Below are 288,358 nucleotides of genomic sequence, written 5' to 3' on the forward strand. Positions count from 1 at the left end.
TCCTGTTTTAAGTTATTGCTTTGTTGTGACATCTCGTCTTTAATGAGCTTGCAGACCTTTATGTGCAGAAAATGGTCTAGCTGCTGATAATCAGTGCATATGGCTTGTTTATGTGGGGAGCTGTTAAATGATGCACATTAAAATGCAGAAATTATATGCATTTACTGTTTAGTGTGTTAGTTCCAAGTAACCCCTGTAGTAGCAGTAGTTCAAATAAGCATGTATCTTAGTGTTAATTTGATGTTTGTCGTGCCCGTTTATATAACCTATAGTATTAACAGCTGTACATTGTGTGGCTGTACTGCTGCTACGTGCTTCTTCTCTCCAAAATAAAATTTATTGTTTTGTACTGTTCTTTGCTTTAAGAAATTATGAAGTTGCATATCTCATAGAATCTAGTCTCCTAAACATCACTGTTCTATTTTTCAATCACATACATAGAATTCTATAAATATATGGCTTTACTGTATATGTGTATAAATAAATGTATATGTCATAATGTATTGCTATAAATGTTAAGATTTTGACCCATATTTTTTTATCTGAGAGGTGATATGTCGTTTCATTTATGCTGTTTTATGTGTTTCTATTTATAAACCGATTGCTTCTGAGAATTTTGTGTGTTTTGCAAATATTATATTTTGTATAACTTATTGCCTTTTATCTTTGATCTCTAGGAAGACAGGAAACACAGCTTATGTACACTGTGTAAATTGTCTTTGAATGTCAATCATTGGCACCATGTAATGTGCAGTACATAGTATCTAGTATATTGAGGTTATTAATTTTAAAGCCTTTTAGCACATTCTTTGATCAGTTATGTAAATTATTATTGTACATGAAGTTATTAAATTTGTGTATGAACTGATTAACGGCTTTAAGTCATTGTTTTATGGTCACATTCCTGTGTAACTATGCAGTGTCTCTGAAGTATTGGATAATTTTCATTTTGTTCTTTTTATACATTTTTTAAAATTAAATATACACAATTCTTTCTTGAAGTCCTTTCCTCTATCAAATACAGAAAATTCTTCTTCTCTTTCGATACATAGCATCAGGTAGTAGAAATAATTCGAAAGTAACTATACGTGGGGATTTCAATAGTGATTTTATCTTCGACTGTTCTGGTCAAAAGTGTTAAGAATTGCAGATGTTCACCTTTAATTTGCTCCCCACAGTAACCTTATGAACAAGAGCAGGAGACATGATATAATTCTAAATCCATTCGTCTCATGTGAAGTAGTTGTGAGCCCAATAATAAGTAGTTTATCAGCTTAGGATGGTTAAACGGCAGAAATGAAGCTTAACTAAGAAGTGAAAAACATATTATCACAGAATCATAAATGGTGATTCAATTACATTTTTCAGAGATAATGTAAAAAAAAATTAACAATGGCAAAAGTGTTCCCAAGGGGACACAAACAGTAGGTGCAAAATCAGCTGTTCTAAAAATTCCTTACAACACTGTGAATCCATTCTCCGTACGATGTGTCAGAAACAGTTAAAAGTGGAAGCCAAGAGAAAGGATGGAGATAACATTTTGTATCAGATTATTTAATGCCAAGAGAATGAGAGCTTTATGTAATGGAGATTTAAAGGGGCATAACAACTAATATTGCAAAATTCCTTATTGTGATATCAAAGAGGCAAAAACAATATACTGTGCACAAAAAATTCAGAACACCAGTACCAGAGGAAATGCAATTTGGATAATTATTACCGTATTTTACGGAATATAAGATGCACTTCTTTATTTGAAAAATTACCTCCAAAATTCTGGAGCACCTTATATTCAAAATTAATATAAAAATGCCCAGTGTTTGATTTAAAATTATTGCCAGTCTTAAAAATGGCCTTATATTCAGTGTCGTGGGAAACCTCTCTCTGTCTGGCAACATTGGTTCAACTGGCAGCAGCAGTGCATCGATGCGACGAACATGAGATGAAGCGATTCACAACCTTGCGGACACTCTCCCTCCTGCCCTGCCATCACAAACCCAAAACACTGTCTAGTCTGTGATGCGTCATTGTAGTCAACAGTGCCAGCGAACTTGAATTGAAAGTGATTTATGTTGTAACAGTACAATATTTTTGTTAGTAGCTAGTTATGTAATGGAAAAAAATGAAAGATATTCTTATGATGCGGACTATAAATTGAAAGTAATAGCATATGCAATGAAATGAGCATACGGCGTTGTTTGCTGGTAGTCCCCACCCGGGGAAGTTTGGCCGTCAAGTGCAAGTCTTATTGCAGTTGATGCCACATTGGATGACTTGTGTGCTGTTGCATGAGGACGAAATGATGATGAGGAGAACACAACACCCAGTCCACGAGTGGAGAAAATCTCCAACCCGGGCCCGCTTGCATGGGAGGCAAGCGCGTTACCACCATATGCAGAACATGGAAACAGAGCAGCTGAGCAGCATTTCGGCCCTGCACCTACAGAAAAAACCATTCACATTGTGGGCTAGTAAAGAAGAACTGGGGGGGGGGGGGGGGGGGTGATGAAGACTAAATGTGCAAATAGAGGACTGAATGCAAAACGACCAAAACTAGAAGATGACATATTGAAATGGATTCAACGACACTGTCAAAATGGCATTGGGATTAATACAAAAATGATTCAAATACATGCTTGTAAGTGGAACTTAACAGATTTTAAGGGTGAAGTTGGTTGAAGCTATAGGTTTATAGAGTATCATGTACTTTGCATGTGAACCAAAATGAAAACATCTCAGAAAATACCATAATAGTATGAAGAGGAAATATTTTTCCATCACTTTATTATTCGGCATTGAAGGAAGGGGGGGGGGGGGGGGGGGAAGAAGAAGAACCAGTGTGGAACTAAGCCAAATAGTGACTATGGAACAAAACTCCTCTGACATTTGGTGTGCCGAATAAAAGAACTGTTGCCATGAAAGGCACTAAAACTGTAAGTATAATAACAAGTGGACCTGAAAACATACACTACACTCAAAATTGTCCTTTGATGTCATGCTGATGGTACTAAACTTAATCCAATGATCATTTTCAAGTGCAAAGCAATGCCAAAATCAAGTGGATACCTCCAGGTGGTGGTCATGTCGTATGTGACAATGATTGGATGGATGACACTGTTATGAAATTATGGATTAAAGGAGTGTGGGAGGGAAGGGAAGGAAAGGTGCTTTATTGAAGAAGAGCTTGTGCTAGAGCAGGTTAGTAGTCATTTGAAAAATTCTGTGAATGGGAAACTCGGACAGGAAAATACAGAGCTTGCTGTTATTGTGGAAGGGCTTAATTCACAATTGTAACCTCTTGATGTCTCAATAAATAACCCATTTAAAGTGTATATGAGAGAGGAATGGAACAAATGGATAATGGATGAAATCCAAATGAATTCATGCCGAAGGGATCTTTGAAACGATCTAAAACGAAACGTGTGTCAGTGGATAAAACAGTCATAGTCTAGAATGAGAGAAAACATCATTGTCAAATCTTTCAAGAAGTGTAGCATAGTAATGCTCTCGATGGCAGTGCAGACCGTCTTATATATGAAAAGGACAACGATGATGACAAAGCGGAAGAAGAAAAAAGTTGAAGAGGACGATTTTCAGGGATTTAAAAGGTCAGTTAAATTAAACTAAGAATTTTTTATAGTCTAGCTTTGCATCTAATAATAAAAATGGCAAAAATATTATTCTTTTGAAGGAAATTGTTTAAAAATTAAGATGCATCTTACAGCCTGTTGTGTCTTATAGTCCCAAAAAATGGTAGGCACAAAACAAATGAACTCTTAAGTAAATGATACGTAACTCTCTGATTATAGCAGTAGGTAGACTGGTGACATTAAATTCAAAAGATTGACAAAACACTGGACAAAAATGTACCCTCAAAAGTAGATCAATTAGACTTGCTTGGAAGGCGCTGCATACTGTCAACAGCAGACACCAGTTTTGCCAAATCATCTGTTTGAAAGACAACATAGCTCATTAGGTCCCTGAAACCCCTCTGGCTATGATAGTATTTCAATCAAAGTGCAAAAAAATGGTGCTGACTTGGAATTTCTACCACTTAAGTTACCTTTGTAGCCAGTGGAGACATATTTCCTGAAAGACTGAAGCCTCAAAATTTTTTGAGGAGGTAGCTTAGAACAAAATATTGAACTGCCTCTCTGAGAATAACAATTTAACGGCCTCTGTAAAAACTTCTCTACTGAGAAAACAGTGTATGATCTCACAAACTAAGTTCTGCTTGAACTAAGCAAGAAAAGTATCCTACTGACACTCTCTGTGATCTTGCCAGACCTTTCAATATTGTGTACATCATAAATCATGGTATGCAAACTAAAATGTTACGTTAAAAACATTTCTTCTGCAAGAATGGAATCATACCTTCACAATAGAGGAAGGGTTATGTTAGCAATTGACAAAATTTGCAATAGAGAAACATTAAAAATGGTGTCCCATTTGGCTGACTCCACTTTGAATTCCTTGGGGATCCAGACACATAATAAAATGAGGTGGCACTGGTATATGGATAAGATAACCAAAACACTGTTCTAAGTGCTTTGCTCTTAGAAAGCTGTGTTTCCACCATGAAAGGATTGCTGGCATAATCTTCTTAAGCAATACACCAAAGGTTAAAAAAGTGTTTCCTCTATAGAAGTACAAAAGCCTCTTCATGGACGTAGTCCTTCATACAGTTACACTGATGAACTACACAAGTTATGATCACATCTTTAGTAGCGTGTTGATCCACATTTGGAAAGCAGCATTGACTCAACATGTTCTGGAGATATGTGACCCAAGAATCTGCACAAATCGTGCAATAATTACTACGACAAGTCCCATGGACGCTCAGGTGAATGTCCGCAATCGCGTAATACTGCTCGCACCAACCTGTGTCCGTGGTGTGCTGCGTATTTAAAATAGCCATTTGCCTGGATGACGGTGTATCCAGACGCAAAACATGCGACCTGGTATAACAGGAGGCATAATTCATCTGACCAGCCAACAGACTTCTAGTGATTCATGGTCCAATCTTGATTATCCCATGCCTGCAGCAATCATAATTGATGTTTTTGGGTCTCTGGGAATGTGTAGGGGTCACCTGCTGCAGTATCCCATGTTCAACAATGTGTGCTATGAAATTCTTGTGATTGCACCATCGTGGAACTCTGTCATCAGATCTGCCATCAACACCCACTAAAAATAATTATAATGGAGAATTCAGGATGGAATTAGCAATATTATGAAAAGGATAGCTGCTACTCACCATATAGAGGAGATGCTGAGTTGCAGATAGGCACAACAAAAAGACTGTCACAAAATGAGCTTTCGGCCAACAAGACCTTTGTGGGAGAGGCAACAGGGTGGGGGTAAGGAGGAGTCTGGGGCAGAGGGGGGAACAATAGCAGGGTAGGGGTGGGGGACAGTAAAGTGCTGCTAGTGGGAGCATGCAGGAATGAGGTGGATAGAGTGTAGGACAGCTAGGTGCAGTCGAGAGGAGAGTGGGGGGTTGCAGAAAAGGAGAGAAGTAAAAAGACTGGGCGAATTGCTGGAAGGGGGCTGTGTAGTGCTGGAATGGGAACAGGGAAGGGGCAGATGGGTAAGGACAATGACTAACAAAGGTTGAGGCCAGGAGGATTGTGGGAACATAGTATATATTGCAGAGAGAGTTCTCACTTGTGCAATTCAGGAAAGCTAGTGTTGATGGGAACCATCCAGGCAGCACAGACTGTCAAGCAGTCATTCGAATGAAGAATATTGTATTGGGTGGTGTGTCCAGCAATAGGGTGGTCCGGTTGCTTCTTGGCCACAGTTTGTCAGTGGCCTTTCATTTGGACAGAGAACTTCTTGGTTGTCATGTCCAAATAGAATGCAGCACATTGGTTACAGCTTAGCTTGTAGATCACATGACCGGTTTCACAGGTAGCCTTGCCTTTGATGTGGTAGGTTATGTTTGTGACTGAACTGGACTAGCTGATGTGTTTGTGTGTGTGTGGGGGGGGGGGGGGGGGGGGGGGGTTATGGAACAGGTCTTGCATCTAGATCTATTACAGGGATATGAACCATGAGGCAACAGGTTGGGACCAAGGGTTGTGTAGGTATGGACAAGGATATTGTGTAGGTATGGTGGGTGGCAGAATACCATTGGGGTTTGGGATGGGAAGGATAGGCAGAGAATGTAATTCAGATGCTCCAGTCCTAGGTGGTACTGAGCCACAAGGGGAATGCTCCTCTGTGGCTGGATGACGGGACTTTAGGAGGTAGTGGGTGACTGAAAAGATAAGACACAGGAGATATGTTTTTGTACAAGGTTGGGAGGGTGATTATGGTCAGTAAAGGCCTCAGTGAGATCATCAGTATATTTTGAGAGAGACTGCTCGTCACTGCAGATGTGACGGGAGCAGGTAGCTAGGCTGTATGGAAAGGACCTCCTGTTATGGAATGGGTGGCTGCTGTCCTCATAGACTACACATCCCTATCTGGGCTTCATTGTCAAGTATATACATGATACCAGTTGCAGGTGGTGTACCCAACAGCTTCTAGAACAACAAAAATTTGATTTTAATGTTTCATTTTATTACTGAAGAAATTTAAAATGTTTTCATAAGCTACACATTGAGAGGTATAATCATACATTAAAAGCTTAACACAGTGAGACAAGTATTACATGTAGAAACTGTGTGTGTGTCATGAGGCAGCGTAACTGATGGCACACGAAGTCATGGATTTTATTCATCGAATATTTGAGAATGGCTGCACTTAGTGACTTCCAACAAACTTTAAGGAGAATTTAAAACCTTTACTAAACTTGTTCTTACTTGCAAAAGTGTATAACAGGTACCATCAAACAACAGACAGGAAACTGAAAATCCCCAGATATTCAAAAATAAAGTACAAGAATATCTCAATAGCCACACTTACAATTTATTGGAATTTTTGGACTCAGAGATGTAAACTCGTATAACATTTTTATATTAACAAGATCTTGACTTTTATCAATATACAGACAGCTGTTGGTCAGTGTGAAGTTACATAAATGCTTTGTATGACATATTAAATTAAGAAGTAGTTGAGTAGTATAATAGGAGGAGTAGTCACTTTGTCCTGAATATCTCTCTTCTAACCCACATTAACACACATAAAGTAATTTAGAAGTATTTCCTATAATTATCACTATGAGAAGATTAGCATTACTTACAATTTGTTATTAGTATACTTTATAGGGTTGTAAACTAGCTCGCGTCTGTCGTGGAATACTACACGTGCCCCACGGGTAACACTAAATGAGCTAGAATGAATAGGCATTCAGACCAGAGATTGGATTTCCTGACTACAAACATGAAGACAAATAAAAATCAAAAAGCTTTAAAAAAATGAACCATTTCAGGACCAACTGATTAAAAGTCTTGGCTTATCAATCTGAGTGTACCATTTAAACTTAGAAGGTATTAGCCATGCTAAAAGTGAGTACCAATCTAAACTCCTTGTAGATAATGACATTGGTGTAGTTCCAAACCAGGGAACACATGCTCGAACTATGAAAGACCTGCGTAAAACAGGTATCCACGGCTACGATCTTATAGGTGCTACATATCAGAGTGTGTATGGTGTTGCCACCTATGTAAGGAGGAGTATCGAGCATGCTCATCTCATTTCAACAAATACAGAAAATGAGATCCATTATGTCTCTACACAAGTGGAGGAGACCATTATAAATAATATTTACAAGCTACCAAATGTGCTGTGGCCACTGGATGTTCTGCCAATTACTGCCCACTAATCGATTTACTGGAGATTTTAATAGTCACAACAGTCTCTGGAACTACGCACATGACAATGAGTGTAGTATTGCACTCAATGACTAGGCTGAAAATGAAAATCTATACCTGGTTTATGATGCCAAGGATTTGGGAACTTTCAGATCCGCCGCTTGACGAAGAGATTACAACCTGGATCTATGCTTTGTGTCCCGGGACTGCAAGGAGCACCCAGTGCCTATATCCAGAGAAGTCATGCCTAATTTCTCACACAGCCAGCACAGGCCAGTAATCCTCAATACGGGGATCGCTCTCTGTCCCAATAGCTAGATCTGTATCGTGACCCAGATGAAAATTCCACAGGGTTGGTTGGTGGAATTTTACTGACCACCTAGATAAATATATGTTTTATTCCACCAGAACTTAAAAACTACCCTCAATTTGTCAGGGCTGTTCTTACTGCTGATAAAATGTTTATCCCTCATGGGTACAGAAAGGAATATATACCAGGCTGGAATGAACATAGCAAACAACTTTATGATCAGTATAGCGAAACTGGCAACAGTGATATTGCAAACGAACTCCTCCAAAGTGTTGGTGCTGCTAGAACAGTATGATGGTGTGAGATAGTGGAAAATGTAAACTTCAGATGCTCAAGTACAAAGCTTGGCGGAGCCTCCAATAGACCCGGGCAGAAATCTGGTATTTCAGGTAACCAAATCACTAATGATATGGTTGAAACTTCTAGATCATCCCATAACAAACAATATACTTCCAATATAAAACAAGAACTCACGTCTCTAAAAGTTCAATGTCCAAATGAGTCCAATTTCTCTTCACCATTTACACCGACTGAATTGAGTGAGGGCTTGAAAAAAGCTATACATGGTAAAGCACCTGGTCTGGATAATATAAACATGGATAATGGTGGAAAAAATGGCTAGTCCACTTCTTCCTCAACATCCTAGACAGTGGATCACTGCACAGTGAGCTAAAGAGACCAAAAATAGGGGCAGTTTTGAAACCACGTAAACCAGCTGACAACCCTCAAAGTTTCAGACCAATTTCCCTTTTGATATATGCTTATAGACTCTTTGAGAGGCTCATCTATAGTAGAATTAGCGGCTTCATTCAGGAACATAGCTCAGCAAGCGGGCTTCAGGCCACAGAGAAGTTGCTGAGACGAGGTAGTGGCCCTAACAATTTTCTTAGAGATTGCTTTCCAAGAAAACGTGAAGACGTCTGTTGCGTTCGTAGACCTAACTGCGACATAAGACGCAGCCTGGATAGAAGAGATGATATACAAATTACTAAAAACAATCTGATGCCGAAAAACTGCAACTCTCATCAACACCATGATAAACAATAGATATTTCCTTGTTTACTTGGGAGAAAATGTGAGCAAGAAGAGGAAATTAAGCAACGGTCTACCACAGTGCTCCATCTTAGCCTCCCTATTATTCAACATATATATCTATGATCTCCCCAATACCAGGTCAACGAAATTCTGCTTCGCGGACGATATTGCTCTTGGTTGTAGAATTGTGGGTCTTGGATGAGGGGAGACAATTTTTACAGATCTAGCAGTTATGAGCGCCTATTTTAGAAAGTGGCAACTTAAACCCAGTACAAATAAAACTGAAGTATGCATTCCACCTGACAAACAAACAAGCTAATGCGGAGCTCAGAGTGAAACTTAATGGAAACAGCCTTTGCCATAACAAATACCCTAAGTACCTCAGTGTCACCCTTGCTGCACCCTTACATATAGAAAACATCTTGAAAATACTGCTGCCAAGATAAAAACTCGTAACAATACTATTCAAAAACTGTGTGAAATGACATTGGTTGCTTCAGCAGACACTTTGCGCACATCATCCATTGCGCTGGTCTTCTCAGCAACCGAGTATTGTGCCCCAATGTCGCTAAAAAGCTGCCACACCAACTTGAGCAACGTCCACTTGAACCACACTATGTGGTTAATAACTGGGGCAATCTGACTAGCACCAATGTATTGGCCTCCTCTGCTGAGCAATATCTATCCACCTGTAATCCGCAGAAGTGAGGCCTTTCTTAAGAAATACCACAAGTTACAGGAGAACCTGGAATTACCCATACAGGAAGTCATACCAAGTTTACGATGAAATAGACTCCGTTCAAGAAACCCACCATTATGACAAGCAGAACAGCTAGATGCCAGTAATACCGGGGTGAGAGGCCTGTGAACCAGAGCTGTCAGCTTATTGAAAATCCTGAAGAGTGTGATTGGTTCTGAAAGTATAACTGATAGTGCTGCTGGCACAGAACTCAACAAGACTGTACACATTCAAGCTTTTGGCATAGCCTTCATCAGAAAGGAAAACCCATTCACACAAGTAAACACACATGAGCAACTGGAGATAGCAGTTTTGTGTGTGTGTGTGTGTGTGTGTGTGTGTGTGTGTGTGTGTGTGTGTGTGTTTCTTTCTGAAGAAGGCTTTAAGCCCCAATGTGTAACAGTCTTCATCGTGGCTGTTTGCAACTCAACGTGTCGTCTTTATAGTGGTTAAAAATCTATGCCTTCCTTAATATTGATGATATTCCATCCTGGAGTGTCCATTGTTTAAACCAATATATTAGGTATATTAGTAAAAAAGCAGCTATTGAAAGCCACTGCTCCTCATCTTAGAGGAAAACTTATAAAGTTATTTACGTGTCAATGGTTAACTGGAATTTACTTATTTGAGCACAAATATTGTGATAAATTAAAGGAGAGATTGGTAATAGGACACTGTTTTTCTTTGTGGATTGTATTTTATTGGTCCTATTGTCTACAAAGCACCTTAAACATAAGACATTGGGCAAGTGATCTTCTAAGTATACACTTAAAAAAAAAAAGATTTCTATGCATAGTTCTTTAACTACAACAATACACTTCATACATAAAGTATTTATACAGCACACTTCATAAACTGAAATATTGTTCATTTGAGTAAAAACAGTGATACTGTGAACATGACATCAGTGATGTCATGTTTTGACCTCAATAATTGCCTTTATGTTTTTGGGAAGTTTAATTTCCATGTGGAAGGTACCATTTTGTAAGCCTCTACATGACTCGCAGGATAATAATCAGTTGCATTGTGTACTGGAGATTGGTAATTGACAGCTATGTGCAGAGAATGAATGGCAATATTAAAGCACAGTGCAATAAACTAGAAGTCGTTTTCATTGATCCAAATAAATTTCTAAATGCAAAGTCTCTTGGCTATGATGGTCTACATCTAACCAGGTTAGGCCCAAAAATATTCCCTGATATGTTCAAGATACTTTCCAGGTTATAAAAAATAAAGGAAACTGATACTTAGGGATAGAGATGAAAAAACGTGTGTATGAATAAGAAAGACAAAACCAAACCATTATCTGGCAAGAAATGTGCTAAGGCCTATAAGTAAGAGTCAAAGTAGATATGTTATGCACTAGAATATAAATGGTTTGAACACTGATGTTTCAAACAGCAAAAGCTCCAAACTGGAAAAATAGGAAATGATTTTGTCAGAATGTGCAGATACTAGTGGTGTTTGTTTGAATGAGCACTAGTTCATTGAGGACACAATTAAAATTTTAAATAAAATGGGGAATTTCAGATTAGCATGTAGCTTTTGCAGAAGATAGAAGTCAGGTGGAGGCTCATGTATACTTCTGTATACCGATAATGAATTATGAATCCAGAAACTGTTTTAATTACGTAAATGAAGAATGTGTGCTTAAGAGCTGTTGTGTAGAAATAATAGACTTACCAGGAAATGTTACAGTAATCTCAATGTATAGAATCCCTGGGAGATCAACTACAGAATACTCTTATCTGAGTTTCAAATTATGGTAAGAATACCTCTGGAACATTGATATCACATGTGATAGTAGCTATGCTTCAAGATTCACTGACTTGGTAAAGAAACATGGTTTCAAACTGAATTTCTTTAAATTTGCCAGAGAGAATGGGCAATCACCAACCTGTATTGACAATGTTCTAATTAATTATACATATGAAGGTGTGTGTAAATTTTGTCTAGATTTAGGTATTTCAGATCACTGTGCTTTGCTCATTGAGCTGTCACAGACAAACAGGACATTTCAAGTGTGAAAACCCACATGAGAAGAAAATTCAGCAAAGAAAACCTGCTAATATTGTGTAATAAGTTAAAAGAAAAAAAAAGTCCTTTTGATCATTGTAATTCAAGTGAAGGAAACTTTGAAAAATTCTCAAATAGTTTTCTCAGTATCTTTAATGAAACATTTCCGCTTATACTCTGTAGCAATAAATTGACAAATAAGTTAAAGTGGATCACCTAAGGCATAAAAATCTCCAGTGTAAGGAAAAGACAGCTGCACAGAGAATTAAAATATAATAAAGATACTGATTTCTTGACTGGTAGACACTAAAATTGTACTTAAAAGAGATGCAAAGGCAACAAACAATTGGCAAAAAACAGGATAATTTTAAACCATAAAAATAAGACAAAGGCAGTGTGGTCCATCATTAAATGTAGGTTAGTTGTTATTGTGTTTTATTAGTCTCGTAACACACATAATGTAAATAATTTGGTTCAGGTATAGGAGAGACACCAAAATTTCGGTAAAATTTCACCAAAGTCATAAAACAGCTGATATTAGCAAACAGCATGATAATAACAATAGAATTTCATTATATATACACACAACAAAATCTAACTCTTAATTACCTTGCTCAAATTAGCATTTCATCCTCTACGAATTCTTCTCTTGAATAGTAGCATTTCTACCACAGAATCTGCTATTGTCTCATTTTTAAAATTTCTGGCTTCATATTAAATATGTTTTTGCCCATTAACTTGTTATATATTGTCACCCACATGTACTCTAAAGTATGTGCATATAATTTCAACTACTGTGTGGGTAGCATAAAATTATTTTTATTTCTCGTGTTATATGTGTGGTTAAAATGATTCTCTTCTAATAATTTTTGTCTGCTGTGAAGGAAAATTATAATTTTATAAATGTGTAAGGAAGGGACAGTTAATATTTGTAGTTTCCAAAACAATGGGAAACAGACTCTGTTTGCTTTGCAGTACACATATATCCGACAATTTTCTTTTGCAGTTTCAGTATTTGTGATATAATACTTGGACTTCCCCAGAAAATTATACCATATCTAATGACAGGTTCCAAATAACTATAATATGCAATTTTTCATGCACTCAAGTAGTGAAATTTGCTAGTATTTGCATTGAAAATGCAAAACTGTGTCGTTTATTTGATAGGACGTCAATATGTGTATTCCAGCTTGAGTTCTTGTCCACATTTACTCCTAGGAATCTGACCATGTCAACTTCTTCCTTAAGCTGATTGTTATGTTGTATTTTAAGTTCCCTATGTTTTGAATGTTTGGTTTTGAACTGAACCATATAGATATTTTCAGTTTCAACCCATTTAACTCGAACTAGTTTTCTAAAGTATTCAGTGTGCTTACTATGGAGCTCACAATTTTTTCCTGCATCATTGTCTTCAATCAAAATAGAAATACTATCTGCAAACAGAACTGATGGGAAATTCATATTTATGGGTAAATCATTTACATAGAATAGAAACAAGACTGGCTCTAAAATGGAGCCTTGAGCCACACCTTGTGCTACTATACTTCATTTAGAATAACAATCTGCTGAATCTAATGTGATAGTTACCCTTTGTTTTCTGTTGTATAAATATGATGTGAGCCAATTTAGAGCATTGCCCTTAATCCCATATTTGTCTGATTTGTAGATAAGCAAATCATGGTTCACACATCAAATGCTTTTGTGGCATTACAGAAGATATGTGCAACTTTACTCCTCTAATGCAATGATTTGCATGTCTTTTCAATAAAGTTATTCGCAGCATCCAGAATGTTTGTTCCTGGTTGAAATAAGAATTGGTTACTTAGAAAAATATCATTCTTTACAATAAAATTTTTGATCTGGTTTGCAGCTACTTTCTGTAACGTTTTTGATAGGGCTAGAAGAATAGAAATAGGGCAATAGTTTTCCATGTCTTCCCTTGACACTTTGTTGAATGGAGGTCTGACTTTGGCATACTTCAAAACATCAGGAAAGCATCCCTGTTCAAAAGATTGGTTCAATATTTTAGTTAGGAAAGGTGCTACTTTGTCACACAGTTTTAATCACTTTAGTGGATATCCCATCCCACCCAGCAGAGCTTTAATTTTTGATGGTAATATAGCATTTTCCACATCTTTTATTGTGATGTTTTTAACATCTGTAAGATACTCAGCTTCTTGGTGGAGTCCAAAGGGATTTACTTTACTCTGGTACTCTGCTACAACAAGATCTGACTTTTATCACATTTATGAAGAATTCGTTTAAACACTCTGAGCTGAGTTTACAATAAAGCTACCATCTACTTTAATCCTGGATATTTCATTAGTACTGACTCTAACATCTAATTCTGATATGGTAATGGGCCACACTGCTTTTGCTTTACTTTATGTTGTACAATGATCTTATTGTTTGGTATTTGTTTGGCTGATCTTCACAACTTTTTTAAATATAGCATTATAAACACCAACATACTCAGTAAATCATTTGTTATCTTTATATTTCAGTTCATTGCGGAGTTTCTCTTCCTCACACTAGAAATTTTTATACCCTGAGTTATCCATCTAAGGTTATTACTTGTTTTGTTACATATGGTTCTAAATGAAAAAGTTTCATTAACATTTCAACAAAGCTACTTAATTTTTTTTTCATTTAAGTTCTGTTTTCATGTGGCTTTTGTTACATGAAATTTCTTTGTTAATTTTTGGTTGTTCAATGAATAAGTCAGAGTGGTAAACATCTTCAAATACATAATTCATTAGAATATTATCAATACAGGTCGCTGACTGTGCATTTACTCTTAGCAGGTTGCATGGGTTTAGTTTGAAGCCAAAGTTTTTTATTAAGTCAGTGAGTTTGGACACGGCATTGCCTTCAACTACTATATTAATACTGAAGCCAGCAGCTATTACAATATTTTTCCTTTTTTCTGTTCTTAACTTTTCAAGCAGGCAATGAAATTTCACTAGGAGATCTTCAATTTTAGCTTTGTCTGATGCTCTAGGTACTACTATGCCATTTAGGTCCCACAACTTGATACAGCAGCTTTCAAATGTACACAGCATTCAAATGATTAAAATTATTTCTTATGCCATATGTTGTATCAGAATGAGTAAGTATGCAAAATCCTTCATGTGATTCCTCTTGCCTACAAAACCAGTAGCTAAGCAGTTTCAAAAATCAACTTTGAAAGAAACAAGTTGTAAGTCCAACACAAATACCAGAATGCTTCATGAGTTGTTTATCAATGTAGTAAAGTCTGGTGTAAATGTAACAATTATCGCAATGAAGTAAATCTCTGTGGCCTAAATGAAAACACTGAATGTCTTAGAAAATTTATAAAAGTTTCTGTGAAGGATGTAGAAAATGCAATCCTAGCATTAAAAAACAAAAACTCTGCAGGTTGGGATGGAATACCTACCAAAGTTATTAAAGCAGTACACAAAAATTGCAAACCCACTACCTCAAATAATAAATCACTGTTTCAAGAGGACTGTTTCCTAGAGGTACTGAAATAAACCAAAGTCAAACCACTCTTCAAAAAGGGATCAAGAGATGTTATGGGAAATTATTGTGCATTCTTAATTCTCCCAGTCATATCTAAAATATCTGAAAAAGTTGCAGTTGCCCAAATCCAAAACTTCATTGCAAAATATGCTCTTATTTTACACGATCAACTTGGTTTTCAACATGGGGAAAACACCATAAATGCAGTGAACAATTTCGCTGAGAAAGTAAGTACATCATTAGACAAAAGCAATAAGGTGGCAGGAATTTTCTGCAACATTAACAAAGGTGTTTGATTCTGTAAACTATGCATTGCTTTTTTACAAACATTAAAAGTAGGGCATTGGGGAAAGTGTCCTACAATGGCTTAAGTTGTACTTATCAAACAGAAAGCAAAGTTTTAAATGCAGCAAATTATTATTCTGATTAGAAAAATAAATAAATATCTTGAGGTCTTCCACAAGGCTCCATACTAGGTCCAGTTCTATTTCTCTTCTATGTTAATGACTTACCATTAAATATCAGCTCCCCATCAGTTCTGTTCGTGGATAGTATGATACCTTGGTCTTAGCTAAAAATCAGTATTGGAAAAAATTCTCAAATCTATGATCAGTATCATAATTTCCTCAGAAACTTGGTTTCAGATAAATGGGTTGAATCTAAACATATCTAACAATCATGATGCAATTCAAAATCAAACAGTCAAAATGTGAGCAGAGTAAGATTGTTCATAACAACCAAGATATAGAAGAAGCTGATTCAGTCAATTCTTAGGTTTAAATTTGGATAAAAATTTGAGCTGGCAGGAGCATGTTGAGTACCAGTACGTAGCAAACAAATTGAGCAACTTTGCATTTGCAGTGCAAATATTATCAACTGCAGCTTAGAAGGACACAGAAAAAGTAGCATATACAAACTGCTTTGAATCCGTATAAGGTAGGATATAGCTTTTTGGAATAACTCAACAAACGTAGTGCAGATACTAAAAATACAGAAAAAAATCATTTGAAATATCTGTACACTAAATCATAATGAACCATGTTGTCCATGTGTGTGTATATATATATATATATATATATATATATATATATATCACACACACACACACACACACACACACACACCATTTTGTTTATTCACATGATACCAGAAGCAAAGAAAATTTAGCATCCCACTTACTGCCTCAAACTGTATGTCCAGGGACCTCAATTCGTGGGAATGGAAATTTATAATGAATCAAAAGGGAAGAAGTTAATACAGATGAATTTAGGTCCACTTAAAAGATGAACTGACACTTAAATTTTATTACTCAATGGATGTATTCATGCAGGATGAACTGAAAATATGAGCTGGTTACAAAGTGTTACATCCACTAAGAAATACCATTATAGTGTTATTATTTATTTTACTACTATTATTTATTAGTGTAAGAACCATTGTCATTGTATTATAAATTTTTGATATGTCTCCTGTGTGCAAACCAAATTGATTAGAAATGTACGTTATGAGATGAATAAACTACAGTTCCACAAATTGTAACAGACTCTTTTAAAATACAGCAGAAGATGACTGTGGAGATATTGATGATTTGTTTTCTGATGAAGAGGATGAACAAATATTACTGAGTGATCATAATAGTGCCTCTGAAATTAAGTGCAATGACACAGAGACTTCCTTTGATACTGAAGACAATATGTTTTTTGGTAGGGACAAACAAACAAAATGGATGAAAACTGATGTGCGTAAAAAGATATCCCATGTACCAGCAAAAAATATTGTTAAGCTCATTCCAGGCCATAAAATGATAGCACAAGATATTGAAGAGGAACTTGAATCATTCCAGAAAATTATCAGTATTGGTATGATAGATGAAATTGTGCATTTTTACATTCACAGAAAAAGGTAAGGAGAAAACTATTCTAGATTTAGGAATGCTACATTCAAAGATCTAAATGAAATTTGTGCAGTATTAGGCATTCTGCATTTGACTGGCCTCAAAGATGGAAATCACACAAATGCGTTTGATCAAATGACAGAACAGGAATGTCTGTTTTGAGATCGTGCATGTATTACAAGAGATTTTTATTGCTTCTCATATGTATTAGCTTCAATGATAAAGAAACTAGGGATATGAAACATAAAACAGACGGGTTAGCAGCTATTAGGAGCTTCCTGGATGCATTTGTGAAAAACAGCATGAATAGTTATAATCTTGGAAAATTTGTCGCTTGATGAGAAACTAAAAGCATTTAGAGGTTGTTGCAGGTTCATACAATACATTCCCAACAAAACAGCTAAATATGGCATCAAAATATTTGCTCTGTGAAATGGTAAGTCATTCTTCTCCGGTTTGTTGGAAATGTATTGTGGCAAACAGCCAGAAGGACCATTTCATGTGCTCTAATGCTTTCGGCGACAAGAGAAGCGGTGCAAAACTGGATTGCACCCTTTCTTTTTTTTTCTTATTACAATTGACTTACTTGAAATGTTCAGCCAATCCTCTTCTCTGGATATGCAGCTGCCTTGATCTCCACAACTTCTTTTCCAAAGAAATAATGCCAGTTAGAGGAATTGGAAAAAACTCTCTCGCTCTCTCTCTCTGTTCTTGAAATAACTAGGTACTCTCATGATACTTTCAGTTAAATTCTAGTGTATTTCCATTTCCAGAAATTCAAAAACAGGTCTTGCTTCTTGCAGGTCTAACACCAAGATTAAAAAAAAGTCTCTAAACAAAACATGTTTCAGTTGTTTGTAACAATTACAATCATTACACCATCAAAGAAAAACTCATGCTCGCTCTTTGTATGCCACGTACAGCTTCTATGGTGTGAGCGGCATCATTCATCTGACGCAGCTCCTGTCCTCCCAGGCCCGACATCCATCCTGCACACACAGACATTTGTTGCACAGTAAATAGGCTCTCTCTCACACTTATCTTTAAAATATGTTATATTCGAGGCGGCAGAAAGTCGAGTGGCTCCAGAATTTACATGTAAATTCTAGAAGCATTACAGTGTCTAATAAGACATTCAATTTGTGTGTAGACCAACTGAGCTGATAAAATGCACAAATAGGCATGTGACAATAGGTAATTGGTATAGTCGCTATCCACTCTCTCTCTCTCTCTCTCTCTCTCTCTCTCTCTCTCTCTCTCTCTCTCTGCTGCAAAACAAAATCACGTGAATAGGAACCCTGAAAAGGATAAAAAGAAATCCCACCTGAGTTTCTGCATATGAAGAAAAGAGAAATTGGTTTAGCAGTTTTTGAATACCATAAGGACCTTAGTATGGTATTGCTGGTACCTAAACATAAGAAAGCTGTACTCATGTCCAGAACGTACAATCAAAGAACAATAGATGAGGCCAACTAAGAAACCTCACATTACACTAGATTGTAATAAGACAAAGGATGGGGTTGATACTGTGGACCAGATGTACAATAAATACTCAGCAACGTGAATGACAAGAAGATGGACAATTGCTACCCACTGTTGAATGTGGCTGGAATCGTTGAGCAGTCATTATTTCAAGCAAATGAAAAGAATGAGAAACATTCATGTGAGTTTTTGTAAAGAACCTTTGTTTTCAACAAATGAAACCACATCTTATCAAGTTTACCAGCTGATGTTAGCCATTGCAAAGTTCAAGAGACGCATGTAGAAGTGAAACCAATAAAAAAAGTTAGATGTGGAATTTGTGTAACAGCAAAGAATAGCTCTACAGCAATTAGAAGTAGCTCCTGTAAGGATTCTGTGTAACAAATTAGCATTTATGATGTGTATGTAACTATTGTTAAACACCAGCTTAAAAATGTTTGTTGTAATCACTGTATGCTGTAACGTACTGCAACAAATTATAAAACAGTAGCAAAAAATAGCCACTTGTCATCTACGAGTATGTGTACATAATACAATGCATGCCTGCTCCTGTAACATTAAAGAGCATGCCTGCTCTTGGGTTAAATTATACGATGCGGCATGGTTCAAAAGGTCCTCTCTGTTTCTACTTTTTTGAGAAAATCAATGTTGACATCACCACAGATTCTGAAACCGCAATCCTTTTATTTACTTTGTTTAGCAATGACTCCTATTTATTTAAGAAAAGTCCAAAATTTCAAGATGGTTGTTGGTAAACTGCAGTAATTTTTATGGCTGCTATTTCGTAGACCTTTTCAACATTTGTTCCAGTTAAGCCAGGTGGGGTAGTAAATTCTATATTTTTTCTTTACGTAAATTGCTACCACACTCTGTTTGCTGTTTTTTTTCGCAATAGTAGGAAGACAAAATGAGTCTATTTATTTTTGTATATTGAATTAATTCAAGGTTAACCCCAATACTGAGATATCCTTCAGTTTACCTGTGAATAGTATGTTAATATCATTGACCTTGTTACACTGGGATTGTACATTATAGTTAGATTAGGTTAGATTAAGTTTTCATTTGATAGATCAAAAATGAGGTGATTTCTTGGGTGTGGAACATGTCAGAAAGTATAACATAAAAAACATAGAACATTTTGATATAATACACACTTCCCTGATAATTTGTCAGGAGATTGTCAAGATATGTAAATGCAAAGTTATGCGCTTTTAATGAACTTATCATACAAAAAACCTAATCTTGACTGTTGTAACCAAGTGCTGTCAAAATTGAAATCTAACAGACATTTTGACTTAAGCTAGTGTAACAGTCCTTGTTAAGATATTCATTCACAGAGCAGAAGTTGCCTACCAAAAAGTCTTTCAAATGCTGTTTAAACTGTGCTTTATCTGAAACCAAGTTTTTAATGGTTTCTGGCAATTTACTGAAAATGTGTGTTCCTGAATATTGGACCCCTTTTTGGGTCAATATAAGAGATTTTATGTAGATTGTTATTATTCCTAATATTGATACTATGTATTGAGCTACTGACTGGAAATAGAGACCTATAATTTGGAAAATATTTCATTAAGGAATAATTGCACTGAGTAGCAGTTGTTAGAATACCCAATTCCTTTAACAGATTTCTACATGATATTCTTGAACTTAAACCACAAATGAGTCTTATTACATGCTTGTGCAATCTAAAAACGTTTGCTCTGTTTGACAAATTACCTCAGAATATGATCCCATATGACACAATAGAAAGAAAGTAAGCAAAATATGCAAGTTTTTTTTTTTAGTTATACCTCCTACAGCAATTCTGTGGTATGTCCTTACCAACAGAATTTATTACCGAGTTGTAATCCCAGAAATTTAATACTGTCAACCTCTTCTATCTGCATGTATTCATATGTTATACACATGATGGAAAGAAATCTCTTACAGGTTCTGAACTGCAAAGTTTAATGACAGTGAATTAGCTTTAAACAACTTATTAACATCAGTGAACGTTTGAATAGCAGTCATTTCTAAATCTGTACTGGACTTGCTACTTATTCCATGTTTGTATTATCTGCAAACAAAACAAACTCAGCATCTCACAGTGTAACAGACAATAGGTCATTAATGTAAACTAGAAAAAGCAATAGATGCAAGATGGAACCTTGAGGAACACCACATATAATCAATTCCCAATTAGATGAAGATGGATTACTTACTCTACAGGTATCTCAAGTGACACCCTTTGTTTCCTGTTTGTTCCTCAAACCATTTAGCAGCATTGACACCATAATATTATCATTTACTTGTGACACCATAATATTCTAGTGACACTATAATATTCTAATTTACTTAAGAGAATGCTGTGATTCACACAATCAGAGGCTTTTGACAGATCACAGAAAATGCCAGTACCCTGTAGATTGTCATATAATGAATTAATTACTTCTTCACTGTACATGTAAATAGCCTTCTATATATTGGAAACCTTAAGGAACCGAACTGTGACTTGGACAGTATAATACCAAGAAGACACTTGAACACAACCTTTTCAAATACTTTTGAAAAAACTGGCAAAAGTGAAATTGCTCAACAGTTTGACAGTACCTCTTTGTCCCCATTCCTGTTAAGAGGATTAACTTCAGCATATTTTATCCAACCTGAAAATGTTCTGCTGATAAGAGTTATTACACAAGTAATTTAAGACAGAACTCAACTCACATGAACACTCTTTGATTAACTTTGTTGATATGGTATTATAGACACTAGAATACTTTATTTTAAGTATTTTGCAATGGATGCTACTTCTCTGAGAGAAGTGAGACTTTATTTTTCTGGAGTTATTTGTAGAGACACGTCACATATTCCATTGCACAGTTTACTGAACCTGATAACCCCAAGCTGTCATTAACAGAAACAAAGAACTTGTTTAAGAGGTTTGCAGCACTACATGCACTTGGTGCCAATGTCTCATTTATTTTTTAGAGCTATTTGTTTGACTTCCTTTGTGGCCCCACCTGCCTCTGTCTTCACTATATTTCATATAGTTTTAATTTTGTTACTTGATGTAATTATCTTTTTCTCATAATAAAGCTCCTTAGATTTCTGAATTAGTTGCTTCAATATTTTGCAGTACTCTTTGTAACGCATTACATTGCTAACACCAGAGTTGTTCCTAGATGATAGATACAGTTTCTTTTTTGTCCCACATATACCTTTGCGGCGCTGATGAGGTTGACACCAGCATCGATATGTGTTCGTCTTTGGACTCTGAGCATCGTCTTTGGACTCTGAGCATTGTCTTTGGGCTGTTCTGCCATGTTCAGTTCTTTGTGAGCCTTGCATGTGTTTAGGTGAATAAATGAACTAGATGTTGTTTGGTGTAACCAACCTGAACTTCTCCCTCAACTTCATTGTCATGTAGTTTAATTGTTTCAGTGTCTTGTACTGTGACTGGCCAAACCTTCCTTCATGACATCTACCCACACAGCTCCCCAACGACGCTGTCTCGACCTGACCGTGGTCTGGCTCCTCTGCGGACTACCCCTTCTGACACCTTAGTCACCCCCCCCCTCCCCCCCCCCCTGCCCGGCCTCTCAAGAGTACTCCGTACAGCGGGGGGTAACCCACTGGTACTTCAGCATATGTGATGTGTTGCTCCCGCCTCCCTCCCCCCCCTCCCCTCCATCCTCCTGCCCCCTTCATTAAGGTATTTGCTATTAGCCCAGGCAGTTTTCTCTTCCTGTTCCTGTTGAGCTGAAGTCTGTGCCTAGTATAGTCCCACCTTCTGATAGAGTCAACATGAACTACACTGATATGAGAACCCATACCTGATCCAAGCAGCCATTCAATGCTAAATTAGTCTCCTAACAGAAAGCTTTAAATGAGGCCAATCACAGTACCTCAGAACAGATGCAAGCCCAACACCATCATGTTTTGTTACTGATTCTATCTTTACCAAGTCGCCCTCAATTGAATAGTTAGGGTCCCTGTACATCATGTTGCCTGCCTCACCCACTATTACCACAGTGTCTTCCTTTGTGAAGTCTTTGCAAAGTGAACCTATATCCTCTATCATCTGATAGTGATAAAGTTTTAGATATGGTTTATTCAAGACTTTGTAGTTAAGTGTCATATTTACAACATCACATATATGTAGTTTAAATTCAGATTGCCAGTAATGTTGCATTCTGTTTCTTCTTTTTTGTTCAGTTTACTTTCCTCGCTGTTGTCAGTAGGTTGTACAAGAAGCTGATAGATAGTTTTAGTCCTGAAAAGTCTTTCTTTAATTATTTCACTGATGCAATCAAACACAAACCTATTCTTTTCATAGTTTAAGTGCACTCCACACTTGGTGTGCAGGTTATGATGCAGTTTACTTGTATCTAACACACATGTCTGTTGTCTGCCAGCAGTCTGTTACAGGTTTTTTTGCAACAGAATGTACAACTCTATTTTTGACCTTCATGAGTGATACATAACCTGTGTGGAAATCATTTTTACTTCTAGTATTTCCTAAATTTACTGTTTTTTTATACTACATTTACCATTGGGGTGTTTATATATTGATGCATAAGTTTCAATATGACCTGGAAGAGCCTTTGGAAGGTGTTTGGTTATCAACTTTACATAATATACTTACTCCCATGCTTGTGTAAAATAAATGCTTCCTTTGACTAAAGGTTCATTGCTACAATATAGTAGTACTGAGAAAAAGCACACTAGCAACCTCATCTGCATGTCAACACAATGAAAAAGATTTCTGTGTGTAAAGTAGGCAGAACTGATCTCTTTGGTTGACTTAAATGATTTACTGGTGCCTGCCCAGTTTATCATTTGCTGGATGCCTAGGAACCTGACACATGGAGCCTCATTTAGTATGTATCCATTGATCTCTGTTTCTGGTATCTATTAGTGAGTTTTATTTATTTGGAGTTGCTTGATATGAGTCTTTGTAAGAGTAATGATTAAGCAGTTTTATTGTGAGCCAATTGTAAACCTGTTCCATTATTCACCTGACTCCGTCTAGTGTAAATGTGGTTGAGACCTTTCTCAGTATACTTGTGTTGTCACTAAACATCAAAGTATTTGAATAGTCCTCCATTGTTCCTGATAAATCATTTATGTGAATCAAGATTAATAGTGTGCCAAATATCAAACCACATGTGACACCATATTTAATGTTTCCCCACACCAAATTCAGTCTTATCTCTGTCATACCATTTGTTAATGTGACACACTGGTTTTTGTTTGCTAAGACACGACTTGATCTATTCTAGGGGAATGCTTTTAATCCACAACATTTTAGTTTCTGTAGTAGAATTTTATGCTGTACTCTTTCAAAGTAAAATCACAGAAATTGATGACAGGGTAATTTGTCTTGTTTACTTCTGCCAGAACTAAGCGTATGAAATAATATATTGTCTTTCTTACTAGAGAAGGCTTTAAGAAAGCCAAAATGACCAGCTGTTAAAATGCTATTGTCTCTCAAAACATTTTCAGAACAGAGCAAGGTAATGAGGTGGCTTCCCCCCCCCCCCCCCCCCCCAATTTGTATGAACAGATGTTACTATTAAGTATACCAAACTTTCAGCAATTACTCATGTACTCATTGACTGATTACTAGGGACAGGAAAATTTCATGAAAACAGTAACACAAAGTTAGTTTTTAGTAAAATTGGCAATTTTTATGAGATATCGCAAAATTTATAATTTTTCTGTACAAAAATGTTAAAAATCTTAGGATCACAGTTTACTAGTTTTTGTAACTAATAGTTACAGAATGTTAAACGTCATTTTAACTTCTAACTCCTCAAGGCTGAGATTTATGTACACTGAGGTGACAAAAGTCATGGGATAGTAATATGAACAAATACAAATGGCAGTAGTACCACATACACAAGGTACAAAAGGGCAGTGCATTGGCACAGCTTTCCTTTGTACTCAGATGATTCATGTGGAAAGGTTTCTGATGTGATTATTGCCTCATGATGGGAATTAACAGACTTTGCACGTGGCATGGTAGTTGGAGCTAGAAACTTGGGACATTCCATTTTGGAAATTGTTAGGGAGTTCAATATTCCAAGATCTACAGTGTCAATAGTGTGCCGAGAATACAAAATTTCAGGCATTACTTCTCACCATGGACAACGCAGTGGCTGATGGTCTTCACTAATGGCCAAGAGCATTGGCTGTTGTGTAGACTTGTCAGTGTTAATCGACAACCAACACTGCATGAAATAACGACAGAAATCAATGTGAGACATATGACGAATATGTCTGTAATGACAGTGCAGCAGAATTTGGAGTTAATGGGCTATGGCAGCAGATGACCAATGTGAGTGCCTTTGTTAACAGCATGGCATCACCTGTAGTGTCTCTCATGGGCTCATGACTGTATCATTTGTGCCCTAGATGACTGGAAGACCCTGGTCAAATGAGTCAGTAGGTAAGAGCTGATGGTAGGGTTTGAGTGTGGCACAGACCCCATGAAGTCATGGACCCAAGTCACTGTGCAAGCTAGTGGTGGTTCCTTAATGGTGTCAGCTGAGTTTACATGGAATAGACTGGGTCCTCTGGTCCAGTTGAAACAATGGTTATATTCAGCTACTTGGAGACAATATGCAGCCATTCATGGACTTCATATTCCCAAACAACAATGGAATTTTTACAAATGACAATGGAACACATCACAGGGCTACAATTTTTCACAATTGGTTTGAAGAACATTGTGGACAATTAGAGCAAATGGTTTGGCCACCCAACATGAATCCAATCGAACATTTCTGGGTCGTAATTGAGAGGTCTGTTCATGCACAAAATCCTGCACCAGCAACACTTTTGCAATTATGGATGGCTGTAGAGGAAGCATGGTTTAGTATTTCTGCAGGAGATGTCCAACAATGTGTTGAGTCCATGCCATGTGAGTTGCTGCACTATACCTGGCAAAATGAGGGCTGACATGATATTACGAGGCATCTCATGACTTTTGTTACTTCATTGCATAATCCTAAACTGATGGTTTATTTCGTGCAGAATGAACTTTGATGTGATGAAGAAAGTAGCACCACAATTACAAAAATAACTCAGAATTCGGCCAAAAAGGGCCAAATTTGGCAAAAAATATTGAATTTGTCCAAAAAATACCGAATTTGACAAGAAAACCAAATTTGGCAAAATTATCAACACCATTTTGGTTAAAAATACTGTAACAACAAATTAGGCAAAAAGTAACATTGAATTTGGTAAAATTAATAACACTGATTTTAAATGAACAACACTGAATTTTATTAAAAATATCATAATATGAAATTTGATAAAAAAGTAACATGAAATTTGACAAAAATAGTGTTACACATGTGGCAAAAAGTCACCAAATTTAGCAAAAGCTTATGCTTTATTTGGTAGAAACAACACTAACTTTTGCAGAAAGTGGTATCAAACGTGGCAAAAAAGATGCTTATTTGAAAAAAAAAATAAATAAAATAAAAAAGAAAAAACTGAATCCGGCAAAAAAACACTGAATTTGGCAAAAAATCACCACATTTGGCAAAAAAGTATACTGTATTTGGAAAAAACAACACTGCAGAAAATGACATCAGTTGCAAGAAAAAAGACACCAGTCAGGTGGGCGGGGGCGTGGGGGGGGGGGGGGGGGGTCGCGACACCCACCTAATGTGACAAATAAATAATAACAAATTTAGCAAAATGTATTAACTAATTTGCAGAAATAACAATGAATCTGCCAAAAAATAACCCTGAAAAGTAAAATGATTTTTTCCCACCCCTATTTATTACTGATTTATCTCAAGGGAGGGTGCTACATGTCAGCTAAAGATTTTAGTATTTCCATTGGAACACTTATAATTAAAAGAGTTGCTGTTTCTCAGTGATCCAACGAATTTTGTGACCTCTTTAACAGTACATTTGACGATAATGATGCCTGGATTGGGCGTATGTGATGCCTGTCAAATCTAATCAATCTGCTTTTGTTGACTCATTTTTGTCCTTGACTTCCAACTGCTGTTGGGAAGAACTCAATTTTCTTAGTGGCCAGTGATCTGAATCTACCATCATATGTCTCACAGCCCACTGTCATGACTGTGTTAAATATAATTTGCATTAATAAGTTTATTTGTTTCATGCCTAATAATGCTCCAAGCTTCATTTGCTTTGTTCTGAGTATTTTGAATTTTTTGTTTGTAGTTTGTGGTTTTTAGTCTTTAATGACTAGTGAAGAACTTTAAAATATTACTTGGTGCACTAAATAAAGGTGTCTCTTCTGACAAAGATAATGTGGTCCCAGATGTCAGCAATCTTCTTTTTCTTCTCTCTATTTTGTCTCCACTGCAACTGTCCATGACTTGTAAAATAGAACAAGTTCCACATCTGGAAACTTTTTCAAACATCCAAACTTGTTAATCTGCCAATTTCCAGGGAAAAAACAAGATTTTATGTTAGGAAATTATTTATATTTGTAATCACCGTAAACAGTTACTCACTTAGAATACAAATCGTTAATGAACTGAAGTGCTGTATGGAAGTATTTTAGTTCCACATTATTAAACTAAAGAAAGGAAAATAAAATAAAATAAAATAAAAATGAATCTGCAGAAACAGCAGATTTAAACTGCACAACAGTATGCCAACTAAACAATTTTTCTAATTGTAAATGAAAAGGTGGGTAATCAGCAATTGGGGATTACAGGTGACTTGTATCACATACAGTAAGTGGTTGCACAGGAGTAAAGCACACTGAGGAATTAAAAAGAGATACACCTGATATATGCAGAAGTTATGTAGATGAAACCTTACCTTCATCCTCATGGAACTAAAAGCAGATTTCTTTGACTAAAAATTTGTGCCAATGTTAAAGCCCTGATTATGCAGTGTGTGAATTAGTGAACAGTTGTTTAGACCACAGGTAAGTATACTTGATATGTAAACTAGGGAACTGGATCACAAACGCTGCTAACAGTTCACTCATTTGGATGTTGCACATTGTGGTATTAACAGAAGACAACATGGTTCAGGTTAACACTAGGCACTACCATATTCATGAAAGTTAGTATCATATGGTACTGATCAGTGCTTTAGTGGATTTGGTATATGATATTAGAGCAACTTTTAATGACTTGTCAGGCCACAGTGTTACATAAAGACACCCAGATACTTTGATGATAACGTAAGTGGCTGGTAAAGAAGATGAATTGGTCTGAGTTTGGATACTAGTCTAGAAAGTGAAAGTCATTGAAAGCTATAAATGCAAACTGTTTTGGGATGTCTGATAAGGTGGAAAATTTAATTACTAAATAATACTGGAGGTATGAGAATAGTATTTAAAACCTCTCACAAATTTATAGAGAATATGAGTTCTGTATTGAAATTATATTGTACTGAAATTGTCCAACACAACCTTTCCTTTTGAATATGAACTTTGTTTTACAATAAACTATTGTGTAGTAATTGTAGAATATGAAGAACCATTCCTTCAGGGCATTCATTTTCTCCTAGTGTATATTTCGTAATAAATGTGTGTAACTAATTTTTGTATGGTACATTTCATATCATGAGCTTGACCATCAACATAAGCTATTGAACATAAATGAGAAATGTAAGTGTTCATTTCTACAAAATCATAAATCTCCATAAGTTCTTCATTGATTGCTTTGAAATTTTTACACAACATTGAATTAAAATGTGTGCCCGTTTTATACATGTATTAAAGTGGCACAAATAATATATACTGAAGAGCCAAAGAAACTGGTACACCTGCCTAATATTGTGTAACGCCCCCGTGAGGATGCAGAAGTGCCGCAACATGACATGGCATGGACTCGACTAATGTCTGAAGTAGTGCTGGAGGGAACTGAGACCATAAATCCTGCAGGGCTGTCCATAAATCTGTAAGAGTCCGAGGGAATGGAGATCTCTTCTGAGCAGCTTGTTGCAAGGTGTCCCATATATGCTCAATAATGTTCGTGTCTTGGCCAGCAGAAGTGTTTAAACTCAGAAGAGTGCTCATGGAGCTACTCTGTAGCAGTTATGGATGTGTGAGGTGCTGCATTGTCCTGCTGGAATTGCCCATGTCTGTAGGAAGCCACAATGGACATGCATGGATGCAGGTGATCAGACACGATACCTTTCAGACATGTATCTACACATATCAGGGATCCCATATTACTTCAACTGCACATGCACCACACCATTATAGAGCCTCCATTAGCTTGAAGAGTCCCCTGATGGACATGCAGGGTCCATGGATTCATGAGGTTGTCTCCATACTCGTACATGTCTATCCCCTTGATACAATTTGAAATAGACTCATCTGACCAGGCAACATGTTTCCAGTCATCAACAGTCCAATGTCGGTGTTGATGAGCCCAGGCGAGGTGTAAAGCTTTGTGTCATGTGGTCATCAAGGGTACACAAGTGGGCCTTTGGGTTCGAAAGCCCATATTGATAATGTTTCATTGGATGGTTCACATACTGACACTTATTGATGGCCCAGCATTGAAATCTGTAGCAATCTGCATAAGGGTTGCACTTCTGTCATGTTGAACGATTGTCTTCAGTTGTCATTAGTCATGTTCTTGCAGGATCTTTTTCTGGCCACAGCAGTGTCAGAGATTTTATGTTTTACCAGATTCCTGATATTCACGGTACATTCATGAAATGGTCATCTGGGAAAATCCCCACTTGAACATTAGCTTGGACATGCTGTGTCACATCGCTCATGCACTGACTAATACACCAGGTTCAGACTCACTTAAATCTTGATAACTTGCCATTGTAGCAGCAGTAACCAATCTAACAACCACACCAGACACTTGTTGTCGTCTATACGCATTGCTGACGGTAGCACCGTATTCTACGTGTTTACATATCTGTGTATTTGAATACTCATGCCTATACCAGTTTCTTTGGTGCTTCAGTGTATAAATATATATGTAATAATTGTATGGCAAATCAATAAAAATGTAAATGTTCTTATGTACAAAACCATAAATCTCTAAAAGTTATTCACCAATTACTTTGAAATTTTGAAACAACATTGTATTTGAAATAGAGGGAAACATTCCATGTGGGAAAAATATATCTAACCACAAAGATGATGTAACGTACCAAACGAAAGCATTGGTATGTTGATAGAGACACTAATAAACACAAACACACACACAAAATTCAAGCTTTTGCAACCCATGGTTGCTTCATCAGGAAAGAGGGAAGGAGAGAGAAAGACGAAAGGATGTGGGTTTTAAGGGAGAGGGTAAGGAGTCATTCCAATCCTGGGAGTGGAAAGACTTACCTTAGGGGGAAAAAAGGACAGGTATACACTCGCACACACACAAATATCCATCTGCATATGTAGAGACACAAGCAGACATATGTAAAGGCCTACATACCTGTCCCTTTTTCCCCCTAAGGTAAGTCTTTCCGCTCCCAGGATTGGAATGACTCCTTACCCTCTCCCTTAAAACCCACATCCTTTTGTCTTTCCCTCTCCTTCCCTCTTTCCTGATGAAGCAACCGTGGGCTGTGAAAGTTTGAAATTTGTGTGTGTGTTTGTGTTTGTTATTGTTTCTATCCACGTACCAACGCTTTCGTTTGGTAAGTTGCATTCTGGGAGTGGAAAGACTTACCTTAGAGGGAAAAAGGGACAGGTATACACTCGCACACACACATATCCATCCGCACAAAACAGACACAAGCAGACATATGTAAAGGCAAAGAGTTTGGATAGAGACATCAGCCGAGGCGGAAGTGCAGAGGCAAAGATGTTATTGAATGACAGGTGAGGTACGAGCGGCAGCAACTTGAAATTAGCGGAGATCGAGGCCTGGTGGGTAACAGGAAGAGAGGATATATTGAAGGGCAAGTTCCCATCTCTGGAGTTCTGATAGGTTGGTGTCAGTGGGAAGTATCCAGATAACCCGGACGGTGTAACACTGTACAAGATGTGCTGGCCGTGCACCAAGGCATGTTTAGCCACAGGGTGATCCTCATTACCAACAAACACTGTCTGCCTGTGTCCGTTCATGCAAATGGACAGTTTGTTGCTGGTCAGTCCCACATAGAAAGCTTCACAGTGTAGGCAGGTCAGTTGGTAAATCACGTGGGTGCTGTCACATGTGGCTCTGCCTTTGATCGTGTACACCTTCCGGGTTACAGGACTGGAGTAGGTGGTGGTGGGAGGGTGCATGGGACAGGTTTTACACTGGGGGCAGTTGCAAGGGTACGAGCCAGAGGGTAGGGAAGGTGATTTGGGGATTTCATAGGGATGAACCAAGAGGTTACAAAGGTTAGGTGGACAGAGGAAAGACACTCTTGGTGGAGTGGGGAGGATTTTGTGAAGGATGGATCTCATTTCAGGGCAGGATTTGAGGAAGTCGTATCCCTGCTAGAGAGCCACATTCAGAGTCTGATCCAGTCCCGGAAAGTATCCTGTCACAAGTGGGGCACTTTTGGGATTCTTCTGTGGGAGGTTCTGGGTTTGGGGGGATGAGGAAGTGGCTCTGGTTATTTGCTTCTGTACCAGGTCGGGAGGGTAGTTGCGGGATGCGAAAGCTGTTTTCAAGTTGTTGGTGTAATGGTTCAGGGATTCAGGACTGGAGCAGATTCGTTTGCCATGAAGACCTAGGCTGTAGGGAAGGGACCGTTTGATATGGAATGGGTGGCAGCTGTCATAATGGAGGTATGTTGCTTGTTGGTGGGTTTGATGTGGACGGATGTGTGAAGTTGGCCATTGGACAGATGGAGCTTGAAATTTGTGTGTGTGTTTGTGTTTGTTATTATTTCTATCAATGTACCAACGCTTTTGTTTGGTATGTATACATATTTTTTGCATGATGTTTCAGTAGATGTATAGAAACACGCTCGTATTTGAATGCAACATTGTGTCAAAATTTCAAAAGAATTGATGAAGTTTTGAGGATTTAAGAGAATATGAGATTGTGCTTCAGTAGTCATATAAAAACATGTGTGTATTCAAATGCAATGTTGTTTGAAAATTTCGAAGCACTTGATTGAGAACTTTTGGAGATTTACAATTTTGTACAGATGAACATTTACACCTATATAAATAAAAATGTAGATATTCATGTGTTCAAAATCTTAAATCTCTGAAAGTTCTTCACTGATTGCTCCAAAATTATGACACAATGTTGGATTCTAATATGCGGATGTTTTTATATACCTGTTTTTAAAAATATATATTATGTATAAATAAATATGTAATAGGCAGAGAGAAGATGTTGTTACCAAAACTCCTAAAAAGTTCTTGACCAATTTATTTTAAATACATTTTTACATAATACTCTAATGAACATTCAGATGAACATAGGTATTAGTGAAACGTTGTTGTCAACCAGGAAAGTTGTATTTGTGTGTTACTGGTTTATATGTTGCATAATCTGAATATGCAAAAACAATGAACAAGGCCCAAGGCCAGAGATAAGAGGCAATAAGGAGATGGATGCAGGGGTGGGAGGATAGAAAGCGGAAAGGTGGTGATGGACAGAGAGAGAGGGGGAGGAGGAGACAAAGAAAGCAGGAGAGGAGAAGATGGAAACAGAAAGGGGGGAGGAGGAGATTGATGGAATTGGGGGGCGGAGGAGAAGGAGATTAGGATATATACCCAATTACCATGCATTTTAGAAATGTATGCTAACAGTTTTCTTCCTTTTCCATTTAACCAGACTGAGTCACAGCAACATATGACTGGGAGTAATGATATGTTTTCTGTTCATGTGCACAGCCTGATTCAATTTACGTAAGGCATAGAAAGTTGAACATCGCTGTTTCAATAATAAAAAATAATGAAATTTCACTGTCATACGTTTCTTTATTCCATTTGCTCTAAAAATGGTTTTATTCCAGCATAATTTAGTATGTATTTGAAGATCTTCTCTTTAGATGACTTCCATTAAGCTTTTAGTAGAATCTTTTTTTTCAGAATGTTACATGTTTTATACTGGTCATGAGGGTCTGTGTGTGAAAAAATCATGTATGGAAAGGTTTCATATGTTCCTGTAACTACTCTGGTTATATTCTACTGCACTACTCAGATTTTTTCCTTGTAATTTTCCAGCATTTCAGTAATATGTTACTAAATAATGTTTTGATTAACATAACCCATTTTGTCAATAACTTTTTATTATCTTAGTTAAATTGTCATACAATACTTCTTTGGCATTGTCAGAAATAAGGAAGTCAACATGAGTGAACTTTTTATCTGGCACTTCAAATAATCCAATGCGCAGAGGAAGCACACCAAATAACCTCTCGGCCTCCTATAGGACAACAAAAGTGTAGATTATCAACAATAATATTAACAATATTATTATTCAAATACAGTCATAAATTTTGACACATATTATTGAAATTCTCCGACACATATTATTGAAATTCTCCAGAAATAGAATCTTCAAAAATTTAATGTTCAGTGTAATGAGCAACAGGATCATAGAGACAGAAAATGTTTCAAGTTCTGTGCAGATTCTTAAAAGGAAACTGAGTTCTAAGTCTGTTACACAGGCCTCACTGAGTTAGTTAGCACAGTCATTATGAACTGTGGTATTATTAGTCTCATGATGTACATTTATGAATCATTTGATTTGAGATAGATCAAAAATTCGTGATAAAAGTTTATTACTATCAAAGTAAGTAAGTACTAGCAACAGTAATGGAGTCTGTTATGGAAAACAGTTAATTGATTAGTATGATATTAATTTAACATCTTGTTCAACTTCTTCTGAATGGGTTTTTCTACTGAATATGAACTATGGACCTTGCCGTTGGTGGGGAGGCTTGCGTGCCTCAGCGATACAGATAGCCGTACCATAGGTACAACCACAACGGAGGGGTATCTGTTGAGAGGCCAGACAAACGTGTGGTTCCTGAAGAGGGGCAGCAGCCTTTTCAGAAGTTGCAAGGGCAACAGTCTGGATGATTGACTGATCTGGCCTTGTAACAATAACCAAAACGGCCTTGCTGTGCTGGTACTGTGAACGGCTGAAAGCAAGGGGAAACTATGGCCATAATTTTTCCCGAGGGCATGCAGCTTTACTGTATGATTAAATGATGATGGTGTCCTCTTGGGTAAAATATTCCGGAGGTAAAATAGTCCCCCATTCGGATCTCCGGGCGGGGACTACTCAAGAGGATGTCGTTATCAGGAGAAAGAAAACTGGCGTTCTATGGATCGGAGCGTGGAATGTCAGATCCCTTAATCGGGCAGGTAGGTTAGAAAATTTAAAAAGGGAAATGGATAGGTTAAAGTTAGATATAGTGGGAATTAGTGAAGTTCGGTGGCAGGAGGAACAAGACTTCTGGTCAGGTGACTACAGGGTTATAAACACAAAGTCAAATAGGGGTAATGCAGGAGTAGGTTTAATAATGAATAGGAAAATAGGAATGCGGGTAAGCTACTACAAACAGTATAGTGAACGCATTATTGTGGCCAAGATAGATACGAAGCCCACACCTACTACAGTAGTACAAGTTTATATGCCAACTAGCTCTGCAGATGACAAAGGAATTGAAGAAATGTATGATGAAATAAAAGAAATTATTCAGATAGTGAAGGGAGACGAAAATTCAATAGTCATGAGTGACTGGAATTCGAGTGTAGGAAAAGGGAGAGAAGGAAATGTAGTAGGTGAATATGGATTGGGGCTAAGAAATGAAAGAGGAAGCCGCCTGATAGAATTTTGCACAGAGCACAACTTAATCATAGCTAACACTTGGTTTAAGAATCATGATAGAAGGTTGTATACATGGAAGAACCCTGGAGATACTAAAAGGCATCAGATAGATTATATAATGGTAAGACAGTGATTTAGGAACCAGGTTTTAAATTGTAAGACATTTCCAGGGGCAGATGTGGACTCTGACCACAATCTATTGGTTATGACCTGTAGATTAAAACTGAAGAAACTGCAAAAAGGTGGGAATTTAAGGAGATGGGACCTGGATAAACTGACTAAACCAGAGGTTGTACAGAGTTTCAGGGAGAGTATAAGGGAACAATTGAAAGGAATGGGGGAAAGAAATACAGTAGAAGAAGAATGGGTAGCTCTGAGGGATGAAGTAGTGAAGGCAGCAGACGATCAAGTAGGTAAAAAGAAGAGGGTTAGTAGAAATCCTTGGGTAACAGAAGAAATATTGAATTTAATTGATGAAAGGAGAAAATATAAAAATGCAGTAAATGAAGCAGGTAAAAAGGAATACAAACGTCTCAAAAATGAGATCGACGGGAAATGCAAAATGGCTAAGCAGGGATGGCTAGAGGACAAATGTAAGGATGTAGAGGCTTATCTCACTAGGGGTAAGATAGATACTGCCTACAGGAAAATTAAAGAGACCTTTGGAGATAATAGAACCACATGTATGAACATCAAGAGCTCAGATGGAAACCCAGTTCTAAGCAAAGAAGGGAAAGCAGAAAGGTGGAAGGAGTATATAGAGGGTCTATACAAGGGCGATGCACTTGAGGACAATATTATGGAAGTGGAAGAGGATGTAGATGAAGATGAAATGGGAGATACGATACTGCGTGAAGAGTTTGACAGAGCACTGAAGGACCTGAGTCGAAACAAGGCTCCCGGAGTAGACAAAATTCCATTGGAGCTACTGACGGCCTTGGGAGAGCCAGTCCTGACAAAACTCTACCATCTGGTGAGCAAGATGTATGAGACAGGCGAAATACCCCCAGACATCAAGAAGAATATAATAATTCCAATCCCAAAGAAAGCAGGTGTTGACAGATGTGAAAATTACCGAACCATCAGTTTAATAAGCCACAGCTGCAAAGTACTAACACAAATTCTTTACAGACGAATGGAAAAACTAGTAGAAGCCGACCTCGGGGAAGATCAGTTTGGATTCTGTAGAAATACTGGAACACGTGAGGCAATACTGACCTTACGACTTATCTTAGAAGAAAGATTAAGGAAAGGCAAACCTACGTTTCTAGCATTTGTAGACTTAGAGAAAGCTTTTGACAATGTTGACTGGAATACTCTCTTTCAAATTCTAAAGGTGGCAGGGGTAAAATACATGGAGCGAAAGGCTATTTACAACTTGTAGAGAAACCAGATGGCAGTTATAAGAGTTGAGGGACATGAAAGGGAAGCAGTGGTTGGGAAGGGAGTAAGACAGGGTTGTAGCCTCTCCCCGATGTTATTCAATCTCTATATTGAGCAAGCAGTAAAGGAAACAAAAGAAAAATTTGAAGTAGGTATTAAAATCCATGGAGAAGAAATAAAAACTTTGAGGTTCGCCGATGACATTGTAATTCTGTCAGAAACAGCAAAGGACTTGGAAGAGCAGTTGAACGGAATGGATGGTGTCTTGAAGGGAGGATATAAGATGAACATCAACAAAAGCAAAACGAGGATAATGGAATGTAGTCGAGTGATGTTAAGTCGGGTGATGCTGAGGGTATTAGATTAGGAAATGAGACACTTAAAGTAGTAAAGGAGTTTTGCTATTTGGGGAGCAAAATAACTGATGATGGACGAAGTAGAGAGGATATAAAATGTAGACTGGCAATGGCAAGGAAAGCGTTTCTGAAGAAGAGAAATTTGTTAACATCGAGTATAGATTTAAGTGTCAGGAAGTTATTTCTGAAAGTATTTGTATGGAGTGTAGCCATGTATGGAAGTGAAACATGGACGATAAATAGTTTGGACAAGAAGAGAATAGAAGCTTTTGAAATGTGGTGCTACAGAAGAATGCTGAAGATTAGATGGGTAGATCACATAACTAATGATGAAGTACTGAATAGGATTGGGGAGAAGAGAAGTTTGTGGCACAACTTGACCAGAAGAAGGGATCGGTTGGTAGGACATGTTCTGAGGCATCAAGGGATCACCAATTTAGTATTGGAGGGCAGCGTGGAGGGTAAAAATCATAGGGGGAGACCAAGAGATGAATACACTAAGCATATTCAGAAGGATGTAAGTTGCAGTAGGTACTGGGAGATGAAGAAGCTTGCGCAGGATAGAGTAGCATGGAGAGCTGCATCAAACCAGTCTCAGGACTGAAGACCACAACAACAACAACAACTGAATATTAGCATTTATCTCACAAAATTTCAGGTAGAATTCTGTTTAAAGGATCTAATTTCATACTGAGTATGTTTCTGTCTATTACGCAGGGTGTTCCAAAATACATGGCAATATTTCAGGGTGAGGTTCAGCATGTGGAGAAGATAAAAAATGTCATATGAACGTGGGTCGAGAAACGGATATTTATTGAGATGTCAGACATGGGCAACAGTTATCACGTACATTACTAACACTCCCTATGAACTCAGCCTAGCTGCCCCACACCCCTGTGTGACAATACTGTAATGTGACTGTGATCTCCACGGACTGTGGCCAGGCTGGAATTACTGTACTTTGGGGCAGGCCCTACAGACTGCTTTGGCAGACAATATGGTACAATCCTATTTGTACATACACTACTGCTGCTCTCATATGTTGTGTTTCTCCAGGCAAGGTTATGCACTACTGTAATGTTGCACTGTGACTGACTGCTGATTCTCCTTTCTTTATGTATTGTTTTAGACCACAGGTGGGCAACCAGCAACTGGCAGCCCACAGGCTGGATCCAATCCATGATTGATTTCAATCCCGCCTGTGGATAACATCCGCGGGAGAGGACAAGATGCTCACACTCTACTCCACCTGAGACACATTTTTGGGTATTCCTGACAATGCTTGAGTAAGCTCAGTGCACATTTGCAGCTCATGATGCAGACCAGTGAAAGACTAGTGAAAGTCTTGCTAGTGATTTTTGTTCATGGTGTAGATGTGGACTTCAAAACAATGAAAGAATGATTAGCATTACAGCCATTAAAAGGAACCAATACTGGTGAAAATAATTTTCACGAAGTTGAAAATTGGGTGCTGGATGCACACGCATTGCCTGAACTCTTACGGGATTTGGTAAGATTGTCTGCCCCGAGTGTAATGGGCAAGAGCACTATGAATGTAGTGTGTGGACATTAAGTTAGGAATGTGAGTCTCACGGGGAGCATGCAAGGGATAATCCCTGCAGTCACATTATCCTCTGTGCCCTCAGTGGCTCAGATGGATAGAGCATCTGCATTTGTAAGCAGGACATCCTGGGTTCGAGTCCTGGTCAGGGCACACATTTTCAACTGTCCCCGTTGATGTATATCAACTCCTGTCAACAGCTTAGGGTATTGATTTAATTACAATTTCATTTTAAGAGAGCTGCATGGTCACCGACGGTATCTGTTCTTTCGGTCATATCCAAAAGGACAGATACCATCTTCATATAGTTAAGGCTAGCCAGCTTTTGACCTTCTTCCTCTGTGCGGGATGCACACGTATTGCTCAAACTCTTACGGGACTCAGTAAGATTGTCTGCTGCGAGTAATGAGTGTAACGGGCAGGGGCACTACGAATGTTGTGTGTGGACATTAAGTTGGAAATGTGGATCTCACCGGGAGCGTGCAAGGGATAAATATCCACAGTCGCACTATCCTCTCTGCCCTCGGTGGCTCAGAGGGATAGAGCATCTGCCATGTAAGCAGGAGATCCTGGGTTCGAGTCCCGGTCGGGGCACACATTTTCAACTGTCCCTGTTGATGTATATCAATGCCTATTGACAGCTTAAAGTCTTGATTTAATTATCATTTCACATAAAGCTTCTGTTTACTGTATGTGCTTGTTCACTAATCATTTATGCTTCTGTCCAGCTTTCCAACAATGGCAGCTATTGTGCCACTCTGTAGCCCACCTCTACTTACCATTATGTACACAACAATACCAATATAAGAAAACTGTGCAGTGACTGCAGTAGAGCTGCTGCATGACATGGCTGTTTGCACAGGTGTCTCGGCCTCTGATGGGGTAGAATGAGCCTGTGATAGGGCTGGAGTATGAAGTGCTGGGTGGATGGATTGGGCAGGTCTTGCGTCTGGATCTTCCACAGGGAAGGATCTTAGGTGAGATGCCCTCAGTTCAGGGCATGATGATAGATAATCAAAGCCCTGATGAAGGATGTGGTTCCGTTGTTTCTGTCCAGAGGCACATTGGGTGATGAATGGGTCACTTCTTTGTAGCTGATTCTTGGGAGTGGTGGGAGGATTTGAGGTATGTGAGCATATGGCATGGGAAATCTGTTTGTCAACTATGTCTGGGGGTAGCACTTGTCTGTGAAGGTCTTTGTGAGACTTCCAGCATACTAGGCAAGGGAGTTCTTGAGACCGGAGATACGCTGTCCTGGGTAGCCAGGCTGAATGGGAGAGATTTTTTGGTGTCAAAGGGGTGGCAGCTGTCAAAATGCAGGTGCTGTTGGTGGTGATGTATTTAATGTGGACAGAGGTGTGGTTGAAGCCATCAGAGAGGATAAGATCAATGTCCAAGAAAGTGGGACACATGTTGAGGACAACTAGGTGAAGCAGATGGGAGAGAAGGTGTTGAGATTGTGAAGGAATGAGGAAAGCTTATCTTGACACTGAGTCCAGATCGTGAAGATATCATCAGACTTGTATAGGAGGGTCCAGGGAAGTGCCCATGGCTGTGTCTCAGATTTTGTATGTATATGTTCCCTTCAAAGGACAAGTAGTTGTGTGTTAAGATAAAGCTTGTAAGCTGTATGAGGAATTATGTAGTAATCAGACTTCAAATCCACTAGCTAGTCTCAGAGTCAAGACAACATTTCCTCATCCCTTCACAACCTCAACAACTCTCCCATCCACTTCACCTTGTTCTTCTCAACCCAGCATGCCACTTTCCTGCACATTGACTTTCTCGTCTCTGATGGCTCCATCCACACCTCTGTCCAAATTAAATGCACCAAATACCAACAGTACATGCATTTCGAAGGTGCCATCCTTTCCACACCAAAAAATCCTTCCCATACATCTGGCCACCCAAGACAGCATATCTGCAGTGACAAGAACTCCCTCGCCCCATATGCTGAAGGTATCACGATGGCCTTCACAGACAGGAACTATCTCCCAGACCTGGTCCACAAAAAGATTTCCTATGCCATATCTCTACACACTCCCAGTTCTCCCACCAACCCCCAAGTACAAGCTAGAAAGAGTGCCTGTCCCTCTTCATCACCCAATTCCACCCCGGGCTAGAACAGTTGTACCACAACCTTCATCAGGGCTTTAATTGTATATCATCATTCCCTGAAATGAGAGACATCCAACCCAAGAGCCTTCCCATAATTATACATCATCAAGCCCTGAAATGAAGGACACCCTACCCAAGACCCTTCTCATCCCTTCCAGAGTGGTATTCCATTGCTCACTCCACTCCACGACATCCTTGTCCATCCCTATATCACTCCCAATACCAGCCCATAGCCAAAGGAATCACATCTTTGCAGAAGATCCAATTGCAAAACCTGCCCAGTCCACCCACCCAGCACTTCTTATTCCAATCCTGTCAGTCTTTTCCTACCTCATCAGAGGCTGGGCCTGTGAACTCAGCATGTCACACATAAGCTCTGCTGCAACCACTGCACAGTTTTTATAGTGGTATGACTACCAACCAGCTGTCTACCAGGGTGACTGGCCACTGCCAAACTTGTGGCCAAGAGCTAAGTGGACCACCCTATGGCACAACATGTAGCTGAACATAGCAGGCTTGATTTCAATGGCTGCTTCAAAATGCATGCATCTTGAGCCTCTCCTCCACCAACACCTTTTCTGAACTGCACAGGTGGAAGTTATAATTAGAACACATTCTCCGCATACAAAATTATCCTGGCCTCAACCTATGATAACATACTGTACCCACAACCTCCTCCCAACAGTTTCTGCCCCCTCCATCCTATAACCTCCTCTCAGTTCATGTTGCCTCACCCTCATTATGTGCCACTCTCTGCCAATGCACCAGCCAGTCTTTTCCTCTCTCTGCTCTTCTCCTTTTCCACTCCCCATTTTCCCACCTCCTCCCTCCCCCACAGCGTTCCAATATTACGTCTGGCAGCCTTGTCTTGCTGCCTTCAAGTCCCTGCACTTTCCACCAGACAGCTCACATTTCTCCTACCACCAATACTATGCTAGCCTTCCCCCTTCCCCACCGCACTTCCTGGCTGCTTCCATTCAATGGAACAGTTGCAGTCTGGCCAGAGCATCAGGAGATAGTGGTCAGGTGTGCACGACATGTGGCTGCTTGTGTGAATGTGTATGTGTTTTTCTTTTTTTTCTGAAGAAGACTTTGCCCAAGAGCTTATTATGTAACAGCCTTTTTGTTGTGCCTGTCCGCAACTCAGTGTGTCATCTTTATCGTGAATAGCAGTCTATACTTTTCATAGTTGTTGATATTCCATCCTGGACTTTCCATTGTTTCACACTCAGATAATTTTTGCGTAGGGTGGCTGATGAAGTATGTTTTTAATTTAGGTTGGGTTGGTAGGGATTCACAATTTCTTGCTTTATCAAACAATGGGATGACTCCTCCCCCTACACACTTAGATACGTACACACACAGCCATTTTTTTTGGTGTGTGTGTGTGTGTGTGTGTGTGTGTGTGTGTGTGTGTGTGTGTGTGTGTGTGTGTGTGTTTTCATTAGCTCATGAAGAACTTTGTTTGACAGTTTATTCAACACTCTAATTTGAAATGTGCATGTCTGCTGCTTAATTTATTGTGTTATGTGAGATGAGAGGTTGTTGAATAACTTTACAGCAAAGCACACAACTCCACTCTGAATTTTGGAAGCCTATATTCCTCAAAATACAGGAACAATTATAAACTTTTCCATCTCACAGAACTTAGAAAAGTAGTTCATTTTCCTCATCCCCTTTTACAGTATTTAATAATCCTGCAGCAGTGGAATAACTTGATGGGGAATGAAATTCACTCAACTGTTACAAATAACTCAGGGATGTCACACTACAACCATTTAATAAAATAAAATAAGACAAAATTGGTTTAAAATATTGTGTTTTCAGCATTGTAAGTAGACACATCATCATGTTGCAATAGCAGACATCCGGACATTGAGGTGACGTGACATTATCGGCACACGTCTGTTGTAATTAGCTACACCTGTGACAAAAAAGGGGCACCCATGTCCTTCATGATATTGTAGTGCATAAAATAATCCATGTACAGTCTCATTGGGCAGTAAAACTGCAAGCATAGGTGTTGTGACTCGCCAATCTTTCAAAGAGCCACCACGCAGTTATGCGCGTCCTCTACATGCAGCGCTGTCTGCCAGCCATGCAGCAGCAGCGCCACCTAAGTGGCCAGCCAGCCAGTGGCAGCTAGACTTGGACTCAGTTATGATTTGACTTTTTAAGTGTACTCTGCTTACTTGATCTGTGACTTTCAAGTATTGTGCCTTCCTTGAAATATATTAGTTCAACTTGAAGTTATTACAATTGGCGACGAGGTAGTGATTCTACTTTTCCATCATTTACCCACATGTTTCCTTGTCTACTTTAGAGCAACTATTGCAAGGTCTCATAGAACAGCAAATGCTTCTCACAAATGTGATTCATGATTTCGTCACAGCATCAAATGCGGGGCATCTCTCATCGTTGTCTCTATCTACTTTTCCTCCTTACGACGAGACGGCGGAAGACTGGTCTGATTACGAAAAACGTGTTCAACAGCACTTCTTGGCATTTCATGTCACGGACGAACAAACATGTAAGTCTCTGTTCCTTTCATGGACTTCACCTCAAATGTATTGGTTATTGTCGCAATTGGCTCCTTTGTAAGATCCTGCATCTTTGTCCTTTGCTGAAATGTGCTCACTTCTGTCCATCTATTTTCAAAAGCATATGCATGTGGCAGCCTCTTGTGTTGCCTTTTATCATTGTCAAGAACAACCGAATCAATCCTATCGCACTTGGGCTGCTGAACTTCACAGCCTCAGTAGAAAGTGTCAATTTGTTACTGAAGTTCACAAAGAATCCTACGCCGATTCCATGGTACGGGATGCTATTATCTGATCTGTGCCCGACAAAGAAGTTGGGCAACATGCCTTTCAGTTGGCAAATATGACTCTAGATGAAGTCCTATCCATTGCTCAGTCTTTTGAAATTTCTCGCGGCACTGGAGTGCAAATAGAGGCATGGGGCAACGTCAGGGAAATACAACCTCTGTGCGATGTTGATGAAGTGTGTGGCGTGTCCCCGCCGGCCGACGTGGCCACAGTACGCTCACAAGCACAGCCTCGGCCTAACCGTAAATAAACCTCTAAGAAACTGCAGCAAAACCCACGGCAACTTCCTTCATGTCCGCAGTGTTTTACGAAACATTCATGAGAAGATTGTCCACAACGTTGGGTCGTGTGTCACAAGTGCAAAAAAAAGGGTCATGTGTCATCCGTTTGCAAATCCGACCACATACATGATGTTCATGAACATGACACTGATTCTGATTCTGTGTTGTCTGTCAATTGTACTTCTTCCCTTTCAGGGAAGTTATTCCTCACTGTTCAAATACTTGGTCGAAATGTTCGCATGCAGGTGGATACTGGTTCTGCTGCCACTATCATCAATTCTCAGACGTGTCTTCAGTTGGGTTCTCCAATCCTGTCACCTGTCACTAGGCAATTATGGACTTGATGCTGAGGTATCTTACAAATCTGTTGTTTGCACTGTTCCCATATTTGTGGTCGACAATAGTAACGCGGAGAATCTTTTTGGTTTCGATGCCTTTTGCGTTTTTGGCTTCTCCATGGATGACTCTGTCAATATCGTCTCTGATGCTATTCCTTATGCTCAATTGGATTCCTTGTTGATGACATTTTTGTCCCTTTTTTCTCTTGGGTTAGGCCGTGCAAACCACTTTGAAGGTCATATCCCGCTCAAACCCACTGCTCAGCCTCAGTTTTTTCGGGCTCGGCCCATTCCTGTGGCCCTTCGTGATCAGGTCAAATGGGAGCTGGATCATCTCACTGCTTCAGGGGTCTTGCTTCCTGTCCCTTCCAGTGAGTGGTCCTTTCCTGTCATTGTCGTTGCTAAGCCAAATGGTGATATTCGTCTCTGTGGCGATTTCAAAGCCACTGTAAATGCTCAATGCCTTATCGACACTTACCCTATGCCTCAACCTGAAGAATTGTTCACTAAACTTGCTGGAGGCCAGTATTTTTCTAAACTTGACCTGTCAGAAGCTTATCATCAGCTTCCTCTCGATGTTGCTTCCCGGCAGTTTCTGGTCCTTGACACGCCTTTCGGCCTCTATCAAAACAAATGATTGCCATTCGGTGTTGCCAGCACCCCTGCTCTCTTTCAGCGATTCTTGGAACAATTATTGCTCACCGTCCCTGGGTGTATAAATTACCAGGATGACATTGTTGTCACTGGCTCCACCACTGACGAACATCTTCAAAATCTCCGCACACTTTTTCATGTCTTACAGACTGCTGGTCTTAAGTGTAATCTTCAGAAATCAAAATTTTTTGAGGCATCTATCACGTACTTGGGGTTTCAACTCTCTCGGGATGGTATTCGTCCACTTCAGCAAACTGTCGCTGCGATTGATGCCCTTCCTCGCCCTACATATTGTAATACTTGAATTTTGGTATATTTAATTGGTTTCCTAGTGCACAGGATTGTAAAAGATGAAGCTCATAATGGAATAAATATATTGGATAGTTGTGGTAAGTATCTTCAGTATTTTAAAAAGAACACTACAGGAAGTTCTCAGGGAAAATCTGCACATAACTTGGACAATTCTTTCCTGCAGAAAGAAAGTTATCTTTGGTGTGAGTGCATTGCGCCAGAGTGGAGGCATCCAAAGGAAGTGGATTTTGTGACACTGACATCTCCAGTATGTAAGAGTGTCCTAATGGAAAAGTAGCTGAAGACTGCTTTTTTGTGGTCTGGAGGGTACGATGTTCCCATCTAACTCTGCTGTCTATGTGAAGGCCTAAGAATGTTGTATTTCCTGTCTGTGATGTACAATAGATATCTCTTGTTGGATTTTGTGATCATAACTGAACTGTATATAATTAACTTTGCTCAGTTTTTTTGTAAGTAAGTTTACTTTGAGTCAGGTTAGGATATCTGAAAGTAATTTGTTGGCATCAACTCTAGATTGGTGACATGTTTGTTGTTAGTCTTCAGCTCCCTGTAAAGATGTATGTAATTACAATATCAAAAGAAAAACTGACATTCATTAATCCATGTTAATGCTGTTTTTAAAGCAAAAAATGGTGCACAATTTTGTAACAAAAATTTTTGATCATGTAATCAGTGACATAAAATTTCCAACAGGCAGCAAAGTAATATATATAAACAAACTGAAGAAATTTCTCCTTGACAACTCCTTCTATTCTGTAGAAGAATTCCTATTATTGTAGTGTGTAAAAAGTGGTAGGTAGGAATCACTAATCTGTATATTGAAAAATAAATAAATAAAATAAAATAAAAAAGACTTATAGATGTTCAGCATGTAACCATGTTTACAAATTAATTTTTGATTTGAATGTAAAATGACTCATTCCACATCATTACCATTTATCATGCAAAATGACCCTTGAAATGAGAAACTAACTGGAAAATTAACTAACTCTTGGAGGTATAATTTTAGCCAGTTCCTCATTTCCCCTCTGATGGCATAGATGCACACTCAGTTGAGAAGTATTTTGTGATCCACACAGACAAAGGACTTAGATACTTCACAAAATGCACCAACTGGCTTCATTTTTGTGCCTAGGGATTCCAGTACCTTGTTCGTGAAAGAAATTACAACTTCAGTTATGGGCATACCCTTTCAGAAACAAAACTGCCTTTCACTGATGGTGACAGTTTCAGAATACAGTACATTTTCAAGGATTTTTGCAGCTGTGGTCAAGACGGAGGGAGGATGATAGTTTGTGACATGTTATGTCTCCCTTTTTGTGGAGAGGCTTTACCACTGTAAATGTCAAAACACCCCAATCAGAACAGACTGTTAGAAGTTTACTGAAAATACTATCTACACCTGATAATCCATTACCTTTTAAAGAGCCAGTAGTTTTCTTTATTTCATTTCCAGCTATGGTGGATATGTTCATCTCACTTATAGGATTAGGAAAATGTTTCAGTATTTCTGCAGCACTTTCTAAGGAGCCATTGCAGCCCATTTGCTCAGCACCACTTGCAAAATAAGCATTGCAGGACTATGCAATTATCTCTTGGTTGCTTATATGTTTATCAGCAATATTTAAGACACTGTCTTTGGTTTTACTGGCACATTTTGGGCCTGTCTCACTCCTTATTATGTTCCAGATTGTTTTGGTTTTGGAGCTAAAATATGAACTTTTTGATTAGTTTGATCAGTATTTTACAATACTTTTTGTAATGATTGTGATGTACAATTCTTGTTTGTGTTTGCAAGATATGCTTTCTCTTTTGTGGTCCATATTTGTCTGTGGTATCTTTGGGCTGATTCCTGTGAATTCTTTTTGGAAAGGAACCTTCAAATACAGTAGAAAAGCTGATTGTACTTGGAATTGACATTTCTCCTGCAGTATACAGAGTGGTTCATTGATCGTGACTGGGCCAAATTTCTCACAAAATAAGCATCAAACGAAAAAATTACAAAGAATGAAACTTGTCTATCTTGAAGGGGGAAACCAGATGGCTCTATGGCTGGCCCTCTATATGGTGTTGCCATAGTTCAAACGGATGTCAACTGTGTTTTTTTAAAATAGGAACCCCCATTTTTTATTACATATTCGTGTAGTACGTAAAGAAATACGAATGTTTTAGTTGGACCACCTTTTTTGCTTTGTGATAGATGGCGCTGTAATAGACACAAACATATGGCTCACAATTTTAGATGAACAGTTGGTAACAGGTAGGTTTTTTAAATTAAAATACAGAACGTACATACATTTGAAAATTTTATTTCAGTTGTTCCAATGTGATATATGTACCTTTGTGAACTTATCATTTTTGAGAATGCATACTGTCACAGCGTGATTACCTGTAAATACCACATTGATGCAATAAATGCTCAAAATGATGTCCGTCAACCTCAGTGCATTTGGCAGTACGTGTAACGATTCCTCTCAACAGCGAGTAGTTCGCCTTCCGTAATGTTCTCACATGCATTGACAACACGCTGATGCATGTTGTCAGGCGTTGTCGGTGGATTACAATAGCAAATATCCTTAAACTTTCCCCACAGAAAGAAATCCAGGGATGTCAGATCCGGTGAACGTGCGGACCATGGTATGGTGCTTCGACGACCAATCCACCTGTCATGAAATATGCTATTCAATACCACTTCAACCACTCGCAAGCTATGTGCCGGACATCCATCATGTTGGAAGTACATCACCATTCTATCATGCAGTGAAACATCTTGTAGTAACATCGGTAGAACATTACGTAGGAAATCAGCATACATTGCACCCTTAAGATTGCCATCAATAAAATGGGGGCCAATTATCCTTCCACCCATAATGCCGCACCATACATTAACCCAATAAGGTCGCTGATGTTCCACTTGTCGCAGCCATCATGGATTTTCTGTTGCCCAATAGTGCATCTTATGCCGGTTTACATTACCACTGTTGGTGAATGACGCTATGTCGCTAAATAGAACGCATGCGAAATGTCATCGTCCCGCAATTTCTCTTGTGCCCAGTGGCAGAACTGTACACGACATTCAAAGTCATCACCATGCAATTCCTGGTGCATAGAAATATGGCACGGGTGCAATCGATGTTGATAGAACGCGTGCAAAATCTGTCATCATCCCATAATTTCTCTTGTGCCCAGTGGCAGAACTGTACACGACGTTCAAAGCCATCACCATGCAATTCCTGGTGCATAGAAATATGGTATGGGTGCAATCGATGTTGATGTAGCATTCTCAACACCGACCTTTTTGAGAGTCCCAATTCTCACCCAATTTGTCTGCTACTGATGTGCGGATTAGCTGCGACAGCAGCTAAAACACCTACTTGGGCATCATCAATTGTTGCAGGTTGTGGTTAACGTTTCTCAATGTGGCTGAATGCTTCCTGTTTCCTTTATTAATGTAACTATCTGGCGAATGGTCTGGACACTTGGAAGATGTTGTCCAGGATACCGAGCAGCATACATATCACACCCCCATTGGGCATTTTGATCACAATAGCCATACATCAACATGATATTGACCTTTTCTGTAATTGGTAAATGGTCCGTTTTAATATGGGTAATGTATCACGAAGCAAATACCGTCCACACTGGCGGAATGTTACGTGTACAGTGCCATCTATCACAAAGTGAAAAAAGTGGTCCAACTAAAACATTTATATTTCTTTATGTACTACACGAATATGTAATAAAAATGGGGGTTCCTATTTTAAAAAATGCAGTTGATATTCATTTGACCTATGGCAGTGCCATCTAGCAGGCCAACCATAGTGCCATCTGGTTTCCCCCATCAAGCTAGATGAGTTCAAGCTAGACGAGTTTCGTTCTTTGTAGTTTTTTCGTTTGATGCTTATTTCATGAGATATTTGGCCTGGTCACTATCAATGGACCACCCTGTATACTGTCTCCAATTTGCATAATCAAGGTATGATTTTAAAGTCTTAATCATTTCTCCATTTACTAGCCTGACTACTTTCAGTGGGACTCAGCTTCATTTTTGCAAATATTCATATCGTCAATAGTAAGTCTCTGGCCACCATGGGTCAGAGATACGATACAATAAGTTCACCAGACAAAAAATTTGTCATCACAGTGCTCAGGCACATTGCTAAGCCTTTACAGATGGTGCAATGATCAACTCACATGGTCAACTGCATGCACGCTGCCTCTACGTGAGCATAAGGAAGTAGCAATCAGTGAGACATTTATTTTTCAAATGCACATTGTACATAAATGTGGGTAATGTGAGGACATGACAGAGTGGCAAAAAGGGGCAGTTGTGTTTGGCCATGCCTAAGGCAATATGGTGTGTGACGCTGCTCAATTTGTTGACGTTTTGTGCCAAACAGTTCAATGTGTATACAAGCAGAGCTGTAACAAACTAGGTCACGAAATGTGATGTCAGAATTGTGGTTGGGAAAAGATCCTGACAGAGGAACCAGAGACAAGTTTCATGGTTTACGAATCAGAATCACTTCCAAACCAAACAGGAATTGCTGCAGGCAGTCTGGTAATGAGAGAACATTGTGACAAGAACTGCTTGCAATGAATATTTGGCATTAGTCACCTCGCAAGACGTTATTGCTCACACAGGCACATAGAAATGACAGCAGCAAAGTTCATCAGACTGGAAGAATATGTGACTGGTTTTCTGAACACTCCACCACCCTATAAATCTTGACTGGCTTGCAAAATCAGCTGACATGAACTATACAGAAAAACTGTGGGACATGTTGGAACAGGGGGTAAAATGCCAACATCAGCATCCTTACAATTTGTGGAATTATGCAATCAAATCTTCAACAAGTGGCTTAACCTGAATATGACATACCTGCACAACCTAATGGACTCACTTTCTAACAAAATCCAGGCAGTTTTCAAGTCAATGGATGTAATTATGCGGTATTAAATGATGCTAGTAGTGATCCCTCTAGGAATGACAAATTTTTTTCAAATAAGCTTATTTTATTAATAATGACACTGCTCACTTTCCCTTGGTCTGCAAGAATGTTGCAAGATCATAAGCATTGTGAAGACTTGGAGTGACTCAACCATAGCACTGATGTTCTTTTGAGACCTAATGCTGCTAGAAGAGGAAAAGATGACTGTGATAATGTAGAGAGAAGACTTTTTGTGGATTTGCCGCAAAGCCTGCCACCTGCCTCTACTGCAGTGTGGTCTAGCTCAGTGATGAAGAAAGATTGCACTAAATCAAAACTTTTAACATTAGATATGAGTTATTCAGAAAATTATTTTTCTTTTGATACACATGTCAAGTTGATTAAATTATTCTTTTGAAAGTCATCATAATTAATTTAATTATATGCTATCAGACTCATTTTCCTCTACGATTTGCGATTACTGTCAGCTTGCTTAACCTGCTGACTATGGGCCTATGGGGGGTGGATGAATTTTCTGGGTCCTACTTTGATTAATTCGACAATATCACGAGGTGACAAATACTGGCAGCGGCTAGCCAGCCAATAGTTTCAAATTCAGCCCATGGCTACTTGCCGCAGAAAGTCTCGAGACTGCCACCTGTTTTTGTAGAAGTTTCCACCTCAGCAGCAATCTCAACCTCTAAGCTGTGGCTTCTGATCACTGTACAGGGGAGCTAATGGTAACCGGAGGGACAGTTAGTTTGGCTGTATGGCCCTTATCTTATTGGTGGAAGCTTACTGTGTTGTGTTGAACACTGCTCAGCCACAAAAGTGATGATCACCCAGTTGTGACTAATTGATCAAGTTGAGTGAACATGAGCAGTTATGACAGTCACGAGCTCAGGAGCAGCCGCCCTCTTAGTGTCGGTGAGTATGCTTGGTGCACCGTTTGCTGCAATGGACTGCACTGCTTGCGAGATAGCAGGTACTTAAATTCATCTCAAAATACACATGTACTGCTATAGTTATACTGCTAATGACTCAGTATGCAGTAAACCAGGCACTATTTAAGATTATATCAGAATAGTTGTTTGAAGCAGCCTGCCTGGGCTTCCACTCCCTTTCATGCTACAGAACATAGTTCTCCATCTATATTTTATATTCTTGTCCTGAAGCAAGAAGCCATATGACCTGGGTTTCATAAATTTATGGTTATACTCGTGTATTAGGTACCTCACCAATTCATTATGTGTTACTGGAGGAACAATACAATAGATCTTACCACAATAGACACATTTTCTCTTTTCTATAGGTTCCCTTCACTTTCTTGCTGTTATGTTAATTAACTATCAACTGAACCCATGCTAGAAGAGAATTAGTTCCAGTACCAGCCAAGATCGGGACAGCAGCCAACAGGTAGTTGAATGACAACTCTCACCACTTGAAGGGAAACATTTTGCCACTTCTCTTCAAATTAACATTCATTGGTATTCACGCCATTGGATTAAACAGCCAACAATAAGTACATGTGATTCTCCTCTTTCATATGTTTATTACTGCAGGTTTCATACACTCTGGTGAGACAAGCTGTTCAGAGAAAATTTTTATGCAGTGTTCCTTATCTGAGCTATCTGTGGGCTAACATTGCTCATGACTAGTCTCTTCATAAACTGATGACTTCCAAAGAATGGAAAACCATGCTGTCTGTGACAATGACAAATAGAGTGGCCATGGTTATGGAATATTTGACTCAAAAGAACAGAAAGGGAGAAATGGAGGAAGGAGAACTGGATGAAAAATGAGTTGGTGGAGATAACATATAACTGACAATTACATAACATCCAAAGTTAATGTGCTGGTTAAAACTGCCATATAATTAGATAATTATATTACTGTTATTGGCAAATGTCTTTGGCATGTGCTAAGAAACCAGTATGTAATGAAATTTAAATGATATGAAAAAATAACTATCATATGAAATAATACAATACGCTATAGAGATAAATGCAGTTTGGAACATAGTTTGTCCTCTGAAATTCAAATGCCACTGGTGATGGGCACACACACGATACTAGTCTGGCAATAAATAAATGAAAGTAATCCTTACTCAGTAGCTTACATCAATGTACATGAATTCATGTACATTAAGATAAACATACTCATCAACCATTTGATACTCATTGCTGAATAAAGGCCCAATCTTGACTTATCATGCATACAGTCAACAACTATAAGCATCATCATTGTGCCTGCTCATTTCCTGATGTCATCTACCCACCTTCCTTTATGTTGTCAAGTATTTTCTTGTCTACTGGAGCCCAGCAAAGAGCTCCCTTGTCTGTCTAGCATCCATTCGCCTGGCTACATCCCTTTACATCTACTCATTTCTGTTAGTCATTTTTAGGTCTTCGTTTCCATTGTGTTTCCAAATGAATCTGTTTAGTTTTCATGTCTCTCCTGGTGATTCCTAACATGTATCTCTCCATTACTCACTGGGAATCCCACAGTTTTTAAAACTGGTTTTCCATTAAAAGTTTCATTTCTTTTCCTATCAGTCCAGTCACTATCTTTAACAGCCCCAAATTATGACTTCATAGATAATTTGTACTTTTTTGCTTTATGATATTGATTACACATCATTTTAGAAGCATAGTGATTGATTTTCAGGCCTACTTTCAAACTTACTTTTGTAGTTTCTTCCATTCATTGTTGAAGATTATTTGCTTGAGAGAGAAACAGTACAGTACCAGCAGTACAGTGCCATCAGCAAAACATGCACCCTTCAAATATGTTCTATTAACATGTATTCCTTATTTTTCTTACCAGTTTAATGATTTGAAAACTTCCTCTAGATCTTCTGAGGATAGTATTAGTGGTACAGAATTTCCTTGTCTGATACCTCTTTCAGTTTTGAATTCCTCACTGTCATGATATAGTCTAATGGAAGCTGTAACATTGGATGTATTTATTCTTCAGTATACTAACATTGGCTGAAGCAATACATAGTTTCTTAGGGGATGTTAATGCAGGCATTGTAGAAACTGAGTCAAAAGCCTGCTCAAACTTTCTGAATCCTAGCAAATGGTTTTTTGAAACACATTTTTCTATTGTATAACTTTGTTCACAATTTACAAATGGTCCAGTGTGGTGTAGCCACTTCTAAAGGCAGCTCATTTTAGGCTTGACTGGAATCTGTCTTTTTCCATGTATCTGGTGATAATTTTTGTCAATACTTTGAATACTATGGAGAGGATTCAGCTAGGTATACAGTTTTTATTTATTTATTATTTTATGGAAGTTCATTAAACCCATATATCTGCAAATTTCTTTGTGTAAATTTATGTTTATCTGTTGCAACTGCCATTGTATCATACACATTTTTTTTTTTTTTTTTTTGGGCTCTTGCACAGCAATTGATGTTTCATGGCAGAAATAGAGAATCACTTGAGTAGCACTTTTTATCTGATATTAGTATGCTGATTTTCGTATCACTCTCCACTTTTGTTTTAAAGTATCACACTGGGATGCTACACTTTTAACAGACAATAGTGGCCAATCAAAGCTTCATCAAGTATGACAACTTCATACACATTGTCAAATCAACCTTTGTTGAATTTTTACTGTCAGATACATACTACTTTCCCATTCAGTGGATGGAAGCAGGACCCAGTCAGAAATTATCTTTATGAGTAGCAAATATGCATGAATACTTGCCTGTAATGCTACCATCCCAATATTGAGAGCTGCTTTTCATGCTCAGTCTTCTGAAGAGTCACTGTAATGCCAATATTGAACTTGAAGGTCTTAATTTTTTATACTAATTGCTTACTCTGGCTCTTGAAGCAACAGGTTCCCAGCAATACTCAACAGCCTCTCTGCACATTAATTTAGTTTTAAACATGAAGCCAATTAATGTTGTACAAAAAATCCATTATTAACACCTCCATAACAAACAGCATAATGGCTCACACTTCTGATTAAAGGGCATCTTCTAAACATAACCTGCACTGGAAATGTCCTTTAATAAATATCTTAAAGCTGTGGAACATCTGTCTTCCAAGATTTTCACTCCCTATTGAATAGCCTTACCTATCAATGCAGAACACAAATGTTGAACACTCACACTACTGAATGAATGTGAACAGCTCTCAACCAGTCAGCTGCACTACACATAAGCACCAGAGTTGCCATATTTGGTAACAGCTAAAAATTGTATGATACTTAATAACAGTTTTTATGACAGTTAAATATGTGGTGTGTACATGTGAAATTAACATGTTATTGCCACATAAAGAGAACATGAAAGATCAAGATTTAATTTTTTTGTGCTACACTTGTTAAACCATGTTTTCAGGCTGTCTTTCATCTCATTTGAGTCAAGTATGACATGCATCATCATTCCTCCTATGTAATATACATCAAAAGAGACACAATATATCACTGAAAATAAAAACTTTGAGGATTGCTAGGAGTCTACATTAGGGAACCAGACCAGCTTTCATTTCAGCTGATTCAAAGTAATTCACAACAACCTATGTATCTCCGTTTTTCTAGAACAAAGCATCATTTTTCTTATTAACTGGAATTAGATGTCCAGTTAAATGTTAATTTTCTCTCTAATATAAATGTTTGGCAATGATAAATGCACAATCTGTTAATAAAAATTGTCACCTATTTCAGAGCAAATAAACGAAATTTTGCAATTTATTATTAAATCTTCAGTAATGCGAAGTAAATATCTGTACTTAGTGACACAATGTTATAGTAAAATTATAATGATACAGAGAAACAAATATATAGTAATCTAATGACAGTTTAGATATTAAAACTAATGCATAACACATCCAGATAGCATACCTCACGGGTTACTGTCGTATCTTTGTGGCCATAATGGATCGAAATGGGTGCTGTTATCTGGCTGAGATCAAACAGAGGTGGTTCTGGCTGACCATATTGTTTCATGTTATCCTCTTCTCCATAATCATACATTCTAAACTGGCCTACGAGAAAGAGAATAATATTTAAAAGTAAATGATCTAATTTTTATACTGAAATTTACTAGTCACATAACAGGTTGAATGGTTCATGAGCATTTTGCTGGATGGTGTCTGCTACTCTTCATCTTTAGGTACTACTGACACATTGATGAGGTGGCTTGCCAGTTTATTAACTGGGTTGCTAGAAAAGCACAGGTGCCAAGGGGTGGGACATCAATGTCTTTGTAGATGAATCATCAAGGACATCAAATACAGAGCTTCTTGCCAGAGAATTGGGCCATGGTCTTTATAAGCACAGCATGGGAGAAGTGCCACTGCAAGCCACAGAGCCAGTGTATGCATGCAGGCAAGTAATTTATGCCCCACTGAACTGTCCCAGCTTAGATTCCCTGTGTGTGTTGACTCAGTTCATTTGTCTGTGGCTGACAATGCTGTTATGCCACCAGTGCTGGTTTCCATGCTTCGCTGAGTTGAAATCCAGTGCCTGTTAATTAAGTCATTAGTTATAAGGGGGTTGACAAAAATATGGAAACATCAAAAACACAAAACATTACCATGCACAGTATGGTTTAGGAAAGTTGTTGGCATTCAAAATACCTTCCAGTCATCCCAAATTGGATAAATACAAGCCCTGCACAGTTTTCAGTGGAATCACATTCCATTCTTCCTGCAAAATAGGGACAATTTCAAGGTAACAATGATGGACATGGATAACAATCATTCACCCTTCTCTCCAAAGAAGACAACTAAGGCTCAATAATGTAGAGACCTGGCAACTGTGACGACCAGGGGGGATGCAACAATTCATAAAACCTCTTCTGGATGATGTGATCTGTGTGGGCAGAGGCCTGTTGTCTTGGAACACAGCATCACCATTGGGGAAGGAACAGTGTACCATAAGATGGACATGACCAACCAAAATGGTCACATAATCCTTGTCAGTAATGCAGTCTTGCAGAGGAACCACGGGCCCATGGAATACCATGATATGGCTGCCATGTTTCATTCTTGGGACATAATCTCAGCCAGAGATTGGAAACAGTGTGACACAAGACTCATCCGACTGAATGCCTTTCTCCTACTGCTGCAAAGTGCTGGTTTCATAGCTTCAGCACTTTGTTGCCCTGTAACAGGAGTTTGCTTCAACTGAAACTATATGGTTCCAGAGGCCTTTTCAAGTCTCAAAGATCTATGGTGTGTATATATATATGCAGACTGAAATGACAAATGAAAATGTGTACCAAAGCCAGGATTCAAGCCTGGGTTTCGTGCTAACCACTACACCAACCTAGTACAGTGCCTTTTTTGGATTGAGATGGAAAGTATGCTAGGGTAGTCAGTGCAGTTGTGCAAAGCCACTGTGCTGCGTTAGTGGTCAGTGCATCTGCCTAGTGAACAGGAGACCCAGGTTAAAATCCTGGCCTTGGTACAATGTTTCATTTGTCACTTCATATTGTGTATATATACATCACTTGCATTACTGATGTGAGGTTTTGGAATTCCAGTTCTCTCTGCTTATGCAGATCCCTTTGTGTTGTTTTGATGTTGACAGGGTTTGCTGCTGCAACATTAGTTCTGCAGTGGCTTTTGCAGCTGTCATCCTATCTTTTATCACAATTCTCTTTAGTGACTATCTGTCATGATCATTCAACACACACTTTCATCCACATTGTGACTTAGCGGATGATGATTCTCCACTTTCCCTGTATTTTACATAAATCTTCAATACGATCACTCTCGAAACACCAAATACTTCAGCTATGTTGGTTATGGAAGCACTCACCACACGAGCACCAACAATTTTTAACATTCGAATTCATATAGTGCCAACGTAATGCATTCTCAACAACACAGAACATTTTTCTGACCACAACGGACACTTACAATGTATTGAGGACACATGGTCAGATACAACAGCACAATCTGCAGGCTCGACTAGCATTTGCACTTATGTTCAAGCATGCATTTCTCATGGTATTTCCACATTTTTGTCCAATATGTGTATGTATTTCAGTTGCTTCATTAACGTTGGAGTCCCAGTACAGAGAGGCTGCTGTGAGGATCTTGGTCAATCCATAGTTCATGTCATGCCCTATGTCAAGACAGTGTTCAGCAACAGCAGATTTTCTGTTACCTAGTCTGGTGTGAAGTTACACCTGTTTTGGGTCACCCAGAAAAATCTACTGTTGCTAAACCGGTCTTGAAATGGGATATGGCATGGACTATGGGGAGACCTAGATCTTCTCATCTGCCTCCATTTACTAGGACTCCTTCATGAAAGAAGCAATTGAAATATGTGTAACTAATGACTTAATTAACAGACACACAGGATTTCAACTCAGAAAAACAAGGGAATTGGCATATGCAGCACTGTGGCATTGTCAGGTGCAGACAAATGAATCCAGTGAGTCAACATGGATGGGGAATCTAAGCCAGGACAGTTAAGCTGGGCACCAGCTACTATCCCTTATCCACATGCCAGTTCCATGGCTTGCAACCCCGAATTTTCCCACACTGTGCTTGCTAAGACCCATTTCCCCAGCAGGGGGTTCTGGATGTTGACTTCATCTATGATGATGGTATAGCCCCATCCCTCAGTGCCTGCACTTTTCTAGTGAACAAGCACACCACAACACCAATGTGCCAGTAGCACCTGAAGATGGCGCTCACCTGTCTCGTGGAATTATTTTGCAGCTTACACAGAACCATGTTGCAATGTCCATGAACTGTTGTAAGGGTACAGATATGTTGGTTAATATTTTGGGTGTTTTCTGAAACAACTGTATCCTTAGCAGTTCATATAATTCAGTAATCATCATTCATAATTGGCATTCAGCTAAGTTTAAGCAGCATTATTATTGCTAGTTAAGCTATTGAGGTGATTCTATGTTTGCTGTGGTTGGACTTTCATGTTTGAGATACTCCTGGAGCATCACACATCAGTGAAAGATGCCCATTTGATAAGTTACAGTCATCACAAGTAGTCACTCAGAGACTATAGTGCAGTATGTCATGCCATGGAGCTTCTCCCTGTCAAAGAGCCTTGGTGTTAGTCAACACAGATCTAAGAATGTAGAGTGAAGAAAAGAGCAGTCTGATGACAAATTTGTCAGAAAAGATGTTTTTGTGATGTGATTAAGCTGTAATCTGAGTTGTAAATTGAGTCTGAGCTGTAGTCTGGGCAATAAACTGGATTGCGTCCAGAGTACATACCCTGTTGTTCTTCATAGTAAAAGTAGCTTTCCAGGAAGATGAGGTGGTGGAAGTGGAGGTTCTGTCTAGTACTGTATAAAAACATACTTTAAATGGAGTAAATCCTACATTGTGGTGACTGTTTTTGAAAACTGCAAAACAATGTATGAAAACACTCCAAATACAGAAACAAAGTTCCCAGCCTGACAACATATTGAGATGAAAGCAAAATGAGAAGAAAACAATAGAGGATCATACAGTGGCAGCCATCAAAGAGGTGACTACATTAGTGAAAAAAAGCAGAAATAATGATGATGAAAATAAACAAAATTACGAGGAGAATATATGAACACATGGACAAATACAACGCCGGTGCAGTGAGAATTGTGGTGTATCAACTGTACAAAATAAACCCTCCAAATTAAAGATGGCTGAATCTAATAAATAGCAGGATGCCTTATTAACAAGATCAGTGAATTCAAGTTGACCGTATGAAATTAATTTATCACCAAACATGAAAAAATTGGTTTGCCAATGACAATAAACAAGGGGTTGATAGTCAAATAGACAGGTATAAGGAAACCTTCATAATGACATATCAAGGAGATTTCATGAAAAATAACTACCTCAATGATACCAAGACATCTTTCAGAAGATCATTTATCAATTACAACACACATTTTCAAGTTAACACTAAGAGAGACTTCTGCTGAGAAGGGCTGGTGACTACAGGTATATCCACTCACTGCCACCACACCCAGTTACTTCAGCCGTGGTTGGCAGCATTCATCTAGAGCCATCCCTCTGTACTGTGGCACTACACTGCAGTGCACTACTCCAACAACTGGGACATAGCTGCATACAGTACCAGCAGCCACCACTGAACATAGGTGACTATCTGATGGGTCACAAGCAGTTATATTGTGAAAAGCTGTCAACATTATTTAAATTTCCTGTCGATAAGTTCATTATAAATTGCGCTGAAGCCTATCATGAAATGTAAACTTAAACCAAGTAGTGACTTTAAGAAATATTGCGTAGATGTTTTGTTATTCATGGTAATTAATGATGAATGATATGTACACTTAGTAAAACAGTTCACTGTATTTGGTGCAGGAATTACTAATGAGAGAAATAACATACATCTATTTCCAGATATTACATAAAATTAAGTGGATATTTTGAGGTTTATTGATTAGTAGCAGTATGTATAGCAAACATGGCTGTTATGGATAATCAGTTAATGCTCAAAATGTTATTGGAAAGCATGATACAACAATTTCATCAATTAAATTCTAATATAGAAAGCAGATTCAACCAAGTAGATGAAACACTGTCTCAAATCAGGGGACTGATGGATAGATTAGAACATAAGATTAGATATGGCATTCAAACATGTTGAAGAAATGGATTCTCTACCAGAAAAAGTAGAAGACAAACTAGACATCAAATTGGAACATACACATATTCATAAATCAATGCATGATGAGTTGCTTAAAAGAATTAGGATTTTAGAAAGGGAGTTTTTAGAAACAAAAACTAGGTTAGAAGAAATGGTAAATATAGATGTGATTTCAATGAGCTAGAGCCCAGAATACAAAGGTTATAAAATGAAAAAAATCGAGGGAGAACAAGGTACAGGCTCATAATAAGTGTTCACTGAAATACAATCCCATTTCATCATTCACTACAGTACCATTAGCAATGACTTCAATGTCAAGGAATATGGAACTTACTTTTATCAATAATAGACAAGTAAGCCCATAAGAAACAGTGCACTAATTTTAGACTGCACAGATCATAATGAAAGAGACAAACATGAGGAGGAGTCAACTAAAATCAAATTAAATCATAATTCATATGAAGATTTTACAGCTATGTTTGACAAAGGTATAAATCATGAATTCCCTAAATTAACACCATCTGGTGACTTACAGCCTGTTTTGTTCTTGAAAGCATTTAACAAGACAACTGGGCTGACTGTCATAAAATTATATTTGTAATAAATCACCTAACAGGAGAAGCAGCACAATTCTGAGGCCATATTTAAATCAAAATACTGGAGCAAGGGAGCCTAGAAAAAACTTTGTGTAGAGTTATTGGGAGCAAAACCTTACAGCAGCAATGACTGGAACGTCTTTAGGGATTTTGGCGATTAACAGCTGAACACAGCTAAGTACTTAGACAACCCATTTCAAGAGTAACATCTCTTAGTGGTATTTATTGGTAATTACAAGTCATCTACAATGGAGAGTATGGTATAAATGAGTAAGAATAGTTTGGCGAAAGATAAATAAGCTCTCTGAATACCTTGATCTGATAGGCCTATCATATCGCCAGTTGGACAGGTGTAATAGCAACTATAATTTAATGTACAATAACAACCCATGTAGAAATAACAGCAAGGGAAATCAGGACCAAGGAATACCAGTGAACACCAAGTTATAGGTAAGATTAGATTAGATTAGTTTCAGTTTTCATTCTACAGACCCAAAAATGAGATGATTCTCATTGGTGTGGGGCACGTCAGAAAGCGTAACATAAAAAATGTAGAAAATTCGAATATAATATTCACTTTCCTGAGCATTTGTCAGGAGATTGTGAGATATGCGAATACATTACAGTAAACCAGAACTACTGGTATTTACAGAATTAATACACTGTTAACATGAAACACAGTTATTCACTTTTAGTAAATTTATAATACACAAGATACCTAACTTGACTGTTATGAGCAACTGGTATTAAAACTGAAATCTAATAGATGTTTTTACTTAGCTGGCCTAACTGTCCCCGTTAAGATATTCTTCTACAGAGAAGAAGGAGTTGCCCACAAAAAAGGCTTTCAGACTGTGCTTTATCTGAAACTAAGATTTTAATGGTTTCTGGCAACTTATTGAAAATGTGTGTTGCTGAATATTGAACCCCTTTTGGACCAAACTATATGATTTTAAGTCTTTATGTAGATTGTTACTATCCCTAGTATAGATACTATGTACTGAGCTGTTGGTTGGAAATAGAGTCATATTATTTCCAACAAAATTCATTAAGGAATAAATATACTGAGAAGCATTGATTAGAATACCCAGTTCCTTGAACAGTTTTCTACATGATGTTCTTGAATTTACACCATAAGTGCATCTTATTATATGCTTTTGCTCTCTTAAAAGCTTTTACTCGGTTTGATGAGTTACCCAAGAATATGATCCCATATACATAATAGAATGAAAGTAAGCAAAATATGAAAGTTTTTTGTATTTATATCTCCTACATCTGACATCATTTGTATGGTATATACAGACTTTTTTGGGTGCTTCACCAATTCTGTGATTTAGCTTTCCCAACTAAATTTATTATTGAGTTGTAATCACAGAAATTTACCACTGTCAACCTCTTCTATCTGCATGTCTTCATAAGTTATACACAAGAGGGCAGAAATCTCTTACAGCTTCTGAACTGCTTATAGCGAGTCTTTTCAAAGTTTAGTGACAGTGAATTAGCTTTAAACCATTTATAATGTCAGTGAAATTTTGATTATCAGTCATTTCTAAATCCATATATGACTTGCTATTTATTGCAATGTTTCTATCATCTGCAAACAAAACAAACTTAGTATCTGGCAATGTAACAGGTGAGAGGTCATCGATGTAGGAGAGGTTAGCACACTGGACTTGTGTTCAGGAGGACAATGGTTCAAACCTGTGTCTGGCCATCCTGGCTTAAGTTTTCCACGATTTCTGTAAATCACTTAAGACAAACGCTGGAATGGTTCCTTCAAAAGGGCATGACCGCATTCTTTCCCAATTCTTCCCAATCTGTGCTTGTGCTCTGTTTCTAATGACCTTGTTGTTGATGGGACATTAAAAGCTAATGTCTTCCTCCTTGTCATTTATGTACACAAGAAAAAGCAATGGTCCCAAGGTGGAATCTTGAGGAACATCACTTGTAATTAATTCCCAATCAGATGAAGACTGATTGCTTACTCCTCAGGTATTTTGCAATGACACCCTTTATTTTTTGTTAGTTAAGTAACTTTGGCCCAACAGGCCATGAAGGTCCAATGGGACTCCCTGGCTGCTGTGTAATCCTCAACCCACAGGTGTCACAGGATGCAGATATGGAGGGGCATGTGGTCTGCAGACCACTCTCTTGGCCGTATGTCAGTTTACCAGACCAGAGCCACTGTTTCTCAGTCAAGTAGCTCCTCAATCAATTTTGCTTCACAAGGGCCGAGTGCACCCCACTTGCCAACAGTGCTTGACAGACGAGATGGTTACCCATGCAAGCTCTTGTCCAGCCCGACTGTGGAAAGGCCATTGGCATTAGTTGGGTACCACTTTAACCATTTTGCAGCACTTAAGAGAATGCTGTGATTCACAGAGTCAAAGGTTTTTAACAGGTCACAGAAAATGCTGTAGCCTCAAAGACAAAGTGGAGGGGTAGTGGCAACAATAGAGCCCAGTTCAGTAGGATTTTTGTCAATAATACCAGTACTACAGAGAGAGATAACTAGTAGGCTTCTGTGGATGGACTCAGTCCCCAGAAGCAAATGAAAACAAACCACATTGAATAACTCACACCTACTAAGATATAGCGATGAGAATATTGCAAATGACTTATTACAGGAAACTAAACAACAAATTAATGGATGTATTTGACCAAAACTAAAAGTCACAACAGAAAATGTTCCAGTAAACATAATTTGAGATTCAGGTAGTGGCATGAATGTAATAGACACAAACCTTCTAGAACAGAATAACATATTGCAGTGTTTTCCAGCATTTTGAGTATGTGGATGCAAGATAATAGGAGTCACAGGAACCAATGGCAAACCAACACAAACAGAGATGTTAGTGAGATGTAGTGTTGATAAATCTACAGTTGAATACCCAATGTTACTTACTGTAGGATTAAATGTCGCTACAATTCTAGGTATTGATCAGTTGTCTGAGCAAGGCGTTATATTAGATTTCAGGAAAAGGTTTATAACATCCACTTATGTGAAAGGTGCAGAATTAATGACACTCTCTTTGAAACAGTTATGTCGCAGAAATATAAAATAGCACTCATAGCAGAAATGACTTTAGATAACTATAAGAAAATGCCATATACTATTTATAATAAACAGATAAATAAAGAGGACATTGAAGCTAATATTAGCAAATTCTCAGGACTTGGAATCAAACAGAAGTCATTTCTTGCAATGAAAGGATTATACAGGAAATTTCTATCTAGTATCTAGTAATGTATTAAATGCAACACATAAGATGGCCCTCCTCAAAAACAAAACACTTTGGAAATAGACACCAGACTGTAGTGCAGAATTCTTAAAATTCAGAAACCATGTAGCTTCAACACCATTGTTATTACAGTCAGATTTTGGCTTACCTTTCCTTAGCCCTGCTAAGTAAGCACAAAGACAGTTTCTCCATGAGACCAGAACTCATTAAAGATTGTATGTTTATGCTAAAGATAGAATCTCACAAATTATTTTTTGTGAAACTTTACCCAATACTGGTAGCAACAAAAGAGTCAACAAGACAGGGATTAAACAGAATGATTGCTTGGAGCGTTGTAGAAAATTTTAATAGCTGCTCCAACAGTCCATTGGTATCTGTTGGGGAAAAAAAAAAAAAAAAAAAAAAAAAAAAAAAAAAAAAAAAAAAAAAAAAAAAAAAAAAAAAAACACCCTTGATGGATCAGTGTGGTTAGTCTTTGACACAAGAACAACTAGTATGGTAACTGAACCCCAATCATTGAGGAGTTATTGACAAAATTTACAGGGACGAAATATATCAGTACAACAGACTTTAGACTCGGTTATTGGCAAATACCAATACACATAGATTCAAGAAAATACGCTCCAGTCCTGTCTGAAGACAAATCATATATTTTAAACTGTTTCTGCTCCAGTGTTCATCAGAGCCTTAGACAACATGATAAGGGTTAACTTACAAGACAAGGCTTTAATATATTTTGGAGATATAGTAGTCATATCTATAACTGGGATGAACATCTTCAGACATTAGATAAGGGAATAATAATAAAACTTTCAAAATCACAGCTTGATAGGAGCAAAGTCAAATTTTTGAGTCATATATTGAGTGCAGACGGAGTCACACAATATCCACATTGGTTAGATGCAATAACTCGTCGCCCCAAATTGACGAATAAGATGCAATACAAGACATTCCTTGGAATAATATGATTATACGGGCAATTTCTATCTAGTAATTAAATGCAACATGTAAGATGGCCCTACTCATAAAACATAACACCTTGGAAATAAACACTAGCCTGTAGTACTGAATTCTTAAACCTGAAATACCATATACCTTCAACACCATTGTTAATAAGCCCAGATTTTGACCTATATTTCCATTTGGTAACAGACACATCAGACTATGGTCTAGGAGCTCATTTGTATCAAGAGAAACATACATGCCAGGGAATAGAACATTGCTCCGTAGCATTCAGCTTCTGAATGCTAACACAACATAAAGAAACTATAGAATCACTGAAAAAAGATACTAGCCATTGTGTGAGCATTTAAAAAAAATTTAAATATTTATTAGTTGGACATCAAACAATAGTACACAGCAACCATAGAACATTAACATTTCTATTAAAGATTAAACTCTTGCATACTAGACATATACAGTGGCCATGGTCCTACAGGAATTTAAATTTCAATACACTATGTGAAGGACAATGAAAACTTAGTGTGAGATGCTCAGCGATAACCAGTTTTAATCCTGCTGAAAATTTTATCACCAATACCTGACTGTCAGTAGTAGGTGAGAACGTGGTGTAAAGTACCTAATTAATTAGACACAGTGTCAATACCCATGGTTAATTTACACACTCACAGCAGGCTATGAGTGCGTGTGGTATTGTTATGGGGTATTAAGCTCAGTGGCTCCTTTGCGGCATTGTTTGAATGGAACAATCTATGGGCCAGAACCAGGTTCCATTCATTCACATATAACTACTTATTATTAAAATATAAGCACAACCTTACACTCTGCACATACTTATCACATTCAGCAACACTACAAAGTTACACATCAGACAAGCTGAACACTCAAGCCTCCAAAGTGACACCCATTTGAAATGATTCATGTGTAATGAGCTACATTCTTAGAGGCAGAAGCCTCCCTCCCCTTCTTAAGGGAAATTATATTCCCAGTAGAATAAATTGGCATTTGTTGTTGTTTTATGCACTCCATGTCACATCAACTGTTAGTGCAGACAGAAGTTTTGTATGGGAATAAAGTTACTGGAAAATTGTGCACATTTACACCTATAAAAATTAGTTGTTGGAAATAGCAATTTAAAAATTGAAACAATTGATAACTATAAACTACAATTATGAGTTTGGTAGCATGTGGGAATATGTTTGACATAATTTGAATACTCATTAATTTTAAACACAAGACCCTGTTAGTTTCCTGAAATCAGTCCCTGTTTCACTGAACAGATCTCTTACCAGTACCTTGACTAAAACTAGAGACAAAATGTCGGAACTCATGCTGCAAGTCACACAAGTGTTTTGTATGTGTGATCAATTATTTTGAATCACCAACTAAGGTACTTATGATCAAGATGCTAAATTTTCAACAGACGATACATTTTTTAAACAATGAAAAGTCCAGGATGGAATAACAACAGTATTATGAAAATGATAGACTACCTCTCACCATATAAGTGTATATTGAAAGGGTAGGCAAATAGGAAATGGAGGTAGTCTATTTGTCGCAGTAGACAAGAAACTCTGAGATAGAAATTGAAGCTGCATGTGAGATCAGTGTCAGCAGTGGGCATAAAATGATAATTGGAACCTTCTATTGTCCACCAGACACATCTCCTGATGTAACCATGAACTTCAGACAAAACCTCAGTTTGCTTGTATGTAAGTTCCCCAATCATATTGTAATCATCAGTGAAGACATTAATCATGCAACAATTAAATCGGAAAATTAAAGTTTTGTTAGAGGTGGGCATGATAGGAACCCTCTGAAACTTTATTAAATGCCTTATCGGAACCGAGCGAGGTGGTGCAGTGGTTAGACACTGGACTCGCATTCGGGAGGACGACGGTTCAATCCCGCATCCGGCCATCCTGATTTAGGTTTTCCGTGATTTCCCTAAATCGCTCCAGGCAAATGCCGGGATGGTTCGTTTCAAAGGGCACGGCCGACTTCCTTCCCCGTCCTTCCCTAATCTGATGAGACCGATGACCTCGCTGTCTGGTCTCCTTCCCTAAAACCAACCAACCAACCAACCTTATCTGAAAATAACTTAAAACAGACAGTTAGGAACCCCACCCATGATGGAAATATATTGAATCTAATGGCAACAAATAGACCTGACCTCTTTGAAGATGACCATATTGAAACTAGTATCAGGGGCAACAATGATTACCAAAGTACAAAGGACAACTAAAACAAGCAGGAAGATACATATGGTCAAAAAAATCAGTTATGTCATATTTCAGTAGGAACTTGAAACTTTCAGCACAGGGCAGGAGCATGTGAGGCTCTCTGGCTCAAGTTGAAAGGAATAGTTGACCTGCACTGGACAGATATGTACCCAGTAGAACAGTTGATAATGGGAGGAAACTTCCATGGTATACAGTCACTGTAAAGAAACTTCATAACAAACAGAGATTACTGCATAACAGATGTAGAACAAACTGTAGGGCTATAGATAGAGAGATGCTGAATGAAATGTGTTTGGCTGTCAAGAGTGCAATGAATGATTCCTTCAATGACTACTGTAGCAGAATATTTTCAAGTGATCTTTCTCAGAACCCAAAGAAATTGTAGTCATATGAAAAGGCTGCTAGTGGCACCAAAGTTAGTGTCCAATACACAGTGAATGAGCCAGGAAATGATGTTGAGGGTAACAAAGCAAAAGCTGAAATGCTTAACTCTGTTTTCAAATATTCCTTCACAAAGGAAAAAAAAAAAACCAGGAGAACTACCTCAATTTAATCCTCGTACCACTGAAAAATGGAATGAAATAAGTATTAGTATCAGTGGTGTCAAGAAATAGCTGAAATCATTAAAACTGAACAAAGCTCCAGGCTCCAATGGAATCCCCATCATATTCTATACTGAATTTGTGGCTGATTTAGCTTCTATTTTAACTATAATCTATCATAGATGCCTCAAACAAAAAACCATGTCCAGTTCTTGGAAAAAGGCACAGGTCACACCCATCTACAAGAAAGGTTGTTGAAGCGATCCACAAAACTACCATCCAATATCCTGGACACTCATGTGTTGTAGAATCTTAGAACATATCCTGAGCTCAGACATAATGATGTGTCTCGAACAGAATGACCTCCTCAATGCCAGCCAGCATGGATTTAGCAAAGACTGATCATGTGAAACCCAACTCTCACTTTTGTCACATGACATACTGAAAGCTTTGGATCAAGGCAACCAGGTACATGCAGTGTTTCTTGATTTCTGAAAAGCATTTGACTCAGTACTGCACCTACACTTACTGTCACAAGTATGATTATATGGGGTATCAAATAAATTTGTGACTGTGTTGAGGGCTTTTTCATAGGGAGGACACACCATGCTATCTTGGTTGGAGAATCATTATCAGATGTAGGAGTAACTTCTGGTGTGCCCCAGGGAAGTGTATTAGGACCCTTGCTGTTCATGTTGTATATTAATGAGCTTGCACACAATATTAATAGTAAAATCAGGCTTTTTGCAAATGATGATGCACTTATCTATAATGAAGTACTATCTGAGAGAAGCCGCATTAATATTCAGTCAGATCTTCATAAGATTTCAACTTGGTGTAGAGATTGGCAATTTTCTCTAAATGTTCAGACATGTAAAATTTTGCACTTCACAAAATGAAATAAATGTAGTATCCTATCTGTAAAATCAATGAGTCACTATTGGAGTCACCCAACTCATACAAATACTTGGGTCTAACACTTTGTAGGGATATGAAATGGAATGATCACATAAATTCAGTCACAGGTAAAGCAGGAGTTAGATTTCAGTTTAGTGTTCAAATACTGGGGAAATGCAATCAGTCTACAAAGGATATTGCTTACAAATCACTCATGTGACCAGTTCTAAAATACTGCTCAACTGTGTACCAGATAGGACTAAGAGGGGATATTAAACATATACAGATAAGGGTACCAAGAATGGTCCCAGGTCTGTTAATCCACGGGGGAGTGTCACAGAGATACTAAAGTAACTGAACTGACAGACTCTTGAAGACAGATGTGAACTATCCTGAGAAAGTCTATTAATGAAATTTCAAGAACCAGTATTAAATGATTGCTCTAGGGATATACTACAACCCCCTACATATTGCCCACAAAGGGATTGTGAGGGTAAGATTAGAATAATTACTGCACGCACAAAGACATTCAAACAATCATTTTTCCCATCTCCATATGTGAATAGAACAGAAAGAAACTCTAATAACTAGTACAAAACCCACAGCCATCTGCCTCACAGTGGTTTTCTGAGTATAGATGTAAATGTATATTTAGATAGAAGTTGCAGACAGGCACAATAAACTACTTCAAAAGAAGGCCTTTTGGACAAAAGCTTACCATAGCCATAGTAGTGAGAGAAGGTACTTACTGAGCTTCTAATGGTATCTGTAGTATAGATCAGTCATTATGCATGCAAGTGTCATATATTTAAAATATATTGTTACATCTTCTATTGTATGATGCCTTCCTATCTTGTTAATTTGTGGTGGAGTTCATGTTCTCTATACCTTTTAATTGTTTATGTTAATTAATTATAGATACGAAACATTATCTGTCTGATCTGAAAGAACTCCACTACAAACCAGACAAAACAGTAAATATGCAGGGAACCATAATAATTAAAAATTCTGTGGTTGTTATCGCTGGCATAAAAATTAGAACATTGTACTTTAAATATTATGTTTGTGAGGCAATATTTCATACTCACCTGATTTTATTAGCTGTCTGAAATGTATTGTTGAATATACTGATGCTCCAGCAACCAGGTGTGCAATATCAAATGACAGTCTTGACTGTAAACAATTTTCATGCACATTTAATGTGATGTTAACTTTTAAAACCTTAATACACACTACACCTATGTTCAAGGTATTTATTTATGGATATCAAATTGTGATGACAAATGGAAATAATATATTTCTGTTTGTCTATAGTATCTTCAACCAAGGTAGAGAAAAACCATACAGTGGAAACATAGAAACACACACCACAAATCCGTAGTTTTTTCATTCATCTACTTACCTTCATGAAGAAGTGGCTTAGGAGTTATAGAATCAGTTAATCAGAAGAATTTATGGTCTCTCCACTATGATATCTCATAAACCAAATGCCTGTCAGTGGCTGTTTCCCTTCATCCTTAAAAATGACCATTACTGCTCCTCTGCACAAAAAAGGTGACAAGTCTTGTCCTAATAACTGACATCCAATTTCTCTTGTACCCACCATTTTGAAAGTAGTATAATAAGCTTCTTATTGCATATGTCTTCAAATTGGCAAACATCTGTCTGTGAATAATATTCTTAGTGATTGTCAACTTGGCTTCAAGGCCAGCTTGTAAACATAAAAGCAATTGAAAATATTGTTTCATTTCTTCTATCATAATTTGAATCAATGTTACCTATTAATACTGTCCTCATGGATCTCAGCAAGGTATTCGTCTCTGTTAGCCATAGAATATTGCTAGAAAAGCTCTACTGCTATGATTTTAGAGGCTCAGAGCTATCTCTGATCAGGTCCTCCCTGAGTGACAGGAAAACACATTGTGCTGTTCAACAATATGAATACAAACTTCTTGGGTATCACACAGGGCACACCACAAGGTTCTCTGTTTGGACCTTTACTCTTCATAATATATGTAAATGACTTGCCCTGCACTATGTTATGTAAATCTACACCCTACACAAATGATACCACTTTTACTACAGCTGGGAAACACTTAGGAACTTTAAAGCAGGAGTAGGGATCATCTCACAGGAGCCAGTAAGTGGTTCAAAATCAATGAACTGCATATAATCATGAAAAAACTGTAAATATTCTCTTTAGTCTACGTCAGCTAAACTACTTGGGACCAAATTGACTCAAAATTAACACAGCAGGATCATCTGATTATATCTGTATTAAGATGGCACTAGTGACATATTCGTTGGGTGAATTAAGAACTCATGTTAGTGATAACTTGTTGCTCAGTGCATACTATGCCTTTATCCATACCCATTTGACATATGCCATTTGGTTGTGGGAGAATTCACACACATTTGACATATGCCATTTTGAGACCATAACAAGTTTGTTTCCATGGCCATCCTCCACAGCAAGCACAGAAATGTTTGTTTTGTAAATAAAAACCATCTTTTCTTACTGCATTATATTTTATTTCTCCTGGAGTACACAGAATAATCAGGAAAATATAAGAGGAAACACAAGATGGTACACAATGACATACAAACACAAACTCACACATAAAATCACCAACTTTTTCAAAAGACAAGAAATAAACATAATGTACACAACAGACAGTTCTATTCAAAAATACACCTTAAAATTGATAAAAAACTGAGACATATACTAGGAAGCAGGTATATATCAATTACAGTGTAACAATTGTGCAGACAGATACATAGGACAAACAGGCAGAACATTTTATGTCAGTTACAAAGAACACATGAAAGCCTGGAAGTATGGGACAAACCACTCAACATTCATAGAACCCCTAAGAGAACACAATCACAAACCAACAGCTGGAGAAGAAAACATGAAAATAATTAGAATCAACAATAAAAAAACACCTTCTAACCCTGCAAGAAAATCACCACATAGAGAAAACCAAAGCAGAAAAGAAAACCCTGTTGAATGACCAAGTACACATGCCAAACAACTCATTGTTTACACTAATAGATAAAATAATAAAGTAACACTCTAAAAGAGGATTAATATCATAATAATAATACCACCCAACACCTTTCCACTCACTTGTCCAAGAACCCATTCACAAACATATAAACCAAAACTCAAATCAGCTGATCAAAACTTTCAACCACTCTTTGACAGCTATTACATCCATATTCAACATTCTACAACTTGCACTGAGTAACCAACAACACCTGGGCGTAAAACTATTTAAAATATTGCCAGTACAGGCACTCAGTGTGTCACTGACTATGTTTAAAAGCACCACACAGAAATGACCCAGAGAAAAAGCACTATACGCAGTAGAAGAGTTCAAAATGTGCCCTAAAGATGATCTTAAGTACTAAGATAGTTTCATTTAGATTAAATTTACATATGTTAATATATTAAATATATCATGTGCATTATGATGCACAAATTTGTATCTTTATAGGCAATAATTATCTAAAATATGTACGATGGAAAATAATGATCTAAAATATCTTTAACACCACAATTGTTATTTTTGTAATTGTGTATGTAGGTGTGAATGTACACAAAAGAGAACATTGATTGCATTTTTTATTGCTTAAAGATCAATAATAGATAAAGACATCATTATAAAAAAGTATCCTGCATGCCACACTGGACAAGTACCCCTTGGAGAAAGGTTATAGTGGAGGAGAGCTTCCCAACAGCCTGTTGGCTGTTTTCAGATAGCTACTCCTGTATGGCAGTCACTGTTTTGGGCAGGGGGGGGGGGGGGGGGAGTGAGTGTTCAGACCACTCAATCAATGGTGAAACACACAAGTCCCTGCTGTTGCATTCTGTCATATGTTTGGGCCTTGTCTGTCTTGAGGCAAAAGAATGATCTAATTATTAAATAAAGCAAATTAATATTATATCTAAAAACAAAGATGATGTGACTTACCAAACGAAAGTGCTGGCAGGTCGATAGACACACAAACATACACACAAAATTCAAGCTTTCACAACAAATGGTTGCTTCATCAGGAAAGAGGGAAAGAGAGGGAAAGACGAAAGGATGTGGGTTTTAAGGGAGAGGGTAAGGAGTCATTCCAATCCCGGGAGTGGAAAGACTTACCTTAGGGGGAAAAAAGGACAGGTATACACATGCACACACACACATATCCATCCACACATACACAGACTGTGTCCCTGTCCATAAGAAGTTTAGCTACTGTGGGAGACAAAGGGCTACGCATAGCAACACTGCTAGTTTGCACAAAACATTGTTCATTAAATAAAAAGTAAGTTGTGGTAAGCACATGTTTGTAAAGTTGAAAGACATCCAGCTCCTTCTTAGCTCCTACTAGTTGTAGTGAACCTATCAGTGGTACTTGTGTAAACAAAGAAACCATATTGAAACTCACTAATATATCTTTTGGTTTGAGACACAAAGCTTTAAATATGGTGTTCACATTTTTCTACCAAATGGCATAGAAGAGAAGACAAATGTTTTGCTAGGTAATATGTTGAGGTTCCTATCCTGCTCACAGTGGGGTGAAGTAGAACCCCTTCTGTATGTTTCTTGGGTAGGCTGTAAAATTAAGGTGAAACTGGTGCATGTGTTCTTAAGCTCTTTTTCAGATGTTCAGGAAACTAGCTAGATTTGAGGAGTGCAGATGCCTTCCATTGTACTGCATCCATTGGATCTTTCTGAAGACCATGACATGCTGAGTCCTGCACTAAAGCCATCTTCCTGCTAAGTAAGATGTTGCATGGAGAAGAACAGTACTGTTTCCCTTGTCAGCAGGTAAAATTATTATTTATGTGCCTTCTCTTAAGGAAAAGAGTGCTTTTCTTTCTTCAGTGTTGATGTCCTGCTTGGGTGTGGGCATCCTAGTTAAAAGACCTGCAAGGCTCCTGCTTATTTAGTCAGCAGTCTTCACAGAGCACCTAAAATGATACCACATTTGTAATTTTTGTTACAGAAATATGTAGATCAGCATGGCCCATATGAGATGATACTCCCTCATTCCAAGACATCTTTTTTAAAGATAAAATCCTTTATGAGCAAAGTCTTCAGAGCGGGTTAAAAATATAGTCGCTTTTCCAATGCTGATGTCACAGCGTTAGTCAGTGGCTTGTCTGTGAAATTAAATACAGTGCCTCTGCATAGTTTATCTTTTAGTGATTATTGTTGTGTAAGACAATGGCACTTCGCAGTTTGACACATTATGGTCTGCTGCCACATCCAGTCTGAAAGCAACCAACCATGCAACACTGTCCATCCATTCTCAGGAATCTGCTGACAGATGTGATGAGGTATTCAGATGAAGTGGAAACAAGCTGCTGGAGACTATCTTCTTCTTGCCTTGTGTAATGGATTCTTTCTCTCAGCAATGCCATGCTGGGTCATTGTTCAGTACTCTTGGTGGCTGCAGATGCTATATAATAAGTAAACTTGGTGAATGTCAGTAAATCTTGCTGGTCCCAATATCTCAATAAAAATGCGAGGGAGCACAACAGTCTGTTTCTCTTGCTACAGAGTTTAAAACTCACATATTCTGATGACCATCTCCTCCTGTAGAGGTACCAGATGTGCTGTTTGAGACTTTCCACTGACAGTGTGAGCTGTCCCATTTTAATCTTCCCCAGTCTATACCACTCCCCTCCCCACCAAAGCAACTTTTAGTTCTGAAAGTTAGGAAATTTATCACTTTTATTTTTGTATATATCCATCACCAGCAATACACATTTTTCCTCCTAAAAGTACTGGCAAGCAGTTCTATCACATTATTTGTTAGTTTTGTTGACTGGATTTTCCTTTGATCATACACAATGTTTAAAGTGTGTACACTTGAACAAAATTTCATTTATATGGGACAATTCCACCACAATGTTCATTATTCATTATCTGGTGTTGTAATTTGAGATTCACTTGCTGATTGTATTTCAAAGTGAGGAATTTTGTACTACATTTTTGCTGAAGCTTGCTTTCCTCATTAACAGTAACATAAGAAGGGGATTACATGGAATTAATACAATTAAAAGTGTGGAAAGTGAAAGTGATGATAGACAATCATACAAAGCAGGAATTTATGGTAATAATGAGTTTAAAAAAATGAAAACTTACATTATTCATGTCTTGTGGTTCTTTCTGTGTGGTGATGCTGATGATAAGTTTGCAGACATTGAGGTAACGAGAGTGGACACTGCACAGCCTATCAAGTAACATCAGCAAACTCCTGGAACGGGGGAGTATCTCATATGGGCCATGTTGATCTACATATTGCTGTAACAAAAATTACAAATTTGGTATCATTTTAGGTACTCGGAGGAGACTATAAAGAAAAAAATATTTAATAATGCAGGAGGGCACAAATAAAACGAGGACTAGAAGGAAGGGAGCTTCTTAGAGGAGCAAGAATAACTCAAACAATTGGACATTCCTATTTAGTGTTCTTCAAGAGTTTTTAACATGGGATAAACATCTGCAGTAAAGGGGAAAAACAGTTACAGTACTCTTGTAAAGGGTCTGTTCTTGATACCCTTACTAAATAATCAATTATAACTATCAGCATGATTAAGATTTAGAGGAGTTCAATGAATGGAGGAAATAATTCTGTAACTGTGGAAAAGTTTTGTCAATATATTCAAAATGAAACTGAAGTTATAGCTCGAAGAGTAATCACAGAATATTACACGTGTTGCCACCGGTGATGTTGCGTGGGTGTTTCATCATTAATAAGGGGACTGTCAATATGTTTAGATATTGGAAGAAGTTATATTGTGCTCCAGTAAGTCAGTTTAACCTTTCAGAATGCAACTTTCACCTTAAATTTTATACTGTGCTTGGAAGGAGTGAGTGCTGTGAATCAGCATATGAGCCAGATTAGTGTCCATTTATTTGTTTCAAGAATTAATAAACTCTGTTTCCATTGAGTGACGTTTATCATTTCAAAAGTATCAGTAAATATAAATCATTATGAGCTTAGGAAGTAGTGTGTAGGTCAGTTTCAGGCATACAGCAGAATTCAATAATCGTCTATGTATGTGGGTGTAATCACCAGCTATCTTCTCTTATTTGTCTGACAGCCAACTGAACTATTAAATAACACAGGAGGTGGTTGCATATGTTTGATGCATGACAGGACTGAATTAATGCAATTTGCATTTTGAAAAATGAAGAGACTGTTTCTGATGAAGAGACTGTTTCTGATGAAGAAACTGTACATATGTTGCTATGTGAAAGAACTCAGTTCATTGGTGAAGAAATTGGTGATGAAAGTAGAATTAGAGGACATTAACCAAAATCCCATTAACTCAAAATGATGCCACATTTTAGAATAGGACTTTAGTGGATTAAGCTGTGCCAGATTGATTTGTGATAATAATTACTAGAAAAGAGTTACATGTGTTGAACGGAAAGACTGAAAATTTTGGTACAGAAGTAATTGTGTGCATTGAATAGAGACAACATGCCAAAAAGAGAATTAAGAACTTTGGACATGAAAGGTAACTTGACTATGTGGGTAATCTTGTTCATTGCATTTGGATTACACAAGAAAGAAGAGAGCAGAACCATTGCATTGTGACACATCACATCAGCAGTACTTCCCAATGGCAGCCAGATCGTCATCACAAACACACAAAAGTATATGTCACACACAATTGGCAAAAGAGCATAGTAATGCATGGCACTGGATTGCTGCATAGCGCACTTAATATTGTGCTGCAAATGTTAAAACAATATTGCATAGGATAATTGACTGTGCTGAGTGAGGATCCATTTTATGTAACATAGTAACAAAATCCAGAATGTATGACAATGACAAGATGGCTAAGATGGTGTGTACAGGCTTAATTAAACTGCAGATACAGGGAAAGAAATGTCAGTAGATTCAAGGTCATTGGGAATATAGTAGAACTGAAGGCAGTATTGATACAAATAGTACACTAGAGGTTGTGAATCAGTGTGCCTCCACACTGCTGTCAAAGAATAACCAACAGGAAATAGATGTAGACAATACAGAGGATGAAGATCTTTCTAATATGATGCAGTTACTTTTGTAGAATATGAACAGCTGACAGAAATAATATCTAGACAATTTTAAGAAAGTGCAGGCTAATCTTGCTAAGCAATCTGCTGTAAAATAATAATAATAATAATAATAATAATAATGATAATGTGAAGCTAACTTTGCTGATTGAATCTGAGGAAATCTAAAATGTACAAATAGACAACTGAAAGGAATGCAGAGTAGTACAGCTAAGAAGTTCAGAGAAGCTAGACAACTGAAATGAATGCAGAGCAGTACAGCTAAGAAGTTCAGAGAAGAGAGGTCAGCTTTTGTTCAGTATCAGAAATAGTTAATTAATAAATTGTGGCAAGGTGTTGTGGGTATTAAAGAACAAGGTAACAACCACACTGTAAATATGTGTGTACCGGAAATCAGATATATATAGCTGATTTCTGGTACACACATATTTACAGTGTTGCATTGAGACCACGGACTGCTCCCTAAGAGCCAGGAAAACAAAGGTGTTGATATGTGACTTGGATGATGGTCACCATACACTTTTTAAGCTTCTGTCTTGTTTTATTTATTTCTGTAGATAAACTGGTATGTTTCTTACCTTGTTCTTTAATACCCACAACACCTGTGTGTGTGTGTGTGTGTGTGTGTGTGTGTGTGTGTGTGTGTGTATGTGTATGTACATCATTGGATCCTGCAATCATACAACACTAAACCCATACTGGTGACCCCACGAGCTGTCCACTTCTCAACGCAAATGGTAGACCTTCAACTGGGAGCTATTTGCTATTTACACCACTATCAAACATTAAGACGATATTGAAGGTTGCCATATAATGGTATTTACCGACTACGAACTACTCATATACGCTTTCCGCAAACCAAGCAGGGACTCATCCCTGAAGCATTTCCATCATATGGTTCTCATATGCCAGTTTACAACTGACATACATTAAATCCGAGGGCAGAAAATGTCATCAATTTTTTATCTCATGTGTCAGTATTTGAACTTGTCACATTGCACTCCAGTACTAAAACAGGACTCGGACTCAAGTTACGGACACTTCCTGGGTTCTTGTCATGCATCTGGTGTGACATTTCAGTGGGACACATATGTCCAGTGATTCCTGCACCTCTCCTCTGGGACATTTTTAATAGTATTCATGACTTGGCACGCCCTGGCATACACGTTACCGCATGTCTGGTATCCGACATTTCATTTGGACCGCGGTGATAAAACAACATTGCAGTTGGGCATGAGCATATGTGACTTGTCAGTGTGCAAAAGTAGGTAGGACATGATGCACAGCCCCCCATGGGTACGTTTGATGTGGCAAAATGAAGATTTCAACACATGCACATTGATATTGTTGAGCCCCTACCCCTCTGGGGCCCCTTTCATTACATACTGTCTGCCATCGACAGGTTAATCCGCTTAGTGGAGGTAATTCCCCTCACTACTATCGCAGCTGACATGGTGGCCTGAGCCCTTTTATTAATGTGGATTTTGCACTTCAGCTGCCCAGCTTCTATCACCACCGACCAGGGCTACCAGTTCGAGTCCATCCTTTTCAGGCAGCTTTGTGAACTGTGCAGGGTGAAATGATTTAGGACAACAGCACACCAGCCCCAGACCAATGGGCTCATCGAATGCTGGCACCAAATGCTTAAAGCTTCACTGATGTGCCACAGAGGTGAGTGGGCTGATGCCCTACCATGTGTAATGTTAAGGCATTCAGATCATATACAAAGAAAACCTCAGTACATCTCTGGCGGAAGTACTATATGGAGTACCCCTCACACTCCCAACAGAGTTAGTTGATCCTTCATTCACTCCAGCTCAAATCTGTGACTTGACCTTCATCAGGCATGTTAAGCAGCTAATCATTAACATTTGCGTGCCCCCTGCCCCCTCGGTCACACTCACTTCCCGCCGTATTCCTGCACAAGTACTTATTGTCATTAACTCATGTCATGGTGCATGAGGTATCTACCGATAGTTTGCGGGTGAGTGATTACCATTCCCGCACGTGTGATGTTACCTACTCCCCAGTCAGGTATCAGTGCTGCAGGTGCATGTGACATCACCCTACAGAGTGACATTAGTGATGACTCCCTCTCCTACAGGCAGCCCCCCCCCATGCCAGGATTTTGTGATCTATCAGGGGTCAGCCTCAGAATGTGTGACATCGCCAATGATGATTTCTGTGGAGATTCTGTCACTCCCTCTATGGAAGTGGTAGATAATGTCAACACTGATTTCATTTGTAGTTCTAAAGTGTTTTTTGTTATGTATCCCGATAATGTGTTTGTATTCTACAAATGAGCCAGCTTCCCCAATGACAAGTCTATCCCCTTGCCTGTTGGTAATGACGTGTCAACAGTCAAAGTCCTTCATACCGCAACAGGCAGTCAGCTACCCTGGCTCCTCACAATCCACCGTTCCCTACTTGAATTCCTCCACTGCTGTACAAGGATTCACCCAGTCAGACATGACCATCTGCCCCCTCACTGGCTCAAGGACTTCGTTTACTAATGTCATGTATTGTTTCTGTTTAACCTCCCCCCCCCCCCCCCCAGGTACTTCATTTACATCCATGCCCTCATATTTCTCTATATTTGTCTTTGAGCTCCACACTCTAGGGGAGGCTAATGTGATGACTATGACCAAGTCATGTCATGTATCAACATCTTTGTTTTTTGAGCTCTTTGGGAGCAGTTTGTGGTCTGTGACTTACCATACGAAAGCGCTGGCAGGTCGATAGAAAAACAAACAAACACATACATACACACAAAATTCTAGCTTTCGCAACCAATGGTTGCTTCGTCAGGAAAGAGGGAAGGAGAGGGAAAGACGAAAGGATGTGGGTTTTAAGGAAGAGGGTAAGGAGTCATTCCAATCCCGGGAGTGGAAAGACTTACCTTAGGGGGGAAAAAGGACAGGTATACACTCGCACACACACATATCCATCCACACATACACAGACACAAGCAGACATTTGTAAAGGCCTTTACAAATGTCTGCTTGTGTCTGTGTATGTGTGGATGGATATATGTGTGTGTGTGTGTGCGAGTGTATACCTGTCCTTTTTTCCCCCTAAGGTAAGTCTTTCCACTCCCGGGATTGGAATGACCCCTTACCCTCTTCCTTAAAACCCACATCCTTTCGTCTTTCCCTCTCCTTCCCTCTTTCCTGATGAAGCAACCATTGGTTGCGAAAGCTAGAATTTTGTGTGTATGTATGTGTTTGTTTGTGTTTCTATCGACCTGCCAGCGCTTTCATGTGGTAAGTCACATCATCTTTGTTTTTAAATATATTTTTCCCGCGTGGAATGTTTCCCTATAAGTATATTGACAATGTCGAAAGTATTGGGGATGAACAAGGCACTAAGGTCACACTCAAGTCTTGATTTGAAGGTGCAGCAAGTGTCTATGAAATAAAGACATCTAATGTCATAGATGTCTCTGAATACAGAGCTAGTAATTACAGACAGTCATCATGTAACCTTGAACAAAAGCTACGTGCCAGCCATAAATGCTCCAGCTTGAATCCAACCCAAAGCGACTCAAAGTGTCACTCCAGAGCTGACCTAAGGTGTCAGGCTGCCTTGCGAGCAAAACAATGACATATGCAATGTTGATTGCTTGAGAAAATGCTGTAAAAAAGATTCCAAACTAAAACAGGAGTCCATCCTGCACTTTTATTAGGCATTTTAGAGGCATACTACTATTAATGTGGACAAATCCTGAGAAAACCTCTTTTATTGCTAATTGTTTAGATGGAGGTACCTACAATTGAGAAATGCAACAAGATAAAAGAAGAATGAGGTATGCTGAATTTGAGGCACCATTTTTGGAAAAGTACTAGTCAAAACATGTGCCAGATTGCATTATAGCTGGGTTGTATAATTAAGAATATTTGTGAGAGGTTGACGGAATATGAACAAAATTTTTTGAAGAAGAATGGGGTAAGAACTGACACGCAGATAAATGATTTGACGATGGGTACGCTGTAAAATGGGTTGTGAAGCATCTACCTTTTGAAATATGAAGACAGTTGTTGGGAACCATAATCAATATAGCTAATTGGGTGAGACAAATTTTTGGACACACAGGGAATGAAGAAAGAAGAGATAATTAGAAGACTTTTAGAGATTCCCTGCAGCAAATAATAACAGAAATGAGCCAGAAACAGATTAGCACAGAATTGATAACAGACTCATGTGTAGGCAGAACCAAACACTGCAATGGAATAATCAACCACAATGTCAAGAGAGAAGAACTGGTGATCACAGGGATGGCGAGTTTCATTGAAGACCTTGAAGAGAATGTGACAATGAAAATAGATCAGATCTGATGGCAGAAGACCAGCTAATGGGCCAAGACAAGAGATGAATAACATGCCAGAAGACAAGAATAGAACGCGGTTCTGAACGTCACAAAGGGTCACCATTTTCAAGCAAATGTAACAATGGAAGCCAGATAAACAGAGAGGTTGAAGAAGGACAGAGGTAAGTAACTGAAGTAAGCTGCTTTAAACCTAAAATTGATAGCAGTGATTTTTTTTAGGGAACATTTAAATGTATATCAAAAGGATAGGCAAATGGGAAATGGAGGTGGTGTATTTGATGCAGTAGACAAGAAACTCAGATCCACTGAGGTAGAAATTGAAGCTGAATATGGGATTGTTTGGCCAAGATTCAGTATCAGGGGTGAGCATAAAATGATAATTGGGTCTTTCTATCACCCATCACACATCTCCCTGACATAAACATAAACTTTAGAGAAAACCTCAGTTCACTTGTATGTAAGTTCCCCAGTCATGCTGTAATCGTTGGTGGAGGCTTTAATCATCCAACAATTAAATGGGAAAATTACAGTTTAGTTAGTGGTGGGCATTATAATACATCCTCTGAAACTTTACTAAATGCCTTCCCTGAAAATTACCTGTGACATATAGCTAGGAACCCTATTCATGATGGAAATATATTGAATCAAATGGCAACAAATAGACCTGAGGTTCATAAAATCAATGAGTCACTGTTGGAATCACCCAACTCATACAAATACACTGTGATCAAAAGTATCTGGACACCACCAAAAACATACATTTTTCATATTAGGTGCATTGTGCTGCCACCTACTGCCAGTGGCTCCATATCAGTGCCCTGAGTAGTCATTAGATATAATGAGAGAGTGAATGGGGCACTCCGCACAACTCACAGACTTTGAACAGGGTCAGGTGATTGGGTGTCACTTGTATCATATGTCTGTACGCAAGATTTCCACACTCCTAAACATCACTAGGCCCACTGTTTCTGATGTGATAGTGAAGTGGAAATGTGAAGGGACACATACAGGACAAAAGTGTACAGGCCAACCTCGTCTGTTTACTGACAGAGACTGCCTACAATTGAAGAGGGTCATAATGAGTAATAGGCAGACATCTATCCAGACCATCACACAGGAATTCCAAACTGCATCAGGATCCACTGCAAGTACTATGACAGTTAGGCGGGAGGTGAGAAAACTTGGATATCATGTTCGAGCAGCTGCTCATAAGCCACACATCACGCCGGTAAATGCCAAACGACACCTCGCTTGGTGTAAGGAGCGTAAACATTGGATGGTTGAATAGTGGAAAAATGTAGTGTGGAGTAACAAATCAGGGTACACAATGTGGCGATATGATGGCAGGGTGTGGGTATGGTGAATGCCCAGTGAATGTCATCTGCCAATGTGTGTAGTGCCAACAGGAAAATTCGGAGGCGGTGATGTTATGGTGTGATCATGTTTTTCATGGAGGGGACTTGCACCCCTTGTTGTTTTGCATGGCACTATGACAGAACAGGCCTCCATTGATGTTTTGCCGGCCGGGGTGGCCGAGCGGTTCTAGGCGCTACAGTCTTGAACCGCACAACTGCTATGGTCACAGGTTCGAATCCTGCCTCTGGCATGGATGTGTGTGATGTCCTTAGGTTAGTTAGATTTAAGTAGTTCTAAGTTCTAGGGGACTGATGACCTTAGAAGTTAAGTCCCATAGTGCTCAGAGCCATTTGAACCATTTGAACCATTGATGTTTTGAGCACCTTCTTGCTTCCCACTGTTGAAGAGCAATTCAGGGATGGTGATTGCATATTTCAACATGATTGAGCACCTGTTCATAATGCACAGCCAGTGGCGAAGCAGTTGCATGACAATAACATCCTTGTAATGGACTGGTCTGCACAGAGTCCAGACCTGAATCCTATAGAATACCTTTCGGATATTTTGGAACACCGACTTCATGCCAGGCCACAACAACCACCATTGATACCTCTCCTCAGTGCAGCACTCTGTGAAGAATGGGCTACCATTCCCCAAGAGGCCTTCCAACACCTGTTTGAACATATGCCTGTGAGACTGGAAGCTGTCATCAAGGCTAAGGGTGGGCCAAAACCATACCGAATTCCAGCATAACTGATGGAGGGTGCCACAAACTTGTAGGTCATTTTCAGCCAGATGTCCAGATACTTTTGATCACATAGTGTACCTGGCTGTAGCACTTTGTAGGGATATGAAATGGAATGATCTCATAAGTTCAGCCATGGGTATAGCAGGAGGTAGACTTCAGTTTATTGTTTGAATACTGGGGAAGTGCAATCAGTCTACAAAGGAGATTGCTTACAAATGACTCATGCAACTGGTTCTAGAATATCGCTAAAGTGTGTGAGATGCATACCAGATAGGACTAACAAGGGATATTAAATGTATACAGAAAGGGGCAGCATGAATGGTTACAGATCTATTTAATCCATGGGAGAGTGTCACAGAGTTATTGAAGGAACTGAACTGGAGGACTCTTGAAGATAGACATAAAATATCCTGAGAAAGTTCATTAACAAAGTTTCAAAACCAGATTTAAATGATTTCTCTAGGTTATATACTACAACCCTGTACATATCGCTCACATAGGGATCATGAGGAGAAGATCAGAATAATTACTGCAAGCACAAAGGCATTCAAACAATCATTCTTCCTGCATTCCATATGTGAATTGAACAGGAAGAAACCCTAATAACTGGTACAACAGGATAGACCCTCTGCCATGCACCTCATGGTGGTTTGCAGAGTATAGATGTAGATGTAGATGAACTGTAATCAAAGCGGAAATTATGAGTGATGAACAGGAAAATTACTCTATGAAGATTGTGGAAAAGTTAAGAAGGAAGCTATTACTTCTGTTATTAAAGCAAAAGTGTGTGGAGTAGAAACTTGTATTCTTTTGGAGTCTGGAAGTCAAGTAACACCAGTTTCCAAGAATTTCTGTGATAATCTTTTGAAGAAATATGTATATATTCCTGAATTAACAGTTAGTGGATTAAAAATAAATAAATGTTGTGTGACTAGAGCCTCCTATTGGGTAGACTGTTTGCTGTGTGCAAGTCTTTTGATTTGACACTACTTTGGTGACTTGCACATCAATGGGGATGAAATGATGATGATTAGGACAACACAACACTCAGTCCCTGAGTGGAGAAAATCTCTGACCCAGCCGGGAATCGAACCCGGGCCCTTAGGATTGACAGTCATGCTGACCACTCAGCTACCAGGGGCAGACAGTTAGTGGATTTAAGATTGTAGGATTGATGGGAGAACAAAGTAAACCTGTTAAGAAAGACATTTCATTGGAAGCTGATGTGAGGGAGTCAAAATATAATGTCGATGAAATAGTAATCCTGCAGCTTTCTGAGTCAATGGTTATGGGTGTTGATGTCAGAGCATGGAGTGAGTTGGAATTTTGCTGACGAAACCATGTAAATGAAGGAACTACAGAAATTATTCAGATTAATGGGAAGACAACAACTCTGAGAGATGCTAACTTAGCCAAAATTTGTGGTGTAAAGATAGAAGATCTGCAGATTACTGAAGATGATGATTGTGGTGATGTTTGTGAAGATATCAAAGTACTAGTCCAGAAGTTGTAGTAAATAAGAAAGAAGAAATTGTCTATAAAATCCATGAAATTGAAGGAGTAGGAACTGATGTGAAAGATAAATTGTATAGCAAGCTGTTCAAATATGAAGATCTGTTCTCAAAGTTACCAGGCAAGATTAAAGGACAACTGACCATGATAAAGATCAGACCTCATGAACCATTCTACTGTCACCCATATGCAGCACCAAAAGTAAAGAAGAAAGCCATAGAAAACAGATGTTATTGGCAGGTGTAAAAGAAGACAGTGACAATCAAAGCAACAATTACAATGAAAATGATTAATGTGTCTGTTTGTAGTTATTTGTTCCATGAACACTCATTACAGTGACACTGAACTCTAAAGATTTTACGTTTAATTTTGAGCAGCAATGCCTTGGATAAGTGTCTAAGAAATGGTGGTACATCTAAATACGGATGTACATTTATCAGCCAGAACACTGTGACCACTCACTTGCTATCAATACAAACCCCTTCCAGGAAATAGCTGCATCACCTGGTTAGGAATGACTGCTAGTCAGACATATGCACAGTGCATATAGTATGAGTGAGTGTGCTCTCCATGTTAGAATAGGGAAGTTGTGCAATCTACATGAGTTAGACCAAGGGCATATTGTGGTGCCCAGAGGCTTGGCACAAACATTTCAGGAACCACATGGCTTGTCAGGTGTTTGAGGAGTGCTGTTGCAAGTGTCTTCAACATATTGTGAAACCAAGGTGAAACTACATCCAGATGCCATGGGTTTGGGTGGCCACTTCTCGTTTAAGATGTTGGATGTCATGGGCTGGAAAGACTGGCAAAACAGGACAGGCAGTGAACTGTGGCAGAACTAACATCAGACTGTAATGGTGGGCAGAATACAAGTGTGTCCAAACACACAGGGCACCAAACACTCCTAACGATGTGCCTCCACACCCGATAACCCGTGTATGTGCCAATGTTAACACCACGGCATCAGCAACTACAACTGAAACAGTTACATGACCATTGGCACTGGAAGCTGACATAGCAGCAGAGCATTGCATGGCCTGATGAATCCTGGTACCTTCTTCATCATGCCGATGGGAGCGTGTGAATCCATCGTCTTCCAGGGAAACAGCTCCTGACTCCATTATACTTCGAGGGGCATTCACATGGGCATCCAGTGGTTGAGTGGAGCTTGTACAAGGCACCATGGTGGCTAAGGAGTATTGTCTACTGATTGCAGACCACATACATCACTTCATGATGATCATGTTACACAATGGCAGTGACATGTTTTGACAAGATAATGCACCATGTCACAAGGCCAGAGTAGTTTGTGGAACACAGTGGCAGGTTACAATTGATGTGCTGCCCCCCACACCCCCCACCCCCCTCGCTTGCCAGATCGGAATCCAATTGAACACATCTGGGATGTGACTGAATGTGGCAGCAGAGGTCATTGCCCCCTCACTGGAATTTAGGGAAATTACGTGACTTGTTTTTGCAGATGTGGTGCCAGCTCCCTCCAGTGACCTACCAAGGCCTCATTGCTTCTGTGCCATGATACGTCATCACTGTTATCCATGCCAAAGGTGGATATAATGGATATTAGGCAGGTGGTCATAATGTTCTGAGTGATCAGTGTATATCAGTGTAGGGTGCAACACTTTTGTCTGCCTGAATATTATTTGTGTGTGCTGTTTGAGATGCTTCATGAAAAATATTGCTGAACTGATCATGACTGTTGGATGTGTGGCAATGAACAGCAAGACATTGGTTGAGTGATGATGGTGGGGCTACAATGGTGACAGACATAAATGACGTGCAGGAGGCACCCAGCAGCCTACTCAAGGTTGACCTATTATGCATGTGCAGAGGAGGAGTCCAAGGCTGGAAGCAGTGGAAAAATGAACCAGTGGACCTGGACAGCTGGCGAGGACTGTCAACGCAGCACTTGGCTAATAGGGCATCTTCACAATGGCATGATGATGCATGAGAGTGTTTGTGATGTGACTTTGTTGTTTAAAACGGTGAGAGCTTGTTTAAGATGATCAAAAGTCCAATATCATATTAAGTAGAAGCGCAAAATGCTATTTACATGTTATCATATGTTTACTTTCAGTAAATTTTATAACAAATAAATAAATAAAAATACTCACATTTTGTCTTATACAAAACTTTTCTTAATAGTTGTGATGTTATGCTTAGAATAAATACTTCGTCAATGACTGATATTGTGATCAGTCAGTAAAAGAGATGGATAGCGCAGAAAATTAACTTCAAGCAGTTTCTTATATATGTAAACAATTGAATTCTTTGCATAAAGTGCATTTAGTGTCCTCACCAGCAGACACCATGGTGGAGGCAGATAAGGTGCCATTGGGAACATGACACGATAGTGCATAGTATGGTCAGACCTCCTGGTGGGTTGCAGTAGGCCAGGTGGGCCAGTGCCCAGATTGAACCACCACAGGCCTCACCTTGTACTTCATGCTGTAAGTTGATGCCAAATGCTTACCTGTTAGCCATCTGTTCCTGCCATGTCTAAGTCATTCCCATGGCTGTCTTGACATGGGTTTGGTCTCTCTGCTTCCTGCAGATTGACCTACATGGCAGATAATTTTTCTCTCATGGATTTCTGTTCCCCAGCTATTATTAAGCCACCATCAGCATGTGAAATATCTTCACTAACTGTATAGTGTAGTGAAGTTGTCATATCTGTGCAGTTTCTAAAGTGGTCATGAGAATGGGACACTTTTATGCACATGATACACCTATTTTTTTCGCCCCCCTCTCCTAGTGTTGACTTTGGCCACCATGGATCCAGCATTTCGGCAGTGCTGGCAGAAATGGTTGCACCAACAACTTCAGCAACATCAGCAACAGGAACGAGTGCAGGAGTTGATAAATCAGTATTCAGAGTTGCTTCATGTCTTTGCCTTGCAGGTGTGGGGAGGGCCAGGCACTCACTGCGTAGTTTTCTTCAGAGCCCCTACCATTTGCCAATTTCAGTGAGTCAAAGGAAAAGTGAGAGAATTACTTGCACCATTTCTTGCTGCTTTGCCAGGTAAGGTGTATCATTGAGCCAGTTGATAAGACTGCCTTGTTGTTATCCAGAAGCATGGGTTCATATGAATTTGTCCAAATAAAGCCTTCCACTGAGCCTGAGGAACTCTCCTTTGATGAACTTTGTTGGTTGCTTAACCAGTATTTCAGATGTAACCAGTTCAGTCAGCAAGAGGCTCTTGTGTTTCCACTGGGTAACATGTTGAAACAAATCCTGTTGGATTTTCCATTGACAGCACATGAAGTTACAACTGCCATGGTCATTGACCCACTTTTTGGAAAAATCTTTTTGGTTGTCCAGTTGCAGTGGACAAAGTACATCTCTGCAAGTGCAGACAAAACATGCTGTACATTTATCCTCCTATGTGGATGGCTTAGTGTCTTTCAGAGGGTCCTCATGCTTGCCACAAAGGAACATGCTATCAAATGGTCATTCACCAGACATTGAGGCCTTGCATACTCCATTTGCTGCATGTATCAAACTGGGGTATGACTCATATGAAGGTAATAGCATGATGTCATGTCTACTGGCCAGTGATTGGTCATGACATCAAATGTCTGGTGCAGACTTGTGGGGCCTGTGCACAGAACCAGGCTGCAAGTTACACCTGTTCTCTCCTCAGCCAGACCCAGGGCACCCTTGAGACAGGATGCACATTGATTTTGCTGTTTCATTTTTGGGCAGCATGTGGTTGTTAATGGTCAATGCAGTTGTCCGTTTTCCTGCACATAGGCCAGCTGTTCTTCCTTATTGACTGCCATTATTCAGGCATTGCCAGTTAGTTTTGCCACTGACACATCTCCCAGGACTCTAGTGTGACAGGCAGTTTGTGTCACAGGATTTTTAGAACTTCTGCATTCACAGTGGTATCTAGCATCTGACTACCACCTCATTCCATCCGTTACTAACTTGTAGGTGAAGAGCTTCTTGTGTACATTTAAGACCCAAATGAAGATGTCCATTTCTAACTCTTCCCATGACAATGCAATGTCAACTTTTTGGCTGTGTACCAGTCAGTGGGTGCAGTCTAGCAGAACATTTACATGGGTGGCATATGTGGGGTCTCCTGGATTTTCTGCACCCTGAGCTGCTTACCTTGGACCACTGTGGACCACTGACTTTTCCTCGTGGGGCAGTTGTTTGGGCCTGGTCCTTTAGCCAGCAGGTGGGGTGGTTGCTGGGTCTCTTGATGGGCCACAAAAGTTGGTAATTGTTTATGGTGGATATTGGCACAGGGCAGCTGACCCACTGTGTAAATCAATGCACCCACAACCTGTTGGGACAACATCATTGTGGTCTTCTGGTCAACAGGGTGGCAGGGTTGACCATAACATTGTTTCAGGTGAGGCCTGCCACTTGCAGTGGCGTGCTTCTCTGTTGCCATCTCCTCCACTGTACTCCAGTCACCTGCAGCTTCACCTTCCAGTGAGCCTCACACTTGCACCTATCAATATCAATATGGAGCCCATGGATTTAGTCCCCATCCCCCTACCCCCCCCCCCATCCACCATTTACCTCCTCTACCTCTTGCTCCCTTACCCCCCTCTCTTGCTGAAGGAGGTGGTGTCACATCTACTGCTGCCAGTGGATCCACCATTGACTCAGTCTCTAAGCTCCTCCAGTAGAGCCAGCTGCTTTGTCATTGCTACCTTTGGAGGTCTGTTTGCTGCCAGGATCTCCACGGTCCTCTCCAGTTCCATGCCATAGGTCACAGCCTGACAAGCTTGGTCATTTCCAGCCCTACATGACCTTTTAAGAGGGGATTTAATACCTCTGCCAGTAGACATTACGCAGGTGACAGACAAGTTGGCATGGATAGTGCAGCAGGATAGTGCAGGAGGGCACACGTGACACTTAGTATGGGTAGACTCACTGGTGGATCTGTTTACCTGTGGGTGGCAGTAGGCCAGGTGGGCTAGTGCTTACGCAGAATTCAACCACTGCAGACCTTGCCTTGCACTTCATGCATTGTGTTGTTGCTGAGTGTTTGCCATCAGCTGTCTGTGCCTGCTGCATGCTGAGTCATTCCTGTGCCTGTCTCTTCATGGGTTTGGGGTCTTGTCTGCCTGTAGATTGACCTGCAAGGTGAGTTCATTTTCCTCTCATAGGGTACTGTCCCCCAGCTACTACTGAGCTACTATTGATTTGTGTAGGATCCATGCTGACCGTGTGGTGTAACGTAATTGTTATGCCTGTGCAGATACTCAAGTGCAGAATAAATTTGAGGTTTGATAGGAATAATGGATTTTCAAAGGAATAAATTTCAGGTCAAACCAGAATGCTGAATACAAAGATTTATGTAAGGGTTCCATTTCCTGGAGATTTGGATTAAAATGTGTCTAGCTATTTCTTTGTCTTATGTTCAAGTTTATACAAGTTGTAATGCATTTACATTTTTGTTTAACCAAACAGGATGCAGGTTTGACTTTGAGAAAGCCTTTTGTATGTTTTTAATTCAGGGGGGTTTGCCTACATTAAAATTTACTTTTAATAGCTGATCAAATGATCTGACAAGCCTAGATCTTGAACATGTATATAGCATGTTTCCCTGTCTACATCTGTTGTTAAATGGTCTATCAATGTAGAAGATTGTTTGGTTACTCTAGTGGGACAGTTTACAAGTGAAGTCATGCCCTAATTGTACAAAATATTTAAATAGGCATGGTTGACATAATCAGACTTCATTGTATTGATATTGAGGTCCCCACAGACTACTATACTTGTTTGTGACAAGATACTTTAGCTAGTGTCTGATTTAATTCCAAGAAAAAAATATCCACATTACCACTCAGTGATCAGTACACACAAATTACCATTAATTTTTTTGACATGCTGTGTTCTGTTACTTCAATAACTGAGAGTTCAAAATGTTTATCAACACTTAATGCAGCAAGGTCATTTCTGTCTTTAAATGTGATACCTCTCTTCACATAAATACATGAAGCCCCACCTTTAATGGAGAGTCTACTGTAGAAACAAACAACTTCATGTGAGGTTAAGGCTAAATATGAGTTTTCATTTCCTTTCCACCAGTGTTTCATAAAACACACAACTGAGCTGTCTAGTGTTTGTAATTTTACTTCTAGTTGCTGAACTTTGTTTTTCATAGATTGTATATTCTGGTGAAGTAGGCTTACCAAATCATTTGAATCAGATATTAAAATTAATTTTTGTGTAGAAAAGCCCTCTAAATTAAAAGTATACAAAAGGCTCTTCTCAAAGTCAAACCTGCATGAATTTTCATCCAGATACAATATGAAGGGTGGGAGGAAGTCTATGCAGAAATGAATGTGAACAAAATGTTTAATAGTTTTATGTCCATTTTTAAACTATAATTTGAGGAAGAATTCCCCAAAACTTTACATACCATTACAATTTCAGAAAAAAAACTGGATAACAAAGGGTATCACAAGAGAATCTACAGAAAGGTACTACTAGATGCTAAAAAACTCACAAACCATAAAATACTATTGCAGGCAGAACAAAAGCAAAGTAGCCTCAAATATTACAAAGTGGGAAACAGCAAACACAGGGAAAAAACATCTGAATTCAAAATTATGCACAAAAATAGACAAATGAACCACCCAAAAGAAATAGCTAACCCTCTAAATGTGTACTTCAACAGCATTGCTAAGTAATTACAACAGAACTTTCGAGACTCATCCAGAACAATCCACCAAACTCTATGGCACTGTATCTGGCAACTGAGGGAGGTCGCACAAGTTATACATCAATTAAAAAATTAAAAAAAAAAATCAACTGTTCTAGATGAAATCCCAGATTGCGTCCTTAAAGAATGTGCAAATTCCATAAATGCTCCATTAATAAAAAATAATCAATAAATCATTCAAATCTGGCTGTTTTCCCAAGCACCTAAAAGTGAAAGTAATACCCATACTTGAAAATGGTTATGCGGAAAATGTAGAAAACTACAGACCAATCTCTCTACTATCCACCATTTCCAGAATGATTGAGAAAGTAATGAAAAATAGGTTACTGCAGTATCTAAATGCATTTACTCTTATTTGCAAAGAACAACATGTATAAGGGGATTGTGTTGTCGCTCCGGATGATAATTAGATGAAATATTTGTCAGTATTTGTAAGCATTGGGTCCTTGAGGTATAGCAATACGTGAACACCGAGAAGTAAGTTTAAATAGTTTTACTAACAAAGACTGATTATAAAACACACATGCTACATGCAACCAACATCACTGTGTCTGACAATGAGCTAAGAAAGGAGACATATTTGCACCCGAGGCCACACTAGTTAAAACGGCGCGCTGTGCGCGGCGGCCAGTCACTTACTCCTTGTGTCACACTGTGGCCAGATGCATATGTACTGACCAAGCAAATTGACAACATTCCAGATAGATCAGCTGGTGAGTGCATGTTACATATCGTATGGCTGCGTGCAACCCGTAGACCCTTATGCCACTCTCCCCAGAGAAAAAGAGCAACCATAGGTGGCTGGCAAGCATGTGTTACGGACCGTATGGCTGAGTGCAACCCCTAGACTCTAACACATGGTTTAAGGCCAAAAAGAGGTACTGAATTGGATATTACACAGCTTACAAAGGTCATTCTTGAGGCACTGGATGAAGTGGCCATGCGAATGGAATTTTTTTGGACTCATAAAAGACATTTGATACAGTGGACCACAATTTTATTACATAAATTAGAGTTGCTAGGATTAAGAGGTGTGATTAAGAAGTGGTTTAATTCCTACCTAGAAAACAGGATACAGTGTGTTGAAATTTCACATACTTCAGAAGGATTTCCAGTAAAACACTTACCAGATCCAAAAAATATTAATATAGGCATCCTGAAAGGGAGTATATTAGGTCCAGTCCTTTTTGTTCTTTACATTAATGATTTCTCACAGAGTATCAGATGTGGGGAAAAAATCCTATTTGTTGATGACAGAAAAATAGTGATCACAGGCAAAACTCCAACATAGTTGACAGAAAAGGCAAATGCAGCCCTCAAAGATGTTCGTAAGCGATCACTGAAAAATAACTTTGAACATAAAGAAAACCAATCACATGTACTTCCAGTTGAATGAAAGGCACAATGATGATAACTTAACACTTATTGATGATATAATAGAACATGTAATGGATACCAAATTTTTGGGGTTGAAGACAGATTGTAAGCTGAAATGGACAGAACATGTAAAGGCTTTGACAAAGAGACTATCCACAGCATATTATGTTCTAGAAATATTTGCACCGGTGTGCAATATTTTGTGTCTCAAAATGACATATTTTGGATACATACACTCAATCCTCAGTTCTGGAATGACTTTTTGGGGAACAAGAGATGGGAATATTCAGTCTAACTTCAAGGTACAGAAAAGAGCTGTATGGATACTAACAAATAGCAGCAATAGGGACCATTGTACCGATTTATTCAAAAAACTAGAAATTCTGACTGCCCCACATGAATAGATTTTACAGATTATAATGTAAGGAAAAATATTCATCTGTATGCTACAAACAGCTCAATGCATGACCATGAAACTAGATTCAGCCACTACTTATACCTAAACAGGAAAAACAAGTCCAAAACACAAAAAGGTATGCTATATAATGACCTAAAACTTGGCAGTAGACTGCCATCGGAAATTAAAGGTGTAAATGAACTTCATATCTTTAGCCAAAAGCTAAAACCATATTTATTAAGTAAAATTTGTTACAAGGTAAATGATTAATTAGCATAATGATAGATAGCTATTTAGCTTTACTGTATGGATAAATGATGATGGTGTCCTCTTGGGTAAAATATTTCGGAGGTAAAATAGTCCCCCCATCCAGATCTCCGGTCGGGGACTACTCAGGAGGACATCGTTATCAGGAGAAAGAAATCTGGTGTTCTACAGATCGGAGTGTGGAATGTCAGATCCCTTAATTGGGCAGGTAGGTTAGAAAATTTAAAAAGGGGAATGGATAGGTTAAAGTTGGATATAGTGGGAATTAGTGATGTTCAGTGGCAGGAGGAACAAGACTTTTGGTCAGGTGAATACAGGGTTATCAATACAAAATCAAATAGGGGTAATGCAGGAGTAGGTTTAATAATGAATAAAACAATAGGAATGTTGGTAAGCTACTACAAACAGCACAGTGAATGCATTGTTGTGGCCAAGAGACACGCGAAGCCAATGCTTACGACAGTAGTACAAGTCTTATGCCAACTAGCTCTGCAAATGACAAAGAAATTGAAGAAATGTATGATAAGATAAAAGAAATTATTCAGATAGTGAAGGGAGACGAAAATTTAATAGTCATGGGTGACTGGAATTTGATCGTAGGAAAAGTAAGAGAAGGAAACGTAGTAGGTGAATATGGATTGGGGGGCAAGAAATGAAAGAGGAAGCCGCCTGGTGGAATTTTGCACAGAGCACAACTTAATCATAGCTAACACTTGGTTCACGAATCGTAAAAGAAGGTTGTATACATGGAAGAAGCCTGGAGATACTGACAGGTTTCAGATAGATTATGTAATGGTAAGACAGAGATTTAGGAACCAGGTTTTAAATTGTAAGACATTTCCAGGGGCAGATGTGGACTCTGACCACAATCTATTGGTAGATTAAAACCAAAGAAACTGCAAAAAGGTGGGAATTTAAGGAGATGGGACCTGGATAAAATGAAAGAACCAGAGGTTGTACAGAGTTTCAGGGAGAGCATAAGGGAACAAGGGACAGGAATGGGGAAAAGAAATACAGTAGAAGAAGAATGGGTAGCTCTGAGGGATGAAGTAGTGAAGGCAGCAGAGGATCAATTAGGTAAAAAGACGAGGGCTAGTAGAAATCCTTGGGTAACAGAAGAAATATTGAATTTAATTGATGAAAGGAGAAAATATAAAAATGCAGTAAATGAAGCAGGCAAAAAGGAATACAAACATTTCAAAAATGAGATCAACAGGAAGTGCAAAATGGCTAAGCAGGGATGGCTAGAGGACAAATCTAAGGATGTAGAAGCTTATCTCACTAGGGGGTAAGATAGATACTCCCTACAGGAAAATTAGAGAGACATTTGGAGAAAAGAGAACCACTTGTATGAGTATAAGGAGCTCAGATGGAAACCCAGTTCTAAGCAAAGAAGGGAAAGCAGAAAGGTAGAAGGAGTATACAGAAGGGCGATGTACTTGAGGACAATATTATGGAAATGGAAGAGGATGTAGATGAAGATGAAATGGGAGATACGATACTGCATGAAGAGTTTGACAGAGCACTGAAAGACCTGAGTCGAAACAAGGCCCCAGGAGTAGACAACATTCCATTAGAATTACTGACAGCCTTGGGAGAGCCAGTCCTGAAAACACTACCATCTGGTGAGCAAGATGTATGAGACAGGCGAAATACCCTCAGACTTCAAGAAGAATATAATAATTCCAATCCCAAAGAGAGCAGGTGTTGACAGATGTGAAAATTACAGAACTATCAGTTTAATAAGTCACAGCTGCAAAATACTAATGTGAATTCTTTACAGACGAATGGAAAAACTGGCAGAAGCCGACCTCGGGGAAGATCAGTTTGGATTCCGTAGTAATTTTTGAACACGTGAGGCAATACTGACCTTACGACTTATCTTAGAAGAAAGATTAAGGAAAGGCAAACCTACATTTCTAGCATTTGTAGACTTAGAGAAAGCTTTTGACAATGTTGACTGGAATACTCTCTTTCAAATTCTGAAGGTGGCAGGGGTAAAATACAGGGAGAGAAAGGCTATTTACAATTTGTACAGAAACCAGATGGCAGTTATAAGAGTCGAGGGACATGAAAGGGAAGTAGTGGTTGGGAAGAGAGTGAGACAGGGTTGTAGCCTTTCCCTGATGTTATTCAATCTGTATATTGAGCAAGCAGTAAAGGAAACAAAAGAAAAATTCAGAGTAGGTATTAAAATCCATGGAGAAGAAATAAAAACTTTGACGTTCGCCGATGACATTGTAATTCTGTCAGAGACAGCAAAGGACTTGGAATAGCAGTTGAACGGAATGGACATTGTCTTGAAAGGAGGGTATAAGATGAACATCAACAAAAGCAAAACGAGGATAATGGAATGTAGTTGAATTAAGTCGGGTGATGCTGAGGGAATTAGATTAGGAAATGAGACACTTAAAGTAGTAAAGGAGTTTTGCTATTTGGGGAGCAAAATAACTGATGATGGTCGAAGCAGAGAGGATATAAAATGTAGGCTGGCAATGGCAAGGAAAGCGTTTCTGAAGAAGAGAAATTTGTTAACATCCAGTATTGATTTAAGTGTCAGGAAGTCATTTCTGAAAGTATTCGTATGGAGTGTAGCCATGTATGGAAGTGAAACGTTGACGATAAATAGTTTGGACAAGAAGAGAATAGAAGCTTTCAAAATGTGGTGCTACAGAAGAATGCTGAAGATTAGATGGGTAGATCACATAACTAATGAGGAGGTACTGAGTAAGATTGGGGAGAAGAGGAGTTTGTGGCACAACTTGACTAGAAGAAGGGATCGTTCGTAGGACATGTTCTGAGGCATCAAGGGATCACAAATTTAGTATTGCAGGGCAGCATGGAGGGTAAAAATCGTAGAGGGAGACCAAGAGATGAATACACTAAGCAGATTCAGAAGGATGTAGGCTGCAGTAGGTACTGGGAGATGAAGAAGCTTGCACAGGATAGAGTAACATGGAGAGCTGCATCAAACCAGTCTCAGGACTGAAGACCACAACAACAACAGCTATTTAGTAGACACAAATACCATATAGACCTATATAAAGTGACAGTATATGGCATAATTATAAGTACTGTAATAACTGACATGTAAAAATTGTTAGAATTGAATCGTAAACATTGTAAGATCCCGTGTATGCTTTAGTTCTTAAGACACAATTGACAACATCCATACAATTTGTATTGTTATGTGGATGGATAAAATTATCATCAATCAATCAGGATAGTTTTTGAAACATTCATTTACATTTCATACTTAAATGGTTTTGTGATTTCCATATTAACATTTTTAATATGGAATCTACTCCTGCTTGAATATTAGTTGAATCAGAGTAGAGATACTCAAATCAAATATTGTGTTTAATGTCCTTTACATTTGAATAATTTTGTATTTCAGTGAGTTGATGTGTATGTCAAAATTTGGAGTGTGACTGAGTGAGTGTGATTATGTTTCTACAAGAGTTGTAAAAGTATGGAATTATGAATGAGGTTCTAGCCACATAGGGATGGTTGAGTGCATTGATTTCTGTAGAGCTGAGTTTTCATACTTTGCCAAAATTTTGCAATTTTGCAAAACAAAGAAGAGTGGGGGTGTAAGGGTGCTGTTGTCAGTACCATTACTAAATAAATGGCTATAACCGCCTACTTCCAGTGGATATCATATCAGTGGCCTTTTGGAATGTTCCAGAAAAGAACATTTTTTGCCAACACGGAACCCTCATTGACGTGTTAAAATTACCCTCATAAGACCGCGCGCTCTTGGGTAGACACAGAAGAAGCAGTGTAGTCTTAGATGAGGGGCCAATGATTACAGTTGGATGCAGCCTCAGTGTCAGAACGGTTTATGTTAATGGAAGAAATATCTGCATATCTACCTTCACAGTGCAATGGGACTCTCCTTGGTAGCACCAATTTTGATCACCACAAAGCTGAAAGCTGAAGTGAATGCGAGTTGGTATTTACTCAAAAAAGATGTTGGTTGGTTGGTTGGTTGGTAGATTTGGGGGAGGGGACCAGTGAGGTCATTGGACCCACCAGAATGGGAAAGAATGGGGAAGGAATTCTGTTATGGCCTTTCAAAGGAACATCCTGGCATTTGGCTGAAGTGATTTAGGCAAATCACAGAAAATCTAAATCAGGATGGCTCAACACAGGTTTGAATCATGATCCTCCTGAATGTGAGTCCAGTGTGCTAACCACTGTGCCACCTCGCTCAGTGCTCAAAGATGTAAATGAAACCATGTTTTAATTGACATGAACACACTTTTTATTCCATTCAAAGTTCACTTCTTAATAACGGAGACCAGTTTTTACACTACAAGATGTAAATAGCAAAAGTCTATAGTTCAGCATGTGCCATTGCAGTGGGAAGTAACTTGTTCTCAGAACTCAAATTTAGCACAGTCCTTTAGCAATTTATTAAGTACCATTATACTTTGATGATTCATTTAGGTGAATTGATAATTAACATGAAGCACTGAATCCAACAATAGCTACTTTCAGTGAAAATAACATTACATGCTAGTGACAATCACAACACGCTTGAAGAAGAATATCACTCAAAAATAATTACACATTAAATTTCACTTGTTTTGGGGTGAGCAGAGTGCGTATCCTAAAAAACAGAGTATACGTAATTACAGTGATGTCACATGAAGAATGTGCGTCCAACACAGCTATTACTCATTTACTTTTGAACTGCAGACTGAATATTCTGGGTGGTATCCAACTACTTATAGATGGGTGTAAGAACAATCTGATATTTTTGTAAACTTCATAATACTTTAGAAAATAGCTAGCTTGTAATTCACTATTTTTGATGGACTATAAGACTCAATGGAATTTTAGATTACAGAAAATTTGCTGGTTACAAATTTAGAAAAATACATTGACACTATTTTTCTTCTGCATTGACATTCCCCTCATTAACATGAATAGGCACCATAAAATTGTTAAGGTAATTAATTGACACTGTATGTCAAACTGTACAGATAAATTCAGACAGCAAAAGTAAGTAGTCGAGTTCTGGGATCTAACAGTGGTTTCGACAAAATCTATGAGGGAAAATGGTAATGGCTCAGAACTTCAGATGTAATTATTGTGGAAGAAATTAGTTTTAGGTAATGTAAAATATTTTACAAGTGAGTGAGAATGCTTAATTTTCAAATGGTGTAGGCCTCTCTACTGACTTATGCTGATTAGCTAATAGGTTTTTGCATGTAATATGAACTATAGTGCTAACTTCAATTAGCTGTAACTTTCAATTAACAGTGCCCTAATGAAAACTGATTACATAGATGGGCTCAGAACATTTGAAATAGTAATCTGAATAATACGTTCCAGTGAAATTTGGTCTAAACCAGAACCTGAGGTTTTTAATCAAGTGCTACAGATTATTAGATAAACATGTTAAAAATAAGATAAACTTTGCAAAAAAAGTTATTTTTGGGAGTAGAAAAACATGACTAATGGAAAGAATCCACCTTTGTCACATAGCCCCCACACTGGGTTATGTAAACAGATATTGTCAAATAGCTGAAAATATAATGCAGTGTATAAACAGTTATATGCTTAACTTTCGGTGTGAATCACAGACAAATGGAGAACGTACAATTTTCATAAAATATGAGTTCAAATTATAAAGCATGTAAATGAAATATATGCTAAAACTGGTCACCATTAAAAGTTTATTCATACCATACAAATAAATTACAAAGAACAACAAACTGATCCAAATATAGAATCCAAGTATAGATTCATATATCATATAATAAGAACATATTTCATTGGTAATTATTTGCTACCTCTGAAAGCCAGGGAAAGAAACACAAAAGGAAGGAATTTACACCTTTCAGTTACTTCACTACTCACTAGTCACAGACACACTCCACTCAGCTACTTGCTATAACTTGATCCATGCCTGTCCCAAGACCCATCACTTACATCAGTATCCTTGGAGGTGGTCACCCTCCGTCATTGTGCATGAAAAGAAAAATGTACAAAACACCCTAGTTTAGCACACTAATAATTATCATAACTAAATATACAGAAAACACTTTATGTGGCCTAGTAATCATCATACACAATCCAGTCACATTAATGGGACCACCACCTATGTTCAATATCAGCATGCAATAGCCATTTGCAGACAGCAGGTGGCGGCACTAGCAGTCTCGGGGATGTGAAAAACAGTGCAGTGTTGTAATGCAAAAACTGGGCAGTTTATCATTTTTCTATGGGCTAAGGGTGAAAGCTTTTCCAAAATGGCGAAACTGTTCATGTGCTGCCATGCTTAAAGTATACCAAGCATGGCAAAATGGTGCTAACCAAAACTGGTACCAAGGCAACTGCTGTGCAGCAAGGGACATAGATACCAGGGGTAAACAACAGCTGCAGAGAGGTGCACGGGTGAACAGATGTGCAACATTGAGCGACTGACTGCCAGATGAGCCAAGAGGCTAACAACAGTGTCTCCTCAATGACTGTTCAGTGAATGTTGCTGTGAATACTGCAACTGGATGTTCACTGGGGGCAGAAAGTGACCTTTTCAGATGCATGGTGTTGTATGCTCCATTCGCATGAAACATCTGAAAGCAAACACCCTGCAACAATCGCTGGAAGGTTCCAGATCAGAGGAGGGAGCATTGTGCTCTGGGGAATGTTTTTTGGCATTCCCTGGATGGTCTTACCATTCTGGAAGGCACAATGTACCAACACAAGCATGGGACAATTTCCACTGTTACATGCAGCTTTTTTTCCCTCAGCATGATTGCATCTACTGGTAGGATAATGCAACATGTCACACAGCTCACAGTGTATGGACTCCCCTGGCCACCAAAGTCCCTAGTTTTAAAACAATTCAAGAATCTGTGGAACCACCTCGACTGAACTGTTAAGGCCACGGATCCTCAAATGAGAAACCTAGCACACATGGCCATGGCACTGGGATTGACATGGTTCCGCATTACTGAGAGTACCTTCCAGGACCTCATTGACTCTATTCCTGCATGTCTTGTAGCAGTCTGCGTTGCAAAAGGTGGTAATTCAGGTTTTTGTAGGATTGTCATGTTAATGTGACTGGACAGTGTACATATTATACATATATGCATTTACTTCTCAGATGGACACAGAAAATAGCTAAACTAATACAAAGAGGATGCGAACTGAGTCCCTATAAACAACAGCATGAATCAAATTACTCTCCAACATGACAAAGAATATTTTTTTTTTTTGACATGCCTTATAAGGGACAGAATCATTACCATAACCTTGTTACATGTTACTAGTTTTGTTAAGGGATGGAAGTTGTTTTAGATCATCACATTACTACCTTCACTAAACCCAAAAATCAAATTCTCATGGCATTCCCAAAATGTGACTTATCATTCACTTGTGTCAGAATACTCATATCATATCTTAGTGACTTATCATTTAATTAGCAAAATATTTTTTCTTTAGTGTATCATTGTTATCTTAAACCCTTAGTACTAAAAAATGCAATTAGTACATTTCAGTAGCATGTAAAACCAAATGTGCAGTGGAATATAATGCACTTAGGTATTATTTTTCTTAAAGTATTACTCTTTCAATCAATTTTCCATTTTCAAGTGTTATGGATTACACATGCAAGTAGTACCAAAAGTTGTGTAGTTCACAAAGATGTTCCATTACACAGAAACCATATCTGCATACATACAGTTAACATTTCATAATTATTAACTCATGTCTGTTTGTTCAGTCATATCATTTGGATTCTGATCTTGTTATCTATAGGAGTGAATTCACCAAAATTACACTAACACAAAGTCATGTCCCTAACCATTGGTATCCTACCTACCACATTTCTCATTACTTCTCATTATTACTTCATTATTTCATCAATGTATCATTACTGTTTGTATCCTTGCTTCATTACTTTCTTCAGTACTCCATTACTGAAGAAATAAACGCCTGCTTTAATCCTCCTATACAAAAAATGAATCTACAGAATAACACTTCCACAGTACTAAATCCTGATATGTTTAAACTTCACTTTCACCACACAACAGGCAAATATCAGTTTCTAGACTTATTGCTTCACTGTATACCATCGTATTACTTTAAACTCAGGCCTGAAGGGCCACATAGACACAAAACTACTTCTCCATTCCACACACATTACTGTAGGCAGCTACACTTTACCTTTAATCCATTTTACTGATACCTGAAGGGCAACAGCAAGATACATTTCACTGCAAATGAACCTTTCCATAAGTAACTGCACTGAGAACAAAACTTTTATATGTTATCTCATATAGTACTAAACCATGTATTCAAGATATTCTCTCTGCACACATTTAGATGCACAATTTAGATCTTAAATATGATTTGCAGATACTCTTACATTTTTATATTCCAGCACTTGTTCTATTTTACATTTACATTACATTTTGGCTGAAAGAAATTTATTGGTACTGAAACCAAATCACATCATTGCAACATTCAAAACCGAATATAGACAACACATCATCCATCTAACAAAATGTAATATATGTACTGCAGGCCTGGGCACAGCATGCCAAACTTGGTGTGGGCCATGAGTGGGCCAAGGCTCAGCCTGTATCAGCTTTGCTCATTCCTTCCTGCAAGTACTTGGTACAGTGCGACATTTCATTTAGTATTGCGGTGTGGCATTTTTTGGTCGGCACAACTCTCTTCACTTCGGCATAATCATGGTGGCAGCACTGTTTACCCTTTACCATTCATTCATGGTATGATGGATGCTCACAGGTCCAGCACATTAAAAAGATTTATTTGGCAACAAAAGAGCACAGACTGCAATGATCACCAGATGGGCTTCATTGTTTAATATAACAAGAAGCACTTTGCACTAAATTTACAGACATGCAGTGAGTGAAGGTATTGGTGGTATGAATAGTAAATTTTCTGAAGTTGCACACGTTATTCCACTGTTCGATGTTGGTTAACTCAAGGAGCAAGCCTGATATGATTTTCCAAATTAAAATATGTTGTTGTTGAATTTATGAAGGAAAAAGGAGTGCTGCAACGAAAATTAGAACATCCAGAATGGATTGCAAACCTCACATTTTAAGTGACTGCATACTAGTAAGAAATTGCAAGATGAGGAACAACTTCTGTCTGATTTGATGGGGATGCGTGTTATCGAAGGGACATGATTTGACAAACACAGTCCAGTTCCCTAAGCTCACTGCCATTAAGAAAATATGAGATTTAATGAATTTATTGTGGCCTTCACAGAGTTTCAAAGAGAGTTTTCTGAACATTGTAACAACACTCTCAATCTTAAATCTGTTTTCGAGCTGTTCTTGAGACCATTTGCTGTTTCATTTGAAAGTGGCCCTATGCATGTGCAGATTTAGGTGATTGACCTGCAATGGAATTTCCATTTTAATTCAAATCCTTTGACATTAAAACTGTTGAGGAAGTTTACATTCCTCTCCTTGGAGTCTCCACATTTCCATAATGAGGTTGCAGAAGTTCTACAATATTTTGATTGATACATTTATGTGAAAGACTTTTTTTGATTATGAAACTAAATAAGTCACAATTGTGTGGCAAAGTGAGTGCAAAAGTCTGTAAAATTGTCTGCGTCTGTCCATATGTCAAAGTTTGGACCAGGTAAAAATTATGTCTTTAGTGCTTCAACAATAAGTAAATAATATTGAAAATTTGTTTTGTTTGTGATCTATGTTTTTGGGAAAAGTGAAATGTAAAACCATGTCATATGTAGTGCAACTGCAGTGCCATTTAAATATGGTGTGTTTGCAGTTTCCTCTCTCTACCTTTCCTCACACTCAGATAGCATGGTGTGGCAGTGGAGGAAATGTTCAATGAAGCTGAGCACCGTGGTACTTGTGCCAGGGCATGGCCCGTGAGTTGCAATCTTACCTGGCCTTGATGTACTGTACACTATCCATGCTTCCATCCACTTATAGTCACATTACTTCTGATCATTAATCCAATATAAAGTAACAGCACAAAACAAACTTTCATCAGATATCTTCTTATACCAAAGGTCATACAAAAGTTGAAGGCAATTACTTATCAACTTACAAGCTACTGACTGGATAGTAGAAGAGGTTGAGTGATACACGGAAAAGGAAGAATGATATTACCCAGCTCATGGAAGCATTATTGCCACATAATGTATTCATTAAAGAACAATGAACCGTCTACGTATTGGGAAGTTCACAACTAATCAGACCACCTGTCTTTCCATTTAGATTTGCATTACTGATTGCAAACCAACATCTATGTTTCAGAACCTTTGCCATTATATTGCAAAACAATAAAATTTCTGAACATTTGACCTGCAGCATACACTTTAAGAACTACTGTCCGCACGTCTACATTAAACATTCTCCCTTGCACATTTTCATTGAAAATGAGTTTGTGAAAACTGTTTACTACACTGTCACTGCCAAAAGTTCTTCCTACATTAATTACACTGTTTACTTCCTCATTAATTTCTAATAATCTCTGCATAGCATGTGTTGGTGATTTAGCAATAGGCTTCTTGACTTTGGTATCCTTCACCTCTTTTTCAGCACTACCACACTTCACCACAGCATTACTTAGATTTAGTTTCAGTACTTGCATTTCATTAATATTACTGTTAAATACAAACTCTGTGCCTCCCTCATTAACAAGCTCACTAACTCTGGCAAACTTTTCATTTAATAAGAGTATATAGTCTGTTTCGACTTCCATTAAAATATTATTTTGAGTAACAACTTTCTGATTGACCCCCAGATTCTGAATACCAACATTATTTACTTGCACTGCATCCAAAATTGGTTCATTGTTATTTTCATCTATGTATCAGTATTTATATCGACAATTTTCTGCACTATACCCAGATCATTAATTTGGTTAACTATTTCTAATACTTTGACACATTCATTTTTAGTTTGATTTACTTTAGGTTTCCTTTCTTGCAAATTAATTGCATTACTGTTAATCATCAGAGATTCATATTCTTTCTCAATCTGGCATCCATCAACACTGTTACCTAGTATTTCAGGAACTTCATTTATTACTTCTCCACAGTCTACTTCAACATCAGTAAAGACATCAACATTCACATCAACAACTTTCTGTTCCCCACAGCCATTCACACAAGTATCACATTTATTCACTGTTTCACATACATCCCAACACTGCTGGTCAATCTTGCACATTTCCACTACTATCACTGGTAATTCATTTACACTGCTGCATATTGGCAAAGCTCCATACTACTTTTCCTTAATAAGCTCATCAACCTGTCTGACTATTTTATTTACCAGTAGCGAACATTCTGTTTCCATTACAACATCTATCTTAGTTTCACGTAACTGCCCCTCCTTTATGTTACTACTAATAACCAATGACTCACCTTCTCCCCTGATGTTACCTTCCTGCACATTATCATTTATTTTGCTGACAGTTTCATTCACTATCTGCAAACATACCACTTCACTCTCACTAACTTCAGATTTACTTGCTTGTATCTCATTTACCCCCATGTCACTAATTACTGATTCACACTCTCTTTGATCTTGACATTCATTCACATCATCACCTGTCATACCATAAAATTCTCTCCGTCATTCTTTGTAGTACTCTTTTCATGTATCATCTAATTCATCTATGTTATGTTTCTCTCATACAATTGATGCATAACCTTTGCTGGTATTCCCTCCACATCTCACTCTTCCATCTCACTATTTACATCTTTACCAAAAATTTCACAGCCTGGTATTTCCTCAGGATATTTACTTCTCAGCTGAGCACATTGTACTTGAGCCTTATCATGTGAATTTTTATATTCCATTTTTATTTTCCAAGGCCACTTTCAGATCTGTATCAGCATCAACAATTTAATTACTAACTTTGGAAGATTCAATTAAATAATTGTGACAAAAACCAACAACTTCTATCTTATTATTACATTTGTTTTGCATTACAGTTTTGTTTAACTGCATGTCATTGTGAAGAGATTATAATATCATATCAAAATGTTCTGTTACATCTTCACTAGATTGCATATCTTGAATTTCATCTAATGATATTAATTTAGGTTTTCAATTTTTATCCTAAATTTCCTGTCTAACTTGTCAAAATATTCTTCCCTCTCTGCATCAGTTCTTGCAAAAATCTTGGCTTATGAACTCATTTTGGCAGTCATTACAGAACACTGAATAACAAACACTTTTAGCTTAAAATTATTTCTGAGTCAGTCACTGCTGTTATGAAAACTGTGTTGTTGTAACTCATAAACGCCATGTCAGCTCATTCGTATTTTCTCTTCGGACTTCACTAGGAGGCTGGTCTGTTTACATTTCATGACTCTACTCAGCTGGTTCCTCATTGGCCGCAGCCCAAGATGGTTAAATGATGACTTCAGGCAGTCCTGATCTGGTCAAAGTTTTCTCCATGTAATAGCATCTGCTTGAGATCACATTTCACATAATAAAAATTTGCAAGTTCTAAAAATTGTTTGTGGACTGTCCTATCCACAGTTCAAACATAAATTTAGTTAATTCATGCCACACTCAAATATTTACAGCGTCCAACAATCACTTCACCACTGAATATATATTGTTCACCATCCAACAAACATTACTCTACAGTGTCACATTTTTCAAAGTTCGTAGTTACTATCCCAAGGTGGAGCAGTCCTCACATGATTGGGCACCAAATGCAACAGAAAAAATCTGTAATTTGCAGCCTCTCCTCAATAACACCAATATTGATCATCACAAAGCTGAAATCAGTGTGAGATGATGTTTGCTCAGAGATGGACATTATACCATATTTTAGTTGACATGAATGTATACTTTTATTCCAAGCAAAGTTCACTTCTTAATTACAGTGACCAGTTTTTACACTACAAAAAATAATTAGCAAAAGTCTATATGTTAGCACAGCCAAACACAGTGGGAAGTAACTTTTTCTACTGTGGCACAAGATTGGTTTGGTTTGTGAGGCCCTCAGCTGTGCCGTCATCAGCGACAAGATTAACAGTTCATATTTATCCAAGCACACAGTTCAAATTTAACACAGTTCTTCAGCAATTTGTTACATATGATTATACTCTGGTGATTCATTTTGTGCCTTCATAATTAGTACAAAGCAATGAATCCAATAATAGCTAGTTTTGATGATAATAACATTATACGCTATTGACAATCACAACAAATGGAAAAGAATGTTCATTCATTTTACATACTCAAGTCACTAAAAAGTAATTAAATGTTAGAGTTTATGTATTTCGTAGTGAACAGAACATGTATCCTCACTTACTTTTGAACCGTGGACTGTCTATTCTGGGTGATGTCCAACTACTTATAGGCAAGTGTAAGAACAATCCATTACTTTGTAAAAACTTTAAAAAATAGCTAGGTTGTAATTCACTGTTTTTAAAGGACTACAAGAATCAATAGATTTTTAGATTACAGAAAAATTGGTGATTACAAATTTAGAAAAATACATTAACACTATGTTATGCTTCACCTCATTTACATGATAGACACCATATTGCAAATCAAAGTGGATTACATAAAGTCATTAATTTCTAAGTAATTAATTAATGCTGTATGTCAAACTACAGAAAAATTCACGCAACAGAAGTAAGTAGTCAAATTCTGGGATCTATCAGAGGTTTTGACAAAAATCTGCAATGAAAAATGGTGCTGTCCAGAACTTCAAGTTTAATTATTGTGGAAGAAATTAGTTTTAGGTAATATGAAATATTCTATAGGAAAGTGGGAATGCTTAATTTTCGAATGGTGTAAGGGCATGTGGCATAAACTAACAGTGAAAGACAGTTATTGGGAAATGTGATTAAAATTGTCATAGACTGTGGATAACTAACAACATACAATATAACAACAGTATCATAAAGTTACATCAAAACTATGAAGTATTGGAACATTGACTTCAAGCAAATGTCACCATTAGGGAGTCCAGTTGGCAGCAACTAATTAGTATGTGAGCTTAACTGACAACTCTTTAAGGAGCTATTCAACATGGAGCACAACATATGTAAACACAGCCACATGAGTAGGCGACATGGAAAGGGTATAGCAGTCAACAGCAGCAGCAAATATCAAAACAACACAAGGTAAAAAAATTTATGTCATCAAGTGTCTGTTAGATATGTTGCCAAAATCAGCAACTTAAAAATACAAGACAGTGTATTTGGGGATAGGATACAAGACATGTTAGTAAATAAAGATTCTGAACCAGACTGGGCTTGTTTATTTAAATAACAACCGCTGAGGGACAATGAAATGTTTGCTATTGAAATTGATGAAGGAAATATACAGATATATGGCTACTAAAAGTGAAATTGCTATTTTACATCCAACAGAAGACCAAATGATCAACAACTTCAGTAATGCAAATTCAGTAGAAAATGTAACAGAAAATGTTGTTTCAAAGTTAGAATATTTTGGTAATGACAGATTGCCAAATGAAAATGTAGTGAAAACAAAAGTAATAAGGGAATGGAAGTTGTTTATTTTTTTCAGGATGATTTAACAGAAGTACAGTGTCAGAAACTGTTCCTCACTGAACACAACATGCAGATACAGTACTATAACATGGTGAACAGGGTAAAAGGGAATGGTAAATCATGGAAACATATCATGGAAGACTGTCTAGATTTCAACAGTTCCTTTATTGGAACACCAAGAAGGCACGATCAGTTTACAAAAACGTGTATGAACAAAGGAACTTCAGACCAGTCAGTGTACCAGTAGACACCAAGTGTGCCCACCATGTTCCAGGTCAGTTAACGTAGTCTCTTTACTTGAGCTGAAAGGACATCATTATTTTTCTTTCAGCGCAGTGGATGTGCAATTAATTTAAGAACTATGCAATACACAAATAACTGGACTTACACAGGTAACATGAGCACATCTAATCTAACAAAAATGAACAAAGGAAAATGTATATAGTTTATGAACTGAGAATGTAATGGCTAATCTAGTAGAATAACCAAAGCAATTGGAGGGTAAAATAATGAACTTGTGGTCCATAGGCAAAATTAATCAAACAGTGTTCACATTTTGACTCTAATGGCCAAATGTGTGGTGCCACACTGGCTTACCTAGTTCACAAAATGGTCAGATCAAAGTGCATTCACTCTATCATAACAGACTTAATTAAGTGGATACTCCACAGTCAGAAAGTGAGATGGTGCTGAATCATTTATATCCTGAAATAATGTCATCATAACGACTGGGAGAGCGGTGTGCTGACCACACGCGCCTCCTATCCGCATCCTCATCTGAGGATGACACGGCGGTCGGATGGTCCCGATGGGCCACTTGTGGCCTGAAGACGGAGTGCTATTCCAACTAGTCCTTCATAGGTGTCAAGGGAAGCCTGCGATACAGTTCACTTAATAGGCACATAAAACCGACTCACCTTTGAAGCCTTTACAGGTTGTGCACCTATTGCAGCACTATGGAAAGCTGTTAAGGGGAGTTGGGTGGTTCTATCTCGGCCATGTTAAATTATATGACAATAGGAACACTTTTCTCCTTAACCAATTGACATATTATCATGATTTTTTTGTTGTGTTACTTATATCTTTATCTTCATTTTAAACTTATAATTCTTAAAAATAATAAAAACTTATATTTAAAAAAATATTTTTTTAAAGTAGCCATAAAAACTGCAATTTTTTGTACTTTAATTGAATTTATACCATTGTTCTTTAAAAGATATTCATATTTCCTCAATTTAAATCAACAGCTAACAAATAAAGAACAATTTAAAAAAATCATGTTTATAACATTAATAGTAGCCAAGAAAAATGTTCCTAACCATTGAAAAACACAGTTGTCGGGGAAACACAAATAAAGATAAGACTACTAAATAATGATTTTATTCTTACTTTAGTATATTCCAGCTTCATATGAAGGTCTATCTGGATCTTATAGTTCTTCAAACTGATACTCAATCTTTCTTCTTGCTTGCTGTGTGTCCTGGCGACACTTTTTCTCAATTTCTGTGACAGCTTCGTCTGCTTTGTTCATCCGAAGTTCGTTATCCTTTTCCAAACACTTGACACAGTTCTTGCTTGGAGATATGCCTAGATGGCTCAAAATTTTACACTTTGCTAAATTGCCTTCATTGAAACTTGTAATAGCTTCGCACATTTCCAACTGATATATAGTCATCAAAATAAAAGTTGCTTTTGGTAGCCGCAACCATACAATATCGTTGAGTCCAGAATGAGATTTTCACTCTGCAGCGGAGTGTGCGCTGATATGAAACTTCCTGGCAGATTAAAACTGTGTGCCCGACCGAGACTCGAACTCGGGACCTTTGCCTTTCGCGGGCAAACGCTCTACCATCTGAGCCACCGAAGCACGACTCACGCCCGGCACTCACAGCTTTACTTCTGCCAGTACCCGAGTTCGAGTCTCGGTCGGGCACACAGTTTTAATCTGCCAGGAAGTTTCAATATCGTTGAGTGACTGACGGATTTTGCGTTCCACCATGTAGGCACTTATGCAAGAGGTCAGGATGGGCCAAGTCTCTAAATATGCATTTTATTTGTTTCATGACAGCAAAAGGAATATGAGTGTGGTCATTGCGGTCATTTTTCTCTTGCGCTTTTCGGAATTTGCACCAGCTTGTCTCACCTTTGGGGCATAGTCCGTGTCCAGATGTGTCTTCATTGGTAGCCGTCAAATGAAAAAATTCTGCCCAGACCACTGCCTTCATGTCCTTTAGAGTTTTTGTAGAATTCCTTCTTATAGATAGGCCATAATATAGTTGTATTTGATTTATAGCCTCACCAGTAAGGCAGCCACGAACCCCGATGGTTTTGCGTTGGAATGTTTTGTTTTCCCAAGTTTCTGTTTCAATTTCCTGAGGCGACTACCCATCCACTTCTGGACGTGACCGCAACATTCCAATTTCTCAATTGAGAAGTCGGGACCATATGGTTTGGCCTCACAAACCTTAGGGTAAGAAGCACTGTCCCCGTCTCCTAAATAATACTTGTATCGCACTCTGTATTTTGGCAGCGATTCTTGGAACATTTCCACAACTCCTTTTACCACCATTCCTCCACTTGCTCCAGAGTAGTTAGCTAGGCAATCAGCATCATGATTGTTGGTCCTATTTTTGCATCTGCAATACTTGGATAAAATGTTAATATCAATTACCTTGCCTGTGTTTTCTACTATTGCAGTTACAATTCCATTGAATGAAGTGTGGCCCCTACATTCCCATGATCCATCAAATATTGCTGTCAAGTCTCTATTACCATCATTTTCACCGACACTTTCTTCAGCAGCAGTCTTCATACTCTCTTCACAGACCTCTTTTGCAGCATTTTGAAGCATCTTATTGTAATATTTGAAAGCTTGCAGAGTTGGCAAGTTCATTACACTGCCGAAAGTTTTCAGCGCTTCTTCACCTTTTCCAATACATCAGAATGCATAGGCTAATCAATCATTCACTTCTGATTGTTTAGAGTCTGGTAAGCATGGAGAATTAGTAGTGGACACTTCAAAAGAACAGTCACTGCACTTTATTACTATCAGTACTTGTAAGCCTAGTCTGGTTCCAATAGAGACGGTAAGGGATCCTTTACATTTTATGCACACTGCAATTTGGCTAACTAGGCTACCTAAACTGTTGATATTAACAATATCATAGCAACCTTCTTCTTTTCCATATATCTCATATTTAGCCAAGTTACAGGTAAGCTTCTTAGAAGAAGAGCTTGTTTTAGAAGCACAAGCAGCTTCAGTACTCGTACTAGGCCTAGGCTCACCTTCATCCACTTCATCCACTTCAGATTCACCATTATGCAAAAACTGTTTTTGGTTACATCTCCTCCCACTGAACTCATGTTTTCTTTTCTTGTTTTGTATTCGTGGCATTTTTACATAATATAAACTTATTTGCTGAGATCTAAACACTGAAATATAAATATCGTAAACAAACTTCACTTTCAATCACCACAAACAAAGAACTGAAAACAACAAAGTAAACTGGCAGCTATTTTCATCATTGTTGCCAACAGTATTTCATCAGTGTTACCAACTAAGCTTTCGTACAGCTGTACTATAACAAGTAGTCACTAGCGAGTAAAAAGAAGGTTGAGTTTATGGGGATCGAGATGTTACATACGGTAATATCGAACCCAACTAAATATTTGCTCATTTATAATGAGTTAACTTTATTTTGATCATGTCAGTACAAACACATCCGCTCGAATACAGAGTTCGGAACACACTGAAATCAACATTTTCAAAGAAGTTTGTTCTCAAAGATGATGCGGTCGACTCTTGTAGTCGATAACCGCCACAGAGCCCCCGCCTGTAGTGTGGAGCACAGTAAGGATGACAAGAGGCATGTGTGCACCCGGCCGGCTGATGGCGCAGGTGCGCGTGACCAATCGTGTCGTGGCAGGTGCTAGTGTGAGGTGCGATCAGACTGTTTCTCGATGTCTTGGTAGGTGTGACCAGTGGAGGGAAGGAGGCGTGGAAGGTATCCACAGGTTGATCCGATCAAAGGCGCGGAGTGCATTGAAGATGCGATGTATTGCCAAATTATTTGCCGGCGAGTGCCATGGTAAGTGAAACCTGTCCGGTAACAGTTTGTTGTTGGCCATATGCCATAAAGGAGCAAGCATTCTGTAGCTTAACGGGTTGCGTAAGAGATGCCGGATGAGCAACACTTGCGGTAATGACGGAGTTATAGAGGTGCTTGATGTCGCAGCAGGGGAGAAAACAGCAAGCTGCACATGAGTGACCTAGGCGGCAGATGACTTCGGTGTAGACGGAAGCGTCACCACAGTGTCGGTGGATGGTGAGTGTGTTACAGCGGTAGATGGCAGGGTGTTCCAAGTGGAGTTGACAGTGTCAGTGTTTTGATGTGCGAAACAGCCATGATCAAAGGTTGGAGGTTGTGGCCGTGAGCCCTGTGCATGAGGCATGGCGATGGCAAGAGGTGGTGGAAGGCAGACGTGGTTGATGAAACCATGATCGGAGCAGGAAGGCGATGAGACGTAAAGTGAATGTGAAGAAGTCGAATCCCACCACAGCTACTGCACCCACATCTTGTCAACAACTTGCCGACACTACGCACGCTTACTGCCCAGCCGTTGACTACTCAATTGCGCCTGCAACTTGTTCACCCACCCCAGAAGATGATTTCAGCCGTAGATGAACTACTGATCCATGGCGGAGAGGGGACACAGTTTGAAGAAACTGGAGCTGCGTGTGTGCTGTCACTGTCGGCGCTGCGGTCGAGTCATAAGGCTGCAAGCTGCTCGCGCGGAACTGCTGCACGGTCGTGTGTCGGAGCAGAAAGATGCTCACTCGCCAAAGCAGAAATGGCAGATGTGTTGGTCGTACATTGCGGAGGTAGTGAAGAGGGCGGCAAAGCAAGCGGCACTGGAATGCGGCTGGTTATGCCATGGTACAGAAACGAGGTGTCTGGAACTACCAAGGAAAAGTGGCAGCGGCAAAAATAAGTTGCTTGTATCACATCAGTAACGTAGAATTTCCACTTGAGGCAGCGTGATGATGACAGTTGTGACATCTGGGACATAGATCCATGTAGCGTGATCATCAGGGTATTAGTTGTAGCTGGTAGTAACGGCAAAGGATCGGAAGCAGTCTGAGGCAGAACAATGACAGGAGCATCTCGTTGCATGTCGTACTCGGTCGGTGTTAGCTGCAGCATGTGTAACTGATCTTGTACCAACAAGTTGTATGTCGCAATTTGCTCACATAGCTGTTGCAGTTGTTCAGGCGAAAATGTATGTCATGAAGCAGTCTGGTGTGTATCACTGAGTAAGACGGGGGCGAAATCAGAATCTATCTCTATCAAAGGGTAACCTGGCATACAAGACAAGGTTGGCGGCACAGTATTGACATAACAGTTCAAGCAGAAGAGATCGTGTGTGAGATCACGAATGTGAAACTCAGTAGTCAGCAGCGGTATAGTGGGAACACGTTCACTACTGTATGAAGTATTGATACGGCTGAAATCATCTTCTGGGGTGGGTGAACAAGTTGCGGGCGCGATCGAGTAGTCAATGGCTGGGCAGTAATTGTGCGTAGTGTTGGCAAGTTGTTGACAAGATGCGGGTGCAGTAACTGTGGTGGGATCGTATGTCGCACAGCTGTTTATTTTGACTGGGTCGAGGTCAGATAGCCAGGCAGCTGCCGTGATGTCACTGTCGGTAGCGGTCGACCAGAGTCGGTGCGGCTCAGGTGCTGCTGCATAGAGGGAGGTGTGGCACGTCCAGTGTTCCACTGAGACACCGCAGGCATTGTCGTTGGTGTAATTGGTTCATTGTTGTTCATCGGTAGGATGTCCTTGATGAATTTGTTCCTGTGATGTTGGTGACAGGCGCTGAATTAAAGCGGCTTTCACTCTGGTGTACTTGTCACTCAAATTGTCACAGATATTGTCCGTAATTATATGATGATAGTTTTTAAGGTGCCTGAAGAGTACGAGGTATTTTTCACTTTTGTTGGTGATGCCATAAGAGGGGAATATATACTCCGCGGCCATGAATCACATTGGAAGTTGGTCCGAGAGAAATGTTGGTAGCTGAATCTGCAAATGAGGGACTAGCGTGGAGAAGGAGCGGAAAAGTTGGCGCGAACATTCGAACTCTGGAAGACGGGCTGTGCGGAAACCAGGTCGAACGAATTTGCACGTGGCATGGAAGACATGGTAGCTGTGATGGGCGTTTGTGAATTCGACTTGGCATGCGATTTAGCCATAGTTCAGAGTTCGTGCGAACTGGGATTTGCAACATAGTCCCCGTTTGTTGCAGTCCATTGTTTGGCATGATTGTCCGATGTCGAAGCACTGCACGAAGTTAATTCATTACACAAAAGCGAGTCAAAATTGTCCAAATTAATCGGCAAAGGAGCACTACACTGTCTGGAAGTGAAATTACCGACGCGTTGAGTGGGTTTCGACTGACGACATGTGTGCCTCAGTCGCATTGTCGATGTGTGAGAAGGTGACAAAAGTTACCAAAAAGCATGATTCACACAAGAGTTGTGAATTTACACAGTAATTACACTAACTGTACACTGCATCCAGATGCGGCGCAATGCAAAGTTGATGGATGTAGAAATCCGACAAAGGGTTGAAGCATTGTTTGTCCATGGCGATGTTCCAGTATACATTTCTGGCGTCATAAGCGGCGTTTGTGAGCGTCGGGGTCACCAGTATGGGGATCGAGATGTTACATACGGTAATATCAAACCCAACATTAAGTGTTCGCTCGTTTATGATGAATTAACTTTATTTTGATCATGTTGGTACAAACACATCTGCTCGAATACAGAGTTCGGAACACACTGAGATCAACAGTTTTCAAAGATGTTCGTTCTCAAAGATGAGGTGGTCGACTCTTGCAGTTGATAACCGCCACAAGTTCATGAAAAGTGTGCTTTGCAGGGTTTTACTAAAATGCTTGTAAAACAGAAACCACTCAACATAAATTAATAAATTTGGTATCAATTTAAACCCAAATATATGCGTAACAAAAAAAGTGCAAAAAATAAAAATCAAAAATTTTGCACCAAACAACCATCCAACTCCCCTTAAGCTCTGATAAATTAATAACTTTGCCACTTAAGAAACATTTAATCATTTCACTCAACTTGTGGACAGCTTGTGTCAGTGTGAGAAGTGCTGGGAATTGGGAGCACTTCCTTTAACACGCTGTTTGGGTAAAATCCAGGGGCTGCTGTAAAGAGGCAGGTGGCAGAGAAAACTCTTGTGCTATGAAGTTTAAAGCTCGTGATGTGGGTCGTGCTGGATGATGCACTGTCTGCTAGGGAAGATGGGTGGTGAGCACAAACACATAGTAGTGAGTTGCCACAGAGTTCTCCCCCAGCATGAAGGGAAGGCAAGTTGACGGACACATTGGATGTTCTTAGGCACAAGTGTGGTGCCAGTGGGGCCAGGTCTGCTAGTGATGATGGAGGTGATGGTGTGGTATGGGGCGGCCTATGTGATGGCATGTTGTGAGCCGGGTGCAGCGGCAGTTCTCTGCTGTACCACCACCTGAGACAGCAATGCACCACAGTTGACAAGCATAGTCAGGCATACCACTGTGTGGTGGCAGGGCCAGGAGAAAGATGTGGTGGCATGCTTGTGCTTGGGAAGATGGTGCTTGGTGGGTAGTGCACACTGCATCCCACATGTGTGGCAATACTCATGCTGTCCTGCACCAGAGCTATAAGCATCTGCTGCTGCCACATCTTGCTTGTAGACTGGGTCACACATTGTGGCTGGGACATGTACTAGCATTGTGGGGTAGTGACAGGTGTCTCAGTGTCAAAGGCATGGGGCTGATACCTCATGTCAGATACCAGAGGACAGGTCTGGCAGCAGAGGTAAAGTTGCAGGTGATGTGGGTGGCTCTGCTGGTGCAGGTGAGGGTGAAAACAGCAGGGCTGAATCTAGCCAATGTACCATTTTTGCTGCCTGGTGCCACCTTGATTTTTCCCCATGCTTGAACACAATTTGTGGGCCTGAATGCTGTGAGCAGAGTGACGGCTGGCTGGCATCCACCCAGAATGTGAGATACATGCACGTGAGGAGGTCCCGATGCACAAAGGACTTGTGCTCACTCTGGCACTGAGGGGCACTAGGTCAAGCACATCATGCAGCTGTACAGCTGTTGTATGAAGATCAGGTGCAGGTGGTAACTGGCAGGAGCTGCAGCTTGATGAAGTCACCTGGAATGGTGAGACACTGCCTCTACGCAGTCTTGGTGCTGGATGTAGCCAAGTTGATTCTGTGGGCAACATGCAAGTCTAGGAGAAATAGTGGCAGGGCAGCAACCCAAGTCGTGGATTGATGGATAAGGGCAGCTTTTAAGCTCCTGTGTAATCTCTTCACCATGCTGTTAGCAGCTAGGTGGTAAATAGTTAGAAAATGGATAAGATTACCACAAACTTTGGTGAGTGTCTTAAACATGCAAGATGTGAATTGTCATTCACAGCCCATAATCATGTGGCAGGGACACACAAAATAGGTGACCCAAGTGTCTTTAAAATACTTGACTAATGTACCAAACCCTGATGACAGCCAGTGATATAGCCTCCGTCCACTGAGTGAATATTTAATGATGGTAAGGATACAACGGAGGCCATTTGATGTTGGGTAGAGGCCAACAATGTCTATGTGGACATGGGGAAAAGGATAGTCTACCAAGAGAAAAGAAGTGGTGGAGTGTGTACATGATGGACTATCTTAGCACTCTGGCGTGGGAGGCAGGTGCAGACCTAATTGCTGCAGTCTTGACTAATGACACCAGGCCAGACAAAATGCTCCTGCTGCGTGAAGACTGTGGCTGCTTGGTCTCCAGGGTGTGCTAGGCTATGGAGGTGTTCAAAAGCCACCATGCAGAAAGCAGGGGAAGACAGGGGCTGATGCACTGAATGGTTTCCTGAAGGTTTGAAACTTACATGAGACTCACACCACATGTCTAAATCTGTACTGGGAACGGAATGTAGTTTGAGGTTAAGGCTGGTGTTTGGGTTGCTGTGGAAGATTAACAGTTTGGAATTGGCTGCCTGAGTGGCACCAAGAGCAATACAGTCAAGAGGGGCAGTGAGGGTGCAGGAGCAGCTGAGGCAATCTGATGATATTGTCAATACCTGTGACATGCCACATGGTGGTCATAAAGTGTAATGTGCACTCCTGCTGACAGAACTGCCTAGGTGAATTATGTACAATTTCCTTTTGACAAAAACCTGTCGTAAGGAGGCAATGGTTGGTGTAGATCTGATGAAGCATCCTCCCATGGAGAGTCAGAAGTACTTGACTGCCTCATATACAGAGAGGAGCTCACTGCTGTATGCACGACAGCTCTTATGTGGCACAGAGAGCTTAATGGAAAAGAATTTGACCGAGCAGTTCTAGGCACTTCAGTCGGGAACCGCGCTGCTGCTACAGTCACAGGTTTGAATCCTGCCTCGGGCATGGATGTGTGTGATGTCCTTAGCTTAGTTAGGTTTAAGTAGTTCTAAGTCTAGGGGACTGATGACCTCAGATGTTAAGAACCATAGTGCTCAGAGAAATTTGAACCATTTGGAAAAGAATGCTACTGGCTGCCAGGAACCATGGCACTTAAGGTGGACTGGCTGGTGTCCATTACTATCATGAGAGGAGCAGCTAGGTGGGGGTGTGCCCAGAGGGAAGCATGCAAGAGGTCACATTTCATTTGTTTGAAACTCCAGTTGTTTACACCAATCAGGGAATGAGTCTGCTGTCTTTAGAGTGGTCGCACTGGAGTGTGACAGTGAGAGGTGCTTGCACATTTGCAACATTTTTAATGTGGCACCAGAAAGAAATTGCATCCCAAGGAACCTGCAGAGTGCAAAAATTCGGTTACAGTCCACACCTTCTAATCCAGTGGGCAGGGGCAGGAGGATGGTACTTTGTGTCCAAGGAAGTCAATCTCTGGAACACTGGAAATTCCTTCTCCAGGTAAAAATACATCTGGCACATGCAAGGCAAAATGGTCTGAGAGCATGATGCATGTATTCAATGACCTCAAAACCCCTCTTACTTATGCTGTCACTCTCCTAATTGTGTACGTTCACATTTCCATCACTACAGATGCTAGCGAGTCTGATTGGTGCTGTTCTACAATGTTGGTGACACCTCACAGCCTCTCTGTTTCATTTTCAAAAAACTTTCCTCCTCACAACACAAACGGTCGGTCTTTGATAGAGAACTGTTAGTGATCTACAAGGCTTTACATTACTTCCATGAGGACATAGAGGGGTGAGAGGTCATAGATTTTACCAACCATCGGCAACCTGCAAACCTTCAGCTGACTGCCCTCCACCATTTCTGGTACATGGACTTTATCTGCCCTTATACCACTGACATTTGCTACATTAGAGGTGTCGACAGCATTGTGGCTGACTATCTGTTGTCTGTGCACTCTATTTCCTCCCACTCAAGCTAAATGAACTTTTTCACCTGCAAGTGCAGGTCCCTGACATCCAAGACTTATTACATGATACCTCTTGCTGTTTGACTGTTGAATCAGTTCGTCTCCCAGTTCTACTTTACTGGTTTTGTGTAACATCTGCAGGTACACCCCATCAGGTGGGCTCTACATCTCTCTGACTTAAGGTTTTTTTCAGTCTTACATGAGCTGTCACACCCCAGCATCAAGCTACCACTTGCCTGATAACTGAGTGTTTTGTCCGACCCAGAATTCAACGAGATTGTCGTGCTTGGGCTTGGGCTTGCTCTCCCTGCCAACACAGCAAAGTTGGTTGTCATGTCCAACCCTTTTAAGACATTTTGAGATCCTAAAAGGCAGGTTTCACCACATCCACCTCAACCTCATTGGTCCTCTGCCCCCCCCCCCCCTTCCCCCATGTTGGATTTAAGTAAATCCACTCCATGATTGAACATGCCAGTGGATAGGTGAAAGCTGTACCCCTTACAAACATTTCAGCCAGTTCATCATGCAAGTCCTCATCAATATCTCTCTCGTTTCACCTGTCCATCCTCCATCACAACCAATCAGCAGGGACAGTTTGAGTCTCTACTCTTTTTCATGCTGTGCACTTCCTGCAGTGCTAACAAATTTCATACCACAGTCCATCACCTACAAAGTAACAGGTTGGACAAGCACTGCCATCACACTCTGAAGGCTTCCCTGATGTGCCTCACCAGGTCCTGGGCTGAAAGGCTACCGTGAGTGATGTTTGGCATCCACACTGCTTTAAAAGCCAATCTCAACTCCTCATTGGCTGAGCTCCTTTATGACAAGCTCTTGGTACTTCCAGCTGAATTTGTCAAGGATTGCACTGCTCTTGCATTGTCCAGGCTCCATATATCTCCTCTCTTACTTTGCTCAGCTGCATATATGCGGGTCCCCCCCCCCTCCTCACCCCCCACTCCATGCCTTGTGTATTCCTACACAAAGACCTCTACCAGTGCAAGTTTGCTATGTGTTATGCTTCATGACAACTCTGTTCATGTGGCCTTGCAACCCCTGTACTTGGGACCCCTAGATGAGCTTCCCACAAGTGCCAACTCCTCCTCTGAGTGCCTAGGTCTGCAGCCTCCCAGTGCTCAAATGTTGCATGTGACGTATTCCCCCCACCCCCACTTTCTCAGTGCTCTCTTAACTTCACTTCCAAGTTTTGAGGTTTCTACAGCCCCAAACTCTGTGTGTGCCCTCTAGTACAAGTGCCACAAGTGAAGTACTTACTCCTCTAGTGCCTTCTATTACGTCACTGCCACCACGCCTTCCAGCATTGTCACTTTCTGTGTGAACATTTCGCCACATTACATTGAGGATCTCTCCCTACAGCTACATAATAGCACTATTCATGCTTTACACACTGCCATGCTCCCTCAATGACTCAACCACTTGCTATATGTCACCTCCTCCCCCCCCCCCCTCCCCCCCATTCCTACCAGCTTCTCTCTGGTGTTGATGGATGCAGAGATGTTGTTGTCATCAGCTGCTTCAAGTATCCATTCCACTCAACCAACAACACTCTCCACCTCAGAATCAGCTGGTTCCCTTGTCTCGCGTGGGTTGCCCACTTCACCCATCATGCTAGGTACAAGACTATATCATCTCATTCATCAGCATCGAGTCATTGCTTTCCATGAGAAAGCTTTCTGGGGTAGGTGTGTCTCTGTGGTGACTGTCAACAGCTACACCACTGATAGCCAGCCATTATTTGAGGTACCTTTTTAGACTCTAAGTCAGTGTCCATAATGTTTACCTGTATGTGCTTCCTGTTACTTTGTTCTGAGTTACGTGTAATAAAAGTGTACTTCAATTATAAGTGCGGATTCAGTCTACTCTGCACAAAGCAGTGTGTAAAAATCACAATTTTACTTACTTTAGGTGTGCTGTCCCAGAAGATAATTTCATAAAACAACAGAGGTTGAAAATATGCATTTTATGTCAACACACTTGTCTTTAGACCAACATGATGATAGATGCTTCTAGAGGGAAAGACATGCTGAACTTCTTGATTAGTTTATCTGTGTTTTGACTCCATTTTAACTTGTTACACAACAGGACCCTAATGTATTTTATAAAGGGTGTTTCACTTAGTGTACAACAATTAATATCTACTTTTGGTTCTAAACATTTTGTTTTTGCCTTTTTGTAGTGTAATAATTTGAGTGTGAGATTAGAACAAACTAAACTGTGGACTAGATGTGAACCTGTTCAGCTATCATGTGGGATGTGTCTACTAAGGTTGAGTTTGGATATTTGATTGGTATCTTTATGTTGAAGTCACTGGAGGGTCATTAATTTAGGTTAGGAATGAGAGTGGACCAAGTATTGGTCCTTGTGGGTCCCCATATGTTACATTTCCCCGTTTTGAGGTTAACCTCATGCCTTTGACACAGTCTATTAAAAGATTCTCTTTCTGTTATGAAGGTAAGACTATCCATGCAAGAGTTGCCATAACACTTTAGTTTGCCAAGTAGAATTTTGTGATCCACACTATTGAAGAATTTTTGAAGGGCAAAAAATGTACCAATAGAATTTTTTTTTCTTTTTCAGTCTTTTTCCAATGGCAGAAAGTGCTTGTCTTAAAACTATCTGCCTCTTATCAGCAATGATGGCAACTCTCATAGCTGCTCCCCGACTGTGCGGCTAAGTGGATATACAGCACCAGTTACTGTGAACTCAGCAAAGACCAGCCATGTGCAGGCAGTTCATGCATTTATATCATCTTCAATGTGTTCAGGGCCTTTTACCTGCCAATACCGGGTCATGTGAGAATTTTTGCCAGTGACATGTTGCATAAACTGCCAATCCATAGTTTGTATACACATGAGGCAAAATTTGGAAGACATGGAATAGTCAATTTTCATAAAAAAATTTTGTCAGCAAGAAAATCCTCAAGTTACCAATATGACATTTGCTGAATGCCTCTGCCAACGTGTTTCAGAATTTTGTTGTTCCATCTCTGCATGTAGAGTAGTATTACCTGCTGTCAAGTAAGAGGACTTGAGGAAAATTTCATGTTTTTGTTCTTCACATCTAAAGTAGGATATCACATCTCTTATTTCTGACTATTACACTTAGGTCCATAGTGATGTATAGTGAAACAAAACCTACTGTATGAAATGGCCATATATTTCAGCATCTACTATAATCACTGCCATGTAAAACTGCATGTAATCTCACCAAGCCATAGCACTGTAAAAAGGTATATTACTGTGGTGGTTAAGAAGTGCAGAAGCAAAATTGATCCTCTTCCTGGGAAGTGGCATTAGATGTTGGCCAATTGCACAACAGCCATATTTACATCATGCTGGTGAGGAAAGAGGTATGTCCAGGAACGTGGCTATTGACTACATGTACTATAGAGTGTAACAGATCATTTCCTACACCTCAGCAATGGCATGTAATAGAAAACAACCAACAAAGATTAGAGACTAATTTGTACTGTTCTGAAAGAGTTACATCAGTCTTCATTGTAGGAAGGTTGCAAAATTACCACCAAGCCCTGGGTAACAGTGTAATATTACTGCAAACAGCATGAGAAGCAAAGAAGTTAAGTAGTGATTGTGAAGGTCACAATATTTCTGATCATACTAGGCAACATAATGCCAGAACAGATTAAACTAGTGTGTTAGCAGAATCACAGACAATATTTTCTAGAACTGAATAAGAATTTGGCAAAGAATAAAAAGATTTGTCTCAGATTCCAAGATGGGACAGATACCAAGAACAACAAAAATGAGATTTTCCAAATTTAATTTAAACACATTAGTCATAAATTCACTCCCACTTCCAGTATTTCATCATCACTGTTACTTTGACTCCTCCAAAAATTTGTAGTAAAGATTTGGCCCAAATCAGGGAGGGGTATTCAGTAAGTAATGCAACACATTTGTGGAATTTTTCTTGTGATATTGTGTAATATTCCCACTTCAGCCCCTATAGTTTCGTGAAGTTCAGGTAGGTGGCAGTGCTGTATGTAGTCTTCAGAATGGTGCCTTCAACAGAGGTGAGTTCCAGGCAGATAGCTGTCATTGAGTTTCTTTTGGAGGAAAACCAGAGCAACACAGATACTCATAAATGTCTTCAAAAACGTGACAGTCAACAAAAGCATGGTGAGTCACTGGGAGAGGTATCTGTCAACATGACCACAAGGTAATGCAAACCTGTCTGATCTCCTGCATGCTGGTGAGCCACACACACCTGTGACTCCTGCAATGTTTGAATGTGCTGATACTCTCATTCGAGGCGATCATCAGATCAAAATTAAACACTTCTCTGCACAACTGGATGATGCTATCATTAGTACTGACACATTTGTCCACTAGATGGGGTACTCAAAGGTGCCCTCTGGATTCCTTGTTGTCTAACAGAAAACCATAAAGAGCAGTAAGGGACCACCTGTGTGGAACTGCTTGCACATTATGAGGCTGATCATAACAAATTTTTGTCAAATATCATCACAAGCAATGTAACATAGGTTCATCACTTCAAACCAGAAACAAAATGGTAATCCATAGAATGGTGCGACACCACCTTTCCTCTGAAGAAAACTTCAATGCCACACCCTCAGCTGATAAAATTATGACAATGGCCTCCATCATGGTACAATAATCAACTATGACATGCATTGTGCTACCCTCAGGAAATTGAAGAAATGACTTCAGTATGTTAGTCACCACAAAAATGCAAATAAACTTCTCCTTCTCCATGAATGATGCAAGGCCTCACACAAGCCTGCACTCTCAAGAGGAGCTCACAAAACACAATTGGACTGTCTTTCTCATCTGCTCTGCAGCCTAGATCTTACACCTCCCAACTTCCATCTCTTTGGTCCAATAAAGGATGCATTCCACAGAAAACAGTACATGGATAATTGGGAGGTTACTGATGCAGCAAGGTTTGGCTCCAATGTCAAACATTGCAGGCACAAAGACCCTCCCAGTAAGAGATGTAAAGACACTGCATTGAAAAGAGATTATGTTAAAAAATAGGGTTTTGTAGCCAAGAGAGAGAGGAATAATATGGTGTAACAGAATCCTGAAAAAACCATCCTGCTTTCAGGATAAAAATGTGTTGCATTTTTTATTGAATGCCCCTTGTAATATGGAAATATGACTTAAATTTTAAAAAAGTTTTGGAGAATTGACCACAGACTTTGGAATGCATTGTTCAACAGTAAAAGTGTATTCCTGTGAATGAGCGTGCCATTTATTTGTCATTGATCTTCTCTAACAGTCATAGATGTAAAAAGTTCCTGCAGAACAAAGTACTCATTGGGTAATTAGGAGAAGGAATCAAAGTAAAAACCTCTACATACCACTAACCCTGGTGTCAAGATGTTGGAGAAAATCGAACGATGAGGTATGTATGCGGGTGCTAGCATTGCTGCCATTCGGATGGCACGGGAGTGACGACTTGCCGGTAGTGCCAACATGGCCAGCAGCGCAGTGCAGCCGGCAGAGTGGCAGACAACAGAGGTGCGCCGTGCAGCAGTAGTTGCGAACATCACATCCAACATGGCGGGTATATCTTGCTCGCCCATCTCCTGGAAGCTGTAGTAATACAAGTTCTCACATGTGACACATCACATACTGAGATTTTATAAATTAAAAACACCAATACTGTGGCTGGGAATGAATCTAGGGATTTGAGGTTGCTCAACAATACAAGGAGAAGGACTATTTTCTTGTCAGCTGTAGCAGATGAGTAGGAAGAAATTAGCCAGACAGCTACGACTGTACAAGTCATCATGCCGTCATTCTGCTTGAACAGTATGGTGACCTAAAATGAGCCATTTCTGACAGCTAATCACACCAAGGAAGCCAGATTCCATCAACACTTGTGCTACGGATTGTGAAGAAAAATAGAAGAGTTGCAAGCTGCACAAGAGGGAACAAGGGACTATGTGGATGGAATTAGTTGTGGGCCATCAGCTCATAAGCAAAAGCGGCATTCAGAGAAACTACACAGTATGTGCATTCTTCTAAAACAGCCCACAGTGGACTGCAATCCTTGATGAAGTGGTGAGAAAGCATTTTCCTTGATCTTTCCTGCTCAATGGAACTTTCAATCTCAATCCATAAACACAGTTCTTGATTGCGAGTAAGACTTTATTTCATGTATGAATTACATTTTGAAAAGTGACTCTATAATGAGTAAAATTACAATTCTCCAGGGTCTTGGTCATAAAAAAAGTTCATCCAAGCTGTAGCTTTAATTATTGGTTGGAATTCCTCAGTCAAGTTATGCCATTAGTCAAATTTCTCTTCAGTCAGCTATAGCATAGAGACACTAATGCGTGCTCTGCCCATAAGGCCATTTCAGCATTTGAAAAACATGTTATCAGGATCCAAGAAGAAATTGATGTCAACAATGCAATTAATCTACTGATTACTCAGTGAAGAAAAGGAACCTGGACAAGACTGAGTGCAAAAGAGAAGCAAAGGAAGTGTATGATCTCATAATTTCTGAAGGTAAAGAAGGTTTTAGTTGCTCAGGTCATCGATTAGCATCATCAGTGTTTCTTCCAGAAAATTTCCCCTGTGCTGTTCTAGATTTCCTAAAGATATTTTAGGGGAAGTGTGCTCAGTGTATACATTTTTGGCTAAGCTGAAAGTACATCATGAACTGTCTTCTATCTGCCTAGTGCAGGAATTTAGATCATTGTCTGGTGCTGATAGTCTATTGGAGTTTATAACAACCAATAACCTATGGAAATATTTAGTGAGTGCTCTAAACTGCTGAAGCTCACCCTTACAATTTCCATTATGTCAGCTGTAGCACAAAGGTCCTTTTCAATTTTGAAAAGAATAAAATCATTCTCACGCAACTGTCAGTCTTGTCAATGTTTCCCACTGAAAGAAATCTTGTGCAAGAGATTGCAGACCTCAGTAGGGGTGACAAAGTTAGCATCAATAGAAGACAGGAGGCCAATTTTCAATACAAGTAAACTAAGAATAAGTGTACTTATAACACATAATTTGTCTATTTCCAGTCTTTTAAATGACAAATGTATGGTATTTCGGTTCTATGAGGAACGTAGGTCATTAGATAACACTAACAGTTTTTCAGTTTTTTAGATAGTCAATCATAGCGTGCTTCTTGCCACAGATATTTGTTTGTCATCGATATATCTAACTTTTTGCAGGACTGTAAACTGGATTTAAAAAATTGAATTCTGTGCCATTCGTACAAGGGGTGTTTGCATCACAATGAATGTCAGGAAGGCAAGTGCTGAGACAAAAAATTTTTGTCCTTGTAACAGTCTCATATAAAAATGCACCACTGAAATTTTGGTATAACATCCACCTTCAGATACCACCAGCCACCACTGACAGTGAGATGGTCTGCTCCTCATGAATCTGTCCACAGCTTGTAGTCTAGTGACTAGCGTTGCTACCTCTGGATCACAAGGTCCCAGGTTTGATTCCCAGTCGGGTTGGGGTTTTTCTCTACCTGGGGACTGGGTGTTTGTGTTGTTCTCATCATTTCATCATCATCCTCATCAGTCATGACAGTAGCTAGATTGGACTGTGAAAAAATTGGGACTTTGTATGGGTGTTGATGACTGCATCATTATCATGCTCATGAATCCTGCCATGCTCTATGATACTCTTGGGCAGCAATATCAGCAGCTCTTTCTGCATTTTCTGTAGTTGTTAGCCAAAATCCAAGAGCATACACTATGTGATCAAAAGTATCTGGACACCTGGCTGAAAATGACAAAGTTCATGGCACCCTCCATCGGTAATGCTGGAATTCAGTATGGTGTTGGCCCACCTTAGCCTTGATGACAGTTTCTACTCTCCTAGGCATACTTTCAATCAGGTGCTGGAAGGTCTCTTGGGGAATGACAGCCCATTCTTCAGGGATTGCAGCACTGAGGAGAGGTATCGATGTCGGCCGATGAGGCCTGGGCCGAAGTTGGCATTCCAAAACACCCCAAAGGTTTTCTGTAGGAGCCAGTCTATTGCAGGGATGTTATTGTCATGTGACCACTCTGCCACAGGCCATGCATTATCACCAGGTGCTTGATGATGTTGAAAGATGCAATTACCATACGCGAATTGCTCTTCAACAATGGGAAGCAAGAAGGTGCTTAAAACATCACTGTAAGTCTGTGCTGTGATAGTTCCATGCAAAACAACAAGGGGTGCAAGCCCCCTCCATGAAAAACATGACCACACCATAACAGCACCACCTCTGAATTGTGCTTTTGGCACTACACATGCTGGCAGATGACATTCACTGGGCATTCGCCATACCCACACCCTGCCATCGGATCGCCGCATTGAGTACCATGATTCATCACTCTACACAACATTTTTCCACTGTTTAATTGTCCAATGTCTACACTCCTTACACCAAGCGAGGTGTTCGCTTGGCATTTACCAGCATAATGTGTGGCTTATGAGCCGCCGCTTGACCATGGAATCCAAGTTTTCTCACTTCCCGCCGAACTGTCATAGTACTTGCAGTGGATCCTGATGCAGTTTGGAATTCCTGCGTGATGGTCTGGATAGATCTCTGCCTATTAAACATTATGACCCTCTTCAACACTCGGCGGTCTCTGCCAGTCAACAAACGTGGTTGGCCTGAACATTTTTGTGCTGTACGTGTCCCTTCACGTTTCCACTTCACTATCATATCAGAAGCAGTGGACCTAGGGATGTTTAGGAGTGTGGAAATCTTGCATACAGATGTATGACAGGTGACACCCAATCACCTGATCACATTTGAAGTTCTTGAGTACTGTGGAGCTCCCCATTCTGCTCTCTAATGATGTCTGATAAATACTGAGGTTGCTAATATGGAGTATCTGGCAGTAGGTGGCAGCACAATACACCTAATATGAAGAACATATGTTTTTGGGGGTTTCTGGATACTTTTGAACACATAGTGTAGATAGTGTAGCATGGGACTGTTACTCTGCTTAGAAAGGTGGAGCAACTGGGGATCAGTGGTATAGCTGCATGTTGGTCAGTTCTGGAAAGATTTCACTCTGTTTCAAAACTTGTTCAATTGGTCACCATTTCTCTAGGGTGTGATGGAAGAAAACTGCTCACTCATATTTTTGCTGGATTATTTGCAAGACAGATATGTATGTATTTACTAAAATAGCAAATATGAGTAGACATGATTACACACATTAGTTATTGAGTCAAAGGTATGTAAAAATATTATAAAATTTTGTGGGAAAATTAATAGCGATGATTCTATTAAAATAATGCATTGTATACAGACAATGCTTCCCACTTCTTTTCAAAGATATGACTTCTGTGGGAAATCTGCATTGAGTTGACTTAGTGCATTGGATACTGGGATGACCTTACAATGTGAAACATACAGAAGACACATTTTGATGATTCCTCACAGGAAAAATGAAAGTAATTCAAGATGATATACATTAATTACATCTCACAAAGTAAATGCTAATCAGAGCCTTGCTGAAGTGATCCTATGCCCCTGGCAGGACTGCCGATGCTGCCCACCCATAAAATTATCTGTCTGTAATTTTTTATACACAAATTTTATAATCTTTTAATAAAAATGAAGCATTATTGAAACATGCTACTTAAATGAACTACATTGATTTAAAATATTGTTTGTGGCACACTGTTTCAGTACAACATATAATAAAGAATGGACTTCATTTGTTCCTCATAAACTATTAATGATGAATAAATTTCTAATTAGAAATAAACAGGCACTATTACTAAGAGGTAAGAAAATACCCCTTTACTGAAATTTTGTTTCTATTATAATTTTACTTTACATTTCCTTTCTGTGAGCAGAGTAAACTTCATTGATTATGTAATTGGGGTGAATATAGCTAAATTTCATAGTTGACTTTCACACACTCTCAACCTTAAGCAGATTTTTATCATCTTCAATTTGATGAAATTACATTCACAATATCCTGGCATTTTTTTAAATATCATGAAAGCTGTTTTGATATTTGGAGAACCATCTCCTAACCTCTTCTTTAGAAACAAATTTAAAAAAAAGAACATTCAATATCTGTTATATTTTGTACAAAAATCAGCTGTCATTTTTCAAGATCAGACATATAGCTTTCATTTAAAACTTTTCCTGACAAGTAATTAAAGTCACATGAAATAGCATGACACAGGTGATATATGTTTTCCATTTCACTTATTATTCTATGATACAATTTAAAACAATATGGGTCAATAAGTTTTGCTCCAGTCCTCAGTTTGTAGAAACTGGCAAAAATAAGAAGCCTTCAGGAAAATAGCATATCTGTATTAGCATCCATTTGCCAACCTTTGAGATCCTACAACAGAAGTAGCAGCAAGAACTCCATTATTGAACATGAGTGAGTTGTTTAGGTGGCTGCTGTGTGAATCAATTAAATTACTTCGCATAATCCATATCAGCAATAGATGTCTGTTTGGTTGCAGTTATCTGGAAAATTTTCAGTGCTTTGGTAATGAAATTGCATTATGTATTAACTGATATCAACCATGAAAACCACGACGTAATAAAAGCACAGTGAAAAGAATTATTGAGGATGAGAGCATGGCTATGCTTTGGGAAGAAATGAGCTTGGAGATCATGTGATCAACAACAGAAGACAACAGCAGCTGTCAAAACATTGTTCCTGAGAAACCATGACAGAGCCGTGACACGATGACGAGGGTGAGTGCAACAATTTGAAATGCATTGTGGAGTGTTTTGATGTACCATGACATAACAGCCAGTGTGAATTGCCTTTAAAGGTACTGTGGATTTGGAAAGACATCTTAGCACAGAAAAACATAAAAGGATGACACCGGTTGCAACCAGCTACACATCTGGCTCATGCTCAGTTTTATGAGTGAAAAACATAGGGCTGTAGTTAGAAATGTTCAAACCACAGAAGCCACACTGACAAATCATACTGCATGGTTCTTCATGACTTCTTTTTCTTTTTGCTTCACCCTGTACCTACACAGGTTCAACATGATTTGATAACCGTAACGGATTTGGCATTGGCAATGTTGGAGGGTGGCTGGATCTGGATGCCATTCCTGCCACCACACAGTTTTCTAAAATCATTCATACAAATTGATTGATTATGCCAGCAAATTAAATAAAAAGCTATTTCTAAAAATCTGAGATTGCACCAAATTTGACTTGTGGAAGTATTAAAACAGAAATCATAAATCTGTGACTGCACCTCACACTGTATACATTATTGCCAAAACAATGAATACAAAGTTCCGTACTTTGACCTGGGGACCTATGCACGCAAACATGTTGCACTGGATATGTTCCCAGCTGTAATTCTATATTTTCGTTACAAAAGCAATGGTATTAAAACAAAGGTACTTGACTTACAAAGATGTCCAAATGAAACTTCAGATAGTATTGCCGGTTATACTATGGATACTCTGAAAAACCATTACCTTACCAGTTCAAAATGAATTGCTTTTGCTAGTGACAATGCAAATTTTAACTCCAGTGGTCTTGCACATGGGAGAGAGAAAAATGTGTATCATACTCTCAAAAGACAGTTAAATGAAAGCATAATGGGAATTTGATGCCATACATATATATTATAACATATCTTGTAACAGGGAACTGATTCTCTCCCTTTATATATAGAATTTTTTGTTAACAAACTTTTCTACTTTTTTACATGCATACAGTAGGCACAGAAGAAGTGAAAGATTTATGCAAATTGGTGGGCATAAACAACAAATAACAACAAAGAAAAAAAGAAAGAAATGATTGTATGGTATTATTGATCGTAAGACCCCATCTGGAGTTGTGCAAAATCATTTGGAAAATCTAGTTTTGTTAGGCATATGTTTAGTTTATGACTTTCGACTGAGACTTGTCCGGTAGGGAAGACTGTTGTACCTGGAGGATAGTGTACATAAGCCAGGAGATCTCTTTTGGAGTACTGCTGCATGGTGTGGGATCCTTACCATTTAGGATTAACAGAGAAAAAGTTCAAACAAGGGCAGCACATCTTGTATTATTGAGAAATAGGAGTGAGAGTGTCACAGATATGATACAGGATGCGGGGTGGAAATCATTAATACAAAGGAATCTTTGATTGCAGTGGGACCTTCTCACAAAATTTTGGTCACCAACTTTCTTCCCTGAATGTGAAAATATTTTGTTGACGCAGACCTACATAGAGAGAAATGATCATCATAATAAAATAAGGGCAATCAGATCTTGCACAGAAAGATATAGGTGTTTGTTTTATCCATGCTCTGCTAGAGAGTGTGTAGTGATTAGAGAATTTCTGTGTAAATTCTAGAACCACTCAGCCTTCTACTGTCTCAAACACATGATGTTCTAGATATGAGTGTGGGATGGTAGAATCCTACCTACTGTGCGTCACATGTTTGTGTATGCGGGTTTAAAATCAGTCGCGGGAAGAAAGTAGATGTAGTGGTCGAACGGCACCAACAAGTACCTGTCGGGAAATCCATAGAGGTTTTAGTGCACTTGTATGGAAGAACCATGGAGTTTTTATGCTGCTCTGTGCTTTTGTGTCATTGTCTATTGTTAGTGTGAAACAATAACAGCTGAAAAAGTGCTCTTGTAAACTCTTGACTCAGCCTTGATAGAGACAAGATGTATTTTCTGATTCATTTTAAGAAAGTCATGGTAGTCAAGCCAACTTTCTTTTAACTGTAACTCATTTTGTTTCTAATGTTCGACAGTATGAGGTACTTTCAGAAAGTTGCATATGTATGTTGAAAGTGTGAATTATGTTGTGCATTAAAGTCAAATACATTGTTAACTGATGAAAAGGAAAGTTTGTATGTCTACTCATTTTATAAGTAGAAAGAGGCTGAAAAGTTCCTGTACCTAGCACTATTCAATGGAGAAGAAGTCAATAGATTTTCCAGCAGCTGATTATCCTGTAAAGAGGGGCTGCAAAATTCCAAGTAAGTCACCTCATAAAGAGGTGGAATGTGGTTTGGGGAAATAAATCAGTATAACCCACACCCACACTCACACTTATATCGTCAGAACGTTAGAAGTGGAATAACACAAAATTAATATGAAGGTGGTTCAATGAACCCTCTGCCAGACACTTAAGTGTGATTTGCAGACTATCCATTTAGATGTAGATGTAGAAGATTGTCAGGCAACCAGTGTTGTCAGCTCTTTAGTGTTACCCAGAGTGCACCATGCAGAGGCGAGCTGATGTTGCATGCTGAACAACACTGAGAATTATTGGTGGTACACTAAGATCAACCTCCATCTAATGACTGTATTGAGCAACATTATGCCCCCTGAACTTTAATAAAAGCAGCTGTATTTCACGAGTTTAAACACATGCAAGGCAACCCGCAACTCCCTACCCATTAAGATGCACTTATCCTAGAAAGGAACCAGATTTGATCAAGAAAAACATCCATGAAAACATCCATGGAACTACACATCTCAGTTCAACTTAATAGTCATGGGGATGAGACTGGACAGAGGCTTGCCCTCTACATTGCCAGAACTTACCCCGCATAAGAAAGATAACACCTGTCTCTGACCAATTGCACAGAACGTGGGCAATTATTAACAGAATACACACCAATCATGGCAGAAGCACAGACTGTCTTCATAGATGGGGTAAGGTTCCATCTCCAAAAAGCAGTTGTGGAGCAGCCAGGCAAACCATTCAACACATAGTTACAGCGTGTCCCAGCAGGCTGTATTATAGTACTTTTGACAATTTCCTGATGGGAACGAATGACGCAATTGATTATATTAAAAATGAAGGTGCCTGTTTGTAAATTACGTGTATTATTTTTTGCATTATAGTTAACTCTGTGCTTAAAAAGCATATGATAAATAAATCCATACATATTATGAAAACAAATGTGTGGTTGTGTGTGTATTTTTATGTTCCACATTTACCTCCTGAACCACAGGACCATTTTCAACTAAATGTGGTACACATATACCTTACAGCTAGGCAATAATTTCTGGGGGGGGGGGGGGAGGGTGCTAAGAATCACCGTCTACCTATCAAAGGGGTGAGGGTGGAGATGAAAAAGAAACGTAGCCTGTGACATGTGACTTCCCAGACTTTATTCACCCAATATTTGAGAATGAGAACACTTAGTGTCCTGCAACAAACTAATTTCAAACCCTTACAAATTTTCTTCTTGTTGACAGTTCCTAGAAAATGGTGAAAGGAAAAAAATTTTGTCGCTTAGTACGGTACTTTTCCACCGTTCATCAGCAGAAGTACTGCATGAGGCATGAAGTTATAGTTTATTACTTCTTTACTACTAGCTGTAGATGAGATACATTTGCAGACAGTATTCACATACAGCACTGAATGTAACTGCAAAATTATATCATTGCATGACATACGTTTCAAGAGAGAGGATGTCATAAGCAATGAGATGTGTCAAAAACTGCAGCATTATGCATGATGTTTAAATTTATTACTTTTCTGCTACTAACTCTATTCACAGTGAATTTTGGAGCCAGTATCCACATATGTCATTAAATATGCTTACAAATTTACATCATTATACACCAAATAGTTCAGGAGATATGACATCAGGAACAGTGAGATGCACGAAAAACTGCTGCATCATGCATGATGTTTAAATTTATTACTTCATTGTTCTAACTCTATTTGCAACACATTTTGAAACAGTATCCACATACACCACTGAATGTACCTATAAAATTATATCACTGTACAACACATCGTTCAGGAGATATGACGTCATAGACATTAAGCACGAGGCCAGACAGTGCATGGCATGGGCATGGATGCACAGCTATAAATAAATATTTGGGAAACGCCAGGTTTCCCTGCTAATAAATAAATCTATAGTGTAACTAGAAACACATGATGTTTGCAGGTCAGTGTTTTAATCAGTGATCGGTTTTAGAATCATATGAAGAAACACTCAGTAGAGACTGCCACAAGCCGTTTCAGCATTTTGTACTGTTTATGTTGTGAGACATGCGGTAATGTTTTGTGTAACTGTTGTAAGTATTATGAGTTCTATATGTTGAAGAGCTGTAAATTATATTAAAGCTATTTGGGGTATACTGTTAATTATTCAGTTAGGCTAAAGGGATTTAGGCTGAGCAAAATTCAGTACATTTTTAAAATTAGTTACATAACATTGTGGATGGTTATACTAGACTTCATCCATCGTGCACCATCTTGTACCATAAAGTGGAAGGTCTGGTATATCATGGAACACATTATATTTGCAAATGAACTGACAGTGAGTTTTTTTACTGTCTTATCAATTTTCCTTTGTCTTGAGAAAGGAAATTTGTGCTGATTCTCAATAACTTCTGTTTCAAAATGTTTTCAACTTTCAACTGGTTTCCTTGCTGGTACACAGTAGAATAATAACTTAACACAGACTATTAAATACCAACAAGACTTTCTCAATTTCAACACCTTTAAATTTGAAAACAGTATCTGTTCCTAGGTACATGACCCTGTGGTACATTCGAATATTTTTTTCACATTTAGAGAAACCTTACTTTACCACAGTAATTTTTATACTTGGAGAAAATGACTGCAGCACACAAAGTAAATGCTATCATTTCAAGTAGGAATAAGATAATATATTAATGAGAGCACATTAAACATCTATTACAAGGCTGGCTAGAGGCAACAGTCTGAAATGTATTCCAAAGTGCAAGACTCTCCTCTACCATAAATAATTAATCTTCTTGAACTGATCTTTCTTTTTCTCTCCAGAGAATCCCTGATAGATTTTCACATCAGCATAGAACATTCAGTACAAACCCAAATCATTTGATATCAATTTGATTAACAAAGTGTAATGTGACAGGCACACAATGGCAGCTTTAATGTGTTACTGGTACTGTATGTAAAGTATTACACAGCCTTTTACACACAAGTTTTGTAGATCAGTTTCAGCTGAGTTTGCACTTGATTACCTGAACATCCAGAAGGCCCTTTCAGCTGGAGAGAGGGACACGTGCCTCCGGGAATAGAAGTTGCCACGAAAATTGCCCAGCCACACATCATAGCCTGCATCTGCAAACACGTATGCTGTGCAGACACACACAGCAGTAAGTTCTTCATTAAGAAGAGGAAATTGCTTTAATAGTACACTTAGCCTATCAGCACACAATGCAAGAACATGGTAGTACAGTGTGCCACAAATTAATGAGAACTCTGAAAAATTCAGTTCGAATAAATCTAAAAACATGGTGTTGCAGAGATGAATTTATCTTGTGACACATCTATACAAGTGTGGAGAGGGTGGGTGTGGTTGACAGGACTTTATGGACAGGAGACACCAAAAATGGAAAAATATATCGATTCCCTCTGCATGTGTTCTAAACTATCATTGTGTGTTGTAGAACATTTTTATGATAATGAAAATGAGATGCCTGTTCTGCTCCATCTTGAATGTTAAACAGTGAGATAGTTTATTACTCACAGTCCTCACTCCACACTGCTGCCAGCTGCACATAACCAGGGATGGTTTAATGTAATGTGGGGTCCGTAAGACTGGTCCAAATGCAACAATCTGTCTGCATAGATATCTGCACAAATGTCTGTGCACACAATAAATTACCACAAATCTTATGCATTTGTACAACACAGTACTGCTGTCCAGCCATTTGTTGGTCTATGATAGAACTTTCAGCAGCAAGCAGCTAATCTTTTGGGAAAGGTATTTTAGTTCAGGAAACTAGCTGCTAATGCTGAAAATTCTGTTGTGGTCTGTGTTCACAGCAAGCCTTAAAAATATTGAAGTCTGCAGTTATGAGCACAATTTATAGGGCAAAACATATGGAACACAGCAGAACACACAGTTAATAAAAACACTTGTAAATAGAATGCAGCCAGCTGGAAACAGTGTGTGTACAGTGTCCGGAGTCAAAACCAAAGTTGTCAATGCATAGCAGCTGGTAAAATTGAGTGTTTCATCTAAGCAGCCAAAGGAGAGAATGGTCACACTGAGCTGCCAGAGCACATTTATAGGCAAGTTACAGGCAAGGAATCCTGTCAGGTGGCATGATGTGCACTCTGAAGTGTGACTTCTTTCGATAACACAGCTTGTGGAGACTGTTTGCGGTGCCACACGTGGTGAGGGGTGCAAGTAGTGGTCAATCTCTAACAGCTGTGATAGCTCCACGTTGCTGCTGGAGTCAGTTACAGCAAAAACGTGCTAATGAAGTGTCAGAGGCAGAAAGAACCATATAAATGGTAAAGACAGTAGCTCCTTAAGAGATGGCAGTTTTCACATGTTAATTTATTTTGAGAGTTAGAAAGCAATCATGATGATCGGCAAAATTACTTTGAATAGACATGGACACCTAAAAATATTTACTGAGACTCATAACTCCTCACACAATATAGCAAAATACTTGTATGAGAAGAGTAATTTCTTCACATGAATAGCTGATAGCAACATTGTGATTCCTGGCAACAGGAAGAAGTTACGAAGATTTAGAATGTTTTTCATGAAGGCAAGTAAAATATCTGTTACGAAATGTATCAATTATGAAAAGTTACAAATAATATTTTCACACTATTACGCGTGTTTTGAATTCCAGATTTTGTAGTAAATTATAGGAGTGACCAATGAGTTAGCTTTTATTTTATTTTTGAGTATATGGTACTGTAGCCACTATGTAGCTCCATTCTATTAATGATAGACTCGTTCGTATTCTTAATGTTCAACTTTATTGTGAAGCAATGAGCCAGACATTAACATAGAACATCTAAGACAAAAACAAACACAAAGCAAAGAGTAAATGATTATGTGCACACTAGAGTCTTTGCCATTGCCCCTACACAACAATTCATCTGCGTGCTCCCACACAGCCCCTCCCTGAAGAGCGGAGCTCCAGGAATGTGCGGAAACTTATACCGGACCCTTCACCCAGCTCTTGTGCCAATTTCCGGCTGTATTTCCTCCACCGTTGTATCCTCTCGCGGCTTCATCCGACTCGCTGTCCTACCATCCATTGCACCCTGCAGGGGCCCCTCTTCTTGTCTTACTTCTTCTAGCAGTAAGTGAGCTGGCTTCACCCAGTCTATTGACACAGTAACACACTTATTGCAAACTAGGATAGTCATGGCCTGGTCCGTACGGTGTAGTACTTTATAAGGTCCTGTGTATAGCGGCTGCAATGGAGTTCTGACTGCGTCAGTTTGCAACATTTGCTCAATTCTCGAAGTACGAACGATGGCCTAACGCCATGCCGTGTCACTGGTTGTGGCCTAAGCTCGGCCAGTTGAGCTCTTACTCTCGTTAACAAGTACGGTAGGTCCGTCTCACCTGTACTCTTCTGAAAAAACTCTCCGGGTAGGCGTAAGGTTTCCCCGTGTACTAATTCTGCTGTAGATGCTCCGAGGTCGGGTTTGAAAACAGTGCGTAAGCCTAGTAACACTAGTGGCAATGCTGCTGACCAATTCTCACCATGGCACATTAATGCGGCCTTAAGTATTCGGTGCCACCGCTCTACCATGCCGTTGCTTGTGGTACGGTGTGGTACGGTGACGGCAGAACCCATACATGTTTGCCAGCTCCAGGAACAAGAAGGATTTGAACTGACATCCTTGGTCCATTGTGACATGTGCTGCACATCCGAACCGTGCTATCCTCATCGTCAAGAACGCCCGGCTGACTGTCTCTGCTGATATGTCTGAAATGGGGATTGCTTCTGCCCATCTCGTAAATCTGTTAATTGCCATCACTAGATACCGATAGCCTTCGGATATTGGCAATGGTCCAACAATATCCAGATGCACATGTTCGAAACGACCAGTTGGGCCGTCAACTTTACCCGCTGGCTCCTTCACATGGCGTCCCACTTTACATCGCTGACAATCCAGACACGTCTGCGCCCACTTCCGACAGTCTCTCTTAATTCCTGGTCACACGAAATGCTCCATCATTAATTTTACACTTGCTCGGGATCCCGGATGAGCCAAACCATGTAACTCTTCGAATACTTCCCAGCGCAAATTCTCTGGCACAAAAGGTCTAGGCCGTCCCTGCGAGGTATCGCATCATAACTTTATTGACTCACCTTCCAGACACAGTTTTCTTAACCTCAACCCGGTAGGCATGCTCTGACGAAAAACTTGCAGTTGTGCATCATCCTTCTGCTCTCTCGCCATTGTAGCACAGTTCACTGAATACTTTATTGCCGCAACTCGTGAGAAGTAGTCTGCCACCATATTCTCTGCCCCATTAATATGTCGTAAATGAGTAGTAAACTGGCTTATACACTCCTGGAAATTGAAATAAGAACACCGTGAATTCATTGTCCCAGGAAGGGGAAACTTTATTGACACATTCCTGGGGTCAGATACATCACATGATCACACTGACAGAACCACAGGCACATAGACACAGGTGACAGAGCATGCACAATGTCGGCACTAGTACAGTGTATATCCACCTTTCGCAGCAATGCAGGCTGCTATTCTCCCATGGAGACGGTCGTAGAGATGCTGGATGTAGTCCTGTGGAACGGCTTGCCATGCCATTTCCACCTGGCGCCTCAGTTGGACCAGCGTTCGTGCTGGACGTGCAGACCGCGTGAGACGACGCTTCATCCAGTCCCAAACATGCTCAATGGGGGCAGATCCGGAGATCTTGCTGGCCAGGGTAGTTGACTTACACCTTCTAGAGCACGTTGGGTGGCACGGGATACATGCGGACGTGCATTGTCCTGTTGGAACAGCAAGTTCCCTTGCCGGTCTAGGAGTGGTAGAACGATGGGTTCGATGACGGTTTGGATGTACCGTGCACTATTCAGTGTCCCCTCGACGATCACCAGTGGTGTACGGCCAGTATAGGAGATCGCTCCCCACACCATGATGCCGGGTGTTGGCCCTGTGTGCCTCGGTCGTATGCAGTCCTGATTGTGGCGCTCACCTGCACGGAGCCAAACACGCATACGACCATCATTGGCACCAAGGCAGAAGCGACTCTCATCGCTGAAGACGACACGTCTCCATTCGTCCCTCCATTCACGCCTGTCGCGACACCACTGGAGGCGGGCTGCACGATGTTGGGGCGTGAGCGGAAGACGGCCTAACGGTGTGCGGGACCGTAGCCCAGCTTCATGGAGACGGTTGCGAATGGTCCTCGCCGATACCCCAGGAGCAACAGTGTCCCTAATTTGCTGGGAAGTGGCGGTGCGGCCCCCTACGGCACTGCATAGGATCCTACGGTCTTGGCGTGCATCCGTGCGTCGCTGCGGTCCGGTCCCAGGTCGACGGGCACGTGCACCTTCCGCCGACCACTGGCGACAACATCGATGTACTGTGGAGACCTCACGCCCCACGTGTTGAGCAATTCGGCGGTACGTCCACCCGGCCTCCCGCATGCCCACTATACGCCCTCGCTCAAAGTCCGTCAACTGCACATACGGTTCACGTCCACGCTGTCGCGGCATGCTACCAGTGTTAAAGGCTGCGATGGAGCTCCATATGCCACGGCAAACTGGCTGACACTGACGGCGGCGGTGCGCAAATGCTGCGCAGCTAGCGCCATTCGACGGCCAACACCGCGGTTCCTGGTGTGTCCGCTGTGCCGTGCGTGTGATCATTGCTTGTACAGCCCTCTCGCAGTGTCCGGAGCAAGTATGGTGGGTCTGACACACCGGTGTCAATGTGTTCTTTTTTCCATTTCCAGGAGTGTATATTCCAGTTGACTGAATTGTTTAGGTGACGAAGTATCTGTGCGCTTGCAGAATGCGAAAGTGAGTGGTTTGTGATCTGTAAACAATGTAAATGGTCTGGCTTCCACATAAGGCCAGAAATACCTTATGGCTTCGTAAGCAGCCAGCAGCTCTCTATCATACGCACTCCAATTCCGCTGTGGCTCTGAGTTTCTTGGAGAAGAATCCTAAAGGCTGCCAGTGACCAGCAGTCCACTGATGCAACGCAGCCCCAATCGCCACCTGACTTGCGTCAACAACAATAGCTAGCTTCGCATCTTTCTGAGTGAGCTAGTAAAACCGCTTGCTTTAGGCTTTCCTTGGTCCGCTTGAACGCGCGCTGCATGCTTGATGTCTACTGTAGCTTCTGATTTTTCCCGGTGTTCGTGCCCGCCAAAGCCTCCATGAGTGGCGCTTGTAAAGCCGCAGATCCTGGCGGATGTCTGCGGTAAAAATTCAAAACACCTAGGAACCTCCGCAACTGTTGCAAATCTAACAGGCGAGGCATCTGCTGTATAACCTCGACCTTCTCCTCCAAATGACGGATGCCAGCTGCTGAGACTGCGTGACCCAGGTAAGTCACCCGATCAGGTATCGTATGGGCATTCAACAACCTATAATCACCACAAGGTCTCCAACTTCCGTCTTTCTTCTGCACTAAATGTAAAGGCGAGGCCCATGCTCTATCAGATCTTCGTATCACTCCCATTTCCAACATCTCTTCGAACTCAGCTTTTGTGTCTGCAAATCTGTCTGGGGCCAGCCTTCTCGGTCTGAGGGAGACCGGAGGCCCGGACACTGTGTTTATGTGGTGAACTGTATGATGGGCCACCGTGGCTATCAGCTGCGCCGACGGTTCTCTAAGTCGGCATACTTCTGTCACTCCATATATTCCTAGATGACCCTGCACCACCTCTTTGCCCCTTCTAAGCTGTGATAACTGAATGTCCACCACAATACCGTATGTATATAGAAAATCTGATCCTAATATGCACTCTGCCACATCTGCAATGACAAAATTCCAATGACAAATAATACTAGGTCCTAAATTCACTTCTTTGACAACTGCCATACGTCATTATGGGCTGTTTATTTGCAGCCTTGAGACAAAACGATGTGCTGTCACTGAGGGAAGTACATTTTCCCTTTGGCCACGTGCTGACATCAGGCCCCGTGTCTATCAAATAACAACACGAAGCCGTCACATCCCGGACATAAAGTTGCCGAGATACCGTTAATAAAGAAACATCTGTACTTGGTCTCCATGTTATTTTCGTGGCGAGTATGGCTGCACGGTAGAATGCACTTTGAGGCTCGCTCCCCGAATCGTCGATGATACCAACACAACTGCTCCTTCCCGGCAACTCTGCTGTCCTTATGTGTCGGCAGGACCTCCGAAATGGTAGCTCTCAACATCTCCATCTGCCTCTGCAGCCCGTCTAGCTGCTCCTTGAGTTTTTGAAGTTGTGTACCAGTAACAGTGCGCCGCTGGTTATTAATCGCCACCGCTTCGTATTCTTCCGCCGTCGCCTCCACCTTTGCTATACTGACAAGGGAACCTCCCCATCGTACCCTCCTCAGATTTAGTTATAAGTTGGCACAGTGGATAGGCCTTGAAAAACTGAACACAGATGAATCGAGAAAACAGGAAGAAGTTGTGTGGAACTATGAAAAAAATAAGCAAAATATACAAACTGAGTAGACCATGCGCAAGATAGGCAACATAAAGGATAGTGTGAGCTCAGGAGCGCCGTGGTCCCGCGGTTAGCGTGAGCAGCTGCGGAGCGAGAGGTCTTTGGTTCACGTCTTCCCTCGAGTGAAAAGTTTACTTCCTTTATTTTCGCAAAGTTACGATCTGTCCGTTCGTTCATTGACGTCTCTGTTCACTGTAATAAGTTTAGTGTCTGTGTTTTGCGACCGCACCGCAAAACCGTGCGATTAGTAGACGAAAGGACGTGCCTCTCCAATGGGAACCGAAAACATTTGATCGCAAGGTCATAGGTCAACCGATTCCTCCACAGGAAAACACGTCTGATATAGTCTATACGACACTGGTGATGGCATGTGCGTCACATGACAGGAATAGGTTGTCGACCCACCTAACTTGTACACTTGGCGAATGGATAAAAAGATTCTTCTACCTTGCTCGATTTAGGTTTTCTTGTGAATGTGATAATCACTCCCAAAAAAGTGATGAAAACATAAGAGTTTGTCACATAAACTGCAACAAATGAATGCAACAGTTTCACAGTCGCACAGTTTTCCCTCTGCTCTGTCAAAACATATGTTTTTAACGTTTTCAAAACTTTCCGTGTGTAGACCGTCAAATCCATGGGACGGACGGACGGACAGATAATAATTGTCTGAAAATAAAAAAGTAAACTTTACACTCGAGGGAAGACTTGAACCTAGAACCTCTCGTTCCGCAGCTGCTCACGCTAACCACAGGACCACGGCGCTCCTGTGCTCATTTTATCCTTGATGTTGCATATCTTGCACAAGGACTACTCTGTATATTTTGCTTGTTTTTTTCATAGTTCCACACAACTTCTTCCTGTTTTCTCGATTGATCTGTGTTCAGTTTTTCAAGGCCTATCCCCTGTGCCAACTTATAACTAAATCTGAGGGGGGTGCGATGGGGAGGTTACCTTGTGAGAGAATTTGTTGGTTCAACAGTCGCATGAACCCTGTTGCCGAGTTAGAGTAGTGCTTGTATATCGTATCCATCATTCGCTGCCACAGCTGCTCTTACTGCAGACGGAAGCTGTGCTGCCCAAACGGAATGAAGTGTAGTGTTCGAAAATTCATTTTCTGTCACGATTCCACGCAGATGCCTCCAATATTCGGAGGGAATTCTGTCACCTCTACGTTCACCTCGCAACACCTGGCAGATTCTGTGATCTAGCGGTTTATTAAGCCGGCATATTAAAAAGCCCTTCAACGTTGTATATTGCTGCGTTTTCGGCGGCCTTCTAACTATCTCTTCAACCAATATCGCTGCCCTGGCATCCAGACTGGAATATCGTCTCAGTTATCTGACTGTATTTGTGATTTCCTGTCAGAGAGGTCACAGTTCGTAGTAATTGACGGAAAGTCATCGAGTAAAACAGAAGTGATTTCTGGTGTTCCCCAAGTTAGTGTTTTAGGCCTTTTGCTGTTCCTTATCTACAGAAACGATTTTGGAGACAATCTGAGCAGCCGTCTTCGGTTGTTTGCAGATGACACTGTTGTTTATCGGCTAATGAAGTCATCAGAAGATCAAAACAAACTGCAAAACGATTTAAAAAGACATCTGAATGGTGCGAAAATTGGCAGTTGACCCTAAATAACGAAAAGCGTGAGGTCATCCACATGAGTGCTAAAAGGAATTCGTTAAACTTCGGTTACACGATAAATCAGTCTAATCTAAAAGCCGTAAATTCAACTAAATAGCTAGGTATTACAGTTACGAACAACTTAAATTGGAAGGAGCACATAGAAAACGCTGCGGGAAAGGCTAACCAAAGACTGCATTTTATTGGCAGGACACCTAGAAAATGCAACAAACCTGCTAAGGAGACTGCCGAAACTACGTTTGTCCGTCCTCTTTTAGAGTACTGCTGCACAGATTGATCCTTGCCAGATAGGACTGACTGAGTACATCGTAAAAGTTCAAAGAAGGGCAGCACGTTTTGTATTATCGCGAAATATGGGAGAGAGTGTCACTGAAATGATACAGGATTTGGTCTGGACGTCATTAAAAGAAAGGCGTTTTTCGTTGCGACGGAATCTTCTCACGAAATTCCAATCACCAGCTGTCTCCTCCGAATGCGAAAATATTTTGTTGACACCGACCTACATAGGGAGAAACGATCACCATGATAAAATAAGAGAAATCAGAGCTCGTACGGAAAGATATAGGTGTTCGTTCTTTCCGCGCGCTGTACGAGATTGGAATAACAGAGAATTGTGAAGGTGGCTCGATGAACCCTCTGCCAGGCACTTAAATGTGATTTGCAGAGTATCCGTGTAGATGAAGATGTAGATGGTAGGGAAGAATTACGAGCGACCGCCGAGGCAGCTCTAAGATTCAAGAGGAGGTGCAGTATTGAGCTTGATTCGCTATGTTCTGAAGGAGACGTACCTGCAGAGCGGCCGGGGCCCCCGAGGACAAACCCGTCGGACCCAGAAAACAGTCCGTGCAGCAAGAGCAGAGGGGGCCTCTTCGCGGGGCCCTCGCGACTCTTCACACGGTGTAACGTCAGCAGGTAGCCGTCCCTAGTCTTGGCCAGGTGCTTCTCCGACTCGTAGCCGTCCATGCGTGCTATCTCGTCCTGTAAACAGTCGCACATCCAAGTTTTAGAATCGTCGGGAAGAGACAGTGCTAGAGCAAACAGAACAGTAGCATCCCTAACATGTATGGGCAAACCATTGGAAACAAACCATCCTATTACAGAATATACTGGACACCTCTCATCAGCTTGTTGGAAGGCGTCCGCAACAGGGTGGGGGTTACAGAGGGGGTAAAAGGGAGCATTTGCCCTTTCCTGGAACGGTGCGGGAACTATTCATTTTTACCCGCTGAAGTCCACCGATATTTATTTGAAAAGGAACTAGTAATCTTACTGGATGAAAAAATATTCACCCCAGTGAACGCGCACAGATGAATGGTTAACCCTTTACAGACTACACAGCGATCGAGCTACGTGCTCAACCGTACACACACTGCCTCTACTTCTTAAGTAATAGAATCCAGTACGTTGTTTTCTACTTACATAAATGATCTTTTGGATAGGTTGGATAGCAATGTGTGGCTGTTTGCTGATGATGCTGTGGTGTACGGGAAGGTGTCGTCGTTGAGTGACTGTAGGAGGATACAAGATGACTTGGACAGGATTTGTGATTGGTGTAAATAATGGCAGCTAACTCTAAATATAGATAAATGTAAATTAATGCAGATGAATAGGAAAAAGAATCCTGTAATGTTTGAATACTCCATTAGTAGTGTAGCGCTTGACACAGTCACGTCGATTAAATATTTGGGCGTAACATTGCAGAGCGATATGAAGTGTGACAAGCATGTAATGGTAGTTGTAGGGAAGGCGGATAGTCGTCTTCGGTCCATTGGTAGAATTTTGGGAAGATGTGGTTTGTCTGTAAAGGAGACCGCTTATAAAACACTAATACAACCTATTCTTGAGTACTGCTCCAGCGTTTGGGATCCCTATCAGTTCGGATTGAGGGAGGACATAGAAGCAATTCAGAGGCGGGCTGCTAGCTTTGTTACTGGTAGGTTTGCTCATCACGCGAGTGTTACGGAAAAGCTTCAGGAACTCCGGTGGGAGTATCTAGAGGAAAGGAGGCGTTCTTTTCGTTAATCGCTACTGAGGAAATTTAGAGAACCAGCATTTGAGGCTGTCTGCAGTACAATTTTACTGCCACCATCTTACATTTCGCGGAAAGACCACAAAGATAAGAGAGATTAGGGCTCGTACAGAGGCATATGGGCAGTCAGTTTTCCCTCGTTCTGTTTGGGAGTGGAACAGGGAGAGAAGATGCTAGTTGTGGTACGAGGTACTCTCCGCCACGCACCGTATGGTGGATCGTGGATTATGTATGTAGATGTAGATGTACGTGAGCATCAGAAAGTAGCGATCACTGAGACATTTATGTTTCAAACGGACATTGTACGTAAACATGGGCAAATGTAACGAAGTGATAGAGTGGTAATCAAGGGGCAATGGTGTTTGGCCGTGCCCATAGCTATGTGATGTGTGAAGTTGCTGGATTTGTTGGTGTATCGGGGTGGACTGTTCAACATGTTTACGATAAATGGTTTAACACACGCGCCCACGAAGTACGACGTCAGAATTGTAGTCAGAAAAAGATATTGACAGAGAGAGATCGGAGACACGTTTCACTGCTTTTCAAACAAAATCGCTTCCAAACCCAACAGCAACTGCTGCAGGCAGGTCCACCCCAACATGTTAGCGAGAGAACGTTGCGACGGAAACTGCGTGCAATGAACATTTGGACTCCGTCATCTCACAAGAGGCCATTGCTGACATAGGCACATAAAGACGACAACAGCAGAGTTCATCAGGCTAGAGAAAAATGTGGCTGGTTTTCTGAGCATTCTCCCATCCTATTTTATCTCGACTAGCTTGCAACATCACGTGACATGGACCAGACAGAAAACCTGTGGAACATATTGGAACAGCTGGTAAACCGCCGAACACTGCATTACTTCAATTTGGTCGAAATGCGCGATCAAATCCTCAGCGAATGGTTTAACCTGGATGTTACGTACCTGCACAACATGGTGGAATGACCTGCTAACCGAATCCAAGCGGTTATCAAGTCCAGGGGCAGAATTACAGAGTATTTAATAATGCTTGTCATTATTTCTCTGAAAGTGACTAATTTTTCTTATTTTTCTTTTTTTTTTTCGGTGAGCTTATGAACAACATCAGTAACGTAGAATCCCAAAACTACAACTCCTGTTAGCTCACTTACCTTGGTTGATTGCGTTTCCCTTCAAGGGTGCATGTCCACAGCTTCATTTCAGGTTTATAACGCTTTCAGCTTTATAAATAACGAACAAAGACTTTGCTGAATCCAGAATGAAATTTTCACTCTGCAGCGGAGTGTGCGCTGATATGAAACTTCCTGGCAGGTTGAAACTGTAGGAGACGAGATACTGGCAGAAGTAAAGCTGTGAAGACGGGGCGTGAGTCGTGCTTGGGTAGCTCAGATGGTAGAGCACTTGCCCGCGAAAGGCAAAGCTCCCGAGTTCGAGTCTCGGTCCGGCACACAGTTTTAATCTGCTAGGAAGTTTCATATCAGTGCACGCACTGCTGCAGAGTGAAAATTTCATTCTGGAAACATCCACCTTCAGCTGAAGATGAGATTTTTATTCCAGAGGCATGTGACGTTATTCCCATGACGTCAAACAAGCCCTACATCAGAATAACGACACGTCTGATGAGTGAAATTAAGTTCGCATATTTTTAAGTTATGCTAGTAGAGAATTACGAGGGGCAGTCAAACGAAAACCGAACACCCGCCACAACGGTCCGTGGAACGGTTCCATTCAAAAGTAATCACCACACCCGTTAAGACTTTCATCCCACTGGGAGACGAGATGACCAATTTGTGTTTCGTAGTACGCGGTCGTCCGCTGATGGATCCACAAACTTCCTCGTCCGGTTAAAACTGATTTCCATGTATGTCTTTCTTCAGGTTGTCAAAGATGTGAAAACCATGTGGTGAAAGATCCACGCTGTACGGAGGATGATGCAATGTTTACCAATCAAAAGTGTAGCCTTCGTCATGTTGGCAGGATGGAGACGAGCGTTATAGTGCAACAGGATGATTCTGTCCAACAGCATTCCGACAGCCCGAGGGAAAACGGCAAAGCCAACAGTAGAAACATCCAGCCTCTTCCTAGCCCAAGAAATCCAAAGGCATTCACACAAGTTCCGGTAAGGTTACCATGACCTTTCTCGACTGCAGGTCCCTCTACTCATCGAGTTCCTCGAGCGAGGAACCACAATCAATGCGCAGCGCTATGAAGACACTTTGCAGAACCTGCGACGCTCCACAAAGTGAAAACGCCCAGGAGTGCTGTGGATGGAATCACCCTGTTGCGCGATAAAGCCCACCCCCACACTGCCGATCGGATGAAGGCTGCACTAAAGCGGTTTATTTTGGGAAATAGTACAGCGTCCTCCATATAGTCTGGATCTCTCGCCATGTGGTTTTCACATCTTTGGCGACCTAGAGAAAGACATGCATGGACGTCGGTTGTAGTCGGACGAGGGAGTGCAAGAGTGGATGTGATTTCGGATCCATCAGCGGCCGACGGCATTATACGAAATAGGAATTGATCGTCTCGTCTCTCAGTGCGATGTATTAACATGCATGGTGATTACTTTTGAATGGGACTATGCCATGGTCTCGTTGTAGCGAGTGTTCGGTTTTCAGTTGACTACCCTTATATACGGATAATTCAGTGCATCCAAATGACATTAGGAGGAGGAGGAGGAGATTAGTGTTTAACGTCCCGTCGACAACGAGGTCATTAGAGACGGAGCGCAAGCTCGGGTGAGGGAAGGATGTGGAAGGAAATCGGCCGTGCCCTTTCAAAGGAACCATCCCGGCATTTGCCTGAAGCGATTTAGGGAAATCACGGAAAACCTAAATCAGGATGGCCGGAGATGACATTAGGAGCCCATGAAAAACAGCTGGTTCTGTTTGCACACAAATCATGTTTGTAATGTATTGACTGACGAGAGCTGAAAAGGGGATAGAAGAGCTCAAAATATGCAAAAACTAAAATCTCTATAAAAATGCCAAAAATTAAAGTCAAACAAAATGTTATTGTGATTTACAGACAGTCATGGAGCTGAAGGTTGATATTATGCAGGTAAAGTATTACAAGAATTATCGATGTTTTAATTAATACTGACCTAGCATATTCAATGAAATTCCTCAGCTCTCACTAAAGGCTTGTCTAAAAAAAGTGTCAAAATTGAGATGAACAAAACAGGTGCGTTTCGCTCATAGAAGCTATCCCGCACAAAACCTTTCATGTCACTCCCAATAAGAGCTGGTTCTGACTTCCAGTAGACGTTAGTAAAGCTGGGAACAATTTTTAGAGGAGGAACCACTGCGCTTCCACGGCGTTCGCCATTTCTTCAGTACCTCTGCAAACCGTAACATCAATTGTTTCAAAAACAGGAATTTACGCTGGACTTGATATTTATGAGAGAGTCACAAAGCATTCCTTCCATCGCCGGCGGGTGTGGCCGAGCGGTTCTAGGCGCTACAGTCTGGAACCGCGCGACCGCTACAGTCGCAGGTTCGAATCCTGCCTCGGGTATGGATGTGTGTGATGTCCTTAGGTTAGTTGGGTTTAAGTAGTTCTAAGTTCTAGGGGACTGATGACCTTAGGAGTTAAGTCCCACAGTGCTCAGAGCCATTTGAAAAATTCCTTCCATCACTGAAAATACGCGCTACTTTAGCTATTTTAGAAGCTATCTGACAGCTTAGTTCATAGCAGCACCATTATGCATCGCATGAATTTCTTCCTATAAAGTTACAATGAGGAGTCACAAACGAGAGCAAAACCCATAATGTGTGATCAGCAACTTTCGAAGCTGATAATCTTCTGTTACAAAGCAAATACTGAAGTCCACTTCGTGTTTCAATAACAAGTAAAGTACTTGGCACAGTGGGTTGAAGCGTAAGGATTCTTTAGATTTTCGTTTTGAGGATCTGAGCTCCTTCTTGGAAATTTTCTTCTCACTAGTTCTGTCTTATTACCATACACGCGACTTTAATCATAACGATGCCAACGAGTTTTTCATAACGCGTACTGCCAAGGAGGAGCGGGCGGACTTATTCCCACCATAAAAAAATTAACATGTACTAAATTCGTTGACTGTTGTTGAATTACATTAACAACACATTATCTAAAACGTATTGATTGTTACTAGGATCCAGAACATGAAAATATCTTTTAGCGCATTCTTAGCAACATCAGAGCATTTTCAGTAACGTGGGCTTTATACCCACACTAAAAAATAAATGTCGTTAATTATTAATGACTACGTTCAACAAACTTTTTAAAGAGATATTAATGTGTAAGCAAAGTCCTGAACGTGAAAATATCTATACCCAGTCACACTTCGCTGTGGCTCAGTCTGCTTAAATGAGAAACAAACGAAAGAGAAAGGACACATCTCTAATAAATATGGGAATTAGATATACGTCCTGATGTCCTTTTCTTCCCTGTCTCTTTCCATCTACCTCGATCCCTTTCTTTGTCCATCTCCTCCTCTTTCCCACCTCTCTCTGACCATCACCTTCATACAGTCTCTCTGTCCATCTTCTCGTCCCCTCTTCTCTCCCCATCTCCTTCTGCCCCCTCTTCCCCTTTGTCAGTCCACCACTCCCTACTCCCTTTCTCCGACCATCTCCTTCTCCCCCCTCTCTCTCTCTCCATCTCTTCCAGTCTCCCCTCTCTGTCCACCTCCTCCTTCACGTTTTTTATGTACATTTCCTCCCACCCCTTTGTCCATCTCATCTCCCCATCTCTCTGACCTTGAGTCTTGTTTATTGTTATTGCAAATTCACTTTTTTAGTTGTATTCTAATCATAAACCAATACACCATAAATACAATTTTTCTGTCTGCTAACAACATTCCAATATATATATATATGCCTAATTCTTCAACATATGTATATTTTAATACATGTAAAAATTTGTACTAAATCGGAAAGGTTCATTTTGAGATTTTATGTAATAATGTTTTTCCTTTACATATATACGTATATTTATATATTACATGTATTAAAATATACATATGTTAAAGAATTAGGTACCTAGAGCGCAAACATATTAGAAGTCAACGTTGAGTCAAAATTTCAAAGCAATCAGTGGAGGACTTCTGGAGACTAATTATTTTGAACAAACCAACAATTACATTTTCATAACGTTCCCCCTTCTATTACATATACATAACATATAGATGGCATTTCAGTAGGTATATAGAAACACATGAGTATTTGAAGCAGTGTTATGTCAAAATTTCAATGCAATCTGCGAAGAACTTTCAGAGATTCCTGATTCTGAAGAGATGAACATTTACATTTGTATTTATATTGAAACTGTAAATGTTCCCAACTGCAAATCTCTGAAAGCTTTTGACCGAATACATTGCAATTTTGACACAACGTTGCCTTGGAATATATATGTGTTTTTACATACCTATTTTTTCAATATATGTAATATACTATTTTTATAAATTAAATAATAGAGAAATGTTGTTACAGAAAAGTGAGACACACACGCAGATATATGTTCCTAAAAACACGCCTGTATGATAATGGAATGTTGCAGAATGCACCTGTATTATAATACAATATTGTGTCAAAATATCAAAGTAATTGCTCAAGAATTTTCGGAGATACATGTTTTTCAAAACGAACTAAACATTTTTTATTTATACAGGTGACATTCACTATGGAAAGTGACGTCTGCTACTGACACTTAAATTGTTGGGTTAAATTTAACTGAAAAATTTAAAACATTTATGGAATCGGGTAGAAGAAATCATTAGCAATAATAAATATTTTTTTCAAGATTTCAAAATATAAAGTAACTGACTACATTACAATATTTTCAAAAGGTACGCACAAAGTACCCCACCCCCTTCGCTCCCTTGGTATTGCGAGGGTTATTATAGACAGTGTTAATGTCACAAGGTCAAAAGACAGGGCTGGTATATGCATGTTAGTCTGTAAAACGTATCTATGAATAAGTTTGACTTTTATATTGGGGTTTGTGTACTCATCATTGCAGACAATCTGTCCGAGCTGAAGTCCTGGATAATAGCTACTGTAAAATTTAACTATAAAGTTAAATGAATATTTAATCCAGTATAATGTTTCAGATGAATATTTAATACGATCTCGAAGTAAATAAAAGCATCTTGACAAAGCTGAAATAAGTAGTAACATACTTACACCAATGAAATGAATCTTGCTCAACAAGCTACATGCTTTCTGTCCAAACACACACAAAGTACTAACTCCTTATGCCAATATGGCTGCCCCTGTATCTATATAATCTAAACAATCCCAAACAATCCTTGGCATTGTTTATAACGATTTTTTGATTAAGTAACAATTAAAATTAACATATAAAAACTGAAAATACATATATAAACGTATGTTTGTTCCAGAAGAACAAGTACAATTCTGTATTAGTTTGTGTCCGTTATTTTATTTGTGTATAACTTCTCGAATACAAAATTACAATAATGCATTTTCATATTTTATTAATTACTAGAGGCTATCTTCATAAAAAAAAGTTCCCTTCATTTACATATCTTCAATACATTAAGGTAATTGCAATGTAATAGTTTTGTAGCTATAATGTTTTCAGACAAATCACATATTTTGTTTCGATGTGCGATCCTGAATTAGATTAGAAAATGTTCGTTTTAAGCCGGTCTTAATGGGCTGTTACATTTCATCTGGAAGGTACTCAGGATGATGGGGGCGGGGATATGCTGGCGCCCATGTTCGTATAATCACATTTGCCAAAGGCTGATCTACAGAATACCCAATAGTATTTTATTATCCTTCATCAGCACTGTTAATGATTTATGTTACAATGAAGCATTTTTATTGGTTCGAATGAAGACGCAGAGGAGCTGCATAAAGTAAGAATCTTATTCTAAGATGCTTTTTTTTTTCTTCAAAGTAAATTGTTATCAATCGTTTTAATTAATAACAGACTGTCAGTAAGTATCATTTCTGCAAGTGTTACAGTATATTTTGCCTTTTATTTTGACAAACATAAAATTATATGTTACCAGTTCATTAAGTATTGGCCAATAGTTTCTTCTAGAAAAATTAGTAATATTAGAAATGCCAACCCTATAAGGACTCGAACTTAGCAATTTTCGCCCAAGGTATTGAGTATGAGACCGTCTATTGGTCTGACCGTTTTGTGAACTCAGAAGCGTTCGTGGTGCCTTCGTTTTGTTCTGGTGCATCCATGATAGGTCGGTGACTTTTGTAATACTCACTAAAATATAAGATACAATGAAGTTAATAATTTTCCTCTTCTTCTAAGAGATAACAATCAGTGAGCAACAGTACATGCGATGACGCAGATTTAAGTTACACCTGCTGCATCCCATTCACTGGGTATACATACCCATCCCAAGAAATAATTTCTCATCAGTTATCGTAATTTTAAATATTATTTGATTGAGACGCAACAATCCCTTCAGTTTTTTCCTTTCATTTTAATATGTCATCAGCTGTCAGCTTGCCGCTCTTCAGTGGAGAACATTATGAAATATACAAGTATGGTTTTAAAATACTAAAATAATAATTTTTTTAACTATTCAGATGACTGCTATACAGTTTTTACTAACACTTTTTGTGTATTTTATGGCTGTTTTTATAATAGGACGAACCGGTTGATTACAATAAAGGAAAGGGTAAGTTGACACTAGAAGAGGTGTTATGAGGTGTGAGGGGAAACGAAACTGGTGGCTTCGTATGTGAGCGTTCGGGATATGAGTGAGTAGGCTGGAGGCAGGTCATGGTCATGAAGAGAAAAGGAAAGAGTAGGGGGGGAAAGGAGGAAGAACCGCTGAAGTGGGAAAGTATGGGGAGTAGTAGGTGAGACACTTCGAGAAAAATGAATATTATGTATAAATCCGTTATTGTAGAGGGGGAGGCTGCAGAAGTTGTTTCGGGGAGAAAATATGGAGGGTGTGTGGGTCAGTACGATGTGTTAATACTGGCTTGGTGGCATGGGAGGAGTCATAACTGGGGGAAACGACAGCTTTGCTGCAGCCAAATTTTTGAATGTATAGAATGTATAAACATGTTCATTGTCGATGAAGAGAGACGAGAATTCGATGAGTGCTAAAGAATTTGAGAGGGGCTGGATAAATAGATGAATAAGCATGATAAAGAGCATAGCATTCAAGGATTTTGAGGGAATGCTAGAAACTGGGTGGAGCAGACATCCAGACCATATTGGCATTAAAGTGGATAGATCAAAGCAAGACTATGTAGATGTGGGAAATGGTACAAGGATGAAATCCCCATGTCCAGTCAATTGGTAGTTTTAGTCCTTTTTGTCTATTGTGAGTGATCTGTTCGATGTTTAATAGGTTGAGTTTCCATGTTAGTTTACAACCAAAGGTTAGTCCAAGGTATTTAGTGTTGTTTCATTTGATAGGGCAAGTAAGGGGACAAGCTATGTTCTGGCGAATTTTGTTAGTGGAATTTGCCTACATCAGGGGCAGGTATGCACTCAGGGGCAGACCTATTGTTCTCCTTTGATTGACAGGTACTTAACCTACTGTTCTGCTAAGTGATTTTCCATATCACTGCACTTAACCTATTATCACCCCCCTCCACCTCCCTCAACCCCCTCCCCCCCTCCCTTCGCTGCTACAGGTACACTTTGTTATGTTAAGTGCTTTTACATGTCACTCCCATTTCCTTTTGATTGACAGGCACTTAACCTATTGATGCAAGCGCCATCAACTGACATCACAGCCGCCATCTTGGATGAGGTCGTGTGCTGTGCAAGTTAGTACATGATAGTACACATTAGTACATGTTAGCCCACCAACATGGGTTGGTAAGGGGGCGTGGCAGTCGGCTGAGGTGATAATGGATTAAGTGCAGTGACATGGAAAACCACCTAGCAGAGCAATAGGTTAAGTACCTGTCAATCAAAGGAGAACAACAGGTCTGCCCCTGAGTGCATACACGATCCTGATGTAGGCAAACTGCACTAACAAAATTCGCTAGAACATAGCTTGTCCCCCTGCTAGGGCAGTCATAAATACACTGGTGTACAGAATGTAAGGATGAAAGTAATTTCACACATTGTATCACAGCAAAAGTAAAATGCCTCAAGGGAACTTGGACGGTATACAGAAAGAACTGCTGCTGCATAGTACTGAAGATAACTGAAAGAAATACTCCATGAGACTAACAGAAATGGCAGTTTTATTGAAAGACAACGATTACACTTAAGTCACAGAGGTTTGTGATCGTCCCCTTTACATACAAAAAGTGGGACACGGTTCTTATTACTGTGCACACTCACCATGGACGGTATTGCATGCTCTGCAGATTGTTCCCATGCTGGCCACAAGGTTGGTAAGGAGTTATTGTGGCAGGGCGTTCCATTCCTTTACCAGCACAGCTGACAACTGCCAGATGGTCTGTGGTGCATGTAGACGTGTTGCAGTACGTCTCTCCAACACAATCCACATGTGCTCGATGGGATCTAAGTCAGGGGAACGGACAGAGCAGTCCACTAGCCGAATATCCTCTCGTCCCAAGAGCTCCACCACCTGCGCTGTTCAATGTGGTCACTCATTGTCATCCATGAAAATGAAATCAGAGCCGAGTGCACTCCTGAAAGTACTAACGAGGGGATGAAGTTCAGCGTCACAATAACGTTGTACAGTGAGAGTTTTGTGTTCAGAGATCTGGAGATCAGTATGGTAATGCAACATTATGCCTCCCACACCATAACTATTGGACCACCAATACGATCACATTCGACGATGTTCCTTGGTTGGTTACGTGTTCCCACCTCTCGTTATATCAGGGTACGCCCAGCATTGTCGAACATGGTCGTTTTGCTGGTCCAGGTGTCATGGTGTGGGGTGACATAATGTTGCACGGGTTTACGAGCCTCTAAATCTTCGAACACGGAACACTCATCAGTCGGGCCATTGTGATACTGTGCTCCTTCCTCTTGCGCGTCTTTACAGTTGCGCATTCAGCCCTGACTTCATTTTTTATAGATGACTTTGCGATACCACATGGAATAGCCCACGTGGAGGAGCCCTTTGAACGAGAGAATATTCGGCGAATGGGTGCCCCACCCGTTCCCTCAACTTAACCCTGTTACTACCAAGATATTTTTGTTTCACTGAGTACCACTTGAGTCATACATACATCAAGTAATTTACGATGGATATATTGGCAATACTTTAATGAACTAACCAAAAAAAACGACATACATTACAGCTGCTCAAAGTAAGCGTCATCACTCTCTTTTCATAACTGTTACATTCTAAAATTCGGGTCATATTGACTGCAGTGGTACAAATAGTCAGCGCAAAAAAAAAAAAAAAAAAAAAAAAAACATGAATAAAATTTAACGTCTTGTAAATTTCAAACTGAACGAAACGTCACTTGATACAATTGGCTCTTACAGAGACAGTCATATGTTTAAAAAATAATAGCTTTGAAAACAAGGGAGATATATATTTCCGATGTGCTTATGGGGTCAAATTGATACTAGTGGTGCTAGGAAAGGCACAACAAAAGCTGAGACAAGAAACCCTAACAATGGGTAGAAAAATTGGAAGTAATATTTTCATTAAGTTTTCTTTAATTTACGTCTATGGTCGCAAAGTTTTTGTTAACAGTTTACCGGTTTCGGTCTTTAATGACCATCATCAGATCTGCAGCAAAAATGGGAAAAACATAAATACACTTGCAGATTGTCTACAGCTTAAAAACAATACATAGACCATAATGAAAAGTAGTACTGACAATATACACATTTGTCTGCTTTAAGTATGAAGAGGCATACCTGTTTCATAAAAACAAAGTCCTAATGTACTGCAGTCATAGCGGCATCGTCAAATGTTAAATGCGGAATCAGCACCAGCATCGTCAAATACGTATAAATAACATCATATGCACGAGTTTTGTTGTCAGTAGCACTAATGTTTAAAACAAGCTGCCGCACAGTAGCCACAAGATGTTTGTGTTGTAAGTTCACGAGATGTCGCTAATGTTCGCATACACTAGTCGTCACTAATTAATTGAAACAGTGAAAATAAAGTGGGATACAATAGTTGAAGTCTGTAATGAGTTTATAACGTATAAAAGACAATACAGTAACAGAAAGCGATGAAACAGAGCACGACAAAAGTCAGATTGTTAAAAAGAGGAAGAGTTAAGAGACAGTAGTTGGCATATGCTCAAGTGCCAATATTCTAGATAATGATATAAGTAATAAACACCTTTGATTGTGCGCAGAATAATATCAAAAACTGTAAAACAAATCGCTAAAGAAGCCACAATGAAAGTGCTGCACACTACTGTACGGCAGCTTGTTTTGTAGTGCTACTGACAACATGACTCGTGCATATGATGTTATTTATATATGCTTGACGATTCTGGTGCTGATTTTGCATTTAACATTTGACGATGCCACTATGGCTGCAGTACAGTAGGACTTTGTTTTTATAAAACGGGTATACCTTTTCATACTTAAAGCGCACAAACGCATGTGTATGTCAGTAGTACTTTTCATTATGGTCTAAACAAGCTGTAGACAATCTGCGAGTGTATTTATGTTTTTCCCATTTTTGCTGCAGATCTGATGATGGTCATTACAGACCGAAACCGGTAATCTGTTAACAAAAAGTTTGCGACCATAGACGTAAATTAAAGGAAACTTATTACATATACGGGTCACTGTTTTTTCGCGACAATGTCGCAGATTGTGAGAATATTTTCATTGTTGCAAGTGTTTTGGAAATTTGTGGTAAGTTTCTACGGGACCAAACTGCTGAGGGCATCGGTACCTAGGCTTACATACTACTTAATCTAACTTATACTAACTTACGCTATGGACAGCACACACGCCAGTGCCCGAGGGTGGAGTCAACCTCCGAGGGGGGGAGGGGGGGCGCTCTCCGTGGCAAGGCGCCTGAGACCGCGCGGCCAGGTGTATAACGGCTGTTCACTTCAACAGCCATTATTCTGTTTTCATAAATATTACATTCAAGAAACACGCAAACGGTTTAAATTGGTTCATATTAACGTCAGTGGTACTACGGTATGATTAAATCCCATGGAGCGCGTGTGGGATGAGGTGGGAGACATATTTTAGCACGTCTACATGCTGAAATGACTGTCCGTCAGTTGTCAAGCGCTCTGGTGGAGGAATGAGACACTCCACAACAAGAACTCCTTACTAGTCTTGTCACACACTGCCGTCCGTGGTGATCACACACCCTACTAAAAACCATGTCCCGCCATTTGTAATGTTCAGGAGACCATCATAAATCACAGTAACCTCAGTGAATTATTGTCTTTGAATAAAAACGTCATTTCTGTTCGTCTCATTGCGCATTTCTTTCTGTTACCTTCTTACTACACTGTAGCAGTTCTTTCTGTGCACGGTCCATGTTCCATCGAGGTATGTTATTTGGCAGTGCCACATCATGCGAAAGTTACTTTCGTCCTTAATGTTTGCGTCCCAGTTTAATTAGGTGGAAGCCATGAGGGTGGGTGTTAAAGGTGGGTCATCCTATAATTATTGCCTGGACTTTGGAAGGGTTTGTTTTCTATATCTACATCTACGTGACAACTCTGCAATTTACAATGTAGTACCTGTGATTCTTCAATTTCTCCAGGCGTATTTTATGACGAAATAAATCGTCAATGTAGTACCTAACTGAGGGTCAATCGAACGACGTTCAAGTTATCTCTCTACCGTTCCGCTCTCGAACAGGGTGGAGAAAACGAATATTAAAATCTTTCCGTGCGAGCTCTGATTTCTTTTATTTTACTACAATGATAATTTCTCACTATGTAGGTAGGCACTAACAAAAAATTTTCGCATCTGGAAGGGCCGTTGGATACACCAGGAGATAAACTGGTCAAGACAGAGCTGAAGGGATCGTTAGGTTTCGTAGAGTGCAGTGTGAACGGCTAGGACAGTGATGTCATCGGGCACACAGAAGGACGTGAAGAGGAGGAGGTGCTTTAAGAATATCGGCGGCGTAGAGGACAAAAAGGATAGAAGAAAGGCCAGAGCCTAGAGGTACACCTGCAATGATAGTGGTCAATACAGTGAGCGACTCTTTTCTCCTCAGATATTCCACAGCCCACGACAAATAATTTATACTACTGTAAAAATCACACTATACCTCGGCTTAATGTTTCAGACATGGTCGCCTGAAGCCGAAAATTACACCTCGAAAAATATTTTGCCAATAAAATTCCGCCAGTTTTCCAAGACATTGTAGCTGGTGACTGTTACTGTGGGAGAAACCTTTCTGAGAGTTTGGAGACGCATTTTTTGAACACCAGCAGAAAGCAAAAGAAATATCTCACCAATGAGAATGCTGGTCATGTGCGTCTGATTGATACTGTGGGTAAGACACGGGTCCACCAAATCACTCCTGAAACGAAACAGTGATCAAAGCAGGGAGCACCAGCTGTTGTCCACACACCAGGAAAGACCAAGTTGGTTTTATCCCCGCAAGTGTTCTGCGGATGCTTATGGGATCCCTTTTACTGTTTATCTTGCATGTAGTGCAACAATAATTGGTATATTTTTCGCAAGTCTTCTGGATCAATAGGATGGACAAATACGTAAGAAGATGCTTCGATGGAAAAGGAAAAACAAAACAATGTTCCATCACGTTAATGCGTTTATCCGCAAAGGTGATTTGGGGATGGGAAAAATAAAGAATTTGAAATGTGATTTGTTGGCATAAGCACGCTATTCATCGAATCTTTCGTCCTTCCTCTCCCGCTTAAGAAGAAGTTATTACAGCTATAGATGGGTACTTCCTTTCATAATCGCCCGTCAAAGATATTATCTACTCGCTATAAAAATGGCTGACAAACTGCATTAACCTAAAAGGCACTACGCAAAAGGTAAATGCATTTTGAACTAAAAGTAAAAGTCTTTCACTCGCAGACCGTAAACATTTCACGTTGCAATCTTACTATCGGTCTACAGTGGAAAAATTAATGTAATTATTTTCCTTGACGTTTGTGGTAGCTATAGACTGGTTGAAATTCATAGTAATTGCTTTGCTCCGACGCAAACACGTGATTCAGCAGAATCAGTGCCCTTCGCTAAGTATGAACTTGAAGCCAAGGCCGACGGGTCGAGTATTTGCAGAGTCACTTAGGCTTTCCTACTGCACTCTTCCTGGAGACGTGCTCAGCTGCTTCTGATGGAGAATCGTTTAACTGTTCGGGAAGAGTTACGGGGATGAGCTGAGGGCACCGATTCTCCATCGACAGTAGCTTTCCATGTTCCATTCGCTCACAGGCGATCTTCGTACTGATTATTTCTTCAGAGACCCTGACTCATTGTCAGCTAAGAAAGCCGACATTTATTCAGGAGAAATTGAGGGAGTTAATAACGCGTTGATCCACCTCAGGCCCTCATGCAATCAGCTATTCAGCAAAGCACTGATTGATGTCCTCCTGAGGGATATTGTACTAAATTCGTCTCGTTGGTGCGTTAGATCGTCAAAATCCCGAGCTGGTTGGAGGATCCAGCCCATACTGCAAGTAGTAACAGTGGGTACTTACTACGACTTAAAACCAAATGGAAAAGCGATGGTTATGGCGGGGTGCAGGACTGTCACACACGCCGCACCCCGAGGGTATTATTCGAATGGGACGGAAATCGGGAGGCGTGACGCACATGTGCAGAGGAACAAATGATTACAGTTTCAGAAAAATTGTATGGTTTATGCAAGAGAAAAATGAAATAATCGTGTGGAGGAAATCTCCGGCCTGGCCGGTAGTCGAACCTGGGCTCGCTGCATGGCAGTCAGACGCTCTCACGACTCATCGTGCCCGCCCCGATAGCAGCCGGCACAGTAGCTCAGCGTGTCCGGTCAGAGAGCTGGTTGGCCTCTGTAATAAAAAAAACTGAGTGGAAGGATCAACAAACGAACTTTAACAGATATCATGTGACGTCCGCAACGACAAAAAAAAAAAAAAAAAAAAAAAAAAAAAAAAAAAAAAAAAAAAAAAAAAAATCAGCTGAATGGTCAGCGGGACGGACTGCCGTCCTAAGGAGCCCGGGTTCGATTCCCGGCTGGGTCGGGGATTTTCCCCGCTCAGGGACTGGTTGGTGTGTTGTCTTCATCATCATTTCATCCCCATCCGGCGCGCAGGTCGCCCAATGTGGCGTCGAATGTAATAAGACCTGTACCAACGCGGCTGGACCTGCTCTGTAAGGGGCCTCCCGGCCACTGACGCCAAACGCTCGTTTCCATTTTTACCACTTACTGTCAGCTAAGATGGACGACATTTATTCAAGAGAAAGAGCTTCATAAACTGAATTGGTCCACCTCTGGCCCTTATGCAAGCAGCTGTTTAGCAAAGCACTTTTTTATGTCCTCTTGAGGAATATCGTGCCAAATTCTGTCCTGTTGGTGCGTTAGATCCTCAAAATCCCGAGCTGGTTGGGGCATCCAGCCCATAATTTACCAGATGTTCTCAAATGGGAAGAGATCTGGTGGTTTTTTTGGCCACGGCAGCTTTTGGCGAGCACAAAGACAACCATTAGCAACCCTCGCCGTGATCGAGGGAATTTTGTTCTGCTGAAATGTAAGCCCAGGCGGCTTGCCATGAAGGGCGACAAAGCGGGGCGAATAACATCGTCGACGTACTATAGTGCTGTAAGGGTGCCGTGGATGACAACCAAAGGGGTCCTCCTATGACATGAAATGGCACCACTAACCATTACTCCCGGTTGTCGGGCCGTATGGTGGATGACAGTCAGATTGGTATACCATCGCTGCCCGAGGCGTCTCCAGACGTCTTCGCCGGTCATAGGGGCTCATTTCGAAGTGGGACTCATCACTAAAGAAAATTCTACTACAATCAATGATATTCCAGGCGTTGTTGAACAGCGAGGACGTGTCTGGAGATGTCCCAGACAATGGTGGGATACCAGCCTGACTGTCACCTACCATAAGCCTGCAACCAGGAGTGATGGGTTGGGGTGCTATTTCATGTCATAGCTGGACTCCTTTGGTTGTCATCCGCGGCGCACTTAAAGGACAGCGGTACATCGACGATATTCTACGTCCTATTTTGGTGCCCTTCATGGCAAGCCATCCTGAGCTAACAATTCAACAAGATAATGCCCGCCCACACACGGCGACTTTCTACTGCTCCTCTTCGTGCTTACCAAACCCTACTTTGGCCAGCAAGGTCGTCGGACAACTCCCCATTTAAGAACGTCTGGAGCGTTATGGGCAGGGCCCTCAACGAGCTTCGGATATTGTCACTCTAGCGTTCCTATAGGACAGAAAAATGGTTCAAATGGCTCTAAGCACTATGGGACTTAACATCTGAGGTCATCAGTCCCATAGACGTAGAACTACTTAAACCTACCTAACCTAAGGACATCACACACATCCATACCCGAGGCAGGATTTCGAACCTGCGACCGTAGCAGCAGCGCGGTTCCGGACTGAAGCGCCTAGAACCGCTCGCCCACAAGGGCCGGCTATTGGACAGAATTTAGCGCGATATCCCCCAGGAAGACATCCAACAACTCTATCAATGAATGGCTTACCAAATAACTGCTTGCATAAGGGCCAGATGTGGACCAACGCGTTATTGACTTGCTCAATTTTTGAAGCTCTTTCTCTTGAATGAATCATCCATTTTTTTCTGAAATTGTAATCTTTTCTTTGCCTGTACATGCACGTCACATCTATCGGTATCCATCCCAATCCACAATTCCTTCATGGTGCATTTTTTCTTTTTTTTGCCTTAGGGCTGTATAACGAAAAGCTAGTAGATAAACCGTTCCATGCTGCACTAATGTTCTTAATCGAAGGACAGTCAGAAAAAATTGTGTCAAACTTAACTAATGTAGCGATGTGTAGAAAACATATGTCGGCATAAATAATGAAAAAAAACAGCTCTAAACCAAAAATTTTATGTCAGAAATTAAAACAGTGTGCGTGTTATGTTACTGCTGCATAAATAATCTCGATAAGAAATTACTCCAAACTGAATGAGGTGGTGCCGTGGTAAGACACTTGATTCGCATTAGGACCATCGTCTGCCTAAATCACTTTAGGCAAATGCCGGGACAGTTCACATAATGATGTTTGATGTAGTGGACAGCAATCCCATGAACTCCCCACGCCAGGAGTAGAATTCATTCGCGGCACCTTCTCAGAAAAAACTATTGGCGATTGTGAACAATAATGCATCATAAGGAGACGACGAATGGAAGGAGGTGGTAGGGAGGGGGTGGGGGGGGTGGGGGAGGCAGTATGTCCGACAGAGCAGACTCCACATATCTATATTGCGTACATGGGTATATAAAGGATGACAATTATTGGACTATATGAAAAAAACGTAAATGAGTTACAAACTAAGGCGTGCATACACTCTACTCAGCATGTAATACTCACTACAGATATTCGGATTTAGATTATTTCGATATGCCTGCCATCATTGGCGATGATGTGGCGCAGACGAGTAGCGAAATTCTGCATGATCCGCTAAAGTCTCGGAGCATCGACGCTGCCGATGACCTCCTGAATGGCTGTTTTCAGCTCAGCAATGCTTTTAGGGTTATTTCTGTACATCTTGTATTTAATATAGCTCCACAACAACGAGTCACATGTGTTCAGATCCGGAGAATATGGTGGCCAATCGAGGCCGATGCCAGTGCCTCTGGGTACCTCAGCGTCACAATGCGGTCGCCAAATGCTCTTCCACGACATCAAACACTCCCCTGCTTCGATGGGGTCGAGCTCCGTCTTTCATGAACGACATCATGTCGAAATAAGGGCCACTTTGGATAATAAGGATGAAATCATCTTACAAAACCTTCACGTACCGTTCGGTAGTCACCGTGCCATCAAGGGCTACCGCACCGATTATCCCGTGACTGGACATTGCACGCCACACAGTCACTCGTTGAGGTTGAAGAGACCTCTCGATCGCAAAATGCGGATTCTCAGTCCCCCAAATGCGCTAATTTTGCTGATTGACGGAACCATCCAAATGAAAGTGGGCTTCACCGTTAAACCAAACCATACACGCCAATACTAGTTCTGATCAGGTCCCGCGGTAAACCGTGGAGTTTTAAGTCTTGACGCAAACCGTTCAGAAGCTATGACGATTTTATTTTGATATAGTTCAGTAACCGTCACCATGTATCAGCGAGGTCGGCTGTAGGTGTTTTCAGTGCGGATGCTCGGTTTCCTTCCAACTCCTGCAGGATTTAGTGAATGCTACGAGCAGAGGGGCTAATGGAAGGGGGGAGCCACTTGAATGTGACAGGCTGAGAATTGTGTTGGACGGGAGGCATGTCCCGATGGCCGAGGCGTTTAAGGCGACCATTCAAGAGAAATGAGACACTCGGGTTAGAGTCACGGTCCGGCCCAAATTTTCGACCTTTACCACTGATTTACTTCAGTGTCTATAGGCGGCTGTAGCCCTACTGTATCGTAATAAATATTAAAACACTCATTATATTTTTGCCTGAGGAATTTTGTCACAGAAATATATCAAAGATAGTTCGATGTCTCAGTTCTGACCAAGTTTTTGGGAAGGTTTCACTTAGTTATAAGGCAAATGACGGAACCAGAAGTCCCATCCCAAATACTCCAAATTCTCTCTAAGCTACCACCTTTTCGCCTGGTGTTTGAATAGATATGGACTGTCGTGTTCGTTCTTCCCGCGCGCTATACGAGATTGGAATAATAGAGAATTGTGAATGTGGTTCGATGAACCCTCTGCCAGGCACTTAACTGTGATTTGCAGAGTATCAATGTAGATGTAGATGTAGATGTAGACTGCACATTGGCTCGCATCACGACAGGGACGCCATACCCTTTGTGAAAGCAGCTCATTTGATTGCATCCAACTGATTGATGCCATACGCCAGGCATGCTCTTTTTCAGAAGTCGTGAAGGCACTGAGCGTTTCACTTAACACCAGAACCATCTCCTCACTATACGCTACGGAAAACACCAACCCTCAAGTATAACTATGTTCACTGCACGACAAACGACACAGAGATGGGGACACAGCAAATGGACGCTACAAACACGGAGGAAGTTGCGTAGACTCAGAGTCGCCTTGTCCTTTCGAACACATCGTCGACAGGGTTGCGAGTTCGTCAATAGATAGATAGGTAGGTAGGTACATAAATAAAACAGATAGACAAATATTCTTCGTTCAATAGATGAGGCGAACTAAACTCTTGTTAAAAGTTATACCCTCTCAGAACTGTGTTTACTGTACAGCTCAAGATCAAATCCTGCACTTTCTTATGGAACTGTGTAAAATGTGGAACGCAAATGGCGGAAAAACTGTACAGTGACTTCGGGATTGTTGGTTACTTCTCACTCCGATTAGTTGTAAATTCTTTGCAGTATCAGATATATAAATGTATTTATACACTGAAGCGCCAAAGAAACTGGTATAGGCGTGCGTATTCAAATACAGAGATATGTAAACCCCTATACAAGACAACAAGTGGCTAATGGTTCAAATGGCCCTGAGCGCTATGGGACTCAACTGCTAAGGTCATTGGTCCCCTAGAACTTAGAACTAGTTAAACCTAACTAACCTAAGAACATTACACACATCCATGCCCGAGGCAGGATTCGAACCTGCGACCGTAGCGGTCTCGCGGTTCCAGACTGCAGCGCCAGAACCGCGCGGCCACTTCGGCCGGCAACAAGTGTCTGACGCAGTTGTTAGATGGGTTTCTGCTGCTATAATGACGGGCTGTCAAGATTTAAGTGGTTTGAACGTGGTATTATAGTCGACGCACGAGCGATGGGACACAGCATCTCTGAGGTAGCGATGAAGTGGGGATTTTTCTCGATCGACATTTCAGGAGTACACTGTGAATATCAAGAATAACTGGAAACATGTTCCCTGGTCGCACGAGTCTCGTTTCAAATTGTAACGAGCGGATGGATGTGTACGGGTATGGAGACAATCTAATAAATCCATGAACCTGCATGTCAGCAGGGTACTGTTCAAGCTGTTGGAGGCTGTGTAATGGTGTGGGGCGTGTGATATGGGACCCTGATACATCTAGATACGACTCTGACAGGTGACACTTACGTAAGCATCATGTCTGATCGCCTGTATTCATTCATGTCCATTGTGCATTCCGACGGGCTTGGGAAATTCCAGCAGGACAATGCGATACCCCACGCGTCCAGAATGGATACAGAGTGACTACAGAAACACTCTTTTGAGTTTAAACATTCCGTTGCCCACCAAACTCCCCAGACATGAACATTATGGAGCATATCTAGGATGCCTTGCAACGTGAGGTTCAGAGGAGATCTCCACCCACTCGCACTCTTACGGATTCAGGATTCAAGGTGTCAGTTCTCTCCAAACTACTGCAGACATTAGTCGAGTCCATGTCACGTCGTGTTGCGGCACTTCTGCGTGCTCGCGGGGGCCCTACACGATATTAGTTAGGCAGGTGTACCAGTTTCTTTAGCTTTTCAGCGTAAGTTCATTAGATGTTTTAAAAGGGATCTTTAATCATACTTCAAATTTGTACTTATCACGTGATTGATTCTTTAGTTTAATTAGTTTATGGAAAATTTTAAGTTTGAATGACAGTGTTCAATGTCTTTATATTCATGATAACGAAATACACATACACCAATTTTAACAAATTCACTATGTTCATGCTTTAAGTACAAAATAATCATATTTCTAAATTTTTCTCTTGGTTGCATCGGCCATTGCCCCGAAACCATCTGAATTAAAATAATCCACAGTGAGGAGACCTCATAGATGTAGAACATGTCATAAAACAAAGTACAGATTTACACAAGAACAGATATGCTGGTGTTCCTTCCACAGATCTGAAGTAAAATGGTGCATCAAGATTTGGAAAAACAAAAAAATCTGAAACATATTCTCAGTTCAAAATTAGTACCGAAGTTGTCGCAAACATGCAAATGTAAACAGGATGTCAGAAACAGTCTGAATATCTTATTGTAAGCCGGCCGAAGTGGCCGTGCGGTTAAAGGCGCTGCAGTCTGGAACCGCAAGACCGCTACGGTCGCAGGTTCGAATCCTGCCTCGGGCATGGATGTTTGTGATGTCCTTAGGTTAGTTAGGTTTAACTAGTTCTAAGTTCTAGGGGACTAATGACCTCAGCAGTTGAGTCCCATAGTGCTCAGAGCCATTTGAACCATCTTATTGTAAGGATGTCGCAAGGTAAGTTGTGCTGAGAAATAGTTGTTAAGAAAAATTCGATACGTTGCGCCGTTCCTGAGTTATTTAGCAATGAAGTTAACCAATCAGGTCGCGCGTGTGCTAATTCATGCAGACTGCCAGAGGCAGTGTCACTAAGCATGTTCCTCGTTTGGTTCCCTCATACGGAACAAACATAGCTTTTGCTCACTTAGTTTAAATTTATCACTTCCGAGAAAGGCATATTTGAACCGATAAAGAGCATTTGAACAAGTGGTAAATCATAGACCTTCAGATTTTTCGCGCGTGCAAGTGTCGAATTTGCGCACACAACGACCGGATTGGCTTCAATGCAAAATAACTCGGAAACGGCGCATTGTATAGAATTTTTTGTTAGCAATTATTTCTCAGCACAGCTTCCCCTGCAGTACCCTTACAAGCTTTCAGTCTGTTTCTGACAAGCCAGTACACGTCTGAAGCACAAGTGTACTATATTAGATGTTAGCCAACGGTCTTGCCGCAGTGTTAACACCTGTTCCTGTCAGATCATCGAAGTCAAGCGCCATTGGGCATGGTTACCACTTGGATGGGTGTCCGTCTAGGTCTGCCGAGCGCTTGTTGGCAAGCGGGCTGCACTCAGCCCTTGTGGGGCCAATTGAGGAGCCTCTTGACTGAGAAGTAGCGGCTCCGGACACGAAAACTGACAACGGGTGGGAGAGCGATGTGCTGACCACATGCCCCTCCATATCCGCATCCAGCGATGCCTAACAGCTGAGGGTACCATGGCGGTCGGAAGGTACTTTTCGGCCCTGTGAAGCCTGTTCATATGGAGCGTAGTTCCTATATTGGAAGTTAAGATTTCTATGTTTGCTGGGAATTTTTTGAAAACATGTATTTCTAAATAATGGACACACCATGAGACAAAGTGGCCCCCTTGCCAACAGGGTACCGTTACGGAAGGTGTTGGTGGTATTCTCGGGCTGAGGATGTTTGCTTGGTGAGAATGGTTGGAACAACATAAGAGATCCTAGAGTCACACGATCTGAGCCCTATTGAGCGTATCAGGGACACTGTCGAATGGGATATGCGTGCGAGCAATGGACGCAGCAGACCAGTCTCTGCAAGTTTTGGGCTGCGGTTGTGACGGTCATAGATCATGGTGGACCCGACAAGCTTTCAGTTTTCGTGAAGAACAAGATATCCGATGAGTCGATCCATGCTAGCCTATCCTGTGCAGGTCTCTTCATGTCTGTGTAACTTCTGCAATCTACAGCCACTTGAAATGGCTTACTGTAGTCGAACCTCGGTCCACCTTTACAGTTTTTACTCTCACACTTACTTCCATCACTAAACCAACAATTCTTTAGTGGTTCAGGATATGTCCTATGAAATGATCCCTTCTTTTAGTCAAATTGTCCCATAAATTTGTTTCTTCGGAATTCGACTCGGTACTTCTTCCCTAAATACAAGGGTTGGAACTTTAATAGTGGCAACTATTTATTTACAGATCGTACAAAACAGATACGTGTTTCAAAGTTCCAACCCTCGTATCTAATCTAACCCGATCGAAATTTCAACGTTCTTCTGCAGCATCACATTTCAAAACCTTCTGTTCTCTTCTAGTCTGTAGTAATTTTCGTTCACGTTCACTTCTGTACAAGGCTACGTTATAAATAAGCGCTTTCTTAAAGGACACTCAGATACTTAAATTTATATTAGACAGTCAAATATTCCTAGTTTTCCTAAAAAATTTTCCTCTTATCACAACCATCTTTTTTATATGCTCTATACTTCGGCCATTGTCAGTTATTTGGCTGCCCAAATAACAAAACTCATCTAGTACTTTAGTCTGTGGAAGCGGATTATCACGTGCTAATGTGATACACCACACTGTAAATATCGCACTAAAAGTGTGCCATCTCTCTCCGAATGCGAGCTGGAAATCACAACAAAATCACGTCATTTCTCTTCGAATGCAAGCCAAAAATCACACTCGACTTACGCCATTTCTCTTCGAATGGGTGCTGGTATGTAAATAAAATGGACGAAAACATGTTTCGCATCTACCTCTCCACGACGACAAGAAACCAGTGTCGAGTGCTGAAATGATGGTCAGCCGCGCTATGGGCAACTATTTTCGGCTGCGCATGCTCTGATGTGACCCCATCGCTTCTAGCACTATGAGTGCTACATTACTCACAGCATCAGGTCACTACTTTTCTTTGAAAGCGCGAGTAACATATTGCGCAAGCGTAGAGTATGAGAGATTCTTGAGGAGCAGTTGACGTAACGGTCCTGTGACTGAGTGATCATGTGTACTGCCTGGCAATTTGCTAGCTCGAGTATGATTCCCGCTGCTACCATATGTTTTTCATTTTTTTATTCATCACAATATTAAACGGTTAATTATAAAATTTAAATATATTGAAACAGTTCAGTTAATATACGTAAAATCAATGTATTGAATTTAGTTACGATTCCCACTTTGTAAGCCTAAAGAATGTCCGCCTCCGGTAGTTGAGTGGTCAGCGCGACAGAATGTCAATCCTAAAGGCCCGGGTTCGATTCCCGGCTGGGTCAGAGATTTTTCTCCGCTCAGGGACTAGGAGTTGTGTAGTCTTAATCATCATCATTTCATCCCCATCGACGCGCAAGTCGCCGAAGTGGCGTCAAATCGAAAGACTTGCACCCAGCGAACGCTCTACCCGACGGTAGGCCCTAGTCACACGACATCTCTTATTTAGCCTAAAGACTATTGATGGTAGTAAAAAAAAGCGAGTGTATGAGGAAATTTCTTATGAATGTGATCTCTTTAGGTAATATACTAAAGAGGTCCTTTTCCAGTAGATGTCTAAAGGGGAAAGTGAGATTTAAAGAATTACATAGATCTACTCAAAACGTAAACCTAACAACTAGAGGGCGTGAGATGAGGCTCACCCACCTATCTTCTAAGATAAGTCTTAGTGTCAGTATGGATTTGCATCTTTCTGCATTTATCCAGAACTCAAACTGTCCTTCCCCGAGATTGTCTTCTTTCAGTCTTTCCGTTCTTCCATAAATACACTCCTGGAAATTGAAATAAGAACACCGTGAATTCATTGTCCCAGGAAGGGGAAACTTTGTTGACACATTCCTGGGGTCAGATACATCACATGATCACACTTACAGAACCACAGGCACATAGACACAGGCAACAGAGCATGCACAATGTCGGCACTAGTATAGTGTATATCCACCTTTCGCAGCAATGCAGGCTGCTATTCTCCCATGGAGACGATCGTAGAGATGCTGGATGTAGTCCTGTGGAACGGCTTGCCATGCCATTTCCACCTGGCGCCTCAGTTGGACCAGCGTTCGTGCTGGACGTGCAGACCGCGTGAGACGACGCTTCATCCAGTCCCAAACATGCTCAATGGGGGACAGATCCGGAGATCTTGCTGGCCAGGGTAGTTGACTTACACCTTCTAGAGCACGTTGGGTGGCACGGGATACATGCGGACGTGCATTGTCCTGTTGGAACAGCAAGTTCCCTTGCCGGTCTAGGAATGGTAGAACGATGGGTTCGATGACGGTTTGGATGTACCGTGCACTATTCAGTGTCCCCTCGACGATCACCAGTGGTGTACGGCCAGTGTAGGAGATCGCTCCCCACACCATGATGCCAGGTGTTGGCCCTGTGTGCCTCGGTCGTATGCAGTCCTGATTGTGGCGCTCACCTGCACGGCGCCAAACACGCATACGACCATCATTGGCACCAAGGCAGAAGCGACTCTCATCGCTGAAGACGACACGTCTCCATTCGTCCCTCCATTCACGCCTGTCGCGACACCACTGGAGGCGGGCTGCACGATGTTGGGGCGTGAGCGGAAGACGGCCTAACGGTGTGCGGGACCGTAGCGCAGCTTCATGGAGACGGTTGCGAATGGTCCTCGCCGATACCCCAGGAGCAACAGTGTCCCTAATTTGCTGGGAAGTGGCGGTGCGGTCCCCTACGGCACTGCGTAGGATCCTACGGTCTTGGCGTGCATCCGTGCGTCGCTGCGGTCCGGTCCCAGGTCGACGGGCACGTGCACCTTCCGCCGACCACTGGCGACAACATCGATGTACTGTGGAGACCTCACGCCCCACGTGTTGAGCAATTCGGCGGTACGTCCACCCGGCCTCCCGCATGCCCACTATACGCCCTCGCTCAAAGTCCGTCAACTGCACATACGGTTCACGTCCACGCTGTCGCGGCATGCTACCAGTGTTAAAGACTGCGATGGAGCTCCGTATGCCACGGCAAACTGGCTGACACTGACGGCGGCGGTGCACAAATGTTGCGCAGCTAGCGCCATTCGACGGCCAACACCGCGGTTCCTGGTGTGTCCGCTGTGCCGTGCGTGTGATCATTGCTTGTACAGCCCTCTCGCAGTGTCCGGAGCAAGTATGGTGGGTCTGACACACCGGTGTCAATGTGTTCTTTTTTCCATTTCCAGGAGTGTAACTCGTGTTAGTATATTGCATCTATGTCTTACTAAAAAGATATTTCTGCAATATTCATATCTGTCAGCACGTGCCATGTTTCTAATTGGCATTATTACATTCTTGTTGGACGCTGAGAGTATTTCCCTTATCTCATAATTACATCTTGCACAGCAGAGGGAATAGTTTCGTCTTAGGTAAGAGTCTCTAATTAAATTGCTTGTAAGTGTGTATGACCCACAAGCAGTCAATGTCGTGCCCGAAGAAATCCCGTTCACAGATGGTGAAAGGAAAAAAAAACTGGTTCCAGTCTGTCGCAAAACAATAACATATCAGCTGTCACTTTGCAAGCCGCCTGCGACTCATTCGTGAAAAATAATGCCCTCCATATGACTGAAGTTTCGCAAGGTTGGTGTGCTCATTATAATCCCAGCCGCCAGTAACGAGTGGTTAGGGAAACGCACGTCCCCCTTGAAGTTGTAGCAGTTGCATGCTGCAGCTGCGCTGTAGCCCCATTGTCACTAGAAATCCTTTTGAGGGCATAACGGTAAATACTGGTCAACAATGTGCGCCATCTACTGTGGCTATTGTTGGCGGAACGACATCGATGTTGAATCTGGTGCTGCAAATCGTTGCCACAGTCTCTGTACAACATAGAACCAATGTTTAACTACTGGGGGACCTGTGGAGAAGTTTATTTGTACCAAACTTGCCAATCGTCATCCACAGCAGTTCCAGCAGACTTTAATTCTTAGTTGTATCTGGGTCAAGGTAAAGTGACCTGACGTCCCGATACGGCGGGGACAGTTCCGAATTTTTGGAGTCCAATCCCCTTTGTAACTGCTCTTCAGAGAGTGGTTATACAGAAACGAGTATTAGATTAAATTCTGTAATACGAAATGACCTAAGAGCCAAAAAACGGTAGTAGTATTTAGAAGTAATAGTGAGTTAAAATTTTACAAAGAGTAGATATTCGAAATAGAGTAACGCTAAGTAGTACAAAGGGAATCCCAGGAAGACGTAACAGAGGTGCGTTTTGTTTTGAATGTAATATGTAAACAATGCGCAGCATTGTTAGGTCTCTTGCGATTTTGTTTTCAGTGGTGGCGAGTGTGTTCGCAGTTCTTCCGTGGTAGTCGCAATTTTGGTATTAGGAGCCTAATTAAATTGCATTCTTAGAACTGGATTAGACATTGGAGTGGTGAAGAATAGATTATTTTGGAATAAATTCAGAGACGGAGTCAATTAGAGGTGATTGGGTGTACAAACTTTGATATTCAAGTAAATGGTGATTGTATGTGTTACACGAAACGCTACGATCGTATACTTGTGGTTGTGAAGAGATTTATTGACAATACGGAAAATTTTATGTTGAATTAGGACTTTATTCGCTGTATGAGAATTATTAAAGAGTATTGGGACCGAAAATAGTTTGGACCTTATCACACTAGTATCTTTGCCACTCGTTGTCAAGGTGATTCCGCGAATAAACGAGAAGTGAAAAATAGTGCCCGTTAAAAGACTAAACTTGTGCTGAACAGACATTGAAAGGATTCGAACCCATAATTAACATCGAGTCGTGAGAACTGAGAAGCTTAGAAATTGTATGGCCCAGAGACATATTTATGATTTATCAGATATTAATGGCAAAGGACAGTTTCATGGGAAAGCATATCTTTGGTGATAGGTACACGTAGGACTGTAGTACTGACTGACTGTTATCATACTGAAACAACTCTTCTTTCATTAATCCTCCAGCGCCATCTCTCATTAATTTAAGAACTTAATTGTGTCAGTAAAACAGAAATATACAAGACATTCCCAGTATTTACTAAATTCCATAATCAGCTAGTACATAGACAATAATATCTGTGAACATTCAAGGGTTATTGAAGGAAGCTGATAAACCTTTTTACAAACAGATTTAATAGGATTCAACGAATGCATATAAACTGCTAAACTAACTAAATCAAATTATTCAGGGAAACAAATTAGTAAAAATAGCCTGGAACTCAATTGAAATCTTACTCCAGAGTAATAAAAAACAAATACAAAACTCTCTTTGGATCCGTCGTGGTTGAAAGTGAAATCTCTGTGGAAAAACGCGATTAATTTTCAACTGCTAGGTCACACGACTAGATTCACAACGTGATTCAGAAATGCTTTATGCCCGACCCACACGGCAGGGAATGGTTCTTAACTAGACGGGACAATATATACACAAACTTTTGGGGTTAATTCCGTTGGCGGGGGGGGGGGGGGGGGGGGGGGGGGGGGAACGGAAACGATATCTGTGCAGTCGCGACAACGGTGGGTGTGCGGCCATACATTGTGCACATCGTGTTCTGCCAGGACGCCTAATGTTCCAATATTTAGAAATCAAGTCAAATTCTCGGTCGTGAGACGTTTGGACATATAACTTTTTATATTGCTAGCACTGTAAAACTATCTATAGTTTATTTCAGTACGGTATCCCTAATCTAACATACAATGATGTTCCGTATTATGAAAGACATTAATATGGCGTACTTGACGAGTTCAAGTTCGAGGACTTTAGTAATAACTGCGCAGAAGTTGGTACTACTGAGCTGGATCTGCTTAGCGGTAACACTAATGCTTTCATGTGTATTTATTTTGCGTGAATATTGTAGGACGTGCAGCATAATTAATACGTTTGTGGTCTAACAATACCACCACTTCCAAAGTAGGTTAGAATGGTTGAAATGGCTCTGAGCACTATGGGACTTAACATCTCAGATCATCAGTCCCCTAGAACTTTTAGAACTACTTAAACCTAACTAACCTAAGGACATCACACACATCCATGCCCGAGGCAGGATTCGAACCTGCGACCGTAGCGGTCGCGTGGTTCCAGACTGAAGCGCCTAGAAACGCTCGGCCACCAACGGCTGGAAGTAGATTAGAAATCAGATTAATAATATTGCTCACGCAGCATATGTTCGCTTTATCAGGCAACAACAAAGTTATTGACTGTGGATGGTATCGTCAGAATGGAAATAATGAAGTCACTATAGAAAAGTCATTAATTTTGGCACTTATCTTGAATGGATACCCAAGTAGATTTCGTCGAAGTTGTTATGGCTCATCTTGTTGATTCTAGGCTGATTCCACTTTGACTGCTAGAAGGTTCAGATCTGTATTTTAGCAATATTTGAAGACCTAACAAATGCGTTTTTCAGGAAATTCTTAATGATGAAACAATCCCAGATCAGAACAATGGTATGGCAGAAATAATTTTTGACTTGGTGTTCACGATCCACATTTTTATTAAACTTCTTGCAAATTCACATATACTTCTTCTTAATTGCCACATCATCAAGAAAACAGTTTTGCACCAATCTACATATATTTAATTTCAACTTTAATCAAACACAAGACGACTGTTCTTTTACAAAGCGAAATAACAACTTAACTTCTGCAAAGTGAAACAAAGACTGCTCTGTGCGCATTCGGGCCAAAACGGTTACAAGTAAGTCAAAGATTATAACAGTCTCACAGACATGAATACACACAAGAACCATATCACAATAATATATCGATACATCGGAGTGCCTATACATTAATAAAACCAAATGTGAACATTGTCACAAAAACATGTCTGTTACTTGGCAGAAAAGTAGTACGATATTACTGGTATCGAGAACTGGGGTTGGAGTGCCGTAATGGTCACGTAAATAAAGAACCATTACAGTGGAAATGTTAGCATCACTGGCCAGAGAAAACGGCTCGCAGTCTTGTCTCTGACGATTGACGGTAGCAGTGCAGTTCCCTCTGTGGCTCTAGTGTGTTATGTCGTGTACCCTTGTTGGTATCGAGTTTCTATGAAATAAAGTGTGTTGTGTACTCCGTACTGTTGTGTCGTCTATCATTCGCTATCACTACGTACCGGACTTCCATATTAGTGACTACACGTCACGCCGTATTTTCTCACTTTACTACGAGCCATTACTGCACTCCAGCGCTACGCATTTCGTGTGAACTGACAATAATTTTCCTGCATCGTTATTTTACGTACCACGTTACGACAAAGAACATTGTGTGCAATCCATCAAACTGTGATCGAACCTGAAACATCGACACAATTGTATAGTGTACCGACTGCCCAGTGCATCTATGGTGTTCCGCCCTCCATCAGCGGGCAAGAGATGGCTCGTTTGGGCATGGAATATATAAACGACATGTTTGGTGCTCCGCAGCATCACACTGAACAGCCTCCAAGGGACTTAAATTCAATTTCGAAGTGTCGTTACAGTGCCGGACAGAGACACGCTATCCAACTAGTTAGACAGCGTGCTCTTACCGACGCTACTGTATTGACTGCGCCCCGTTCAGACAGTAAACATTTTCACGTTCAGCCAGTTGGTTATTTCCCGCCCTCCTATCGTGGACAATCGACAGTGTGTAATCGACGCCGACAACAATGGCAACCATCTTGCCCCGCCGCTACTTCTATTCGCCTCGCGACGGCAGGAACCCGAAGTCATACGAACTGAACCGACTATCACCGAGCATGACTCCCTCGTCACCATGCAGTCTGAGCTGGCCAAGGTATCACGACTTTGCCTGACCGCTGCCGAAGAAGCCGGCATCCCCTCCCCGTCGTGCCAGTCGCCAATTACGTCACGTCTTCGTCGGGAGGATACCGACGCGACGCGCGACTCGGCACCAGGACCTGATCTAGGAGGGGGAGAGAGGGGGACCAAATCGGGGTATGTGCCCCGGGCAACAGTTTCAGGAGGTGCCAAATTCATATTCTTGAAGAAAAGACCTTGTTTCACAAAGCGCCTAGGACCCAGCTCACGTTGGTCTATGGATTATTCATGTGATTTTGAACATTTTTCAACACATTCGAAGTTGATTTCTGAACGAATCGTAAGTTGATTTTTGAATGCGTGCATAGTGAATGTGATGTCTCTACCATGGGAATCCCCATAGCATAAGGAAATACAAAACTTTCCTGCAGACAAAAGGGGACGGAGCTATACGAGCTGAGCCGAATAAACCGAAACGGGTGAATACCAATCGCTGTTTGTTATGTGGTTGATCGGGTGTGCGGATGATCAATGTTGTTATAGTTATTAGTGAAATCCATAGATTTCAGACTACCAGAGTGGAAATAAATGACTCACAAAAATAACAGGTAAGGAAGATTACATTTTATTTTCTCATTGTATCCAAGAAAATGAAACGTTGACAGAAAATTTTAGCCAGATCACTACACTACTAAGGGCCAATTGTACAGTTCCCAGTTAGCAGCCGCTAAAATTCTGTTCTCGGAATAGCGCGGAAAACGCGTTTTACGAACACTGAATAACACCTAACCGGAGAATTAAGTGCAGCACAACTGAACCGGTGATTCTGGCAGGATTAGTGAAGTTAACTGGAGAATAAGTTTTGACAAAAGCAGGTATAGTTGCAGAATAAATGATGACAAGATTGTTTGATAGAAAGAGGAAGGAAAAGGAATGAGGACATCACGCAAATTATATGGAAGAATATGACGATTCCAAATTTATATAAAAATTTCATACTAATACAATTACTTTTCGATCTCATGCTTGAGGAACTGGCGTATGAACTAAATGTGAAACTATTTCCTTTTTGCTTGTAGTAGACGTAATAGGCATATGAGATTGGTACTTTGTCAGTTATATCCTGTCATGTTATTTATGTAAATATGGTACATAAAAATGGCCATTTGTGCCAAAACAGTCTCGATTATTTGGCGTGTAATATTAGAAATGCTTATTTAGTTTTATCTAGGAGACAGAGACAGAATGACGTAATCTATTCGAGAAAGCACGCCAGTCTTGGGTACTATTCGTATTAACAGCTTTTTCAGTATTAGACGACATTTTGATTTTTCATTCAGCAAAACGTTTGACTAACTTTAATGAGGTAATAGAGTGTTTCACAGAAAAGAAAGCACAAGGATGTAAAGCCGTAACAAGATTAGAGAGGAAAAAAATGCTGGGACCTAAGGACTGAAGAAATGCATGGTGTCTTCCTTGTCTGTTGCCTTTACTGGTTTTATGTTTCTTATATTTAATTTTATATCACACAAAAGATAAAGTTATTAGCTAATAGGCAATAAAGAGTGCAAATTTTCTGAAGAGTTCTTTTCCCCCAGTCACAAATAATCCCACCCAGTACTAATTGTGAGTTTTTTTAAGGGGATAGGATGACAAACAGGCCGACTGGGAGCAGAAGAGGCACCCTAAGACATTTTAATTTCCACTGTCCTGAATATAGGTTTGATAGCCACTTAGAACCGAATAACATGTCTTACATTTCCTTGATGTATATTTATATATCAATCTCTTCAGAAAGATGTGCGCTGAAACATGAACCTTTTGAAAAATCGGTTTTTAAACATATTTTACTTCCTATCTCGAGTGGGAGGCATGGGGACGCCACTATAAAGTTTTTGCCCCATTTCGGAAATACCGTAGATACGTTGCTCGGCCCAATGACTGTTTTGCGAGAGGACGACACTTCCCTACAGCGGCTGTCGGACAACAAAATGACTTGTATAGCGGTGAACGCCAGTCTCCCGCCACGTGTCATACGTCTATGCTGGTTCCACCAGCGTTTCGGCTCTTTTGCAAGCAAGTACTGATGCCCGTGCACACTTTGCTACCGTATCTCGCGACCCGGCCCACACCACGCACGCTAAATCGCAGATGCCACCCAATGCACCCACCTACCATATACGACAACACCCTCGCAGACGTCATATGCAGGTCTTGCACCGCCTGGAGAACAATTTTGCTGCACTGAACAAAACGTGCCCATAGCATACCTCAGTTCCACCGACATCTAGTGGGCAATTTGATACACTACTGGCCATTAAAATTGGTACACCAAGAAGAAATGCAGATGATAAACCGGTATTCATTGGACAAATATATTATACTAGAACTGACATGTGATTACATTTTCACGCAATTTCGGTGCATAGATCCTGAGAAATCAGTACCCAGAACAACCACCTCTGGCCGTAATAACGGCCTTGATACGCCTAGGCATTGAGTCAAACAGAGCTTGGATGGCGTGTACAGGTACAGCTGCCCATGCAGCTTCAACACGATACCACAGTCATCAAGAGTAGTGACTGGCGTATTGTGACGAGCCAGTTGCTCGGCCACCATTGACCAAACGTTTTCAATTGGTGAGATATCTGGAGAATGTGCTGGCCAGGGCAGCAGTCCAACATTTTCTTATCCAGAAAGGCCCGTACAGGACCTGCAACATGCGGTCGTGCATTATCCTGCTGTAATGTAGCGTTTCGCAGGGACTGAATGAAGGGTAGAGCCACGGGTCGTAACACATATGAAATGTAACGTCAACTGTTCAAAGTGCCGTCAATGCGAGTAAGAGGTGACCGAGACGTGTAACCAATGGCAGCCCATACCATCACGCCGGGTGATACACCAGTATGGCGATGACGAATACACGTTTCCAATGTGCGTTCACCGCGATGTCGCCAAACACGGATGCGACCATCATGATGCTGTAAACAGAACCTGGATTCATCCGAAAAAATGACGTTTTGTCATTCGCGCACCCAGGTTCGTCGTTGAGTATACCATCGCAGGCGCTCCTGCCTGTGATGCAGCGTCAAGGGTAACCACAGCCATGGTCTCCTTGTTGATAGTCGATGCTGCTGCAAACGTTGTCGAACTGTTCGTGCAGATGGTTGTTGTCTTGCAAACGTCCCCATCTGTTGACTCAGGGATCGAGACGTGGCTTCACGACCCGTTACAGCCATGCGGATAAGATGCCTGTCATCTCGACTGCTAGTGATACGAGGCCGTTAGGATCCAGCCCGGCGTTCCGCATTACCCTCCTGAACTCACTGATTCCATATTCTGCTAACAGTCATTGGATTTTGATCAACGCGAGCAACAATGTCGTGATACGATAAACCTCAATCGCGATAGGCTACAATCCGACCTTTATCAAAGTCGGAAACGTGATGGTACGCATTTCTCTTCCTTACACGAGGCATCACAACAACGTTTCACCAGGCAACGCCGGTCAACTGCTGTTTGGGTATGAGAAATCGCTTGGAAACTTTCCTCATGTCTGCACGTTGTAGGTGTCGCCACCGGCACCAACCTTGTGTGAATGCTCTGAAAAGCTAATCATTTACATATCACAGCATCTTCTTCCTGTCGGTTAAATTTCGCGTCTGTAGCACGTCATCTTCGTGGTGTAGCAATTTTAATGGCCAGTAGTGTACATACAACAAACTGTCTGCACGACATCGTTCCCTCCTGAACGACTGCAACAGCTGTTTCACCAAGTCGTGGCATACAACCTGTTGGTTTCTATCAGCCCTCTCTCGCAACAGATGCCAACTACACTGAAGTGCACGACATCCGCCACCTGTGTCACAGCCATGACTTCTCAACCTGTTGGCTTATACCCTACGATCTGTGTGAGAAACAGGCCATGGCCGGGGATACATCTTCCCCATCTCCTCCTCCCACGCTCACCCGTGTGGGCTGCACCACCCACGCAGCTGCCCATTTCTGTGACTACCATCTCTACACGCTGCACCAGACCACCCTTTCGGTCATCGCCTCCAAAGTATGCTAGAGAAAATGACTTGCTGTCTGCTGTCTTCGCTCTGACAGTGCCGCTCGCTCTGTGACTTGAGTGCGTTACGTCGTGTATCCTTGTATGTACTGAGTTTCTATGAAATAAAATGTGTTGTGTACTCCGTACCTCTGTGTCGTCTATCAGTCACTATCACTGTGTACCGGAGTTCCACTAGTTCTTTATTCACTCTGTACCACATTCAGCAATGCCCAAATGGCACCGCATTTTCATTTTGGAACTTCTGGAGAGGAAAGTAACGTATTTATAATCCATTGTCATAAACAATGTGACATAACCCTGTTTTTACTCTTGGAAACTGTCTGTGTGATACCATCACAGAAAGTAATTTCAGTGATAAGGATGTACAATTCTGGAGGGACAATGCCAAGATAAAATTTGGAGAACAGTCTCGAACAGGGACAACAATATTTCCCACAAATTAAAGGGCTGACGTCGATATGACATCTTTGGTGCAGGATATGCAGCGAACCAGAGCCTAATGGTATAAAGAGAGCTGCAGATTGTTTACCAGCTGACGTAGAGTGTATCATACATGTATTCTGTCTGTGTGGAAAATCTAAAAGAATTCTGTACCTTTTTAGACATAGAGTACAAACAATTGCTTGCTCAAGAAAGGAAATAGGAGTAACCCATTGAATTACGGACCCATATCACTGAACTCAATTTGCAGTAGGATTTTGGAGCATGTACTGTACTCGAACATTATGAATCATCTTGAAGAAAATGACTTATTGATACATAACCAACACAGATTCAGAAAATATCGTTCTTGTGCAACGCAGCCAGCTCTTTATTCCCATGAAGTAATGAGTGCTGTCGACAAGGGATCTCAGATCTATTCCATATTCCTAGATTTCCAGAAGGCTTTTGATACCGTTCCTCACAAGCGATTATGGAGTTTCGTATCAGTTGTGTGACTGGATTCGCGATTTCCTCTCAGAGAGGTCACAGTTCGTAGTGATAGACGGTAAATCATCAAGTAGAACAGAATGATATCTGGCGTTCCACAAAGTAGTGTCATAGGCCCTCTGCTGTTTCTGATTTACATAAATGATCTAGGTGATACTCTGAGCAGCCCCCTTAGATTGTTTGCAGATGATGCTGTAATTTACCGTCTAGTAAAATCATCAGTCGATCAATTCCAATGACAAAAATATCTAGAGAGAATTTCTGTATGGTGCGAAAAGTGGCAATTGGCTCTAAACAAAGAAAAGTGCGAGGTCATCCACATGGGTACTAAAAGAAATCCGATAAATTTTGGGTATACGATAAATCGCACAAATCTAAGGGCTGTCAATTCGACTAAATACCTTGGAATTACAATTACGATCAAATTAAATTGGAAAGACTACATAGATAATATTGTGGGGAAGGCGAAACAAAGACTGCGCTTTGTTGGTAGAACACTTAGAAGATGCGACAAACCCACTAAAGAGACAACCTACATTACACTTTGTCCGTCCTCTGCTGGAATATTGCTGCGCGGCATGGGACCCTTACCAGGTAGGATTGACGGAAGACATCGGAAAAGCGCAAAGAAGTGCAGCGCGTTTCGTGTTATCGTGTAATAGGGGTGAGAGCGCCACTGATATGATACGCGAGTTGGGGTGGCAGTCACTAAAACAAAGGTGGTTTTCATTGCGGTGAGATCCATTTACGAAATTTCAATCATCAACTTTCTCCTCCAATTGCGAAAATATTTTGTTGACACCCACCTACGTAGGGAGAAATGATCATCATAATAAAATAAGAGAAATCAGAGCTCGAACGGAAAGATTTAGGTGTTCCTTTCTCCCACGCGCCATTCGAGAGTGGAATGGTAGAGAAGTAGTATGAAAATGATTCGATGAACTCTCTGCCAGGCACTTAAGTGTGAATTGCCGAGTAGCCATGTAGATGTAGATGTAGATAAAGCAATACTATGTGCTTGGCCTTGATGCCAGCCATTGAGAAAGTTTTGCAGCTCTGTGGATCAGTAAAATCATATTTTTTGAGTGAAGAAAAATTCTTAACAATATTAAAGACTTTTTGAAAATCCGATTTCTGAAGTCCTTCTTATGTTTCTACATAATCAGGCATCAACTTTTCACGCAGCAGTATTGAGTGTAGATGGACATTATGTTACAGTTGCAGAGGTTGGGGAAGCAACTTGTGATTCAAGAATGAATATGACAGAAAAATGAAAAACTAGATACATGCCACAGGTGGCCGAGGTTGGCAAGCAGAAAAGGCGTGGGTGATCACGGTCAGTTAGAATCTCAAGTAACGCTGATCGTTCAGCGACAGGATGGTGGGTTTCTCCGGGGCTGCAGCGTGCGCACTGGGTGACTACACCTAGCGCCAGTATGGAAGCTACTAATGTTTGAAATTCGAAGAGGAATGTAACATTACTGCGAAAAATACGTAACCTACCTTACAGACATGCTACAGAAAAACTAAATACCCAGAAAAATTGCAACGATGAGACGAGCTCATTGCAACTTTAAAAACAGTTTTAGACGTTATACAGTGTGATCAAAGAAACGAGAAATTTTGAAAGTTGTGTTGGTAGCCATGGGCGATTAATATCACTGAATAACGTGCGACAGCCTGTCAACGACACCTTGCCATTTATTTATCATGGGTGCTTGTAGTGATGTGCAACGTTCATTTGCAATGGAAGTGGTTTATAAGAACAATGACAGTGTGGAGGGGGCACGTAGAGAATTCCGCCGTCATTTTAATTTAGGACGCCACGATCGTGTTCCATGAGCACATGCCATTAAGACATAAATACGTAATTTCGAGGAGACTGACTCGGAAGCGAAAAAGAAATCTCCAGTCCGTGTGCGAATCATTGGTACACCAGACAGTGTGCAAGCTGTCCGGGATGCTGTCATAATAAGCCCATATCAGTCAACCCATAGTCGCTAAGTATCTTCACTGTTGCGCAGTTCAAGTGCTCAAAGAATATTAGTGCAGCACTTTCAGTGCCATCCATACATGTTGCAGATCGCGCACGAAGTGAAATCCAACATCATGTTATGCAATGACAATTCTGTGAAATAATGCCGGCCGGGGTGGCCGAGCGGTTCTGGGCGCTACAGTCTGGAACTGCGCGACCGCTACGGTGGCAGTTTCGAATCCTGCCTCGGGCATGGATGTGTGTGATGTCCTCAGGTTAGTTAGGTTTAAGTACTTCTAAGTTCTAGCGGACTGATGACCTCAGAAGTTAAGTTCCATAGTGCTCAGAGCCATTTTTTGTGAAATAATGCTTTAAGAGATAAACGTGGACCAGAAGTTTACTAACAAACTGCGGATGTCACACGAAGCCCATCTCCTCCTCATTGGATTTGTTAACAAACAAAATTTTACATATTGGGCACAAGACAGTCCTATGGAGTTACACCAGCGTCCACTGCACATCAACAAAGTTGCATTGTGGGATGCTATGTTACCATACGGTGTGATAGGTCCTTATGTTTTCGAGGATGAGAAGGGCAATGTGATTACAGTCATATGTAATCGTTATGTCACCATGCCTGAAATCGTTGTTATGCAACAACTACAGAGATTTCCCCGAATATCGGTGGCTGCTGTACGCCAGTTGTTTGGGGAACATGTAATTTCGAGATATGGTGTCATTATATGGCTTCCCAGATTCCCTGATCTGTCAGCTTGTGATTTCTTTTTGTTGGGTCATCTTGAAAGCAAAGTGTTTCTTAGTCCACCTGGGACAACGGAGGAATTGAGACCCAAAATCCAAGAAGCAATTGCCGAAATTTCAGTTAGATATTACGTCAAACAATGAACAGTGTAACGAAGAGACTGCAGGAATGTTTGCATAGAGAAAGAGCTTACCTGCAAGATGTCATCTTCAAAAGATAAACTATAAAGTATGTATTCTAAAATAGCACCATGTTAGCTATTAAATGACATAAATCCACTTTTAAAAGAAATTGTTTTCATGAAATTATTTAATTTTCAAAACTTCCCATTCCTTTGAATCACTTTGTATTTCATAAAGTTAATAACTCATGAAGCTGTATGTGCATATGTACAAGGACTGAAGTCATTAATCACAACAACATGCTACTTTTAAAATCAGACATGTTTGTAAACAACTACAGGCAAGTTTACTAAACCAACATACAAATTGTTCCAACGCCATAAATTCTCCACTCATACACATGATACGAATACAGTGTGAGTGTTCCAGATCCTTACATAATATTCATAGTGGATGAGCAGCCACAATCTGTTCTTTGATAAGTATATGTAATTTGAAGTTAAGTTTGAACGTGGTGGAAGGCCAGATGTAGGCATCCATCCGCGAACTTTATGAATAACTTGGTTAACACTATGTAGATAATGAGAAGTTGTCAAGTGTCGATGATGTTCTCTGTATTGTAGTAAATTGTATATACACTGACTGTCATAAAAAGAGCTGCTCCCAGAAGGACCCAACTAATCTACTGCAAACTGTGTGGGTAGCGTGCACACCATCAGCTATACCAATGATTATTTGTACACGGTCAGCTGTGCACTCAGGAAGCGTGGGTGGAGCAGTGACGTAGTGCTCTTTCGTTGATATAAGATGGCAACAAACGAACATGCCGGCCAGTACGACAGTATCACCAGAGCATCACCTCAGCGTGTGCTACTCCAAGACGACATTCAACAACATGGTGATCAGCTGTGATGGGCAATCAAATGAAAACGGAACACCCGCCCCAATGGATCATAGGATGGTCCCATGCAAAAGTAATCGCCACATGCATTAAGACATTTAGCCCATAGGGAACGAGACAATCAGTTTCTGTTTTGTAGAATGCAGCTGGCCGCTGACGGAGCCACAACCACACCCACTCTTGCACTTCCTCGACCCACTGAAACCGAAGTACATGCACGTCTTTCTTCACAGTGCCAAAGATGTGAAAATCCACTGGGTGAAAGAGCTGGTCTGTACAGAGGATGTTGCAATGTTTCCCAACCAAATTGCTGAAGTGTAGCCTTCGGCCCATTGGCAGTGTGGGTACGGACATTATCGCACAACAGTATGATTGCGTCCGACAGCCCAAGGGTAAATGGCAAAGCCAACATTGGAAGCACCTAAAATCTTCACCGCCAAAGAAATCCAGAACTGCTCGCACAAGTTCCGGTACTATCATGATGACCTTCTCCTTCTACTGCAGAGGCCCTTTGTTCGTCAGTTTCCTTGATTTGATCATGAAACCACAATCAGTGCACAGCCACATTCATGATGCTGTTCACAGAAACTGTGACACGCCATACAGTCAAAACGCCCAGGAATGCTGAGACGACACCATTGGCTGTCGTTGGCCGCAACGGATACAAGAATGCACGGATGCATGACATGTAGGATGTGGACTTGTGACATGAACCACAAGCAGGGACGACTGAGACATTGCTCACCATTCACAAACTGATCCAACGGCGATGATAAGGGCCATTCAGCAGGCTGTCCTGCCTTCTATGCAACCTCCCATACGTGCTAGTACCATTGGCAGGTGGTTGCACGACGCAGTCCTCGCCGCACGCCTACCGTTATACCCTCACCCACACCCCTACAGCGTTGTGCCTGGCTTGCCTGGTGTCGGCAACGACGGACGTGGGGTCCTGCAGACTGGTAGCAGGTCATCTTTAATGACGAGTCTCGCTTGTGCCTTGGAGACGACAACCACTGGTGTCTGGAGGCGCGGTGGAGAGTGCCAGGACAAGCAGTTTGTAGTCTCCCATCACAGATCCCACCAGTCTGGTGCTATGGCGTGTGGAGCGATATCCTATGGTACTCATTCACTGTCAGTGTTCCTAGCTTAGCTTAGCTTAGCCTCACCGTACGTGGAGGAGGCCCTGCAGCAGGGGACTCTGCCCTTTCCGAACGCTCACTGCTATGCCCCTTTTTAACAGGACAACACTCTTCCTCATACCGCTGCCACCTCCAGTGTACCTTGTAGCTATCGATATTCTGTCATGAACAGCCGCATCACCCGATCTCATCCCGATCGAGAATGTAGGGGGTGCCATGGAGCATGTCATCAGGACTCTCTCTACATCCACTAATCTGCGGGAACTGTGCACTCGCGTTCAACAGGCAGGAAGTGGAGTATCACAGGACTACATCCGAGAGCTGTACAACTGCAAGACACAATGTCAGGACCTTGTATAAAGAACCATGGGTGCCCAGCGTCATATTAAAAACGTTCATTCTACAGCTGTGTAGTGCAGTAAATGTTAGTTCTTCACAGTTGAAAGTGTAACCATTTTGTATGTGTGGTCCCATATGCCTGCCTGCCAACAATGATTACAGTCGGCCTTGTTCTTCTTGATGCGGCTCCTTTTATGACGATCAGTAAATACAAAATTTATTCAGACTGAATGGAAGTCATTCTTTAAATACTTAACTTGGATTCAGAGTTGTGATTCCACAAAATGAAGAGCAAGCAAATCGGTACATATGATCTTCCGTGAGTGGCCTTGCAGTAGTTATCTTCAGTCGCGATATTTTGTGGAGTATTGGTGAGTTTGTCCAAGAGGCTGTGCAGCCAAAATAAGAGGCAATCACAAAGTTTACTGTCAAAAAGTTTACTGTACGCACGTCGGAAAGACAGGAATGCGATCCTAATCCGTTGCCTATATGTCGATGCTTATAAACCCACATCGTAGGCCAGCCGCTTCAGTCCGGAACCGCGCTGCTGCTACGGTCGCAGGTTCGAATCCTGCCTCGGGCATGGATGTGTGTGCTGTCCTTAGGTTAGTTAGGTTTAAGCAGTTCTAAGTCTAGGGGACTGATGACCTCAGATGTTAAGTCCCATAGTGCTTGGAGCCATTTGAACCATTGTGAACCACATCGGAGTCGTGCTATATCGTATATGCGCTGCAGCCTGGCCCTCAAACATAAACAGTTTGATCGCCCCTTATAAATTAAAATCTGCATGAACTTCGAATAATTCTTGCGAGCTCGTAAGTTAAATACTTTAAAATTTCATGATATTTAGTAAATTTTGTCTGTGTTTCGGCGTCGGTATTTTTTTTTTTTTTTTTTTTTTTTTTTGCGAGTGCCCAAACTCTAAAAATCGTCTGCGGAATTTGAGGCAGCTGAGCGTTGATTATTTGCTGCAGTATATGCGTCTGATAAACATTTTGGGGGTTCTGTCAGGGTAGTTATCGACAATAACGAATTTTAGTTTACGTAAAGACTACATGTGGGAAGCTGCAATTTAGAACTTTAAATATTAGCTGATGGTTTTCAGAGCTGCTGTGTTCTTTTATGGATATTGCTCGGTGTCTTACTGTATTCAACGTTCTGCTCCCACGACGTAACTACAAAAGGGAAAGGGAAAGCTGGGGGAAGTGGCCACACTAAGGGAAATGAAGTTTTTCTCTGATGTCATGTCGTAGATAAGGATATGAAAGGTACACCGACGGAAAAAATCTCAGCACGAAGAAGGAGCTGTGCCACATAAACGACAGTTGGCAAGCGTGTTTCTACATCTGAAAGATGGTTTCTATTCAGATTTCGCGGCAGTCGCATAAGAGCGGTGCTAGTAGCACCACGTGCCGGCCGCTGTGACCGAGCGGTTCTAGGCGTTTCACTCTGGAACCGCGCGCCCACTGCGGTCGCAGGTTCGAATCCTGTCTCGGGCATGGATGTGTGTGATGTACTTAGGTTAGTTAGGTTTAAGTAGTTCTAAGTTCTAGGGGACTGACGACCTTAGATGTTATGTCCCATAGTGCTCAGAGCCATTTGAACCATTTGAAGTAACACCACACTGACGTTGCATATCAAGTTTGCTTTAAAACACGCGTTTAAGATTGGACGTGGTGAGATGATGTTTGTGAGAAATGCCTCCGTGTAATAGGTGTACGAGGGGCTGGATGTTCCTTCTGTGATATTACAGAAAGTTTTGGCAGTAATGTAGCCACTCCACATGACTGCTGGCAGTGGAGGTCACGAGAACATGCTGTCGCAAGAAGACCGGGCTCCAGACAGCCATGTGGCACTATCGAGAGGGAAGACAACCGTGTTCGGCGTATAGCTCTGGCGCATCTTATTGACTTCTTAAGTAATAGAATCCAGTACGTTGTCCTCGATGGTGAGTGTTCATCGGAGGTGAGGGTATCATCTGGAGTGCCCCAGGGAAATGTGGTAGGTCCGCTGTTGTTTTCTATCTACATAAATCGTCTTTTGGATAGGGTGGATAGCAATGTGCGGCTGTTTGCTGATGATGCTGAGGTGTACGGGAAGGTGTCGTCGTTGAGTGGAGGATACAAGATGACTTAGATAGGATTTGTGATTGGTGTAAATAATGGCAGCTAACTCTAAATATAGATAAATGTAAATTAATGCAGATAAATAGGAAAAAGAATCCTGTAATGTTTGAATACTCCATTAGTAGTGTAGCGCTTGGCACAGTCACGTCGATTAAATATTTGGGCGTAACAATGCGGAGCGATATGAAGTGGGACAAGCGTGTAATGGCAGTTGTGGGGAAGGCGGATAGTCGTCTTCGGTTCATTGGTAGAATTTTGGGAAGATGTGGTTCATCTGTAAAGGAGACCGCTTATAAAACACTAATACGACCTATTCTTGAGTACTGCTCGAGCGTTTGGGATCCCTATCAGGTAGGATTGAGGGACGACATAGAAGCAATTCAGAGGCGGGCTGCTAGATTTGTTACTGGTAGGTTTGATCATCACGCGAGTGTTACGGAAATGCTTCAGGAACTCGGGTGGGAGTCTCTGGAGGAAAGGAGGCGTTCTTTTCGTGAATCGCTACTAAGGAAATTTAGAGAACCAGCATTTGAGGCTGACTGCAGTACAATTTTACTGCCGCCAACTTACATTTCGCGGAAAGACTACAAAGATAAGATAAGAGAGATTAGGGCTCGTACGGAGGCATATAGGCAGTCATTTTTCCCTCGTTCTGTTTGGGAGTGGAACAGGGAGAGAAGATGCTAGTTGTGGTACGAGGTACCCTCCGCCACGCACCGTATGGTGGATTGGGGAGAACGTATGTAGATGTAGATGTAGATCTGCAATAGCAATCTGAGTAGCAGTTTGCACCACTGTTACACCACGAACTGTTAAAAATCGCTTGCATTAAGGGCATTTCCGACCCAGACGCACTATAGCGTGCATTCCACTGGCCCGAAACCACTTCTATTTGCGACTTCAGTGGTGTCAAGCGAGAGTCATTGGAGGGCAGGGTTGAGGCCTGGTGTGCTTTGAAATGAAAGCTGGTACTTCCTTCGTGCCAGTGATTGCCGTGAGTTGGCTAGAAGGAGGCCAGTTGAGGATCTGCAAACAACCTGAATTGTGTTAGACACACTGAACCTACACCTGGAGCTATGGTCTGGGTTGAGATTTCGTATTGCAGCAGGAGCACTCTCGTGGCTATCCCATGGACCCTGACTGCAAATCTGTACGTCAACCTGCTGATTCGACCTGTTGTGCTGCCATCCATAACAGCATTCCAGTGGGTGTTTTCCAACACGATAACGCTCGCCCACATACCGCTGTTGTAAACCAACATGCTCTACAGAATGTCGACATGTTGCCTTGGACTGCTCGGTCATCAGATCTGCCACCAATAGAGCACATATGGGACATCATCGGAAGATAGCTCCAGCGTCATCCACAAACAGCATTAACCATCCCTATATTGACTCACCAAATGCAACAGGCAATGAAATCCATCCCACAAACTAACATCCATCATGCAACATTTTGGTTACTAAGATACCAGCATTTCACATTTGCAATGGCTTATATCGCCCTTACATTAAACGGTAATCTTGTAATGTAAATCACTTAAATATACTACTTAGACAAATGTTTTCCCGAAATTTCGTTGCTCTACATGAATTATTTTTTGGTGTTGTGATTTTTTTTCTATCAGTGTATATTTCCGTGAAGACGTTGACTACTTACTCTCACGGTGGGACAAATGTGTTAACAGTTATAGCGATTTCCTTTGAAATAATAAATACCTTGCTTACTTTTCTTCCGTCTATTTGGTTTTCAGTTGACTGCCCCTTATACGTGACCTTGACAGTCGTTAGTGTGCGGCATAGTCTGATATCAATGATGCTAAATCTGTATACCCTCCATATCTGGTTTTTACGTGCTTAGTGTTATTGAGTAGTAGACAACATTCCCTTAGAACTACTGACAGCCTTGGGAGAGCCAGTCCTGATAAAACTCTACCATCTGGTGAGCCAGATGTATGAGACAGGCGAAATACTCTCAGACTTCAAGAAAAATATAATAATTCCAATTCCAAAGAAAGCAGATGTTGACAGATGTAAAAATTACCGAACAATCAGTTTGATAAGTCACGCCTGCAAAATACTAACTCGAGTTCTTTACAGACGAATGGAAAAACTGGTAGAAACCGACCTCGGGGAAGATCAGTTTGGATTCCGTAGAAATACTGGAACACGTGAGGCAATACTGACCCTACGACTTATCTTAGAAGATAGATTAAGGAAAGGCAAACCTACGTTTCTAGCATTTGTAGACTAGGAGGAAGCTTTTGACAATGTTGACTGGAATACTCTCTTTCAAATTCTGAAGGTGGCAGGGGTAAAATACAGGGAACGAATGGCTATTTACAATTTGTACAGAATCCAGATGGCAGTTATAAGGGTCGAGGGGCATGAAAGGGAAGCAGTGTTTGGGAAGGGAGTGAGACAGGGTTGTAGCCTCTCCCCGATGTTATTCAATCTGTATATTGAGCAATCAGTAAAGGAAACCAAAGAAAAATTTGGAGTAGGCATTAAAATCCATGGTGAAGAAATAAAAACTTTGAGATTCGCCTATGACATTGTAATTCTGTCAGAGACAGCAAAGGACTTGGAAGAGGTGGTGGTGGTGGTTAGTGTTTAACGTCCCGTCGACAACGAGGTCATTAGAGACGGAGCGCAAGCTCGGGTTAGGGAAGGATTGGGAAGGAAATCGGCCGTGCCCTTTCAAAGGAACCATCCTGGCATTTGCCTGAAACGATTTAGGGAAATCACGGAAAACCTAAATCAGGATGGCCGGAGACGGGATGGAACCGTCGTCCTCCTGAATGCGAGTCCAGTGTGCTAACCACTGCGCCACCTTGCTCGGTGGACTTGGAAGAGCAGTTGAACGGAATGGACAGTGTCTTGAAAGGAGGATATAAGATGAACATCAACAAAAGCAAAACGAGGATAATGGAATGTAGTCAAATTAAGTCGGGTGATAGTGAGGGAATTGGATTAGGAAATGAGACACTTATAGTAGTAAAGGAGTTTTGCTATTTGGGGAGCAAAATAACTTATGATGGTCGAAGTAGAGAGGATATAAAATGTAGACTGGCAATGGCGAGGAAAGCGTTTCTGAAGAAGAGAAATTTGCTAAAATCGACTATAGATTTAAGTGTCAGGAAGTTGTTTCTGAAAGTATTTGTATGGAGTGTAGCCATGTATGGAAGTGAAACATGGACGATAAATAGTTTGGACAAGAAGAGAATAGAAGCTTTCGAAATGTGGGGCTACAGAAGAATGCTGAAGATTAGATGGGTAGATCACATAACTAATGAGGAGGTATTGAATATGTGGTGTCACCGCCGGACACCACACTTGCTAGGTGGTAGCTTTAAATCGGCCGCGGTCCATTAGTACATGTAGGACCCGCGTGTCGCCACTGTGTGATCACAGACCGAGGGCCACCACAAGGCAGGTCTCGAGATACGGACTAGCACTCGCCCCAGTTGTACGGACGACGTAGCTAGCGATGCACACTGACGAAGCCTCGCTCATTAGCAGAGCAGATAGTTAGAATAGCCTTCAGCTAAGTCAATGGCTACGACCTAGCAAGGCGCCATTAGTAACATTGCATGTATCTATGGAGTCTCACTTATATTGTCAATAGCGATGTACCAAGGATGGATTAAAGTTAAGTATTCCAGAAGCTACGTACTTTTCTTTATAGCCTTCATTACGTATCCTGTTGCAGACCTATCTCTTGCCTGCGTGAACTAAACGCGTGCCTTTCGGCTACTTCCGTGGCGTGGCTGTCTTGCTACCCCACAACAGTTGGCGACGAGTCAAAAAAAAAAAAAAAAAAAAGGGTCTTGTTCTTTCTAATTGCTTACATTTACTTGCGTCATGGCTTCGCCGGATGTACTGTCCGAATTTTATCGCTTGCAGAATCAGCAAACGCAGGCATTATTGGATGCCCTTGGACAGCTCGTCCAGGGTCAACGTGCACTGCAAACCGATGCGGCTGACGCCGCTTCATCGCTACCGCAGCCACAACACGCAGTTGCACCCCCATTCCGTAATTTTCAAGCGGACGTGGAAACATGGACGGAGTGGTCACGCCAATTTGGATTTCACCTCGCCGCCTACAGAATTCAAGGTAACGAGCGGCAGCCTCACTTATTGTCGTGTGTCGGGGTGCAAACATACCGTGTGATAGTAAAATTATTTCCCCGACACGACGTAGCAACTCTGTCCTATGAAGAAATTTTGTCTGTTTTAGATGCCTATTTCAAGGAAACAGTTAATGTAGTTGCAAAAAGGTATACGTTCTTTCGTACAAAACGTACGGCTGGTCAAACTAATCGGGAGTGGGTTGCAACTTTGCAAGGCCTTACAAGGGATTGTGCTTTTGAGTGTGAATGTGGACTCCCTTATTCAGATACTATGGTACGTGATGCAATAGCACAGAACGTTTCTGATGTTCGTATATGGGAACAGATTTTGAAACTAGTTAATCCCTCCCTTCAACAAGTGATAGACATATTAGATAGACGAGACACACTTGACTTTGCACAGGAATCATTTGAAACTTCGCCAGCCGTGTGTCACATTAACCGGCCCGCCGGGCGTGCTGCACGGACCGATAAACAGCCCTCGCGCTCGTCCGCGCAGCTGCCGCCTAGCTCTCCACGTGTGCCGCGCAAGCATACAAATGCAGTGAAATCATGCCTGCGGTGTGCAACTAGACATTCGCGTGACAATTGCCCGTCACGCCAAGCTATTTGTTTTTACTGTAATAAGAAAGGACATGTTCAAAGTGTTTGCCAGAAAAAGCTCAGATCAGACACTCTTCATCATTCCAGGCCCTTTGCTTCGCGCCGGAATCGAACCAAGAATACTCAGGCTCGTGAACCTTCACCCATGGACATTCATGTAGTTAATTCCACTCCGCCCAGTGCCACTCTTTCTAACAGTGACTGTGTTCGTCCCACAAAAAGTGTGCGTCGACGTCGCCGGAAATCACGTCAATTAGCAAGTGATGCTGTACCTGTATCAGTTCAAATTGCACGAGACAGTCGCTCTTGTCGTCAGCAGGACAAACTTTTTGTAGATTTGGACTTTAATGGCAAGGTCATGCCATTCCAGCTCGATACCGGAGCTGCAGTTTCATTGATCAATCACGACACGTACAAACAACTGGGCAAACCTCCGTTGCGTGCCGCAAATGTTCAGCTCACTAGTTATTCAGGACAGCATATCCCTGTGTTACGACAGTGCACTCTTCTTGCAACATACAAGGGACAAACAAAATTTGTGTCATTTTATGTTCTTCGTTCTTCTACTGCAGTGAACTTGTTGGGTTTAGATTTATTTCAGTTGTTTAACATGTCTATAGTAAATCAGGTCCTATCAGTGAATCAGACTGTGCCTTCAGACAGTGTTCCTCGTCTGTGTGAAGAATTTGCAGACATTTTTGCACCGGGCTTAGGTTGCGCTCAGAACTATGAAGCACATTTGGAACTGAACGTCAACGCACAACCGAAATTTTTCAGAGCGCGCAATGTTCCCCAAGCATTGCGTGATGAGGTCACGAGAACCTCACATGATTTGGAATCACAAGGTGTGAGTGAATGTGCGCAATGCCTCTTCCATTTCAGCTCCGCTTCATCGCTTACGCCGTACAGGTGTTCCGTTCGTCTGGACGACGGAATGTGAACGCGCTTTTCGCCAGTTGAAATCGGCGTTGCTTTCAAATACTTGCCTTACGCCATTCGATCCCCAGAAACCACTTTTGTTGATGGTAGATGCATCGGATTTCGGGATCGGTGCTGTGCTTGCGCACAAAGATGGGTCGCATGATAGCCCTATTGCCTTTGCGTCAAAATTGCTCTCATCAGCGCAAAGAAATTATTCACAAATCGAGAAAGAAGCTTTGGCTCTCGTGTTTGGTGTTACTAAGTTCCATGATTTCTTGTATGGTCGTCACTTTACCATCATCACAGACCACAAACCTTTGACATCGCTTTTTCATCCGAACAAGCCTGTACCTCCACGTACAGCGCAGAAATTCATTCGCTGGTCTATTTTCCTCTCGCAGTACCACTACGATATCTTGTATCGGTCCACTGCTAAGCACGGAAACGCCGATGCGTCGTCCCATTTGCCTGTTGCTGAGGATAGAGCATTCGATTCTTCCGAACTTGCTTGCATGTTCATTGATGCGGAAACCGATGACGTGGTCGAACCGTTTCTGGTTGATTTTAGTCGTATAGCTACAGCCACAGCTGCTGACCCTGTCCTTGCTACCGTTTTGCGTTTTGTTGCTACTCAATGGCCCTTGTCGAAGTCGCGGATAGAGGATCCGTTGGTTCGCCGATTTTTGCTCACAAGGAGAGACTTTTTGTACGACGTGGTGTTTTGTTGTTGCGTTCTGATAATGATCAGTCCAGAGTCGTGGTCCCACGTTCGTTACAGTCCTCTGTCTTACGGCTTCTTCACCAAGGACATTGGGGTATAGTGCGAACGAAACAACTTGCTCGTCAGCACTGTACTTGGTTCGGAATCGATGCTGTGATTACGAATGTGCTCTTCTTGCATGGCGTGTGCCGAACAACAATCCGCACCGCCGCGGAAATTCTTTGCATGGCCAAAAGCCACTTCCCCTTGGCAACGCTTGCACATCGATTTTGCTGGTCCATTCTGGAATGCTCGATGGTTGGTTGTGGTGGATTCTTTCAGTCATTTTCCTTTTGTTGTCCGGATGTCTTCCACGATGTCATCTGCCACCGTCCAAGCGTTGTCTGCTATCTTTTGCATTGAAGGTCTTCCACAGACTATTGTTTCCGTCAATGGCCCACAATTTATGTCCGCAGAATTTCAGTCATTCTGCACGGCCAATGGTATTCAACATCTGACATCTGCGCCGTTTTCGCCTCAGTCAAACGGTGCCGCTGAAAGATTGGTTCGGACTTTCAAGTCACAGATGTTGAAGTTGAAAGAGTCGCATTCTTGGGAGGACGCATTGTTGCTCTTTTTGTCATCGTATCGCTCTCAGCCCCGAGATGGTCGCTCGCCGGCTGAGTTGCTCCACGGTCGTCCTCATCGAACCTTGATGTCTTTGCTGCATCCGCCGCATCAAGTTCCTGTGCAGCGGCAGACTCCTACTTTTGCTCCAGGCGACGTTGTTTTCTATCGCAACTTTCGCGGTTCACGGCGTTGGCTCGCAGGGCGCATTCTTCGCTGCCTCGGCCGCGCGATGTATTTGGTTTTGGGGGCCTCTGGTGAGGTGCGTCGGCATCTCAATCAGCTGCGCCTCTGTCGTCGCACGGGTTCTGCCGCTCCCCGTCTGCTTTCAGCGACGGTGCCGTCCGGTCAGCGCCCTGGGGACCCATCTACTGGCTCGCCTCATCCCCAGGTGTTACCGACGATGCCTTCCATTTTGCCCCATGGCGACGCGCCGCTGCCGCCTCCGCCGCCGCCGCGTGTCCTCCAGCCGGCGCCGCCCGCAGTGGACGCTTCGCTGCAGCCGCCAAGCGCCTCCCTGGGTCACGCGCCGCCGATCGCTTCCCGTGACCAGCTGTCCTCCGCCATGGAACTCTTGCCCGCTCCGGACCACATGACGTCATCGCGCGTCGGATACCCCGACGCAATGGAGGTCGACCCTTCGGCCCCTCCTGTCTCTTTACGGGCGCATACACCACATGTTGACGTTCACCCTGGACTAGGTTTTCAGGCGTTTCCTAGATCCCCTCGGACCGAATGGCCGGGTGCGGGTGGCACAGCCTCGCCTGTTGTTAGGCTCCCCACCTCATCGCATACGTCAACATGGGGTCCTCCCCACGGCGGGCGGAAGCCTTATAACACGACCGTTCGCCGATTTGCGGGGGAGGCATGTGGTGTCACCGCCAGACACCACACTTGCTAGGTGGTAGCTTTAAATCGGCCGCGGTCCATTAGTACATGTAGGACCCGCGTGTCGCCACTGTGTGATCGCAGACCGAGCGCCACCACAAGGCAGGTCTCGAGATACGGACTAGCACTCGCCCCAGTTGTACGGACGACGTAGCTAGCGATGCACACTGACGAAGCCTCGCTCATTAGCAGAGCAGATAGTTAGAATAGCCTTCAGCTAAGTCAATGGCTACGACCTAGCAAGGCGCCATTAGTAACATTGCATGTATCTATGGAGTCTCACTTATATCGTCAATAGCGATGCACCAAGGATGGATTAAAGTTAAGTATTCCAGAAGCTACGTACTTTTCTTTATATCATTCATTACGTATCCTGTTACAGACCTATCTCTTGCCTGCTAAACGCGTGCCTTTCGGCTACTTCCGTGGCGTGGCTGTCTTGCTACGCCACAACAGAATAGAACTGCGGAGAAGAGGGGTTTGTGGCACAACTTGACTAGAAGAAGGGATCGGTTGGTAGGACATGTTCTGAGGCATCAAGGGATCACAAATTTAGCATTGGAGGGCAGCGTGGAGGGTAAAAATCGTAGAGGGAGACCAAGAGATGAATATACTAAGCAGATTCAGAAGGATGTAGGTTGCAGCAGGTACTGGGAGATGAAGACGCTTGCACAGGATAGAGTGGCATGGAGAGCTGCATCAAACCAGTCTCAGGACTGAAGACCACAACAACAACCACAACATCATGTAAACACTGACCCACAATATTCTAGCGCAACGCAGTCTGACTGCTCAAAAAAAAACTTACAACCTGACTTCATATAATTAATTCAAAAGAATGGCCCTGGCTAAAAAGAAATCTTAACAATAACCTATACATTTCATTAAGCACTTACCTCACAAAAGTCTTAATTACGCAAACTATTGCAATACAGCGAGCGTCAATACTGTCAGCTAAATAAAAGATTCTAACTACTAAAGCCACTAACTACTAATAGGCTTGTGGTTAGCAAAGGAAAGATTTTGTTGCAAACCAAATAATGTACTTTTTACCTTAATAATATGACAGCCAGTTCAAACACGTATATAAATCGTCATTGACATCTAATACAAAGGAATATGATCATGAATAGTATTCAATCTCGAAGTCGAACATGTACAGATCGTTAGCGTACGCTAACGCTTCAGACCTCTTCCCTCCATCAATGCTAACTTCTCACATCTAACATTCATCACTGCTGGTTGTTGACCTCCAACTGCCCAACAGGACTCCCAACACTGTTAGCAACTAACTTCCTACTGCGCAAAAGTACTGGTGATTAACTTCCAACAACTAGTCCGACCAGCCACAGAGTCTCTTACAAGGAAAGCGCAGTCAGAGATCCAATGCAAAGCGCTACACAGCGCTACCAACACAAAAGCAGCCCACTTACAACAAAAAAAATGGCTCTGAGCACTATGGGACTCAACATCTTAGGTCATAAGTCCCCTAGAACTTAGAACTACTTAAACCTAACTATCCTAAGGACATCACACACACCCATGCCCGAGGCAGGATTCGAACCTGCGACCGTAGCAGTCCCGCGGTTCCGGACTGCAGCGCCAGAACCGCTAGACCACCGCGGCCGGCCCACTTACAACAGTTATGGCGATTTCCTTTGAAATAATAAATAGCTTACTTAGTTTTTTTTTCGTCTATTTGGTTTTCAGTTGACTGCCCCTTATATGTGACCTTGACAGTCGTTAGTGTGCGGCATAGTCTGATATCAATGATTCCAAATCTGTATACCCTCCTAATCTGGTTTTTACGTGCCTAGTGTTATTGCTAATATTTACCAACAGTGTTGCCCTATTTCCACTTATAATTATAAGCTGTCTTTCTGTGTCTTTTTGACTGACATGAAGGTTGTCGGCATTGGTAGTAAATATTGATCAAATTGAACATAGAAAAAGCTCTTGCAACGAAAGACTGACACTACTACTAAATTTCCTAAGGCTATGTCGATAGGAAGACCTCGATCTCATGATTACAGCGTATGTAAGGTTTAAATACATCGAAGGAAGATTGTGACGTGATCGCCTGATCTGGAACCTCACACCAAATAAATTTTGCAGCATTCTTCCCTTTCTGCATCTGTCACATTTCTCATTCCCTGAATCCATTTTCGCGTGATTAGGTCTGTTCAGTTTACGTAATACCGAAATCCGGATTGAACTAGCAATGACGTGTTCACAAGCTGGAGTGACTTCGGCAAATTTAATGTCTCGCAATATACTCACATAACAGTAAAAAAGTGGAACAGCAGTGTAAGCTACAATAATGATCACGCACTACTTACAATTCGACAATGGACTGTAATAATCCCCATCATAAAACCAAGCAAATAACTAGTTTCCGGTGTTCTAGGCCATAAGTCATGAAAGCCAGACAAGAAAACACTGATGCGGCGAAGTGAACTACGCGGAGTTCTGTAAATGGAGATGTACTAGCATCAACATAAAAAGAAAACAGGAGGTGATAGTGAAGAAAAGTGGCCTCCATTTCGAGGTCGACAACACTCGTTATGCTATTGCGCTCAAGGCAGAGGTTTACTTTTCGAAACAATACGCATCGCCAGCATTTAAACGATAAGGGGACAGGAGGAGGTAATATTAAGTTCGTGTAAGTGCATCATCGACCTGAATTACTTTTTAATCCTTTCCAGCAGTGTCTCACAAACTGTTTATGGCGGTCTATCCGTCGGATGGAATGTTCGGCTGCCGCCTTGGTTCTGTTGTTGAGTATTAGTAGACTACTTGCCAGCACTGGGTTTCACATTTTTTTGTTTTCATTCCATACTCATCCTTAACTACACAACCACAACAACACGACGTGTGTCCAAAAATAATAGGAATTTTGTACTTTTGCGTTTTGTTTTCGAACAAGCAATGTCGTTTAGTGAGAAAAAATACGAGCTTACGAGTTTCGGACCAGATTTGCGATTGGATTCAAGACTTCGTTGCAGGCAGAACTCAACAAGTCGCTCTTAACCGAACAAAATCGACTGATGTGAAGGTAATTCCCGAAGTGCCCCAAGAGAGTGTGATAAACCGTTACTGTTTACAATGTATATAAATGATCTAGTAAAAAGCATCGGAAGCTCTTTAAGACGGTTCGCAGAGGATGCGGTTGTCTATAAGAAAGACAGAAGACAACGTCGATTTGGAGAATGACATGCAGAACATAGATGAATGGTGCACGCTTTGGCAGTTGAAAGTGAACTTAAGAAAATGTAACATATTGCACAAACACTGGAAAAGAAATCAACAACAGTACAACTGATGAGAAGTTGCCGGAAACAGTACTTGCCGTAACTAGGAGTAACTATCCAGAGCGACCTTGAGTGGAATGACCACATAAAACAAATAGCAGGGAAAGCAAAGGGGAAAGCAAACGCCAAAATGAGATTCATAGAAAACAATCCACGAAGGAAGTGGCCTACAAGGCGCATGTTCGATCGATTCTTGAGTACTTTTCATCAGTCGGGGGCCTTTACCAGGTGGAACTGACGAAGAGATAGAGACGTTCCAACGAAGAGCCGCACGTTTCGTCACGGGTTCGTGTAGTCGGCGCGTTACAGAGATGCTCAACAAACTCCAGCGGCAGACGCTACTAGAGAGGCACTGTGCATCACGAGGAGGTTCACTATTGAAATTTCAAGTGAACACTTTCCTGGAAGAGTCGGACAACGTATTACATCCTTCCACATACATCTCGTGAAATGATCACGACAAGAAAATTCGAGAAATTGGAGCTAATACAGAGGCTTATCGACAAACAGTCTTCCCACGAGCCATTCGCGTGTGGAACAGGGAATGGGGGACCAGTTACTGGTACCAGAAGTACCCTCCGCCACACACCGTTAGGTGGCTTGCGGAGTATGGTGTAATGATCCAGGCGTAGACGAACAATATCAGTGGCGAATGCGAGTTGCTCTGGAGTCGCTATATGAAGTCAGTGACGATCCAGAACCACTGAAACGAATCATAACAGGTGATGAAACGTGGATTTACAGATACGGCTCAAACCCTGCAGTGGAAATATTCTGGATCGCTGATACCGAAAAGAGCTCGAAGAATGGGGTCACGAAGGTTATCCCCACTACGTTCTTCACAAATGGCTTTGAGCACTATGGGACTTAACATCTGAGGTCATCAGTACCCTAGAACTTAGAACTACTTAAACCTAACTAACCTGAGGACATCACACACATCCATGCCCGAGGCAGGATTCGAACCTGCGACCGTAGCAGTCGCGCGGTTCCGGACTGAAGCGCGTAGAACCGACGGCCACTATGTTCTTCGATTTCAACAGTATAGTGCTCTTTGAGCTCTTGACACAACATCGAACAATCAGTAAGAGTACTTCTTAACAAGTTTAACGCCTTCTCCGTAAAGAAATCCGAATTATACGCTCGGATTTGTGTCTATATAGTTTATGGCTTTTGCACCACGGCAGTGCACCTGCTCAAACTTCGTTGTTTCTTGACGAATTTTTGGCCAAAAATATAGAATAACAGACTGCGTTAGCTGAAGACCATCATTTTCAAATTAAAACACATTACTAATTACTCTTTAGTCAGAGTTCGTGTCTTAAGAGTGAGTGTAAAGCCTGATCTACACGTAACGTTTTGTCGTTTGTCTTTCATGATCCTGCCAGATTTGTCAAATAAAACGTTACATTCGGATGGGAATTTGACAGTCTTGCGTGAACTAAATGCAGTTTGACCAAGTCGCAAAACGTGAAACGCCTGAAGGTAAATACCCTGCAACAATAGTCGGAAGGGTCCAAGACAGCGGAGGGAACATTACGGTCTGGGGAATATTTTCGTGGCATTCCATGGGTGAACGTGTCATTTTTGAAAGCACTATGGATCAACATTAAGTATGCATCAATTCTTAGGGACGGGTCCACAAGTGCATCAGCTCGAAGATTGGTTTGAAGAGCATTGTGTTTTACTTGGCAAGTTTAAAAGAATGGTTGACCGTACCCTGGATAGAACCTAGTACGACAGTTCATGACGGGAGGGACTCTGGATGGTATGTAGTTGCTCCAAAGACACTTCTAAAGAAACAGCGACTTCCGTACAACAGATGTAAAACAAAGCATAGTGCCACGGATAGAAAGGTGTCGAATGAAACGCATTTGAATGTCAAGAAGGCAATGGGTTATTCCTTCAATGACTTTCTTAACAGGTCTTACCGAAAGCTCTCTCACAAAGCCCAAGAAATTATGGTCATATTTATAGGCTGTCAGTAGCAGCAAAATTCCAGTCCATACACCCATGGAAGATAAAGGAACTGAAACTGAGGGTGGAAAAGCCTAAGCAGAAGTATTGAACTACATTTTCAAGTATTCCGTTACTAAGGAGGATATAGACAAACAGCCTTAGGTTACTTCTCGCACAACTGCCAAGATGAATGGTATAGATATTAGTGACAGTGGCATTAAAAAAAAATGGCTCTGAGCACGATGGGACTTAACTACTGTGGTCATCAGTCCCCTAGAACTTAGAACTAGTTAAACCTAACTAACCTAAGGACATCACACACATCCATGCCCGAGGCAGGATTCGAACAAGCGACCGTAGCAGTCGCGCGGTTCCGGACTGCGCGCCTAGAACCGCTAGACCACCGCGGCCGGCGACAGTGGCATTGAAAACAGCTAAAATAATCAAAATTAAACAAGGCTCCAGGACCCGATGAGATCCCTGTCAGACTCTATACAACATTGTCAGCTGAGCTGTCTCCCATTTTAACCATAAAAAAACTATAGGTCTCTTAAACAAAAAACTGTAGCCAGTGATAAGAAGATATCACAGGTCAAATACGTCTTTAAGAAAGGTACCACAGGTGATCCGAAAAACTACTGTTCTGTCTCATTGACATATCTGTTGTAGAATCCTAGAACATATCCTGAGCTCAAACATAGTGAGGTAGCTCGAACAGAATAACCGTGGAATCCGAAAACATTTATCATGCGAAACCAAACTTCAGCTTTTCTCGCGCGAGTCAAGGGAATCAGGTGGATGCAGTATTTCTTGACTTCCGAAAAGCATTTGATTCGGTACCTCACCAATGTTTGTTAATAAAGGAGCAGTTACATGTGTACGAAACAAAATGTGTGACTGGGTTGAGGAGTTCTTGGTGAGGAAGACCCGACATGTTATCTTGGACTAAATCATCGACAGGGACACAAGTAACTTCAGGAGCGCCCCAGGGAAAATGTGTCGGGAACCTTGTTGTTCATTTTGTATACCGATGACCTTGTAGATAATATTAATAGAAAGTCTTTTCGTAGATGATGCAGTTATATGAACTGTCAGGAGAAAGCTGCAGAAATATTTAGATCTTGATGAGATTTTAAATTGGTACAAAGATTGCAACTTCTTCCAAATGAGTAGAAATGTAGTATTACTCTTTTCGTAAAAAGTAAAAACGTGGTATCCTATGACTTGAATATCACAGATTCACAATTAGAATCATTCGGCTTCTACTAACATCCAGCTACAACTATTTGTACATAGACTTGCAGTGTTACGTGCCTTTATGCTTAATTACAGACTTACTATTTTATCAGTTGATTTGTTTTCACCACGTAACGCCCGCTGTTTACGTCCTTCTTCGTTGCTGAGCGATGTATCACTTTTCGTTCTGACGCCGCAACTCTTGCTTTCCTATATCTTTACTACTTTTTATCTTTATAAATGATGAACTATTGGTTTTGCCGTTTAACAACTTTTTAATAACTGTGGAAGTATTACAGGCATCGGGTCCCACCTAATGTGTCACCCGCCTATACGTTTTACATGAACCTTTCAAGACTCGATCGATCTGTTTACAAAGAGAAAGCGAATATGTCTTCCTTTGACGTTGTCCAACAACGACCTAGGAAGCTCGACGCCCTCGCGGCCCAGGCTCTTCCATGGCTCACGGTAGTTTGCAGAATTCGTTTTATTCGTTGCCCACTTGCTGCGACGTCGAACTTTCGTGGTGATCGTTGGGCAACGTCTTCCATGTTATCTGCAACATAAATAAACTTTCTTCCCACAGTATTTCTGAAAACCCAAAAACAAACTTAAAGAACATAATAATAATAACTGTTCTTACAATTATTCGTATAAGTCTTGGTCGATTTAATGAGGGGTGGGACAGGCCTAAGTCTTGGGACACCACACATTCTAAGACAAAAAAAGCGACGCTCCACGAAAGAATTATCTGCTGGTCATTGGGGCTCAGTTCGAAGCAAAATTCACCACTGAAAACAATTCTACTCCAGTCAATGAGATTCCAGGACGAAGACTTGTCTGCAGACGCCCCCGACAGCAATGGCATACCAACCTGCTTCTCGCCCGCATACGGTCCGACAGCCAGGAGTTATAGTCTGGAGTGCCTTTCTTTTCGAGGCAAGATCCGTTTAGTGGTTATTCGCAGCACCCTTACGCACAGAACAGCTGTACGTCGACGATGTTGTACGCTCCGTTTTGATGCTCTTCATGGAAAGCTATCCTGGTTTTACATTTCAGCAAGATAATGCCCGCCCGCATACGGCGAGGGTTTCTACTGCTTGTCTCCATGCTTGTCAAACCTTATCTTGGCCAGAAGGGGCGTTGGATCTCTTCCCAGTTAAGTACTTTTCGAACATTATTAGCAGGGCCCTCCAACCAGCCCTGGAATCTGACGATCCAACGCGTGAATTGTACAGAATTTGGCAAGATATTCCTCAGGACATCCAACAATTGCCAGTCAATGCCAAGACGAATAACAGCTTACGTAAGGGCCAAGAGATGGACCAAGCGTTATTGACTGGCCCAGTTAGTAAAGCTCTTTCTTTTGAATAAATCATCCAATTTTTCTGAAATTGTAATCATTTGTTTCTTTTTCTGTTTCTTCTTAGGATGTATGTAAAATGGAATGTCACATAGGCTCGGTCGTAGGTGAGGCAGGTGACAGACTTCGCTTCATTGCCAGGATACTAGGAAAATGCAGTCTACAAAGGAGTTAACTTAGTCTACAAGTCACTTACGTGTCCCATATTAGTGTATTGCTCAAGCAAGAGGGACCAACACCACACGGACTAACAGAGGATATTGAAAGTATACAAATAAGGGCGACACGAATCGTCACACTTTCGTTTGACTCTCGGGAGAGTGTCACGGAAATGTCGATGAACCTGAACTGAAAGACGTTGAAGACAGAAGCAAATTACAAAGAGGAAGCCTGCTAACAACATTTCAATAGCCACCATATGTAGGGATATCGTTCAGCTCCCTACGAATCGCGTGTGTTGGAACCATGAAGAAAAAATTACAGTACTGGCTAGTTACTCTCCTCGCACTCTAAAAGCAGTTGGGATGAGAAGAATAATATAATAAAAAATTTATTAGCCGGATAAAGGGCCGAACAAAACCTGTAGGAGTCTGTTGTATCATGCTTACCTGGAGGAAGATACCCATATTATCGTGTAGGGCCGCGAAAGGGACGGTACTATAAAAGCACTAAAATCGTACAAACTGTAGTGAAATACAGGAACCCATAAGGAAAGTAAGACGCACGTAAGATAAAACGAATGGCAAGGAAAATAAAATAAACAGACGAATTAAAATCATGGGTCTTACCGTATGCACCCGACGTATCAAGGCGAGAACTAGATTATATTATTCTCCATGTTTTTTCTTACAACTTGAGGATTTTACCATGGTTATGTCCTTTATTCCAGCACTCTGACTATGACTACTGTTCCCTTTAAGGGCGTTTCAATACAGCATGACTGAGAGTGATGGGGCGTCCAGTAATTTCTGGGTTTCGCTGTAAATGTTTTGAATATGAGTATTCTGCTTACTGAGTACCCGATTCTCTTAAGAGTTATTGTCCATATCGTGTATTTAGCAGCTAATCGTCACTAAAGTTACATATTGATTTCACTGGACGTCTTGTCAATTTTTTAAATTTTTCCTCCAATCTCTATTTTTCTATTCAGCTGTATCTGACGATGCAATTTTAATGTTGCGAAACTGGTTACACTTATAAAGGTTTATTCAACAGCTGATGCGGTTTTGTGTAACAATAATGCATTCTTACACTTTCGGTTGCCCAGAATATAATGTGTCTGGCTCTTGGTGATTAAATATTGCCTTCTTTTCTATATCTTAATAATGAGTTTGCTGTGGACATTCCCATCTTCCAAGATGACAACAGCCGAGTTCACAGGGTCGCACGCATACGTTCTCAGTTTGATGAACCTTGGGGCGCTACATCGTACCGCGACTGGCCTGCTAAATCATCCGATCTTAATCCAGTATAAAAAAAAGGTCTGCGACTACACTGTGTGACAGTTGCTAAGGAACAGGGACATTGTTGCACAGGAATAATCACATACAATGATGGACGACATGAAACATAACAGAGACGTAACAGGGCGGTGGAGTCGTATATTTATAATGTAAAATGGTACAGATTTCACCACATGGGGAAGCAGGATAACAGACATAAATAGCGTTCATGTTTGACATCGGTCAGTCTCCCAACATAATGGTCGATATAGGCGCTCAGTAATAAGGAATAGCCGGCCGATGTGGCCGTGCGGTTCTAAGCGCGTCAGTTTGGAACCGCGTGACCGCTACGGTCGCAGGTTCGAATCCTGCCTCGGGCATGGATGTGTGTGATGTCCTTAGGTTAGTTAGGTTTAAGTAGTTCTAAGTTCTAGGGGACTGATGACCTCAGTAGTTAAGTCCTATAGTGCTCAGAGCCATTTGAACCATTTTAATAAGGAACATGTCCTCCTCTGGTCTAATGCACATTGTAGGCCTCTTATTCAACTGTAGAGAAGTCTTGGGGGATATTGTCCCACTACGGTCTCAAAGCGGTTTTCCGTTCTTGTACGGTTCGGAGGTGAGGTGTTCGTTGAGAAAAACGTCTGCTAAGAGCATCCCAAGAATGCTCTATAGGGTTTAGATCCAGGGAGTATACAAGCCGTTCCATACATCCAATACCTTCACTTTTCGGCCATTGTACATAATGGTTGCCCACACCACAACGCTTAGGCCACACTTATGACATTCATTAACATTCTGTGGTTTTTACATGTTCCCCTCCCTCTCCTCATTAATTTGCGTCGAGAATCACTTACCAGCGTGAAGCGGCATTCGTCGGAGAACATACTCTGGACCACTATTGCTGACCCCAATCAACATGCTCCCTACCCCAACGAACAATTCCTCGCTGATGACGTGGTTGAAGTGGGATCCTTTTAACAGTCTTCAGAGCATACAATCCAGCCTGGTCTAATCGCCGCGAAATGGTTCTGGCAGAGACACGTAGAACAGTATCGGCTGCAAGGTCTGCAGTGATCTACGTAGGAATGAGAAGTCAGTCCCTTTACGGCAGTAGGGCTACATATCAATCCTCTTGGTCCGTCTATTACCATAGACATGCTTTCACATAGAATTTCGAAATTCAGTGGCCCTTTTTAATCGCGAGATGACACTTTTGAACACACCCATCACTGTGGCTACAGTAGCGGCACTTCGATCGGCTTCAAGCCGTCCAACTACTAGTCTATGAACGTCACCACTCAAATTATGTGTTGCAGACATGTTGCCGTACTACATGAAATGTCGCACTAACCAATTCCACAATCATCTTGTTGAAACACTACTGCATGAACTGCTGAATGCATTCAGAGCGTGCCCCATCTACATTTCCTTTTACCATCATTGGTCGGTTGTTTCGTAGCAATTGAGAGTCGTGCGTTAGCAAGTGCCAGTTGTTCCTTATCAAATTGTTAAGCACTGTATTTTGAACAGGCGGTAATCAGCATCCCTGTAATTTGCCAGTTCGATGGAGCCTAATCAGCATGAGTTGGTTCACCTACGGGAAGAAAATTGTGGGCTATCTTCTTGCCATTATAACGCCGGGCGATGTCACTCGGTGTTTGCGTGGGGTCTCTCAAGGATGACGAATATTTTGTCCGATGAGCTGATGTATGACAATGAATGAATGATTGCGAGCACCGTGGGTAGCTATGAACTCAGATTGTGGTGGTCGAGAATCATAATTTACCAAAGCTCTTCCCCTCTGTCCGAATAGGCCTTGAAGGCTCAACGCTGCCGACCGACCGCCGTGTCATCCTTAGTCCATAGGCTTCAGTGGATGTGGAGATGGAGAGGCATGTCGCAGCACACCAGTCTCCCGGCCATCGTCAGTTTTCCTGACCGGAGCCGCTACTTCTCAGTCAAGTAGCTCCTCAATTGGCTTCACAAGGGCTGAGTGCATACAAATGTTAACCAAGCCCGACAGTGCTTAACTTTGTTGATCTGATGGAAACCAGGGTGACCGCTGCGGAGAAGCCGTTGACAATCCTCTTCCCCTAGTAGTGGCATATTGCTGACGATAACATTTTTCCCACATCTAGAACTCGAGTATATTGTTCTCAGGTAGTGTCGCCATGAAGTCACGTCTTTAGATACCTCAACTCCCACAGCGAGCACGAAAGGAGCGTAAGATTTTAAAATACCAGTTGTTTCTTATTTGCCCTGGGAATGAAACAGTCAATAAGACTCGAAATCTATCAGACAGAAAATGGTCCATGTTTTAGAGGAAGAACGACGTGTAAATGAAGCAGGGTGATTTAAAAGCGGTGCTGAGTTTAAACTGCTGTAAGATCCTGTTCTTTAGCGATGTCCTAGCACATAGGATTGTAGCATATTGCTATGCGTCAGCTAACTTGTTGCATAACGACCAGCTAGAAACACTTATAATTACTGCTTAGTCATCGCACCTCTTTTTTACGCCCTCCAACTTTACGAACCTTGTAATATTTTTTGCTTCTACTGCAGTAATATTTCCTGCCAGAGGCACGTGCTGACGTTCACTGCCTTTTTCCCTCCTCCCTCTAATGTCTGAATTCTGAACGTCTGGGTATCGCTCACAGTTGTGTGTCATGGTGGTTCAGAAGCGTAACAAAACTATCATTTTGTCATCGTTAATTTATCTGGTTATCTACGCTGACTTAAGAAATATTTGAGCCTTACCCTAGCGAGAAAGATTCACAAAGTTCTGTAACATGGTTGATATTAACAAAAGAAAAACTATTATTCAAAGAATACTTAAAATTAACTACTCAAAACGGTTAGGGGAAACACATAATGAAGGAAGCGGTAACCGGCACTAAATGTAGAAAACACAGAACATGCGCACACAAGTAAATCCAAAAATGTTATAGCCTTCTTCTACAGTATCTGTGCATCAGTACTGGCTTTCAGAATCAGACAAATACTCTGCCTGAAGAAAGTGAAGCACCCAGGAGGGAAGGAGGAAACGAAATGAACTTCCACACGTAGACAAAATATATCATGCTATCACAGTGATTACAAAATTGACTCAAATTAACAAAGAACTTAGCAGTATACGCCCACTTATCAAGATTACGTCCCACGCCTTTTAAACAAGATTCACGCACTGACTGGGTTGGGCCGTCGTATCCTCTCCTGAGTGAAGCTGGCCCATAATTGATCAAACAGATCCATGAAATCCTGGATACTGGCATTGGGACGGAGTCCACGCCCAAGCTGGTCCCATACATGTTCTTTCGGGGACAGAAATGGGGATCTTTCTGGTCACAGGAATACTTCAGTATTACTCATACAATTCATTGAGACGCATGACGTCAGCAGATGAGTGTTGTCCTGATGTTTAAAACGTTCTGAGAGTACGGATTGTTCCATAAAATTTCGGGCGAACTACAAATTTTTTCTTGGTCATCTTGTAGCATCCTACAGTCACTGCCTTCGACAAAAAAATGGTTCAAATGGCTCTGAGCACTATGGGACTTACCATCTGTGGTCATCAGTCCCCTAGAACTTAGAACTATTTAAACCTAACTAACCTAAGGACATCACACACATCCATGCCCGAGGTAGGATTCGAACCTGCGACCGTAGCGGTCACGCGGTTCCAGACTGAAGCACCTAGAACCGCACGACCACACAGGCCGGCTGTCTTCGACACCTTCCTGTTGTGTACGTATACAAAGTTACATTGACATCCGATAATGTCTGTATTGCTGTTTTGTGCGCTTCATTTTTTTTGTCAGGCAGTGTATCTGGTTGTAAAATGTCCACTTTCATGACCAGAAATGTCACAGTTAATAAAATATTTCGGGTTATTAAGCCGTGATCGGATGGATTTTTCACTGAAACCCAACGTTCCGTCCCAATCTGCGGAAGACATTTTCAAGAGTAATCTTAGCATTTTTGAGTCGTGTAAATCGAACATTCAAAGAAGCTACGATCCATCTTGAAAATGTCCTCCAAAGATTGGGAAGAAACTGGAAAATCCCTCCGACACGGCATAATAGCCTGGAATATTTTACTAATAGTTTGTCTTGGTACCAGTGTGTGAAGATAAGAAATGTAGCAGTGTCATGGTTTGAATTAGTCGTATTACACCTTCGTGGTGTATGCTCAAATATAAAAAACCGTTGCATTTTTTGTATCATTATCAAATGAGGTACAGAAAAACATTTTTCTCCATTAATTAGAGAAAAGTCAGAGATGAGAGAAACGTACGTCAGTCGATACTAGATTTGTTATACCAAAGTCGATGATTTAACTGTCACCGTGGGCGTAGGAATGAGTTATAAATATGGCATTACTTCATTTCCTAGAAATTAGTATTTAAATGAAATTTGCATTTTTGTCCTGCACCTTTCTTGTCATAAGACAACGTATGCTGAGGACATTTTCGTCGCTTTATCACAATCTGTTTCAAATTTATCACTGAGTGACACTTTTCAAGCCACCAACTTCCGGAGCGCCTAGCTCTTACTTTAGACGCTAAATTGTATGTACAGGATGCTTCAAGGACGCTTCAAGAACTGTCTCTGGAGTTGCATGGGACCTTAATGACTCCCCGGCCCGTAGTCCATACAGAAACCAGGTGGCTTATAGATTTGATGAGTATAAACTACACGAGCTAGGAGCGACATTAGAAAGAAACTCGAGAAAATCGTCGTGCAGACTGGACTATGAGTTGCATCTGGTCACACGGCTGCACATGAACTGAAATTGAAACCTTTCAGAGCAACAGCAGTGGATCGACTAACCAGTTCAGATACTGTTCCTCGTCGTGAGTACTGTAACTGGATATTGCAATCTTTGCAGGTTGGATAGGCTGATCCTCCGATGTTATTTTCTTCTAACGAAACGTGGCTCCACATATCGGGGTACGTCAACTCGTGGGAGAATCAACGTTGGAGTTACGAAAATTCCCATCAGCTACATCAAGAGTCTCTCCATGATGTGAAAGCTGAAGTGTGGTGTGTAATTAGTTGCAACACGAATTCTTCGGCGTATCTTTTTCCATGAAACCATAGCTTTTGATGGGTATGAGGACAATATACTGCAGCTTTCTGAGAACTAACAACTAACGAAAAGACCTACAGTTATTTAATGCTATAAGATGCAAGAGCTCGCACCACCAATGTGTGCATGGCAGTATTACGAATGGGTGTAATGATTGGATGGTTCATCTCATTAAAACACCTCATAATATTGTTATTGAAGCAGTGACAATGGATAATTGTAGTACTGGCGTCGACTTTGCAAGGCTTTGTTCCTAGCGCGTTTAGTTTGGTATCGGTTAAAACTTACACGTCACCTTGTACGTTCTCCGAGCAACAGGTCCAGCGTCATGGGATCATCGCAGCCGGCCTAGGAGCTACTGGGTGTACCGTCCGTGTTAGAGGAGTCCACGGATATACGTACACCTTATGTAATCGAAAGTATCCGGACATCGCCAGGTAACCCGGAATTGAGCCCTATACGGTGTGTAGCTATAAAATAATACGACTATTGCAGTAAAATACTATATTATAGAAACATACGTGTTTAGTTATTGACACCCTCATACTTCCCTCCTCTTATCTCTGCAATGCTCTATGTGTATTTTCCATTGATCAAAACAGTGCCGAGAGTCTTCCTCGGTGAGCTCCTTGAAAACTCATGTTGCCTTTTCTTTCACTGCTTCAACGGACTGAAATCTTGTTCATTTTAATGCAGATATGACCTTGGGGAACAGATGAAAGTCACATGGCGCTACGTCATGCGAAGAAGGTAGGTGATCTAGCACTGGGATGCTGTATTTCGCTAGAAACCTGTTAACAGACAATGCGGTACTAATCGGTGCGTTGTCTTGATGAAGAACCCACCACTTGTTGTTCCACAATTCACTTCGGGTTTTTTTTTATTTTCTCACGAAGTAAACAAGGATCTCAAGTTTGTAGTGTTGATCAATAGTCTGATCTTCAGGAACCCAGTGAAGACACCCAATTTCATGAATATCTGAAGAAAAGTCATCATCGGTTTGGATCTCGATGTGCTCGTTCGAGCTTTTTCGCTCTGCTGAGATTTGGTCCTTTCGATGCACGGACTGGCGCTTAGTTTCTGTATCATAACGGAAAAACCAAGATTCGTCACACATTATCACTATTTGCAAGAAATTAGTATCATTTTCAGTGGTATTAAAAGTGTCAATACAAACTCTTTCACGAGCTTATTTTATTCGATCGTGAGGGTTTTCGGCATAGTTCCGCACACACTTTCATCATGTTAAACTGGTTATGCAACATTTGCCTTATCCCACTTTTTTGTCAATTTCTACAGTCCTAGCAATCGATCGATTCTCCACTGACGGTCATATCGAATTCGATTGCCTACGTTTTCGTCACTTTCGTTATTTTTTATACTGAAGGGCGTCTCGGGCGTGAGTCATCTTCAGCCTCTTCTCGGCCAACTTGGAAACGCTTGATCAACTCAAATTCTCGCGTACGTCATTAACAGTCTTCGTCATACATTTCTTTGAGTAAAGGTATTTTAAAATGGTCCGCCCCGGTAGCTGAGTGGTCAGCGCGACTGAATGTCAATCCTAAGGGCCCGGGTTTCATTCCCGGCTGGGTCACAGATTTTTCTCCGCTCAGGGACTGGGTGTTGTGTTGTCCTAATCACCATTGTTTCATCCCCATCGACGCGCAAGCCGCCGAAGTGGCGTCAGATCGAATGACTTGCACCCGGCGAACGGACTACCCGACGGGAGGCCCTAGTCACACGACATTTATATTTCAGAATAGCAGTTTTTTCAAGTTTCAGTCGAAACATCACTACAATTCTTTGCCCTATAATTACACTTATCGTTTTTCCGGCCAGACAAAATAGCAGTTCTTACACAAAAGAAGACCACGGCCACACTGATTTGTCTTCAGATACTACAGATGCCACACTCGACTGAGAAGAGTTCACGCTTCACAGCTATTGGTGGTTTCTGATTGGCACATGCGTACTCTGTGACAGCATCAGTCCCGTTAATTTATAGCCAAACCTCGTACGTCACGAGAGGCGGATCCAAAAGTGTAAAAGGAGGCAGACAGTATTGTATTATCAGTACAGAAGCAATAACGGCAGAATGTATAGGTCAGGTGAGGTTTGTGACTTCGAACACGGACTATACGTTGGATGTCACATGAATAACAAATCATTCAGGCACATATCAACCATTCTAAAGCTGGCCAGAACCAAGACCAGGCGGACATCATGGGCAGGGACCATCGAGAATTGCTGAAGGTGGTTGTAAAAAAAAAAAAGTTAAATCAGTGAAATGATTTCCGAAGTGCTACGAGCAGTTCTGTTAACGCAATGACTGTGGGTATGGAGTTAAAAAATAATGGGTTACATTGAGCGAGCAGCTTCTCATATGCAACTCATACCGGGGGTCATTGCTAAGCGACGCTTGAGGTGCTGTAAAGAACAACGCCATTGGACAGTGGATGCCTGGAAACGAGAGATTTGGAGTGATAATCACGCTATAGCCTGTGACAGTCCGATGGAAGGATTTGGGTTTGTCAAATGCCTGGAGAAATGCCATCATGTGGAGTGTCAACAGTGAAGTACAGAGGCGTTGGTGCTACGGCGTGGGATGTTATTCGTGCGGAAGACTATGAACTCATTTTACAGCATCGTGTGCTGTGTAAGTAGCGGAACAGTTTGAAGGCGATGACTGACTGAACAGCATGACAATGCACGCTGTCCGTGAGGCAATGGTTTGGGGACAATAAAATTTCTCAAATGGACTGCTTACCCAGCGTCTTGACCCAGTAGAGCACCTTTGGGATGACTTCAACTTCTTTCCAGATCCACAGCGTCACTACCTTCTCTGGCTTCGGCTCTTGACGGGGAGAATGGGCTGCCATTCCTTCACAGACATTTGTACACCACTGGAAGTGTTCTCAACAGAGTTCAAACCGTTATAAAGGCGAAGGATGGACAGCCGTGTATTAATGTTCACTAGTGTCTGTCTGGATACTTTTGATCAGATGGTGTACAACAACATACACTGAGTACGCAAGCCATGGCCCAGAATGGTTCTAGTGTTTGTTGTTTAACTGAAGAGCCTGAAAAAATGAACGTGTTAGTCTCCGTGTAAACTATTGTTGCGGCACATACCCCAGCGGTAACGTTATGTTTATGAAAAACTGCAGAGCAAAACTTCTGTGTCTTTCAATATTTACTATGGGCTTCAGAATTTTTTCTTTCAAATCATTCATTAACCAGGACGATAAGCGTCTGTCATTTCATAGTACTTTTTCCCAACGTTTAATTCTTAACATATTTTGTCACCAATGCATTGCCTACTAGCTATCGTAATGCTTACTCCGTAATATTTCGGCATTATGCATTATAACTCAAAAAACTGCATTTTACCGTAGTGTACTTCTATCATTTCTGTACTTATCGTCGCCGGCATGAGTAGCTGAGCGGTTCTAGGAGCTACAGTCTGGAACCGAGCGACCGCTACGGTCGCTGGTTCGAATCCTGCCTCGGGCATGGATGTGTGTGATGTCCTTAGGTTAGTTAGGTTTAAGTAGTTCTAAGTTCTAGGGGACTGATGTCCTCAGAAGTTAAGTCCCATAGCGCTCAGAGCCATTTGTACTTATAGTCCTTACCATCTGTAACGTCAACATCCCTACCACCGACAACAAAACAACAACAGGCACCCGGCGTATTTAATAGACGGTGTACCGTACACGGGACAATTTCATTTTTGCGCTCAGTATTTGGAGGACTGACCTAGTCGTTTTCTCCAGCTCCTGGGACCAGTTAAGCAAGTTCCCTGCTTGGTTTTTTGCAGCGAACAGACACCGTCAGAAAAACAAAGAGAAGAACGCAGACGAGGAGAAGGAAACCAAATGAAAGGCCAAGGATTGAGAGGGTATCTCATGTTATTTCAGTGATCTATCTAGATTGACCTTAGAATTTCTCTTTCTAGATTTTCTAGCTTCCCTACCACGCTGAAAGTTCTTGCATTCCATGTCCCAATTCCTAGAACGTTACCCTTTCGTTTGTTATTTAATCTCTGCCTCACGATCACTTCCCCCTTGGCAGTCCCTTCATAGAAATCCGAATGGGGGACTAGTCTGGGATCCTTTGCCAATGGAGAGATCATCACGATACTTTTATTCAATTACAGGACACATGTCCTTTGGATACACTTTATGCGTCTTTAATGCACTTGGCTTCTGTATCCTCATGTCGTTGATCGTTACTGATTCTTTCGCCTTTAAGGGGCAGTTTCGCATCCAAGCGCAAGAGAGTGCCTTGGACATCTGTCCGTTACTACGTTCTCTTTGTCAAGGCCGTTGGCAGAACGACATAGTTTCTTAGGTCTTAAGTCATCGGCCGACATTGTTGGTGATTTTTATTCAAAATTTAAGCAGTGATGAAGTTCAAACCCGGGACCGAGAACGTTTTGATTACTAATGAAAGACGCTACCCCTAGACCATAGATATCAACCTGACTGTCTGCTGCCATACAGCCCAACAACCAGGAGTGGTGGACTGGAGTGCCGTTTGTTTTCATAGCAGAACCCCTCTGTACGTCACTGTTGACACTCCACATGATGGCATTTCTCCAGGCATTTGACAAATCCAAATCCTTCCATCGGATTGTCACACACTATAGCGTGATTATCGCTCCAAATCTCTCGTTTCCAGGCATCCACTGTCCAATGGCGTTGTTCTTTACAGCACCCCAAGCGTCGCTTAGTAATGACCCCTGATATGAGTTGCATATGAGAAGCTGCTCGCTCAATGTAACCCATTATTTTTTAACTCCCTACCCACAGTCATTGCGTTAACAGAACTGCTCGTAGCACTTCGGAAATCATTTCACTGATTTAACTTTTTTTTTTACAACCACCTTCAGCAATTCTCGATGGTCCCTGCCCATGATGTCTGCCTGGTCTTGGTTCTGGGCAGCTTTAGAATGGTTGATATGTGCCTGAATGCATTTTATGCATCACAGTGGTCCTGCTATGGAAAGAAAAGAAAACCCAGGCTACCCTTCCTGGTTGCCGGACCGTATGGCGCGTAACAGCAAGGTTGGTATCCAACCAGTCTCGAGCGTCTCCTAAAACTGGAGTAGATTTGTCTTCAGTGATGTGTCCCGCCTAGAATTCAGCCCCGACGACTAGTTAAGACGTGTCTGGAGACGCACTGGACAGTGGTGGGATACCAACCTGACTATAGTCTCACATGTTACCCAACATTTAAATGTCTTGGAAGCACAATAACTGAAGACTTGAAATGTCACCAGAAGGTGAAAACTCGAATTGCCGTAGCGAAGGAGGCATTCAACAGAAAAAGGAGACTCTTCGTGGCAAATTATATAACGGTCTAAGAAAAAGGCTTGGCAAATGTTATGTCTGGAGTGTGGCACTATATGGGGCAGAAACATGGACGCTGAGACGAGAGGACGAAAAAAGGTTAGAAGCATTTGAGATGTGGATGTGGAGGAGAATGGAGAGAATAAGCTGGATGGAAAGAGTGAGTAATGAAAGAGTACTGAAAAGGGTTGGTGAGAGAATATGTCCGCTGAAGGGTTTTAAGCGAAAGGAAAAAGAACTGGTTGGGACATTCATTGAGAAGAATTGGTTTGTGGGAGAAGACTGAGAGGAAGAAGGAGATACAAGTTGATAGGCGATATAAAGGAAAGAGGAAATTGTGCAGACCTGAAGAGGATGCCAGAAGACCGGACAGCCTGGAGAACTACCATGTGAAAACCTGCCGTTTGGCAGAACATTGATGATGATGATGAGACCTTTCATTTGTTTTGGGGAGGTCTTGTAGAATCCATGTGTATTATATTTTTTAAAATTGTTTCTATTGATTTTAGTTGCTGGATTACATATTTTCTCTTCTCTTATCTTGTCTTATTATTATTATTATTCACATTCGGGCCTTACCGGACCACGTGATGTCCAACAAAGGGAATTTTAAGAGATTTTTTCCGATTTTTTTGTGCTCATAAATCTGTCATTCTCTTAAGAATGGACTCTTCCCTTGTGGTCAGATCAAATTGTTACAGTCTTCTTGGGATTTTCTGGTAGGCCAACTGTTCAGTTATGAATTTTCTGAATAAAATTTTTCTGTTTGGTATATCACTTTGTTTTACTCCTGCTTCCTTCAGCTGTTCTATTACTGCACCTACCCCTTTTATTGTTTCATTTTTAGGTTTCCGTATCTTAACAGGTAAAAACGGACCCTTCGTAGGACCACTTCGTTGTCCGTCTGTCCGTCTGCTAGGACACCCTTTTCCCACGAACAAGTAAAGATATAACAAATTAAATTCATGTCAGGTACTAAGGTCTACGGTCCTTTGTCGCTGTACGAACTTTAAGCTTCTTAGTCAATACAATCAAAATATACAGCCGTCTGTAAGACGAGTAGTATGAAGGTGAAATTTATGTCGAATACTAAGGTCTACGCTCACTTGACCGAGCGAGGTGGCGCAGTGGTCAGCACACTGGACTCGCATTCGGGAGGTCGACGGTTCAATCCCGCGTCCGGCCATCCTGATTTAGGTTTTCCGTGATTTCCCTAAATCGCTCCAGGCAAATGCCGGGATGGTTCCTCTGAAAGGGCATGGCCGAATTCCTTCCCCGTCCTTCTCCGTCTTCTCACAAACAACCCAACCCTCTACGCTCACGTGGCGGTGTAAATGATTTAAGATTCTAAGTCAATGCAATCAACAAATACGGCCAGATACAAAACCCAGTCACTGACCACCGCCTATGTTCGACGTCAACGTGCAATAACCTCTCACAGACAGCCGGTGGCAGCGCTAACAGTGGAGGATACAGAAAGCGTGTCGGGGGAACGTGGAAAACACTACAGTCAAATTGGTTCAAATGGCTCTGAGCACTGTGGAATTTATCATCTGACTTATCTTCTGAAGTCATCAGTCCCCTAGAACTTAGAACTACTTAAAACTAACTAACCTAAGGATATCACACACATCCATGCCCGAGACAGGATTCGGACCTGCGACCGTAGCAGTCGCGCGGTTCCAGACTGAAGCGCCTAGAACCGCTCGGCCACCGCGGCCGGCCACTGCAGTCGTAGTCGTAATGCGGAAAAGGAGAGATTTATCTGACGTCCAGAAGGGTCTGATCATTGGTTTTCGGGCTAAGGGTGGAAACATTTCCAAGACAGCTAAGTTTGTAAACTGTTGGCATGCCGCCGGCCGTTTTGGCCGAGCGGTTCTAGGTGCTTCAGTCTGGAACCGCGCGACCTCTAAGGTCGCAGGTTCGAATCCTGCCTCGGGCATGGATGTGTGTGACGTCCTTAGATTAGTTAGGTTTAAGTAGTTCTAAGTTCTAGGGGACTGATGACCTCAGAAGTTAAGTCCCATAGTGCTCAGAGCGATTTGAACCATTTTGTTGGCATGCCACCGTGGTTAAAGCATACTGCAGATGGCTAAATTGCGCTATCCAAAACCGGTATTGAGGCAGCTATGGTGCACCACGAGCCACAGATGACAGGTGTGAACGACGGCTGCTGTCATGTGAACTGGAGAACAGATTTGCAGCTGTTGAGCAACTGACAGCCTATATGTACCAAGTGACTGTCTACAGTGTCTGGCGACAGGAGGCCTTTCCAGATGAACCATGTTTTTTGCTCCGTCGGACTTATGGTCGTTGGTATGTAAGTTATCTCCCTGCAACAATCGTCGGAAGGGTCAAGGCTGAGGGGAATGGGGGAGGGGGGGGAGCATTACCTGGGTTATTTCGCCGTTCTGGAAGAAACAATGGATCAACACTTTTTTCTATCCTTAGGGTCCATGTCCGCCCTGACATGCAGTTTGTGTTTCATCGGCACAATGGCATCTACCAGCAGGACAATGCAAGATGCTACACAGATCGCAGTGTATGTACGTGGTTCAGAGAGCACCAAGATGGGTTTACCATACTCTCTTGACCACCAGACGTCCCGGATTTAAACGCAATCGAGAATCTGTGGAACCACGTCGATTGAGCTTTTTGCACTGTGGATCCTCTAACGAGAAAATCTAGCACAGCTGACCTCGGCAGCCGGCTGGAGTGGCCGTGCGGTTCTAGGCGCTACAGTCTGGAACCGAGCGACCGCTACGGTCGCAGGTTCGAATCCTGCCTATAGCATGGATGTGTGTGATGTCCTTAAGTTAGTTAGGTTTAATTAGTTCTAAGTTCTAGGCGACTGATGACCTCAGAAGTTAAATCGCATAGTGCTCAGAGCCATTTTTTTGACCTCGGCAGTCCGCAGCTCGTGGTGGTGCGGTAGCGTTCTCGCTTCCCACGCCCGGGTTCCCGGGTTCGATTCTCGGCGGGGTCAGGGATTTTCTCTGCCTCGTGATGACTGGGTGTTGTGTGATGTCCTTAGGTTAGTTAGGTTTAAGTAGTTCTAAGTTGTAGGGGACTGATGACCACAGATGTTAAGTCCCATAGTGCTCAGAGCCATTTGAACCATTTGACCTCGGCATTGCAGTCGACATGACTCCACATCCCTGTCGGTACCTTCCAGAACCTCACTGACTCTCTTCCTGCACGTGTCGCAGCCGTGCACACTGCATAAGTTGTTTATACGTGCTTTTTACAGGTGCTCACATTAATGTGACTTACTAGGTCTATGTAAGCGTGGTATGCAGGTAAATCGCGTGCCTCAAAATGCAAAGGTCGTGGTCAGAGATGGGCAAAGTCGTTCATCCTTGAGTGATCGCTCTTTTTTGGGAACTATTTTACTCGTTCACCGTTCATTGTGCTTGGTATATGGTTCTTACGAAAAATTGAAGATTAGTAGCGTAGGTGAATGAAGACGGAAGGAGCCAAGAGGGGGCACTTGCCTCATCCCTGGAGGACAGAGTTTTTACTCATAACAGAATTCTCACACATTTGTAATTTTCATGATTCTGCAAAACATCTCGTGTGGCTGATCGCAGTGAAATAATATAACGTGGCGCACGAAAACCCGGCCCCAAGTACAGACTGCTCGCCAATTACGCACGATTTGTTGGCCGCTAGAGCAGAATAGATAAACATGAAGGAATAACAACTAAGCTAATGCAAACAACTTCTAAATAATAGATGACGATTGGTAAGCGACAATGATCAGTCTAGTACTTGGGGCCGATTTTTCGTCCGCCACCCTGTACCACTGAAATAATATTGTAGGAGTTATCATATCGTCTTTACAATATGTGACGCCAGACCCTCGATTACGAAGTGCGTGCTTCATTCGGATGTAAGTCAGTCTGCCTTCCATTAAAATGAACATGCTCTTTTACTTTGGATCAAAAAAATACGGAAAATAGCCACTCGTGTGTGCCGTTCCGACGTCCGTTGCATGCGTAACAACAAAAAAATCTTGCCATTTTACAAGTATTTCTTCTGCTGTTTATGGAAATAGTGGAGTAAGCTGATACGCCGTTTTCTTACCTGAAAAGATTAATTTTGTGGCGGTGTTCGTAGCGACAAGCAATTCGCCGTAGAAACGGCTTACGAAGTCACCGCCACACTTTTAATAGAGGGCCGACCGGTCCGCTGGAACAGTGAACAGAAAGATGAAAGCCCAAACACTCAGATTAAATAAAAGTCGGTACTTATCTTTATTGACGAAGATACAGCAACACAATAGTGAACTCCGTGTCTACAGAAATCTGTCTAGTTCGAGTCGGAGCGGCTAGGTCAGCGTCGGCTGACGACAAACAACAACTCTGCTGCGATGAACACACAACTGACTAGCAGGTACACAATTCGGTGGCGAGTATACAACTGAGCGGCGAATACAGAACTGTCCTAGCGCTCGCGACTCCAGCGCTTAAGAAGCCAGAAGCCAGCGGTGGCGCGCGCAGACTTGCGGCGATTTCCTGTCTCGCTGGCGCTGCTTATGCGGACGGCGTCCGGACTTTGATGCTGCCAACCTTTTGGCAGCGGGCTCGGGTTGCATTACTGGCTAGGATATAATAATTAATGTATTACATACCTCGTAATTTCTATGTAATTTACGTAATTATAAAATAAATTTTAATTACCGATAGTGGACACTGAATAGAATACAAAAAGAACCAGAAATCCAGAGTTCAATGGTTCAAATGGCTCTGAGCACTATGGGACTTAACATCTATGGTCATCAGTCCCCTACAACTTGGAACTACTTAAACCTAACTAACCTAAGGACATCACACAACACCCAGCCATCACGAGGCAGAGAAAATCCCTGACCCCGCCGGGAATCGAACCCGGGAACCCGGGCGCGGGAAGCGAGAACGCTACCGCACGACCACGAGGTGCGGGCTAATCCAGAGTTCAAAAAAGGTTTGAAACGGGTCTAGAATGGGCGTGTGAGGGGAACGCAACCTACAACAACCCGATACTGAACTAACTATGAGCAGTCAGCAATGGAACTGCGACGAGTGGTCGCGTGAAAGAGGACGAATCCGGCAGAGCGAGACCGAGACCGAGACAGACGGGAACGGGGCCGAGGCTGGGACGAGTCCGGTCGACGTGCCGTTGCGGGAACCAGACCGACCATTTCCCATTCCCGGGAACTATAAGCAGAAAGCCGCGACCGAAGTGAACTATGAAAGACCGTTCCTTAGAATTTGTTCCTCCCTCGTTCCGTTCACCTTGGTGAACCGTTCCTTTGAACCCATTAGTTCGCGAACGACCCATCTCTAGTCGTGGTATCGAATCTCGATCCGACCGCAGACCTTCTCAGTGTTCGTTTTCAGCTAACCTCCACCTCTCAACGATGATATGTGGCCAGAAACAACACGTGGTTCGGAATCAACGTTATGCTATCGGTCCTCTTTCATCGGTTGAATAACTGGGGTAGGTTAGGAACGTGCAAGTCGCTGAAGTGGCGTCTAATAGAAAGACTTGTACCAGGCCACTGAGCCACACGAAATTATTATTATTATTATTATTTTATTATTATTATTATATACATAATTAAGGTTGTACAGAACCATCAAAGTGCGAGTTCTACTCGCGTTTGTTCAGTTTTCAACTTCATCTCGTGTCTTGTAGAGTTCCACAACGTACCTAGTTAATATGGCCATTATTAATTATGGCAATTATTAATTATTATTATTATCATTACATGTAATGGCCGTTAAGCTCGGAGGTGTGGTTAGCTGCGGGAACATGATTACGCCCCTGTGACAGTGAACACTGATGGGACAGGTTAGCATTTCCTTCACGTCCGGCACGGCCTTTACTTAGCCACGTGGCCACAATTGCTCGGACGACGATCGCATAAATGGCCTTTTTCAGAGGCCACACAGACGCTATGACTCGGCTTGCCAGCCGAAGGACACTACTTTACTGCGTAGGAGACTGGACAATGTTATGGCGCACACCACCTCTGCCAAACACTGCTTGCTCCGCAACCGCACGTCAGTCGTATGTAACCTGTCTTACTCTTTTATAGTGAATCACCAACTCAGTCGTGGCCTATGATGTCCACATCATTGTCTTAGTGGTATCTTCACTGCCTGGATAGAAAACTCTTGGACGTCCATTTATCAACTGATTCCTCTCGTCTGCTTCTTCTGTCATATTGCAATTAGGCAGAAATTTTCGATCGGTCTGTGTGCGATTAAGGATTACGTGTCTATTTATCATCATAATCATTAAGTCTTTAACACAGTATATGAAGAAGATTGGAATACTTCGGTAGTTGAACCTCGCAGAAGAAGAAGAATTCCTCCCTTCGCGGGAACTAGAAATTTACGCGCCCGGATTTCCGAGAGTGCTTACGTGCATTCTTCCGGGATACGGGGACGCGAACCAGCCCCGGCTCCAATCCGCCTCGCGGTTTAAAAGCGAAGGCTGGTGTGCCACGCCAGACTGGATGTAGTTTTCAGGTGGTTTCCCACTTCCAACTAGATGAATACCGGATTGACACCCATATTCCGCCTCAGATACTCACTATGCAAATATTTAGAAAACTTTAGCGCACTTTTGTATAGCCGGCCGCTGTGGCCGAGCGGTTCCAGGCGCTTCAGTTGGGAACCGCGCTGCTGCTACGGTCGCAGGTTCGAATCCTGCCTCGGGCATGAATGTGTGTGATGTCCTTAGGTTAGTTGGGTTTAAGTAGTTCTAAGTCTATGGGACTGATGTCCTCAGATGTTAAGACTCATTGTGCTTAGAGCCATGTGAACCATTTTTGAACTTTTATATATATGATTTGTGTGTGTGTGTGTGTGTGTGTGTGTGTGTGTGTGTGTGTGTGTGTGTGTGTGTGTGTATTTTAACTTGAAAGAAATAAATATGTCAAAAATGCGTACCATACGAAAAAAAAGTCCCGTGAACCCATACCTCCCCTTCCCACCAGTTTCCTATGGCTGGATCAGCATTTTACTTTCAAATGGGGATACCTCATTTTTATTGCAGTTTCGGATTCTATATTAAAAAATACCTAGGGTTTACCGGAAACAATTCTTTCCATTGGTTGTACTCGTAGATGACACTGTATTCTAAAAAAACCAGTTTTTCTGATTTTTGCAACTAAGAACCGATTCATCTGAATCTACATTGCATTTTTGTTAAAAATGTTAATTTTTAGCCACCTAAATGTCTAACCGTAAAAATTTAACTCTTGAAAACTGTTCTGTACTGTTCTAAACAGTTGATATTTTTGTTAAAAATTTAATTTAGTTTTCCAAATTTGATGGTACAATTAAACTTTTCCGTTTAGATACTTAAGTAAAAGTCTTAATGTACAACAAAGTCTGAAAAACTAAATTTGTAAGGAAAATATGAACTTTTTAGAAGGGAAACGGTAAATTTTAACCGCAAATCTAATGTAGAATCAAATCAGTCGGTTCTTAATTGCAAGACACGAAAAAATCGAATTTTGTCAGTTATAACTAGGCCTACCACGAATGGGCAAAAAATGTTTCGTGTAAGCCCTACGTCATATTGGCGTAAAATCCGAATCTGCAGAAAGGATTCCCTACGAAAATATAAAGTTGAACGCCGCCATGGCAAGTGGAACATTTAATGGGTGGCTGGTTTTAGCACACGTGGGTGTCCCTCATGAAAATATTAACTTTTCATCTGGAAATTTTTTGTCTTACGTTGCATATTTTCCAGATATTTAGTTTTTCGAAGTTAAAGCAAATATCCAGCGTATATAAAGAGCGAGAGACAGAGAGAGATTTAACTGTCACTCTTGAGGATTTTTTCCAATTAATTGCAGCAGAAAATTGTGACTAACGTCCTAAATCAAAATTGTGAAGGCGCATTTAGAAAATCGACAAGTATTTACAACACTTCTGCCAAAATTCAGTATCTGCTACCTTGTACACGTATCTCGGTCCCCAACATAGACCGTATGTAATACCTCAAAACTGCAAATTATCTTACTGAAAACTCTAAATTTAATGTCGTGTGGAGAGAAATACAGCGTTATATTTGCTTTACGTTTCTCTGTGACAATGAGTAGTGACATAGTGGCAGGCAGTGCCTCAGATACCAAGCACCGTTGCGTAAAAATATATGTAGCTTTGCATTCAGAAGCAAGTGCCTTACACAAGTTAGGTTGCATTTCTACTTAAGGAGTACTTTCTTAGTTCATAGGTAGTTTTTATCCTCTGTAGCCGCACGTTTAAGCAACGATGCCAACTTTGTTCAAGGGAAGTCTGCATTATTTGGGTCTCTCTGTTTTACGAATTAGGCGTACTGTACCTGTATTACTAAACAGCTGAAACAGAATGCCTATTGTAGAGTGCCTATTTAAACCCTTTCATGGCTAACAAAAATTTTGTTTTCAGCATTTCATATAATTATTGAACGAATTTAAAAATTTGAAATCCTGTCATAATCTACTCCTTAACAGGAACAGTCTTACGTTCAAAGCTGAACAGAATTAGTTGATTATTAAAGTCAAAATTTGTGTATCTATCTTGAGGCAGCGGTACTCACGGCACACAAATTACCCAGGCTGTATTAATCCGTTATTACACTTACACACTTACAATAAACCTTACAAATATTATCATATTTTTTCGAAAGCTTTTCTCACTGACAGCCCCCACAAAATAACGAAAGGAAAAGGGATATCCACTTCAGGGCGTGTTGCTACAATAACCATTAAGCAGAATATGTTGAAAACAACAGTCTTTCTTTATTTATTCTTGACGTGCGTTTCGCCTAATACAAGGCATGTTCAGATTGGCCTATATTCATGACAACTGTATTAGAAAGGCTTGATCCCAATTTGCAACTGGAAAGATTACAATTTTTTCTCAGGCGTACCAGTATAGTGTTGGTAAGTGGGTTTTGGGTGCCACGATTAGGGCATCAGCAAAAATAAATGGAAAAATATGTAGTGTAAAAGTAATTATTTTACATCTTCTTCCTGGTTTTTACCCGTACGGACCGTAGCCATCGTAAGGCCAGCCTCTGTAAATGTTTTCCATATTTTGATTTACAGTATTTTATTCATCCATATATTAATGGGTGTTAGGCTTTTAACTTATAACTTGAGCACGTACTTGCTTCGATTATTTTACTATATATGGTGAGGGAAGTCTATTTTTTCCGATTCCCTAATCCTGGCATAAAACCCATTTACCAACACTATAGTGTCAAGTTTCAAAAAACAAAACAAAAAATTAACTTTGTAATCTTTCCAGTTGCTAGGTAGGATCAAACATTTCGAATATAGCTGTAATTAATGTAGGTCAGCCTGAAGACGCCTTGCATTAGGCGAAACGCTCTTCATAAATAAATAAAGGAATAAAATCAATTCTGCAACCAAGACTGTTGTTTTCACCACATCAAAGAAAAAAAGTTTATCACTTAGGAATTGCATTTCCACAATACATATTGCAAACGGTATCCATATATAGCACAAAAGGTACCAGCGAAATTGTAGCATCGTATGACAAGAGATATGAAGTCATAAACATTGAGATACGTGGAAAACTAGCTTTTCGTAAAACGGAGCGAAACATGCGTCTGCTATATTAACTTAGTGTTTGATAATGAGAACAATTAGCGACTTCTAACAGACTGTGATGGTAATTTCAAACATTCTTTAAACTCATCCTCTCTCACAACCCCAAAAAATAATGAAGGAAGTTTTACACATGGTAGCTCGATTCTTTAAAGAATCGGGGTCTGTGCTGACGTTTATACAGATGATTAGTACGCCCTGACTCACAAGTGCACTATGATGTATAATAAGCGCTTCTAGTAATATACAGGATACCTTCTGTCACAGCTACTGCCTGGTTTCTTCGTGTTTGTTTGTTTCGTGCTCACGAGGAAGCAGACTAGAGCGGCGGAGATTCCGACACTGCTGTGTCATAGTACCCAACTGTAGTGAAATGAAACATTGCGACGGATTTGTTACTGGAAATATATATGCCTGATCTGTGAATTTTATTGCCAAAGTATTTACTCTGAAGAAAGTATTAAACTATCCAACTGAAACAAGAGGATTTAAACTGAAGGATTGAATGCTATTTTGACTATAGAAAATTGCGGCGACGTAAATCTTTGAAAAGTACTATTTGCGAGAGTGAAAATTTGTGTTAGATAGAAGCGAGAATATTTTGACTGAGAATTATGTTGAAAGATTAAATCATAATAGCCTAAAATATTTTCAGATCAGGAGAGAATGTTCTTGAAATTATTTGACGTTACGTAAAAGCAGAGACATTGCTGTGAAGTTGAGCTCTTTGCTGATCTGATATGGAGGGTGTGATCTCAGGGAATCATAAGAACGAAAAAATACTGAATATAGATTACGCCAATTTCACGAGATTTGCCTTAAATATTTTTCATTAATAATTTTAGAAGAGTTTGTGCCCCAGATCCGCAGAAGAGAAGAAGTGCAGTATTACGAATTTCTCCGGAAAGACGACAGAAATTGCGTCCAGAAGTAGAATGGTAAAATAATCGACCAAGAGTGAAAGTTTTACTATTATTCCTCGAAGATGTAATTAAGACAGAAAGTCCGTGAGAGGTTACTAAAGCTACTGGGTACAAGTATTATGGAATAATCCGATCAGCGTAATAGGATCTGGTTTTTAACGAATTATCATAAGTGTGTTATTATCGTGAACAAATCTAACGCGGACGGCTATCGTACACCGTGTGTCTGAGACATAGTGTCGATATTGCTGCTAAAGGAAAAGGGGCGGAGTGTTACTGGTCTTATTTCACTACTGCAATTTTTAATTTATCGATTTCTACTGCATATTATGACATTGATGTTTGCACGAGAGCGGAATCAATGACTTAGGCGTAAGTGAAAATAAAAGCAGGACCTGTTTACTGGTCAGTCTGGCAATGTCCAGATCGCACTCCAGTTTTGAAATGATACAGCAAAGCAGTCAAGGTTTTTTACACTAATTTTGAAATAGTTCTTTCCATTCTGCTCCAGAAATGTAGCACGTCCGTGTAATGGATTCATGTGAGCGCAAAGACGGAAAGTCTTTTCTACTGCCTTCTAGTGACACTTCTTTTTCTTTCCTAACTAGAACATGGAGGCCACATCTTCTGTGACACCCTTAGACAGCTGTAGGTAGACATTCAGTTTAAGCATAGCTAGATATCACTGCAGTATCATTATTGTCTCCGATCTGTAGACATTGGAAACATAGGAAGAACTTTCTCCACATCGCCGGTAAAGTAGATAACAATGCATTCAGAATTCTTTGGCGCTTCAGGTGGTCTTTGAAACTTGGAATTTGATGTTATGTTTCAGTTTAAGGAACCATGACAGTTGATTTAGAACTGCACTGATTTATCTAACATTAGACTATCAAACTGTTACTGCACGCTGTGCGAGTAACACGATTTAATGCCTAAAAAGAGTCGCGTTAAGAGCAGCCGTCGCAAATTCTAGGTCTACAGAGGGCGTACCACAGCTATTATTTCTCTTTTCGCCTTCTATTTTATCGATGTATAGTCCAAAACTAAACCGTGTTTTGTCACTTGTTCTAAATACAATGTTGTACCGCTCTGTACGGTGTGGTGCTTACGGTACATGACTCGGATTCGAGAAGAGCTACATCAGATTCCCATCCAGACGATAAAATGCCGCGAGATTGCGTTGTGCACATAGATACATACACAAGCACACACTACATCTACTAATTTTTGTAATAGCTTGTATTTTCGCAGAAATAAAATTAGCTCCAGTCCCCCGGTTCTGATCAAGGTTTTCCGGTATGAGACTGTCTCATTACCAGCACGCGAGGCATTTGTCTGAAAAGAAACGCGTTCTCGATGTCGTTTCGGGAGTGCAGCCGTTCGTCGTTTATTACTATGCACGACATGCCTTCTGGTCACCTACCAGACATCTTCCGACGAGACGGCGAAGAGTGACATCGGCTAACCCAGACTTCGACTGCTCCCGTCATATTCGGTAGCTTTCCACAAGAAATATCTTTCTTGGTAGTAAACGACAAACGGCTGAATTCCTGAAACGTCATCGAGTATTCCGCACGACAGGAAAATTTCAAGGTTCACATAATAACTAGGCTTCTTGATGGAGCACAACTCGAACAGTTCGCACTCCTGGCACAATAAATAAATCGAGATCAAACCTAGGCACAATTGGAGGTCAGAAATAAAGCAACAAAACAAGAACAAACCAGTTGTTTAGTTAGGGCCAATTCGAGAACATTTCCCCGCACAAGCGACTTGAGATTTGGTGTCCCCTATCCTCCCTCCTTTCCTTTGAACACTTTCATCTGTGTCCGTTTCGCTGATAACTGTGATACAATTCTACATAGAGTGTTTTAACTTGAGACATTTAGATAGGTCTATCTCGAAAACGCCGCATCGCCGGAAAAAATGTTCTAGTTGAAAATTTAATATTAGCAAAGGAGACACCCGTGTGCACTACCACTGACCTCCTCCTAACCTGCGTGGGCGGGGTCAAGTTGTATTTTCAAATGGGAGCGTCTCATTTTTATTCCATATTCGGATACTACGCCAAAAAATACGTACAGTTTACTCAAACCATTGCGTACTGTTAGTGGTAGATGCCAATGTAATCGACAAGTGTCAAGTGCACCTGTTTTTGCAATCAACGACCGACGCATCTGATTCTACATTTCATTTACGAAGTAGATGTAAAGCTTTGTGTTCTAACAATTGATATTTATGTTCGAAATCTAGTTTAGTGTTGCAAATTTGACTGTACATTAGTCGTTTCAATGTCTGGTTAGAAACTACGTTTAGCGTGATCCAAGAAGAATTTAAAATGAAATGAATACCCTTAGCTGCATACGGGCGTTGATATAAGTCAACGGGGACAGTTGAAAATGTGTGCCCCGACCGGGACTCGAACCCGGGATCTCCTGCTTACATGGCAGACGCGTTATCCATCTTTTTTTTTTAAATCTCATTTTGTTCATTTTCGTTCGTTGTATCTGCTCGGGGCGGACGTCGCAAGACGCCCGTTTCAGCTCGTCGTTGATCCGTCAACTCAGTTTTTTTTATTAAAGAGAGCAGCTAACCCTCTGACCAAACACGCTGAGTTACCGTGCCGGCCGGTGAGCCTTATATATTATATATATATGGTATCTGTTCTTTCGGGCATGTGGTTGTGATTCTTATTCCGCCGGTAGCTGCGTAGGGGCCAGCGCGATAGTTACGGCGCGTCGATGGAAACACATACCGAAATCAGTCACCCTGATGGCGGGGTTCGAGGGCAGCCACCAAAATCAAACATGCCGATCGTTTGGGGACTCACCACAATCAACGCCGCAGGAAACAGAAAGCTACGTTTCCACGCAAGTAGCTTGTTTTCTAGATATGTCAATGTCTAGCTATATTATTTGTATTGCACAATCACACTTGCGACACTCAAGAAATGTTTGGACATCAATATCAACCGTTAGAACACAAAGGTGTATGGTTCAAATGGCTCTGAGCACTACGAGACTTAACTTCTGATGTCATCAGTCCCCTAGAACGTAGAACTACTTAAACCTAACTAACCTAAGGGCATCACACGCATCCATGCCCGATGCAGGATTCGAACCTGCCACCGAAGCGGTCGCCCCGTTCCAGACTGTAGCACAAAGGTTTACATTTACATTGTAAATGAAGTGTAAAATCATTTGCTTCGCTTCTTAATTGCAAGAAAAGCTACACTTGATGTGTGTCGATTACAGCACGATCTGCTACAAATGGAAATCAGTGGTTTGAGCAAACAGTACGCATTTTCGGCGTAGAGTCCGAAAATGCAATATAGATGCGGGGAGGGTAAACAGGAAGGTGATTCCGCCGACTCAAGAGGGGCGGTTGGGAGGAGGTGAGCTGTAGCACAGACGGATGTCCCGGTTACTAATATCGCCTTTACACCTAGAAAATTTTTTCGTGCGATGCGTCGTTTTCAAGACATTTAGTTGTCTTAAGTTGAAACAAATGTCGTGTATACAAGTCCTGCAGACGTCGCCCAAGCGGCTGCTGCTGAGATTGTGATACGTTCTGTAAAGCACTCTTACAGTCGTGGTGCCTCCGGCGCCCCTCTCAGCTTGGCATCCCACGTGGCGGCTTGCGTCGCTTGGGCCTTCAACCGGCCCTGAGACTAGTAACGGCCTTGCTGTAGAAGCCGCTATCGAATTTCGCCACTCGAAACGTTCTGACTTATTTGGTTTCATTCGAGAAGTGATCGAGTGACTATCGTTTGCGAACAACAACCCATCTCGCTTTGAGAAACTGGAGTGCGAAATGTTGTTTAATAATTCGCATCGCCTTACTCACACTCAAATTTCAATGTAGACCATCGTGAACGGCGAACGGAATAGAAGAGGAGAAGAGAGGGAGAGAGAAAATGCTGGTGGTGCATGCTGCACGCTGCATGTGGAATGGCACATTGTGAGTGCAGACGTACAGTGGATTGTAAAGGATGCTCAGATAGAGCGCATCTAATATTACAGTGAAAATTGAAAATGTTCCTGTTCTATGTCAGCAATCTTGGTGATAACAAAATCTTATGAACGGGTCAAATAATACATAGTCATCCCTGATGTTTGTGTGCTATGAGACAGCCAGAGAAAATTGCTGGACAACGACATTCCATGACTAAACCGACTGGATGGGCATTCGGCAGTTGTCTTTGTCTCTGCTTTAAGACAGTAGTTCAATGGAGACAGTCAACAGCACCTGAAAAATTGACGACTCACCACGAGATGGCGTTTTGCAGATTCTAGGATACTAAATGTTACTCAAGATTACATTGGAACGTTTTTAGAAAGGAACATTCTTGGCGAGAATATTTAATCTCTAGAAAAAATGTATTAGATACCAGAAATCAAGCCGACCGGAGTGGCCGAGCGGTTCTAGGCGCTACAGTTTGGAACCACGCGACCGCTACGGTCGCAGGTTCGAATCCTGCCTCGGGCATGGATGTGTGTGATGCCCTTAGGTTAGTTAGGTTTAAGTAATTCTACGTTCTAGGGGACTGATGACCTCAGAAGTTAAATCCCATAGTGCTCAGAGCAATTTGAACCATTTTTTTGAACCAGAAACCAAAGTTGTTCACAAATAGTAATATTGGCGAGATAAAGCACCCAATGTGGCCAGTCAAATGTAAGGACATGCCCAGAACAAATTTTATAGAACATCAGTAAAGGGATCATTGTAGTGTGTCACATTTCAATACTAAGCCTGGTGTACGGCACCTCATCACCTGTTGGGAGGTCATGCACGATTGACTGTGCACGAAGTGATGACCATCATTTATTTATTGCCAGCGGACACCTGGCCCAGTCCACCGTGAGTGGTGCGCCACACAGAACCACTGTCGCCACTGATTTTCTCTGGGGTGCAGCACTGCGCAACACTCACTGACCAACCTTGCCTACAAATTAATCTTTGGCACAAATGTTTTTTATTTCATTCTTTGATCACAATATCTATTCTTTTGACGATTCAGTCAGTAATGACCATCCTCAGATCTACAATATAAAAATATATACGCCTGCAGCGTGTCTGTCAACACAGTACAGCATTAAGTATCACAATATACTATCATACAACCAGGGAAATATTTGTCTGGTATTTACTGCATTAAATCATTCACTTACAAGCCCACCTGACGACGTTCTCTATGTCCGAAAGTAATTAATAACACCCTGAAAAGTGACTCTAAGGTAATCATTAGTTAACACAACAGGCATATTACTGTTTTTTTTCCTATGGTATAATGTGGTGGAAAGGTACTGACTGTTTCATAAAAGGTTTTTTAGGGGTGATCGCTATCAATCTAGTTCTGGTCGAAATCAGATATCTTTCGTGAAAAAAAACTCTTAATGTGCTCGTGAAGCACGCAATTTTTTATTCATTATTAACTGCAAATCCTGCAGTCAAATTGAGTTGTTGTAATGAATAAATCTGATTAACATAACGAATCCATCAGCACATAGCGCCCAAAGTGGAGTCACAATAGGCATAACCCAAAAGTGACCATGAAAAGGCTCACAGATTAAAAGTAGGAATAGCGGTTATCACTGAAACAACTGGTTTTCGGATATATCGTTTTCTTCATCTCCAGTTTAACCTGACTGTTAAAACCGCTCAAAATAACCGGTTTATGAAGTAACCGCTTTTTCATTTTTATTGCTATTATTTCCAGTAATAAACGTTGACAAAGGCTGCAAAATTCTAAGAGTCTCTCAGACTTATGATAGATTATACGTTTCAAGATATACGGAATCAAGATATCAAAGAAAATAGTTAAAAAAAGCAAACCATCGCACATCTACCACTCGCTGCTTTCTTCGAAAAGTAATGAGGGGTTGAATACGGCCGGCCCGGGTGGCCGAGCGGTTGTAGGCGCTACAGTCTGGAACCGCGCGACCGCTACGGTCGCAGGACTGATGACCTCAGCAGTTAAGTCCCATAGTGCACAGAGCCATTTGAACCATTTTTTGGTTGAATACACCAAAAATCATGTAATCGAAGATCATACCACTATTTGGGTATTACAAACTGTCAGGGTGAAAAATGAGGCTAGAGATCTCTATTTTTCGTTCTGTGTTGTACGATTCCAAGGGCTGCAAGCAGATAAAGGCATTTTATATAGGCACAACAGCAGATCAGCTACTTACTAATTTTATTATGAACTATGAATGAATTGTTAAGTTTTTAATTTATTACGGTTGCCTTAATTTTATAGAAATGGCAGACAAATAATAAGCTTGGGTGTACAATTTGTAGCGTTCTTGTTGTTTACTCCGCAGCCGATAGGCGTCATTGGATGCGGGTATGGAGAGGCATGTGGTCAGCACACCGCCCTCCCGGCCGATATCAGTTTTCGTGATTGGAGCCGCTGATTTTCGATCAGGTAGCTCCTCCAGTTGCCTCACAAGGGCTGTGTGCACCCCGTCTACCGACAGCGCTCAGCAGAACGGGACGATCAGCTATCCAAGTGCTAGCCAAGCCCGACAGCGCTTAACTTCGCTGATCTGGCGGGAACCGGTGTTACCACTGCGACAAGGCAATTGGCCAAATAGAACATTTACCAGCAGCAATTACACGACTAAACTACGTCCAAACAGGCCTTGGAAGGCCCAACGGTACCAACCGGCCGCCGTGTCATCCCCTTTCACAGGTGTCACTGGATGCGGATATGGAGGAGCATGTGATCAGCACACCGCTCTCCCGGCCGTATGTCAGTTTACGAGACCGGAGCCGCTACTTCTCAATCAAGTAGCTCCTCAGTTTGCCTCACAAGGGCTGAGTGCACCTCACTTGCCAGCAGCCCTCTGTAGACCGGATGGTCGCCCATCCAAGGGTTAGCCCAGCCCAACAGCGCTTATTCTAGGAGCGCTCTCAACATACAATCTTGAGCAATTCGTTAGAAAACCAACTCGAGATGGGAACATAGATATCTTGGCAACAAACAGACCTGATCTTTTTGCGGAAGTTAATCTACAAGAAGGTATTAGCGACCATAATGTCGTTGTGGCTTCTATGTCAGTGGAAGTTGCCAAAAAAAAAAAAAAAAAAAAAAAAAAAAAAAAAAAAAAGAGTGTTCACCGAGGGACACAAAATTGTTGAGCAGCTTTGGTTGGAATTTAAAGGTATTGTCCACCACGTGCTAGATAAGTATGTGCCTAGCAAAAGTATAGGGGAGGGAAAGGATCCACCTTGGTACAACAAATATATTAGGAAGTTGCTGAGAAAGCAGAGAATTTTGCACAAACAGAAATTAGGCGAAATGAAAGCAGCTGTCAAAAGATCAATGAGAGATTCTTTTAACGAATTTGAAAGTAATATTTTATCTGCACAGTCTAAAAATAACCCCAAAAAATTTTGGTCGTACGTAAAATCTATGAACGCGACAAATAATTCAATACCTTCTCTTGAGCCGGCCGCGGTGGTTTAGCGGTTCTAGGCGCTCAGTCCGGAACCGCGCGACTGCTACGGTCGCAGGTTCGAATCCTGCCTCGGGCATGGATGTGTGTGATGTCCTTAGGTTATTTAGATTTAAGTAGTTCTAAGTTCTAGGGGACTGATGACCACGGATGTTTAGTCCCATAGTGCTCAGAGCCATTTGAACCATTTTTTGAACCTTCTCTTGATGACAGTCCGGGTAATGTAACGGATGATGATAAACAGAAGGCCGAAATTCTAAACCTACCTTTCAAAAACTCGTTTACGGTAGTGGACTGCAGCACCATTCCCCCTTTCAATTATCGAACAAACGCAAGGATGGCTGACATAGTGTTTAGTGTATCTGGGATTGTAAAACAGTTAAGATCCTTAGACTCCAGGAAGGCATCTGGCCCAGACGGTATCCCCGTAAGATTATGTGGCGATTACGCTACAAATATAGCACAATTCTTATCCATCATCTATCAGAGATCATTGGAACAGCGGAAAGTTCCACGGGACTGGAAGAAAGCCCAGGTATAGCAATCTATAAAAAGAGTAGAAAATCGGATGCACATGATTACCGGCCAATTTCACTAACATCGATTTGTTGTAGAATCAAGGAACATATTTTGTGTTCAGACATAATGACCTTTCTAGAATCTGAGAAGCTCATCTGCAGGACCCAGCATGGTTTTAGGAAACAGGGTCATGCGAGACAGCTGGCCCTCTTTGTGCATGATACACAACAGGCTCTAGATACCGGCTCCCAGGTTTATGCCATATTTCTCGACATTCGAAAGGCGTTCGATTCAATTCCGCACTGTCGCTTGCTCCAGAAAGTGCGCACTTACGGTCTATCCGATGACATATGCGGTTGGATTGAATGTTTTCTAACAGACAGACATCAGTATGTCGTCCTGAATGGAGTGACTTCAACAGAAACAAGCGTAACTTCAGGTGTGCCCCAGGGCAGCGTAATAGGTCCGCTGCTTTTTACGCGATCTGATTGATGGTATTGACAGCGGCATTACACTGTTTGTTTGCCGGCCGAAGTGGCCGTGCGGTTAAAGGCGCTGCAGTCTGGAACTGCAAGACCGCTACGGTCGCAGGTTCGAATCCTGCCTCGGGCATGGATGTTTGTGATGTCCTTAGGTTAGTTAGGTTTAACTAGTTCTAAGTTCTAGGGGACTAATAACCTCAGCAGTTGAGTCCCATAGTGCTCAGAGCCATTTGAACCATTACACTGTTTGCCGATGATGCTGTAATCTACAGGGAAGTACGATCACACGAAAGTGGTGAACAAATCAGTGAGGATTTGCAGAAAATAAATGTGTGGTGTAATGACTCGCAGTTATCTCTCAATATTAGTAAGTGTAACCTACTGCGTATAACAAGGCGAAAATCCCCATTAATGTACGAGTACAAAATAAATGCCCAGTCTTCGGAAACGGTAACATCTGTAAAGAATCTGGGTGTGACTGTTCGAAATGATCTCAAATGGAATGATCAGATTACACAAAAAAATGTCTCTGAGCACTATGGGACTTAACATCTGAGGTCACGAGACCCCTAGAACTTAGAACTACTTAAACCCAGCTAACCTAAGGACACCACACACAGCCATGCCCGGGCCAGGACTCGAACCTGCGACCGTAGCGGTCGCGCAGTTCCAGACTGAAGCGCCTAGAACCGCTCGTCCACACCGGGCGGCTCAGATTACACAAGTAGCGGTCAAGGCGAACTCTAGATTGCGGTTTATTGGTAGGATCCTGAAGCGATGAAGTCCTTCAACAAAGGAAATTGCTTACAACACCTTGTTCGTCCAGTCAGTATTGTTCGTCTGTATGGGACCCTTACCAGTTGGGTCTGATTCAAGAGATTGAGAAGGTCCAAAGAAGAGCAGCAAGATTCGTGACTGGTACAATTAGCCATCATGAGAGCGTTACAAATCTCATAGAAAGTTTGAAGTGGGATACACTTACGGATAGACGACGCGCTAAACGGAAGGGGCTGCTCACTAACTTCCGAAATCCGATCTTCGCCGAGGATGTAGAGCATATATTATTACCACCAACTTAAAAATCGCGCAACGATCACCACTCAAAGATTAGAAACTAGAACTCGTATTGAGGCGTTCAGACAGCCGTTTTTCCCTCGTGCGATCCGCGAGTGGAACAGGGGGGGATATGAGTTTGGCGCGAATTGTGCCCTCCGCCACACTCCGCATGGTGGCTAACGGAGTATATATGTAGATCTAGAGCTTCGGTGATCTGACGGGAACCGGTGTTACCACTGCGGCAAGGCCATAGGCAGCAATTACACAACAGTAGTTAAAAATTCAGTAAATTATTAGCCCACAGGCCAATATTTATTGTTCAATCTGTGTATAAATACTCGTGTTGATATATAAGGCAACTCTTTCATCAGAAACAATACCACTCAAAGGCGGTATTAGTCTTTCAGGAGTCACAGAACTTCCTACCAACAATAAATATTTTTGGATTAGAAATTACAAACTTGGCTTATAACTCTTACTTTGCTCCCAATAAACGAAAAAATCTCTGCTTCTGGGTGGTAAAGGACAACAGGTACATTATTGTCTCGCCAATGCTGCTGCGATTCTGATACTCTGAGGTGATAAAAGTCATGAGATACCTCCTAAAACAGTGTCGCGTCGGACCTCCTTTTCCCGACACAGTGCAGTAGCTCTACGTCGCATGGACTCAGCGAGTCCCCGGCAGAAAGATTGAGCTATGCTGCCTCGAGAGCTGTGAATAGTTGCGAAAGTTTTGCCGGTGCAGGAATTTGTACACGAATAGAGCTCAAGATTATGTCACAGAAATGTTCAATGGGATTCATCTATGTGGCCAAATCATTCGCTCGAACTGTACTTCAAACTAACCGCAAACAATTGAGGCCCGATGCAATGGCGTATTATCATCCGTAGAAATTGCATCGTTGTATGGAAATATTAAGTCCAGGTATAGCTGCAAATGGTCTCCATGTTGCCAAACATAACCATTTTCAGTCAATCAAAATTTCAATTGGAACAGGGGACCCAGTCTATTCCATGTAAACGCAACCCAAACCATTATGGAGCCACCATCAGCTTACACAGTGCCTTGTTGACAACTTGGGTCCAAGGCTTCGTGAGGTGTGCGTCACGCTCGAACCGTATCGTGAGCTCCAACCAACTGAAATCGGGACTCACGTGACCAGACCACGGTCTTCCAGTCTTCTATGATCCAAGCGATGTGGTCACGAGCCTAGAAGAGGCGTTGCAGGCGATGTCGTGCTGTTAGCAAAGGCACTCGCGTCGGTTATCTGCTGACATAGCCCATTAACGCAAAATTTCACTGCACTGTCCTTACGGATACATTCGTCGTACGTCCTACATTGATTTCTACGGTTATTTCACGTAGTGCTGCTTGCCTGTTAGCACTAACACCTCTACGCAAACGCCGCTGCTTTCTGTCTACCTCTACATCATCATCTGCATGGTTACTCTGCAATTCAAACTTAAGTGCCTGTCATACTACTTCTCTACCATTCCATTCTCGAATGGTGCGTGGGAAAAAGGAACACCTAAATCTTTCCGTTCAAGCTCTGATTTCTCTTATTTTATTATGATGTTCATTTCTCCCCACGTCGGTTGGTGTCAACAAAATATTTTCGCAGTCGGAAGAGAAAGTTGGTGATTGAAATTTCATAAATAGATCTCGCCGCAAAGAAACCGCCTTTGTTTCAGTGACTGCCACCCTAACTCGCGGATCATATCAATGACACTCTCACCCCGATTGCGCGATAACACGAAACGAGCTGCCCTTCCTTGTACGCTTTCGATGTCCTCCGTGAATCCTACCTGGTAAGGATCCCACACCGCGCAGCAATATTCCAGCAGAGGACAGACAAGTGTAATGTAGACTGTCTCTTTAGTGGGTTTGTCGCATCTTCTAAGTGTTCTTCCAACAAAGTCTAGTCTTTGTTTCGCCTTCCCCACAATATTATCTATATGGTCTGTTCAATTTAAGTTGCTCGTAACTGTAATTCCTAGGTGTTTAGTCGAATTGACAGCCCTTCGATTTGTGCGATTTATCGTATACCCAAAATTTATCGGATTTCTTTTAGTACCCATGTGGATGACCTCGCACTTTTCTACGTTTAGTGCCAATTGCCACTTTTCGCACCAAACAGAAATTCTCTCTAGATTATTTTGTAATTTGAATTGATCGTCTGATGATTTTACTAGACGGTAAATTACAGCGCCCTCTGCAAACAATCTAAGGGGGCTGCTTAGATTATTACCTAGATCATTAATGTAAATCAGGAACAGCAGAGGGCCTATGACACTACTTTGCGGAACGCCAGATATCACTTCTGTTCTATTCGATGATTTACCATCTGTCACTACGAACGATGACCTCTCTGAGAGGAAATCACGAATCCAGTCACATAACTGAGATGATACTCCACATGCACGCAATTTGATTAATAGTCGCTTGTGAGGAACGGTATCGAAAGCCTTCTGGAAATCTAGGAATATGGAATCGATCTGACATCCCTTGTCGACAGCACTCGTTACTTCATGGGAATAAAGAGCTAGCTGCGTTGCACAAGAACAGTATTTTCTGAATCCGTGTTGGTTATGTATCGTTAAGTGAAGGCCGATGGCCATGTTAACTCACGTTTTTCGGCCATTATCTCATAGAAAACCTTTTCATATGAGTCACCAGAGTACAAATGACAGCTCCGCCATTGCACTGCCCTTTTATACCTTGTTTATACGACACTCTCGCCTTCTATATACGAGGTTTGTCCGGAAAATACGTATAAAAGTTGAATAATGTCTATGTTACAAGTTGCAGTCACCGCCAGGTGGGACTACTGCTGTAATCAATCCCATCAACGCTCAGTTCGAGTCAGGGCACTCTGCGTGAAGGTGGGAGTGTGCGGCAGCTTGTTGACAGTTACCCTTTTTCACCTGCCGTCGGCATGAATCTCTCTTTGATTGAGGAACAGCGCGTCAACATCAAGTTTCTTGCAAAGCTAGGCAAGAATGGCCGTGAGATGTTTGAGTGTTTGAAACAGGTTTACGGAGACAATTCTCTGAACGAACCAACCGTGAACAAGTGGTTAAAAAGGTTCCGGGATGGCCGAGAAGAAGTGAACGATGACCCTCGCCCAGGACGCCCGTCGACATCGAGTTCCGATGCAAATGTTGAACGAATTCGGGCTTGTGTTCTTAAAAACCGTAGATTGACAATCAGAATGATTGCTGACGAGCTGTCAATCCCCAAAACAATCGTTCACGAAATCCTGACACAAAAACTTGAAATGAAGAAATTGTGTGCGAAAATCGTACCAAAGCTCTTGACGCCAGAACAGAAAGCAAAGAGGGTGGAGTGCTGTGAGGATTGGTTGGAAGCAGAGGAACGAGGGGACTTTCTCAGCCGAGTCATCACTGGAGACGAGTCCTGGTTTTACGAATTCGATGTAGAGCTCAAATCTCAAAGCAAGGAATGGAAACTAGCAGGAGAACCGAGAACAAAAAAGTCGCGAAAATCAAGGTCCAATGTGAAGACAATGTTGATTGTTTTCTTTGATTCTAGGGGCATTGTTCACAAGGAATTTGCCCCTCCCGGCCAGAGAGTGAACGGAAATTTTTACGTTGAAGTTCTGACACGTCTCAGAGCTCGTGTGGCCCGAGTTCGACCGGAGTTGGCAAAAGGGGGCAGATGGATCCTTCATCACGACAATGCGCCCGCTCACACGTCGCTCGTTGTGCGCGAGTTTTTGGCCCGAAGCTCAATCACCGTGACAGACCACCCGCCTTATTCACCCGATTTAGCCCCGTGTGACTTCTTCATGTTCCCGAAATGCAAAATGGTGCTTCGGGGGCGGCACTTGGGAGATGTGGAAGCCATCAAGGCGGAAACGACACGGCAACTGAACAACAGCACAACTGAAGACTTTCAGCAATGTTATCAATAGTTGAAACGGCGTTGGCAGAAGTGTATCGCGTCTCAGGGCGAGTACTTTGAAGGAGACCATATTGTAATACATGAATAATTGTAAAATAAAGTTATTATTCAACTTTTATACGTATTTTCCGGACAAACCTCGTATATGCATGTCCCAATCCCATGACTTTTGTAACCTCAGTTTATCGTGTGCATGTTGCTCCTTTCTAACTGTTGGCGTTGTTATTAATCGCTTTTCTCACTTTCTATAATAACCTAATATTTCAAAGCAATGGAAGTTTACGAATCTGCATTACTAGTTTTAAAAATGTTTCGCTTAAAAACCAAATATTTAGTGCCACTGATGTGATCAACTGACACAACAATTTTTTTCCAATAACCGGGTGCATAATGTAGCCGAGACTAAACAAATGCCGAGAAATATTGGTTATTCAGAACTAAAATACCGGTATCAGCTTTAAGGGTCAGTTTTCCCTATCCTAAATTAAAAGCTAATGCGGGGATATAGATTGGAGGGTTAGTACAGAGGTGAAGCAGGACAAAGCCCACACTGACCGTGGTGAGCAAAAGCCGGGGGTCGATCTCGGTGTCGTTGCTTGGCGAAGCAGCGGCGAAGCAGCCCGCCAGCAAAGCGGACACCGCCAGCGCCAGAAGCAGTGGCGGCAGCAGCGGCATACTGGCGGAACAGACTGGCGCGCTCGCGGCCGGCTCCGTGGTTTTACACACCCAGTGACGTCACCAGGTATCACGCCGGCCTTCGCCGCGCCGCTGCGTCAGCTGAACACTCCGCATCCACATCAGTGCCACGCAACCCAGGGCCTCAATAGGGATTGGAAAAACCGACCGGTAAATCTAGTACCGGTCAAAATGAAATGTCGTGTGACTAGGGCCTGGTGCAAGTCTTTTAGTTGACGCCACTTTGGCGACTTATGCGTCGATGGGGATGATACGAAGATGACGAAGACAACACAACATGCAGTCCGGCCGAGCGGTTCTAGGCGCTTCAGCCTGGAACCGTGCGACCGCTACGGTCGCAGGTTCGAATCCTGCCTCGGGCATGGATGTGTGTGATGTCCTTAGGTTAGTTAGGTTTAAGTAGTTCTAAGTTCTAGCGGACTATGACCTCAGGTGTTAAGCCCCTTTCTGCTCAGAGCCACACCCAGTCGATGAGCGGATGTAGTCTCCGACCCAGTTGGGAATCGAACGCTGGCCCTTTAACATAGCATTCCATCGCGTTGACCATTTTGTTATACATAATTTTGTTCGGTATTGTTCGTTTCGCTGGGTCTGGGCGGTCGTCACATGACATACTTTCAAAGTGATCGTTGATTCCTTTACTCCGTTTTTTTTAATTACAGAGGACAATCGGCCCTCTGACCGAACATGTTGAGCTACCGTGCCGGCTATCCATTCAGCTATCAAGGCGGACTTCAAATCGAAATTTATAAGAGGCGATCGGAAAGTTTGCGTTTGAGAGCGTTGCTGCAGTGTATATGCAATGTAGCGCCACTGCTATGCGGATATATAAGCATCAACATCTACGGGTGCTGTTAGTGTGGTATTCGTACGTGTACTACATGCGTGCGGTGAATGTGGAAATGTGAAGTGCGGCGATATTATTACCAAATGCCTCCACACAGGACCAATGCGCTGCTACTGTTTTCTTGGCTGGCGAAGGACGAACACCGATGAACATCCAACGGGCTGAAGAAGTTGTGCGGGCATATCAGTCTGAAACCATCGTTGTGGTATGCTGTGCCACGTTTCGTGGTGTTCGCGATTCGACAGAAAAAACTGGTCGATCTGGAAGGCCACCCGCACCCATTACAGAAAACCGTTTTCGTTCCGAATAACTGGTATTTGTTGATATTTGTTTGACCACGGTTGTAACAGCTATTTTGCTTACTTTTTACTAATAACCGTGTAAAAAACTGAACTGTCAGTTAATCAAAGAACAGTGCTCAAATTTTTCGTTTTAAACAGACCTTTTTGCCAACAGAATTAATTATATACACAAAATTTGCATTATTTTGAAGTATTCTGTTATTACAGAAAACAAGAAAATCAATCAGTGCTATTTTAATAACAATGCTGACAGAAACGAGCAACACACATAGTGCTTAAAAATTTCTACAGCATTGCTGACACAATAACGCCCCCACTGCCGTGTGTCGTGGCTTAAGTTACGCATGTACGTGCGGTGTGTGCAAGACTTGCCCCCAACTGGTCTATATGTAGCTCCTTGCTGTCATCCCGAACATCTGTTGTGTTGCAAAATGGCACCAACCCTAATCTGGAGCAGGGATATTGATAAAATATCTATATATCGGCCGCCTCGAAAAAATGTCTTCGTGTATCTAAAAAACTTCGATATATGTAAGCATTACTTATTTCGCTGATATATCGATATCGAAATGACAGCATCGAGTGTGGATAATTTTATTTTATATCATATTTTTCTACAATTTTTGATAAATATTTGAAGTTGTTCTTTTGAATCTGTAGCAGAACATAATTTTACTTTCACTGTGTGGTGGAGTCTTACTACTTTTTGAGCTTTCATCATATCCAATCTTTCCCTTTGACTGTGTGAAGCAAGTATAGATGGTACAAAGAAGAAGTCGGATTCCACTGGAGGCGGGGTAGCGATGTGAATGGCATAACAAGATATCCGGTGTAAAGAAATAGCGCACCAATTACGCTAAAAATAATTTTTAACGCAAGTAGTGTGCTATTTCTTCACATCGGCGTTCTTCAGAAACAGTTGCTGAAACTGATGAACAAAAATCTAAATGACAAGATTGGTCTTTGCGGTGGCCTGAGACCTGCGAGGGGAAATGATGACGTAATCGGCGCTCGGCGCTACCAACAGAAACCGCAACGTTTAACTTCACCACACAATTTTGACACTACTACTGCTAGGTCGCTGGAGTTTGCAGAAGTGAAAAAACAGGGAAGTCGACATGAAGCGTTCCGGACATATCCGATATGTGACGAAACCGAACTATGGACCTATCTGATACCTTTTATTGTGCCACTTACCTGCATTTACAATTGTTTAGCAACGTGGTTATAGTCAAGCATGAACGTGCATCGTTTTCCTTTCAATTCTTGCTCTACGTGGGCTAAACAGGCTGCTAGCTTGTGATGTACGGAATATCTGACAATAAATCAATATTTAAAAAAACAGCTCTAAAACTGGTGTATTTACAGTGTCCAGACGATTTTTTTTTCTAGCCGGTTTTAAGTCGTTATTTTTTTCCGTCGATATATTAGTGTATACATAATTTTTTTGATATGTCGAGAACTGATAATGATCTTTCTTAAAGATCTATATATCGGAGCCGCGATATTTTTAAAAATATCAACAGTCCTAGCCTAGAAGTACTTTTGCGAAGTGTTGTAACCAACGACCTATATAAACAACATGGCACCGCCATCTTTGAAGCAACTTGAAAACTGAGCCGCCATGTCATGTAACGTCAAGGTGAAGCCTACACGTCGTCTGCTAATACTGAATGTTGTTATTGTTTACCACGCATGACGTAAAAAAAAAGCCAATCTGCGCTGACAATCTGATTTCTCTGCTGTAAAACAAATAGTGATGAAGGCAATAAGAAATGAAACACACTTCTGACATCGATTAATTGAAAAGTTTATTTCGAAATGTTGTAGTTCATTTCGCTACAATGCCATATAGATTAGGTGAAAAACAATTTCAAATAGTTCAGTAGGTCAAAAACCGATCAATTAACAGCGCAGGACCTTTCATTGTCCCTTAAACAATATAAGTTTGTATATATTTGCCGAATATGTTTCCCTCTTTCTTCCATTGGCCTGGTTTTTGCACAAATGGTGTAACCTACAATTAAAATACTATTTTAACAGCATCCTGACTAGAAAAGAGTAATGTGACTCTTCTCCAAATTCAGCAGGAACCATTAGATGGTCAAAATCGAGTAAATAAATTCGGCCTGTCACCCAACATTCTGAACAATTCCACACACAACTACAGAAGGAGGTTCTTTTTCCATATTAAGGTTTGACAGTCCCTGAGAACCCTTTCTGCCACTGTTAACAATTTGAATACACCCTTTGGAGCAGTATAAAAACTATTTTTGATGCATTTTATTGCAATGAAATCTGTTTTCCATCAGTTTCCTCCAATTTACGGAGGTACTCCTGCAGTAAATTAAGTTTCGCACTTGCTGTTAAACCGGTAAGAAAACAACAGCCAACAGGAATTTTCCAACTCCTATTAATCCCAGTGACCATAAACACTAGTGCCTCTTTTGCTATTTGGCTATCATCATTTTCCTCACATCCTTGCCCTAAGTGAACATAACCCCAGACCTTATTACTAACCCATATTAAGTCCTTTTTAAGAGCCACCTCATCGAACATAAGTGCAGCTAAAATAGGTCCTGAACTACGTTGAACCTCATCTGCTAATTTTTTTAAGCTTTCTTCTGTAAATCCAGGACTGCCATTTACTGTAGTTGCACCTGCGGAGTGTTCGAGGATGGGGTAATTTAACAAAATTCCTCAAATAATTATAAGCTTTGGATGAGTAAAAATTGAGTGTAAGGGTAAACTGTCTTATTTCTTTAGGATGTTCAGGAATTGAACATTTGTTTTGCATTGCAAAAAGTGCTTCAGAATATCACTATTTTTGTCACATCCTATCACTTCAGAAGCACAGTCTTGAAGTCTCTTATTTAGGCCTACAACCACTGTTTTATATATCACAATTTGTTTCTTCTTTCTTGAAACACTTTGCCTTGCATGTTTCGCTTGCTTCCTCAGCTTCTCGGTCCTTTTCTGTAGTGCCTCATTATTCTGTTTCAATTTTTTGGGGCTAGACAAACAATAAGAATGATCTGTATGATCATGCTGCTTCACTCTTTCACCTACAAAAATTAAGTATTATCATTAAGTTTTTTTCCCTTTAAACATACATTGATTAATAGTAAAATTCACACACAACCCATATAGAAAATAAATAACAGGACAACTATTTTACCTGGTTCATTTGATAAGGAAGCTGATTCTTCACTGACAAGCCGTTTCCTTGGTTGTCTCTATAATATAGTTGTTTTCTGCAGATGGTCAGGAAACGTAAATATTGTCGGTACTACGTTTGCCAGAAGTCGCCTTTTCTCGTTTGTACTATACATGTATCTATCTTCAAAGCGAAACGAACATATGTAGCTATATTGAGTTGGCTGCCACTTATCTCGCTTCATATTGGCTACCCACCGACTTAACAGCTCTTTCTTTTTCAGAGGAAATCTTAAAATAAAGAGACGTGTATACAGTAGCTTATTTACATTTTGCAGACAGCCTAAAGACGAAAATGATGCACAAGACGCCAAGTACAACACGCATTTAGATACTCACCTGAAATATGATATTCCAGTTGTTTTATCACTTCTATTAGTGCAATTGTATGCTGGACATACACTGGGCATGATTCGCGATCGGTCAATAAGACTTTTAAAACAAATTACAACGGGAAAACAGTGATTTTCTAACTCCAGTACTATACACCAAATGTAAATATACTGACATGTAGACGTTTCAAAAAATGGAGCCCGGTTTTGCTTTTCGCTGCCGCTGGGAGCGCTGTTACCTCACAGATAGCCACTCTATGTAGTTTATATACCTCTTTGGTTGTAACAATGAGTTACAATGCTTCATTTGTTTTAAAAGGTTAAATATTTGTCTTCCACATCAATGAAATAATAAAAGAGATAGGAGATAATGGTAACAGTAATAAATTAAAAAGTTGACAACTATTCATTCATTATGCACAACTAAAATAGAAAGCAGCTGATTAACTGCCGATGCCTACATAATATGCCTTTATCTGCTTGCAACACTAATAAACGGACAAATTAACACGAAAACCAGATTTCTTCAGCTTCAGTTTTCACCCTTTAGCACTGACTATTCGTAATCTCTGATTACAAGATAATTTTTCAGCAGACTTTAAAAAAATTGGAATCATTACGAAAATATTTCTGATTTTTTTCTAGTGTTCAACCACTCACCACTTTTCTTTGTTTGATTTCTATCTTTATTACCAACCGTTAACGTTGCAAACCCTACGAAGGAATTATGAACTATTAATGAAATTTATTCCACATTTGCTGTTGAACGTCTACGTATGACGTCCGCAACACCTAATTCATGACGTGAACTCTTGAGTCTCGACGCGATGATTGGGAAGTTTGTAAGGTTTCTAGCTTTTTTTTTTTTTTTTGGTATTCAAGAAAAATGATGTAAACTCTATTCTCATTACGAATATTTTTCAAACACATTTTTTTCAGTAGTTTGTATGTTACGTCACACAGGTTCTGAGTGCAAGCTGTGAGAACTTTGGTTGCTAGTAGTATTGTCGTCATTGCTGTAGCGTTCTAAGAGAAGCTAGTAAGTGGGTCAGGTGTTGGCCATTTAACTGAAGGGTTGGGAAACAGATTGCAGAGGACAGAGATAAACATACAGAGGATGCTGATTTATGAAAATATGGTTTGGTAAAGATTAATTTGAGAAGATTTCTATGTAGTCTTATTGCTGCACTGCTTGCTTGCACGTAATATATTATGTGTTTGGTAAACAGAAGGTTGAAGTAGCATTTTTTTTATTGGTTTGGGTTGGTTAGATTCAGTGTTCAGACGTGATAAAGTAAAGTTCTCAGTTCACATGGTTTGCACTGAGACCTTATAGATTTATCACCGTTTTATCATTTCAATAATCTCATGGCAGAATCATATTTTTTAATAAGAAGTAGTTTTTGTAAATACTATTGTAACAGCTAAAAATCAGTTTCGTTATTCCCAATACGGTTCTTTTAAAAAGAGTGGTTTCTTTTTAGTTATTTAGCAAGTAAATGCTACCACCATCTTCTTACGAAAATTTATTTTCTGATTATGTTGCCGCACTGCACTGAGCGGAACACAGTAGCATGAGCCGCTTAGCATACTTGCGTGTTCTTACATTGCACTGCGCAGCGCTTTCTTTCTATCCTTCAGCTAGTCTGCCGCTGCACTGCATTTTTTTGTGTTCATCACTTCGAGCAGTACTGAGCTTCCGTTGCCACGATAAGCCATATAAAATTTTTTAGGGCCAATTTTCTTTTCCATCAGTGCCGGCCGTTGTGTCCGAGCGGTTCTAGGCACTTCAGTCGGGAACCGCGCTGCTGCTACGGTCGCAGGTTCGAATCCTGCATCGGGCATGGATGTGTGTGTGTTGTCTTTAGATTAGTTAGATTTAAGTACTTCTAAGTCTAGGGGACTGATGACCTCAGATGTTAAGTCCCATAGTGCTTAGAGCCATTTTTTTCCATCAGTTAGGAAACATTAAGATTATTCAGTTAGGTGCTGCATTTCAAAATTAATATCAGGTCAGATTAGGTAAAGCTCAATGCAGATCTCAGTATTTTTGCAGACGTTTTCTTCTCATAGCTCAGTGTTACATTTACTTGTATATCATGTAGCGTTTGAAATTTTTTTTATTTAGTTTCACTTCGTGAAATTACAGGCATTTTTAAAAAAAAATTTGGATTGTTTATTCTTTCAATATGTGATTGCTAGTTTTGCGTAGCATTTTTATTCCGTTAGTTTTGTGTGTGGAAATTGCAGGTAACTTATTGTGAAGTCACGTACTGTAGCACTGTTCGCTGCAGTACATAATATGGAATTACACAAGGATCTTTCTTTAGTTTACACTTCTGGTTTTCTAGTTAATTTGCCATAAACTAATTGCAATAGAGGTATACAGTTTCAGATGGTTTTGGTTACTCATTTTTTTCAGATCGTGTCTTCTTAATTACACCATCTGTATTGTTCAAGATTATAACGCAGTCACAAACGAAGTTTAATAAACTAATCTAGGTTTAGTTTAAAACAAAAAAAAAAAAATTTTTATTCAGAAAAGTTACAAGTTCTAGAATCGAAGGAGTCTAATGAGGTCGGGCGGCGTTGAATGCTTTCTGGTCGCTAGCAACTTTAGCTATAGAGCGTCCTGTACGGATGATCGCTGCTATTTAAGTTGGGCCAGAGGCGGCTGTTTAGATCTTCTGCCGCGACCACTTGCCTAAAGCGATTTTGATTAACTGCTATCACAACGCTTCATGTGTGTTACGCAGCTATGGCTTTCAGAGATTTTCAGTCGCCGTATGGACAATATTGTGCTTAGAGTGCCTACGTTTATGAACAGAACGGACAGGAATTGTTAGCAGTCGCTAAAATGTTGTATTCTCGGAAGGAATGGATGCTGCGAAAAGGATCAAAGAAAGAAGCAAACAGGCTTATAAGTTTGTTAACGACATGAAGATAAATGCATCATACGTAGTTACAAAATAATTAGCGGAAAACCGGGAGGAGTGTAGAATGCTAAATTTGCAGTGATGGCCCTATCTAATGGGCAGAACACATCACTATAATCGTCATCAAAATATTATATGCAGTTGAGTTTCAAATCATACATTTTTGAAAATTAGCTGATTAGTGACATGGCCTGGTTACTTATTTATCCCAGTGTTATTTTAGATAAGAACAGTAAGGGAAACTGTCTGTAGCGCAAAAAAAAAAGGTTTACTGAGATGATTTTAAAAGTATTATTACGGTATTCAAATTGTGAAACACAAAATATCAAAAATTTTGCTAGTTCCATAGTTTTTTCAGATAGTTACTCATGTGTGTACCAAGTTTGGCTGAAATTGCCCCAAGCGTTCCAGAGTTATGATTACATGCCACCTATTTCCCTGCCCTACCACTACCCCTCTCACTAAGACCAGGAGTCCCCTAGTCCCACACATTTTTCTTTTCCAGACAGTAATTCATACGGATACCATAAGCAAGAAGTACTCTCAGCTTTCCATACGTTTCACTCCTTCGTATCGCTACCTCCAACCCTAAGAGTTAAATGTCACTGAAACTGTTATCAATGATTCCAACAAACCAGAAGACCATTGATTAGACTCTAATATAGTTCGTTTTCATTTATTTTTAACATGTCAACCCCATAATTCCTGCATCCACAATTATGGAGGCATGGGATCTAGGAATGTGTTATGGCTACAGTATATTTTTCAAGTTGGAGAACCATATATTACCAATTAAAACTGAATTTCCCTAGGTTATTACATTTCCATGCTACCTCTTCCCTCCCCTAGTCCTACCTGCATCCCTGCACTGTCCTAGCTCCACAGCATTTTCTTTTCCATATAGTAAGTCATATGTGTCCCAAGTTTATTCGAAAGGGATCCAAGCAGTCAAGAGTTAGATTTTACACATCATCTCTTCCCACCACCACCTACTCGTCTAGGGGATAAATATCATCAGAACTGTCACCAATCATCCCAGCAGCCATAAAATCTATGGGCTCGGCACTAATACAGCTGATTTTGACTATTTTACATGCCACACACGTCATTCCCATCATGACCATAAGGGTACTGGGGGTATATAGCAGAGGATCAGTGGACGTTTTGCGGTAATTTCGCTGATGTCAGCATCAGCATTCCTGGAATTGATGACAACGGCGTCAGCATTCCTGGAATTCATGACATCAGCATCAGCTCTTGTTCCAGAATAGCTGACGCTAGCATCTGATGCTCAGACAGTTACGTTATTCCCAGAATTCCTCCCCTCCCCTTCCCCCTGTGACCAATGGCGCTACGCGTTCCTGCGACAACGCCAAGCGGCCAGAGGTGTACAAGCTCGACCCTCTTCCTTTGAAAAACTTTAATTTTTTTAGTTTAATTGCTTGCTATGTGTCATTTATCGTCAGTACTGCCATCCAGTATGAAGTGCTGCCAGCAGCTGCAGTGATGAGCTGAGAAGAAAAGACTATCAGTAAGTATTCATCCATCTCTAATTAGTATTGTTGTTTTTATTATTATTATGTGTGTTTTTCGCTCTACTTTGGTCTTTGTCATTGTTACATTCGAGGACACACAAATGTTCCCACCCGAACCACTGCAACAGCAGCAGTCAGTGTCCACAGAACATCTTCTTAACTTTCAGAGCCCAGTGCCATTCGATTACGCTGTAGCACAGCCACAGCTACCAGATCTTGAGCCTTAGCTAAGCACTAGAAGAACACTACTAATCACCAATATGTACAATCTGACTGTAAGTGGATCTTAGAGTGTGACTGTAGGCATAGCACCTCATAGTGACTTTGATGTGGTGGTTGAGATAAAGAATGTTGTAAGTCTTGGTACTAGAGTGCGGTATTCATGGTGCGAATAGGATTATCTGTGTAGTGTATGGAATTTATTGAGAAAGATTACCGCGGAGTACAAGCCATTACAAACTCCTATTAACATTAGCAAAGTAGAGGGTAAGGCGATAATAATCAATACATATGAACATGCAGTGCTTGAGCTGAAATCTGAAGGTGCAGTCATATACATTAAACATGTAAGTGTGGTGAATTTAAACAGCCTATTCAATGTATTACTGATTGCATCAGACAGACTTAGTCAGTGACTTCCTTATATTAGAGCTGCATATTGTGACATTATTGACTGTTTCCATATTCACAATGTAAGTAAATCAATTAGAACAATGGATGAATGACTACGTTCGTCCAACACTAAGGTATGCATTTAAAAACCCTATAAGCATAAAATCTGTGGAGGCTGGATTTGCTGAAGGAATGCCTCTTTACTGAAGGAAGGCATGAATACGATTCAAGCCGGACCCAAGGAATCTAGAAAAGAATTATTTGGATAATACTGTCAAATGTGAATGATTGTCTGGAGTAAGGCATACAAATGTCCCTGCCTGAACCACAGTCCCAGTGCACAAGTCGTCTTTTCGACTTGCCACCTGGTGTCATTCGACTATGCTGTAGCACAACACAGTGGCCAACTCCCACAAGAGTACAGTTATTTGCCAAAACATAAACTGTTACTGCCAGTGGTTGTAAACATGTAAACGCAGGCCTGGCACCTAACAATGACTTTGAAGTAGTTATAGAAGAAGAAAATGCGCAATGTGTCAGCGCTGAAGTGCAGTAGTCATGACATGATTGGGACTATTCATGCAGTATGGTGGAATATAGAGAGTGGAAGATGAGTATTGCATATCTTATACTCCTATTGACATTCACATCTGTTTGATCAGATTATGTGTGGTGAGGCAATGCTAGAATTAACCTCATGGCACATTAATATATATTTAAAATATTCAGGTATTCTTAAATTGGAAGATCTGTATCATGGATTATCAATTGTCACACATAGATTGTGTCGTAGAAATCCATATGTAAGAAGAGCATAGTATGAATTTGTTAAACATATCCGCAGCAACAGTTTAAATACAGAGCTAGTGAAGCAATGCATCAATGCCTGTGTACCCCCTGTGCTAAAGTGTGTAAGATTTGAACCTATAACTATACAATCTGTGCAGGCTGAATATACTGGAGGAATGCCCATGTATGAAATTACGCGTATTGGCCTGAATACAATTCATACCAATTACAAAGCATATAGTAAACAATTATTTGGACATTACTATAAAACAGTGATTGGGTACATATATGTTTAAATAAAAAGCTTCTACAAAATGTTCATAATTGCCATCATCCGACAATAACCTGATTGGTGAAAGGATCAAACAATGATAACACAAATAGAGCGAATTAACTTATGGTTTACTATCAGGAACAATACATTTAATTTTTGTTTTCAAAAAGAGAGCGCATAAATGCAGAATGAATTTATGTTATTTACATAACAGTAGCTGATCATCTATACAATATTTACAGCATCACACACACACACACACACACACACACACACACACACACACACACACAAACAAACACTAGCACGTGCATCTACACGGTACAAATTCATCTTCCATCTGAGCCCTACAAACTCCTCAGTCTGTGAGTCATTTGCCTCTTCTTTCATCCGATCAATAATCTTCTTATTCTGAATTGTTAAGCAATAAGGATTATCAGCTGCATATCCACATGTGCCGAATTCCCCAGGATTGAACCCAATTACTTCATATTGTTCGCAGCCGTTCACCCAGTAGATGAAAGTATCTGTATCCATGTAAAGTAACTTGACATCAACGAAGTTTGGATTCGCAAACTTGTTGTGGAATCGGTACATGTGGTGTTTGGTGAGATCCATAGCTCACACACTATACAGACAGGCTTTATGAGCTCCACTGACACCTTAGTCATCTCCACAGCGACTGGTCCTTCATTCAAAACTGTGGCCCATTTAAAATTTGACCTGTCGATATAGGCCCTTGCACCATAACGCACATACCAACAGTAGACTAAATGAATTTCATGACGGTTTCTCCACATTTTTGCCGAAAATTGAATTATTCATCAATTTATAAAAATTACTTTCAAAATCACACATTGCGACAGCCTTCTGTTTGGCGTTGACAGCAATGTTCTCCTTCAACTAGGGACGCTGGTTGAAGGAGATTATCCTCAATGTGAGACACTGCCGGAGGTTTCTATAGAATAGAATGTTTCTTGCTTATTCCCCAACGTTTTCATATGCTTGGAGGCAGAAACATTTCGTGGGACTAGGCACTCTGGACACAGCAGCAAGTCGCGGTGCTCATCATGCAACTCAGTGGAATATTGCAGGTCTGCCTCCAGGTCATACCCTCTACCAGCATCAGAAGTCACATCGTGTATATTATCCTTCAGTCTGACGATTTCATCTTTGAACAATCAGCAGAACTATCGAAGTGGCAGAGTTCGTTGCATGGCATGCCTGTAGAGGATGTAACTCAAATCGTCAGATGGTCTGTACTCCTCCTTAGTCAGTCGTAGGTTATCTGCCTAGGCGTACCTGTGGACACACTGGCAAAGCCCTCTGTGAATCCTACGTCCAAAGAAAAGCAACACACCAACATCAGTCAATGGCTCGATGTTGATAAATGTCTTTTTTAACACTGCATCCTACACAAGCCCTGCTACATTTAATAGAACGCTGTATCCAGAGTGTATATGCCCTGGCATACGCTCCACAATTTTTCAGAAACGTTTGTGGGCTGGTTCACTTACGTCTCCATGTACAATTTAGCACATCCATCAAAATCAGAGATATTGAACTCCTGGCAAACATTCACTACATGCCTACGCTCCGCATCCATTATACCTGTGCCTGTGAGTTTGCTAGTGAACGTGGTTATATTGTTTTTGATGTTGCTGAGCAACAGTCATACAATAATGTTTAAATGAACACACCGCCATTTGACTGTATTGTTGTTTATTTAATTACGACATGTTTTCGACCTTTTATACATTTTCAAGTAATTGACTATATGTCCTGCAATGTGTATGTAAGCAGGTTGTTTATGTTTTCTTATTGGCAACGTTACGTAGCGCTCTGTATGAAAATCACTGGCTGTGCTGTGTGCAGTCTGTGGCTAGTTTGCATTGTTGTCTGCCATTGTAGTGTTGGGCAGCTGGATGTGAACAGCGCGTAGCGTTGCGCAGTTGGAGGTGAGCCGCCAGCAGTGGTGGATGTGGGGAGAGAAATGGCGGAGTTTTGAAATTTGTAAGACTGGATGTCATGAGCTGCTATATATATTATGACTTTTGAACAATATTAAGGTAAATACATTGTTTTTTCTCTATCAAAATCTTTCATTTGCTAACTATGCCTATCAGTAGTTAGTGCCTTCAGTAGTTTGAATCTTTTATTTAGCTGGCAGTAGTGGCACTCGCTGTATTGCAGTAGCTTGAATAACGAAGATTTTTGTGAGGTAAGTGATTTGTGAAAGGTATAGTTTAATGTTAGTCAGGGCCATTCTTTTGTAGGGATTATTGAAAGTCAGATTGCGTTGCGCTAAAAAAAAATATTGTGTGTCAGTTTAAGCACAGTCATGTATAATTTTTCAAAGGGGACGTTTCATGTGATAATGGTATAAACTCAATCACTTGAAAATGGCATAAAAAACCGAAACCTGGTTCATAATTAAACAAACAACAATACAGTCAAACGGTTGGATGTTCATTTTAAAAAAGTCGATATATTGAGAAATATGGTTTTGTACAGTCTCTCCATTGCTCTAGGTTTTAGATGGGAAGGTCCCCTTCTTTGTTGCAAGCTGAAACTTTGCATAATCAGGAAATGTAACTTGAGAGATATGCATATCCTCCTGTCATATTGTCTCAGCAAGCTTATGAAGAGATGACTGCATAAACCATAACGAATCCAGGAAGTGGCACAATAATTTTGCTGTGATTTGCTTGGAAAACGAAATGTGTTTTCTACATTGTCAGGTATGATCCTAACCTTAGCAAAATTATGGAAGAAGACAATTATGCATTGTGGCAACTCGTACTTCAAGTTGCAAGCGCTGTGAGCTCCACCACAGAACTTCTCCATTAGATGACAGTGCTCTCTATGTCGAGGTTTCATTTTCCTGTGCAAAGGCAGTCCACAAATACAAACTTGTTGCGATTGGAATCTTATGAGCATACAAACTGATACACTGTCGCATATGGTATGCGTCATTTGTGAAAGTGATGTGAGGGGCATTGGGATCATAATATGCTGACTTCAAGTGCCACGGGAACTAGTAAGCTCTCAAAATCATCATACACTCAAACAGACAGCATTCCTAGTGGTTGGCTTATTAAACTTTTAGAACATTTTATTCTCAGTGAGTGTTAGTAGTACGGCAACAAGGATGTCACCCCACTCTGCAGTGTTGCCAGATTTAATCAAGATGGCGGAGATAGAAACGGGAACATCGCAATGTCATGGCGGGAAGATCAAATTTTGGCGGGAAGATAGGTCAATTGCGCTACCTTCACTAACCTGAACCCCTCCCCTGCCCCTCCCCTCGCCTCCCCCAGAAAATGGCAGGAAGTTCAAATTCCAACCGGACAATGCAACACACAACAGCTACCTCCACTAACCTAAGAAAATGGTGTCAAAATAGGTTACTTGGGATACCTCCACTAACCTAAGTCATCCGGCCGCCACCTCTTCCAAGGAATTGGCTCAGCCATGTACTTCATCCCAATGTTTACTCGCATGTGTACAGGATGGTCAGATAGGAAGGCAGTGAGCCTTTAGACAAAGGCGATTTATTGGCGAAAGCATGATAAAAAGGGGTCACATAGCCAAGTCTAGGGAGGTGAGGGTGACCCAGAAGATAAAGTATGGCGAAGGTTGTATTGTATTGTATGTTAACTGGGGACCTAGAAACGATGGAGAGGCTCCGTCCCCGCCACAGCCGCAGTGGTCCACAACCCACGATAACCACCACAGTCCACTTCCCCCTTCCGCCGCCCCACACTGAACCCAGAGTTATTGTGCATTTTGGCCCCCAGACTGTGCTTAACCTGACACACAATATTTTTAGCGCAACGCAATCTGACTTTCAAAAATCCCTACAAAAGAATGGCCCTGACTAACATTAACCTATACGTTTCACAAATCACTTACCTCACAAATATCTTGGTTACTCGAACTACTGCAATACAGCGAGCGCCACTACTGCCAGCTAAATAAAAGATTCAAACTACGGAAGGCACTAACTAGTGATAGGGATAGTTAGCAAATGAAAGATATTAATAGAGAACAAACAATGTATTTGCCTTAATAGTCATAGTATATATAGCAGTTCATGACAAATTACAAAACTCCGCCATCTCTCTCCCCACATCCACCACTGCTGGCGGCTCACCTCCAACTGCGCAATGCTATGCGCTGTTCACATCCAGCTGCCGCTGCCCAACACTACAATGGCAGACAACAATGCAAACTAGCCATAGACTGCACACAGCACAGCCAGTGATTTTCATACAGAGAGCGCTATGTGGCGGCGGCGTTACCAATATAAGAACCTAAACAGCCTACTTACAAGGCATGTCATTCCCGGTTTACAATTCCTCACCTGCCAAAAATAGGCAGGCTGAAACCTAGTTATTTGGTTATGTTACGGTCTGTGTGTAGATGAGACAAATCTTTTTATGCCCTCCTCGAAGAGCTCACCTACTAGCCCCTTCTCCCACTTCAGAACCTCTTTTTGCACCTGCCCATCAGCTGAAAATTTAATTCCGCTCATGTGTGTCTTCATGGACTTGGAAAGATGATAATCTGAATTCTCCAAGTCATGGGAATAGGGGGGTGTGGGTAGGGGCTGCGGGATGGAACAAACATCCCAACCAAATTAGTCCAACAGTGCCTTGGCGGCTAAGACTGTGTGAGGATGGATGTTGTCATTCAATTAGCACATTCCTCTCATGAGCATTCCCTTTCTTTTGTTTGGAACACTCCTTTTGATTCTTTTGTTGTGAATTGATGGGCTCCCCCTTTAGGGAATTCGATCAAAATTATGTATTTTCGGTCCAAAAACACAGAGGTCATGATTTTTTTGCCTGAAATTGTGGTTTTGGATTTGTTGGCAGATGGAGAATTGGTTTGACACTACTATGACGTCTGTCTTTTTGTCTCTGGTGTGGAAAATCCTCACCTCCCGTTTCAAGTCACTCACGAAACTCGTGGTTGCTATTGATTGGATTTTTGTTGCTCTGAGCACTGTGGGACTCAACTGCTGAGGTCATTAGTCCCCTAGAACTTAGAACTAGTTAAACCTAACGACATCACAAACATCCATGCCCGAGGCAGGATTCGAACCTGCGACCGTAGCGGTCTCGCGGTTCCAGACTGCAGCGCCTTTAACCGCACGGCCACTTCGGCCGGCGGATTTTTGTTGTGCTGCTCTGTTAGCTGTTTTGGGGCCCATGTTGCACACAGTTTCCGATATTCCAGCGTTTCCATGACTGTCTCGTATAAGAGTGTTGTGGGGAATCAAGGGAACATTGCTTAAATCTCATAAACTGTCAGTCTGCACTCTTCACAATGACTTCCATCTATTTTATGCACCAACTCATCACTCAAAATGGGAGGTCTTCTACTCCTCTGTTTTCGTCATGAACTTTTCTTCTTCCAACACTAAGTTACCTATCTCACTTAAACACGCTCGTTCTGTTCGTAATGCGTTCACCAGTGTTTTGATTCACAAAAATATTTCCGTAGGTGTTATTTCTTCTGCAAATAGGAAGCAGGTAACAGCACGTGGCTCGCACTTGGAGGTATTTCTTACCAACATCTCTCATACAACTAGACACTAAAGCATGAGTTTACTGTATTCCAGTGTTGCTCATACTGGTCAGGAGATCCTCCTCTAACACTCAGTGTAGCCAGCCATCGAAAAACAAAAAGCCACAGCCGAGTATGGTTACAGAGCACTTACTTTCTCAACATTTCTCGTAGAGGGGACCAACCACTTTATGCCTCGTATCTCCTGGCTTGCTCCTTTCTCATCTACACACAGACCGTAACATAACCAAATAACTAGGGTTCAGCCTGTCTAATTTTGGCAGGTGTGGAATTGTGGCCGGGAATGACATGGCTTCGAAGCTGTAATGTTTGATGTGTGTATCCATAATATGTGCGTGATTTGAATGATTTCTATCCAAGCCAGCAGCAGCCATGCAAAGCAAAATTCGTCCTTCACATCTAGATTCTGGACATCAGTGTATGCCTTTTTAGAGGCATTATCTAGAGATAGCGGCACGAAATTGGTCCCCAGCCCCATTAACTGGATCAAAAACATTCGAGTATACAGTGGGATGAAGTACATGGCTGAGGTCCTTACCACATCCTCTTTCCTTTATATCCGGAAAACGTTTCGGTTTGATGCTCTTGGTAGAAATTCAATACCACTCTGCTGCTTACGTGCCCCATGAAGTCACTCCATTCTTATCCCAAAGCTTGACAATGATTGCCTCTGCAGCATCATTACCGCCTTCTTTTGAGGGTTCATCAGATTGCAGTAGAGAATTGCCTTCCACTTGATAGGTGGATACCGCTGAGAATTTCTGGGATTTCAGGGAGCTCCCTTCCTAGCACCACTTGGCATGCACAAAGGAAGGTAGCTGGATCTCGAAATCCAGCACTGATGTTATCAAAGTGGTACTGCAAAATCCTATCCCTGAAAGCACCAGCAACCACAGACCAGTCCATTGTGACTGCAAGATTTTCCTGGTGCTGGTGAGCAAGACAGGCTGTGGGGCCACTACTGCCAGCCCAGCGACAAGGTGGTTCAGACGTTATCGATCAGGCTACCTACTGTTAGGTGGGTGATGGTAACCAGACAGGCTCAAGACGGGTTGACATTGACTTCAACAGTACTGTCCTGCTACCACTAGGCTGAAGACAGTAATCAGACAGCCCTGTCTAGGTGATGATACTGCTTTCCTACTGCCAGGCTGGGAATGGTAACCAGATGGGTGTGGATGCAGTGAGGGCAGCCACCGATAGTAGCATCAATGGCAGATCTGATGGCGGTGTTGTTGCCCATCTTCATAAGGTGTCATGTGCAAATACAATACAAACCAACCCACTCACCCCCCCCCCCCCCCCCACACACACACACACACACACACGAAATAGAGATATACATCCGCCGTTAATAATAATTTCTGATACTTACATCATGGTTCACCAATGATATGTGATGTTATTCACTCATCACCCCCATCATTTGCTATATTGCGTGCATATTCCAACATTTTATGTTCCAACTTAACATTTACATCTCTATCAAGCGCATCTGGAACAAACTCACATCATATGTATTACATTCAACCGAAAAAAAATCTGTAGAAATAAGACTACTTGTACATTTGATTCTCCACAATTGGAGCAAAATCCCAGAAACTTTGGGTTGAGAACTGCTAATCTGGACCACAACCACCTCCCTGTAAACTGGCTACAAGGAAAGTCATAATCTAATCATCAACGAGTGGTGATATTATGCTCAGAATCAAATCAACATCCGACAAAGGGTGTGCTTATCAGTGCCATCACAATCAGCTTTTGCAGATAATTTAATGAGTGATGCTGATGAGACTGATCAGTGCTGATTTTATATGTATATACAGGGTGTATCATAATTAATGGCGTAAACGCATACAGTTGAAATTACACGATACTAGAAGCAAAACAGTCTCAGTAAACATAGGGGCGATATTGCATACCTTAAGAGCTGCGAGAAATTTTTCATCTTCGATACTGTGAATCAATTATCTTCTACTGCAAACTCTTTGCTTTCCACATTTTGAAAAGTAGTAGTACGGACCAAAGCAAGAAAAAATGTCCAGTAAACATTTGCTCTAAAATGCATACCTTAAAAGTTACGAGCAATTGTTCATATGAAGAGTTGTGTTTCCAGGTAGCGAAAATAAGCACGTGCACGCGAAATCCTCGTGTGTTATCGCGTTCTGCTTCCACTGTGAAGTGGTCTTTCTGATGGCCGTGAATGTTATATTTATACTTTATACCCACGATACTGCTTCAGAAAAAAGAGCTATAATTTCCTCACCGCGAAAACTTACTAGATTCACGTCCTGATCTATTATATTTAGTTCGAAACGAAATACTGTCTGAACGGTCACTGGGGGCATATTGGATTACTGGAAACCTCTGCAGTTAGGAAAAAATGTGTTCATAGTATTGACTAAACTGTCGTTAAGATATGAATTAGCCACGATATTACATTCAGCATGAATCGTACTTCCTGGCAGTACGTCCACTTTCTGATTTGACTCGTAAAATGGCTCTGAGCATTATGGGACTTAACTGCTAAGGTCATCAGTCCCCTAGAACTTAGAACTACTTAAACCTAACTAACCCAAGGACATCACACACATCCATGCCCGAGGCAGGATTCTAACCTACGACCGTAGTGGTCGCGCGCTTCCGGACTGTAGCGCCTAGAACCGCTCGGTCACCTCAGCCGGTCTGACTCGTAAATTTTACCAGTTTATCTTGGTGACATTAGCTATGCTGTTGTATATATTCAGGCCGATCAGTGAAATACTCCACTCCCCCTTGCTTGGATCTATTGGAAGAAAATACACTGAAGCTACAAAGAAACTGGTATACGCATGCGTATTCAAATACAGAGATATGTAAACAAGCAGAAAACGGCGTGGCGTTGTGCAACACCTATATAAGACAAGTGTCTGGCGCAGTTGTTAGATCGGTTACTGCTGCTACAATGGCAGGTTATCAACATTTAAGTGAGTTTCAACGTGGCGTTGTAGTCGGCGCTCGAGCGATGGGACAAAGCATCTCCGAGGTAGCGATGACTTGGGGATTTTCCCGTACGACCATTTCACGAGCATACCGTGAATATCAGGAATCCCGTAAAACATCAAATCTCCGACATCGCTGCGGCCAGAAAAAGATCCTGTAATAACCGGCCGGCCGAAGTGGCCGTGCGGGTAAAGGCGCTGCAGTCTGGAACCGCAAGACCGCTACGGTCGCAGGTTCGAATCCTGCCTCGGGCATGGATGTTTGTGATGTCCTTAGGTTAGTTAGGTTTAACTAGTTCTAAGTTCTAGGGGTCTAATGACCTCAGCAGTTGAGCCCATAGTGCTCAGAGCCATTTTTTTGTAATAACCGGACCAACGATGACTGAAATGAATCGTTCAAGGTGGCAGAAGTGCAACCCTTTCGCAGATTGCTGCAGATTTTAATGCTGCGCTATCAACAAGTGTCAGCGTGCAAACCATTCAACAAAACATCATCGATATGGCTCAAAAAAATGGCTCTGAGCACTATGGGACGCAACTGCTGTGGTCATAAGTCCCCTAGAACTTAGAACTACTTAAACCTAACTAACCTAAGGACAGCACACAACACCCAGCCATCACGAGGTAGAGAAAATCCCTGACCCCGCCGGGAATCGAACCCGGGAACCCGGGCGTGGGAAGCGAGAACGCTACCGCACGACCACGAGATGCGGGCATCGATATGGGCTTTCGGAGCCGAAGTCCCACTCGTGTACCCTTGATGACTCACGACACAAAGCTTTACGCCTCGCCTGGGCCTGTCAATACCTACATTGGACTGTTGATGACTGGAAACATGTTGCCTGGTCGGACAAGCCTCGATTCAAATTGTATCGAGCAGATGGACGTGTACGGGTATGGAGACAACCCCGTGAATCCATGGACTCTGCATGTCAGCAGGGGACTGTTCAAGCTGGTAGAGGCTCTGTAATGGCATGGGGCGTGTGCAGTTGGAGGAACCCTGATACGTCTAGATACGACTCTGACAGGTGATATGTACGTAAGCATCCTGTCTGATCACCTGCATCCATTCATGACCACTGTGCATTCCGACGGACTTGATCAATTCCAGCAGGACACTGCGACACCCCACACGTCCAGAATTGCTACAGAGTGGCTCCAGGAACACTCTTCTGAGTTTGAACAATTCCGCTGGCCACCAAACTCCCCAGACATGAACATTATTGAACCTATCTGGGATGCCTTGCGACGTTCTGTTAAGAAGAGATCTCCACCCCTCGTACTCTAACGGATTTATGGACAACTCTTCAGGATTCATGGTGTCAGTTCTCTCCAGCACTACTTCAGACATTAGTCGAGTCCATTCCACGTCGTGCTGCTGCATTTCTGCGTACTCGCGGGGCTCTACACGATATTAGGCGGGTGTACCAGTTTCTTTGGCTCTTCATTGTAGTTCGCTTTCAATGTAGACAAAAGTTCTTTTAAGGTTAGAGTGCACGGCATCGCATCTAGACCTCGACTGATGAACTGAAATGCACATTCATTGTTTTTATGCAGTTATCAGGAGAAACGTTAGACATAGATGACGGCAGGGAGGTGAACTGAAGTCTTGGTAGCACCGAAAATTTCAGATGAACGTCTGGCTGTTGTCGCTCAAGTGACGATAGGATTCTTCTGCTGGTCTTAAATCTTTGAATGAGTCAAAGTAGTTAATGGTATTCCAGTTTTTTTAACATACGCAACCTAGTGAGTTCCATCCCCCCCCCCCCCCCCCCATAACACCTAATTTGATAAAGCTGCGTTCTACATTGTCTTTGGCAATGTACCCCTCATAAACACACTACAAAATCTTGTGATGAGCTTAAACAGATCTATGTTTGTAAGCGGTCTGTCTGGTGCTGTCGCTCTGAACTTTTTCTTGTGTGCAACTTAAGTCCTTTCCTGTGTGAAATGGCTCTGAACACTATGCAACTTAACTTCTGAGGTCATCAGTCGCCTGGAACTTAAAACTAATCAAACCTAACTAACCTAAGGACATCACACACATCCATGCCCGAGGCAGGATTCGAACCTGCGACCGTAGCGGTCGCTCGGCTCCAGACTGTAGCGCCTAGAACCGCACGGCCACTCGGACTGGCTTTTTCCTGTGTGATTCCTATACCAATAGCGATGGCAACCATTGTCATATTATGACCTTCAGCTTCCTGTAGTTGATTCTCTGCACTTCGTGCATTCTTTACTGCTTGAGTTATGGTAGCATCTCCGCCTGCTAAGAAGTCAAAGGCTGAGAGCCTATAATATGTAGGAATTAGAAACAATCTGACGCCTTAGACATTAGAAGAACCTAAGGTGTTTTAACCCTCGATTGGGCGCATCTACAGGGTGCGGTGCTTAAATCCGGACAAATTTCAATCTGAATTTCCCGCCATATCGTACTGCCGTCGGAGGTCGCGACTGGCGTTCTTGAAACTCATAGGCATCTAGTAAATAGTCATAACCTCAAAATGGCCGAGATTTTACTGACGAGTGAGGAGTACAGCCGAAAAGCTGTTACTGATATTGTGACCAAGTACAATACTTCGATGAAGCCTGGGTGGGGTTCGCGTCCTAGGTGTCGTATTCGATAAGGGTGATTTCTTTGAAAAGTGACAAACTGTCACAGAAGAAGTATATCTGCAAGTTGTGACGAATGTCGCGAAATCTTAGATGGTAACTGTTGCCTCAGGGAGACAATATGTCTTTCAACAGGACGGTGCACCGGCTCTTCACAGCCATTTAGTCCAAAACTGGCTCTCGGATAACGTTGACATGTTCTGGTCAAAGAAGTTCTGGTTCCCGAATTGAAACCTCTCGATTATTAAGTCTGGAGAGAAGTCGACAGAGTTACCAGTAAGACGAGGCACACTTTGTCGCATATCTGCACAGCACTATCGAAGCAGCATTCACGAAAATGGAATTGTTTGATTCTTGAAAGATACCACTACTTATTTCTACTTATATGTAAAAGGATTTTCATCTGTATTTTGTTTTAATAAATTTGCTTTAAAAAAAGTTTGATTTGTTCGGATTTACGCGCCGCAACCTGTATGTATAAAGGGCGCCAGCCATAAACAACGTTGCCTTTTACCATTCCATTGTTGTTTCACAATTGTGAGCCTGTACCTATTCCTTCATTATTACTTCAACTAACAAAGTGATAAGTTGTGCTGTCATGCATCCAAGTGAACAGCAGTAATATTAAATAAATAGTGAACTAGATGAGAAAAAATTTACGATCCATGCATGAAAATGATCCAGATTCCAAGCTAGCAGCACAATACCACAATGAAACAGTTTTCTATGAGCTAATTAGCGATCAAATTAGAAGTTGGCTGGAGTCTGATGCAGCTGCACTGTTTAAAGTTTGGAGTAGGTCATTACTGTACGGTAACAATTGCATGTGGCAACAAAGTAATATAATGTAAGTATGTTTTGTCATTGTTTAATTAAACTCTGATTTTGATCACACGAGTTTAGCTTGGTAACACAAAAACAGCTATTCCTTGCATGTGTACAAAGTTCAAGACACCTTCTGCCGCTGCCACCACTGATTGGATGGTATTTTTTAAACCACCCATAGGTTTTTTTCCTCTCCTTTAGTGTGTGACGAGCTGCATCCATAACTTGCTTTGAAGTTATTCCAGCACCCAGTTTAAGTTTGGCATGCATTGTGTTACCACGAATGAACAATACGTTGTCCTATACCAAAATACTTTCTTAGATGTATGTGTCTAGCTTTATCAGCTAACATTCGGTCTGCAGTGTAACGATTTTTATTTGTAGCATAAGCGATATCGTGCTCCTTGCCACACACTAGGTGCTTTTTCAACTTTGACCCATGTCCACAAAAATTGTATACAGGGATGTGACGTTCAAATGGGAGAATGTTGAGAAATGGTTTGTCCCGTATCATTCGATTACCACTCTGAAATGCGTATTATAAAATTTGCCTCCATGTCGGTTTGAAGATTGTCAAAACACGATTTGTTCCAGTCTGTAGCAATTATTCATAAACACCCACAACCTCCTTCCACGGCTTTGCCTTCACAAATAGAGCCTAAGCGAAGTTAGAACATCTATTTATGACCATTAGAATGTACTTGTACTGTCACATATCTACAAGATCAGCCTGCCATAAATCATCCTATACTCGTGTCTGAATGGGAATGTTTTGCATGCTGGCCTGTGGAAGTCATGAACAACCGTTTCTGAGGTTATCCAATGATTTGTCTTTTTTGAAGCTCTGAAACGTTTGATACAGTTTCATTTATGTGACCTGTATTCCCTGTGGCAGCTGATGCTTTAAGTAATCGTACTCAGTCTATGATTACATTCGGGTCTTCATAGTATGTGTAATCTAGAGGTAAATTTCTCTGTCTTTTATACTGAACTTCAATCTCTTTGCCTGTGCTACGCAGATCTGGTTTAGTTTTATTCTTGTATTTGTCACTCTTTGAGGCTTTCTTTAGTCCTTTACGAGATGTCATCCTTCCTATGCATGTTAGTCAAGTGTAATTTTCCACCACATGCTTTTATCGATTTCGGGAAGTAATTTTTGATGTTCGAAGTTTTTAAGAATATTAGCTCTAATATACTGGGTGGCCTTTCAGATTCTTTATCCCCAATTCGTACTGCATTCTCAGTTAAACGTCTTAGGTAATTACCTAACATATATGGTTTTATCCTGCTCACCCTATAAGTTCTGCCTAATTCAGCAGTGTTTCTGAGAGAGATTGATCTCGTTGTAACTGTCCTAACTTTGGCAATCGTAATTTCTGATGCATAGGCTTCCATACTTCAGAACTTCACTCTTTGTCGATGATGTGCTGCTGCATATGAAACCATTTTTGATATAGTGTACAACTTATGTACGTATAGTCTGAGATTACTGGTGATGATGGAGATCAACTACCTTAGCTGCCTTGATATGTCCATGCATATCTTTTAGTTTTGTGCTGACGTATTAAATTTTCTCATTGAGATATAGTTCACGTTGCTGTATTCTAGTATTCAGCATCTCATCATTTCCAGCCATTGCCTTAATAACACTTTCCAGTTCCATTAATTTAGCACTAATTGCCTATTTTTCTGTCACTGTAGAGATGAATATGCTTTGCCCCCTCCAAATGAATGTACAAAACACGTGCAAATTTGTTCAAGGCCTACAGTACACCGACACTGTTTTGGTACACTGCCTTTTATGCAGTATCTCATCAAAGTTTCGTATATGTCGTTCCTCATTCAGTTTTCTAGTTTTGTCTATAACCAAAAAAGTCATACTATGCATTATTCCAGCAATCCTGATGTATGGTGCAGGCTTTCAAATAAAAAAGTTTCGCCCTCAGCTACGTACCCTCAGACTCAGAGTTGAAATATTAAAAGTTTTGGCTGGTTTCGTTTTCTAGGGGCTGGAATACATAGTTGCCGCATTACAAGCCAAATACCGCTGAGTCTACAGTATCCAATATGAATATACACATGAACCGAAAGGTCGAAGTTTCCTATCACTCGGTAATTGCGAATTTTGAATGTAACATAGAAATTTATAAATGAAAGATTGCAATTAAATAAAATCTGCAGGTACTATCTTAACGACTTTAAATGATGAGTACGACAGCAGAAGTACCTTTAGGAATGCCATTTATTACTGTACAACACTTATTGGTGTTGATGGTCCACCAATTAAATAAAATATATGTTGAATAACAGGGAAACAATAGATTCCTTCTTCAAGTAATTAGTTATGAACAGCAACATATCTCACGAGATATTCACTTCTAAACGCATACTACATCTTCACTGCAGAAGCCAGGGAAATCTCACAAGTGCACAAGTCGGCACTACGAAATATTTATATCTCCCGCGACCACGCGCAAACTGCTCGACACTCTCCAAGTATTTCCTGCGACCGTCCGTCGCGCCTTCCCTTCCAGCACTCCCCTGTGTCCTGTGCGACACGGTGCTGCTCCCCCACTTCCATACAGTCTCTTCATTCTTCGGTAGTCGCCTACCGTAGTAACAAGCACTGTGATTGGCTAGAGCACTCCCGCCATGTCTCCAAGCCAACGCACACTCACAAACATATTGAAACACATACAAAATACTGGATTTACATTTAAATAACTTGAAATTAAATAAATGTTCCTACGGCTGGGCCATAAACACGCTCTAACGCACATTATTAAATACATAAACAAATTAAATAAACATATATCAAAGGAACAGAAACAAAATAGGGCAGTAGCCCAATGTCTCTGTGATTTCTAAAAGACAGTAAATATTTGACCAATTTCTTCATGAATAGTATATATCGGATATAAATAAAGACATAGACGAATAAATATATTTATAAGCACGCTGCTACCGTTTTTTCGTGTAACTGTGGAGTACTTACGACCTGACGCGATCAATAGTAATCGGCCACTTTGACCTCCAATAACTCACGTACTATTCAAGTTACATGCCTGTAATTCATACCAATTTAGGTTTACACTAATACCTTTCTAAAGACATGTCGATTGACAAAATCGGATGAACCGTTTAGAGTTTGGAAACTCGTTGCTGGGTGTAACTTGTATAATTTACTAAACTTTAAACTAATAAATATATTGAAAATCTGATTACACCATCAGAATCGTCGTGGAAATAATGGTAATGTGCATATTTCTTTTTAAGGTATCATGATTCCTCTGACTATTATTAATTTCTATATGAACTATGAAATGTATGTCATTATGCTTTCACAAAGTCCGCCATCTTTGGCACTCTCAGCATGCAAATCTCCTTCATCAACACAAAGCACAGCCCTCGTCACAGCGTCTACATGGAACTCCCAGCCACGCAGTCGGCCTGGACCACGCGCTGGCGCTCTTGCTCCGGCTAACGTTCGCCACCACGCGGTTGCTGACTAGCCCCGCATTGCCGAGCGGGCCGTGCGGCCACGCCGACTCCCAACTTAGAATATTTTCACAGTGCCACAACTCGCCTGTTACCTCACAATGGTAACTAATTCATTGAATGATATCGGTTATGACACGAAATTGGTACACACACTTTAAATTCAGATTGTCCTGTTTGAAAGCAATAATGTTTCCGTTATCCAGGACGAACTCCTTCCAGGTCCTTGAGTGTGTGTGGCTCATATAAAATACATTAATAAGATTATGGTGGCCAAAGCAGAAATATCTCCAAGTCTCATCCTGATTTTCCACTGCAACGTCGTCAAACATGAATACACTGTTTGGCTTTACTTTTTCAGGCGGTGGAATATCACTGCTTTTATGAAACATCTCGTACGTTACTCCCTCAATGCCGTGCAAAAGTCCTGCAATAGCCGATATTTTGTTTCAGACAGGGTTTTTAATATTTTAATATTTTAATATTTTACATTCATCCATGGGTAACATTTTACTGATATTAGTAAATCGAGGGTTTTGCAAATACTACCGCTGGGTAAAACTCTCGATTTGATATCATACAAACATTGAAATGGTTACAGCCACTGGTGTTTAAACAGTAGGCTTGACTGAACAGCATTATTTCCACATAAGTTGACTGTTGATGCAATGGCTTCACCTCTCCTCCAAGGAAAAGGAATTACTAATTAAACATCTCTGTTGCATATTTGTTGCCGCCGCTTGTTGAATGATGAGGAACTAGATGACATTTTAAGAAGGGTATACAGCTTGAACACATGCAGTATTATGTTTGGTGGTCTCAGTCAGATAATACATCTTCCTGCCATTCTGTTGCACTACCATTATTTGTCGAACAATATTCCTCCTGTTTACAGTCATACACTTCCCCATTATCATTCTTTTCCATTCTCGATGCAGAAAGCTCTGAGTACATTTCTCTGATAGTTGTTTGTAACAAACAGAATTGTCAAATTCTTCTTTACTCAACACAAGCATCTCATCAGTTGTACACATGAGATCTAGACATATGTACTCCAAACGATGAAATTATGGAGTTATACGTTGTACAGAAACCAGATGGCAGTTACAAGAGTCGAGGGGCACGAAAGGGAAGCAGTGGTCGGGAAGGGAGTGACACAGGGTTGTAGCCCCTCCCCGACATTATGCAATCTGTATATTGAGCAAGCAGTAAAGGAAACAAAAGAAAAATTCGGAGTAGGAATTAAAATCCATGAAGATGAAATAAAAACTTTGAGGTTTACCGATGACATTGTAATTTTCTGAGACAGCAAAGGAGCTAGAAGAGCAGCTGAACGGAATGGACAGTGTCTTGAAAGGAGGATATAAGATGAACATCAACAAAAGCGAAACGAGGATAATGGAATGTAATCGAATTCAATCGGGTGATGCTGAGGGTATTAGATTAGGAAATGAGACGCTTAAAGTAGTAAAGGAGTTTTGTTATTTGGGGAGCAAAATAACTGATGGTCGAAGTAGAGAGGATATAAAATGTAGACTGGCAATAGCAAGGAAAGCGTTTCTGAAGAAGAGAAATTTGTTAACATCGAGTATAGATTTTAGTGTCAGGAAGTCTTTTCTGGAAGTATTTGTATGAAGTGTAGCCATGTACGGAAGTGAAACGTGGACAATAAATAGTTTAGACAACAAGAGAATAGAAGCTTTCGAAATGTGGTGCTACAGAAGAATGCTGAATATTACATGGGTAGATCACATAACTAATGAGGAGGCATTGACTAGAATTGGGGTGAAGAGGAGTTTGTGGCACAACTTGACAGGAAGAAGGGACCGGTTGGTAGGACGTGTTCTGAGGCATCAAGGGTTCACCAATTTAGTATTGGAGGGCAGTGCGGAGGGTAAAAATCGTAGAGGGAGACCAAGAGATGAATACAGTAAGCAGATTCAGAAGGATGTAGGTTGCAGTAGGTATTGGGAGATGAAGAAGCTTGCATGGGATAGAGTAGCATGGAAAGCTGCATCAAACCAGTCTTTGGACTGAAGACCACAACAACAACGTTTTACGTGAGCAAATATGGACATTGGCATGACATGTGTCTGATGCCAGATCGAAACAATTAATTTGTTCATACGCATTTGTTATAAAATCATGCAAAGAGTCTCTTGGCAATATAGACAGTCGTCAGGCTTGTAGATACAAGCACACATGATGTCACCAGATCACAGCATCCCTACTGCATAGCACGCCATAGACTGCCAAGCAGAGGCATAGGGGTGTGGGACACCGGATGTGCAGGGGGTGAAGGGCTCAGTGTCTAGTTGTCCATTGCATGTGTCCAGGTGCGATTCCTGGAATGACCTTGAGGAAAAAAAAGTGCTAATGCTGATGTCAGCGAAATATAACAACCACAATTGTCTCAGATTGTTAGGATTCCCAGAATGGCGTTGAAGATAAGAACGTGCTGATGCTACAGTCAGTGAAATATAAGAAGCACGAGTGCAAGCTGTGATGCGACACAGCAGATAGGAAAGTGCTGATGCTGATGTCAGCACTTTTTTGTGCAGAAACTGCAGTGAATCGCTGTGCATATTTACACTGCTGTTGTGCAGATGCTCAACAAATTCATAATATGCCCCTCATACATATGGATGCCAATGGCACAATCTGTCTGTTGCAGTTGATAATGTACGATATAGATCTTTAAGTGTAACAACACTTGAATGTTTCAGATATATGTTCATGTCCCAAGAAATTAATTCTAGTATTGCCTAACCATACATTTCTACTACAGTCACTAAAAATGTGAATGTCGATTCAAGTATGAGATGCATCATACTTGCCTGTCATCTTCTTCTCTATATATTCCATCATACCACAAATATAGTCCCACTTGTATCATGATTAATGAACTTTAGCATGGGTGTGTTGTGTGTTTTATACTTCTGTTACCACCTCAAGTCACATTCCTCGTTCACGTGCTTAGATCCACGACTAGTCACGTTACACTGTAAGTGTTGGTGAAGACTAATACTCTTGTGGGTCTTGCCTGTGTATAGAGTTCTGGTTGCGCCTACGGCACTGAATAGGTGAACTAAAACGGGTTCTGAGTTCAAAAGATCTGGGAGAAAACATCCTGTCAGTGACTGCTGCTGTTGTGGTTGTGCAATGGCGTAGTCGAATGACACGAGGTTCGGAAGGTTAGGAAGGTAGCCTGTGGACAGTGACTACGCTGTTACTGTGCTTCAGGCAGGAACGTCTGCGTGTCCTCACTTGCAACAATAACAACAATAAAAAAACCTTATATTTATATCAGTAGGTCAGCATGTCTTTTAAGTCGTGCATCGAAGCGGTATAAGCCGCACGGGATTAGCCGATCGAACTCAGGCACTGCAGTCATGGACTGTGCGGCTGGTACCGGTGGAGGTTCGAGTCCTCCCTCGGGCATGGGTGTGTGTGTGTTTGTCCTTAGCATAATTTAGGTTAAGTAGTGTGTAAGCTTAGGGACTGATGACCTTAGCAGTTAAGTCCCATAAGATTTCACACACATTTGGACATTTTTGGAAGCGGTATAATGTTAGCTGCTGTGTTTGGTGAGCAGTGATGCTTGCGATCAAATTCATGCGTTTTGTTAGTAATAACCATATTATTATAGCGGAAAAGAACTGACAGATACTGGTAGTCCCAGCTGAACGCTGCTGCTGCTGCTGCAGGCGCTTCGTACAAATGGTAAACGAAGATGAGCACGCAGTCGAACTATAAAAATTAAAATCGCTCAAAGGGTGGGGGAGCAGAGACTTCACAGCATTGGTTACTCTCCCTTTTCGCAAAAATACATAACACCATCGGCAGCAGAGGGAAAGGGAAGGCAATTCCGGGAATAACGTTATTGCCAGAATGCTGGATGCTGAAGTCAGTGATTCCAGGAAAAGACCTGATGCTGATGTCATCAGTTCCAGGAATGCTGATGCTGATGTCAGCCAGAGCACCAGAACGTCCAGTGATGCTTAGTGTGTATTAGTTCAACAGTATATTCTTACATATATAAATATACCAAATTTGGTTTAAGTTGTTCTGCGCATTACCAAGTGACAAAGCTTTCTCACCAATACACATAGGGCTGCTAAGGATATTATCCCCACGTTAAACGAAGTTTGATTGAAATTTCTGTTGCTGTTCCACACACAGACACACATAAACACACACACCTGCATACAAACCTACATTGATTTACATGTGCCTCAGTATGGGAACTAAGAGAGGCAACCGCAAATATGACCACAGAGAGGCAATATATGGAAAAGTGTTTTTCCAGTGAGGTACATGTTATGACCGTTGCAGTACTTGTTAGCAGCAGACACAGTGGCTGCGCCAAAGACTGAGACAGCGTGGAGTTTTACAATTATTCATTGAACTTTCTTTACAATTTCTCCCTCGTCGTCGCTGCCCAGCCCTGCAGATTCCTCCGCCTGGCTGCTGCTGTGTAGATTCTCCGACAATGCGCGCAACGCGCTCCGCTGATCGCCTCGGGAGCCTCAGGCCACCAGTGCTCCGCTGAAGCCAGGATGCCCTGTGGTTGAGATGAACTCGTCGCCGCGTCGCCGTGAGGTCAGCTGCCGACGCCTGCTGCACCGGCGGCTGGGAAGCCGTCAGTCGCGATGTCCGCAAGGACCCGTCATGGACGGACCACGCGCCGTGTCGCCGGGTTGCCGTGAGGTCCGGGCGTCAGTCCCCAGCGGCGCGTGTGCCCAAGAGCGCGCTGCGGCCGGTCCTCCTGGAAGTTCTCGCTGTAGTTGGTCAGTTATGGTGCCGACCGGACTCGGGCCGACTTCCAGAGCTGAAGTTGACATCTGGCGGCGAACGGATGACTCCTGCGAGCTGGAACAGGCTTCCGGAATCGTCACCTACGAAGATTGAACATTCGGACACAGACCACGTCCGTCCTGAGATCCGAACTGCTTCCTAATGGCTGTTGTCTGTTGCTGCCTGCAGTCCACTCTTTATATCCGGCAGGAGGACGTTTTTTACCCTCGGTGGTAGCTTCTTGTTATTACTCCCGCAGTATATTGCAGCGTAACTTAGTGTGCTGGCCTCACTTCTCCTTACTCAGCACTCTCCAGGCTTCGCTCGGCGCTCCGTCTGTGTACGTCCTTGTGTCAGCTTCTTGGTAGACTGCAACTGTCAGCAAGGCTATCTGTGCCGCGCGGTACTTCGCAATGCCTCGATCACCGGCTGCCTTTGTTTTGCCCTTCTCTACTGCGTGAAGCGACGCTTACCACATGTGGCCGCAACATAGAGTGGGCAGTGTGGCAAATATTCTGATGTACGAGAGTAATTTTTAACGTTTGTAGCTGCCGATAATGAAACCAAATTGTGAATTGAAGACATAAAGTCTGAAAATGAGTCCGTGATCATGTTTTTGGCACTTTATTTTACAGGTCCGTCTTCATGACATAAATTTTTACATTTCACTATGACAGGTTTCGGCCACTGCCATCTTCAGATCTGTTGCAAAAACAAAAAGTGTGTAACCAACTAACCTAGTTCGCTGACACTAAATCTATAAAAGTCCAGGTGCTATATAAGAAAGATAAAATGTTTACTTGTATACCAGCTATACATACCATAAAATATTCTGATGTAGTATCATCATCAAACTAAACATGGCCGGCCGGAGTGGCCGTGCGGTTCTAGGCGCTACAGTCTGGAGCCGAGCGACTGCTACGGTCGCAGGTTCGAATCCTGCCTCAGGCATCGATGTGTGTGATGTCCTTAGGTTAGATAGGTTTAAGTAGTTCTAAGTTCTAGGCGACTGATGACCTCAGAAGTTAAGTCGCATAGTGCCCAGAGCCATTTGAAACAAAACATGTAGGTATATAGTAAGTGCTGGTGATGATCATAATGCGTCTGGTATTTATGCAAGGAAACTGAGGCCAGCAGAGGGCACTATAGCTGGGCTAAATAATTAACCAGTAGCGCAGTTGTAATGGTTAAAATTTTGTATGCGTAGTCATTAATAAAAAATTACTTCACATGGCAAAACGAGCGTCTGATAATAAACATGATCCACAGTTAAAATCCACATTACAGTGCAAATATTAATAATGTGAAGCTTGTAGCCTGGCAAGGTAAAACATACAGTTGTATAAAAGCCAGTATAAAAGTATAAGATTAAAAACACCTACAAAATAAAATTTTCCAGCCTGACGGATCAGTTACCATAAATGGAGATTTATGTGCACAGAAAACGGCAACTGGAATTACTGCTGAATGAACAAAATGAGTGATCCGGCGACGACCTAGAATGAGTGTGCTCGCACTTTCCAACACTGCAGAAGTCACAGCTGTGCGCGGCCGGCCGGCACGCGAGAAATTGGACTGGTTTGCAAGATATTGTTGCACTGACGACAGATGCCTCGCCCAACGACTCACCGTGCTTTTGTTCACTTCGAGGTCTTCCGTACATGTTCTACAAGTTCCCATGAATATCTGCGATGACCTGGTTTTCTACCAAAAGAAACTCAATGATAGCTCGTTTTGAAGGCTACGTATAGCCCCGCCACACATTGGCACTTCATGAGACTACGGGGTCTGAAGTGGAAATATTCCACCATGTCCCACGACAAATTCCACATTTTTTTCAACCGTAACTGGCAGAGGAAAAAAAAGGTATTACATTACTTATTGAACACTCCTCGTATATGGCTGAGTGTGGTACACCATTGATTGTAGACACGTTGCACAGTCTGTGCTGAGGTACAGAGAGTGGACAAAAATATGGAAACACCAATCCTAATACGGCATAGCAAAACAGTTGGTATTCAAAACAGCTTCCAGTCGTCCCAGAATGGATTAATACGGGTCCCGTATGGTTTTCAAGGGCACCTCATACCATTCTTCTTGCAAAAGAGTGGCAGCTGCAGGCAACTATGATAGAGGTGGACTGCGATCACGTGCCATTTTCTCCAAAGCAGACCACAAATACTCAATAATACTGACGTCTGGTGACTGTGGTGTCCAGGAGAGGTACGAAAATTCATCGTCGTGCTCGCAGAGCCACTCCTGGCCGATGCGAGCTGTGTGAACAGGGGTCCTGTCGTACTGGAACACAGTATCATTACTGGACAACAGACATGCTACATCTGCATCTACTTCATGATTAATCTGCAATTCACAATTCAGAGCCTGGCTAAGGGTTCATCGATCCACCTTCAAGCTATTTCTCTGCCATTCCATTCTCGGTCATCTTCCGTGCGAACTCTGATGCTTTTACTTTGTGACGATCACCATTTCCTGCTATGTAGGTGGGTGTCAACAGAATATTTTCACATTCGGAGGAGAAAGCTGGTGAGTGAAATTTCCTGGAAAGCTCTCGCGGCAACGAAAAACGTCTTTCTGTTAATGATTGCCACCCCAACTCGCGTATCATATCAGCTGTTTCGCGATAATGCAAAACAAGCTTTTACGATGTCCATCATCAATACTATCTCGTAAGGATCGCAGAGGTCGGACAAGCGTAATGTAGACAGTCTCTTTTTAGCAGATTTGTCGCATCTTCGAAAGTGTTCTGCCAATAAAACAAACTCTTTGGTTCGCCTTACCCACAACATCATGTACAGTGACGGAACAGAAATCGCAACACCTAGAAACAAGTAATGTAGAGTAATGAAATTTCGTGAATACTTTAACTAGGTAACATATTTAAGTGATAACCGCTTCAAGATCACAGATTAATGTAAGCGCGAGATACGCCATTGCAAATGCCAAATGCTGCTAGATTAATAACTGGTGCAACTGTCAAAATATTGAATGCAAACGTGCATGCATTGAGTTGTACAGGTGCTAAATGTCAGTTTGTGTGATGGAGTTCTGTGCATGTTGCACTTGGTCGATCAGTACAGGAACGGTTAATGCTAGTTGTGGATGACGCTAGAATTGTCGTCCGATGATGCTGCATACGTGCTTGACTGGAAATATCTGGTGACCGAACAGGCCAAGGCAACATGATGATACTTTGTAGAACATGTTGAATTACAACAGCGGTATGTGGGCGATCGTTATCCTATCTGAAAACACCCGCCTGCCGTTGTGGCCGAGCGGTTGTAGGCGCTTGAGTCTGGAACGGCGCGACCGCTACGTTCGCAGGTTCGAATCCTGCCTCGGGCATGGATGTGTGTGATGTCCTTAGGTTAGTTAGGTTTCAGTAGTTCTACGTTTTAGGGGACTGATGACCTCAGATGTTAAGTCCCATAGTGCTCAGAGCCATTTGAACCATTTTTTGAAAACACCCATTTAAATGCTGTTCATAAATGGCAGCAAAACAGATCGAATTACCAGACTGACAAAGATTTTCAGTCAGGGTGCGTGGGGGTAATCATGAGAGTGCTCCTGCTGTCATGCGAAATCGCACCCTAGACTATAACCCCAGATCTGGGTCCAGTGTGTCTAGGCCGCAGATAGGTTGGTTGCAGGGCCCCGCCTGGCTTCTTCCTAACCAATACTCGGCCAGCAGTGGCAACGAGGCAGAACCGGCTTTTGTTAGAAAACACGACAGGCCTCCACCCTGCCCGCCACTGGAGTAGCAAATGGTGGTGGTTATGTATGAGTGGAACGCACGCTACAGGATATCTGGCTCGGATCTGTCCTTGAAGTAACGGATTTGTAACAGTTCATTGTGTCACTGTGGTGCCAACTACTGCTAAAGTTGCTGCTGGAGACCCAGTACGATGCACCACAGCCATACGTCGAACACTATGGTTTTCCCTCTCGGCAGTGCCACATGGCTGTCTGGAGCCTGGTCTTCTCGCTAGCGCACATTCTCGTGACCGCCGCTGACAGCAGTCATGTGGAGTGGCTACGGTCCTGTTGAATCTTCCTGCAATATCGTGGGAGGAACATCCAGCTTCTCGTACCCCTGTTACTCGACCTCGTTCAGACTCAGTTCAAAAATGTTAAATTGTGTGTGAAATCTTATGGGACTTAACTGCTAAGGTCATCAGTCCCTAAGCTTTCACACTACTTAACCTAAATCATCCTAAGGACAAACACACACACCCATGCCCGAGGGAGGACTCGAACCTCCGCTGGGACCAGCCGCACAGCCCATGACTGCAGCGCCTAGACAGACTCAGTGGTGTGATGATAATGGCATCGTCGTTATCTTAAAAACATTCCTCACTAACATCAACTCACTATGTCAGATCTCAAAGGTAACAAACGCTCATGACTGTTTCAAAGCGTATTTAAAGCCAACCTGACTTACATCCTCATAGTGGCGCCACTAGCACACCTCTAATCCGACTAGCAGAAAATTAGAATAAATATCATCTTTCCGATGTAGAAACAAGTCTACCAACTTTCGTTTGTCTCACACATCTCCTTCTTGGCACTGCAATTTTTCTCCGTCATGTATGTGATCGTTCCCATTTAACTTATTCCTACTTGTAATCCCTAAGTACCTTAGTTTAATTCACAGCCTTTAGATGTGTGTTAGTTCTCGTGTAACTGAAATTTAGCAGATTCCGTTTAGTACTCATGTGGATGACATCACACATTTTATTATTTAGCCACTTTTCGCAACATACAGACATCTTGTCTAAATCATTTTCCAATTGATTTTGATCACTTAATGACTTCACAAGGCGCTAAATGACAGCATCATCCGCAAAACACTTTAGAGAGCTGCTCATATTGTCTCCTAAATCGTTTGTATAGGTCAGGAACAGCAGATGGTCTATAACATTTCCTTGGAGAACACCAGATGTTACTTCTGTTTTACTCGATGACTTTCCACCAGTTACTACGAAATGTGACCTTTCTGACAGAAAATCACGAATCCAGTAGCACAACTGAGACGATACTCCGTAGGCACGCAATTTGATTACTTGCCGCTTGTGAGGAACTGTGGGTTTGGGTTCTTTGGGGGAGGAGACCAAACAGCGAGGTCATCGGTGTCATCGGATTAGGGAAGGATGGGGAAGGAAGTCGGCCGTGCCCTTTCGAAGGAACCATGCCGGCATTTGCCTGCAGCGATTTAGGGAAATCATGGAAAACCTAAATCAGGATGACCGGACGTTGGATTGAATCGTCGTCCACCCGAATGCTAGTCCAGTGTGCTAAATACTGCACCACCTCGCTCGATGAGGAATTGTGCCATAAGCCATCTAGAAATCTAAAAATATGGAATCATTTGTCCTCCCCTATTGATAGCACTCATTACTTCTTGAGAATAAAGAACTAGTTGTGTTCCACAAGAATGAAATTTTCTGAATCCGTGTTGGCTATTTGTCAATAAATCATTTTCTTCGATGTAGTTTGTAACACCCCACCCGTTACTTGTCCGATTTTGCATGTGACAAACAACTTACAGAGTGAGTGGAACTGTACGCAAAATGGATAACGCTAGATTTAAATGTGGCCCTGTCACCCCTAATTAATCTGCGGTGGTAGTGTTGACGATAAATCACACCTATTTTTCCTTTCAAACATGAACGACCATGAACACTTAGGGTGTTCAATAACATCGAACACATACACAAAAATAAAAAAAAGAAGCATAAGGGTGAATTCAGGATCAACTACTGAAAGTAAACATTCTACTGACTCACAATTTTTTTATAACCTTCAGATCAACGTTGAATAAAACACACTGAACAATTTACAAATTATCCTCCTAACTGGCATTGGCAGTGAACTGTGTTAAAATTGGTCCAAAACGCGATCTCTTATAACTTGGCTGACCGGCTGACATCGACACAAAACGTAAAAACACGAAGCACCACTACACCCCAAAGTACTGTGAAACCTCTGTGGAAACAGCAATTGCACGTGATCCAACTATTTAACGTTACTCCTAACACAGGCCGAAGCGGAAAAGATCTCACCGTAATATTCCTGTTGCAGCGGCGGTCTCCGACGGCGACGGCGCGGCTGTGCGGTTGGCGTGTGGCGTCTCGGAAAGTACACTCCTACACTACTCGGACAACAGACCGCTGTCCGTAAACTTCTCTATTTGCAACGATCTTAGCATGGGCGGCTAACGTCCTCTCAGAACGAAATACCAAGACGGGAGACGACTTGGCTAACGTCCTCTCAGTACGAGAGCCCAGAACGGAAGCCCACTCCAGAGAGTCGAGCAAGATCGCTCTTCACTTTTGTTTTCCCACCTCAACTTTTACCAAGCGAATCACATCACTACAAGCTCTCAAAATACCCAGTTTGGCAGTGGTGACCAATGTACGGCCTGGGAATAGAACTCTTTTCCACAATTCTTCCCTTGCTACAAAATTTCACAAGTAAACTCCGCCCACGCCGGCTGGGAAGAATCACAGCTGTGGGCAATAACACGTTTACTGGAAGTTTTCTCCCAAGAGACCACTCGGATTTTCCCGGCAAGATTCCCCGTCGTAGCGAACAGACTCCTGCATTGAAAGTTTTGTTATTCGGAACTCCTGGCCTGCCCCACTTGAGTTACCCAAAGGCGTAAAATTAGTGAGACACAGGCGAGAGCACGCACAGGAAAGCCCGTCCAGCTATCCACTGCTCTGATTTGGTAAACACTTGAACACCGGCAGCCGCACATACCTCAGAGGCTGGCGGCCGCTGTGGCCTCTCTAAACGGATTACAGAAATCCCCCAGTTCACCATTCATACCGTCAGACTGTGGCCTTTGGCGGCTAGCCGGGGACGTAGCCTAGCTCTGTCTCATATACTGCCTCCTGCAAAATCTTCTAATTACAAAAACGCAGAATTCTCGCTGTATTGCCTAGCCAGCGTGAGGATGCGTTTCCACATAGATTTCCTACGCCATAATTTAGAGCATTTCTCCAACAAAACCTAAAGTGTCACATTAAATGGACTCATGTAAGGTGCAAGGCCGTTGCTACCCTGCAAGTTCATAATGTTTAAACATAGTACATGTTGCAAAATCATACTGCATTATACCACGAAACGCACCTGATGAGCCAAAATAGTCACATGATCCTTGTCAGTAATCCGACCTTGCAGAGTATCCCACAACACAACGATACGGCTGTCCAAATCATCACCGAACCCCTCCATATTTCACTCTTGTGGCATAAACGCTACCAGAACCTGTTGAAGGCATTTGCGTCAACGATGATTGGTTTTGGGAGTCCATCTCATCTTGCAGTTCCCAACTTATGGAGCACTCTTCGTGTTGTTTTGGTGCTGACAGGGTTCACAAGTGTGACGTGCCGTCTGCAGTGACTTATGCAGCTGTTGTTCCTTTATTTTTTGTTATAGTCCTCTTCACTGACTGTCTGTCAATATCACTCAATACTTTGCAGATGTTGTTTCTCCGCTTTACCTGTATACACAAATCGCCGATATGGTGCCTCTTGAAACACCGAATACTTCGGCTACTTTGGCTACGGAAGCACTCACCATAAGGGCACCAACAACTTGAGCATGCTCAAATGCTCTGAGCTACGATATACAGGGTGGTCCATTGATCGCGACCGGGCCAAATATCTCACGAAATAAGCGTCAAACGAAAAAACTACAAAGAACGAAACTTGTCTAACTTGAAGGGGGAAACTAGATGGCGCAATGGTTGGCCCGCTAGATGGCGCTGCCATAGGTCAAAAGGATATCAACTGCGTTTTTTTTAAATAGGAACCCCCATTCTTTATTACACGTTCGTGTAGTACGTAAAGAAATATGAATGTTTTAGTTGGACCCATTTTTTCTCTTTGTGATAGATGGCGCTGTAATAGTCACAATCATATGGCTCACAATTTTAGACGAACAGTTGGTAACAAGTAAGTTTTTTTAAATTAAAATACAGAATGTAGATACGTTTGAACATTTTATTTCGATTGTTCCACTGTGATACATGTACCTTTATGAACTTATCATTTCTGAGAACGCATGCTGTTACAGCGTGATTACCTGTAAATACCACATTAATGCAATAAACGCTCAAAATGATGTGCGTCAACCTCAATGCATTTGGCAATACGTGTAACGACATTCCTCTCAACAGCGAGTAGTTCGCCTTCCGTAATGTTCGCACATGCATTGACAATGCGCTGACGCATGTTGTCAGGCGTTGTCGGTGGATCACGATGGCAAATACCCTTCAACTTTCCGCACAGAAAGAAATCCGGGGACGTCAGATCCGGTGAACGTGTGGGCCATGGTATGCTGCTTCGGCGATCAATCCACCTCTCATAAAATATTCTATTCAATACCGCTTCAACCGCACGCGAGCTATGTGCCGGACTTCCATGATGTTGGAAGTACATCGCCATACTGTCATGCAGTGAAACATCTTGTAGTAACATCGGTAGAACATTGCGTAGGAAATCAGCATACATTGCACTATTTAGATTGCCATCGATAAAATGGGGGCCAATTATCCTTCCTCCCATAATGCCGCACCATACATTAACCCGCCAAGGTCGCTGATGTTCCACTTGTCGCAGCCATTGTGGATTTTCCGTTGCCCAATAGTGCACATTATGCCGGTTTACGTTACCGCTGTTGGTGAATGACTCTTCGTCGCTAAATAGAACGCGTGCAAAAAATCTGTCATCGTCCAGTAATTTCTCTTGTGCCCAGTGGCAGAACTGTACACGACGTTCAAAGTCGTCGCCATGCAGTTCATGGTGCATAGAAATATGGTACGGGTGCAATCGATGTTGATGTAGCATTCTCAACACCAATGTTTTTGAGATTCCCGATTCTCGCGCAATTCGTCTGCTACTGATGTGCGGATTAGCCGCTACAGGAGCTAAAACACCTGCTTGGGCATCATCATTTGTTGCAGGTCATAGTTGACGTTTCACGTGTAGCTGAACACTTCCTGTTTCCTTGAATAACGCAACTATCCGGCGAACGATCCGGACACTTGGATGATGTCGTCCAGGATACCAAGCAGCATACATAGCACACGCCCGTTGGGCATTTTGATCACAATAGCTATACATCAACGCGATATCGACATTTTCCGCAATTGGCAAACGGTGCATTTTAACAAGGGTAATGTATCACGAAGCAAATACCGTCCGCACTGGCGGAATGTTACGTGATACGACGTACTTATACGCTTGTGACTGTTACTGCGCCATCTATCACAAAGCGAAAAAAGTGGTACAACTAAAACATTCATATTTCTTTACGTGCTACACGAATATGTAATAAAAAATGGGGTTCCTATTTAAAAGAACACAGTTGATATCCGTTTGACGTATGGCAGCGCCATCTAGCGGGCCAACCATAGCACCATCTGGTTTCCCCCATTCACGCTAGACAAGTTTCGTTCTTTGTAGTTTTTTCGTTTGAAGCTTATTTCGTGAGATATTTGGCCCGGTCGCGATCAATGGACCACCCTGTACACTAAGGTGACACAAGTCATGGGACAGCGATATGGGCATATACAGATGGCCGTTGCATTGCGTACACAAGGTGTACAAGGGCAGTGCTTTGGCAGACCTGTCGTCTGTACTGAGGTGATTCGTGTGAAAAGGTTTCCGACGTGATTACAGCCGCACGACGGGAATTAACAGACTTTGAAAGCGGAATAGTATTTGGTGCTAGACGCAGGGGACAGTCCATTTCGGAAATCGTTGGGGAATTCAATATTCCGAGATCCACAGTGTCAGTAGAGCGTCGAGAACACCAAATTTCAGGCATTACCTCCCACCATGGGCATCGAAGTAACCGAAAGCCTTCACTCAAGAACCGAGAGCAGCGGTGTTTGCGGAGACTTGTCAGTGCTAAAACACAAGCAACACTGCGTGAAATAACCGCAGAAATCAATGTGGAACGTACGACGAACGTATCCGTTAGGACAGTGCGACGAAATTTGGCTTTAATGGGCCATAGCAGCAGACGTCCGACGTCAGAGCCTTTGCAAACAGCACATCACCTGCAGCGCCTCTCCTGGACTAGTGACCATATTGGTTGGACAGTAGACGACTGGAAAACCATGACCTGGTCAGATAAGTCACGATTGCAGTTGGTAAGAGCTGACGGTACGGTTCGATTGTGGCGCAGCCCCCGTGAAACCATGGACCCAAGTTGTCAACAAGGCACTGTGCAAGGCTGTGGCAGCTGCATAATGGTGTGGACTGTGTTTATGTGGAATGGCACGGTCCTCTGGTCCTACTGAACCGATCACTGACTGCAAATTGTCATGTTCGACTACTTGGGGACCATTTGCAGCTATCATCGACTTCAGGTTCCCAAACAACGATGGAATTTGTACGGCAGACAATGCGCCATGCCGCTAGGCCACAATTGTTCGCGGCTGGTTTCAAGAACGTTATGGACAACCCATTCATATAGTCCGAGATGAACCCCAAGTACTTTTGTGGAACATAATCGACAGGTCAGTTGGTGCACAAAATCCTGCACCGCAGTTGTGGTCGGGTATAGAGGCAGCATGGCTCAGTATTTCTGCATGGGGCTTCCAGCGACTTGTTGAGTCCATGCCAAGTCGAACTGCTGCACTACACTGGGTAAAAAGAGGTTCGACACGATATTAGGAGGTATCCCATGACTCATGTACCTCAGTCTAACGTACTGTTGTGAGCACAACTGACTCTTGCTACGTGTTGAGGACATTGCACAGGTGCCGTTCATGGTCAGACACAGCATTTATGATCAAGCACGAGTTTCACTCCGTATTTCAGTGTTTTTTTTTTTTTTTCCAACCCCTGTACCAACAAATCGTGCAACTTCATTCACTCTGCGGTCATGACTACCTCGGAACACGAGAGCAACTATCTACCACCGTGTCACTTCTCCATGCCAACCCTTCTTCCTTTGCTGATTCGATACAACCTACTGGCGCACACGCACGCACACACCACTTCAGTCCCTCGTTATGATCTAGTACCAATTTTAAAATATCTTCAGCGCTCAAATGAAGCCAGATTGATCTTTTTAGCAGGAGGGGGCTAACATATTGTTCGGTGAGGTTATCACCACATTAGGAACATAGATTTTTGTTCTGGATTTAGAAATAATGTATGATTTTCTACCCATCAACGGACTATGGGAAGCGATGGAGTATATAGATATAGAAGCACAGCAGATATCCCTAATTCAAAGAATATATCAATAACCGTACGCAGAAATTAAATTAGGGAGAAATTTGAGTGAGACATTTCAAACGTCGAAAGGACTTAGACAGGGCTGAGTATGTTGACGACCCCGTCTAACAATCATGTGCAGCTTATACTGGAACGCTGGAATCAGTCATGCCGAGGAATGGGATTTGCTTTCCAATATGGTACTGTCTACTCATTATTATTTGCTGATGATCAGGTACTTACAGCACAAAGTAGAGAGTGTCAAAAATATGATAAAGTAGTTAATGGAAGCATTTTAATAAGGCAGGCTTAGAATAAACATGAGGAAAGCAGAATATCTAGTAGTGGGAGGAGATGGAACCATTAAAGTTGTAAAGCAGTTATACTTAGGATCGATTACCCATTCCACGGGAAGCTGTGAAGCAGATGTGGAACACAGGATCCAGGAGGCAAGAGGAGCAATTAAAATGCTAAATGGAGTTCTGTGGAGCTGGGCAATATCAAAAGAAACAAGGAAGAGGATTCTGCAAACGGTAGTGGAAAGTGTACTAACATACGGTGCAGAAAGATGGGCCTGGAGGAGTGGCAGAGAAGCAGAATACATGCAGTACAGATGAATGGGATAATGAGGGCAGTCTGGATATCCAGGAGAGAAAAGAAGAGAAATGAGGAAATTAAGGAGATAATGGACATGTGTGTACGAATTCCTAAGGTACCAAACTTCTGAGGTCATCGGTCCCTAGACGTACACACTACTTAAATTAACTTATGCTAAGAACAACACACACATCTATGCCCGAGGGAGGACTCGAACCTCCGGCGGAAGGGGTCGCGCAATCCGTGACATGGCGCTTGAAGCCGCTCGGCCACTCCGCGTGGCAGATAATGGATATGGAACAACTAGTCCTGCAATTAATTGAAAACAGAGCTCTTCAGTGGCCATTTCGACGAATGGAGCAAGGAAAATGGCCAAAATCAGTCCTGGAATGGTCGCCACCAGGAAGGAGGAAGTGTGGGCAGCCGAGATTAACATGAAGAGTGGGAGTAATTGGAATGACGAGGAAGAGAGATGTGAAAGAGGAAGACTACCATGATCGTGAAAACTGGCGAATTAGAATCAGGCAACTGCTGAATGTGGAGAAACCCTTAAATGTAAGTAGTAATTTTGCCGGAAGACCCCATCTGAGGTTGTACGGCGGCTAGTGCAATTCTTTTTACTTGACGCCACTCAGAGATTTCTGCGTCGACGAAGATGAAATGATGCTGAGGACAACACAACACCCAATTCCCTGAGTGAACAAAATCTCCGACACCGAAAAAAAAAAAAAAAAAAAAATGAGCAGTGTATTCCCGGCCTTCCCGATTGCAGTCAGGCGCGCTGACCACCCAGCTACGGAGGCGGACTCCTTGGTCTATGAAAAACAGTCCACTGGCCGTCAACACTCCCGCAGCATTCACTGCACAGCGGCAAAAGCGGTGATCGTGGAAGCGGGCGCGGTGACGCAGTTGGATTCCAGTGCAGGTAGCTGGGTTCACCCGCGCTTGCGGAAGCAATCATTTCGGCCTATTCTGAGCTACAATGAGCTACGGTACGCGTGGCTGGCGCTGAAAGCACTGTTATGAGGCCGGCGCGTAGTACCCAGCGGTTACAATGTAGACCACATTTGACAAGCATGAACTACTCTACGGCAATGGCTGCTGAAGAATCGCGCGTCCCTTCGTATTTATGAATTGAGGACATCAAATGCCTGGTTCTCATTTGCGAGTGCAAACAGCAAAACGTCATGTATCTGACCCATACTTTTTTATTTAACGTCTCAGTAGGGACTCCCACAGCCATTATGGACCAGCAAAATTAGAATCCAAATTGGAAATAATTGCTACCAAAGATTTTATTATTTTAATGGCTTAATTTGTGGCCCAATATGACTATCCTAAGTTTTCCTTCTCGACAGAGTAGTGCTTAATTGATGTTGTCGTGGTCTTCAGTCCTGAGACTGGTTTGATGCAGCTCTCCATGCTACTCTATCCTGTGCACGCTTCTTCATCTCCCAGTACCTACTGCTGCCTCCATCCTTCTGAATCTGGTTAGTGTATTCATCTCTTGGTCTCCCTCTATGATTTCTACCCTCACGCTGCCCTCCAGTACTAAATTGGTGATCACTTGATGTCTCAGAACATGTCCTACCAACCGATCCTTTCTTCTAGTCAAGTTGTGCCACAAACTCTTCTTCTCCCCAATTCTATTCAATACCACCTCATTAGTTATGTGATCTATCCATCTAATCTTCAGCATTCTTCTGTAGCACCACATTTCGAAAGCTTCTATTCTCTTCTTGTTCAGACTATTTATCGTTCATGTTTCACTTCCATACATGGCAATACTCCATACAAATACTTTCAGAAACGACGTCCTGACACTTAAATCAATACTCGATGTTAACAAATTTCTCTTCTTCAGAAACGCTTTCCTTGCGATTGCCAGTCTACATTTTATATCCTCTCTACTTCGACCATCATCAGTTATTTTGCTCCCCAAATAGCAACCCCCTTTACTACTTTAAGTGTCTCATTTCCTAATCTAATTCCCTCAGCATCACCCGACTTAATTCGTCTACATTCCATTATCGTCGTTTCGCTTTTGTTGATGTTCATCTTATATCCTCCTTTCAAGACACTATCCATTCCGTTAAACTGCTCTTCCAAGTCCTTTGCTGTCTCTGACAGAATTACAATGTCATCAGCGAACCTCAAAGTTTTTGTTTCTTCTCCATGGATTTTAATTCCTACTCCGAATTTTTCTTTTGTTTCCTTTAGTGCTTGCTCAATATACAGATTGAATAACATCGGGGAGAGGCTACAACCCTGTCTCACTCCCTTCAAATCCACTGCTTCCCTTTCATGTCCCTCGACTCTTATAACTGCCATCTGCTTTCTGTACAAATTTTAAATAGCCTTTCGCTCCCTGTATTTTACTCCTGCCACCTTCAGAATTTGAAAGAGAGTATTCCAGTCAACATTGTCAAAAGCTTTCTCAAAGTCTACAAATGCTAGAAACGTAGGTTTGCTTAATTGATGGAGGTTAAAAATGTACCCCAAATGGGATATTTTTTGCGGTTTTACGTTTATATCTCGTAAAGGGCTCACAACATCAAAAACATGGTCCCATTAAAAGTTGTAGGGCATCACATTCTGCTTTGAACGAGACGATGTGCATATCTTTTGGACCATCCGTTCCCATAATAGTGCTCATCAAAGATGGACAAATTTTACATATTTATGAAAAATTTTCGGTTTTATTTATGCTTTTTGATAATATCATTTAAACTAACCGGTCTATCACTAAAGTGTCCATACAAAAATTATAGAAGAATAAATTCTATGTTCGTTGAGACCAAAAGTGAATTTTTTGGTCTACCCGTTTGCGTACAGCGCCATCTTAAATTTGGACCAACTCACGTTGATTGCGTAGGTTGTGGGGAAGAGTAAGGATTTTTTTCTGGCTGTTTCGTACTGGAGTTATGTAAAGCATAAAACATAGTACAACAGCACACCATAGCACTAGACTTGTACCTAATAAATATAATAATATGTTATTTGACGAAAATTTGAAATTTACAATTAATTTTGCTACAGGTTGGAGACAAGCTGATGTAAAAATACGGACCCGTTTCCTGTGTGCGAAAAGACAGTAGAGGAGAATGAGGCAGTGAGAGAAATTTGTTGGAGCGCAGTAAGAAGCAACATGATGGAAAGGGTGCTCTTTTTAAGACATGTGACACCGTAAAACTTCGTGTCTTGTGTCATAAATCTTAAACCAGAGAGAAAAATGTGGCTGCCGTAGAGACAGATAGTGGAAGTGGAAATGCACGTCGAGTCCAATCACGCCAGCCAGTGTTCAGTTTTAAAACAGCATGCTTTTTTGTAATACAGATACCAATGCTGATTTCATTTCCAAACAGCTAAGACTGAATGTCCATCGGCGGGTAGTGTCATTACTGTAACCTTTCTTCTCCACTGGGTTGTGGGGAAGAATGGTGAAACATTCTAATCAGTCCTAATCAAATATGTTCATTTCCTAAGATGACACTACAACCGAAGAGCGACGAGTGTGGTGTTTGATGGCTACCCAGAAGACCTGCCCACCAACAGCATCAAATATGCTGAGCGCCTCCGCAAAAGCAAAAGAATACTACTCCTCAGGTCATCTTTACCGAGTTAACAGTGGTGACGATGACTCGGGAGCAATTCCTTTCCAACGACAGAAATAAAGTGCGTCTCATTAGCCACACCATCAGCAAACATACATTTCTCAAAACCTGCAAGAGGAACAACTTCATCAAAAGTATTTGATCCCAACAACTTCAAAATGGCAGATTACATCAGAAGGCTACTCACATTTCTCCACGCTGTATGCGACACAATTTCAGCACTCTTCAAGCAGGGCAAGAAGAAGGTATCCAAGCTGTTGGTCGAAAAATAAATGTCTCCTAGAAGAAATGAAACCTTTCTTCGAGCATACCACTCAAGCTGAAGCAACTGATGAAAGTGGTCTACAATTTTTAAAAAGCCTCTACGGAGGTGGAGCAGGAGATGTATTAGATAAATTGCCATTCGACCTGTTTTGCAAATCCCTCGTGAAATCCAGATTTAACCACCAACATCCGAAGCAGCCCGACAACATTGCTTGAGAACTTACCTGCAAGTACAAATGTGGTTAGAACACTAGATGTACCCATTTCTGTGGGGATGGCAGGCTTCAAAGTTTGATCTTGACCCCGTTTCTACGTCCAAGGAAAGAGCTCCACAACCTCTTCTCTCCACAGTTTTCTGCAAATGCAACAAGTGGTATGCAGGTGGTTGTGGGTGTCGGAAGGCTGGGATTAGGTGCTCGTTTGTTTGTGCCAACTGCAAGGGGAAGTTGTGCTAACTTTCTCTGACCACATGCAACTGACGAACCAGATGTTGACTAAGACTTGGACTGCATGTATGGGGCGACTAAAATTACGGACTTTGTGGAGCCGAGTGGCCCAACGACAGGCAAACGCCGATGTTTGAAATATTTGCGTACTTGCCTTTTTCTCCTTTTCGTCTTCACACCAGTAACTACAATTTTTGTTATTATGAAATATGATATCACTAATTTATTTCAAAAATTGTGTTTCTTATCCTGCCTCCATCTTCATATTACTTGAATGGATCTCATCATATTCTATACGAAACCATTTTTAATGTTACCTTTTCATGTTATACAATGGTGACCTATTACTACATTTACTAAATGAAAGTCTAGTACAATTGAGTGTTATAGGACTATGATTGTATAGTTTAAATAACATTTATTCAAGAACTGCAGTTTAAACAGTTTCAACCGATGATGAGGAATGGTCCAACTTTAAGGCGGAACTGTACAGAATCGGGTGGTCCAAAAGATTCACGTTTGGTCTCATCGAGCGCAGAATTTATTCCTCTATAAGTTTTCTACGGACCACTTTATAGATCGATGGGTTAATTTAGACGATATTATCAAAAAGTAGAAGCTGAAATGAAAATTTTTCGTAAACGTGTAAAATTTGTCCATCATTGATGAGAACTAGTATGAGAACAGGTGGCCCAAAAAAATGTAGCTGTTCTGGCGCTGCAGTCCGGAACCGCGGGACTGCTACGGTCGCAGGTTCGAATCCTGCCTCGGGCATGGGTGTGTGTGATGTCCTTAGGTTAGTTAGGTTTAAGTAGTTCTAAGTTCTAGGGGACTTATGACCTAAGATGTTGAGTCCCATAGTGCTCAGAGCCATTTGAACCAAAAAATATGCGCTTGGTCTCATTCAATGCAGAATTTAATGCCCTAAACTTTTAATACGGCCACGTTTTCGATATTGTGAGTCCTTTACGAGGTATGACCGTAAAGCCGCAAAACTAACCCTTTTGGGGTATATTTTTACCCCTCCGCCCCCCCCCCCCCCCACTACCACCACTTAAGCTGAACTTCGCCGGGTGAAGTGGCGGAGGGGGGGGGGAGAAATATAGAATAGACATACTCTACCACAAATTAAGCCATTAAATGAATAAAACCTTTTTTAGCAATTATTCAATTATTTCCGATTTCTCTGCTTTTTTAGTTTTACGCTACTGACCCATAAATATACATGAATTTTGATTACAGAGCAGTTTCTCAGGTTTACTGCCCTTATCAACAGCACAACTCTGATTTCATTTAGAAAATGTAATCACTCAGAATCCAGTTAACAGCAAAATTATAATATAAATACAATGTTCGTACAACTATTCCCTACCTTGTAATGTATATGACCTTGAAGCAACAATGCATTAAACCTATAAAGCTCGGTTACCTGGTAGGGATGCTTGAAATTATCGTATTTTGTTCCAATTTTTTGGTAATAAAATCATGAAAAGCAGTGTTACTTAATTTTCGTCATTTGGTGTAAATATCTGAAATATCATGTAATTTGCTACTGTTAATGGGTGAGACAAATGTTTGATGTGAGTCCTTATTTATCGTTTTAATTAAAATAATTCACGAATTAATGCAGCCTGAAATTTGTAAACAGTCTGCCAAAGGGAACCACTATGTAAAAGAACAGAACTTTTGGGCATGTTAATGAATGGATATTATCTTTTATATGCTATACACATGGTAGAAACTTTTGATGTATTTTCATCTTCATGTAATTAAGAAAGTTAATGAGTTGACTGTTCACTTTACGTATTTGATGCAAATTCCTGTAATAACATTGTTATCTGACGGAATTGTATGTTTACAGCCTATAAGTGTATTTGAAACTTTTTTTATGTAAGCCAGATCAGCCGAATGCAGTAATTTTTAATTGTAAGATCGAAAATCTGCAGTCGCAATGAGAATATTGTTGGGAATTACATAAAAAGAATGCCACTTCACGGGCAGTTCACTGTTGATCGGAAGTTTAGTGACGCAGTGTCTAAGGGGGGGAGGGGCGCTCAATAAGTAACGCAACATTTTTTTTCTCGTCCAATTTCGGTCGAAAAGATACGCTATTTGTTGTGGGACATCGTGGAATATTTCCGCTTCAGCCCTTATAGTTTCGTGAAGTTCTGATAGGTCGCGGTGCTATATGTAGCCTTCAAAATGGCGTCTGTAACGGATATGCGTTCCAAGCAGAGAGCTGTCATTGAGTTTCTTTCTTTTGGCGCTGTCATTGAGTTTCTTTTGGTGGAAAACTTGAGAACTCAGACATTCATAGGCACTTGAAGAATATCTTCTTCGGAGATCTGACAGTGGGAAAAAAAAAAAAACAGTGAGTCGTTGGGCGAAGCAGCTGTCTTCATCGCAACAAGGCCGCGCAAATCTGTCCGATCTCCCTCGTGCCGGCAGGCCGCGCACAGATGTGATTCCTGCAATGTTGGAACGTGCGGACATTCTTAGTCGAAGTGCTCGACAGGTCACAATCAGACACCTCGTTGCTCAAGTGCTGACACACTCGTCCAACAGTTGGAGTACTCAAAGGTGATTGCCTGCTGCGTTCCTCACCGTCTAACAGGAGACCATAAGGAGCAACGAAGGACCATCTGTATGGCGTTGCTTGCGCTTTAAGCGGCTGATCGTGACAATCGTGAGAGCCGATGAAACACTTGTTCATTACTTCCAACAGGAAACAAAACGACAATGAATGGAGTGGCGTCACACTTCTTCCCCTCTGAAGAAAAAGTTCAAAGGTGCACCCTCACACTGTGAAGGCATGTCGACGATCTTGTGGGACACTGAAAGGGCTATTCTGTTTGGTGTCCTTCAGTATGGTGCAAAGATCAAAAGATCAACTCTGAAGTGTATTGTGCTACCCTCAGGAAATTGAAGAAACAGCTTCAGCGTGAAACTTCCTGGCAGACTAAAACTGTGTGCCGGACCGAGACCCGAACTCGGGACCTTTTGCCTTTCGCGGGCAAGTGCTCTACCATCTGAGCTACCCAAGCACCGACTCACGACCCGTCCCCACAGCTTC

General features: G+C 41.4%; 1 protein-coding gene and 1 non-coding gene across 5 annotated transcripts; one reads left to right on the forward strand and one right to left on the reverse strand.

The window, feature by feature from the left end:
* Window positions 1-18,045: 18,045 nt before the first annotated feature.
* On the reverse strand, window positions 18,046-237,934 carry LOC124619874 (lipase 1-like). Of its 4 annotated transcripts, none has more exons than XM_047146497.1 (8): window positions 237,814-237,934; window positions 141,852-142,041; window positions 132,974-133,088; window positions 122,376-122,610; window positions 73,406-73,564; window positions 68,348-68,432; window positions 54,046-54,188; window positions 18,046-18,247 (listed from the first exon to the last, which is right to left on the reverse strand). In XM_047146497.1, exons 1-8 carry the CDS (start codon window positions 237,931-237,933, stop codon window positions 18,206-18,208), a joined length of 1,089 nt encoding a protein of 362 aa, XP_047002453.1. In that variant the 5' UTR covers window position 237,934; the 3' UTR covers window positions 18,046-18,205. The 4 variants fall into 4 exon arrangements, with proteins under 4 accessions (XP_047002453.1, XP_047002451.1, XP_047002450.1 ...); XM_047146495.1 differs by lacking the exon at window positions 18,046-18,247 and adding an exon at window positions 32,859-33,013 and having other exon boundaries at window positions 132,974-133,073; XM_047146494.1 differs by lacking the exon at window positions 18,046-18,247 and adding an exon at window positions 32,859-33,013.
* Window positions 38,246-38,320, forward strand: Trnat-ugu. Its single transcript has one exon. It is a non-coding gene; the product is annotated as a tRNA-Thr (tRNA).
* Window positions 237,935-288,358: the final 50,424 nt, after the last annotated feature.

Source organism: Schistocerca americana, chromosome 6 (genome assembly GCF_021461395.2).
Source record: "Schistocerca americana isolate TAMUIC-IGC-003095 chromosome 6, iqSchAmer2.1, whole genome shotgun sequence".
In the NCBI taxonomy this organism is placed as follows: Eukaryota; Metazoa; Arthropoda; class Insecta; order Orthoptera; family Acrididae; genus Schistocerca; species Schistocerca americana.

Excerpts from the sequence above, each read along its gene's own strand:
- LOC124619874 (XM_047146494.1), bottom strand. The coding sequence starts at position 237,933 with ATGCCGCTGCTGCCGCCACTGCTTCTGGCGCTGGCGGTGTCCGCTTTG. Across the intron at positions 133,089-141,851 it reads GGGCCCCGGCCGCTCTGCAG|CATACGTGTTTGCAGATGCA; the intron begins GTACGTCTCCTT and ends GTGTCTGCACAG. Across the intron at positions 68,433-73,405 it reads AACCACAAGACATGAATAAT|TCAAGACTGTCATTTGATAT; the intron begins GTAAGTTTTCAT and ends AATTGTTTACAG.